The following is a 279,928-nucleotide window of genomic DNA, read 5'->3' on the forward strand; positions in this document are numbered from 1 at the left end:
CAGCTCTTGGGGCCTTTAAGGGGCACCTCAGTGGCTCAGTGAGTTAAGTGTCCAAGCCCAGTGTCCGACTGGAGCCTGCTTAAGATTCCGTCTCTCCGTCTCCCTGCCCTTTCCCCACACCTCCCTCTCTAAAAGCAAACAACAACAACAAAAAAAAACCCAGAAAAACTCTTCAGGAGCTTCAAGACGAAGCCCAAACCTTTCAACAATCCAACCTCACTTACCTCTGTGGACCACACATTCTCGACCGAACTCCTGCAAGTCCCCAAACGGAGCACCTAGTAATCCCCAGAATTGTACCAAGCCCTGGAGATGAAGGAGACAGTACAGTCTACTCCCTGTCCTCAGTGACATCATGAGGTCTACGGAACAGTCTAGCAGGGTGGTGGGGGCCGGGGAGACCAAGATGGAAACAAGGAATTCTAATATGTACACCCAAGGAAGCTACTATGGAAAGAACACATCACCTAGATGGAATCCACAGAGATCCATTCATTTCAGATGAACCCTTTGCAGTCACCTCAGAGAAAGTCAGAGGAGAGGGACACAGGACAGCTATGTTTGAAAAGAGAGTCTCTCCTGATGGGTGCAACGGGGTGCATATGAGCCCAGGAAGCAATGGCATGGTGACTGCTCCGGACGGAACCAAGAGGGAGAAACAGAGGGTGCAGAGTTCTGCCTCTTTATTAGCAGCCTCCGTGGCCCCAGGTGACAGGCCCTCCAGTGAGTGTCTCTTGGGATCCTCAGAGCTCGGCGGCCCCTACAGACCTTCAACTGATGAGCCTCAGAGGTGGCTGGGCAGCCCCAGGAAGCTAGAAGCTGAGCAAATGGGGGTGGGGGCGGGCGGAGGGTGGAAGCGGGAGGGTGGATGGGTCTAATTATGCAGGAACCATTTTCTGTTTACATAAAATATCTCAAGTAATCAGCAGTGATGAGCAAGAGGAGGAAAGAGCCTGCCTGAGAGTCTGAGGATGTTATGATCAATTAAATACCATCTTTGCAAACGTTCGCAGAGGGAAATTTTAAGGTGGAACTGACTTCAATTTGGCAAAGAAGATTTGAAGTGCTTCTCCTTGGGGCTCCAAAATGCATGCATATCCGCCTAGCCTATGTCGCTAGTTTCACGAAGGTGTATATTCCGAGTTTTATCACCCCTATGGTTTTAGGATGAGTGAAAAAAACAAATCATGTTGCCTACTCTGTGCCAGATGTTTTGCAAATATTATTTCTGAACTCGTGAAAACCCCTATAAAGACGAGCATTATAACTCCACTTCACAGGTAAAGAGACGGAGGCTTCAAGAGGTAAAGTGATTACTCCAAGGGGATGCAACGAGGCGGAGAGGTAAGGTCCATTTTCACAGTTACGCAAAGTTGGTGTGGCTTGCCGTGGCTCCATTTGCAAAGTCAAGGACAAGGACTGGAGAGCTGCCAACGTACCCCTGTCCCAGAGGACAGAAGCTGGGCTCGGCACGAGGATGCTGAGATCTCACACCAGACTCTTCCTCCTCTTCACCGTACATCAAGACTGGACTTAATGAGAAACAGGCCCTACAAAACTCTTACGGCCTCTGCTGGTCAGTGGGTTTGGCCATGGCCTTGTTGTAAGTAACTATTCTGAGCAATAAAGCAAGGTGGAGAGTAAGCGTATTTTGGAGCCAGGCAGGCCCTATCTGCAAGCTGGGTGATCTCGGAGAAGTTATTCAACCTCTCTGAGCTTCAATCTTTACATAGGTGAGTGGGAGGTAAAATATACTCTGAATCATCAGTGCAAAATTCAATGTGATGACGTATGATCATCAATGATGTATGATCATCAAATGATCAATGATGATGGTGATGCCATGCCTGGCACAGAGTGGGTGAGTGTTAAAAGTTCGGCACCTTCCTGTCCCTTCTGCCTCATCCTTCTAGGCCAGCCCCATGCTTGGGGTCCTTATCCCTTTCAGGCAGGAACACCTGTGCTGTGTTCAGAATGGATCGGTTCTGTGAGCTTCGCAAGGCCGCACACACGGAGCTCATAGTCAGAGCATGATGATAAGAATTATTATCATATCATGAGCACCTTTAATTATTATTGCTTTAAAGTGTACCCCTATCATCCGAACATAACCCCTATTAACATTTTCACATATACCCTTACAGATACATAGAGTGTAAGAAAGAGATCATGCTGTACCTACTCTTTGCCCTGAATTGTCCACCTAACTTCTATATCGTCAACCTCTCTTCGTGTCCATAAATATCCATGTGCACCATTACTTTAAAAAAACTCTATAGTATTCCAGTGTGTCTGCAAACCTAGAACCTTGTTGTTGGACATTTAACTTTACATTCTTTTTGCTCTTTTAAAGCTGCAATAAACATCACTATAGCTAAGCCACCACACACACATTCATCAAAAAAGGAAGATATTCATCAGTTTTAAAGCCCAGAACACAGGCATGTCATCAATTATATATTTATCGATTCATTTATTTAAATCAATGTCCTACAGCTGGATATTTAGGTCATATGCCCTTTTCCAGCTCCTATAGATAATACTGATACACGTCTGCATATCACATCTTCATCTTATCTAATTATTTCCTTGGGATAAAATTTTTTTTCAAGATTTTATTTATTTATTTGACAGAGAGAGACACAGCGAGAGCGGGAACACAAGCAGGGGGAGTGGGAGAGGGAGAAGCAGGCTTCCCGCCGAGCAGGGAGCCTGATGCGGGCCTCGATCCCAGGACCCTGAGATCACGACCTGAGTCGAAGGCAGACGCTTAACGACTGAGCCACCCAGGCGCCCCTCCTTGGGATAAATTCTTAAGAAGGGGAATGAATGGTGCCAGAGAGAATTTATATTTTTAAGGCGTCGCAAAGGCTCAGCAAAATTGCCCCCAGACAGGCTTCCAAGGGCTCATTCACCCACCATCTTACTCAAGCGCTTGCATTCATTCAACAAACATTCATTTTGTTGGGAGGAGCTCCTAACCCACGCTTTCCTCCTCAATAATGCACTGCTGCAACCGTGCCCCCAGCTCACTGTGTACTGGCGACTTGGCTCTGCCCTGCTTTGGGCCTGCGTGACTCTGGGCCGCTCCGCCCACCATCTCACCAAACTGCAGGTTCATTGGGACGATGACGTGAGAAGCGGGTCTTTGAAAGAGCTTTGGGCACTGAACAAATTGAGGGGACGTATTGCTAACACAAAGGGACTTTCTCGGGCGGAGTTCTCATTATTCTGTTTTTGCCCAGAAACTTCACGTTTGCTGGGAGACTCCTTATTAGGTTTTCTTCACTCTTCCCTGCTGTGGTTACCAAGACACAGATGGAATATAATTTCCGAGGGAGAAAACAGGCCCAGAGAGACTCGTGGTTTTCTCCAGACCACATCAGCCTCGGGACTGTTACCCAACTTATCATCAGCCTGCTCTCTGAGCAGTATTTCCTTTTTCTAGATTAGCAGCATAAAAATGGCTATTACCCCCAGAAGATGCACTCGTATTCATAGTGAATCTGATGGTGCCAGCAATTTAAAATGGAAGGGCAATTTGCCATTTAGTGTTTTGGAGACAAATAAAATGCAGTGACCCTTTCTTTCTCTTTCCAGAAGATTTGGAATTGTCTCTGACGGTTGGAAGGGAGGAGAGAAAGATTATCAGACTGTGCAGGTTCCTTAAGCATTGAGTTTGCTACTTATTTCTGTGTTTACCATGACATCTGAGCACAGCCCTAGGCCCCCATCAGAGGCATCTGTCATGCCAAAGAATAAGCATTAGTCTTAAAGCCTAAAACCTACAGCCTAAGTGGTTTTGCCACTTACTAGCTGATCAATCAACGTATAACTTATCAGTTGCCTGCTTGGGTGTCAAAACTGTACTTGGTGGGGCGCCTGGGTGGCTCAGTCAGTTAAGCGTCTGCCTTTGGCTCAGGTCATGATCCCAGGGTCCTGGGATCGAGCCCCACATTGGGCTCCTTGCTCAGTGGGGAGCCTGCTTCTCCCTCTGCCTGCCACTCCCCTTGCTTGTGCTTTCTCTCTCTCTGACAAATAAATAAAATATTAAAAAAAAAAAAAACTGCCCTTGGTGCTGTGCAGCTTTGAGCAAGCTCATTCACCGGTTTCCTCTTCTAGATAATGGAAATAATTTCTACCCAATATGAGAATAAAAGGAAAAGATCTAGAGAAAGACTTGGTCATGTCATGAAGCTTCAATGACAAGTCTGAATAAAACTCATAAAATGACTATTCAAATGACACAGCAGCACTTCTTTGTGTAAATATGTAATTGCACCCATGACCTGCACCCCTCGAAACTTTGACAAAGGGAAGTGTGGCTGCCCTCCTAGGGTACCCCTTCAAGGCATATAAATGATGCAGGGTCAGTAATATATGGCATGCATACCTATATCCTCCTGCCCTTGCCCACAGCAGACATTACTAATCAAACACATTAATCTTTGCCAAAATCCTTCTCAAATAAGGATTTCCAACCAGTTACAGCCAACAGAACAGGATTGACTAGCGTGATGAAACCTAGCCAATCCCAGATTTAATTGATCAGAGCACAGTTATTTTAAATAATCCTCCTCGGAGGATTTTCTTCTTGCAGTTGCTAGAACACAATGCCCCTTTAAGGATAATGCTGGTGAAGTAACATTTCCTCTGCACTGCAGATCATCATAGTATCCCTTTCAAGGGGGTTCAGGCCCCTCCTAACCAATGGACCACATCAGTACCTTCTTACAAATGCTGGGAATGCCAGAGACTCCTCAAGCCAGAAGCCACCCAAGCTCAGGCTTTCAAAAGACTGGGGTTGGGTGCCAGCTCTGAGTGGCTCTGGGCTCTGCCCTCCCACCCCTCCTCCAGAGAATGTGTCCAGTCCAAAGACAAACTAGCCCTCTTACTAGATGTTTAACCTTGGACAAGTTATTTGACCTCTTTGTCCTTCCATTTGCTCAACTGTAAAATGGGACAATTAACAGTATCTACCTCATCGATTTGATAAGAACATTAAACGAGATGATGCGTTTAAAGCCCTGGCATATGGTATGTGCTCAGTAAGCATTACTTATTATTCGCTATTATTATTAAGCACTTACCAGGTGCTAGGCATCGTTGAGCATTATCTTAATTGCATCTTGAAAACAATTGTATAATGCAGGTTTCATGTTGTTACATTTTACAAAAAAACTAATTGTTGATTGATTTGCACAAGCATATGGTGTTTGTTGGTAGGAAGCATTTAATGATGAGTGTGTTGAATTTCATGCCCCCATGTTCCTGGGAGTTCTCGTCACAGCTTCAGGAACATCATGCAGGACACTGGACCACCTGAATTTTACATGGCTTCAACTAAATGATGTGGCAATTATGCAGTGGGGGTCAAGATTTGAACCCAGGTTGTGTTGGTTCTGTGGAGCCACGAGGCCCCCTCTGGGTCTCTACCACCCCTCTCTTCATATCCACTTTCATAGAAAACAAAGATACAAAAATAAACAACAAACATCAGAAACCTAATCTTTGTGCTCTTATTGTGTACCAGGTAATTTCTGATGTGTGTATCCTCTCTGCTTCATGTCACTGTCAGGAAAGCAACACTTGAAAATATAGCCTTCCTGCCTTAGGCCTCTCCCACCACTTTTACTAGCTACGGGAGCTTGGGTTAGTTCTGGATCCTCCATCTCTTTGTCGTTTAGAGATAGGAGTAATTACCGGTAGCCCACAAGACTGTCCTTCATTCATTTGTTTGCTAAACGTGTATTGGACATCTAATGTCAAGAATTGTGTTACATGCTTGATATATACTGGAGGGAACAAAATGGGCATCATCTCTGACCTCAGGGAGCTTCCTGTCCAGGATCAAATGAGATTATTTGTATAAAACTCTAAGCACAGAGCCTGGCAAAGAAAATGTACTCAGGAAAAGTTAACATCACTGTTACTGTTACTGTCGGGGCCCAGTCAGGATGTGAACAAACATATTTTTGGTTCTAAAATCCTTTCCATAAAATAGGGTTTTGTAGGGGGCCAGCAGGAGATGAGACTAGAAGGGAACTTAGGGATGGCCAGAGAAGACTTCAGATGCTAGCTTTTTAATACATACAATAGCAAAGTGCATTCCTTACCCCTCCCGAGCATTTTTTTTAGGTATTCTCACTCTCTTTCTCATCATCGAGCCCAGCCAGATGTATCCATCTTTAAATTTCCATAAACACACCCCTCTCTGTGGGAATAAATGCATTTTTCTCTTGAATGTGGACCCCGTGTGTTTGATTTGCCTGGAAAGGTGTGGAAACCACCCAGACACGGTGCTAATGGGATGTGACAGAACTCGCAGCTTCCCCGGGCCTGGAAGGAAGAATGTTGACGAAGGGGAGCTTAATGAGCTTCCACCCACATTTCAATTATCCTAACAAGCTGCCAAAGGAGGCCCTGTTTGCAGTACTGTGTTCTGGAAGGTTTTGACAAGCCCAGGAGGAATCTATCTGGGCCGAAGCTGAGTATGTCTAAGGAAGGAAAACACTCTTCCTCTGGGAGAGAGGTACACAGATGACGAGGTCCAGCCGGCAGTCAGCTTTGTCACCTGGTACTTGAGAGGGCCCTTCTCAAACACAACTCCCTCATTAGCTCTCCCTGTACAATTGCATCAACTATCTACTGGCACCATAACGCCACATAACAAAGAACCAAAAAACCTCAGTGGCACAGCATAACAATTTTTAACCGCATGTCAGTGGGTCAAGTGACAATTGCATCAACTATCTACTGGCACCATAACGCCACATAACAAAGAACCAAAAAACCTCAGTGGCACAGCATAACAATTTTTAACCACATGTCAGTGGGTCAAGTGGGCATTTCCAATCATCTGAGCTGAATATGGTGGAGTTCACACATGTCCCTGTGGTTGGCTAGGTGGCCTTGCTGATCTTGGTGGGGCTGTCTCACTTGTTGAGAACAACTGGGCTGGCTCGGTATTTCTCCACACAATCTCTCATCCTACGCACAGGTTTCTTGACAGAGGAGCAGAAGGGTTCCAAGAGAAAAGCCAACATTATGCAGGGTCTCTTGATCCCAAGCATAAGAAAGGTATAATGACACTTCTGCTGTGTTCTGTTGGTCACAGCAATAACAAGCATAAAGGAAATTTAAGGTTTGGGAAACAGAGCCCATCCCTTGATGGGAGGAACTACAAAGTCACAGGGCAGAGTGTGAATATAGGAAGAACATTGATTGGGTCCACCATTGCAGTCAAATTCCCACAACAAGATACAAAATAACAACCACCATCATTGAACAGCAACTCTGGGCCTGTTTTCTGTGTATAAGAAGATGTTAAAATGGGATGCTCTGGGTCTTGGCTTTACCTGAAGCCAAGAGTAAAATGAGATGTTCAAACACCTGACATTTCAGAGCAAGATGCTGGCCTTGCAAAGATTCTAAATGAAAATAGTTTTGTAACCCTTGGTCCAACACCCACCTCCAAGGCATAAAAAGGTTGAGTTGAAAACCATGGAGAGAATTTTTGAAGGGAGTAGTCCAGTGAGAAGTGAGGCTCAGTCCCACTTGAGAAGGAGAGAGGAGGTAGAAGTGGAAGCAGGTGCCAAGGATGCATGAGTTTCCCAGGAGTCAACTGGATAAAGGTATCTGTTGGGATCAAGTCATCTTAAAAGTATCCTGCCTTGCCATTTGCAACGACGTGGATGGAACTGGAGGGTATTATGCTGAGCGAAATAAGTCAAGCAGAGAAAGACATGTATCATATGATCTCACGGATATGAGGAATTCTTAATCTCAGGAAACAAACTGAGGGTTGCTGGAGTGGTGGGGGGTGGGAGGGATGGGGTGGCTGGGTGATAGACATTGGGGAGGGTGTGTGCTATGGTGAGCGCTGTGAATTGTGCAAGACTGAATCACAGACCTATACCTCTGAAACAAATAATACATTATATGTTAAAAAAAAGAAGAAGATAGTAGGAAGGGAAAAATGAAGGGGTGGGGAATCAGAGCGGGAGATGAACCATGAGAGACTATGAACTCTGAGAAACAGACTGAGGGTTCTAGAGGGAAGGGGGGTGGGGGGATGGGTTAGCCTGGTGATGGGTATTAAGGAGGGCACATATTGCATGGAGCACTGGGTGTTATACTCAAACAATGAATCATGGAACACTACATCAAAAACTAATGATGTAATGTGTGGTGATTAAGATAACATAATAAAATTAAAAATAAATAAATAAATAAATGGAAGAGAAGAATTAAAAAAAAAAGTATCCTGCCCAAAAGAAGCAGAGAGGGGCACTAATGTCTCCCACCTGGCATGGGAGCTGGCAAGGATGGGAGGAAACTAAAAATCTCTACCCTGTCAGGGGACTGTGCCATGCAGAAGGCACTAGAGGGCCCCCCCACCGAAAATCCACATGCACCTGGAAGAACAGACTCAGTTTTGAACACCTGCCAAACCCAGAGGAACTTTAAATACCTGCTGACCAGGTTATACCAACACCAAATTGTGACAGACCGTACTAGCCACAGAAGCCTTTTCCTGCCCTCACCAATTGCCCCTCTGCTCCCTCAGGCCCTTGGCCAGCAAGCAGGGAGGAGGTAGAGACTTAGGGAATCCAACCTCCTTCTCCAATGTCTGAGTTGAGAAAGGGGCAAAGCAGAACTACTACTAACCCATACTAACACTACACCTTTGAACTGGAAAAAGGCGCCCCCTGCAAGAAGCTTTACTTCCATGTACCTGAAATTTGTCCTAACAAATTGTAATAGCTACCTATTACTGTATAACAGATTTTTCCAAAAGTTGGTGGTTTAAAACATCATTTATGACTTCATGGTCTCTACGGATCAGGAGTCTAAGTTACGGTTTAGCTGGGTCCTCTGGCTCGGGATCTCTCACCAGGTTGCCGTCAAGGTATCAGCTGAGCTCTGATCTCATCTGAAGGCTTAACTAGGGAAGGATCCACTTCCCAGCCCATTCGCATGGTTGTTGGAGGACTGTTGGCCAAAGGCACTCTTCATTCCTTGCTGTGTGGGCCTCTCCATAGGAAAACTCAACATGGAAGCTTGCTTCATTAGAATAAGAAAGAAAAAAAGCAAAGAGGAGAATGCCAGCCAGATGGAAGTCAGTCTTCTTTTTTTAAGATTGTATTTATTTATTTGAGAGAGAGAGAACGTGCACAAGTGGGGTTAGGGGCAGAGAGAGAGGGAGAGGGAGAAGCAGATTCCTCGCTGAGCAGGGAGCCTGATGTGGGGCTCAATCCCAGGACCCTGAGATCATGACCTGAGCCGAAGACAGGCGCTTAAACTACCGGGCCACCCACGTGCCCCAGAAGTCAGTCTTTTATAATCTAACCTCAGAAGTGACATCCCATGACTTCGATTGTATTCTGTTAGTTAGAAGCAGGTCACTAGGTCCAGCCCCAAAGGTAGAAGGTCACACAGGGTGTAATGCCTGGAGGGAGATAATTGGGGGGGTCATCACAGAAGTCGGCTACCACATATACTGATTTTATTAGCACTATACACCACTGCTATTGGTCAAAAGTCTGTCATAATAAATACACAGATCCACAATGTCCACGATATGAAAAATAGCCACTAGTCTTAGGTGCTATACAACCTGCCAATCATATGTGGTTGCTTTGTGGAGATGCTTTACCATTTTTAAAACATTTTTTTTGTGGAAGTTTTCAACCATTTACAAAAGTAAGGGAAATAATAAGATAAAATAATAAAAGCAGTCATTCTTGTTTCACTTACACCCCAACCCATTGCCCCATTGTCCCCAGTTGTTGAAAAGCAAATCTCAGACATCACCTTATTTCATCTTTGGGAATTCAACACCAAACTCCACATGCCACATTTACCATTACACCACTAACAAGAGTCCCCTAATTTCATCTACGAATTCAGTCAGTGTTCAAATTTCTCCAATTTTTTCCAGTTTCAGAAGTGTCTTTTTTACAGTTGGTTTGTGTGGGAAAAAGCTTCGATGCAGATTTTTTAACCATGACTTAAAAGTGGGCATTTTAATTACCAAGACAGAACTATTCTGGGAGCAGAAATGACTGCAAGGTGTTTTATCATGCAGGAAGAACCAGTGAAGGGATGGAGGTTGCTCGAGATTTTACCCAGCGGCCGAGAAAGCCTAGCTCACCATGACCTTGTCCAGGGATGCGGAGGAAAAGAAGGCTGCCTCCTTTTTGGTACCTTATCACGTGCTGCTTGCTCATCGGGATGGTGACACACAGGTTATCTCGAATGCTCACTGGAGTCCTTCAAGCTGGGTGTTCTAACCCTCACATTCACATGTGAGAAACTGTAGATGCAGGAGAACAACCTTGCCTCAAGTCACACCGCTCTTACTTGAGACAGCTGATGCCCCAACTCGAGTCTGCCCAGCCTCCCCAGGGGACTTTGGGAGCAGGCTTTCATGCTGCCACAGCTCCTAGGACATGAAGATACTGTCAATGTCTTGTTGCTTGACCATACCTCTTCCTTGTGAAAGCCTTTCTACCTGATGTTGGCAGGAACTGGACCATATCTGCTCCTCACTTTTGTTTCCTAGTACTCAGCACAGAACTGGGTACATCGTAGGTGCCTAATAAATGTAGCCCATATAAAGCGTGGATAGGCTGCTTCGGCCCTGAAGTCACCATAACACAGAACCTCATGCAAAGAAACCCCCGTTCTGACAGTCAGACAACCGGTCTGAGGAGCAATTTAACTCCCCTGAACCAGCCCCATCAGCCACAAAGGGGCAATGAAACAGATTCATGTCCCCACTGTAGAAATTTACCTGAGAACATTCCATTTTCTTTGCTTTCTGGAAGCTGGGTGTTGGGAAGAATCTGGAGGAGTTCCCAGCATTGTTTCTTTCGATGGGGCACCTATGGTCAAGGGAATGGTAGTCTTCCATCCCATGAAGCTTTCTTGAAAGTGGTTACTTGGGTCTGAAACCATCCATACCCCCCACCCCTCTCTTTGCCTGACAAACTCCAGTTCTTTCAGGGTTCAGCATAAATCGCATTTGCTTGATGAAGCTTTATCTGTCTTTCCAAATGAAGTGTCACCCCCTCTGGTGTACCCATCACGCGCTCATCTGTCTTTCCCTCAAAACTATAAACCCGATAAGGCAAAGACTGCATCGGTCATACCTGGAACATGGTAGGTACTCAATAAGTACTTGTTGGTTGATTGTTTGTTTCATTTTATTATTTTTTTTTAGGTTTTATTTATTTAAGTAATCTCCACACCCAACATGGGGCTCGAACTTACAACCCCGAGATCAAGAGTCTCACTCTCCCCTAACTGAGCCAGCCAGGCACCCCTCTTTTTATTTAAAAGAAAAAAACCCCACAATTTGAAAACTGCATTTACTGAAGTCTCTTAAAAAATACCACAGAGCCCAGATGCATTGTCTCCAGAAAACAAGGCAAAACTTGAAATCCACTTTCTTCTCCCCACTGCTGTTCCCACAGTTCACTCCACCAAATTCTTCTCCTCTGTCAATTTCCTAAACTCCCCAAACCTAACCAAACCATAGTTAATGCTCTTCTCTTTTGATTCAGCCTTTTCTCCTATAATTAACTTGCCCCCCCCACCCCCGTCTCTTTTGACCCATTCACCCATTCATTCTCTGGATCCTAGAAAGCAAAGAAGACCTTGAGAGTGAAAAGAATCTTACCTCCTTAGAAGGTGAGAGAGAATAATAAACTGCTGAAGACATGGATTTTTGCCCATTTTGTTACCTGCTGTGCTCTTGGTGTTTGGGATAGTGCTTATCACATAGTTGGTGCTCAGTCAAGAATGGTTGGCTGAGTGAAATAAGTCAATCAGAGAAAGACATGTATCATATGACCTCACTGATATGAGGAATTCTTAATCTCAGGAACAAACTGAGGGTTGCTGGAGTGGTAGGGGCTGGGAGGGATGGGGTGGCTGGGTGATAGACATTGGGGAGGGTATGTGCTATGGTGAGCACCGTGAATTGTGCAAGACTGTTGAATCACAGATCTGTACTTCTGAAACAAATAATGCAACATATGTTAAGAAAAAAGAAAAAGAAGAAGATAGCAGGAGGGGAAGAATGAAGGGGAGTAAGCCCGACAGGGAGACGAACCATGAGAGACGATGGACTCTGAAAAACAAACTGAGGGTTCTAGAGGGGAGGGGGGTGGGGGGATGGGTTAGCCTGGTGATGGGTATTAAAGAGGGCACGTTCTGCATGGAGCACTGGGTGTTATGCACAAACAATGAATCATGGAACACTACATCAAAAACTAATGATGTAATATATGGTGATTAACATAACAATAAAAAATTTTTAAAAAAAGAATGACTGGCTGGGTAATATATTTTCTTTTAAAGTCACATGTTTTCCTTGTTGTTAAATGAACAGATGAATAAATAACAAGAGGTGTTTCATGAGAGAAGGGAAGCAAGGGAAAGACGAACAACAGCAAAAAAAACCACTATTTTTCCCCCTCTATTTAGAGGACTAAGATGGGATGTTTGCCTGAAGAACCAAGTAGCCATAGCAAGTAGGACACAGCCCCCGGTCATTCTCAGACTTCAAGGGCCGTCTGCTGCTCAATCAGCAGGAAAACAGCACTGGGGACAGGGGCTAGGTGCAGCTTGGCAGTGTGGCAGCAATTTAGCTGACAATTTCCTTCTATGTTTCAGCATAATTGAATTAGCATCCATGGAGACTGTCTCCCAGACATCGGCAAATGCAATACTGTGGAGCAGGCACCACAATTCATCTGGCATTATGAGGCATTGAATTGCCATCCAATCCTGCACCTCTCCTCGTTGCTTTGTGTGTGCTCATTAGAGGAAATTAGGTGGATGCGACGAGCCTGGGAACAATTAAGATCTTCCCACTTAGGCGATTCCCAGAAGTGGTACCCAACTTCTCTTGAAAAGCACTCAGGTTTGCTCAGCTAGTGGGTATGCCCGATGTTCTGGATGTGCTTTCTCATTTTGAGCAATGGATGACGATTCATTTTGCTCCAGCTAAGGCTACAGACTGGTAGGGCATAGAGGAGAGAGGACGTACAGGGACAGCCATGATATGAACCAACCAGAACAGCATCCATAATGGACAGCGCCACAGCCAGGAGTCTCGGGACTCAGTCCACGGGGAAAAGCTCGAGATGAGTCTAAGCAATAGGGCTTGATGGTGGACCACAGACAAGGACCAGGAGGATAGCACCCAGCAGCAAGTTAAGACTAGAAGTTGGGAAAATTAAGAGCAGGATGAAGTGGGGAGTGAAGAGTGGCATTTGGGCACATGGTTCAGAACCAAGGTTGTGAACATTAAAAGCGTGCTAGATTGAATCTACTTTGAGGCTAGAGTCCACTTGAAGGACTGTGTTTTACTGGCTGGAGGGAACGGCTGATAGCTGCTGGGGAGCAGAGCAGTATGGGAGAAAGAGCAGATTTTTGGAGAAATATAGATTGGAGGTTGAATACCAGTCCTACCAAGTTTGACGGTAAAACCACGTCACCTCTAGGATCTTCTGCCTCGATGGAGAAAAGAAGACATCTATCTTGCAAGACTCGGAGAGGCTCAGGGTTGTGCTAAGTGATACTGGAGGCGTCATGTGTAACAGGACTTTGTCTTGGTTTGGGTTCCACCAGAAAGAGACCTTTAGATAAGGATTATAAGGATCTGAGTGCAAGCACTTTATTTGGGAGATGATGGAGGGGAAGTGGGAGAATGAGGCAGGGAGAGAAAAAAGCCAAGTAAGGATTTGTGATCAAGCCAGCGACCACTGTGGGCTCCAGGACTCATCCCGTGGGCGACTCTGGGAAACCACACAGAACACAGGTCTCGGTATTAGCTTAGTGAGAGATCTGGGAATTTTTAGACACTGACTCCCATCAGTCATTTGCTGAGGGCTGCTCCTGGGGGCTGTTCACTGCCTAGCACTTTTGGTCTGCCTTGGGAGTGCACAGGCCTGCCTTCCTCATCTTCAGAGAAAGCCCCAGGCACACAGATGCTGATACTAGCAGAGGGAAGTTGGCCTTTCTGGTCTGAGGTGGGGAGTCCTGAAGGGGTACTGACAACTTCTGCTGGTGGGTGACACATTGTCCCAGTTTGGTCTTGGTCCCCTAAGCAAGCCAAGAGTGAAACGGTAAGTACCAAGTGTTCCCATGTTCCAAAGACAGGTACAAGGCCCCCAACAGGACTGGCAAACTATTTCGTGACCCTTAGCCTTTCACCAAATTCGAGGAGAGTAGGGAATGGGAAGGATGATTTCTTTAGAGAGAGTGGATGGAGCGTCACTGTTCTTTCCCCAACCCCACAGGGGCAGGAAGAGCTGTGCTCCCCTCACCGGCAGCCTAGTGGAAGGAGCTTACCGGGGAACATGAGTTGTTACGGGGAGCTTACACATGGGAACATGAGTTGCATCCTCCGAAGACTGGAGTCCCTACGGGCTGGAATCTGACTTGTGCCTAAGAAATCTAAGAGATTCAAGGCAGCCTGAAGAAGGCTGCAGTCTGAGAAGCAGCTGCTCTCCCACCAAAGTGTTTTCCTTGGGAAAGGAGAAGGAGAGAGAGAGAGAGAGAGAGAGAGAGAGTGCGCTGAGCCAGGGATATCTGAAAGATGTTTTGCCTAATAAGGCCCTCTAGAGGAATGATGAGCCCCCAGGCCATGGAGACAGACCTCGAACAACCAAAGCCAGAGGGAACATCATTACTGGACAGTTAGAACATTTCTAATGCCAGACAACCACAGGTGAGAGATGTGTGCCCAGGATCCCCGCAGACGGATGCGCACTCGGTGCACTGAACAAGGGGCTGGCTCAAGAGGGTGCATGTTGCAGAAATCCAGCCACGCTCCGCTCTCAGGGTATGCACACCGATGTGGGCTTACAAAAACCTAGAGAAGGAGAAGCCTTTTCCTAACTTGCAAAAGACAGCATCCATGAGCCAAACTGAGCACCCATGAGGCTGCATCCGACGGCAGGGCAGATCTTTTTTCTAATTCCCACAAAGGTTTTGTTGTGTTTTGGAGCCAGGGGAGACAGAGGTTCAGAGTTCATGCAAGCAGCCCAGGAGAGAGCACTGTCCTGCAGAGCCCAGCTCATAGTAGTCCAGTTACGAGCAACCTTCTCCTCTTACCCCGCCTTGCACCCTCACCCACCTCGGAGAGGCAGGGCAGCCTGGCTGGGGTCAGGGTTGGAGGGCAGAATTACCACTCCCTTAAGGGCAACTCAAGAAGCTGACTGGTCCCTTTCCCACTGCAGCTTCTGCTGGCAGCAAGCCTGAGCAAATGACACCCAGGGGTTTGATTTTTTTTTTTTTTTTTTTTTTTGACAGAGACACACAGCGAGAGAGGGAACACAAGCCGGGGGAGTGGGAGAGGGAGAAGCAGGTTTCCCGCCGAGCAGGGAGCCCGACGCGAGGCTCGATCCCAGGACCCTGGGACCATGACCTGAGCCGAAGGCAGACGCTTAACGGCTGAGCCACCCAGGCACCCAATCCTGCTCTTTCAATACACAGGTTATTTAGAGAAAGCATCCAACAGGTGTTGTATATGGGAAGCAACTAAAATGTATCAATAAATAGCCGGTTGTTCAGGTGAAGGTTAAACCAGAATTTTTGGACCGTCCAAGCTAACTCCCAGTGTGTTAGAACTTGCTGATCAGCCCTGGGCTGTACCAGCTCCTGGCCCAGTGGGAGAAAATGAATGACAGAGAACAGGAAGGCTATGCTTGCTGGGCTCATGATGCTGGTTCCTGGGAGGGCATCTTGCTTGTTCCCACTGGACAGCAACCGTAGAAGGAGACTTGCTCCCTATTCTTCCAGAAGCTAAACCTCACCATGGATTGGAGAGTGCGGTGGGGGTAGGAGCCAGGAGGATCTGCTGCCTACAGCCGCATCAGAGCACAGCAAACTGCTTACCCTGAGCTCAGATCCTGGGCAGAGGTGACAGACCTTGTGAGCAGAGAGTGAAGGCTTATAAAGACAAAAGCCACAAGGTTCCATAATTGTTTTGAAAGAATTATGATTGGCACTGGCAGGGTTAAACTGAGCATCTACCTAACAATTGACCATTTAGTTCATAGATGCTACAGTATCTCTATTTCAGTCCTAAGTAGAAAGATGTGTCCTAGGAAGTGGTGGAGATGCAATTGACAAGATGCAATTGACAAAAGTCAAGAGTTCTGGTATTCCAAGAATTGAAACAGGAGAGTTCATGGGACTGGCTTCCTCCACATCCTCCCAACCCTATTTTGAAGGACTGTCCTAGCAATGTTCACTTTGGAATCTGCTCTCACATAGGAATCTCAGGGACCTAGCCCAGGGCTGGATATAGGAGGAGAGTGGGCTTTATTTTTATTTTTTTATTTTTAAAGATTTTATTTATTTATTTGACAGAGAGAGACACAGCGAGAGAGGGAACACAAGCAGGGAGAGTGGGAGAGGGAGAAGCAGGCTTCCCGCGGAGCAGGGAGCCCGATGCGGGGCTCAATCCCAGGATCCTGGGATCATGACCAGAGCCGAAGGCAGACGCCCAACGACTGAGCCACCCAGGCGCCCCGAGAGTGGGCTTTAAATTCACACAAAGCATTCTCCCTCTGACCCTCTTCCCTCTCGTGCTATCTCTCACTCTCTCTCTCAAATAAATAAATAAAATCTTTTTAAAAAGGGGGGGGCGCCTGGGTGGCTCAGTTGGTTAAATTCGCACAAAGCATGGTTTGAATCCTAGCTCTGCCGCTGACCAGCTGTGTGACCTCAGGTAGGTCACTTCACCTCTCTGAGGGTCAGCTTCCCCATCTGAAACGTGAAGAAAAAAATACCTACCTCCCAGTTTGGAGGAGACATAACCATATTTAATATACGGATTCCAGTGACAGGCCCCCAGCAAAATAGGTGTCATCATCATCATTATTTTCTGTGGACATTCTCTCATTTCCTCACAGTTATGCTCAGACAATTGCGGTTCTCTTACAGAATTTAGTGCAAAAATGGCTGGATCATCCATCTACTCAAGATGCTTTCCATTTTTGGTAAAAATCCCTAGACATTGTCAGAGCTGAAAATACTTTTTCATTATCAGATAAGAAGATCCCTTCTGCAGTCTTCTCATGTTCTAATTCTGCCTCCAGTTGGTCCTGAGGGAAAGTAATCTTGCGTGACACTTCAGCTTTTTTTTTTTTTTTTTTTTTTTTTTTTTAATTTTTTTATTGTTATGTTAATCACCATATATTACATCATTAGTTTTTGGTGCAGTGTTCCATGATTCATTGTTTGTTCATAACACCCAGTGCTCCATGCAGAACGTGCCCTCCTCAATACCCATCACCAGGCTAACCCATCCCCCTACCCCCCTCCCCTCTAGAACCCTCAGTTTGTTTTTCAGAGTCCATCATCTCTCATGGTTCGTCTCCCCCTCTGACATACTCCCCTTTTCTTCCTCTCCTGTTATCTTCTTCTTTTCCTTTTTTCTTAAAATATGTTGCATTATTTGTTTCAGAAGTTCAGATCTGTGATTCAACAGTCTTGCACAATTCACAGTGCTCACCGTAGCACATACCCTCCCCAATATCTATCACCCAGCCACCCCATCCCTCCCACCCCCAACCACTCCAGTAACACTCAGTTGTTTCCTGAGATTAAGAATTCCTCATATCAGTGAGGTCATGTGATACATGTCTTTCTCTGATTGACTTATTTCACTCAGCATAACACCCTCCAGTTCCATCCACGTCGTTGCAAATGGCAAGATCTCATTCCTTTTGATGGCTGCATAATATTCCATTGTGTATATATACCACATCTTCTTTATCCATTCATCTGTCGATGGGCATCTTGGCTCTTTCCACAGTTTGGCTATGGTGGACATTGCTGCTATAAACATTGGGGTACACGTACCCCTTCGGGTCCCTACATTTGTATCTTTGTGGTAAATACCCAGTAGTGCAATTGCTGGATCGAACGGTAGCTCTAATTTCAACTGTTTGAGGAACCTCCATACTGTTTTCCAGAGGGGTTGCACCAGCTTGCATTCCCACCAACAGTGTAGGAGGGTTCCCCTTTCTCCACATCCCCGCCAACATCTGTCGTTCCCTGACTTGTTAATTTTAGCCATTCTGACGGGTGTGAGGTGGTATCTCATGGAGGTTTTGATTTGGATTTCCCTGATGCCAAGCGATGTTGAGCACTTTTTCATGTGCCTGTTGGCCATTTGGATGTCTTCTTTGGAGAAATGTCTGTTCATGTCTTCTGCCCATTTCTTGATTGGATTATTTGTTCTTTGGGTGTTGAGTTTGATAAGTTCTTTATAGATTTTGGATACTAGCCCTTTATCTGATATGTCATTTGCAAATATTTTCTCCCATTCTGTCGGTTGTCTTTTGGTTTTGTGGACTGTTTCTTTTGCTGTGCAAAAGCTTTTTATCTTGATGAAATCCCAATAGTTCATTTTTGCCCTGGCTTCCCTTGCCTTTGGCGATGTTTCTAGGAAGAAGTTGCTGCGGCTAAGGTCGAAAAGGTTGCTACCTGTGTTCTCCTTTAGGATTTGGATGGACTCCTGTCTCACGTTTAGGTCTTTCAACCATTTGGAGTCTATTTTTGTGTGTGGTGTAAGGAAATGGTCCAGTTTCATTCTTCTGCATGTGGCTGTCCAATTTTCCCAACACCATTTGTTGAAGAGACTGTCTTTTTGCCATTGGACATTCTTTCCTGCTTTGTCAAAAATAAGTTGACCATAAAGTTGAGGGTCCATTTCTGGGCTCTCAATTCTGTTCCATTGATCTATGTGTCTGTTTTTGTGCCAGTACCATACTGTCTTGATGATGACAGCTTTGTAATAGAGCTGGAAGTCCGGAATTGTGATGCCGCCAGCTTTGCTTTTCTTTTTCAGTATTCCTCTGGCTATTCTGGGTCTCTTCTGGTTCCATACAAATTTTAGGATTATTTGTTCCATTTCTTTGAAAAAAGTGGATGGTATTTTGATGGGGATTGCATTGAATGTGTAGATTGCTCTAGGTAGCATTGACATCTTCACAATGTTGATTCTCCCAATCCATGAGCATGGAACGTTTTTCCATTTCTTTGTGTCTTCTTCAATTTCTTTCCTGAGTATTTTATAGTTTTCTGAGTACAGATCCTTTGCCTCTTTGGTTAGATTTATTCCTAGGTATCTAATCGTTTTGGGTGCAATTGTAAATGGGATAGACTCCTTGATTTGTCTCTCTTCTGTCTTGTTGTTGGTGTATAGGAATGCCACTGATTTCTGTGCATTGATTTTATAGCCTGCTACTTTACTGAATTCCTGTATGAGTTCTAGCAGTTTTGGGGTGGAGTCTTTTGGGTTTTCCACATACAGTATCATATCATCTGCAAAGAGTGAGAGTTTGACTTCCTCTTTGCCGATTTGGATGCCTTGGATTTCTTTTTGTTGTCTGATTGCTGTGGCTAGGACTTCTAATACTATGTTGAATAGCAGTGGTGAGAGTGGACATCCCTGCCGCGTTCCTGACCTTAGGGGAAAAGCTCTCAGCCTTTCCCCATTGAGAATGATATTCGCTGTAGGTTTTTCGTAGATGGCTTTTATGATATTGAGGTATGTACCCTCTATCCCTATACTCTGAAGAGTTTTGATCAAGAAAGGATGTTGTACTTTGTCAAATGCTTTTTCTGCATCTATTGAGAGGATCATATGATTCTTGTTCTTTCTTTTGTTAATGTATTGTATCACGTTAATTGATTTGCGGATGTTGAACCAGCCTTGCAGCCCAGGGATAAATCCCACTTGGTCATGGTGAATAATCCTTTTAATGTACTGTTGGATCCTATTGGCTAGTATTTTGGTGAGAATTTTTGCATCCATGTTCATCAAGGATATTGGTCTGTAATTCTCTTTTTTGATGGGGTCTTTGTCTGGTTTTGGGATCAAGGTAATGCTGGCCTCATAAAATGAGTTTGGAAGTTTCCCTTCCATTTCTATTTTTTGGAACAGTTTCAGGAGAATAGGTATTAATTCTTCTTGAAAGGTCTGATAGAATTCCCCTGGGAAGCCATCTGGCCCTGGGCTTTTGTTTCTTGGGAGATTTTTGATGACTGTTTCAATTTCCTTAGTGGTTATAGGTCTGTTCAGGTTTTCTATTTCTTCCTGGTTCAATTTTGGTAGTTGATACATCTCTAGGAATGCACCCATTTCTTCCAGGTTATCTAATTTGCTGGCATAGAGTTGCTCATAATATGTTCTTATAATTGTTTGTATTTCTTTGGTGTTGCTTGTGATCTCTCCTCTTTCATTCATGATTTTGTTGATTTGGGTCATTTCTCTTTTCTTTTTGATCAGTCTGGCCAGGGGTTTATCAATCTTGTTAATTCTTTCAAAGAACCAGCTCCTAGTTTCGTTGATCTGTTCTACTGTTCTTTTGGTTTCTAGTTCATTGATTTCTGCTCTGATCTTTATGATTTCTCTTCTCCTGCTGGGTTTAGGCTTTCTTTGCTGTTCTTTCTCCAGCTCCTTTAGGTGTAGGGTTAGGTTGTGTATTTGAGACCTTTCTTGTTTCTTGAGAAAGGCTTGTATTGCTATATACTTTCCTCTCAGGACTGCCTTTGCTGTATCCCAAAGATTTTGAACAGTTGTGTTTTCATTTTCATTGGTTTCCATGAATTTTTTTAATTCTTCTTTAATTTCTTGGTTGACCCATTCATTCTTTAGTAGGATGCTCTTTAGCCTCCATGTATTTGAGTTCTTTCCGACTTTCCTCTTGTGGTTGAGTTCTAGTTTCAAAGCATTGTGGTCTGAAAATATGCAGGGAATGATCCCAATCTTTTGGTACCGATTGAGACCTGATTTGTGACCTAGGATGTGATCAATTCTGGAGAATGTTCCATGGGCACTAGAGAAGAATGTGTATTCCGTTGCTTTGGGATGGAATGTTCTGAATATGTCTGTGAAGTCCATTTGGTCCAGTGTGTCATTTAAAGTCTTTATTTCCTTGTTGATCTTTTGCTTAGATGATCTGTCCATTTCAGTCAGGGGGGTGTTAAAGTCCCCCACTATTATTGTATTGTTGTCAATGTGTTTCTTTGCTTTTGTTATTAATCGCCTTATATAATTGGCTGCTCCCATGTTCGGGGCATAGATATTTACAATTGTTAGATCTTCTTGTTGGATAGACCCTTTAAGTAGGATATAGTGTCCTTCCTCATCTCTTATTACGGTCTTTGTTTTAAAATCTAGTTTGTCTGATATAAGGATTGCCACCCCAGCTTTCTTTTGGCGTCCATTAGCATGGTAAATGGTTTTCCACCCCCTCACTTTCAATCTGGGGGTGTCTTTGGGTGTAAAATGAGTCTCTTGCAGACAGCATATTGATGGGTCTTGTTTTTTAATCCAATCTGATAGCCTGTGTCTTTTGATTGGGGCATTTAGCCCATTTACATTCAGGGTAACTATTGAAAGGTATGAATTTAGTGCCATTGTATCACCTGTAAGGTGACTGTTAACTGTCTGTTGTCTGTGTTCGTTTCTGCTCTTTGCTGTTTTTAGGTTCTCTCTTTGCTTAGAGGACCCCTCTCAATATTTCTTGGAGGGCTGGTTTCGTGTTTGCAAATTCCTTTAGTTTTTGTTTGTTCTGGAAGCTTTTTATCTCTCCTTCTATTTTCAATGACAGCCTAGCTGGATATAGTATTCTTGGCTGCATATTTTTCTCGTTTAGTGCTCTGAAGATATCTTGCCAGTCCTTTCTGGCCTGCCAGGTCTCTGTGGATAGGTCTGTTGCCAATCTAATGTTTCTACCATTGTAGGTTACATATCTCTTCTCCCGAGCTGCTTTCAGGATTTTCTCTTTGTCTCTGAGACTCGTAAGTTTTACTATTAGATGTCGGGGTGTTGACCTATTTTTATTGATTTTGAGAGGGGTTCTCTGTGCCTCCTGGATTTTAATGCCTGTTTCCTTCCTCACATTAGGGAAGTTCTCTGCTATAATTTGCTCCAATATACCTTCTGCCCCTCTCTCTCTCTCTTCTTCTTCTGGGATCCCAATTATTCTAATGTTGTTTCGTCTTATCGTATCACTTATCTCTCGAATTCTGCCCTCGTGATCCTGTAGTTGTTTCTCTCTCTTTTTCTCAGCCTCTTTATTTTCCATCATTTGGTCTTCTATATCGCTGATTCTCTCTTCTGCCTCATTTATCCTAGCATTTAGTGCCCCCATTTTTGATTGCACCTCATCAATAGCCTTTTTGATTTCGATTTGGTTAGATTTTAGTTCTTTTATTTCTCCAGAAAGGGTTTCTCTAATAACTTCCACGCTTTTTTCAAGCCCAGCTAGTATCTTTAAAGTCATGATTCTGAACTCTAGGTCCGACATCGTACTAATGTCCGTATTGAGTAGGTCCCTGGCTGACGGTACTACCTCTTGTTCTTTTTGCTGAGGTGATTTCTTTCGTCTTGTCATTTTGTCCAGAGGAGAATAGATGAATGAGAGAACAAAAGGCTAACAGGTTTACAACGTCCCCAGCAAATATACTGTATACAAATCAGAAAAGACCTGAAACCAGGGGAAAAGAAAAGGAAAGAAAGAAAAAAGAAAGAGAAAAAGAAAAAAAAAAGAAAAAAAAAAAGATAAAAACAAAAACAAAACAATTCAAAAAAGGCAGAATATGATCAAATATGATCAGGCTAGTGCATAGATCAGTGCCACACACTAGATTTTGGGCGTATTTTGGTCTGTTAGAAAAAAGTGCCTCCTAAAATTTTAAAGGAAGAAAGGCATATATGTACAAAATAAGGGTTGATACAATGAAGGGATGGAAGATGACTGTAAAGATGAAAATTATAAAATATTTTATAAAAGGACTTGGTAAGATAAGTTGTTTGAAAAAAGAAAGAAGATTTAAGGAAAAAAAAAAAAAAAGGAAAAAGGGAGAGAATGTGATCAGGCAGGAGACTAGAACAAAGCCATACACTAGTGGTTTAGGGTATATTTTGATCTGTTAGAAGAAACTGTACCTCAAAATTTTAAAGAGAGAACAACTTATATATATATGCCAAAAACAAGGATAACTACTATGAAGGGATAAAATATGACTCTAAAAATGAAAAAAAAAATAAATTTTTTTTTTCTTTTTTTAAAAAGGGATTTATAAGATGTTGGTTGAAAAAGGGAAAAAGAAAAATAAAAAAAAGTCAACAAAAATTAACTTTGATGAAATAATGAATCATGGTAAAAAAAAAAAAAAAAAAAAAAAAAAAAAAAAAAAAAAAAAAAGAAGCCATGAATCTATGTGCAGTATTCCCCTAGCGCTGGAGTTCTCCTATTCTCCTTGATCGATCAACTTGGTCTTGGCTTGCTGACTGTTTGTGTTGATCTTCTGGGGGAGGGGCCTGTTGCTGTGGTTTCCAAATGTCTTTGCCGGAGGCGGAATTGCCCCGCCCTTGTCGGTCCGGGCTAAGGAAGCTGCTCCAGTTTGCTCTCAGGAGCTTTTGTTCCCTGCAAGCTCTCGGTACAGCTTTGGAGGACCAGGGCGAAAATGGCGGCCTCCCAGTCTCCGCCCGGAGGAGCCGAGAACTCGGGGCCCCACTCCTCAGTGCGCCCCCAGAGAAAAGCAGTCACTCCCGTGTCCCCGGTCTCCGGCCGCACTCCGTGCTCACCCGGCCTGTGATCGAGCGTTGCTATCTCTGGCACCCGACCCCGCTCGGAGTCTCCAAACCCAGCAGATCCCTGCAGTGCGTTCCCGCACCGCTCCTCCCCGGGAAGGAAGGGGAGTCTCCCCGGATCTGCTGCTTGTTGGGTCCTTGCTGGGGGAGCCGTGCCCCGACTGGGCCGCAGATCACAGTTTATGGCAACCCCGAGCTGAGAGCCCGCGACTCTGGTCCGTATCTGCAGCCGGCTTCCCCGCCCCGACACCTGGCAGCTCTGCCGCACTCAGGCACCCCCGGTCTCTCTGTGACCCCAAGGGTCCTGAGACCACACTGTCCCGGGAGGATTCCACCCCCCGCTTAGCCACTGCAGCGGCGTCCCTCTGCCGAGCCAACTTTTAAAAGGTCCGATTTTGTGCTCCGCGGCTCTAGCACTTGCCAGAAGCGGCCGGCGGAGGCCCCTCCCCCGCCGTCTATCCTCCCGAATATCGCCTCGGATTCACTTCTCCGGACGTCCTACCTTCCAGTAAGTGGTCGCTTCTCTGTTCAGAGAGTTGTTGCTACTCTCCTGTTCGATCTCCTGTTGAGTTCGTAGGTGTTCAGAATGGTTTGATCCCTATTCAGCTGAATTCCTGAGACCAGACAAAATCTAGGTCTCCTACTCCTCCGCCATCTTGCTCCGCCCCCTGACACTTCAGCTTTAGAGCTAAAATCAAATTTAGCATCCCAGTTCCCAATGGGGCAAACATTTTCACACACTTCCCACATGTCAAAGAGAATACATGCATCTTTTGTTTCAAGCCAATTTTCTCCAAGTCAGTTTTCTACTTAGTAGTTTATCTGAGCCTCCATTGTTCCATCTGTGAAATGGAACCAGTGATACCATCCTCTCTCATAGGGTTGCTCTGCAGATGGATGAGTGTTCTCTAGTCACTCGGGTTAGTCACACTGTTGTTTCCATAGACCCCCTGCTGTGTCAGTGGAGGAAATCTGTGATTCTAGTCCCTTATGGCTATTGGCCAACATTATGTCCAGGCTGAATTGGATCCAATTTGCTCTGTTCAGCAAAACTGATCAACTAGGACACTTGTGAATTCTGAACAAATATCCCATCTGGTGTGACTGCCAGGGCCTGTTTAGTTTTTGCTGTTGTTAAACTTAAAAATAAAACTGTCAGTTATTTTACCAGCAGAAATGGGTTTATTCAGGAATAGCAAGAGAATCGCAATTCAGGATGAATGATCCGGCCATTTTTGCACTAAATTCTGTAAGAGAACCGGAATTGTCTGAACAGAACTGTGAGGAAATGAGAGAATGTCCATAGAAAATAACGATGATGATGACAGCTACTAATTTGCTGGGGACCTGTCACTGGAATCAGTATATTAAACATGGTTATGTCTCCTCCAAACTGGGAGGTAGGTATTTTTTTCTTCACGTTTCAGATGAGGAAGCTGACCCAAGCAAGCTACAGGACAAAGAAGCTATGCCTACAACCATAGGCAAAAGCCCAGAAGAAAGGAGAGGAAGTCTCTTTTATTGGGGAAGGGGGGGGGGGGAAATGGGGAGGGGTGTTGTAAACAAAAAGGCCATTGGAAGAAACTGGGATTTGAAGCGTAGTGGCTTCTCATTGGCTGAGTTGTGACAGTCTCTCGTTGGCTGGGCTGCTGCTGGGGGAGGGGACAACTTTTCCTCCCGCTGGGGTAGTATAGTATGACTTACAAAGTGTCTCTCTTCCTGTTGGGTCTGCAATTGACTGTGATAGGGCATGAGCCTTGCCCCTATTGGCCTCCCGACTCCATTTTAAAGAGGCTCCCTTTTATTAATTTTCACACTCTTGAACCATTTCAGAGTTCTAATGTAGAAAAAGAACATGGAAGGGGGAGGCAGAGTGCTTTAGGGGAGGGGAAGGCCAGGCCACAGGTGGGCGGGGGTGGTTAGGGACAAAGCTAAAAGGAAACGGGACAGGACTTTGAAGGTGAAGCTGCTGGCTGCCAGGTGAAATGCCCAAATGTCCTCCCCTAAGCATCAGGGAGTGATCAGAACAGGAAAGAGTGCCTACCCCTTGTGCAACTCAACCAAGTGACCCCCATGTGGAAAAGTGTGCATTTCTGGTGTGGGAAGTCCCCAAGGAAGGGCAAAGGAGAGGTCAGAGAAAGTAACAATTGCAGCTACAATTGCTGGGCCCTACACATTATATATGGCATCGCACAACTCTCCCAATAATCCAGTGAGGTGGGTAGTATTGTCCTCATTATACAGGGATGGTCATCAAGCCCGGAGAAGGGAATTAGTCAACATTCCCCAACTGACTCTTTCTATCTGCCAAGCCTTTCATGTTTCCATCTTTTATTCAATCTTCAACAATTATTTACTGAGTGTCAGGCCCCATGTCAGGCGCTGGACAGGTTAGTATCAGGAAACAGAACAGAGAGGATTTCAGACGAAGGATTCTGGGGGAACAGAAGGTTTTGTTTTTTTCCAAAGTGCCCGGAACAGTGGTGTCAGCAGCCTGTGCCTGAAGGCAATCAGAAACAAAAGGAGAGCCACAGCCCCTGGCAGGGAGGGGATGTCCCCTCACCCTATCGGACAGACCTAACTGTCCTTGAATCAAAGGCTTCCTGGAAGCACTCGGAGTAACAACAATCGGTAACACTTACCGAGCAATTTGCTTTGTGCTGAGCATTTTATGTGCTCACTTCCCTGACACCAGCCCATTTTCCTGTCACAATGACCCTACAAGGCAAGTAGGATAATAATGACCCCCATTTAACAGACGTCCTGAGGCCCAGAGAGGTGAAATCACTTGCCCAAGGACACATAGATTGGAAGTGGCTGATTCAAATCCAGATCTACCCAGTTCTAAAGGCTGTGTTCCTACCTTCCCCGGGACACCAGCCCTCCCGCAGCCCTGCCGTCACGGACTCACCCCACTTCTCTGTGGACAAGGAATGACCACTCCTAGGAGGGTTGTAGCACACGAGGGCTGAGAGGCAGGGGCAACCACATCACAGCTGGGCCATTTAGGAGCTGTGTGACCTTGGGAAAAGCAACTTCACCTCCTGCAGCCTCAGTCCCCTCATCTGTAGAATGGGAACTGTATCCGAGAGGAACTGTGAGGACCTCACATGGGCCCTCATCCGCAGGAAATGGGCACGCTGTCCACACTCCACGCCTCTTAAGGGTCTCCTGACCCATCATACTGCCCCACAGAACAAACGAAGACAGAAGTCCTCGGAATGGCAAAGAAAAGGCAGCAACTCTTCTGTTACCACTAAGACTGTGGGACCAAGAGGCCACGGAGGGGTCTCATCTGTTTTTCCCACAGGGCTGGTCACATGACAGGCAGGCAATGAATGTGTCTTCTGAAAACACATACACACACACACACACACACACACACACACACACACAGAGAGCACAGGAAGGAAATACATCAGCATGTTCTCCCTGGTTATCTCTGAGTTATGGCACCTTATCTTGCTTTCTGCTTATCTGCATTTTCTGACTTTCTTATAATAACATGTATTATTTGTGGCATTATCTAAGATCTTGAAAGACATACACCCAACTGGTACCATAGGTTACCTCTAGGAAATAGGGATGGGAAGGCCTAGTTGATGGGGGGGGGGGGGGGGGCTTTCTTTTTTTTTTTTTTTTTTTACTTTATGTACATACAACACTGTTTGTGTTACTTTTGTAATTTTTTTAAAGAAAAAAATATAAGCCATGTGGCACATGATGGCAGAAATAGCAAGGACGTCGGTGTGAGAAAGACTTGCCTTTAAATGCTGACTTGTCTACGAAGTAACCGCTGTGAATCTCAGTTTCTCCATCTGTAAAATGAGGTAAAAATGCTGCTTTGTCAAGTTTGTTGTAAGGATTAAAGATAACTTGTGGGAAAAAAACACACCCCCGCTTACAATAAGTGATCAATAATTGAAAGCAGTTATTAAGGGCTTATTGGGGGGTTATTTTGTCTGTGGTTTTATTCTACATAAGCAGGTGCTTCTCCAGGAACTAATATGGTGAAAAATAAACCCTTAATAAGCACCCAATCAAAACTCTGCATCTCACTATAGGGGAAGCACATTAGAAAGTAAGATGTGTGTAAAATAAAATAGCTATCTATCTTCTCTAGTATCAAATTTGACTCCTTTGGCTCCCCTAGACTCAGCAGTCACTGACAGATCTTGGACTTCTCAAGCTAGGCAGAAAAATCTGGAGTGTTCTGTTTTGTTCAAATGTATTGGGTTCTTTTTCTTTTCCACCAGGAGGCCTTCCTCTGGCTGGAAAATTCACCAGGAACCCCTCCCCCATTCCCAAAAGACCACAGGGAAGTGAGATTTATTTACCTCGGACACAATGGGGGAGCCGAGCTAATCTTTTCTTCTGTCTTTGGGAATTGGCTTGCCTGTTGACCCAGATGCCCTACACATGCTCACAAAACCCTTCTGCCAAACTTCATTAGCCATTTAGGCTTCTGCGGTGTTATTCTGAGTCCCTTATTTTCTGGCATTAACTTAAAGCAACATTTTCTCACCTCCATTGGCATGCTTCCACAGGTTAGAGGCTTAAAAAATGAATTGCAATGGATTTTGTCACAAATTGCCTAAAATCAAAATGTTTGATTTCATCTCCTATTTCATTTCCAAATGATTAGCAGAGGAGGCCTGTAGCTCCTGTTAGTAGGACTCAGAGACCATTTCCGGGCAAAGCAAAAAACAAAACAAAACAAAATCATCAACAACAACCAAAAAACACCATAGCCTTATCAATTCATGTTTTCCACTAATGAGTTACCGATGTCTGTCATGGGCAGGAGATCAAGGACTGGTGACAATGTCTGACATCCCCAATCTAATAAAGCATTTCTTTTTCTGTTCATTCCAAAGAAGCACACTAGTGGGAATTCCACGTGGTTTGGTGTGACAATAAGAACAACTATTATTTATGGAGTGCCACTGGGAGCTAGGGTTCTTTCCATATATAATACCTCTTATAACAACTCCTCAATTATTAGGACAGTCTTGGCTCCAAGTGTCAGACAACCAACTCACACTATCTTAAGCAAAAGTAGAATTCTTTGGGCTCATGTAACTAAGAGGAGAACCAAGTTTGTGCTTAGAATCACAGGAAGAATTTCAGGAAACAGCCTCAGCAAGAGGCTCCAGAAACTTCCTCTCTCATTTTTACTTCTCTCTGTTTGTCTTTACCTGTTGATCACATTTCCTCCTACTATAGACAGGCCTAGTCCATCTGAAGAGGAACATGGCTGGCATGTCCCCAGTGGATATAAAATGCTACTTTCTCCCAACATGTGTATATTGGTCCCAGGGAAAAACTCTGATTAGACTGCCTGTGTCACATGCCTGTCCCTTGGACCAATCACTGTTTCTGGTTAGATGATTTGGCCAGAATTGGGTTATATTCTCATCCTTTTGGCCAGGGGTCTGTGTCTATTCATAGGAGAAAGGTTTAAAAAGCTTAATAAGGGGATGCCTGGGTGGCTCAGTCGGTTAAGCATCTGCCTTTGGCTCAGATCATGATCCCAGGGTCCTGGGATGGAGCCCCACATCGGGCTCCTTTCTCAGCGGGGAACCTGCTTCTCCCTCTGCCTGCCACTCCCCCTGCTTGTGCTCTCTCTCTCTCTAAAACTTTTAAAAGATTTTATGTATTTGTCAGAGACAGAGAGATAGTGATAGAGAGTACGAGCAGGGGGGAGATTGAGAAGCAGGCTTCCCGCAGAGCAGGGAGCCCGATGCGACGCTCAGTCCCAGGACCCCGGGATCATGACCTGAGCCAAAGGCAGACCTTAACCGACTGAGCCACCCAGGTGCCCCAAATAAATAAAATCTTTAAAAAAAAAATTAAAAAGCTTAATAAACAGATAAAAATAGGGCTACTATGAACAGCTGTGCAGGTTGCCTACTGGACAAGGGTACCAGCTGAGGGGCTAAGTAGGTAATAAAATCCTGCCTGTACTCTGCTCAGCCAGCCACGTACCCTGGCCCCAGCTACATCTGCTAGAAGAAAGGATGCCTTTTTTCTAATTTATGCAAAGATATCAAAGCAGCAGCGCTGGATGAAACAACAGTTACTTCAGGCCACTGGAAGCTCTAGGAAGTGAATCATGATTACCTCATTTTTAAGATGAGAAAATGGAAGGCCACAGGGGTAAAGTGACTTGCCCGAGGCTATATAGCAGGAAACAGTAGAGCTAGGATTCGAACCCGGGTCTCTGGCTCCAAAGCCCACGCTTTCCATGTGATAACTCACTCAGCTACCGTCGGGGGGCGTGGGGCTCACCAGGCTCCTAATAGCATGAGGAAGAAGTGAGATAAGTGGATTCTTTGTGCCTCTTCTCTCTGCAAACCCAGCTATCCCCACGGGGATAATCTAACCAAGAAAACCAAGCCAAGCCCCAGACAAGACACTTCACAAAAAATGTTTGCAAACAGCTTGGAAGTCATGGTGTTTCCCTTAAAAAGGTAATTTCTTGCTTGGAACAGTGAGAAATTAGATGCAATCTGTTTTGATTTCTTCCCAATTTAGGACACGCTTTAGTGACCAATCTGAAGACATGCCAGCATCCTTCTGTCTCGAGGAGATGTTAGCTTCGTTTATGTCTCTGTTCATAAAGGACATCTAAATCATCCCACAGGAAAGGCGGCTCAAAATTGATACAGCAGACATGGAGACAGACTGAGCTGCTTCTTCCTGGGTATTATTATTAATAAGAACAGTAATAATTACCATTCAATGGGCATTTACTGTGTGTCATGCCTGATGCTAGAGACATCCATCCCGTGCAGCCCTGATAGAAAGTCAGGGTGGGGTGGGGTGGGGTTATTTTGGATACTTAGCCTCTGAACACCCTTTCTGTTGGAGAAAAATCCTCCACGGGGTGATTCTTGGTGGAAGCTTGACCTGTTTCCTCCACAAAACCAAAAGACATCAGAGCTCTGAGAACTCTGCCATATCTTTCCAGAACATTCCATTTTTGCTTAAATTAACCAATGTCTGTGTCTGCTGTTTGCACCCAAGCACCCTGCTACCTGAAAGTGTTCTTATCCCCATTTTACAGATGAGACTCTGAGACTCAGAGAGAGTATGAGACTTGGTTAAAGAGTTTTAAAATGAAGCTATAGAAGGGCAGAGCAGAGCTCCCTGAAGGCATGAGGTGATGCGGTCAACATAAGCAGAGCTTTGTAGTCAGGTTGACTTGGAGATGAACGCCAGTTTCACCCTCTGGGGGACCCCTAGCGACTTATTTAACTTCTCTCTGTGTCTCAGGTTCTTCATCCAAAAAATACAGATGGTTGTACCAGTAACATGGAATTCTTGAGAGCATTAAAAGAAATCATCAAAAGAAAAAAAAAAACCACGTATGTATTGCTCTCAACATCATGTCTGACACACAGAAAGTGCACAACACACGTTAGCTGTTCTATCTGTTATGGCTATTTTTGCTCATTAACCCCTTTCTATCGTGTCATAAGTGGGGCTTATCTGACCACTTACTAGGATTGTCCTGTCATCCCTTCCAACCCCCAGAGACATGGCTGAAGGAAAGTAGAGGGTGAGTAATAAGTCCACCTGCAGTAATATTCTACCTCTTGGCATGGGGGTGACTTCTGAAACCAGACCTTCACTCTGGTTCTTTCTGTGTCTCAGAAGAATCCTGGCACAAACCGGCAGAGGCTCAGCCTGTGCTCGTCGATCACACTAATGACGATGGATTGCCACCCCTTTGCCACTTGATCACCAGCTGCCCAGAGTTTTATCACCATTTCCCAGGGCAGATCAGGCCACCCCCAACTCCTGCCCACAAGGGCCTTTTTTCCCCCCTTACTCCGTGTCACCCAGAACAGAGCCAATTAAAGAACTCACTCATGTCTCCACCCTCCACCCCTTTAATTACAAACAATGCTGAGAGTTGAATAACACAGAACAAAAGACAGATTTATTTACCCCAGGATATAAACAAGATTATCAGAAACAAGCATTCAGAAGCCCTTAGCTCCTGGGAGAATTTTAATTTGCTGACCCCCTGCCTTACAGAAATCTCGGGTTTTTTCACATAATTATAAAACCCCAAGAGTTTCGCCCGCTTGAGTTATTTGTTGGCACACATTCACCACCCTGGGTTCTTGCTCTCATTGGCTAATCCTAAGTATCTCCGCTGGGGCTTTAAACCAGGCTCTTTTCAGACAACCCAGGAAGCCTGAAAGCAATTCTCTTGTCCTGGTGAAATTTTCCTATTGCAGGCTACCTGGTATGACCAGGGTACACAAACAGGAGCAGGGAGGAGGCAATGTTACATTGGCTTTTGGTCATGAATCATTTAACCTCACATCGAAATGGCAGGAAGCCATAAAGAGAATGCACTGGCTCCTGTAACTGAAAAGTCAACCATAAATCCGAGTTCAGGCACAGCCCAATTCAGCGGCCTCCCAAGCATGTCACTGGGCTCTGTCTTCGGACACCTGTTACCTGTTTTCCTCCGTTAGCTTCCTTCTCATGGGAAAGAAGGTCCCCAGAACGCTCAAGCTTCCAGCCTATCAGCTCCTAGAATTAAACGCCATTGGCTCAGTTTGGGTCACGTGCCCACACTTGAGCCAATCACTGTGACCGAAGGAAGACATACACTGATTGGCTAGATCTGGGTCACATGCCCACTGCCGTCTCTGGAGGAGAAGGCCAATTCTGTTGCAAGCAGACAGACCGAGGCCCGTGAGTGGCTCATGATCCCGGAGTCCTGGGGTCCAGTCCTGCTCCCTGCTCAGGGGGGAGTCTGCTTCTCCCTCTGACCTTCTCCTTTATGTGCTCTCTCTCTCAAATAAATAAATAAAATTAAAGAAAAAAAAAGAAGTAGACAGACCGAGGATGTCAGGTGGGTGAATCCCCAAAGAAAAATCTGGGTGCTCTACCCAGAAGAGGGGAGACGGATGCTGGGCAGGTGAGAACAGTGGATGACCGTCAGAGTGTTCCGTGGGATAGGGGCAGCAAAACACCCACAGGCTTCCAGGGACGGCTTGCAAGTGGTCCTTCAGCATCTGTTATAGGTTGAATTGTGTTCTCTCCCTCCTCCCCAGTTTATATTTTGACGTCCTCGTAACCCCCAGTACCTCAGAATATGACCTTATTTGGAGACACGGTCTTTACAGAGGTAACACGTTAAAATGAGGTCATGAGGGTGGGCCCTAAGCCAATTTGACAGGTATCCTTATAAGATGGAGAAATTTGAACACAGACAGACGTACAGGGAGAATGCCATGTGAACGTGAAGATAACCATCTATAAGCCAAGGAGAGGGGCGTGGGACGGATTCTCCCCCACAGCCCTCAGAAGAAACCAACCCTACGACACCTTAATCTGGAATTTCTAGCTTCCAAAAGTGGGAGACATTAAGTTTCTGTTTTTTGTTTTTGTGGTGGGGTTTTTGTTTTGTTTTGGTTTGGTTTGGTTTGGTTTTCATTTTTTACGACAGTCCTAGAAACTAATACAGCATCCTTGGAGGAAGATGGCAAGCCAGGTGGTTGGCTCATGTCTCACTTAAGTCCCTAAGAGACTCCTAAGCTCCACCCAGATTCTTGCACATTTCTGGGGCTTATGGCACCATGGTCACTCTTCCTTTGGGGTACCGATTCCCAGATGGGTTTTCTCTGCTCAATACAGCATTGATTCTGATGGGAAACTCAGCCCTTTTCCATACTTGCCCTCCAGAAAAAGAATCCACTCACCAAGACACGTCTGTACACTTTACTAAAGTCCTGGAGGAAGAAGGAAGAGATTAAGTTGTAAATTCACACAAAGCTTCAAACGTGAACAGTAAGAATTCATTCATGTTCTTCATTCATTCATTCCTTCAACAAAAAAAATTTTTTTGAGGGGCGCCTGGGTGGCTCAGTTGGTTAAACCGCTGCCTTCAGCTCAGGCCATGATCCCAGGGTCCCGGGATCGAGCCCCACATCAGGCTCCCTGCTCAGCAGGAAGTCTGCTTCTCCCTCTGCCTGCCACTCCCCTTGCTTGTGCTCTCTCCCTCTCTCTCTCTCTCTCTCTCTCGCTCTCGCTCTCTCTGTGTGTCAAATAAATAAATAAAATCTTAAAAAAAATTTTTTTTTGAAAGTCTAATTTGTGCTGAAGCATGAGAAGATGCAAGATAGACAAGACCCTTGTATCCATGGAACTGATACTTTAGCTGGGAAAACATGATAAAGAAGCAAGAGAATTTCAGTAGGAAATGTTGTGGAGAGAATAGCAGAGTTGGGTGGGCACTTTGGGGATGGCATTCTTAACAGAATGACATCTTTTTTTCCTTTAAAGATTTTATTTATTTATTTATTTATTTATTTAGAGCGAGCACGCATGCACAGGAGCGGTGAGGGGAGGGGCAGAGGGAGAGAGAGAAAGAATCTCAAGGGCACTCCATGCGTAGCGGGAACCCAATGTGGGGATTGATCCCACAACCCCAAGATCACAACCAAGAGTCAGATGCTCAACCAGCTGAGCCACCCAGGCGCCCCTAGCAAGATGACATCTTTAGCAGGAGTTGGGGTGTCCGGAAATGCCTCTCAGAGGAGATGAAAGTGGGAGGGCCTAACTCTAGAAGAAAAGAGAAAGGGATGAGCCCTATGAAGGCAGAAGACAGAGAGGACGGGAGAGCCTTCCAGGCATCGAGATGCTTGAGAGGGTGAGGAAAAAGCCCCTGGGGCCAGGATGAGGTTAGGAAAGTGACCTCAGATCTCCGGAGCTTCCCTACCTAGTTTTATTATTCAGAGGCTTATCCATCTGGAAACTGCTGAGTATGCCGTAGGTTCTGCTCTGAGTACCTTCTGCAACCAGGTTATCCAGTACAAATATAACACTAGTTACATAATGCATTTTTAGATTTTTCTAGGAGCCATTTTTAAAAGAGGGAAATTGGTGAAATTAATTTTGGTAAGAGATTTTCTTTCACTTAATATACAAAAAAATATTGTCTTTTGGCATGGAAGCAATATAAAAACTGTTGAGATATTTTGGCATCCCCTTTTTTTAGCACTGTCTTTGAAACTTGTATACATTTCATATTTACAACATGTCTTAATTTGGACTCGCCACATTTCAGGTGCTCAGTAGCCAGATGAGGCTATGGCCACTGCCTTGTACAAATTCATCTCTAACCATCCGATGGGAGGAGAAAAGTGGACCGTGGGGAAATTCCTTTCAAGAGTATAGTAGGAGCACCATGCTGCAGGTGCACATGGGCTAGAGTGTGGGAATGTCATCCTGACCTCTCAGGTCTCTTAACCTCTGTCTAGGAGTAAAGGTACAATAACAATATTAAAAGTGTCCAGCAGAGAGCTGCAGGGCCCATCATCTACCTGATGGTGGGGCCCCCTTCGAGGAGTGGAAATTCTCACTGGCAGACATCCTGGAACCAGGTCAGGCAATGAGGACGCAGACAGGCGGGTCTTAGGCTGGGCAGCAGGCAGCTCGGACTCCCGGGCAGGCAATGCCACGAGCACTGCAGGTGCTCACAGGGTAGGGGGAGCTCTGTACACGTCCACAGCTCCGAGCATGTTACCTCCAGTAGGTACGTGGAACATTCGATCCTGGAACAATCCAGTCAAGGCAGCATAAAAGTTGCAGCCTGTTCTTGTCGCCACCCTGGGCAGCAGGGTCCGTCCCGCGCTGGAGGGGAGGTGCGCCGGGCAGGGTGGCGGTAGCAGAGGCAGAAGGAAGGGAGCTGAAGTGACAAACAAGATGAATTTGTGAAACATGCACGTGTCCCCCAGGGATGGGGGGAGAAACCTGATTTTACAAAGGAAAATAAAAAGAAAATAGAGGGGAAAATAGAAAGGAAGAAAGAGAAACTGGAAGGGAGAGAAGCTTCTAGAAGTGGAGTAGGGTGAGAGCTTGAGCATCACAATGAAGGACTTAAAAGGAAGAGGAGCACCATAGACTGGTAAAATCTGGGTCCTGCTGGTGAATGAATGAATGAATGAATGAATGAATGAATAAAAAACTGTGTATCCAGCTTCTGGTCTGAGCCCTTTCCATGGCTCATTTAATTTACTCCTCACAACAGCAGTGAGGCCAGTATGATTATCTCACTTTATGAATGAAGGTACTGAGGCTCAGAGAGGTTAATTACTCAAGGTCACACAGCTAGAAACTCATACAGTCAAGAATTGAACCTGATTCTGCTCTTAAGTGCTACACTCAAACTTGTTAAGGGGTGTTCTGCAGAACACCATACCCAAAGATCTCTGTTAAAAAAACACAAACATATGCAAAATGGGGTGGGGGAGGGGAGGAGGTTGGAAAGTTTGATCAAGTAAAACTGGACAATGTGGCATATTATCACCTACTTGGAAAGTCACAGCACACAGCAGGAGGCTGGCACAGGCTGTTCTGGTTATCTATTGCTGCATGGCAAACAGCCATTGATGGTTCATTTTATGTGCCAACTTGGCTGGGCCACAGTACCCAGGTGTTTGGTCAAACACTAGTCTCCATGTTGCCACGAAGGTGCTTCTTAGATGAGATGAACACTTAAACCAGTAGACTTGGGGCACCTGGGTGGCTCGGTCGTTAAGCATCTGCCTTCAGCTCAGGTCATGATCCCAGGGTCCTGGGATCGAGCCCTGCATCGGGCTCCCTGCTCCGCGGGAAGCCTGCTTCTCCCTCTCCCACTCCCCCTGCTTGTGTTCCCTCTCTCACTGTGTCTCTCTCTGTCAAATAAATAAAATCTTTAAAAAAACAAACAAACCAGTAGACTTTAAGTAAAGCAAATTAATCCTCCATGATATGGGTGGGCCTCACCCAATCGGTTGAAGGTCTTACGAGAGAAAAAGGCCACCCTCCCCATGAGTAAGGGAATTTTGCCTGCAGACCGCCTTGGGACTCAAGCTGCAGCATGAACCCTTCCATAGGTCTGCAGACCCCAGTCTGTCAGTCCACCTTGAGGATTTTGAACATCATATATATACCTTATTGGTTCTGTTTACCTAAAGCACCCAGACTGATACCTCATATATAAGATATTATATAATACTAATATCTTGTATATATGTCTTATATATAACTTACACCTTATAATACTAATACTTTATGTATATGCAAAGTATATAAAGTGTGTGTGTATGTATATATATGTATATATATATATATATATGCAGCAGAGACCATCATCTTTATTCCACTGTGGCTGGGATTTCCACTCTGGTGCTTCCTCTAATAGCTCGAACTATAACGGCTGTAGCCAGAAGACGCAATTCCCAGGTAGCTTTGCACTCACCTGTCTGGCGCCTTGGCGGGATGCCCGGAGGGGTGGGCTCTGCTGGGACTGCCGGCCACAAAGTCTACATGTGCCCCTCAGGACAGGGCAGCCTAATATGCCAGCAAACAAGGTTGAGGTGGTATGTCCTTTTATGATCTAGCCTCAGATGTCACACGGTGTCATTTCCACCATACTCTGTAGGTTTCAGATACCGGGGGAGGGGATGAAGACCCCACCTCTCAATTGGGCGGGTGTGAGAGATTTTGCAGGGAGGTTATAAAACCTCCACAGAGGCCCCAAAGTTAAAGACATCTGTTTAATTTTGCTTAACCTGGCTTTTCTCGAGATTCCACTTATCTATCGTCACAGGTGAAATCGTGTGTCCAAAATTCAGATGTTGAAGTCTTCACACACCCTCCCCCCTACCCTGGTATCTCAGAAAGTGACCTCATTTGGAAATACGGTCAGAGCAGGTACAATCAGACGAGGTCAGACTCGAGTAGGGTGGGTGCCAAATCCAGTATGTTTCGGTCCTTATAAAGGGGGGAAATTTGGACCCAGACAGACGTGCACACAGGGACCAAGACATGCAAAGATGAAGGCAGAGGTCGGGGATAATATGCATCAGAGATTGCCCACCAGCCACCAGATGCTAGGAGAGAGGAGTGGACCAGATTCTCCCAGCCCTGAGGAGGAACCAATCCTGCTGACGCCTTGATCTTGCCCTTCTAGCCTCCAGAACGGTGTGGGAATACATTTCTGTTGTCTACGCCTAGTTCCTGCTACTTTGTTCCAGCAGCCCGGGCTAACACAGGCATCAACTCCATTCGTGCTTCACTCACTCATTCATATTCCAGACCCTTCACAGCACGGCCCCTCCTGACTGCCATTCTCAACGCCAATTCCCCTCACTTTCTGTTCCCTGAAACTAAAATTTGGGGGAAGATTCAATAAAATAATATACTAAGACATCTAGTAAATAGAAAGTGTGCAATAAACAGCAGTCCCCTTTCTGTAGCTTTGGGTGCCCTCCCGGTTACTCCTGCTTGTTCCACTGACCCTGCCGCTTCGGTTTGCTTTCCTTCTTGGGCCTTGCATCCTGAGCCTCTCTTTCAGACACCTGAGCTGCGAGTCTCCTAAAGAGGCTGGAACCTGACTCCTACATAAGCTCCTCCTTCAGGTCCCATGCAGAACTCCCGGGCGGCCCCAAGGCGTGGGCGGTGGGGGGGCTCACAAGGGCATGCGCTCTGGGGGAAAGGGCGGCCCCAAGGCGTGGGCGGTGGGGGGGGCTCACAAGGGCATGCGCTCTGGGGGAAAGGGCGGCCCCAAGGCGTGGGCGGTGGGGGGGGCTCACAAGGGCATGCGCTCTGGGGGAAAGGGCGGCCCCAAGGCGTGGGCGGTGGGGGGGCTCACAAGGGCATGCGCTCTGGGGGAAAGAGCCTTGGGACATATCTGGGTTTGATGGGGGCAGTGGAAAAGAGGAAATGTTGCAGGGACGGACATATTGCTGAGCCTCAGCGGGAGACTGTGCTCACTCTGGGCTCTAATAAAAATTAGCTGTGTGACTTTGGGCAGGTCTCTGAGCCTCTCTGGGCCTCAGTTTCCCAGTTTATACAACCCAGATATCCTCAAAGATCCTCTTTCCTTTGTGATCTAGACAAGATTGATATAGCTATCTTTGTACAAATTGTAGAAAAATCTGATCTCCTTCCCAAGAGTTCTGCGAACTCCCAGGGATGTTTTTGTTTTGTTCTTAGTTCTATTTAAGGATCCTCTGGATGTGCCACTCATGGGGTCCCTTTGACATGGGGGCAGGCAGATGAGGAATTCAGCTCCGTCCTCAACCTCCACCAAGCTAACTGCTCATATGAAGCCTGTATCGCGTATTTGATGCCCACCTCTGATTCTCCCAATGTGAACCCAATTTTCTGGAAACCACTCTTCGCCCACCTCAAACCAAGCAAATATGGATGTGAGGCCATCTCTGGCTCCGAGGGTGAGCCGGTGATCCAGCCCTGGCCAATCAGAGCATCCCACTGCCATGGCCACAGTGATTAAGATGGCCATATCATCAATCAAAGATGGTCATATGATCCTAGTCAACCAAATGAAAATTAGCCCTAGGCCTTTTTGGGGAAAACAACAACAACAGCTAGGAATCAATACCTGAGAATGAACAGTTGGCCTAAAAAATAAAACTGCTAGTTAATTTAGCAGCAAAAAAATGAACTTATTGAGGAATAGCAGTGGATTACAATACAGAACAAGCAAACTACTGCAAAACCGTAAGAAGTCCTCAGAACAAAGGGGAGGAACCCTCTTTTATAGAGGACAGTGGGAGTTGGGAAGGCTGTTATAAACGAAAAGTCCATTGGAGTAAACTGGGAGTTTGAAGTATAGTGGCTTCTCAATGGCTGAGTTGTAACATTCTCTCACTGGCTGGGCTGTTGCTGGGGGAGGAGGAAGCTTTTTACCACTATACCACTTTCCTACCCACCGGCAAGGTCCCTCTCTCCCCTTTAGGTAGGCTATTGACAAGGCATGGTAGGGCATGAGAGCTCCCCCTGCTGGCCTCCCAACTCCATTCTAAAGGAGGTTTCCTTTTCTTTTCCTTGTCTTAATTCTCACAGAACCAAAAAAGAAGAGATATAAAAAGGCACCAAGTGTTGGGGCACCTGGGTGGCTCAGATGGTTAAGTGGCTGCCTTCAGTTCAGGTCATGATCCCAGGGTCCTGGGATTGAGTCCCTAGTTGGGCTCCCTACTCTGCGGGGGACCTGCTTCTCCCTCTGCCCCGCCCCCTGCTTGCGTGCTCTCTCTCTGTCAAATAAATAAATAAAATCTTAAAAAAAAAACAAAAAAAAAACCACCAAGTGCCAATAACATTATTTAAGGCCCTGGACCCAGCCATGCCCGGTGTATTCAATTCATAAGCAAATAAACACTCCTGGCTTATTTTTTCTTAATCCAATCTGATTTTTTATCTATCACTTGCTCCCAAAGACACCTGATATTAAACCTTACTGAAAACTTGAGAGGGTAGATGAATTTACAGCATAGCAATGCAAATAATATAAATTCAATATCAGATAGTCTTGTTCCTAGAAGTTCTTTGTTTTGCTAACTAAGCATCTGCGCACCTCTGCCACAAGGCTCAATGATCTCCATTCCAAATTCCTGTTTATTCTTTGCATAGCTACTCCCACAGCAACACCCTTCCCCCCCCCCCCACAAGCGGTTATAAAAGTATTCCCCTAAACAGAGAAAATTCCCTCCCTGAGGGGAATTCTTGTACCAGCTATTGAGAAAATAAAATTTTCAGTCCCCTGCCTATTCAGTGAAGAGGCTGGACAAAACTTTCTCTGGAGTCCATGCAACTTAAAAAACTCTGCAGTTCAAAATACAATAAAGCCATTAAAATTGTGGCCTAGGAGAATGTTTTTCAAAATGTAAGTCAGAACCCATTAGTGAGGTCTTGAAATCAATTTTCTGGGTCATAACCAGGATTCTTTTTAATGAAAAAGAATAAAATAGGAAAACAACCAGAGTACATCATACATAATAGAGGTGAGTAGTGGTTCATGAGACTTTTATTTCAATTAGAAATTGAGAGGGGCTGGACACACACCGAACTAGATCATAGTTTCAAATGTATTCTAACCATGGTACAACAAGTATGAAAGCTAATGGTGAAAATCAGTACTTGTAGGGGCGCCTGGGTGGTTCAGTCTTTAAGCGTCTGCCTTTGGCTCAGGTCATGATCCCAGGGTCTTGGGATCGAGTCCCGCATCGGGCTCCCTGCTCCACGGGAAGCCTGCTTCTCCCTCTCCCACTCCCCCTGCTTGTGTTCCCTCTCTAGCTGTATCTCTCTCTGTCAAATAAATAAATAAAATCTTTTAAAAAAGAGAAAATCAGTACTTGCTGATGGTGAAAGATGTTAGTTAAAAAAAATTAGTATATGTACTGTGATCTAACTGTTGTCAAAGAGAACAACAGAAGAGACAAGATATAGATGTAGATGTGGATATACCTGAAAATATACAGAATTATGTATACCAAAAGACTAAATTATTATCCCTAGATTGGGGAGAGGGGGTTTATGGTGTTTTTTTTCATTTTCCAGTGTATACCTTTTAAATCTTGTTTTTAAAAGTTACTTCTATAGTAAATTTAATTTATTCCTACAGTAAATTTAAAAATTTCTTAAAGCCTATTTTTATTTTGAAAGGTAAGTATACTCCTAAAAACCTTCCAAGAAGACTACCTGGAAGAGAAATATACCCAAATATTAACACCGGTTTTGTTTGTTTGTCTGTTTTTGCTTAACTCTTTGTTTTAAATGTTCCCAGCACAGACAGGTGTTACTGTAAAAATAAAAATAAGAGGGAAAGTGTCAGTCTTAATTTCAGGATTCTTCCCCTGGGAGAAAGAAGTTTGCAGACAAAACTGGGAAAATCAGAACACAGTTAAGGGGTAGGGCCCAGTGGGGGTGGGGGTCGGGGGTCGGGGTGGGAAGATATGCAGATCCTTTGAGTGGATTTTCCACATCAGTGAGTTCCCTTTCTTCCTTCAGCTACTGGCTGATGAAGGTGTATATTCGAAAGCAGCTATTATTCATTCCAAATGTCATATTCCTCAACACCTGTTTGAAAGAGCATGTTTTATTGAAAAGGAAGTGTCACTGAAACTACGAGAGAGAGAGAGAGAGAGAGACAGTTTCTACCCAAGTGCCAGAAGTCCGGGGACTGGCAGACAAGACAGAGTCCTGTACTTCTGAGGCTGTCCTTGACCAGGATGCAGATGGCAGCAGAGGACAAAACCAAAGAGGGGAGGCAGAGAGAGTCTCTTCAAGGAAGTTATTGTCAGGAAATTGAAAAACTGGGCCACCCATCCAGACTGTCTAAACAATGACGCCCAAAAGAAGGTAAGAGTGGGAAAATTGCCTCCCAAATGGTTAGTTGAATTGTGAATTCAAAACTCTAAGTTATAAAAGGAAATTACAGGGGGGAAAACGTGGGAGGGAGGGAGGAGAGCAAGGAGGGAGAGGGGTAAAGGGAACAACAGTTGTAGACGAAATTCTCACCTGTCACTTTTCAGAAGAACAGGGGGAAATGCAGCCTGGGGAGGAGATGCATATTTGGGATCAGAGAAACACAAATGTAGACATTTCCACCTCCTCTTGGTAACAATCAATCGAGTGGCCTCATCTAGAATGCTCAGCGCTCTGGGTTCCGGGGAAGAAGCTGTTGCGCCCAAGCTTTGTGCCTGGAATGAGAAGCCATTGGTTCTTGCCTCTTCTTTTCAGGGGATAATAGTTTTTTGCTTCTGGGTGTAAAACGGGGAAAGGAACTGACAGTTACTTGTATTTGTGTGTTTTTTAAAGTGATGCAGGCACGTGGGTTAGGGAAAAATTCAAATACGACAGAAGGCCATCCCGTGTAAAAGAAGTTAAGCTCTATGCCATACATCTGCCTGGCCCCAGCCACCCCAGCCCCAGATCCACTTTCCACCTGTTTGGCCCCGACGGGCTCCTGTGCCTTCTGGCTTCCGGTGGGTTGAGCCAATGGGAACCACTGGCAGGAGAGCAGAGGAAAGGAGCGGGGTGTGTTTGGGGCATCCTTCCCATGAGTTTGCTTCAGACTGGCAGTGTCTCTCAACCACAGATCACCACTCCTCCCAAGGCCTCCTTCCCTACAAGATCTCTCTCCTTCAAACCCTCCCCTGATCCCATAGAGATGGCCACAGCTTCCTGGATTCTAGCCCTCGGTCACTGCACTTTGTCCTGTGTCCCCTACACCCATATTTGTGTAAATGGCCACATGGTAAATAATCCTGCCTCCTATCACCCTGACTCTGCCTTCCTGTCCCGCTGGGCCCTGACCTCCTTCCTCTTTCTCTCTCCTACCAGTCAGCCTATGATATACTGTGTCTTCCTCTCTCATTTTTTAAACTTCGCCTATCTTTTTTTTTTTTAAGATTTTATTTATTTATTCATGAAAGACAGAGAGAGAGAGAGAGAGGCAGAGGGAGAAGCAGGCTCCCAAGGAGCAGGGAGCCCGACGCGGGACTCGATCCCAGGACCCTGGGATCATGACCTGAGCCGAAGGCAGACGCTCAACCATCTGAGGCACCCAGGCGCCCCCAAACTTCGCCTATCTTGAAGATCGTGCTGGATGCTTTCTCTTTGCGCAGCTTCTACCCCACCCATTCTCCACTCCTCACAACCATGTTCTGTGCTTTTGGAGGCTCACCTGTATGGACTCATCAGTGGGCTCCTTTGCCCTGTGGCATCTAGTTGGGCCCCGCCGTTGGGGGCCAATTATAGATCAGAGGTACCTACAACAGATATGCAGGCAAGAGGTGAGTGAGCTTTGGGTGTTCATCCCTCTGCCCCCTCCCTGCCGAGTTGCTGCAGTTGACCATTTCCCTCTTCAGAAGGCCATAGCTCCTCCAACCGGACAGCCCTCTTCTGTGAAAAAAATTATATAAATAATTTGAGGCTTTGAATAATATCACTCTTCAGAGAGGGATACTTTTGATTGCTAGCAGTTAGGAGAGGGAAGACCACCCTTAATCGAGTCAGAGATTGAGTTGATTTAAAGCTGATTTTTAGTCTTTGCAAAGGAAGGTCCTTTTCCTGTTTACTGTCACTCTTATAGTATAGACCATTAGTGGATTCTTTTTTTTTTTTAAGATTTTATTTATTTATTTGAGAGAGAGAATGAGATAGAGAGAGAGAGCATGAGAGGGGGGAGGGTCAGAGGGAGAAGCAGACTCCCTGCCGAGCAGGGAGCCCTATGCGGGACTCGATCCCGGGACTCCAGGATCATGACCTGAGCAGAAGGCAGTCGCTTAACCAACTGAGCCACCCAGGCACCCTGGATTCTTTTTTTTTTTAATTTAAATTCCATTAGCAAACATATAGTACATCACTAGTTTCAGACATAGTATTCAATAATTTATCAGTTGCATATAACACCCAGTGCTCGTCATATCACGTGCCCTCCTTAATGCCCATCACCCAGTTACCCCATCCCCTCACCCAACTCCCCTCCAGCAGCCCTCAGTTTGTTTCCCAGAGTTCTGCGTCTCTCATGGTTTTTCTCCCTCTCTGATGATTTCCCATTCAGTTTTTCCTCCCTTCCCCTATGATCCTCTGCACTTGCTTATATTCCACATATGAGTGAAACCATATAATTGTCTTCCTCTGATTGACTTATTTCACTCAGCATAACACTCTCCAGTTCCATCCATGTTGATGTAAATGGTAAGTATTCATCCTTTTGATGGCTGTGTAATGTTCCATAGTATATATACATACCACCTCTTCTTTATCCATTCATCTGTCGATGGACATCTCGGCTCTTTCCACAGTTTGGCTATTGTGGACATTGCTGCTATGAACATTGGGGTGCAGGTGCCCCTTCGGATCACTACATTTGTATTTTTGGGGTAAATACCTAGTAGTGCAATTGCTGGATCATATGGTAGCTCTATTTTCAACTGTTTGAGGAACCTCCATACTGTTTTCCAGAGTGGCTGCACCAGCTTGCATTCCCACCAACAGTGTAGGAGGGTTCCCCTTTCTCCGCATCCCCGCCAACATCTGTCGTTTCCCGACTTGTTAATTTTAGCCATTCTGACGGGTGTGAGGGGGTATCTCATTGTGGTTTTGATTTGTATTTCCCTGATGCCAAGCGATGTGGAGCATTTTTTCATGTGTCTTTTGGCCATTTGTATATCTTCTTTGGAGAAACGTCCGTTCATGTCTTCTGCCCATTTCTTGACTGGATTATTTGTTTTTTGGGTGTTGAGTTGGATAAGTTCTTAATAGATTTTGGATGCTAGCCCTTTATCCATCAGTGGATTCTAACTAAGAGGAAGAAAGGAGGGAAGGAGGGAAGGAGGGAGAGAGGGAAGTGGAGGAGGGTGAGGAAGGAAGGGAGGGAGGGAGGAAGGCAGGAAGGAAGTTAATTCAGTTTTCCAAGAGGACAAAGAGCTAATTTTGTTAGCCAGAATTTATTTTGTACCTCTTATGTGTTATGTTTCTTACCTAGCATATGTATTAACATACGTTTTGTATCTAATATGTGTAGATGACAGAAAAATATAGGCAAAGAGATAGGTAATTATGTCATTTAACCTGCTAATGGCCCCATAAGTTCAGTGATTTGGTTTTTATTCTTCATCATAAGGAAATAGAAGCTTATATAAGTTAAGAAACTTGCCCAGGGTCACCCAAGCTAACATATAAGATTGAAAATCAGGATTTAAACTCAGTTCTGTTTGGCTTAAATGAATGTTTATATCTTATGTAAAACAGCAGCTTACAAACAGGATGTGTGGCAGGGGTTCCTACCCCCTACCTGTGTGTTAGAATCATCTGGGAACTTTGTTTTTATTTAATTGAAAAATTCAGTGATGCCTAATATTTAATTTTAAGTCACTAACTCTGCAGAGCTCTGCTGAGCCTCCCTCTATTATTCTAAACCCTCTGTGCCATCCTGCTCTCCCTAGACCTGGGAAATTCACATTTTTAAGGGCATAAATAAATTGGGGTGAAGAGCGAAGTGAAACCGAAGGAAGATGCGTGATGTACTTGTTTTGTCGGGCTGCCGGAACAAATTATCACCAAATGAGCGGATTTAAACAACAGAAACTGATTCTCTCGAAGTTCTGGAGCCAGAAGTCCAGAATCAAGGCAGCGGCAAGGACATGCTTCCTCCAAAGGCGCTAGGGCAGGACCCTTCCTTGCCTCTCTCCTAGCTTCTGGTTGTTGCTGGCAATCCACGCTGTTCCTTGGCATGCAGAGGCATCCCCAGTCTCCACTTTCGTTGTCACATGGCGTTCCCCCTGTGTGTCTTCTGTCTCTACCTTCAAATTTCCTTCCACTTCTAAGGACACCAGCCAGGGGATTAGGGCCCACCCTGATCCAGTAGGACCTCACCGCACCTTGATTATACCCGCAAAGACTTTTACTCCAAATAAGGTCACATTTACAGGCACTGAGGTTTAGGACCTGAACACACCTTCTGAGGGGGACACAATTCTATCCATACAGGTAGGAAGCACGTAGTGAACAGGAAATTGTAGGTGACTTGAAAATCCATGGAAATACCCAGCAGGGGGAGTGTTTTCTTACCCAGGAAGGGGGTTGGAGAAGTCTTCTGTGGATGTTCAATAAAACAAGGCTTCCCCCAAAGGCTAAAGAGTAAGTCTTCCACGTGGCTTGGGAAATCCCAGTTGTCTTGGCAGGGCTTGCAGCTATGACCCCAGGTCATTCTGTTGAACTGAACACACACATACCGCTCTTTAAATGAAAGAGCATCCAGACCGTGTGACAGAGTGCTGAAGTCAGTCGCTGAGTCAGTCATCAAACCTGGGTTAGTCTCAGGCAACCTCTACCACTAACAAGGTGCTAAATCCCACAAACTTTGATTTCTACCTTTGTAAAACGGGACTAAGAATTCCCTAATTCCCACCCACCCCACAGCCCAGGTTGCTGTGAGATGAAACATGTCCAAATGGAGAGCATTATTCATGGAGGAAGCTTGGGCCACATCCTAGAATCCAGTGCGGGGGAATTCACTAGGAATATTCCTTGGAGACCACACCACTTCCCCCACGACTGTGCCTGGTATACCAAAGCAGAGAAAGAAAGAGGAGGGAGAGGATCATAAGCATTGCATTTTCTTCTTCTCATTTACAGAGATCCACCCTTCTCAGGCAGGAATGGGCTCTGGGATCACAGACCTCCCAAGAGTCCATGTAGCCAGCAGGAACTCTTCTTTAATCTAACGAAGTACGGGAATCCTCGGAGGTGGTGCAAATGCACATTAGCCAGTGGTATTTCGTCCTGGCAGCAATTCATCGATAGATGGCCAGCTACCAGGTGTCAAGGGAGCCCCAAGTTTTCCTTTTGCCTTGGGCCCCATCATTTGTAAATCCAGTGCTGGCATTTTAGTAGAAACACCCAGAAGGAGTTCTCTGGGTCTAGCTGCAACAGAAGAGTATATTACAGATATTCACAAAACGATGACTTTTCCAATAGGTTTTTAATGCCAAACATATGTACTCCTTGCCGAAATTCAAATGTTTAGCAGATTCTGAGATTTCACTTCAACTACCCCAGCTGGCGTCCGACACATTCCACAATTTTTCTTCTACTTGATAACATCTATTTTTAATCCCTTCAGATGCCTTTCTTTTTGGCAAATTGGGAGGAGAGAGTGCCTGTCGCTCCGCGTCTTTCAGTTCGTATTTTGCATAAATCAACCAGGAATTAAGAATTAAACAATCACTTCATATCTTAGTTGTCAAATATTTCACTGTTGGGAGATGCATTTGCATATCTGAAAACATGTTGGCCTCTCGGTATGTCGGGGATGTGGAGAATATATAAAGAAACTCATTGGGATACCGATGAGAACAACAGCAAGAAAGTGATTTGGGGCCAGGTAGTCAAGGAAGGTAGCAAGTCCACGTAACCAGATGAGGGGGAGGGCCTGACCTCCCTGGTTATTCCAGTCAACACTGACCTATGTCAGGTTCCCCAGAAGCAGACCCAGAACAAGAGTTTGGATAGAAGGGGTTTCCTTGGGGGGCCATCCAAGCCGTATCTCAAGGGCGTGGGGAAGCGAAACGGGGAAAATGAGGAAGCCAGTGCTTCCTCATCCATGAACAGGCAACTGCTATCAGCAAGTCAATCCTGAAGGAGACCTCTGGGGGATTACAGAGCACACTCCAGAGATGTCCTACCCACGGGGCCAGCAGGTGAGGTATTAACCACAAACTCCTGCCCATCATTACTTTCCATCTACCCCTGTGGGTGTTAACTTCTTGCACGTCCAGGCTGCTCAGTTCAAAGAGAACACAGGCTTATGGCCCTATGGTTCCCAAACTAGGCACCGAGGCACCCCAAGGTGCCACAGAAAATTCACAAGAGAGGCTAGGGATACTTTAAATATTTGAGGGAAACAAGGCGACATCTATTCAACACTGCGTGAGCTATTAAGGTGAGATAACTCAATGGTATGGGTTGATTTGTGCCCCCCCACCTCAAATTCATATGTTGAAGTCTTAACCCCCAGTACCATAGAATGTGACCTTATTTGGTTGAATACCTCTAGTGCTGGGGAGCTCATTCTCTCCCTATGGAACATACCCCTTCTTAGAAAAGGGAAAGAGCATACCTCGAGCCCTTACTGGGTACTAGGTTCTATACATTCATTATTTCACTTAGTGCTCCCACCTGTATAAGGTGGGCATGACCATCACTATTTACATATGTGGTGAAATTGAGACTTGGAAGAGTAAAATCCCTTGACCAGGATCTCATTACCAATAAATGGCAGAGCCAAGATTCGAACACATGTCTTTTCAATTTCAGAGCCTTTTCTACTTGGAAATGTTACATGGCTCTGACAGGTGGGTGTTAATAACAAAAGACATAAGAGCTGACCTTTACTGAGCTCTTCCTTTTTTCTAGGCCTGGTGCTTCACATGGATTATCTGTTTGGTTTTCCTCATAGTCCTATAAGATTATCACTGAGGCTGCTCAGCAGCCAAGTCAGTCTAGCCCCAGAGCTTATGCCTTTTATTTATTTATTTATTTATAAATATTTTATCTATTTATTTTAGAGAGAGAGCGAGCGAGTGAGCAGGGGGAGGGGCAGAGGGGGAGAGAGAGAGAGAATCTGGAGCAGTCTCCGCCCTGAGCACAGAGCCCGATGCAGGATTCAATCCTATGACCCAGAGATCATGGATCTCATGACTCAACTGACTGAGCCACCCAGGTGCCCAGAGCTTATGCCTTTTAAATGGTAACCCTGCTGTGTATTTCCTCATATTGAGCCTAAACCCTCTTCCTATTCTCTGGACGCATACAGAGCTAGCAGAGTCCTTCTTCACCAAGCCTGCCCCTCAAAGCTGCATGAAGACAGCCCTTTGTCTTTCTGTTCAGAGCTGAATATTTTCCATCTTGTCTCACTTTCTCATCCCAACTCATCCCCAGCCCCATCTACTGAACACAGCTCAGTTTATCTGCATCCTTCTGAAAGCACTTGCTGATTGCTTAATGCTGCCCACAAAGGAAACAGGAGGACCAAAACCTCCTGTGAAAGGGAAGGTCAGACTGAGTCTTCAGACGATGGTGAAAAAAATTATGACTTCCAAGCATCGGCGTCTGGAGCTGTGTGGCAGGGCATTTTGTATTTGATGGAGGGTCATCTTGCAGCTGATGCCTTCTAGAGAGAAACTGAGGTCATCGCATGGCCAAGATGACATCATAATCCTCAGCAGCTCAAGGTTTAGAGATAAAACATGAATCAGATTGATTCCGTGTGAAATAATGCCAAGGATAAAGGATGCAAATTGGAACATGTGCAGTATATCTTCCACAAGCTGAGAACCTACCCCATAGGGTTATTGGAAGAATTAAATAAATTAATGTATGGAAAGTGCTTAGTAGAGCACCTGGCATGGAACGAATGATCAATAAATATTAGTATTAATATCAGCTGTGAAATGAACACTGCATGTAAAAATGAGTAATTCTTTCTGGAGATGAGATGTCAGGAAATAATAATAGTTGCCACTAGGATTCTTTATGTGCTCAGCCTTTACATATATTATCTGTTTTAATCCTTGACAACCTGTGGAAAAGTTATTTCCCCCTTTCTAAAGATATGGAAGCCAAGGCTCAGCAAAGTTAGGCATCTTATCCTGGGTCATGAAGCTAAATGGTTAAGAACTTGGGTTTTAGACTCAAACAGGTCTGGCTTTTTTTTTTTTTTTTTTAAGATTTTTATTTATTCTTGAGAGACAGAGAGAGAGAGAGAGGCAGGCTTCCCGAGGAGCAGGGAGCCCGATGCGGGACTCGATCCCAGGACCCCAGGATCACAACTTGAGCTGAAGGCAGACGCCACCGAGGCACCCCAAGGCTTTTTTTTTTTTTTAATTTTAAGATTTATTTATTTATTTTGGAGAGAGAGAGTTGAGCGCAGGGGGTAGGGGCAGAGGGAGACAGAGAATCTCAAGCAGACTCCCTGCTGAGCGGTGAGCACAGAGAGTGTGGGCCTCCACATGGGGCTCAATCCCACCACCCCAAGATCATGACCTGAGCGGAAATCAAGAGTCCAGCGCTCAACCGACCGAGCTACCCAGGCGCCCCAAACAGGTCTGGTTTTGAATCCCAACTCAGGAGCTTTCTGTGTAACCTAAAGCATGTCATTCAATTTCTCTGTGCCTCAGTTTCCTAGTCTGTTAAACAGGGTAATAAAATACTTTCCTTAAAGATGCGCTATGGGCAGTGAGTCAATATATGTAAAATACTCAGAGCAATGTCTAGCACATTCTAAATACTCATTAAATGTATACATGTACGTGGGGGGGGGCTTTGAAGTATGCATAGGAGTTTGTCAGGTGGAAACAGGAGAGAAATAGGCATCTCAAGTTAAAGTAATTGTGGGGCTAAAGGCACACATTTAGCTACCCAACCTAAGGCACAAGAAATCACTAGTGGGTTAGTGGCAGGACAGAGCAGAGTTTGGAAGGAAGGAGTTGCTTGTAGTTAGGTGGAAAGAAAAGGTCCTCAGGTCTAAGAGGACAAATCGGAGTTTGGAGAATGTGGCTCCCTGGTTAGTCCCAGCTCCCGGCCACCATCCCAGCTGCTCCGTCGAGTTCGCGACGCCGCCCCCACCAATCCCAGCCAATGAGGAAGCCCTCCACTGTGTCTCGTTGCCAGGCAACTGAGTTGACCACTGCCTGGCAGTTAGCCGGCTTTCTCTACCCTAGCACTGGAAACCTGAGTCTCACGCCTGGGCCACCTTAGGGAAGGGGGCTGGTGGCCCCTCTGTGGGCCCCCTTCAGATTTGGTCAGTGGAGTATAATTTTTTTTTGTTGTTGTTCGTATTTTATTTTCGTTTGTAGTACAGAAAGATATCCCCTTCCAAAGAGGGGAAATCTCGTGAAAGTTTGTAACTTTCTAAAAACTGAGTAATTCCGGGCTTGCCTAATTCCACCCCCTCTGGACTTCCTTATTCTGTTAGTGGGAAACCCAGATGATGTGCTTTCCTTACTCCTGGGTCAGAAGCCTCTGACCTCTTTGGGGCCCGTGTAATTGGCTTTGGGAATCAGGAAGAAATTGCTGGAGCCTCTCACACCAGGGGCTGCTGAAGTAGAAGATTCTGGAAAAACCCCTCTTTGAGGAGCCCAGGCTATGCCTGAGGGATTTCCAAGATGACCAAGATACCAGCCACCAAGAAGATGCAGAGTGTCCCCAACTCGGGGGCCCTCTGGCCCTTTTATGTCTCAGAACATCTAACACAGGTAGGTCTCCCCTCTCCGCCGAAACCAAGCATGTTTTCAAGACCAAGTGAAATAGAAATTAGCCTTCAGGCCAACAAGGGACAGGGGAAGAGAGAAGTCCTGGTGTAATTAAATTGTCGAGACACATCCCTGCTGCTATCAATGGTTGGTTTCTCGTAAAGAATGAAAACACCAGGCAGAACACTGAGCTGGGCCATTCTATTAGCCAGTAATTCCAAAATGATAGACTAAATCAGCAGTGACACTGTAGAACATCAGAAAAAAATTAAGATGAATTGTAGGCTTGCCATTGCGGAAATTATTTTTGGAGATCCACTGGGCTCGAGATACGGGCACATCCCCTCTCTTATGGAAAGACTTCAGAGTCAAACTTTCGGTTGTGAAGCCTGACTCTGCTACTCGCCAACTATTGATAAAAGACAGGTTGCTTAGCATCCCTGAGCCTTTATTCCCTTGTGTCTGCAAATGAGACCAGGAACATCAATTAGGCAGAAACAATGTTAGGACTAAGGAAGCTATGGAAATTGGTTAGCAGGATGCTAACACTTGAGAGTGTGTATATATGACATAAAATTCTGTTGTTGATTTAAAAAAAAAAACAGAGAAAAATCATTACTATGTAGTTCATGACCACAGTCAAGTGTTTCTGTTTTCAAATGATCATTGATGTAGGAAAGATGTTATAGGGTTCGAAGCCGACGGCCAAGAAAGTCTTGAGACGTCTTTGGTGCAAAAAGGTGATTTTATTAAAGCACAGGGGATAGGACCATGAGGAGCGGCCCATTATATACTTTCAAGTTGGGAGGGGGTGAGGAATAGCAGAAGTCTCTAAGGAATTTTGCAAGCAAGGCTTCCAGGACCTTGAGGGGTCTAGCTATTGTTGGGAAAATGTCATTTATTACCGTCTAATAAAACCTTACTCATGAGACCCTTCAGATGTATATCGGTGGGCCATATGCTTGAGGGATGACTGCCAACACGTAACTTGGAGGGTTTAGAGATAAAGGAAGTTTCCGAAGGAATTCTTACACGTTAAAGTAGACTTACAGGATCCTGGGGGTTTGGGGGAGAGGTGGTCAGGCTAGGACTGCCTTTTGCCCTTAGCAAAGTATTAACATTGAGGCAGCTGAATCCCTAGAGGAATGCCACTCCCTGTTTCAAGGACTTGTCAATGGGCTGTAGGTAGTAAGGAAATTTAATAATTTTTCTTCTGCCTTTGTTTCCCACACCAGTCATAACTGGGTAGGCCCGTCCTGTCTTTGTTAAGTGTGTCTTTGTTATTGTATTCACACAGTGCACACTGTATGTCACCACCGATTGGCTAAGGTAGGGGAACAGTGGAAAGGAGAGTCACAGGCAACCCCAGCCCACTGTGGCATATCTTATGGCTCAGAGTCCTGCCCCAGAAAGGAGGGCCTGGGGAGAAATCGGTGCCCAAAGGAGACCTTAAAATTCACCCCTGGCTCCCTGGTAGTCCAAGGTGTTTCTGAGCTTCTCCCTTCTAAGAATTAACACATCTGTAAGCACCCCTCATTGTTCAGCATTCTTAGTGAGGTCACTCTGCAAGATGCAGTCTGTATGTATCTCCTTTCATCTCAAAATGCTACACAGAAGTGAGTTCCACCTGGAGCAGTCCCCTTCTGGGACTGAACTTCTTTAGCAATGGGGGGAGAGAATGAGGAGCGAAGTGTGCTTTTAGGAAGCAGAGGGGAGTGTGAGAGCTTGGGCAGGGGACCCAAACAGCCTGGGTTTGAACCCTGGATCTGCCCCTTAGCAGCCCTATGACCTTGGGCAATTTGCAGAATGTCTCTGCTTCTGTGTTACCATCTGTCAAAGGGGAAATCTCATTGTGCCTTCTCTTGACACATAGCAAACCCTCCCTAGAATTTAGTTACATTGTTATTTCATCCATTTAGCAAACATTTATGGAACTCGTTACTGTTAAACACTTGCTCTTGTAACGAATGGGACTTGATCTTAAATATTTCATGATCTATAGTGTATATGTTTGGGATGGGAAGTGAAGGATAAGAAATAGGTAATTATAATGCTGAGTAAAAAGCATCGTTGGGTATTGTGAGAATTCAGAGAAGGACAGCTAACTTGTCTGCATGTGTTTGTGTGTGTGTGTGTATGTGTCAGATTTGCGGAGGGAAGAACCCATGTACCCAAGTATTTACTTAAATAGAGTTTTCCATCTTGGGATAGAGAGATGAAGAAAGTAGAGGAAGGTACAGAGGTTGGAATGGCCATGTCTTTCTTGGGAAGAGGGTTGGTGGAACTCAGGAAGGTCAAGGAAAGGGAAGGCAGTTTCCAGGGAACTGCTGGATAAACTAAGACTTCAGGCACAAAAGCCTCCTTGAAATCCCGCTGCCCCTGCCCCACTTTCAAGGAAATAATGAAGACTCTAGGGTGTCACTGGCTCATATCTGAATTAGCATGCTTTTAGAAATTGCAACTTTTTAGAGCTACTGTAAAGCATTGGTTAACCTAAACAAAGCTAACTAGAAAGTGACAAACCACAAGAAAATGTGTACAGATTAGGAGCAATTTCTGGTGTCAAACCAAATCAAACCAATTATAATTGCAGCAATGTTAATAACAGTGGTAACAATTGGCACGTCTTGAGTATTTACCACCTGCCGGATTCTGAGCTAGATCTTTCAGAACCACCTGCAACACTTCAAGGTGAGCTGTTACCTCCTCACAAGAAGGATGGCAACATGGAGAACCAGGGAGAACAGATCCCTTATCCAAGGATACTGGCCAGCAGGGAACAGATTTGAACTTGGATCTGTCCCCAGGGTTGAAGCACTCCCTGCCTCCCCATGCTAATCAAGCAGTGAGAGAGAGGTTAGCATGCACCACAGGGGGATAGAAAAAGAAGGTGTAAGTGCAGTCATTGGCTTCAAATCGCTTTCAGGTTTATTGGGGGGCAGGGGGTGCCACATAGAGGATGACAAATGCCAGGCAGCCTGGTAAGCATCCACTGAGGAGTGACTGAGGAAGGAGCTGGTTTCTCAGAGGAGAAGGGTGAGGCCACACTGGGCTGCATGGTAATACCAGCGACTACGGGTCCACCATGCCCTAGTGTAATGACACGTGGGGGAACCCCCCCACCCCGAAAGGATCCTGAAGCCCTCTGAAGCTATGCATTTTCCTTCTTACAGGATGGAAGGTGCTACAGGGTAACTAATGTTGCAATGGCACCCTGCCTTGCACAGTCTTCATGGAGTTTTTATTTTTATTTTATTTATTTATTTATTTTTAAAGATTTTATTTATTTATTAGAGAGAGAGCACGAGAGGGAAGAGGGTCAGAGGGAGAAGCAGAGTCCCCGCTGAGCGGGGAGCCCGATGCGGGACTCGATCCCGGGACTCCAGGATCATGACCTGAGCCCAAGGCAGTCGCTTAACCAACTGAGCCACGCAGGCGCCCTTCATGTAGTTTTTAAAAAACATGAATAAGATATGCAAATCCTCTGCTGGAATGTCTTTTGTTGAGGAAAGCTTGCAGCCCCCCCCCCCCCCCATGTTGGGCTCCCTAATCTTTGAGGGAGTTCCTTTTCCCTTTAACTCCCTTTTCCCTTTGTTTCCCAAGGAAGCAAAAGAGGAGACTAACAGGATTAGCCATGGGGAAGGGAGGGGATCAGGGCGTGTACAGATTACCAGGAACACATTTTCTTCCTTGAAAGGGGCTAAAAAAAGAGAGGCACTTAGCACACACCACCTCCATGTTCTAGAATGGAAATGCAGAAATGGCATTTGGCAAAAACTATAAAGCTGTGGAATCCTTTAGACAAGCTCTGTCTCTCAGTGCCTGAAGTTTCTACCACGCTGTCATTAAAACCCAGAGAGAAAAGAAGCAACTCTAATTTGGGCAGATCCTGAGACAGCCAGGATTCATACTTCGCACTCTGTTCATATCCTAGCTTAGTGTTAAAAAGATTCTTCAGCAAACAACGTGAGTTCAAACCCCAACTTTGCCACTTACCAGGTTGTGTGGCCTTGAGCAAATGAGTTACCTGAGCCTCAGTTTCCACATCTGTGATAACGGGCACATCGCATTTTATCTAATTTAAGACACCTTCCATTTCAAGATGCGTCATAATCTTTTTGTGCCACTAAGAAAGAAAACTCTACTGATTAAACTATAACCTACTTTCAATTATAAGATATGCCCCAGTTTCAGAGATGCTAAATGTGGAAAGAAAACGTGCATCTTAGAATAGATGAAACAGCTAAAAGTGCTCCCCTGTCGTAGGGTGTTGTGGGGATTAGATGAGCTGATATGGGTAAAGCTCTTAGAACAGAGCCAGGCTCAGAGTAAATACTATGAACTGTTAGCCAGTATGGCTTTGTTTAATCCTCTATTGGCTCTGTGATAGAGGTGTTCTTATTAACCCCTTTAGTACCTGGGTAGACTGAGGCTGGAAGAGCTCCCAGGTCTAGTTCTCTGCCAAGAGGGGAGAAGGGGGCAAATTAAGCAGAATCCCAGGTATAGAGAAGACCTTGGCCTGAGCATCTCTGCCCCCCCACCCCCCACCCCTGTATGATAACAGAAATGCCCAGAGAAGGTCTTAGGAGTCCAGCCCAGTTATACACTGAGTTGGGCTGCCTGGAATCAGAAAAGGAGAACGAAGGTATTTTAGAAAGCGATCCCCCAACAAGAGAAACCTGGAGTCTCAGCATAAGTCGTTCCTAGCCGCAAACATGAAGTGATTTTCCTTCTTGTCCAGATAGGAGAAACTGTGGCCTGAAGAGGTAAGTGGTGAGTCATCGCCCGTCTTTGTTGGAAGTGGCCTCAGCGCTGGTTGATTTCTCTGGCCTCTAATCACAGAGACCACGCCCCCTGCCCTGAATCACTGATTACGCTGGGGGGAAAAAAAAACAAAGAATAAAAGCTCTCCGGACCACTTGAGATTCAATTCTGAAGAATCCCACCGGCTGCACCTTCATTTTTATACGACTCATGACTTAGGCCAGGGAAATAGCAACCAGTCCCTTTCTCTCTCCAAGGGATTCTTAGCGCTCCATTGTTAAATGCATGAGCCGATTGCAGAATTCAAGTTGCTTTGTTTTGTTGTTTTTCTTTCTGCCCTGATGCTTTGGGCTGGTAATGCCTGCCTTGGTGAATCTTGCTGTGTCTAACTGCAGGTCCATGCGACAGTGAGCTGCCCTCCATGATAAATTGCGGGGCAGGTGCACGTTCATTACCTCCTGACACGGGAAGAGCGATAGGCACTTTCTTTATGCTGGACCAAATGAAGCAAGCTCTTTGTCTGGGCTGCAAAGAGGCAGCTGCTCTCCATGGGGGGCAGGGGGTGGGTGCGGTAGAAGAAACACATCAAAGAATCTAAGGGATGTGATACAAGCTCAGTGACTAGGGAGGAGCTCTGCCTTTGAGGTCAAACAAAGATGGGTTCAAATCTCCTCTTTGACAGTCTCTAGTAGGGCGCTCTGTGAAATGGGTCGAATTATAATCAGGTCTACTGCATCGATGTTTTGGAAGGATTCAATAAAATCACACATGTGAAATACTGAGCACAATATTGAGACACAGTTAACCACCCCCCCCCACGCCCGTAAGTGATGGCGGTAATTATCACCAGTGCTCCTCGTTCTCAGACTGGACAGGAGTGTCACTCACTGCTTTGAAGACGTGTCAGCCCAGATATGAAGTCTGGAGGAGGCTGTGTGTTAACTACAAAGTCCCACAGTGAGGCCAAGTCCCAGCTTAAGGGCGGAAGGGAAGAAGCAGGTTGAAGGATATTTTTTTAGAACTGGCCTGAGAGTAGATGTGCATGAAGGGTGGGGTGCCCTGCCGGAGAAAGTTCATTCAGGTGACAGAAATGCTTGACCCAGTTAAAAACTCTAGTTGTAAAAATGGGGGTGCCCCTATTCTGAGTTTCTTGGATTTAACTCTCTCGGCCCAGTCCCATCATTCATGTTTGAATCCCATGAAGAACCAGAAGGAAATGAGAAAAAAAGGAAAACTCTGTGTATCAGTTAGGATCATTTTTGTTTACAAGTAAGAGAAAAACCGAAAAGCAATGACATAAACAAATATGAATTTATTTTCCTCATACACGAAATCTGGAGGTGAATGCCTGCCGGTATTGGTTCAGAAGCTCGCCAATGTAGGAATGGACAGGTCTTTTCCCCTCATGGTCATAGAATGGCTGCCCCAGCTCCAGGCATCATATTCATATCCCAGCACAAAGAGGAGAAAGTGGAGAATGTGAGCTATGTTTGTCCCTTTTATGAAGGCCTTCCAGGAACTTTGCTATTTACTCTTATGTTTCATTTGCCAGAATAGTGTTGCCTGCCTTTTCTAACTGCAAGAACACCTGGGAAACTGTGTATCTAGCATGAGTGTGGAAAGCAAGGGCAAAGGAGAGATGAGAAAGTATAGGAGATAGGTACTGGATGGAGTGATCAGCAGTGACTGTGAATCACAAATGATTTCCCCAAAACTCAGAAACTGGGTGTCCCAAGCAACCCGGTGACTGGGGGGCTCTGGGGCCAGGGGAAGGGTAGAGGCCCTCAATAGAAGCATTCAGTCCTTCAACGAATATTTGTATATGCCAACCATGATGCTAGTGTTGGGGATACAGAAGTGAAAAAAGGCAATCACATGAGACACGCTTCTGGAAACTCTGCAAAAAAAAATAGAGAGGGATAACAGGAAGAGAGAGAGCTGAGACAGTGGAATGTGCACCATCTTTATTCCTATGAGCCCCCGTCTGGTTCCACCGTGGGCTGGGGGGGTGCTTGAAGAAACTCGGGTTAGACAAGCCTTTGCACGACTGTGGAATGAGCCCTGTCCTCGACCCCCTTTCAGCAATCCCGGAGCCTGTGGAGCTGTGAAATTCAGAAGCTGCAGAATCTATGTGGGGTTCGGTGGCAAGTAAGCACTTACAGAAAATCTGACAGAAGCCAATTCAACCTTTCTTGGACCGAATAAACCAACATATTTTTCTCGAAGATCTTTCTGACAACTAACTTCAAAATCATAATGGCTGGTAATGGGATACCTTCTATCATGAGATGGTGGCATTTTTTCCTTCTAAATTCCTGTGTTCAAACTCTACTGAGAAAATTTCTTGCAGGGCTCAATTTTAATCGAATGCCTTTCTGCCTAAATTGGAATTTATGCAATCGGTAGTTTTATTTAATAACTCAAAAATTAGCTACGTCTGGCGACCAGCTTGCAAGCCTGGAAATGCCTCGGGGTTTCTGGGTTTCACAAAGTGAGATTATACTGCTGGGATAGTTTCTGGGATGGGTCCAGTGTTGTCGGGGCTTCAAAGGGTCCATGGTGGGCTGTAGCTCAGTGGTAGAAAAGACAGGGAATAATGCCCCATAGTGGCCTGGGACATGAGCAGAGTCACCTTCTACGGTATATGTTTAACACCTACCATGACAGACTTTTTGGGGGGTCTTCTCTCAAGGAACCCACAATTCCATTGAGAGAACAAATTCATAAATATCCATGAATCAAGACAGCAAATAAGAAGTACCAAAAAGAAAAGTTGGGACGCCTGGGTGGCTCAGATTGGTTGGGTGTCTGCCTTAGGCTCGGGTTGTGATCCCAGGGTCCTGGGATGGGGCCCCACGTTGAGCTCCTGGCTCAGCAGGGAGCCTGCTTCTCCCTCTCCCTCCTCCCCTGCTCATGCTCTCTCTCTCTCTCTGTCTCAAATGAATAAATAATAAAAAAATAAAATAAAACAAAAAAACATATAGGAGCTTGGAGGTAAAAATAAGTTCTATCATGGGAAGACATGCACAGTGAAGCCTTCGGGTCTGAATCAATGTTGGCTAGATGGAGGTTGAGGTGGTACGAGACACTGAACCAAAGCTAGAATTTACTTTCTAATAGGGGAAGGGGCAGGGCAGAGGACTACCATGCTCCTCCAGGGAGCACATTCTTTCTTTCCTGGAACCCTGCCTGACAAAATGCTGCCCCACAGAGCTCCAGTGGATAAACCGTTCCACACTATCCCTCTTCATACACAAAGTTACCCAAGTTTCCATCCCAGGGTGTTGTCAAGTTAGAGAGGATTTCGCTCCATGGGTTCTCATTAAAGTTTCAATAATCAGAAAGGTCCAGTGTGTTATTTCTTTCAAGGCTTTGAATTTCGGCAGAGTAGCGTTTCTCGATCTTGGCACTGTTAACATTTTGGGCCGATAAGCCGTCCTAGGCTTTGGAGAATGCTGAGCAGCATCCCTGGCCTCTGTCCATTGGACATCAGTAGCAGCCCCCTCCCCAAGTTGCGACAATCAAGCCTGTGTCAATCAAGCCTGTGTTCAGATTTGCCGAGTGCACCCTAGGGGACAAGTTTATCCTGGGTAGAGAACCACGACGGTGGAGGACTCCTATAGTCCTCAACACCTTGCCCCAGTTGAATGCTTATCTGATGGTGAGACATTTCCTCTTTCAATAAATGATGCCCTTGCACACCCAACTGTTCAGGGAGAAACCCAAACTTCCTCTTTGACCCCTCCCTCCCCATCAACCCTTAGCTCCAACCAGCTGCCTCAGGGCAGGTGTTCTGCCCACACTGCCTCCTTCCCCAAGGTCGCTATCCGGTCCAGGCTACCACTATCTGTAGCCTGGACTATTCCACCGGCCCCCTAACTGGGCCTCATTACCTTCAATTTGAACTTCCAACCCGTTCTCTTCCAATGCAAGTAGGATATTGTCATTCCCCTGAATAGGACAATTAAATGGCCCTCCACTGCCCTCAAAATGAAGATTAATATCTTTAACGAGGTTTAAAAGGCTTTGTCCTTGCCAACTTTGCCTGCTTCATCTCTCATTACTTGGCCCCTACTCGGAAGCCAAAGTGGTTTTTGAATATGTCATGCTCTCTGTCTTCTTCCTCCTCCTGAAACATCCCCTGCCCTTGTTCCTCTGGGTTTCCATGGCCAGATGTTTCTGGAGCTCTGGACAGTGGTGGGACAGGCATGGCCAGCTTCCAATCCCAGCTCTCCTGCTACCTGGTCAAATCACTTAGCCTCTCTGGTTTCTTCATGTTCATCTGCAGAACCAAGAAATCGAAACTTACAGTTTTGGGGTTCCCTCCTCACTATGTGATTCTAGAGAGCAAATAATGGCCTTCACTTACTGAGCATCTGTTGTGCATCAGGCACTTTGCATACACTATTAAAATAGCCCCTCATGCCATGGGCAGGTGCAGTCATTACCCCTATTTGCAGAGATAAAGAAACTGAGGTGTGGAGAGGTTTTGTAACTTCCCCCGAGACGCCCAGATAAGTAGGTGGTGGAGGTAGGATTTGAACCCAGGACTGATTCACGGGACAGACCCTGTGCCTTTAAGATAAGCCTGTTGACTGCAGTAACAATGGGCAGTAAGTAGACAAGTATCTCTACAAAAGGGGCATCTGTCAGTTCAATTTTTAAAGCGTATATTCAGAAATACCTGGCAGGAAAAAGGAAAGCGCCAATTTTAGCTGAAGGCAATGCAAACAAGAATGTGACTGTGCCTGCGACCACAGACAAGGACATTTGCATTTTCTTGAGCTCTTGCTAAAATATGCTAGTGAGCTTTTCTGGAAGAGAAACACGGCCAAGGACAGAATGGGGGGAACCCTGAATGTAGCTCAGACTCATCTTTCTAAATAATGCTCATTTCGATGAAAATTTATAAGCCACTTCTAATTAAAGCCACATTTCTAAGAAAGGCATATTTTGATCCTGGGTCAATATGCTGCCAAGACCCACTAGATAGAACGGAAGACAGGCCCAGCTAATGAGGAATGAGGTTCTGGTGTGTATGTGGCTGAGATGTTGATAATCATAAGCAGCTTAATTGGGTTGAATCATTTGGGCAAATATCTAGTTCAATGGATTCAGTCTGAATCCAAGCTCTGACCCAAATTTTTTATTTTCTACCAAAAAAATACTCTGCATCATAATTGCCTGTTTATTTGTTCAACCCTACCACTAGACTTGGAGGTTTTTGAGGGAAAGGACCGTGCCTTGCTCACAATTCTATCCCTAGAGACTAGTGCAATGCCTGGCAATGGGTAGAAGTTCAATATTCTTTAGCATCTGTTCTCAGGATCAGGGATAATCCCAGGTACCAGGTACATCCCTCAGGTAACTGTAAATCCATCTGGACCAGGCCCACAAATGTTTTATTCACAGGTAATTCCCAGCATGTGCTGAGGTGCTCCATAAACATGGATACCATCCTAGTACTTGCTATGTGTGTGACCTTGGACAAGTTATGCTCGGTGCCTCAGTTTCCCTGGCTCGCATATGGAAATTATAAAAGTCCCTGTTTTGTAGGGTTGTTGGGAGCATCAATGGGATGATGCTCAGAAAAGCCCCTGGCTATGAGTAAGCCCCTTTCCTATGTAGTAAGTGCTCATTAAATGCTACCTTTTCATATTCCTGCTTAGGGATCAAAGCCATGGGCTCCCAAATATCAAGCATTAAAACATTTAAATACTGACATTTCCAAAGACGATGACTCTCATTCTGATCACTTTTATGCATTCAGGAAAAGGCAGCCAAAAGAGTAACAGGACGAAAATGTTGCACTTCCGAGAGCCCTTGAAGAAAATGCCCAAAAGGCAATTAGCGCATAACTTGCCTGTGTTGTTATTGCTTATTAGCTGATCCCATCCTCTGCTAATCAAATCGCTTCTTTGATATTTTTAGACCTTTTAAAAGAGGCCTTTCAAAACTCAGGCAGCCAAGCTTGTTGACAGCTACCAAGGAATTTGAGCTATGAATCTGGCATCCTCGTAGGGATGGAAATGGAATGGAAAAATGGCGGACATGGGGAGCATTCTCTTCAGGGTCCATGGGAACTATCATAGGCAGCCCAGATGCTTCTGTAGCCTTGACTAGCTTTCCTCACCTTTTCCCTCCCTGCCTCAAACCAACAAATCACCCTCCTTGCCCCCTTTTCTGTAGCACCAGGGTTCATGATTTAAATTATCTCAGTAAAGGGCAATTTTTGAGTTTCCTTGGCCGACCAGACAAACTCACGTCTTAGCATGATTGCCTTAGAACCGAGGCCATGAATCATCCAGGCTTTTGAGTCCTGGTTCTGCTGCTGCTCACCGCTCTGTGACCTTAGGCCATCTGCTTCACCTCTCTGCTGCTGCATTTTCTCAAATGTGATTAAATCTTGTGAAGATTCAAGACGATGTCCATAAAGCCTGGGTCCAGAATGATAACCGAGATTGATTTATGATGAATACCATTCTACCTTTATGTACATCCCAACTGCCCGCATGTTCTGTTGTGTGTAACGCCAATTTTTTGGTATAATGCCAGTTTGGGTTTTTTTGGGGGTTTTTTTGTGTATTTTTCTGTCAAAGAAAAAAGAAAGAAATCTATATCCTCATGAATCATCAGTTTCAAGGTTGTCCTGGGGATAGCGAAATGAAGTATGCTTTTGTATCCTCATGGGGTTAAAAATGACATGATGTTTTAAAATTAAATAAGTGGCACATTATATAGTTGTGATGATGATACTAAAAATAACTGATATTATTGGTTGAGTACCTCCTATGTGCCACGTGCCATGCCAAGTTCTTATGTGAATTATCCAATTCCATTTACTCGACAGTGCTAAGAGGTGGGCCCTGTTTACCCCATCTTGCTGGTGAGCAAACTGAGGCTGAGAGAAGTTAAATAACTTGACCAGAGTCCCACAGCTAGTTAGCGGCCCATCTGCCATTTGAACCCAAGTTGGGTCAGACTGCAAAGTCCCCATTCTTAACCATTATGTATTACTTTGCAAAGTTAAGCCTGACCATTTACGGGGGCGCATGGGTCGAGGGCAAATATGTCCCCACTCTCAAACGAAGAACATAAAGAAGGAAAACCACCTACTTGGAGGGGCTTCGGGGAAGTAGAAGAAATACTGACTGCATCTCATAGGCTATTCACTTCTAGCTTGTCCTTACTGGTCAAGGTCAAATTTCAGGGGGGTGTTTCAAGGATACTCCAGTCACCCCAGAAGTCCCTGAAGTCAGCAGCTGACAAGCATTGCACAGGACTTTCATTTCTTTCCAGCCCACTGCCCAAAACCTCACGAAGCCTCCATCCCATCTTTTGTAATACCAGCGTTACAAAAGCAACCTGTCTGTTGAATGAAGCCTGGGATCTAATCAAAACACAATTTTTTTTTCTTTTTTTTTTTTTTTTTTTGCCTCCCCTGCTCCCTTGAACAGTTTTCAGCAGGGGAAGCTTTTCTCCAGCCCCGACGTGAAGACGATGTATCCAGTGCCTTTTCTGCTTGCCCTTGGGTGGTAGCCAGCCTCGCGGTCTCTCCAAGTCACAAGACACAGTCACGATTCAGAAATTAAAAGCATTGATTCTAAGTATTAATATATTAAGCAACACTTCAACCTTCCTTCAAGGAGAAGAGTGTGCTTCCTCTCCTACCTATTAAGGACAGCTTAGGATGGCTCCCTGCAGGCCACCTGCCACGAGGGAAGGCAGTGTGGGGCATGCCCTTTCCTTTACCCGCAGAGAGGCCCCTGCTCCCCTTAGCTTTCTGTGTTGGCTGGAAGGGAAAATAGGGAGCACAGGGAAGTTCTCACTGGTACTGCCATAAGAGGTCTGTATTCTTGTAGGGACTTGCAGATGTCTAAAGCTGGCTCTTTTCTCCTGTAGGCACTTCTGTTGGCCCTTTGGAAGTTCTCTATTGCAGCCTTCCAAATGATTCCATCTCTCTACACATTGTCTATCAGACACATGTCCCTCAGATTCTGGTTTACCAGTAGTCTGCTCCGCCCAGACTCCTGACTTTGGAGTCTCCTGGGCTTTGGGTGGGAGCTACTATGGGCAAAACCCCAGGTTAATATTCCTGCCTGGGGTGTCCCATCTGGTGCCCAGGTTTTATGCATGCTTGACACACTGTCAAAGACAAGCACCACTTCCTAACCCAGCACCAGCCCCAGGAGCACCCCGTAGCCTGCCTCTGTCCTCTGGATTTGCCAGGAGAGGGTCAGGGACCAGCTCAGCAGTCCCCCAGCTGCCGGGATCAAACTTTAAACTCTTGAGCAGTCCCACCAAAGCCTCTCTGTCATTCTGTTTGAAGCGAAGGATGAAGCATCCCCCTCCCCTTGGGACCAGCACCCCAACAGGTGTTGTGGAAGAAATCCCTGTCTCCCTTTTCACTCTCTGTTTTTATGTTCTCAAAGTGGATAAGGATCCAGGGACCCATTCTCCTACAGCTACCTCGAAGATTCCTTCAAGGTGGTCTTTCCTTTCGTTTGGATTGTGATGCCTGTGGCATCTCAGCTCCTCAGTCTATACCATCCTACCTGTTAGTCCATCCTGCTATCCTGCCACCTACGGAGTGTTCACGATGCGCCAGGTGATTTATAAGTGTTACCTTGAGGCCTTTCAACAACCCCGTGAGGGAGGTGTTACCACCTCCATTTTACAGGTAAGAAAAACGAGGCTCAGACCCCCAAAAGGTGACTTGGGTGATAGAGAAGCCAAGACTCAAACCCAGGCCAGCCTGGCTCCAAAGTCCCATTTTGTCCTCTCCGCTGCATGCCCAGAGCTGTTCATATTCGCTGGGATGGGGACCCGGCTTCACCCTCAAGTCTCCAGATTCAGTTCCAGACCACACTGCTACAGCCACCACCTTCTTGTCACCAAAGCCTTTCTGAGCTCATCAGAAGTTACAGGATCCTCCTGGGGGACAGTGTCACACTGTCCACAGAAGTCACATCAAATGCAGCCGTCTCGTGGTTACTCACAAAACAAAGTGTCCCTTTTCCTTTTTGATATTAGAACATGGTCCTACTGCAAACTGACTTGAAAGGAAGCCAGACTCTATTGTTCCTTGTCTGCTTGTGAAGGATGACAGCTACTTCTGGCACCCAAAGGACCAGAATTTAATGCAAGGGTAGGGCCCTTAATGAAGGGGCGGGGAGGTTGGTCAGAGGTCAGACACCCCCCTGAAGCAGCCAGCCCCAATTCGGGGAAAATCAAAACCTGCCACTCCCCAGAAAGCAGTTTGTATTTCACCGCAGGTTTGGAAGCTGTGCTGTGCGTCTTCTCTGCCTGTTCTCTCTCTGCATCTCCTCCTCCCTCCCTCCTTCCCTCTCTCACCTTTGTACCATAATGCTTAAACAGTATTTGTTAGCTCTTCCTATCCTTCCTTTTAGCTTTGTTAATTCTTGTAACAATTTCACGTGTTTAAAAAGACAAAAAAGAAAGCCCCAGGCAGCCTGGCCACGTGGACACCAGGGGCACGTGGCATTTCAGACCAATTGCTAAGCCACCCAATCCCACAGACTCACAGTTTCATTAATGCTCTTTCATCTGCCCTGGATTGTAATGGAGCCTCTTCTGTAACTGTGTACTTAAGGTAAATAAATCGTTGGGTAAGATTGATAACAGGGTGGCCCAGGTAGTGTTTTACACCAAAAGCAGAAGAGTATGAGGGTGTCTCCAGCTGTAAATGACGGGACCACAATTCATGCTGTGTCGTTCAAGAGTGTGGAGGGCTCTTTCCGCATAAATCAACATTTTCTGAAGCTTGGCTTTTCCGCTTTCACAAGGAAAAAGGAGCTTTCTTTCCAGCTAGACACATGGTGTGGGGGGGTTGTTGTGATAATGAGCTTGATATCCAGTTACAACTCATTAATACCACGCAATGTCATTGCAGCTAATTCCTGCATTTTACAAAGCCTGGATCGCAACAAAGCATATTATTGGCCCCAGATGAATTCTTAAAAACGAATAGACGCCACAAAGGCCCAGCGGGTTCAAGGCCGAAATGGTTCGGTCTTGTGGAAAGCGCAGATTCACGGGCGTGCTGTTGCTATAGACGCGTCCTTGTTTTCACGTCGAGGTAGATTGCAGGCCAACAGAACCCAAGCCGAAGAATTCCTTCTGTAGGTTCAGGAAGCAGAACAGCCCAGACCCACAGATTCCCCAGTTCTGAGAAATGCTGAAGTTGAGGAGCCACCACCTGGAACCATAGAGTCCTACAGAAACCTTGAAGGGCATCTCTCCAGCTGTTTACCCAAAGCAGGAGCATGGGATGCTAATATCACGGGCTCTGGAGTCGGCCTGACACAGGATGAGCCCTGCTCTGCTACTTCCCAGCTGTAGGACCCTGGCAAATTGCCTCTCGCTCCAAGCCTCAGTCTCCTTATTGGCAAAATGGGGATAAAGGCGGTTCCTACTGTTAGGATCCTTATAACTTAGGTAACCAGAGTATCCTTGTCTCAGAGAAGGCTGACCAGAGGTGGGTGCAGTACTTAGATGCAGTCTGATCTATATTTTCTTACTACTTGTTGATAGAAGTGCTGATGGGGTCCAGACAGATATTCAGGGCTTATTACAACAAGACAAAGTAGGAGCACCTTCTCTTCGAGAAGCTTTCTCTCGCTCTTTCCCTTGTCTCCTCCCCCCCAACTCTGCGGGGTTCCATAGTCATAATTCCTATCACACACCTGCTCATGGGTCTTGTGTCACCACCAACAGAGAGGGTCACTGAAGCAGGGACCTCCATTAGTGCTCTTTGAATTCACCAATTCATTCAACAACTATTTGCAGCACATCTATTATGTGCCAGCCTCTGGGAAGACAATAAATTTTTGTTGACTAAATTATTTCAAGATCTTCCCCAAAGAGTGGACCTATTATCTCCTTGTATATCTACTTGCTCTGAACAATACGAATCCTATTGGAAATGTATTGCTCTTGGTACATATTTTTTTAAGCTTCCACTCATTCTTGCCTTTAGGTTTTCTGGCAATATTCTAGAAGCCTGTTCACTTGTGGGAACATGCCCTTCCTGCCATCTTTGGTGAAATTTCTTTGACTATCTCAGCCCACTGGTGCTTTATAGAAGACTAGGTTTCCTTAAATGCTGCCCCCTACCTTTGTTATCAGAACTTTGCTATCGGAACTTTGCTTACTTATTCCTTGCATTTCACTCACATTCGTTCATTCATTCTTCTCCATTTGATTCATTTCATTCAAAATTTCATTTTCCAGAGTCCCCACCCATCTAACGCATGCTTCTTTCTAGAGCCTTCGGCCAGGAGTTCATATCAACGTTTTCATGAGATTATTTTTTAGAATCTCTCTCTCTCAAGTCTAGTGCAGAATGTGACTGGAATTCTCTTCCTTCACAATACAACACCAAGCCCCAGATACATATGCTGTGGTCAGCTTTCGCAGCGTTTTTCTCCTTTGTTGCTTCCCGGTCCATTTTTCACTTTATTCCTGTGTCTGTCCAGAGATTAAATTCCTGGCAATGCAAATGAGAGATATATCAGATACTTCACTTTGGGTTTGTAACAAAGGCCTGAAGAATTGGCCTCTCATCATCATACTATCTTGTGTCAGGACTGATTTTCAGAGTTTCTAGCATTCACCTGTGTGTTCTGAAGTCTTTTCCTACTATTAGATTTTTTCCAAATCATTTTATTCTCACCCAAATGCTTTTTTAAAAGAAAACAAAACACTTTTTTTATTGAAGTATAACATACATAGAGAAAAATATGCAAATATAAGTGTACAGCTTGATGAAATTTTACACAGTGAAAAAAATCTATGCAACTTCTTCACCAAAGTCAAGGTGTAGAGTATTACCAAAGCCCCAGAAACCCCTGCAAGCTACCCCCCAGACACAAGCCCCTTCTCCCCAGTGGTAATCACCATCCTGATTTTGCTCACCATCAATACGGTTTACCTGTTTTTTTTTTTTAAGATTTTATTTATTTATTCGACAGAGAGGACAAGTTGGGGAGGGGCAAAGGGAGAGGGCCAAGCAGACTCCCCACTGAGCAGGGAGCCAGAGCGGGGCTCAATCCCAGGACCCCAGGATCATGACCTGAGCCGAAGGCAACACTACTGAGCCACCCAGGCGCCCCTGGTTTGCCTGTTTTTTAAACATCATTGAAATGGAATCATACAGCATATACTCTCTTGGATCTGGCTCCATATGTACATTATGTTTATGAGATTCACTTACATTTTCATGTGTAATTGTCAGATGTCCGTTCTCATTGCTGTATAGTATCTACTCTCTGAATTACCACAATTTATTTATCCATTTACCTGCTGAAGGACTTTTGGGTTGTGTTGCTTTTTGGGGGAGGTAAAAGGGGATGCAACTATTACAAAAATGCTGACCTTTGTACATGTCTTACACTGAAAAAATATGCAGACTTCTGTTAGGTATGTGCACGTGGGGGGAATCGCTGGCCACAGGGTATGCGTATCTGTTCAACTTTAGAGGATACCCCGGTGCAGGCATCCACTGAGCTGAGATTAAAAGCTGGACACTTCACCGACTGAGCCACCCAGGCACCCCCCCTTTTTTTAATTGAAGTATAGTTACATTAGTTTCGGGTGTACAACACAGTGATTCGACAATTCTGTACATCACTCAGGGCTCACCACCATGAGTGCAGTCACCACCTGTCTCCATACAACATCATTACAATGTTGTCAGCTGTATTCCCTACGCTGTACTTTTCATCCCTGTGACTCAGTTATTTTATAACTGAGAGTCAGTCTTTTTTTCAGTTATTTGAGTGGGTGTTTAGTGGTAACACCTTATGGTTTTAATTTGCGTTTCCTGAGTGCCAAATGAGGTTCACATCTTTTCATAGGTTTATTGGCCATTTGGATACACTCTTCTGCGAAGTGCCTGTCAAGTCTCTTGCTCACTTTTTCATTGTCGCATACATCTAAAATCCACCGCCAGGTGTGGGGAAACTGGCACTTTTGAACAGTGCTGGTGGGGGTAGAAATCTGTACGTGTTTGGAGCATAGTTTCCAATACATTAAGATTCTTTATGCAGTCATTTCACTTTTGGTACTGATCATGCAATAATGTTCCTATAGTATTATGCTGAGTGAAGTAAGTCCATCGGAGAAAGACAATTGTCATATGGTTTCATTCATATGAGGAATATAAGAAACAGTGCAGAGGATCATAGCGGGTGGGAGGGAAAAACAGAACGGGAAGAAATCAAGAGAGGGAGACAAACCATGAGAGACTCTTAACTGTAAGAAAGAAACTGAGGGTTGCTGGAGGGGAGATGGATGGGGGGATGGGGTAACTGGGTGATGGGCATTAAGGAGGGCATGTGATGTGATGAGCACTGGGTGTTATAATCAACTGATGAATTACTGAACTCTACCTCTGAAACTAATGATCTTGTATATGTTGGCTAATTGAATTTAAATAAAAAAGTAATGTTCCTGTAAGTACTGTTCCCAAGAATATATACGTGTATATATTCAAAATAGACATATATTGTTGAATATATATACACACATGTATATGTTCTTGAGTGTATACACACACACACACACACACACACACACACACACACACACGGAAGGATGCTTATCATAGTTATATTTTGTCAGAAATCTTTTAGTTGCCAATGACAAAATCCTCCTCCAACTTGCACAAGCAAACAAAAAGGTGAGGAGGTGTTAGAGACTCACATTACAGGAAAACTCTAGGGGATTTGGCTTCTGTTGTAGCAGGATCTAGTGTAGATAAAGTCATCCGGAATCTGCCTACCTATATTCACTCTCCCCATTTCCATCCCTGCTGATTTTATTCTAATGTAAAAGCTCTCCATTGTGTATCAGAATGGCCATGAACGGCTCCAGGCTGAAATTCTTCTGGTTTGATAACATTAGGAAAAAAGAAACATCTCTTTCCCAAGTGAGTCATCAAGAGTCCCATCCCTGAGCTATGCACTTGGATATTGCCCATCCGTGGAGTCGACAGAATGGGGGTCACCCACACCCACACTGAGGGTGGGGGAAGGGTAAATTCTCGAGAAGAAAATCCAGATGCTTTGATCCAAAGAAGGCAACCCAAACGCTGAAAAGGCAAAAACAGAAAATGTTTACTCCTACAGCATCAATATTATTTTTAAAACTGGAAACAACCTAAAATCTCCATCAATAGGGAGAGTCAGGGCGCCTGGGGTAGCTCAGTTGGTTAAGCGACTGCCTTCGGCTCAGGTCATGATCCTGGAGTCCCGGGATCGAGTCCCGCATCGGGCTCCCTGCTCGGCGGGGAGTCTGCTTCTCCCTCTGACCCTCTTCCCTCTCGTGCTATCTTCATTCTCTCTCTCAAATAAATAAATTTTTAAAAAAAATAAATAAATAAATAAAAATAGGGAGAGTCAAATAATGTCATGTACATTCATACTATGGAAGAGTATGCAGCCACTGAAATAAATAAAGTAGATCCGTACATATAGACATGGAAAGATGGCCATTATGGATATAGTTTGGTGGGGGGGAAAGGGGATTGCTATATGTACATTATAATGAGTGTGACCATGTGATTTCTTGTCCAAACTGGACACTTAACAGGGTGAAAGGAGGTGATATAATTAATTACACTGGGACAACACACATAATTGGAGATTGCCCTGGGAAAACATATATGAACAGTGGCCATAATTATAATCCCATATTTATTCAAATTTCTATATAGGTACATCTGTAATCTATCCATCTACCCATCTGTAGACATATATATATGTTTGTCTTTATTTAAGAAAGACTCGGAGGTTGGGTGCCTGGCTGCCTCAGTTGGTAGAGCAAGCAACTCTTGATCTTGGCGTCGTGAGTTTAAGCCCCACATTAGGTCTAGAGCTCACTTAAAAAAAAAAAAAAAGACTTGGAGGTTGACTGTAGGAAGTATGAGAAGGGGAAAAGGGGGTGTATTTTATTATTTTATTTTATTTGTTGAGGTATAAATTACATGCAGTAAACTATTTAAATCTTAAGTTGCACCTCAAAAGTCAATTAACTTTTACATTATCTATATACCTATGTAACCACCACCTCAATCAAGATAGGAAATATGCCCATCATCCCAGAAGATTCTCTCAAGTCTTTCCTTATCCATACTGCCCTCACTCAGAAGTAATGGCTCTTCTAACTTCTTTCACCAGATTGGTTTTGCTCATTCTGGGACTTCATATAATGAAATCATAGAGCATGTTCTCTCTTACATCTGACTTCTTTTGCTACCATTACATCTGTACAATTTATCAGTAGTTCATTCTTTTTTATTAGTGGGGAGTGTTGCATTGTTTGCATATAATTTATTTATATACTGTCCCATTGATGGACATATAGGGTGGTTCCAGTTTGGGACTGTTATGAATAAAGCTGCTTGGACATACTTTTATGTATTTTTGCGTGAACATATATAGGCACAATTGTTTTAGGAATTGCTGGGTCACAGAATAGGAGTATGCTTAGTTTTATCAGAAATCACCAACATTCCAAAGTGTCAACCATGTATGAGAGTTCCAATTGCTCTCCATCCTCATCAAAACAGCCTTTTTAATTTTCCATTCTGGTAGATGGGTAGGGAGAGCTGATTGTGACATTAATTTGCATTTCCTTGATGAGTAATGATGTTGAGCATCTTTTCCTATGTTGATTGGCCATGTGGATTCCTCTTTTCTGAAGTATCTGAGTCCTCTGTTTCTTTTTTCAATTGGGTTGTCTTTTTATTATTGATTTGTAGGAATTCTTTATATACCCTAGATAGGAGTCTTTTGCCGCATGTATGTATATATTCATCCAGGCTCTTCTTATTCCTTTCATGGTGCCCACTGATGAGCAGTAGTTGTTAATGAAGTCAGATTTATCAATGCTTTTTTATTACAGTTATTGCTTTTTTTCTATATTTAAATAAAGCCATAAGACATATTTATTAATATTGCTTTAAACAGTCAATTTTCTATCAATGTGAAGAGACTCTGTTCTCTAGCTCCGTTTGGAAACAATTTCCTCAGCTAGGAGACTTGCGTTAGTATTTCTGGTGGTTCAGGATTGCTGGTGACAAATTCCCTCAGCTTTTGTGTGTCTGTAATGTCTTTATTTTGCTGTCATTTTTGAAGGATATTTTTATTGGCTACAGAACTAGAGGTAGGCAAGATTTTTGTTTTGCTTTTTAGTGCTCTTGAGATGTTATTCCATTGTCTGATGGCTTTTATAATTTCTGGAAAGGACCCTTCTGTCTGGAATTTTAGTCCACCTACTCTTATTTCTATGGCTTTCCAGTGTCTTTGAAAATATTATTTTTGTCATTTATCTTTTTATCTTCTTGTTACAATGAGAACAGTGGGTTTCCACTAACTGCTGCATGGACAGTCAGCCTCTTACTGGGGAGAATTCAAGCTTGCTGCCCTTCTTCCTTCACCTGGTTTGTTGTTTGTTGGTTCATTCTTTCCTTCTTTTTTTCCCTTCTTTAATTGTTTGTGCTTTTGTTTCACTCGTTTATTTTTTAATCAACTTTTTGGAGTATAATTTACATACAATAAAATGCAAACATTTTAAGTCTACAGTTCAATGAGATTTGACAAATGTATGCACTCACATAACCACTCCCTGAGGCAGTTAGAAAGAGAGCACTTCCGTCATCTGAAAAAGTTCCCTCCTGCCCCTCTGGAGTCAATCCCTTCCTCCCACCCCAGCCCCAGGCAGCCACTGATGTACTTTCTATCACCTTAGATGACTCTGGCCTGCTCTCACATTTCCTATAAGTTGAATCCTATAACACATACTCTTCTGTCTCTGGCTTTTTTTCATTCAACATGTCCAAGACTCATCCCCATTAATGGATATACCAGTAGCTTGCTCCTTGTTATTGGTGAATTGTATTCCATTGTGTGAATGTATCAGAGTTTATCCATTCTCTTATTGGTGGACATTTGAGTTGGTTCCAGTTTTTCTTCCTTTTTTAAAATCCGAAATGCTGTAAGTAATTTGTTAGTGCATTTCATAACTGATGCACATCCTAGTGACCAGAGCACAGTCCTGGCCCTCATGGAAGCTTCAGCCTAGAGGTCAGATCCGTGTTGGACAAGTAATCGCAGGCATGATGTGTGTTGCAGAAAGGCAAACCCAGGCTGCCACGGAGCAAACAGCAAGAACACCCGGGAGAAGCATTTGAGATGAGAATCAAGGATGGCAGGGAGGGAACACAGTGAAGTATGAGGCAGGGTCTGGAGTGTAAAAGAAAACTCAGCAGACATGGAAGGCAGATGGAATTAGTGCATCACTGAACATCTACATAGTGACAGAGACACTGTGGTAAACATTTTTTTAAAAAAATATTACTTCATCTAATGCTCAAAACAACTGTGGGATGTATTTAAGCTCCATTTTACTGGAGGCTGAGGTTCAGGAAAATGAGCTAACTTGTCCCAGGGGACACCATTAGTGGTAAGCCAGGATTCGAATCCAGCTCTGTCTGCCTCCAACGCCCATGCTTCACTCCTTACTTGAGGCCAACCCTGGTTATACTGAGTGCAGGGGAGATGGAAAGACAGGAATAGATTGGAGAAAGATCAATGAACATGAAAAAAACCCACAAAAAACCCAAAAATATCTAAGTGAATAGAAATAAGAAAAAAAGCCTTAGCATATTTCCTCATTTGTATTTATTTAATTGCTTAAAAATAAAAATAGACATCACGGCCACGTTTATCAAATCCTATCCATTCTGCCCCACAATGTCACATTATTTAAGTGTAGACTTTGGTGGTGTGGTGGTTGTAGGGGTTGTGTGTGTGTGTGTGTGTGTGTGTGTGTGTTTTGTGGTCAGAGGCAAGAGCTAGAAGAAAGCGGGATCAGAGAAATACCAAGAGGTGTTTACAAACTAAAGGGCAGAGAGATCTATCAGTTAACCAAAGTGAGATAAAGAGTACTGCCAATTAATTTATATTCTCAGAAGCGGTGAGTGGAGAACACTGACTGAACAATGAAAGCATCGCTGGGAGCTTTCATATTTGGTGGCGTCTGCCATGTAATTTGTCCCCCTTTTCACATAGAAATGTGTGGTATTAGCTGGGGGATGTGATTAGAATACCAGCAGAGGCTGACTTTGATGGGAAACACACAGGCGGGTGCCTAACAGCCGATGGAGATCAGAGACGGTCTCTCTCCGGTAAACTCACAAACTGCAGTCTGCTTAATAAGGGAAGGGCATTGGGGCCAAGATTGCAATGCATAAAAGGCCTGTGCCTTCCACCTGGCATCCCGGCCTCCCAGAAAATAGTAATAGTTAGGATGCACTGACAGCTTACTGGCTACATGCAGACTGCATGGAGGTGCTTTGCATGCACTCATTCATTTCATCCCCAAACAATCATAGAAGGGAGAGGATCTTATTACCCCCATTTTAGAGAGAAGAAAACTGAGGATAAAGATGCTCGGTGACTTGGTTGAGGGTATGGAGCCAGCAGCCCCTTCTACCTTTCACCAAAGCCCTTGATTTTAAACCTTTGCTTTATCCTGGATCCATAGGGGAGAGAGGGCATGGGTGGGGCACAGGATAACAGACAGTCCCTGCTAGAAGGCCTGAGAAACCCCACTCCCATGTAGACAGAGAAATTGTGCTCTGGGGATGGAGGTGAGGCTCCATGAGGAAATGCAAGCAGTCAGAGAGAATCTTAAATTCCCAGAATGCATGTGCTCATTCTCCTAATTGGATGGATAGGAAAACTGAGGTCCAGAGCAAGCCCAGCGGGCCTTGTGTTTGTTTCTCACAAGACATACAGTCTTCTGGGACCCGCCCCTGTGTCCCAGTAGGATCAAGGTGAGCCACCCCAGAAAGCATCTCCTAGGTAAGAACAGAAGTAATAGCAAACACTTCTATTGTACTCCCTATGTGCCAGGCACTGTCCTAACTACTTTCACAAAGTTTAACTCATTTAGGGGCGCCTGGGTGGCTCAGTCGTTAAGCGTCTGCCTTCGGCTCAGGTCATGATCCCAGGGTCCTGGGATCGAGCCCCGCATCGGGCTCCCTGCTCTGCAGGAAGCCTGCTTCTCCCTCTCCCACTCCCCCTGCTTGTGTTCCCTCTCTCGCTGTGTCTCTCTCTGTCAAATAAATAAAATCTTAAAAAAGCTTCCATAGGACCCAAAAGGGTAGGTACTGTTATCATCCCCTCATTTTACAGAAGAAGAAACTGAGGCACAGAGAGGTTAAGAGGCTTCTCCGACGTCACTTGGGCCCACATTCCCACCCTCTGAATTGATTCCATCCTTCACCCTTCACACAGCAGCCTTGTCCCTCTCCAGAAAGACGAGTGAAGCCTTCCCCTCATTCCTCTGTGGCCACTCGTGGTTTTCCTCCCTCACAAGGTGATCCTGCATCTTGCATTCCCTGAGTACCCCCCTACCCAGCATTTGATGTATCGGAGCTTCACATCTTTCCTCAGTAATATGGAATGAGCGCTCCATGTTGTCTGTGGGAGCTCAAGCGGCAGACCCGGATCTGAGTCCCAGGGTTGCCCTTCACGGTGACCTTCACTAAGCTTATACGGCCGTACAGGTCGACACCTGAGCTCCGCCCAAATGTCCATCAGCTGGCAGGTGGATAAACAAGACGTGGTGTACCCATATGGTGGAATATTACTCGAAGTACTGATCCGTGCAACAATATGGATGAGCCTTGGAAACGTGATCCTGAGTGAGAGAAGCCGGACACAAAAGGACTCAGCACGTGATCCGTTCATATGAAATTCCAGGAAAGGAAAATCTACAGAGACCGAAAATATGTCCGTGGTTTCCAGGGGCTAGGGGGACTGGGAGCATAATGGAGTGATAGCTAAAGGGTTTCTTTTTGAGTGGATGAACATGTTGTAAAGCGGCCTGTCGTGATGGTTGTACAGATCTGCACATTAATCCTAAACCCATGGAAAGGTACGCTGCAAGTGGGTGAATTGGATGGTGCATGAATGATATCTCAGTAAAGCTGTTGAAGAAGAAGAAATGGGGGAAGAGGAGGAGGAGGGGAGGAAGAGGAACGGGAAAAGTAGGAAGAAGAAGCTTTGAAGCAAGACCGCTTGGGTTCAAATGCCAGATCTGCCACTCCATAGCTGTGCAGCCTCTGGCGAGTTGCCTGAGCCTCCCTTTTCCTGTCTAGTAATAGCGGAGGATGGTGGTAACTGATAGGAAAATGTTTAGCAATCAGCATAGCAAGGACTCTGGACCAGCCCTTAACCCTTACACTGCTGGATCATGAGGGTGTCCGGGGCCCGGGGGGAGGGGGGGGTTGGGGGGGTGGGGAGTGCACGAGACAGGCTGGGGTGGCTGGGGCTGGGGGGCGGTGTGTGTGCATAGAGCATCACTCCTTGCCCACTAGCAAAGAATTACAGACTTCTGAGCTTAGAGTTTGCAACCACGGGAGAAACCACCGGAAACTGGGTTTGCATTAGCAGCCACTGAAGCCGTGACTTGCAGGAATACATCAGGGCCTCTGGAGCACATCTCCTGCCCTTTTGGAACACTGTTTTCCAGTGCAGAGATTTCCATATAATTAACGCAGGTTCATAAATGTGCCCAACTTGGGTTTCCATGGAGACTCCCCGAGCTTAATTAACGTGGCCAGGGTTGCACCGCTGCTCCTTGGTTCAGGCTAACCTCCACTTACTCGCCATTTTATTTTTAATACCCCAAATTTAATAGGTGCTAATTAGTTCTCCTCCTCCACTGGTGTCACCCTGCTCCCTCTGCAGTTCTTTTCCCTCTTTCTTCTTCTTTCTTGCTTTTCCTAATTAATACCTCTGGAGGAGGAAGAAAAGGGGAGGAAAGACAAAACCCGTTCTCTTGGGTGACAGAGGAGGAGCCCATGCAAAGGAAAACCTCACACCAGAGCACATGGTGATGTCTCAGCTGATAGAACTCAGGGCTGCAGAACTAGGGACGCAGGGGGGTTGGGGGGGGATAAAAGCCAGGCGGGCAGGTTTGTACAAGGAGATGCAAACAACGCAGGCGTTGTGACCTTATATGGGGCCTTCCTTGCCTCTGCTGGGGGAACGGATGATGAATCCAGGCTGGTGAAGTCACTATATTTGGAGAGGAAGATGCTTGCTGTGTAGTTTTAAAAAGATTTACAATGCACAAAGCTCCGAGGCTTATCTCCGACCAGTCTTTCTTGAAGTCCTGAAAGGGGTGAAGATTGCAAGCAGAGGCCTGACAAATTGCATTCCTCAGGGGGAGGGAGACACTTTCCAGTTGCATTGGGTTAAAAAAAAAAACACACTTTTGCATCACATTGCGTTTCTCAAATCTGCAGAGCGGGTGGGGATTCAGAGAGCAGCAGGAGTTTAAAGCCAGACAAATTATTGAAAGCTAATGTTAGGTCCCCAGGAATCATTCTTGCCTGAGAATCAGTGATGTTTTAAGAATACGCCTCAGTGGCTGTGCAACTATGAGCCAGTTAGTTCACCTCTCTGAGCCTTAGCATCCCCATCCGTAACATGAGGACAATAGTAATACTTGCCCCGAGGGTTTTTTCTGAGGATAAATGGGTCATGTGTCGAAGCAGCGTCTGGCAAGTTAAGTAATCCTCACCGAGTGTTAATTACCACTGTCCGCCGCCACCGTGGCACCCGGCACAGGGCCTGGCATACAGTAGCTGCCACTTAATGATTGTCAAATCAATGAATGTGATTAAATGCGGGTCCAGAGGCCTGCCAAAAGAAACAGTAAGTGCCTCTGTTATCCACACTTTTGTTTCTTAATCCACTTCCCAAAAGCAAGGATTTTACATTTAAATGCCCCCCCCCCCCCCCCACGCCAGGGCTAGGCAGGAAATAAAAATGAGCAACTAGGCTTGCAGATAAGGACACATATCTCTCTTTCAAACACTAGGGAAGTCCGGGCCAGACCCAGCCTTGAGACCCGGTCAGAAACAGTGGTCACTCGACCTGTCCAAACCTGCCCGACGTCTGGTTCAGTCCCAGCCCCATCCCCGCACTCAGCCAATTGCAAACACCGCCACCCATTTTCAAAGTGCCATTCCTCCAACCCACAGTATCCATAATGAATTAAGGAAAGCATATCAAACACAATCACGCATTGTTGTTAAACTCTTGGCAAAGTTGCCAATGTCAGGCAGTTGGCGCACCGGTTCTGCTGTCCGTGTCTGGGACTGTGGCTTAAGTTGTCATAATAATGAATTGCCGTGCTCACTTAGGCTTGGGAACGGATCCAGGACATCATGTTGGGTTGAGAAAAGAAGTACCTCGCAGGAGTACCTCATTTACAAGGCAACAATCCCAAACACACATCACAGTTGGATGGGTGACAGAAGCTTCTTTTCAACACGGCTCTTTACACCTGCACTTGAGGGTGTGAAATCTATTTGAAGGGGTCTCACGGGTGGAGCATTCTGCTCCTTCCTGCCCAAGTTGGCTTTGTCTCTGCCATCCCCCCACTGGCCTAGGACTTAAAGGCTGAAATGCATATGCTGGGTGGGTAAGAATGGAGGCCTGGAAGTGGTGGGGGCATTCATCAAAAACCCTTGTGCTCCAGCTGTTTGGTTGAAAATATGTGAGCAGGTTGGTAATCAGCTTGAGCCCTAGGACCTAGATGCCTCAGTTGTTGGGGGCTTTCACTCTCCCTACTTGATTCCGTATCTTGAAAGATCCTCATATTTCTTCATTAAGCAACCATCACTGGGGAATTGATTCCTTCTATAAGAGAGTGAGATCGTGAGGTTGTGTCTACACCAGCAAATAGGTAATTGAGATAATCAACAAAAAATGCAAGAGCCCCAAATGATGTCTGTGTCCAGTGGGGGCTGGGGGTGGGGGACTTACATCCCGAAAATTCAAGGCGTTTGTCTCCAGTGCCCCAATCTCAAACATTCCCAAGGCCTCGGACAGAGCAATGGCTTAATAAATAGCTGTGAAATGAACAAATGACCCAGTGGCCTGTGTGTCAGGAAATACAACAGCTTTTATAGTCAGAACTGGGTTAGGGGCATCTGGGTGGCTCAGTCGTTAAGCATCTGCCTTCGGCTCAGGTCATGATCCCGGGGTCCTGGGATCGAACCCCACGTCGGGCTTCCTGCTCAGCAGGAAGTCTGCTTCTTCCTCTCCCTCTGCCCCTCCCCTGCTCATGCTCTCTCCCAAATAAATAAATAAAATCTTAAAAAAAAAAAAAAGAACTGTGTTAGAATCCCAGATTTACCACTTAATGTGCAGTAAAATCTTGGTCAAGACACTACTTGTCTGAGCCTCGGTTTTCCCACTGTCAGAATCTCAGAAGCTGTGCCCTAAGTTGCTGTTAAGATTTTCTCAAACAAAGCCCAGTATCCACCCAGTTCTGCAAGTAGCTGTGCTTTCTTACCCCGGAGGTTGTTCATTTCTTCAGGAGTAGGCTGTCCTCCAGACCTTGAGGAAAACACTGCCTTGGAAAACTCCCTCTCCCTCCTGGAGAACCTGGCCGGGAACCCCGTCTATCCGTCGGAGGTACCAACAGTAACAGCCTACATCCACTATTGACAGGCACTTCTGATTTCCCTGTGACGGTCCCAGCCAGAGACCCTCCCAAATCTGCTGATCTCAGATGGGAGAGGACATCAGGACAAGGGCCAGCAGGATGGCTAAGCATATTTAAGAGTCCCAGTCTTGGGGCGCCTGGATGGCACAGTTGGTTGAGCGTCTGACTCTTGGTTTCAGCTCAGGTCATGATCTCGGAGTCTCTCAGGGTCGTGAGATCAAGCCCTGTGTTAGGCTCTGTGCTCGGCATAGAGTCTGCTTGAAACACTCTCTCCCAGTCCTTCTGCCCCTCCCCGCCTCAAATAAATAAATAAGTCTTAAAAAAATAAAAAAAAAGAGGGGGAGTTTGAAGTTAGGCTGAGCCAGGCTTGACCCTGGGCTCCCCTCCCTGCTTGCCAGCTTTGCCACTTTGCCTCTGAGTCCTCGTCTGGAAAGGGGGGGTATAACGTGAATCTTACAAGGGACAGTGAGCTTTAGAGTTGATGCACAAGAAGCATGGTAGTTGGGAGCCATCCTCCCATAGCTGTGGACTCTGAGGTCCCAGGGCAACAAAATCAAGACCAAGACCATCATCTGGCAAAATCTTAGGGGTCTCATTGACCATGAAGAACGCCCCACAGGGGGGCCTTGCTCCTCACCTTCTTCTTGAAAGTGCTTCTGTCTTCGGCACCGACCAAAGAACCTCCACACTAAGAAACATTTCGGTGCTTGGGCAGGCCACCTTGTCAGCGGGCATGACATAGATTTCACACAACACCCAGGCCATGCTTGCCTAGAGGTTGCTATGCAAGCCACCAGCGGTAAGCAAGATGATTTTAATCTTAATAATTATGTGTTAATTTTGATGATGCATCAGGAAAACTCTAACAAGCACTTGAAAGGCATAGCATCATGGATATTATTGCTTATGAGAAAACTAAAGTAGACATTTAAGGGTTTTTTGCTGTTGTTGTTCAATGTTAATGTCAAGACAAAAATAAATAGTAAAAGTGGTGCGTGGATACCACGATAGATTATGGTGATTACAGGAGAAAGTCTGGATTCTGAAAAACGTGAGATCAGGCAGAGGAGGAAATGTTAGGTTTAAGCTACTGAACAGGTGGTGTAGTCTTTCCTAAGTCCTGAAATGCAGGTCATGTCCCAGCCCCAGAGCAATATTAACTCCCCGATGCTAACTAGGAGTGTTCCAATTCCTTTCCAGTCATGAAATGCCTAGCACATAATCCACACGCCATACATAATCCCGGTCCTTATGCTGGTGCTTAAGCAGAGGCACCAATCCCAGTCCACCCCACCAGCAGCTTTGTGACCCTAAGCAAGGTACTCAGCCTCTCTGAGCCTCACTCCCTCCCCTGCAGATGGGGCTTTTCATCAGACCAGCCTTGCTTGTCAGAGTTAAGGCACTTGCATGAGAACTCTATTCCCACACCACTTACTACATGCGTATTTGTGTGGGACTGTGTGCCTGGCACCATGCCAAACAACTCCATCCCACACTTAACAGTGTGATGGGTCTGAAACCATATCAGTTAGAGTTTATACCCCCCCGCCCCACGCTGCCACCAAAACTCCGTGTTACCTTAGGCAAGGTATTTCCCCTCTGGTGGGGGGGGGGCTCCCTCATCTGTAAAATGGAGGAGAGTCCCCATTCATTTCCCCAAGTTCTCATTAAGAGAAGCTTGGCTTGGCCCCCTTTCCAGCCATCCAGATGTTTCTGAAGTATACTAGTCTGACATCGCAGAGACCAAACATGTGGGTGATTGACTACATTTTTCACATTTCATTTGTCATCTCGACAGGCTTTAAGTACATGGATAATGAACTCCGAATTCCAAATGAACTTAAACGGATTCCTTTCTCGCTATCTCTTTGAGGCGAGAAAGATTTCTTTGAAGGAAATGAGAACTTTATCTTTTTTTTCTGCTCCTGGCAGAACACCAGGGCTTGCCCAAGGCTGCCTGGTAGGGAGCGGGCTTGCCCCAACGAGAAGGCATATGCTGCAGAGGGAGTTCAGTGTGGTGGTTTAGACACATGGGCTTTGGGATTCCAAAAGCCCTGGGTTCCAATCCCACCTCTGCCTGTGAGCCTCTCATCCAGTTACTTGAAATCTTGAGGCCTTCTCCTTGCTCATGTGGATCATAGTATCTATGTCACTGGGTTATTGTAAAGACTAGTTGTATTAAAGCGTTGAACATATATGGGGCTGCTGGGGAGCTCAGTCAGTTAAGCGTCCAACTCTTGATTTCAGATCAGGTCTTGATCTCAGGGTCATGAGTTCAAGCCCTGCATCAGGCTCCACGCTGGGCATGGAGCCTCCTTAAGAAAATACTGAGGCACAGAGAGATTAATTAACTAGCCCAATGTCAGAGGTAGTGATCGGTAGAAACAGGGAAGGAAACATTATAGAAATAGTAAACACACAGATGATTACAGTTGGGAAAGAAAGAGTTTGATGAAAAATGCTACAAATGATGGGGTTTAGGGAAAATGCCTCTCAGGAATGGGTCTCTACAGAAAGAAATGTTTGCCCCAATGATGTTCTCTAGAAAAACAACAAACAAATAAAAACCCTAGGTTTGTAGTGTTTGCCAATTTCCGTGGTATAAATACCCCGCTGTGGCCGATTCTGCACCACCCTGATGGCCGAATCGGGAAGGAGACACAGTCAGCTCACAGCAAGTCACCTTCACAAGCCAGCACAACAGTTTTTTGTCCTCACCTGATTTCCAGTAATTTCCCTGGAAAGACTCTGTTGGCTGTCTTTCCTGGGCCACATCACAGAATGTGCTGGTGCAGACGAAACGTGGGCACGAGGCCCCACATTAGCTCGCCATGGGTAGCTCACCCGAAGGCGGAGTTTGATTGGATCGGTCCATGACGGGGTGTGGGGTCAGCGAGTGGGGGAACAATGTCCTTCCTCACCCTGAACGGCTCCCTGCACACAACAATGACAGTTTTCAGCAAAATGGACTGCGCAAGGCTGTGGAGGTGGAAGCGGCTCTGATGTCATTAAAATTTCATGTATTTCTGGTGCACGCAAAATCTAATGTGGGAGGCTGCCCCGAAGGCCCCGGAGCCCGTTTCCAAAATGAATCAAGTCCATGGCTCCTGCCTGCGACCGCCAGCCCCTCCCCCCGGAGCTCTTAATGTAAAGCCTGACAAATGTAGCGCCGCCTAATTAACTTGACTATTGTCTCCTAAAAATACCCCTTCTCCTGGCTTTCCTTTGGTGAAAAGAGCAGACTGGTAATCAGACGGAAAGGTCACATTATACCAGGAAATGGGACTGTGTTGGAAGGGGGCCCGCACATCCACTCTCCCGTGCAGTTTCATGTGTTGGACACGTTTTCTCTCTGTACTTCATTAATAACTAAGAAAGCGTGGCTGCATTCAGAGGAACCTACGTGCTGCCACCCCTCGTGTAGCTCACCCCGCTCCACCCGAGCAGCAGCGGTAGAGGAATCCCTCTCTGAGCCGATGATTGGGGTTTTGCAAACTGCCTCAAGGCACAAGACTCTCCCTCCACCACCTTGCTTCCGCCCCTGGTGCCTTTCGGCAAACACGCGCAGGTGTCCAATTAACCAGAAGGAAGAAGTTGGCTCACTGAGGCCAGAGGAACATAGGTACTCGCATCAGTTCGGGTCCTTTGGAAAACAAGTACCAAGACAGAGTTAGAAGAGCAAGAGATGATGTTGGGGGAAATGCATGTGATAGTCCAAGAGGGGAGGGAACAGGATTGAGCAGGGAAAGCATTCAGACTGGGATGAGATCTGACACCCGGGAAAGAGGAGAAGGTAGGAGAAGGGGTATTGAGTAGGAAGAGCGTCAAACTGCAGCGCAGCTCCAAGAGTCTTGGCCAATGTAATGTATGGTGATTAACATAACATAATTAAAAATAATAACAATAAAAAAGGAGAGAGTCTTGGCTAGTCCCATGGAGAGTTCCAGAACAAAGATTGCCTATTAGAGGAGCCACACATGGGGCAGCAATGTCCAGGCTCTAGGACTCTCATGGTGCCCTGTTACTGGCTAAGGCTGGCCAGGCAGTGAGCGTCCTCAGCTCCATTGCTTGGCTTTTAAATGACCCAGGGGTTGACCTAAGTGCAAGGCAGGAGCATCTCAGGATGTTGGCTCTGTTCTGCTCATTCTGTATGCTCACGTAGATTCCTATCATTTAAGCCATTTGTCCTATATATTCCCAACATTGGGACCCCACTGTAGATATTGGGGTGTCAGTAACTGGGAGTGGAGGTCACTTCCCCATTTCAGAACATGGTGGGGGGGGCTGATCTGTGGCTGCAAGGACTTTGGGTGAGAGAGTTTTAGCAGGCTGCCACCAGATTATGTGGATGGGAGCTATATCCTCCAGATTCCAACTCAAGTCACAAGAGACAGAGAAGTTGAATAGGAAGTATATCCCAACCGTCATAAAGCCTCCTCTCTGTGGCCCACAAAAATCTGGGAAACTCAAATAACCAGTTCTGGTTGTTTTATTCTCAGTGTTTACACGCACAAATAATACCATAAATACATTAACCTTGTAAACAATTACAATATTACGAATAAGGCCGAAAGCTTTTGACTAGCAAGCCAAGCCGGTTCTTACCCCAGAAGTAGGTGTTGTTAACTATGTAGGGAATCCTTTCTCAGTGCCCCCTGCTTTTATGCACAACTAGTAAAAGGGCAAACTTGAAATCAAGCCCAGGACAATTCAGTTCCAAAGTCTTTCCATTTTACCTCTAAACCTTTTCTCCTCCACACGTAACTAACTCTGTGAACACAGGCTCGTAAATGCTTTGCCAAGAATTATAAAGAAGTGCTGACCAGATGCTAGGCATGGTGCTAAGTACCTCAATTAACCTTTACGACAACCCTGTGAGAGGTGGTGTTATTGATCCCATTTTACTGACGCACAGACTGAGGCTCAGAAAGGTGGTAACTGTCAGAGATGAGTGTCAGAGATAGGATTTGAACCCAGGTCCGTGCTCGCTCTTGACGACCAATGCACCTACCTTCCAGGACACAACAGAAATTTGATCTCCCTCCCAACAAGTAGCAAGTGCATTGCTGAAATTGCTTTCTTTTGCCAAACTCCTCAAGACACAAGCCTAGATAACATGGTGGGCTTGTCAAGACCCCGGCAGCGGGCCTGTGCGATGTGTGCAGAGAGCCAGACCCACTGACCGAATCCTCCCTCTGCACATGATGGCGAGCCACTAACCTAAGATGTCGGTAACAGCTGATGCTCGGCTCAGCCAACGCGTTCTGGCAGTTCTGGGATCAGGGGGCATGGTCGTCGGATGACCAGCCTCATCCTGCCAGTCTTCCCTCATCGTGGAAACCCCCAGCTCGGCCTGGTGAGGTCATACCAGACAGTGACCAATTCTGAGAATGAAGTGGGGGGGGGGGAGGGAGGGGAGAAAAAAAAAGCCACGACAGGGGCTTGTGCCAAATCTTTGTTAGGAAGCTAAACATAGCTGTTGCTGAGGATGGCCACAGTTCATGAAACACATATGCCAACATAATAGCCCTGTGTAAAATCGTCCCATGTGGGGTGTCCTCCAAGCCACTCACAATTAAGCTTAAGTGATGATATACAGAACATCATTTTCCAGGTGGAGGACACTCAAACGCTTTGTGGCCTGGGTCCCCAGGAGGTACGGCGAGGGCCAGACTGGACTGAAGAATGGCTAGGACTTGCATCTGGAGTTCTTGGCAGCCCCACTGCCATCCATGAGTGTTGATGGGTGGCCCGGGGGACCCACGGCGCCGTTCTGGGCTTTGTTAGGGCACAGGAATAGAGAGAAAGCATGGCACATCGTGGCAGAGGTGGGTTAGCGTCTTATTTAATCCTTGCTGCCATTCTGTGAAAGAGACTCCAATAATCATAGAATGCGTGGCCCAGAGCGGGCCCTCAGTGAGATGTTATTTAGACCTGGTTCTTCCCTGAAAGTATTTGCAGTGAAATGTGCAAACAGATCAGGTGAAGATTTAATTGTGTAATAATGCACAATAATTCACCTGCGACTAAATCCTAGATGCAGATGGGAATTGACATGTGGGAGATGCTAGCCCTTGGAAGGTAGCAACGGGTGTGAAGTGACCCAGAGAAGCTACTGGAGGGGGTAATTACCCTCGTGTCGTGGCTTCACAGTTAAGCAGGCAGGAGTCTGAACACCCTGCCGGGAACAGTTGAGCATCTACTGCAGGTGAAATGCAGATGTGAATTAAATACAGATGTGCAGAAAATGGACAAAGTCAAGCCCAGCTCTGGTGGTTCCTGAATTGTCTGCCTGGGGATGCAGGCAACAAGGTACATCCCTGAAATGGGCACAGATGGAGTCTGAGTGTGGAGTTGGGACTGCAAGAATCTTCTAGTTCATTCCCCCACACGCTCATGCTCTGGGAGATGGTCAAGGGTCTCAGAGGTGTTTTGGATATTTCCAAGTACTGGATCTAAATCTCTTTTGTGCAGTTTTACTTTATATCCTTAAGAGGACAACCACAGTTGGGTGGGGACAGTCCCGTACTGGTGCCAGACCACGCTGTCTCCCAAGAGTCCACTGCCCTTGTGTTTCCCCAGCTCTGCATTCAGTGACATCATGTTGACAGCCTGAAATCAGCCATGGTGGATGTATTGACACCATTGGAATGGACAAACAGTACGAATCAGGGATGTTGTTGTTTTCTCCCCTGGAGAGCAGGTTGTTCGACATTTACCAGAATTTACTGGGTGGGAAATTCATATCAAGAAAGTATATCCTGGGGTCATCAAATCTCCGACTTGGAAGGGATTTTAGATCTCTTACCTAAGTCTCAGGTTTAGTGCTGAATTCTCCTAAAGGTTTCCCTGACAAGGAGACAAGGCAACCACTAGGGACAGCGAGATGATTTTTTGGTGTTTTACCGACTGTAACATGAAATCGCATTGTGGAGGAGGTAATCATTTTCCAATTCTCTCCTGTCCGTTTTTATTATGCAAAGGAGAGTCTCAGTTTGGTGCTAGTTCAGTCTTTAACGCCTCTCTAACACTTGTAACTCTCCCTGTGAACAAAGAGAGGTCCAGCCCCAGCCCAGAGCCTCTTGCAGGAAACCCCTTGCTGTGACAGCAAACACTGTTTTGTTTTATCATATTTGCATTTATAGCTACCTGCCATTTGCAACATGGCTTTCTACCCACCGTGGTGGCATCAAGTTTTCTTTTTACTGTGTTTTCAAATGAGCCAATTTAAAGACAATTATGAAGAGATTGATAATACAGGTGGTACCGAGAATTGACGAATTTCCTGAAGATGGTTTGCAAGTGTGGGGAACACAGATGTACCTGAAGTCAGGCAGGCTTCACTTGAATATATCCAGCCACAGGGAACTCACTACTTTTCAAAGCATCCCTCCTGTTACCATAATCAGTGAAATGTGCCATTCAAATCAAAAGGCTTGGGGCACCTGGCTGGCTCAGTCAGTAGAGCATGTGACTCTTAATCTCAGGGCCCTGAGTTCAAGCCCCACACTGGGCATGGAGTCTACTGTAAAAAAAAAAAAAAAGGTTTACTTTGTCTCTTCCTTTCCACCAGACCACCACCATTTTCAGACTAAGTGTATTTCCTATACTAGTCTCCTATTGAGCCCAAAATCCTTAGTCCCCAAGCTTTCTAATTTCCATTCTTGGTTTGTCTCAGGCTCAAAATCCCCATTCATTGTCATGGACTTTTGGGGCTTGGTGGTGAACCCAGCCATAACGTCCCTGAAGGTCTAGTTCTGTCCTTGGTGTGTCAACATTTCTCCCGTCGAAGCGGCTTTGCCTCTCCAGGAGGAATTGAGCGAGAGTAGCAGGATAATTGGTTTTGAAGCATAATCGCTCTAGAATTACATATTCACTGGCTTCCTCTCTATGCCCGTTGGCGAACCAGCGCCCCCATGTGGTGGCCTGATATTGAGACTCAATGGTGTCTGTTACCTGCTCTGTACTGGGGCCTCCTGTGCACCAGGCACCACGGTGAGAGCCCCACACGCATCCTTTCATTCTCTGCCCTGCACCTCACCACAGCTCCGCAATCCTCTGCTGCCACTCCTCCATTCTACAGATGAGGAAGCTGCAGCTCCAAGACCTGAAGTCACCCAAGGTCATCCAGCCAGTGAGCAGGCGAGCCTGGACTCCTAGGCCGAACTGTGAGCCTCCCAAGTCAGTGCTCTTAACTCATGACAAGGATTTCTGGCCTCAGACCCTCAGACCTGCCGTGGAAAGCAGAAGCAGGTGACAAGGGGAGATGCCCACGCTATGACCAGAGACCCTTGAAGGAAAGGTCTTGTTTTCTAAAGTCAGAAGAACGTGCAGTAAGAGAACACCAAGCGGGCTGGCTCTCTGCAGGCATCTGGTACCTTCGTGGGATCGTCCCAGATTTATCACTGGTGACTGTAGGAGGGGGGAGGGAGGGAGAGAAGAGAGACCCCTCTTGACCCTCACCTGGGCAGATGCATACTTCTCTTTCCCCTCAGCAAACGGAGAGCCAATGTTCAGGTGCTTTAATCACAATTCTTTGCCTTTTGCCAATAGTCATTAAGATTTTTTTTTTTTTTAATTGGTGAATGGGCTCAATTGCAGTCTGTCACGTTTCACCACGAGGTAGGATGTCTCTCCCAGCCTTTTTTCAACACTTTCCCATTCAGCAGACACCGCCTGGTGCCGTCCTGTGTGCCAGACATGTTTTGGGTACAAGGGAAACGAGGTGGGCATCCCTTCTGCCCTCTGTGGACATCCCAACAAGCATACCACTGTGACAGGTGTGGCAGAGGAAGGGGACAGAGTGTACATAGTGCTGTGGTGGCACCTGACTGGTGAAGGGGCAGAGGGAAAGGTGTTCCTGGCAGGGGGAAGTGCATCTGTGAGGTCCCTGAGCCATGAGAAAGCAGGAGGATCTCAAAGAGGTCTAGGATGCCCCACGCTAGGGGGCTGGCCCATAGCAGGCCTTCAATAAGGTGGCAGCAAATGAGTGAGTGAAGGGAGGAGCAGAGGGTATGAGGGGAGCAGTGGGAGATGGAGATGGGAACGTACACTCAGGCCAGCCATGATGTCTTTGACGTCTGTTACGAGGAATTTCGGCCTTGATCTTGACTTTGAGGGGAAGCCATGGAAGCACTCTGAACAACAACGGGATCATACCTATGCCTCTCCAGAAATACTGGGCCATCGAGCTGCGATTACCCCACCACCCACCCACCCTGATACCCTCCAATATCTATTGATATCTACTGAAGCTTAATTTCTCCCCTGTGCTATGAGGCAGCTGAAAATGCCCAGACCCTTGGGAACTGTCTGTCCATTCCTGTCAGCCAATCATTCCTCCAGCAGTTTTACACATGGAGGAACTACTCTGTGCCTGCCTATTTGCCATGTTCTCGAGGCTCGACTTGCAAGAGTGAGTCTGGGTAGGGGCCCCCCGTGACCCTTCTCCAAGGTCAACAAACCAACTGACTTACTATTTAACTTTGGTTCCCACAAAAGCAGAGCCTGAGACAAGGATTTGCATGCAGGAATTTATTTGGGAGAAGCAGGAATGGCGGAGTGGGAAGAGGGAGAGCACCGTAAGACAAGCCAATAAAGGGTGCATCACTGAGCCTCTATTACCCTTCTGGGCCAGATGGCATGCAAGCCCTCTGGGAAACCACCTCAGAATGCGAGGCTGGGGTGTGTACTTGTTCCCATCCTCCATTGGGTGGGGGCTGCCCCTGAGGTATTAACTCAAATTTGTGGGCTTTGGAGAAAGACCGAAGGCAGAGAGGAAGAGATGCAGGTGCTGGAGGCGGGCCATTGCCATAATGTACAGGAACTGTCCCTACCACAGCAGCTGAGGTTGGAGGAGGGCAAAGATGATGGAGCACGTACCACTAAGTAACATTCACTGCGCATCTACCTTGTGCCAGATACGGTAACCCGCACGGAGACACGCTTGAGCCCTTTAACCCACCCCCAAAACACTGTGAGGCAAATCTTCACACCACCATGTGCCAGACAAAGATGCTGGGTCTTAGAGACATGACTTATCAAAGGCCACAGATCTGGAAGCAGTGACATGACCGGGCGGATCTGTGTTCTGGAAGTTCTAGAGAAGTCATCCTGGCTCCACCCACTTCCCCTGTCTCTGAGACGTGAAGATCGCCCTACGACATAGTCCCACCCCCCGAGCCACAGATGACTGGACCCGAGAAAACCACCTGATACCAGCCGTACCAATGAGATTCTCCTCCCTGAGAACCTGGACTTCACAACTGCTCCGGATGGCCACAGAGGATAGAGGTGACGTCCAGTTAACTCCAGGGCGGGCACTTTGCCACACCTGGGCAAAAAAAGACGCAGATGTGCAGAAATCAACAGTCTTGAGCACTCGTGCTCTTTTGAAGAGCCCAAGAGGCAGAGCAAGTAGCTGAGTTTTCCTGCCATTGGATTCCATCTCCACCCCCCCGCCCACCCCGACCTTGAGTTGGATGAATGCATTTCCGTATCTGCCAACAGAGATCCCTGAATAAAACAAGTCTTAAAAGAAAAAAAAAAAAAGACAAGAACCATCAAGAGGGCACGACATGAGAGGGGTGAGCGTTCTGTAGGCAGACGAGATCTGGGGTGTCCATGGGTTTCTCTGCCTGGCCCCTGTAAAGAGACCGAGCAAAGACAGTGCCCAGACGATGGAGAAGAAAGGGAGAAAGATGTCAAACGTGCCTACAAAATGAAAGCTGTTTCAGTAGGGGTTCCGTGTCTGCTGCAGCTGCTGGGTTTTTTTTCCGGCCGCATCCCTCACTGTGGCTTTCCCACTAATAAAAGCAGCCGGGCGATGGGCTTCTGCGCCCAGGGAGCCCCAGTTCATTTTTCGCCCCTCTGTTGGCTTCAGTGTAAGACAGCTTGAGAAGAAATTAATACTCGGAGTTGGTGTCAGCCCCGCTGACGGCAGATCAAGGCCAAAAGACAAATTGCTCATTACAGTTCAGGGAGCTGGAGCCAGGAGGAGAGGGCTGGGCCATCCCCTGCCAGCTCTGGGCGGTTCCCACCGGTGACTTAACTTCAGCCAGAGACCTGCCCTGGCTTCTGCCTGCCTGTGGGGCTTGCGGGGGCTGCTTGTGGGTGAGCAACTGCTTTGGACCACCTCGGGGCCCCTCATCAGCCATGTTTGTATCATGTCACCGGTGGGACCAGACCTAAAGCTCTAGAAAAGGTGCTTGTGTGGGTCAGTTACTCATCCTGGGGTCCGGGTGGTGGCCCGCGGTGGCCGCAGAGTGAACAGGAAGGCAGAGGGGCCTGGAACAATGAGAAATCAGACATGGCTGGAAACCCCTCTGTCACCCTTTGCCTTGTATTCTCTACCCTTGTCCTCTGATCTTTTTATGTAGGACAACTCAACCATGTCACAGTCAGGGATATGGTGTTTTGTGGGAGCGGTCCCACACAAGGCCTAGACCCAAAAGGGCCAATATCCAGCGGTGCTGCATTCATTCACCTTGTGCTCTGGCACAGGGCTGCTGACCTTTGGAGACAGGGTGGCTTTTCCTAATTTGCACAAAGGTGCTGCTTGGATGCATGAAAGTCCTGGCAACATATTTGAGAGCCCTTGGCTTATTTCTTGTCCGTCTCTGCCAAGTAGAACATAAGCTCCATCAGGGCAGTGACGGTGCTGGGAATATTCCACCTGCCTCTCCTGGTCCTCTGGTCACCCTTCTCCTCCCTGCTCCATGTCTGGGGAGGATGACCTCCATGATAAGCCTCAGTGAGCTCCCCGCGTTCAGGCTTCGGGTTGGATTCAGCCAAGAGGAGGCACCACTGGAAGATCAGAGGGTGGGAGGGTGGCATCGTCTTTATTCAGCTGCAGCTTGGCTGCTGGAAATTGGTCACCAGGACTGTCCCTCCCACCTCATCTTTCTGTGTTCAGTGGACCCCAAAACTCCCCATTCTCAGCCATGTATTTCAGATGACAACTGGACCCCGTCTGAAAAATGTTGCGTTTCTCTCTCACTGGAGGGTAACTAAAAACAAGTATTACACTCAGAAAAGCATCCTTTTCGATTTCCAGAACAATACTTCCTCTGACATTCTTCTTTTCATCCATTTGCCAGACCTCTTCTCTAAAATTAGCGCTGATGGGGGCTTCCTCAACCAGGTTAATTCTACTCTGACAAAGCGTGGGGGCGACACCAGACACAACAGAGGTATTCAGTCTCGGGAGATGCTGTGCCGTCACAACAAAGGCGTGAGTCTTCAGAGCAGCCACGCGAGGCCTCTTGGGCATAATGACCAGGTGGCAACATTCTTGGGTCCTAAGGACTGTGCGGTGTTCTCCCTCCAGAGAAAACAATGATTTAATGGCAGCATGACAGGAGCCTTGGGACTAATGGTACCCAGCCCAGAAATCAGAGCCAGGCAAGTGTAGGAGACAACTGGAAGGCAATTATCACACAGTCCATGCTACAACTCTGTCATTACCATCTGAGCCCTGCAAGAAGCCCTTCCCCTCTGGAAGGTCAAATGCAGATGGTGCTAAATAGTTGAAAGAAAAGAGCCGGGAACTGGGGACAATAAGACAGATCTTTCAATGGAGAATTTTCCAGATTTATATACAGAGCACCTTATCCACTTCCTCTCTTTCCCTCTCTCCCTTCTTCTCTTTTCCTGTCTCTCTCTCTCTCTCTCTCTCTCTCCCTCTCTCTCTCTCTCTCTCACACACACACACACACACACACACACACACACACACACACACTTCAATCCCAATGATACACCTCTTCTGTTTTCCAAACCCAGTTCCCACAAAGCTTTGTTTAATGCAGGCTAGGAAAAGTGACATTGCCTACTCAACAAGTAGCTTTTGATTAAAAACACTGAACTCTGCCCAGGTAATTGTACTACACACAAGAAAAACATTCGAGGGTCTGAAGAGAAGTTTCCCTTTGTTCCCAGCCTGAAATAGTGGTTAAAAAAAAAAGAAAAAATATCTCTGGCTTGCATTGTTTGAACAAAACTTGCATCTGTACATTCTAGAATTTGCTCCATTTTTTCCATAATGAGTACACGGGATGTTTTCTATACATTATTTTTAATGGCAAAAGTCATAAGCGAAATCCGTTTGTGCTGTCAAAAAGGCAACTGCTCTACACACAAAAACAGAAGTCTTTTTTGAGTATCACTTCCCGTCCATTTCCCGTCTCTGGAGGTAAATACTTTTTGTGTCTGACATGGCTCTTCCCACACCCTTTCTCTATAGGTATAAACATATGCATGTGACTCTTCACACATATCTTACTTTGAGGATAATTTCGTTTTTCAGGAGTGGGGTTCTACGACATGTATTATTTCGCGACTTTTAAAAACTTAATACTCTCAGGGATCTTTGCACGGTGAAATCAGTGCATATAAACTTACCTTTTTGTTTCTAATGGTTGACTAGAATTCAGTAGATTAATAAACAGCTGAATAAACCATAGTTTATCTCCCTAGGTCGCTATGGAGGCACGTTCAGGCGATTCCTCACGTCTGGTTATTATAAGTAGTGCTACAATCAATTACTCGTATGTTGCTGCCTTGGATGTATGAGCCCATATTTCTATATGGGAGAGACTGTTATATCAATTAGGACACTCTGGGCCGCATGGCTAAGCAACAAGGGCTTTATTTATGAGAAGTCTAATGTAGGTCAGTTCCAAAGATGGCTAATTTGAGGGCTCTGTGCCACCATCACGGACACAGAGGCTTCCTTTACATCCTTCTGTTTTGCCACCCTCAGAAGGTGGGAATGTCTCCCTCCAGGGGTCACATGATAGCTGGAGATGTTCTAGGTGACACTGCAGAAATACCTTCAACTTTCTTCAGGCCTATCACCCTGGACTGAACTGCCAGCTAACACATACACCAGTCCTTGGCAAGGGCCATGCAACCACCCTGATTGGCATGGACCACCATGATTCCTCCCCTGGCTCTTGGAGGAAGATGAGGGAGAAAATGGGTTTTATTCATCCATATACCGTCCAGAAAATATGTATCTGTTTAGAGGCTACCAACAGCACCCGAGTACCAGTTTCTTCACATATTCACCTATTCTTAATAAGATGTCTAAATTTTTGCCAGTAAGATGGGCAAAGAGGGCATCTCGTTTTCTTGCATTTACTTGATTTCTAATGAGTTGGATGATCATCTACATATTTATTGCTCATTTGTATTTTCTCTTCTGAGAATTACCTATTTGTATCATTCACCTTACTTTCTATTGGATAGTTTGCTGTGCTTTCTATTGATTTGTTTGAGTTCAATATATACATCCTGGACACACATAATCGAGAAATTTTAAAAGGTTGTTAAGAGTAAAGAACACTTAAATCATCTATCTCTGTCCTTCCTTGGATTCTCAAGGGTTTCTACCACAGCTCAGGAAACAAAGGAAGAAATTGCATTTTGTGGAAAAGGTTATGGTGATATGCTTTCTAAACTGAATGCTTCAGAACAAAAGAGCCTTGCCAGATGTTACAATACATTTTGGAAACACCGCATACAATGTCTGTCTTTCAGAGTCCCACAAATACACAAACAGCCATAGGAACCAGCTCTGTTTTTTTCATCATGACCGCTCCCTAGCTGTGTGACCTCAGCCCCATCATTCCATCTCTCTGAGTCTTGTTGTCTTCAGTGTACCATAGACCTCACAGGGCTGTTAGGGAGTGTAGCAGATGCGTCCATGCTCTCCTGGTGTCTCCTTGGCTCTTCCCATGCTTATGCACATCCTCGGTTCTCTGCCTGTGGTCTTAGTCAGTCCAGAAGGGTAATGCCCTCAGGAGCAGCCCTCCACCAACGGCAGACAAATGCTGGTGGATAAGGACCTGGACTGGCTGCCTTTAGAGGCAACAACTCTGGGGCACATTCTATACCAAGAGTGGACAAACCACAGCTCGCCAGCTAAATCCAGCCACCACCTGTTACTCTAAGGTTTTATTGGCAAACAGCCACGCCCACTTGTTTATACACTGTACATCCTGTCTATGGCTGCTTTCAAGCTACAAGGATAGAGCTACATACACAACAGGGACTCTATGCCCTGCAAAGCCTAAAATATTTACTGTGTGGTCCCTTCCACACAATTGCTGACACTCACTCTATACATCCCTTGGGGTCCCAGTGGGATGAGCTCAGGTCACCCACAGTGGGTAACCCGCGTGCTCATTAGCAGACTTTCCTTTCCTTGTTCCACTCCCTTACTGGTGTTTTCTGGGATCACCTCCCAAATACATTCCTTGTACTCATAAAGGTGGGATGTCCTGGGCAGATTTGGAGAAGAATGGGCAGAATGGAAAAAGGCAGAGGGTTGCAGACAATGATGGGTCTGAGGTCCATGTCCACCTTGAGGGTTAGAGTCCCTACCACCTTAACTTCCACAAGTACTGTGCACGTGCACACACACACACACACACACACACACACCCCACATGCATGCACAGACGTACAGTGAGCCTGCCATTTGTACAGGGAGGTTGGTACATGTTATGTTCATGGTTGGGGACTTGCAAACCGACGGAAAATGCAAAGGGAGAGATGAAGATGCATTTCTCTCTCTGGACCCTGACTCCTGTCTAGCAAACGGCCATGTGAAAGAGTGGACTTTCTCCACCGGGAAACGTCTGTTTTCTCTGTAACTACACAGATGTGCACATATGAAATAAACAGGTCACCAAACATTTCTCCGAGAGGGAGGAGGGCCTCGTAATGCCCCCCCCATTACTTGCAGTGCTACAATAACACCACTCTCAAAATTCAGGGGACAAGGCTGTAGTCTTTAATGCGCCCAGCCTCTTCCCACCTCCAGACATTTGCACCAGCTACTCCTGCTGCTAGAATACTCCCTTAGTAAATGCACTTGTGTCGTTATTTGAGTCTTAGTTTAGACATCACTTCCCCCAAAGAAGCCTCCCCTAATCCTCCCAAGGGTCACTAAGCAGTCTGGGCCCCCCCACCCCGTGACGCTGTGTTTGCGTGCTTACCAGACTTTTCCGTCGTGGTACTTATCGTAATAACTAAGTAGATGTTTGTTGAATGTCTTCCTCTCCCACCAGACTCGAAGCTTCATGGGTATAGAAGTTTCTTTTGAGTATATATCCAGAAATGGAATTGCAGGATCATATGCTAATTCTAGTTTTCATTTTTTTTTTTTTTTTAAGGAACGGCCATACTGTTTTCCACAGTGGTTGTACCATTTTATATTCTATCTTCTCTTAAATGCCATCTGCATTTGGGATGCCTTCAGGATTTATAAAAGATATTCCGAGAACTTGGACACTAGCCATTGAATCATGGGGGTGCCAGACAATGGTTTGGTGTGTTGGGCACAGAAATAAATGCTAGAGCTTGGACTGTAGTCTCACACTGATGAACACTGAAAGGCCAACTCCCACACATCATAGCTGTGGGACATCGGGCAGGTTACTTAACCATTCTGAGTCTCGGTTTCTGTCTCTGTACAGTGACAGCAGTAATAATCCCTACCTGAAAGGGCTGTTGCAGATGTCACATAGAATACTGCATATAAAGTGTGTGGGGCAGGGTCTGGCACATAGCAAGTGTCAATGAATGAGAGTGTGCTATTCCTGTTGATAGCCCCTGAAGAAAGCTAAGACAGTTTTGATGTGTAGGTTGAAGAGACCTTTCTGCATTAGGATAATAGAAGGTCTGATGTCTTTTCTTCCTTCTGAACCCTGGAAAATTGCTTGGCCTCAGGTTGCTACTTCCAGAAACCTCTGCAGCAGGGTCCTGCAGTGTGCCTATGGGATGCTTGGCACCACTAAGTGCTCAAGACACCTCCTTGCACACTCACCGGTTTGCTCCACTCCAGGGCACACTAGTGCAAAGTGCAGAGGCCAGAATTCAGGGCAGGCCCTTGGAAATACTCACAGATCTGTTATTTCAAGATCAGCTTACCCATGCCCTCTTAGTCATAAGTAACACAAACCCCTTGAGAGAAGTTTGATCAAAAAGGGAGAATCTATCCTAAGGACAAGGGATGTCCTGTGTAATTCAACGGCAGAAGCTGCAATGGAGCCTCCCAAGAGGGGTCCCAGAACCTAGGACATTGTCTCTTCATCTCTCCCCACATCCACTCTCTGGCAGACCAGCATACGGGGAAGACGGTGGCTGCTCCCAGAGACCATGTTCCTCTGAGAACTGCCTTCTGCTGGACAGTAGCCAGCTTTGAACGATGCACCACGGTTGCCCCCTCTTCACCTCATCCGTGAACAGAGGTGGACACCTGACCCACGCTGGTCCTATCAGGTTCTTCCTTGGGAATCTGGAATCGAGGCTGATTAGTCTTGGCTGGGGTTTTCTCCTCTGCGACATGGTGGTTGATAATAGTAATAATTACCTTGTCACATTGTGGTGAAGTTAGTAAAAAGAAGCCATGCCAAGTTCTTAGTCCAACACAGGGCATACAGCAAGCACTCAGTACTAAGTTTTACTGGTATTATCATTGTTCTTCCAAATACCAAGCTCCCTAGCCTCACGCACAGTGGTGCTCAATAAATATTTATTGGATGGATGAATGAATGAATGAGTGAATGAGTCAACAAGAGCATGCCATCGGCTGCAGTCATGCTATTTGATGGTGCTCAGTTATAGCAATATATGGACCTCGCGTTTGTGCAAAACGCTTGTTTCTGCCAGTCACGGGACTTTGTCACCTAAATAAGCCCAAGTTGAACATCCCACACCCCCAGGCCTTGTGTTGTGAGGTGTAGGTGCTATCTAAGAGTTGCCAGGTGCTCATGATACATTTTCCAGGTCGTTAAACCACTAGTTACACAAACTCCATCATGTGTATTCGTTAAAATGAGATTTGGGCCATTTCAGAGACGAGGCTCATAGTGCAGGAAATATGGTCTGAGTTTTTCTTTGACAGGGAGGAAACGCATTCCACAATAGCACCAAAGAGCTCCACAGCCTATTTCTTATTTTATAGTTTCTGTGGTCGTTCTCCCTCTCCTGAATTGTTCCTGTTCTGTGTTCACGACTCCTAAATAGTATCTATTTTGTCTGAGTCCCCACCTACACCATAGCCTCAAAAATGCACATCCTGGAGATTTGTACCTGCATTAAACAGGGAGAATGTTTGTATTTTTAAAATGTAGCTGGCAATAAATGACTTTTGAAGGTACCTCGGACAAACACAGACAAACATGATTCATCAACTCACCTTCAGAGTGCAAGTCGCCGGGAAAAATTTTGCAAGAGGAATCTTCTTCTGGTGTCTGAGAAAAGAGCCTTAGAAGTTGTCCCTGTGTCCATACCAGGGCAGGTTTCAAGAGGAGGGAAGTATCAGACTATAGCTTCCTGCATCTGTGTGACATTTTCAGCGAAGAAATCTGAAGAAATCTGGCAAGGAAATAAGGACTCATTTAATGGAACTCCCCTCAGGGGTGTGAACAGGATGACAAAAGGTCAGATGACCTTTTCTGGTCCAGCGGGGGCTACAAGGGAGCCATCGGGCATTAACAAGCACTTTCAGGAAGAGAATGCGTGCACACACCTTCTTTGGCCTGGCAAAGACTGTTTAACAGCCCCAAGCATCTTGAGCTTAAACATGTTTGAGTCCCAAGATCTGGGAACAATGACAAGCCTTTAATGGGTCCCCAGAAAATATTTGTCGAATTAATAATATTCTTGCTAGACAAAAAGAAAAAGACAGCTACCATTTACCAACAGCTGGCTACATGCCAGACGCTCTGCATACACTAGTTCTACTGGTCACAAAGTAATATTTACCTTGCAAGGCAAGCATTATGATGAGCAACTTCCCCATTTTAGGCATAAGAACACTGAGGCTCAGAGAGGATAAAGCCCCTGTCCAAGGAGACCCCACCAGGAAGTAGAAGACTGAGGATTTGAAATCTGTGCCTGACATTAAAGTCTGTGCTTTTGGCCTCTTGTGCTCTCCAGCCCTCTCCTTTAGCTTCCTAAGAGCATCTGCTCTCGTTCTTTCTGCCGGCCTTGAGGAAGCAGGGGATAAGGTCCATGCGCTGAGTGCCACCCCACCCTATGGTAGTCCATTCTGGGACCCAGCTCTTTGGTGCCTGCTGAGCCTGAAGAGGCTTCTGCCCACTTCCAAGCATCCCCCAAAAGCACAGTTGCACCTTCTAATTGCTCCAAGAGTGGGCAGGCTCCTGGCTATACAGAAAATAGTAATTCTCATGGGTAACGAAGGCATGGTGTGTGACAAAACATGGGCAACTGGTCTCCCCGAGACTGATTAGGAAGATTGATGATCTTGATCCTCCATGTCCTTTTCAACCTGGCATATATTCTGCTCCCTTCCAGTTCTTAGAGCTCCTATGAAATGACATCAGTCTCCTCCCTCTTGCATTACACATTCCACAGAGTCATTTGGTCCACCCACAAACACTAATTGATCCCTTACAAAGACAAGACCATCTGATCTCAGGAGCAGGGCAGATGCATCACACAAACAGCTCCGGTGCATGAGCTCAGTGTTCCAAGGAGAGAGGCTTGTCAATATGCAATGGGAACAGAGAAGCATGCCTAATTTGGCCAGGAGAGGGAGAACTGAAGAAGGGGGTTCTCAGAGGTGGTGATATTTAAATCAAATCTCAGAGGATGAGTAGAAGTCTTCAGAGTGGGAGAGGAAAGAAGGAGCATCCCCTGCAGGAGACAAAATGTGTTCCCAGGAGGGTACACGTTTCAAAGGTATCTAGAGATTAAGCAGAGGACAGGGTACTGGGGGGAGAGGTATAGCCAGCAGATGCAGGAGTGAAAGGCTCTGCAGAAAACCCCAAAGAACTGGGACGTTGCTTTGAGGTCAATGGGGAGCCATTGAAGGATTTCAAGGAAAAGACTGATAGTAAGGTTTGCTATAGAAAGATGGCATATTAGTGTCCTAGGATTGCCTCAACTACCACTAACTGGGTGGCCTAAAACAACAGAGACTTATTCTCTCACAGTTCAGGAGGTCAAGAGGCCAAAATTAAGGTATCAGCAGGGTTGGTTCCTTCTGGAGATCGTGAGCTCTCTGCTGGCTCCTGGGATTTGCTGGTCTGACCCTTGGGGTCCCCGGGCTTGTACCTGCTTCTCTCCAATCTCAGCCTCCTTCTTCACATGGCCTTTCCTCTGGGTCCTCCTTTTCTTATAAGGACATCAGTCATCAGATTTAGGGCCCACCCTCATAGGATACGACCTTATCTTCACTACTGACATCCGCAAAAACCCTATTTCCAAATAAGGTCCCATTCTGAAGTGGCAGTTGGATGTGGGAGTGGGGGAGGGCACTATGAAACCCACTACAGATCGTGAAGAGGCAAGAATGTCAGTGAGGAACCCCCCGCCCCAAGCAGGCAGGAAGCCAATTCCAGAGAGGGAAGGGGGCCTGGAAGTGGAAGAGGGGCCCATCGCCACCCTGAGGACTTTCATGCAGGTCTTTTTCCCAAGGGGAAGGGGTAGATAATGGCCCAGTGAGCCCTGTTGGAAAGGACCTTAGGAATCAAAGCATCCACTTTTTCTCTGTTTACTGAAGAAAGGGGTCGCAGATGCTATTAAGTGGTGGAACCAGCATTTTATAACCAGATAGTCTGTCTCGAGTATCCCTTTATATTCTTAAGATTGTTTTTAATGCATGCTGGCTTTGTCTAGTAAGGTTTAGCTTAGACAGGGCCTTCAGGAGCTGAGGAGCTTATTGGCAGAGCTCATAATTGTCTTAATAGCCAACATTTATTAAGCACACACTAAATGCTAGGTGTGATGTGAGGTGCCTTGAATTCATTAGCTGTGATTCTCACATCATGTCTGAAAAGAAAAGCCATATTATGAATGTCCTCATTTGACAGGTGAGAAAATGTGTGCTCAGTGAGGTTATACCTTGCCCAGGGTCACACAGGGGTAAAGCTGAACTGGCAACCAGGGCCACGTGATGCTTAAGGCAGTTTTTCTAAACTAAAAATAATCATTTTTTAAAAAGAATCCACCATTGAGAAAAATATACAGGATTAGGGAAGTGGGGTATGAAAATCTGATCAAGTAGCCCCAATTTATCTCAGTCCAAATGAAAGAGTTTCCATGTCCCTAGCTTGGGACAAAGAACCCGTTCTAGAAGACTGGATGATAACCTGGGGTCACCCCTCCCCACCCCAGTCTGTGGGGGAGCTCAGAAGGAGATGCATATAGGACCCAGAAGGGTACCCTCCTGTCAAGTGAGGGGCCGGGTCTCCAACTTAATTAATCCCCTTCTCCCTGCCAACATTTCCCTTGCCCTCCCGTCTGTTCGAAAGAAGGCTTTTCCTCTCTGGGGATTAAGGGAACTTTTCAGCTTCAGCTTATTTGGAGTAAGGTTCTTTTGAACGAGTGGCCAACTTTTTTCTTTTTCCTTTGAGCCTGACATGCAGAGCCAGCTGTTGAATCAGAAAACTGCCAACAGAGCCTGTCATACCCAGATATCTGGTGTCTGCTTGGGTGTGTGGGTTTTTTTTTTAATACTTGTAGGGTTTTTCCTTTTAATTATTATTATTATTATTATTATTATTATTATTATTATTCAAAAGGAATCTGGAACTTGCAAATGCAAAGATCAAGAGGGGCCATGTTCTTCCCTAAATGCCCCAACAGGACTCTATAAAGACAGAGGTGGAAGGACAGGGAGGAGATTGACACCATCAGCCCGCCCTCATCCCATAGCTTCCTATGCTCATCTGCTTTCACCCGTGATGGCTACCAACAGGCATCCTGATCAGCCAACTGGTCCCCCCTGGTGTAGCCAAAGTATCCAGCTACCCATAGAGTGTAATCTGAAGGTGGACCAGCATGGCTCACCCTAAAACATAGCCCAACACACTAAACCTGGTGCATACCTGAAATTAGACCATTTTCCAAGCATACCATTGGGTTAAGCATTGCCTACTTCCTGCACTCCATTTTCAGGGTGAAAATGCTACTAGGCTCAGTGATACCTCATGTCCCTCCCACCTTAGTATAAATTGGTCTACAGATTGGTTTCCATAGGTCAGAGCAGTATGAGGACATTTGGCACCTTGGGATGGGGAGAAAGAAGAGTTAATGGGGAAGAGTAAATATTAGACATCACTAGAGAAGGAAACTGGAAGTTATTAGGCACCTACTGTGTACCAGTACTTTACATATATGTTATTTCTATTTTCCTAACAACCTTCTAAAGTTGGCACTATCATCCACATTTTGTAGCTGACTCACTAACATCCATCCTGGCTGAATCATCTAACCCTGGGGTTCTCACACTGTAGCAGGCAGAGGAATCCTCAGAAAAGTCTGATGGAGAATATTCCTGGACCCCACCCCCAGAGGTCCTGATTTACCTGGTCTTATATATAGCCCATGAATTTGCAGGTATAATAAGCTCCCAAGTGATGCTGATGATACTGGCCCATGGACCACAGTTTGAGCAGCATGGGTCTAGTCGTGGCAATCTTATTCACCTAGCCAATGCTTAGTTCAAATGATGGACCAACTCAAGCCCATTTGGACCAATGAGACATGAAAGATTCGCCAGGGCTTTGGGAAAGAAGCCTTGACCCCATTGCTACCAGCAGCCATTTTACAAACATGAGGGGAAGATGTCTGAGGATGAAGCTGATTCTATGGGGAGCTGACCCTGTGGGCAGCTCAACTGCATGACAGAACCTCTAAGCCAACCCCAAATCCTACTCTGGACTCCCTGGTACATGAAGTAATGCATCTCCCTATATTTTAAGCAAGGATGGGTGGAGTTTCCTTTTGCCTTCGGCCTCCTAACAGACATTAAACTATGATTCTCGGATGAAGAGAAAGAGAAATTCGATCCAAGGCCAAGGTCACACAGCTGGTAACCCAGTTCTGGGAGGTGCCAAATGTCTTTCCAACTTGTCAGACTGCCTGAGTGGCTTTCTGTCCAATACCTGATGTGGTTCCCCATCTACTTTGGCCATAGTTTGGGGGCCAGACCCAACTACTCTTTTACCACCAAGAAGTTAAGGATTACATCCGTCCATCTGTCCATCCTTCCCTTCATCAAGTGTTCATCCCATGCTTGCTGCACGTCATGCCCTGTGCTTGTGATCCACTGGAGGACAAGATTCAGTCTTAGCCCTGAAGGAGCTCAAATCAAGAGGAAGAGACAGCCCCACGATCTCAGCATCTCCTTCTCCCTTCCCGAGACTTTAGCACTGCAGTCAGCCCACTGGTGCCCAGATGCCCAGTCTTGTTGAGTTTCTAAGCTGTTGGCAGATAATAAAAGCCCAGTCTTTTATTCAACTCAGACCGATTTATACATCTTCGGGAAATTGGAATTTTTTTTTAAAAAACATCAGTAAAGCAATTCAAGATCCTCAGTAATGGGGATTATATAAATATTCAACCACCACTTTTCTCTGTTTATAGAGCATCAAAGTGCACAGCACATTATAAAACTTCTAATTAATCCTCGTAATGCTCTCGTGTCATGAGCAAAGGGCAGATAATAACCCTATTTTACCAATGGGACCAACGGCCATTGTAATTCAGCGACTTGCCTGTGGTCATGTGGCAGACACCTGCATTTTACACCTTCATTAACAGCACAGCTTATTAATTATAACAATTACATTAACAACTAGCATTTATTGAGAGACCCCATAAACCCGGCTCCGTCCTGAGAACTTGACACACATTAGCACATTAAATTTCCATCACAACCCTATGAAGTAGGCTCTGTGCACGAGAAAACTGAAGCGCAAAGAGCTGTTGCATTTGCCAAAGACTCTGGACGGTCTATGTGCCTCCAAATCTCATAGCTGCCCTTCCACTCATTGCACCTGCTGAGTGGCCTGTTGGGAAGCAAGGCCCTGTGTATTCTTGTCCCGGGTCTCTGCTGCTTTACTGTGTGGCCTTAGGAAAATTCTCAACCTCTCTGGGTCTTGGATTGCTCATCTGTCTGTGGAACAGGGAGAGTACCCACTCTGGAACTAAGCTACGGCTTGAATTTCAACTACTCCACCTCTGCCCCTTACTTGTCATGTAAGTCTGTAAATTGACTCCATGTCTCTGTGAGTCCATTTTCTAATCCATGAGATAGAGTTAAAAACAGTCCTATCCACAAAATGTATTACAAGAGTGAAATGAGTTAATACATGTAAAGCACCTAGGATGGCTCCTTGTAACATTTAGTAAGCATTCCATAAATGGTGGCCATTTTTAGTATATCTGTCATGTGATGGAGGGGGCTGTGCTGGGTAATCTCTCAACTCTGATGATCTCTGATGAATTTATTATTATTTTTAAAAAGATTTTACTTATTTATTTGAGAGGGAGAGGGAGAGAGAGGGAGAGCACAAGTGGGGGGAGAAGCAGACGGAGAGGGAGAAGCAGACTCCCCGCTGAGCAGGAAGCCTGATGGAGGGTTTGATCCCGAGTCTCTGGGATCATGACCTGAGCGGAAGTCAGATACTTAACTGACGGAGCCACCCAGACGCCTCTCCTCTGATGATTTTAAAATCAGTGCTCTCCCGGGCACCTGGGTGGCTCCGTCAGTTAAGCGTCTGACTTCAGCTTCAGGGTCCTGAGATTGAGCCCCACTCGGCGCTCAGCGGGGAGTCTGCTTGTCCCTCTGCCCCTTCCCCTGCTCATACATACTCTCTCTCTCAAATAAATAAAATCTTAAAAAAAAAGAAAAGAAAAGCTGTATAGAATTAGTGCTCTCCCATGGGTTTTGGTTTAGACACAGGGAAATAGTATAACTCTCCTGGGCTATAGTTTGGGGTCATCTAGACTAGTTTCTAGTCTAGATGGTCATCTAGACTAGCCCAGTTTCTCCTGGGCTATAGTTTGGGGTCATCTAGACTAATATATCGTCAAAACCTTTTGATTACAAATGATAGGAAAACTCAATTCAAAGTGGTCTAAGCAAAAGAGAAAATTAATTGTCTCAAGTAAACAAAAAGTCCATAGGTAAATCTCACTTCAGGATTATAGTTAGGTCCAGGTGCTCCAACAATATCGTTATCTTATTTCGTCTTTCTCCTATGTTGGCTTCATTCTCAAGTAGGCTTTACCAAAATGGTGACCAAGATGATGAACCAAGAGCTCCAGGCTGACGTTCTCCTAGCTCAGCAATCTCTATGGAAAGAGAGCTCTTTCCTAGCAGCTGAAGCAAGTATCCTGGGACTGAAAGCCATTAGGCCGCTGGGTCTCAGATTCATAAAAGAGGCAAACCCTCCCTGTGGGCAGGGAGCTGCTGGTATATTTTCACTGGCCAGGGCTGTGTCACGTGCCCATCCTTGAAGCCACATGGATCGAGGTTGGGAGAGGCAGCTCCCCTGGGAAGGTGATTGCTGGGTCTGTGCCTAGGAGGAGGTTACTGCAGCCCTAGCTGCCCGCAGATTTCCCTGGCTAGGGCTCCAAGAGTATAACTTTGGGCTTTAATCAGCTCAAGCTGCAAATCAGTGTCCCACCTCTAATCCCAGGGGCCTGGGTAGGCTCCCAGCCACCATGCTTAAATAGGAAGGTTCTCTATCAACTCCAGATCTTCGCACATGCTGTTCCTCTGCCTGGAACAGCATCCTCCTTGCTCTTCTTTTAGATCCCCCTAGTCCTTCAAGTCTCCACTTGGCCTTAGGAGTCACTTCCTTCATCTCTGACTGTTTCCTGCCCTGGGTGGGTCACATGCGCCCACAGCCCCCCAGGCCCACTCCCACCCCTGCCTATATTCCATGGTATTGTACTCTGCTTAATTGTCTGTCTACCCCCTACAAGACTCTGAGCGGGAGCTTTGGGAAGGATGCGTATTTCCTAGCACCAAGCTGGAATCCTAAGAGGGATTCGGTAAGTCTTTTTTGAACAAAAGAATATCCAGTGTGTCCTGGACAGTGGGGATGACCCACTGATAAGTCCCAGGGAGCAGGGGAGTCAAGAGTAAGGCACAGAGTGTGAGAGGGAAGTGAGAAGGCCCTAGACAATTGTCAAGAGACCCCAATATTGATGGAGACAGGTAGGTCTGCATGAGGTTAGGCAAATTGTGTCCACTTAGATTCCAGCTCTAGATAGAATTTTAACCCAGGCCAAATAACCATGTCCCAGAAAGATCTAGAAGGTGTGCCCAGCAGGGCCCCTTTGGAACAAGGGTCCTCACCACCTCCCTAGAAAGGCACATCCAAGATGGTTTCAAAGAAATCTGTGTAGTTCCCACACAGAACCTTGTGCTCTGAAAACAAAAAGGCGCTCCCACTCACTACTTCTGGGGTGTTCGGTTCACCTCCCTCTCACTTACATGGTTAACTACTTCTCCCCTGGTGAGCATCAGCAAAGCATGGAGATGAACCATGCTTTCAACTCTTTGGAGAAGGGCTCTCTGTGCAGGCTTTCACCCTTTGAAAGCAATAAGCAGGTGGCCCACGCCAGGATTGCCGGCCACTGTCCTCTCCTGCCTCTGCTCATCCTCCACCCAGGAACCATGTTTGTTGACCATGAGAAGCAGGTGTTTTGCTCTTTCAAACAAGTCTGAACCCCAATTCGTTTCTCAGTAACTTGATACTTGTTGGTACGACCGTGGTTTCTCATCTAGCGTTGTTATTGATTTGGTCAGAAGTAATTAAGGAGATAATTCTTACTCAATTACATTTCCCTGAATTTCCTGAGGTTGCTAAACTCTGCTCCCCAGCTGTATTTTCTTTTCTAAATTAATTTTGTCTTGGCTTCGAAATGAGAATGGATATTAGGGGCTTGTTGTGCTTGTTGGTTTTCATAGGAACAAAGTGGGGCTCTGTATTTTCATTCCTTCTGAATAGTGTTCTCAAATTATTTTAATTAAAAAAAAATAATGTAAAACATATGCTGGTTAAAAAAAAAAATACCAAAGAGTAGGAGTCCCTCTTCTGAGCCCACTTTTCACTACTGAAGGCATTCCCCAGGCTGCCACTTCTGACAACTTGCCTATTATTTCTTCCAATGATCTACATTTCCAAATTATTCAAGTAGCACTTCAATTTCTCAGCTTATATGTTTAAGACTTGAATGACTTCCTGCTATAAAAAATGGGGATCTGGCCGCTTGGCATCCTTACACACTCCCCACCTCCAAGCCCCATCCTCCCCAAAATAGTATTACCTTTAGTTCTGTCACTGGTTAATTCTGCAACTTTAAAAAATGTGTTATTAGGACAGTGAAACTCTTCCGTATGATACTGTCATGACAGATACATGTCGTTAGACATTCATCAAACCCATAGAATGTGCATCACCAAGCGTGACCCCTAATGTAACCCACGAACTTGAAGTGATAATGACGTGTCAATGTAGGTTCATCGATTGTAACAAGCACACTCCTCTGGTGGGGGATGCTGACAATGCACGTGTGGGGGCTCTGCACGTGTGGGGGCAGGGAATATACGGGAAAATCTCTGTACCTTCTCAATTTTAAAAGAAAATAAGATAAAAATAAAAATAAAGTCCTTTTTAAAAGCTATGTTACAGTTGCATTTCTGTCCCCATTCACCGCAGAGAGTATCTCTGACTCCTCACTTGATAGAGGAGGAGTTCAGCTCATTATCTCTCCTTGGGTCTTTTACTACTACGTTTACATCATCAAGATTGACAGCCCACATTCTGTTCTGGGCCCGAGGTTCAGTTTTCCGGGCTTTGTCTAGGAGTTGAGTCTAAAAGTCGAAAATCAAAGAATATTACAGCTTTATTTTCACTGGTTCATCCACCCACTCAACGACTAACTGCCAAGAAACCACTCTGGTTTGGCCTTGTGCCAGAGACTGAAGACACCATGTGACAAGGTCACACTCCCTGCGAGCACTATGAGGCTAGAATTTCGAGGAGGGAGGGAAAACACACAGTCTATAACATAAGCGTAAGAGCAGCTTAAATCAGTGGTTTTGACTTCTACGTTAAAAACAGGAAACATGCTAAGGAGGTAAGCTGAATCTAACAAATATTTTAAATGAGAACTGCTGGTTTTCCTTTGACTTTGTGAATATAAGGAGAGTCTTGGTGCTCAAACCATGGTCCACTTGCCTTCCCCACAGTGATCCTCAGGCCAGAGCCAGAAGACTAGAGGATTTTCCGTACTGGGGATTATACCCTTCCTCCAGGGATGGAGAGCCAGTGACAGGCATCATAGCTGCAGTTTTGTTTTGTGTTTGTAAAGCTCCCTCAGTAGGCAGCCTTTGCTGCATCGGATGCATTGATCCAGAACACACTGGCTGGAAAACTCACCCTGAGGGCAGCTGGAAACACACATCTGCTCTGCATGAGAGGTGCCAGACCAGTCACCACGATGTCCACGGGGCCAGTGCAGGACACTGAGGGGGCCTCTGGGTAAATGGAGGGAGTATTCTGCCCGCCTTTGGCGTGACTGCCCCATCCAGGTGGTACAGCGGGTCTGTGTGTGTGCGCGCGCATGTGCATTTCCTTATTAGAGTATAAAATCTCTCTGGAAGGATACACAAGAGCTTGGTAACCCTTGTCCTCTCTGGGGAGGGAAGTGAATAGCTTGAGGACAAGATGGAAGTAATATTTTTTAACTACCTACCCTTTTATTTGTTTTTAAACCATTTGAAAATGCTGCCTATTCAAAAGAAAAACTAAGATTTAAAAAAATGAAATAAAACTCGAGGTTTCATCTTCAGTCCTTAGCTAGGGCTCTCAACTCTGAGCTTATTTGCTGAAGTGGCTTCTTATGGCTTCTCAGCAGCATTACCAGCTCTGGGCATATTTTCTCCTGCTTGGGGACGTCCGGAGAACCTTCAGCGCTCCCCCGCCCGCATCATACCCTACATCCCAACTCCCCGTGGGTCCCTCTGTCTGAAACCATTCTCTCCCCAACCCCCCACTTTTTGTGTTCAGCTCAGTCAGCACCTCGGCCAGTAACCTCCCCTCACCAGCCTCAAGCTGGGGTCAGTGCCTGAACATCGCCACATTATAGCTCAACTGCCTGTTTGATACCTGTCTCCCCCGCTAGACCGTGAGCTCCTTGAGGGCAAACCCGACCGGTTTCTAATGCATAGTAGGTGTTCAAGAAATATTTGAGCTTCTCTTGCCCCTCACTCAGTGTCCTAACGGGCCCACGTAACTTGGCATTGGATGGCATCCTGTGCACAGCATTGTAGAAGTCATATCAACGCAGCCCTGGAGACACAGGAAAGCTCATCCCCAGGGGAATTCAAGCCCCCAGCAGCAATTCTGCACCTTCCATCTTTTCCCTTTCACCATTGCTTCTGCTTCTCATATGGAAAATGAGGTTAAATGAGTTTAACCAATGGAAGGCTGGGTTTCTTCGGACCTTCAAGGGATTCACTGGGATTTTGCAAGGATGTTGACTTCATTTTCTTCCAGGGACAGAGAAAAGAAACTGAAGGCGCATGTGGGACTTACCCCCCAACCCCCACCCCCACACACACTTAGGTAAAGTGCCTGGCACGGGAATGGCAGTTGTATGTCTCGATGCTACTTTTCCTTCCTGGAACCATGGCAAACATTGCTAATCAATCACAGAATTCTTGGAATGAGATCGGACTGCAGAGAGCACCAGACAGCCACTGCTATTAATGTAGATTGAAGCTGGCCCTCAAGGCGGAGCGCATTTGCCATCTCCAGCCCTAACACTTTTCCAGACACATGGGAGGTCCTGAAAATTTTAGGCATAATTATTTAAGCATAAATTTAGGCATGATTATCAAACAGAAGTCCTGCTGGCAAGATGGTTGTTACATCCTAGGGCCGGTATCCAGAGGCTCCTCCGGGACTTTGAATGACAGCCCATCATACGGATTCCCATTGGCTACTGCTGCCCGACCGCTGGACTGCTGGCCCCTCATATTTAGTCTTTTAAAAGAGCGTAGGAGATTAATGTATTTTATTAATTTTTTTTTAACTGGGTGGCTATAGCACATTGGCTGCTCCTCCTGCCAGCTCATTCCCAGGGCTGTTGGGGGCTCACTGATGCTGGCAGCCAATTTCCATTTCAATCAAATGCGAGTGGAGGGTGGCGGAGAAAGAGATCAAAGGAAACCTGGGCTTGATTGAAAGCTATGGCATCTAGCGCCACCTACTGTTAAATCACTGCATCGCTACCATTCCTGACCGTCTCCAGGTTGTTTGATAGTCTTAATCTGTCTTTCATGAATGTATTTGGGAATATTTTCGTAATCTCACTCAAGTTATACTTTTCGTCTTTAATTTATGCTTCAATTTTGTAAAAATTCCACATACTTATGATATCGTGATAATGATAGTAACCTTCTCTGACATGTTTGGTTCACAAAGCCTATATACCAAGCTGCTTCTCACAGCGACGTGGCTGAAGACTAGGCAGGTGCCAGGTGGGAGCCCTGATGTACAGAGAGGAGTGACAGAATTTCGGTCACACAGCTAGAGGGGCAAGGAGCTGGGACTCTGAATCCACATCCCATTTCCCCTCCATATCGGTCACTCCTCCACCTCCGTTCTCCCCTGCATACCTTGGGGCCTGGCTCACACCTTGTCCAGCCCCTCAAAGCATAATTCCTGCTTAAAAAATTCCAGTGTGTCATGTGGATTTCACTGGAGGGTTCACGGAAGAGATGGAGAGGGGGGTTACTTTGAGCCCCGTGGAGGAAAATATCAATAAAACAGTCCTTTACATTGGTGCATTTTTACTGGATGTGAGTTGCCCTCTGCCCCACCCCAAGGCTCTCCCAAGGCTCTGCCCTCTCGCCCCACCCTCCATGATATCTCACTCTACTTTTACCAACTGGAACCCTTCATCCTCTCTCTCTGCTTCTCTTAGTACCCATCTTCACCCTCATTCCCTTCTCAACAAACCAATCACCCTCCTTAGAAACAAGGAGGATTTGAGGAACAAATTATGGAATAATATTGTCTTTCCCTCCGACACAAAGGATTGGAAAAGGCTTTGAATTTTCAGAGAGGCTTACTGGTTGAGGACCCAAGTTTTAACTATAAGAAGATAGGATGCATTAGAGTTCTCCAGAGAAACAGAGCCAACAGGAGGCATATAGACAAAGAGATTCATTACAAGGAATTGGTTCGTGCAATTGTGGAGGCTGACAAGACCTAAGACCTGCAGTTGGCAAGTTGGAGACCCAGCTGGAGGCCCAGTGGTGTATGCTCTAGTCTGAAAGCCTCCCAGCGCAAGACCCAGGAAGAGCTGATGTATCAGTTCGAGTCCAGAGGCAGGGAAAAAACTGATATTCCAGCTCCAAAGACAGACAGGCCAAGAGGAGCTAACTCTTATGGGCCTGGGGAGATGAGCTTTTGTTCTATTCTGGCTTCAGCTGATTGGATGAGGCCCACCCACACTAGGAAGGGCAATCTTCTCTACTCAGTCTATTGATTTAAATGTTTAAACTCATCCAAAAACATCCACAGAGAAACACCCGGAATAGTGCCTGACAAAATATCGGGGCACTCGGTGGCCCAGTCAAGCTGACACCTCAAATTAGCCATCACATTGGGGTTCTAGTCTTGGCTCTGATGGCTAAACGTGTGACCTTGCACGACTTCCTCTGTGCTCTCCCTGTGAAACGGGTTTATTAATAACCGTGGGAAGAAACAAATGGGATGGATGGCATAAAACGCTGAGCACAGTGGAGATGTGTAACAATTCCACAATAATTTTTCCATTTATGAGGCTTAGTCACTCCCCCTCCCCCACCCCACTCTCAACGCAAAAGAAGCCTGCACACTCCACATTTTCTGCAACCTTTTATATCCTTGCACCGCTAGACATCTGAGCGTGCATGTGAAAGATCATCGTTTCTAAAGGTAGGAAATGAATTCCAAATGACTGTAAACACTGCACAGATCAGATGAATTCTGCAGGCCACCCCAGACTGGCATCTCTGTCTCTCATTTACAGACGGGAAACAGAGTTCCCTCGGTTTTCAGTCATAAATAAAGGGGTATGAATGTGTTCTAGTAAGTTCCGGTAAAAACTCCCGATTTACAAAAGCCAACAGCAGGCCATTGTTTGCTGGCCCCTGGACTAGGGAAGGATGGGGGGCAGGGAACGGTGTCAAAGAGTACAAGCTACTGAGCTCCCCCACTGACAACCCACGGGCCCTTGGATAAGCAGCTTAACCTCTAGGGTCCTGGGTTTCCTTTCCAGCAACATAGGAATACGGGTACCTCATAAAGGTTGGTGTGAGGATTAAATAAAACCATGCAAAAAAAGGCTCCCAGCCCCAGACTCCCCATCCAGTCCCAAGGCAAGCTGTCGACATAGCTGGGGCCCTCTCCCGCAGAGTGGATGTTGCTGGTGACAGATGCGCGGGGTGGTTTATAAGATTCCACACTGTGGAAGCCACAGAGGTGCGTCTCTTGGACCTCTCTCCAAGAAAGAACTTGCCATTCAGCCCTAAGGAGTGCAGGTAGCTGAGAGCTTCTAGTTATTGGTACTTTCAGAGGGCAGGGTAGTTTCAGATGTCCCTCAGAGGGCAGGATCAACCCAACGCCCCCGGTCAATGAGCGCCGGCCATTTCTGCCCTACGCTTGCACTCCCATAGTGCGTAGTCTTTGCTCTAGAACTCCCTGTTGCACTGGCTGAGGCTTTGTCAGATCCCCATCGTGGTGTGAGGCTGTCTCCGCCCAGTCCTGCTCTCTTCCCTCTTTTCTCTTTCACAAGCTTATCCCAATAAGCCTCTTGTACTCCTGTCTCATTACCTGCTTCCGAGGCCCCGAATGACACAGGCGTTGACTTTTTCCAAGATTCCAGGTCATTTATTTTTGTAGAAGGACCATCACTTTTTATTTTTCTCATCATTCCTTTCTGACCACACTCAGACTCAGGCATTTGGGGCAGAAATACCATGTAGATGATGCTGTGCCCTCCCAGTGCATTGCTCCAAGGGCATGTGACATCAGTTTGTCCCATCACTGGTGATGCTGAGTGTGCTTGCGCTGGTTCAGGTGGTATCCTCCAGAGCTTGTCATTATGCAGGTACCTTGTTCCCTCTGTAATTAATAATTAACCTATAGGGTTGAACCTTGAGACCGTGATGCATTCATCTCGTCATTCTGCAATGATGGATTGAACTCGGGGCCAGACACTGTGTCAGGAGCTGGAGATCAGAAGCTCTCTTCCCAGGGACCATTGTCATCCCTTTCCTCCCCCCTCCCCCCACCCCCCCCCCGAGATTCTTGCTGCTTATTCTGTCCTTAGCAGAGGACTCACTCTTCTCCCCTGGATGACCTGTCCCCTTTTCCACCACCCCACTACTCCCCAGGCCCCCAACCTTGTTTCTCCTGGGTTCATAGAAAGATGAGAAAAACAAGAGTAACTGAATCAAAATACTCTAAAGGATGGCACCCTGCTTTCAGCAAAGAAATTCTTTAAGGAATTCAATAGCACATGCATATTTCAGCTAGAAGTGTCTACATGGGGATGAGATCACTAGTTCTGGGTTATCCCTATAGGTAGGTACTTATATTTATGACCAAAACAAACAAACAAACAAACAAACAAACCTTCATTCTCCCCAGAGGAAAGTACCGATCACCATCATAAACCCACCGAAAGCTTAAATATCAGTGTGCAAGCAAAGATCTCTGGGCTCATGTGTATGCTCTTGCCATGGATCCTACCCACTCTCTGCCCATTTTGTTCTTTACAGCTTCTCCATAATGAGTCTGAAATTTGCTAATCATCTTGCTTGCTCCTCAGTGCTCTCAGCTTTTCAAACGGCCTCCCTTCCCCCTCACCACTTGATGGAGCATTCCAGCTGTTCCCCTGATATCTGCATCAGCCCAAGTGCATTTAGCAGGAATTCATTTCCATCTTAATCCGATTCTAGGAAGTAGATCATATTTTAAGAAATAACAAAGATGGGTTTGGAACATTCTTTCATAAAAAGACAAAGAACAACAGATATTTAAAAGATTGGCTTTCCAGTCATGACCTCCAACAAAGCCTTCTGATTTGTCGCAATATAAAAATGTTTATGACAAAATCCAACAAAATTGAGTGGGCAGGCTTTAGAGGTAGTATCTGTAAATTAATAGCCAGCACCTGCTATTCCTTATTTAGCCCCCACTGTGCAAAATGGGAATCAGAATGAAGTCATGGTTAAGAATACGTGCTCTGTTGTCACTTGAACTTGAGTTCAGATCCAGACTTTGCCACTCAATAGCATGTCATGTTCACCTTTCAAAGCCTCAGCTTGCTTCTCTATACAATGAAAATAATAATATGGCAAGGTCTAAATGGAATCATGCATTTCAAATAAGAACACGCTTAGAATAGTGTACAGCACACAGAGGAATAGAAATGTTATTGGTAGACAGCATTAACTCCATTTCACAGATGGGGAAACACGCGGAGAGTTGTCTGAGTTACTCAACTCCTCTATGACAGAGCCAGTACTCAAACCTGGGTCTTTTGGACAACAGAACTTTTTCTATTCACTCCTGCAACCTCCCACTTCTCAGCTGTCAGGTTAAACCAAATCGCTTCCAAATGTTACTATTTTAAACAGTCCCAGCACATGAATATTAAATGTGAGTACACCTGCCCCCAAACCATCCCCATCTAAGGCTCCACTTGAGCTGTACTCCTGCCCTCTGCATTTATCAGCTTTTAACCTGACACATTACAGGATGTCATGTGGCATTTCTCACAGACCTGCCGTCAAAGATGCATTTATAGATCCATCAGAAGAAGAAAATGTGGACAGGGCAGAGATTTGACTTTGTTTTCCAAGGAACCAAGAATAGAGGCCTCCGCCATGCTCTGCAAGTCAATGGAATAACTGAAGGCTCTTAAGGCCAATGGCACTCCCAAGGGAAGCAAGGACAGAAAACTGAAGTCCATTGTCCCAGGATGGTTTTCATGAATCCCGGCTGGAAGTTGTTCCAGAAAGCAAGGCAAAGGACATCCAAAGTGCTGGTGATGGGGTGATACTTGGCTTTTACTTTCTCTTAATCTTTTCTGTATCTTTTCTTGATCTTCTGCAATGTTCATTAGTTAGTCTCATAACCAGAATACAATCTTAAACGTAGAATTGTATAGATTACCTGGGTAGGGAGACATTTTAATCAGTGTCAGCAGGGAGGAAATAGCATCAGCTTGTTTATCAGTACGGGACATAGGACATATAAATTTTGGTGCAAGAGGAAGTGGTCTATGAGGATCTGGAATATACAATATAGTTGGCCCTCGAACTACATGGGAATTAGGAGCACCGAACCCCTCCCACACACACACAGTCAAAAATCTGTGTATAACTTTAGACTCCCCCCAAAAAACTTAACTACTAATACCCTACTATTGACTAGAAGCCTTACTGACAAGGTAAACAGTTGATTAACACATATTTTATATTTATATGTATTGTATATTGTATTCTTACAATGAATTAAATTAGAGAAAAGAAAATGTTATTAAGAAAATCATACAGAAGAGAATATACATTTACAGAACTGTGCTGTAAAAAAAAATCCAAGTGGACACACACAGTTCAAACCCATGTTGTTCAAGGGTCAGCCAAACTTCCCAGGGAAAGAAACTGGGAGAAGCAGGTGGGTTCTGGATACTTTAGAAACCTGGGTTTTGATAATGATTTTGAGAGAGAGAGAATGATCCCAATTCTGGATATGCATCTAAGCCATGGAAAATTCTAAAAACCTCAAACTTAGGATCCAAAGATTAGGAATATCCAATGTTACCATCTGCAAAGTGGTCCTTATTAATAGAAGAACCAGATTTATGGTCCAAAAAATCACTGGTCAGCACCCAGAGCAGAAACTCTAACCACAGCCATTTGATTTTGGCCCTCATTTCCATTTTCATGTCCTGCTCCCCATAGGGGGCTGATCCGTGCAAACTACATTTCCCAGCGGGCTTCCAGGTCGGTTCAGCCAATAGGCATGAAGAGGAAATGGGAGGGTCAGAGGAAGGAAGAAGCCAGAGTATTTCTCCCTATCCCTTTATTCCGCTTCTGGCGGCAGCTCCAACTGAAACCACATCTCTTCCATGAGCCCACCTTCTGCCAGGTGGCCCAATTCCAGGGCTTTTGAAGTCTACCTCTCCCCTTAGCCCCTCTATCCCTAGAGGTGGTAGAAGCTTCTTTCTTTTAGCAATCTCTAGCATGTCATGCCAACCCCTTACCTAGCTTTTCAGTTCTTACACCTTTATAACTGCTTCCCTATATTAATTCCCTGTATTGAACTACCTGCCATGAGCTCTGTTTCCTGCCTAGACCCTACCTGATACAGTGTGCTAACATATACTATTAACTTACATCACCCCAGACTCTCAGATGACTCAATTTAAAACAGCACTGAGGGCGCCTGGGTGGCTCAGTCAGTTAAGCATCTGCCTTCGGCTCAGGTCGTGATCCCAGGCTCCCGTGATCCCAGGCTCCTGCTCAGTGGGGAGCCTGCTTCTCCCTCTCCCTCTGGCCCTCCCCCCACTTGTGCTCTCTCTCTCTCTCTCACTCTTTCTCAAATAAATAAAATCTTTAAAAATAAATAAATAAAACAGCACTGAAAACTTACACTTAGCTTATACCAATAGAAGCAGTCAGAATTGCTTTACAAACATGAAAACACTATTACTTTATTAGCTAACTAATATGGGTAAGTTATTTTTAAGGAAGGGAAAAAGATGACCCAAATTAAAAATTGCTTACCCATAATTCAAACACCCTGAGATAATATCCCTATTAACATTTGTTATATTTACTTCCAACTTCTCATGTCATTGCATATGTACCTTGCCATATATCATTACTTTTAAAACATAATTTGTGTTTGTGCATTATTTTCAGAAATATCTATAGATTTCTATGAATATGAATCTTATAACTCTCTATAATCTAACTTCTTTATATTTTTGTAACATTCATTTTCACTTGAAATTATATTCCTTTCCATAGCAACAAATATACATTGATAGCAACATTAAATAGCAGCACCAAATTCAAATGCATCATTTGCCATCATCTGGATAAACCGTGATTTATCCTCTCAATGCTCATTGCTGGACATTTAGATGTTTTTCACTATTCATACTGCTGTGATAAGCATCCTCGTGGATAAATCTTTTAATCCTTTCTGCAAAATTTCCTTGGATAAAAGTCGAATTGCTGGGGGTATGAGCATATGTGCTTTTAAGGCTACATATACACATGGCTAAATTGCCCTCTGGAAAGTTATAAAGATAGTGATTCTTGGGTGTCTTGTACACTTTTAATTGTGCTAATATCAAATGGTGTTGGTAAATGTCCTGACAAACAGAACTCCCTCATTCAATGCCAATTATTACCCCTGGCTTATTATAATTGTGCTTAAACAACGGTCACAGTGAAAATGGGAGAATCCACTGAAATGCTGACATAATCGCAGGGATTGTGGCGTGGATCTTGTCCTGCCCAAGTTTTGTGTCCAGTCGAGGGGACAACTTGGCTTTGCTGCTATAAACTAGTCAGCACCAACCCCAGTCAATTCTCTTTTAGAGGCAACTATCAGTAGGCAAGATTTGGGGGGGGGGAATATTTGTCATGTCACATTTGAAGAGTATCATATTTGCTTCCTGAAGGGGGTGAAACTTGAGACATTTAAGAGAGTGATGTGTACACAACAGTGAGTTCAAGCAGGGTTTCAATTGTGTATTTTCAAATTATCTGGCAGGGAAATTTGAGTGTGTTTGGTTTTTCTTTGTTCATAAGTATTTTTAATTCACAATATCTTTTAAGAAAGTTACTTTGGTCCTGCAAGAAAGAGTTAATGAGGTGCTCAGGAAAAGAGAGGGATTAGGAAGAGGTAACCTTGACTTCAAATGTTTGATCTCAACATGGCCAATCTCATTGCTTTCACAGCAAGATGCACCAGAATGGATGTCATCTGATGTTGATCACCCAAAAGAGGAAGGGAAGGGAAAAGAAGACAAGTTAGAATAATTCTTGATCTACTGACTGCCTTGGCACACCCAAGGGAGGACCTATTTCAGATAGAAATCCTAAGGTTGCAGGTAACAGAAAATCCAATTCAAGCTGGTTTAAATAATAAAGGAGATGCTCATGAAAAGTCTAGTGATGCTTGATCAGTTCAACAAGGCACCACGGAACAAGTTTTTCTTTGACTCTCTTCTGTGCCTTCCCCCACATCTTCAACTGGAGGCTGGCAACCCTCATGGGCACAAAATGGCTGTCAGCAACTCCCAGGGGTATCTGCTTCTCCGATTATAGTCAAAGAGGAAAGAGGACTTCACTGCCTGTGGTTCCTCAAAAGATCTAGGAATCATGCTTTCTAGAAGCCCCTGGCAAATGTCTGCTTGCATCTCATCTGCCCAAACTACATCACATGACCATTCCTAAACCAGTCACTGTGATGGGGGATGGGGTGTGTTTGGCTTCAGCCACTCAGGACCACCCCTGCTGCTGGTCCCATGACTATCTCCCAGAGTGCAAGTGCCCCCATGGGGGAGGGGCAAATGGTCTAATGAGGGAACTAGTAGCAAGAGGGAGAGTGAAGCGATCCCGGGGTGTGAGGAAAGCAAATGTCCATTATGTAGAAGTTGTAGAAAGTACTCCCGGAGACCCTTACATGCCTCCATGGAGGTCGGTCTCCTCTCCCACTTCACCCATCCCTTAAGCTGAAAACTGACAGGTTTGCCATTCATTTTCAGCCAAGGGGTTGAAACAACTGGGTATATTAAGATATGTTACCTGTAGTTCATTGTTAATAATAACTACAAAAATAAAGTTGATACATGATTCCACTGTTTCATATCTAGTTGAGTTTATTGGAGGCTATCCTGGATGCTTTTTTTGTATCCTAAATACTTAGTGGATGAGAAGGTGCTGCAGTGACAAGTATTCTGGGGGGTTGCCAGAGACTCTCCATTCTTTTTTTTTTTTTTTAAGATTTTATTTATTTGGAGAGACAGAGCACGCACAAGCGAACAGGCAGAGGGGCAGAGAGAGAGTGGGAGAGAGAGAATCTCAAGCAGATTCTGTGCTGAGCGCAGAGCCTGACATGGGGCTCGATCTCACAACCCAGATCATGATCTAAGCCAAAATCAAGAGTCAGACGCTTAACCTACTGAACCACCCAGGCCCCCGGAGACTCTCCATTCTTCATCTGAGCTGCCTCACACAGGACGTGTACTGGGTGACCCAGGAGAAAAATGGTTGGGAATCAGGCCAGTGACAGTCCCTTTCCCCTGGCTCCAGACGCCACTCTCCACCCCCACCACAGTGCCACAAACGCCATTTGCCTTGGATGCAACTACACACCTCCCTTTCCACATTCCACCTAAAAGGCCCAGAGCAGTGGACATCACCGCACAATTTCAATTTCAGAGAAAGTAGGTGATGAGAGCTGCTGGGGAAGCACCACGCCTCCCCCGCCATGTGTCCAGTGCCATATTGTGATTTCTGCCCGTGAGCACACCACCAGTCCTCACTCCGCCTTTGGGAAAACACCCTCCACACAGCGCTACCAATCGGCCTTTGCCAAACTTCACTTGGCCACTTCCTGTTTTTTTGGTAATCTTTTCTCTTTGTTTATCACATAGCCGAGTAATATTTATTGCAGAGCACCAGGAATATCACAGAAACTAAGGAAAAGTAAAATAAAATTCGCATAATCCCACCCCCGGAGAGAGACTCCCTGCATTTGGGGGCAGGGGGTATAGCTTTCTGTATCTTTGGAGATGTGAACATGCACACAGATAATTTTCCAAAAAAAAAAAAAAAACAAAAGCAGAATCGCGTGATACATATTGTAACATGTCTTCTCACTCAAAGAACTCAGACATCTCCGTGTGTCAGTAAATATACTGCCATCATTATATTGTCACCACACTTAATTGCTGCATACTATTCCATTGTTTAGACGCACTGTAATTATTTAACCTGTCTTCCACTGTGAAGATGTATAGGTTGGTTTCCAAGAGTTTGCTCTCACAAGCAGCATCCCAATGAACAATTTTGTTGATGGATCTCCGTGCCCATGCAGGGATATTCCCATAGGATGCCTGACAGCAGAAGGATCGTTAGATCCGGAGGCAAGTGCACTTTGGCGGCACTTAGTATGCATTGATGAATCGCCCTTCAGAAAAGTCACTGCAATGCATTCTCCCCCCAGTTTCATCTGAAAGGGCCCATTTCCCCAGAATTTCTTGTGATTTCCTTTGATTAAAAAAAAATTAGTTCTGCAGGAATTCATTTCAAGACAGGGTAATCCAGATAATGTTCTTATTATTGTTTCGCAAAGCTGGGGCTGAGAAAAGTGACTTTTATATTACAATACAGTTAATTTAACTCTCTTCTTTACATTGACCTGGTATCAGCCTCTGAGCAATGAATTTAAGTCTTGTGAGGTTTCCCTTATGGCTAGGCAAGGCAAATGAATACTAGAAAGGGAGGAAAAAATCATGAACCACCACCTGGATAATTCACTCCTAAAATCCTGCTATGTGGACGGCGAGGGCAAGAAATGTACCTGGGCATCTTTACATTGACAAGTTTCAGCTTTGCAAATCAGCTGCCTATGCCACCAACAACGATTTTTTTTTACATGATTATTAAACTTTTTTTATTATGTTCATTTAGCCAGCATATAGTACATCATAAGTTTTTGTGTAGTGTTCAACGATTCATTAGTTGCGTATAACACCCAGTGCTCATCACAACACATGGAACATAAGGAATAGAGCAGAGGACCACAGGGGAAGGGAGGGAAAACTGAATGGGAAGAAATCAGAGAGGGAGACAAACTGTGAGAGACTCTGGACTCCGGGAAACAAACTGAGGGTTACAGAAGGGGGCGTGGGGGGATGGGGTAACCGGGTGATGGCCATTAAGGAGGGCATGTGTGGTGACCAACGATTATTAATATTTAATTCTTTGCTTTACTTTGAGTATGATGCTAATGAGAGCCTCCATTCATCAAATGCTTGCTGAGTCAGGATGTGGCCATGAATTTACTTGTCACAACAAGGTAAAAATTATTCCTCCACTCTGCTGAAGAAACTGAGGCCCAGAGAGGTTGAGTAATTTGTCCGAGATCACAGAGCCAGTCACCAGACAGAACCAGGGTCAAAGCTCAGGTCTGCCTGTCTCCAAAGCCCTTGCTAGTTCCACTGTATATATGGCCCCTCTTTGGTGTAGAGAAGGTCACCGTGCCGCCCAGGACTCCTCCAACCTGGTCAGAGATCTCAGATGAATGCACCGGCTTCCTGAAGCCTGGCTCCGTTTGTAACAGTTGTACTAACACTTCTATCTTTCACTTCTTGGCTTCCCATCAGGTGCCAGACAAGCCAATGAGGAGCATCAAGTATATGGACAAGGAAATAATAAACCTCAAAAAAGACCTTGCACGAAGCCGGTGAGTGAGGCCAGCAAGGAATAACCCATAGACAACCTGACAGGGATAAGCAGACTGTGGGGTGGTCCCTACAAGTCCTTGCCGAGTCCCAAGGTTCCCCCAACCCTAAATGTTGGGCAAAAGACTTGCAGAAGGGTAGCCCTTGGTTGGACTTTTTGGGGAGTACCTACACTGGACTTACCTCTCCACCCTTGCTCATGCCAGCCCCTGCCTAGAATTCCCTTTGTTTTCCTTCCTGGACCTGAATCCAACTCAAGAGAGTTCCCACGTGCTCCAGAAAAATCTCTCCTTTCTACTCCAAGTGCACCACATGGTAGCCCAGAGTCAGATAGACTCAGTCTCAAACACTGACCCTGCTACCTGCGAGCTGGTAACAATGGAGAATTTGTTTAGCCTTCCCAAGTCTCTGTGTTCTCGCCTGTAAAATGAATACAATATGCGGTCACTAGAAGGACCCGATGAAACAATGTATATAAAGTGCCCCCTTGCGTAGCCTTAAACACAACGCCGTCCATTTCCTCCCCCCCACCCCCAACTCCTTCCTGTATTGACAGTGTGGGCCAACTGAGGTCCAGGACCATATCTGAGTCATCTCTGCCTGGTGAACTGAGCTTTTTCTCTCTCTCACCCCTTAACTCTGTTCTGGGAACTAGAACATTCCAAGGTGCGATCATAAATGGGACTCTTGGCAAAGCACCCCGAGGCAGAGTAAGGGACAGAGACTTGCACAAGGATGTGCGAAGAGGGCGTCATACAGGCATTGTGGATGGCCCGTTTATCTTACGTGTGCCCCCCTTCGAGCCAGACCACAGACAGACTCAGGGCGACACATTCCCTTCCTTCCCCTCCCTCACCTGGAAGCCCCTCTGTCTCCACTGCCCACCTGCATCTCCACCCCTTCCCCGGCCAGCAGCACAGCTGATGGGACCGGATGGCTGAGCCCAACAGGAGGCTGGAAGGTGTGGGCATGGAAGGTGGGGGAGAAGGAATGACACGAAGGGACTAAGGCAGGTACAGACATCCACGGCGCCTCAGAAACGTAATGCCGGCCGTGCAAGTGCATTCAAGTTTTTGAATAGCCACACTGTTTTTTAAAAAAAGCAAAAGAAACAGATGAAAGTAATTCTAATACTGTATTCTATTAACCCAAGATATCCCAAGTGTTCTCATTCATCATGTCCTCAATATCAAAAGTATTCGTGAAATGCTATATTCCATTTTCCAGATGAAAAGTGACAAAGTGAAACAAGATGGGGAGTGATGAGTTTACACTCAGGGCACGTGTCAGTTTGGACCACCCACTTTTCAAGTGCTCAGTGGTTGTTACCAGACTGAATTGTGTCGTCATTCCCCCCCCCAATTCATATGTTGTAGCCCTAACCCCCAATGACTAAATTTGGAGATAAGACCACTAACGAGATAATTAAGTTAAGTGGGGTCATAGAGGTGGGCTCCTGATTCATCAGGACTGGTGTCCTTATCCGAAGAGGAAGGGACATCAGGAAGGTACTGTCTACAAGCCAAGGAAGGAGCCCTCAGGGGGAAACCAATCCTTACTGGCACCTTGATCTTGAGCTTCCAGGCTCCAAAATGGAAAAAATAAATGTCTCTTGTTTACGTCACTCAGTCTGTGGTATTCTATGATGACAGCCCAAGCAGACTAATTTAACAGTCAATGATGAAATAATCCTGCAGAGAATATCCCCAACTAGAGAGCTGATGGACCTCAGTCTCAGACTCTCACGTGGAGCTGAGCTCAGGGATGGCATGTGAACTTGGGTTGCAGAATGGAGGGCTGAGATCCACAAGGACTCCTCTGTTAGTTGTGAACATATTGACCTCTATAGTGTTTGAACCCAGGCTAGAGGGCATTTGAGGCGGATTCCTTGGGAACCTTGGGGCCCTGCGGAATGGTGAGAGGTAGCGTCAGGAAGTCAAGAGTTACCTGAATGGGGGCAGCAGAGAAAGGGGATTGCACAGGTGAGGATGAGCACCTCAACAGGGATCTGGACTCTAATCCATGGTCATGACTGCAGGATATTCCAGGCTCCAGAAGGAATGGTGCAGCACAGAATTTGGATCAGAGGTAAGGTTCAAACTACAGACCCAGCCGTATGTCATTGGGTACCAATCAATCAGAGCAGACACTGGCCATACCACCATTATGGCCAGGTTGGTTCTTACCAGCTGAGTATGATCAGCCTTAACGTAGATGATTCTAACCCAAAGCCCCAGCTGCAAGTGCATCCCAGAATCTCCAGAGCCTGAGAAATGAGAGTTTCCACGATAATCTGTATCCTGTATACAGATAGTTGATAACTAAAGGTACCACCAGATGGCTTGATCTATGTAAGTTCCAGCTACCAAGACTCAATCCAGGCCAAGAAGGTCAACAAGCAGTGCTGAGCCAGCTTGTAACCCAAACAGAGTGCTACATTTTCAGGAAATTTGCACGCCTGTGTTGAAACACAGCTGTGGTTAAAAATTATAGACACTTACAATTAAATACATCATATTAAAGCAAAGGTCATGAAGACTAAAAAACCCCATCACTTCCTAACGATTTTGCACACTTTGCGGCTATGTGTGCTCCTGACGTTATTTCTGGTCAGGGCATCTGTGCGGTAGGCGCACTGCCTAACGGTGGGCTGCTGCAATGTCTTCCCAGTTCCGTGTTTACGGACATCACCCTGGTAGCTCGAAATCAGCCCCAGTGGAAATACCGACGGCACAGAAATCCACAAACGCCACAAATCAGGGCTTGTGTCCCCCCCCCACCCCCGAACAGAGAGACAGTTGTTAAGCAATTCCCCACACATCCCTGGGGACACCCCCCCCCCCCCGAAAATGATCAAGATTGAACTTTGGAGGGCGCCTGGGTGGCTCAGTTGGTTAAGCGGCTGCCTTCAGCTCAGGTCATGATCCTGGAGTCCCAGGATCGAGTCCCACATGGGGCTCCCTGCTCAGCGGGGACTCTGCTTCTCCCTCTGACTCTCCCCCCGCTCATGTGCTCTCTCTCTCTCTCTCTCATTCTCTCTCTCTCAAATAAATAAAATCTTAAAAAAAAAAAAGATTGAACTTTGGACTAATCCAGCAGCATATAGGACTTTCGTCAAAAGGTGATAAAGACAGTGGCTTTCCTGCCACCCGTTGGCAAGCTGAGACTGTGGCTCTGGCCAGACGCATTTACCACGGCTCTGAGACTCGCTAGATTGAACATTCTCATTGGACAGGCTTAGCCTGTCCACATGCTGGACATGAAAGAGAATGTGGAAAAGGCCAGGCAGAAAAGCCACGAGCAAGAAAGCAAGAAACGACAATAAAAGGTTCCACCTGGCCACACTCCCAGATCCCACTGACATTTGAGGGAAAGAGCGTGCGTCCCCTTCAGAAGGAAACACCCTGCTTTGCAGGGGAAATCACCTCTCCAAGAGATGCAGACCCCGCGCGTGCCCATCTCCCAGGACTAAATGAGGTGAATTATTAGCAAAGGAGATGTTGTCTTTTCCACTTACTGTGTTTCAGACCCGCTTCACCTCCTATTAGACTTTTGCCCACCACGCACCAAACACCTTGACTACCTCTTAGATTTTTATTTAGTTCTTCAGCCCTCTTATAATTCAATTGCACCATCCCCAGTTTCATGGCCAGTTTAACATGATGCTAAAAAGAATAAAAATCTAACTGCTTTCCTCCTCGCCTGCTCCACCAGATGTTTGGGGGCACTGGGTTGCACACTATGCATTCGCTTGCCGAATCTCTCCTAGTGGAAGTCGACAATCAGGGGCATCTGCCTGCACGCACCCAGTTCTTGGATGACTTGTGCAGCCAATGACATATCTTCCTCCAAAGCTGCTGGTGCTTTATATTGCAAGTGTTTTAAGTAAAATAAACATTCCTGCAACTAAAACAACTGAAATGTTGACCTGAAGCCATGAGTTGCCCATGGCAAAGTTTAGTTAGGTATACAGGCAATTGCAAATAAACGGTGATGAATTACCCCCTCCCCATGATCCCCAGCAGACCCCAGCAGGGTACAGATTACGAAAGTGTTTCTGAGGCCTGAGATGTTGCTTTATAGCTGCATTTGGTAGACAGCTGAAGCAAGGCAGTTAGAAATAACAAAGGTGGAATTTTGGCAAAGGAAGAAGCTATTTTTTTTTTTTTTTTTTGTATAAGGTTAGGCACTTCTGCATTCCTCCTCAGTTTTCTGTGCTCATTCATTTTCCTCAACAAATACTGAATATCAGGTACCGCCAGGTATACACCAGGCATCATTGCCTGTATTGGAGACACAGCAGTGAACACAACAGTCAAAATTCCTGTCCTTGGTGAATAAGGGGCAATGATGTGCATTAAAATTGGGCAAAGACAACAAACAAGTTAGCAAGTGCTTAAACAGGATTTGGGGGGTTGGTGTCGGCTATATACTATAAGAATATAAAACAAGGTGATGTGCATAGTATGGTGATGGGGAGAAAGCTGCTCCTTTAGCCAGAATGGTCAGAGGCCATTCTGTAAAGGTCATGGTGAGCACTTGAGTCTTAGCCTAAGTGTAATGAGATCCCATTGGAGGGCCCTGAACAGGAGAAGGATATGATCTGATTTTTAAGAGAACATTCCATGTGCTGCGTAGAGCCTAGTTGAAAGGCTGTAAGAGCTGACAATGGCCTGGCAGGCAAATAGCAGTGAACTGGAGAGAAATGGATGGATTCAGGATTTATTTGGAGCCACAGGACTGGCTAATGGATTGGATGTGAGGGCCAAGGGAAAGGCAGGGTCAAGGTGTTACAATGACTTGTTTTTATCTCTTCCTCCCTCACTAGGATGTAAGATCAATCATAGGCTAGACTATACCACGTCCACTGTCATGGTCCCCAAGTAAGTGTTGATGGGATGAATTCTTTATGAGTTGATGGTATTTAATAAAGGACCTTCACTTTGAGATATGGTTTGTGTCTGAGTTGGTATGTACAGTGAGTTTCTCCCAACTTTTTTTTTTTGAAACAAGAAGAAATGAGACTAGTAATTTAATTAAAAGTTAGACCCAGGATGATAGATATGTGGTTCACGTACCCCCACTTCTCTCTCCTGTGCCCAAGGCAGACATCACTAATGGATCACAGCACTCTTTCCATTTGAGCCCAGACTTGGTTTTGAAAATCCTCTCAACCCAGCACCCCAGACAGGCACCCCTGCTGACTTGAGTTGTTACCCAGGATGTAATTTATTTGTCATCTCTAAACTAAAATACTCAAAAGGAGACTTTAGTGTCTATAATGACACCTTATTAACTCAATTTGAGGGCTGGCACAGAAGAGACCAGCAGGAGGAATAGACCTCACCCAAATCCCTTTATGAAGGCGGTTGATTTTTAATCAGCGAATCTAGATAGTTGGAAAAATTATTGTTGACCTCAGACATCCACTGACGGCTCTCAGTAACTTCTGCATCTCATCATTCAACACCCAGGACCTCCACATCTGAGCCTGGAACTCAGAACTTCTTCATTTAGAAGTTCAAGCCTGATTCTTCCCACCGGCCCGCCCCCTGACTTAAGATTTGCCTCAAAGGCCCAGAATTATTCAAGATCATGGATTTATATGCCGGTCAATGTCTTAGATGTAGGCAAAGTTAAGGCTTCTGAATTGCACCTTATGAATCATTCAAAGAAGACCTTAGTCCTCCCCCTCCCCATGTCACATCACCCCCACACCCTGTAGCCAACAGGTGGACATTAATGAGTCCCCGACATGTTCCACAAAGGCAAGCACTTGGCCCTGCATCCTTAGCCCAGAACTGATAAACACAGCCGCATGCCCAATGGGTAGGTCACTGCTGTGGGCTGGAAGAACCTGGCTCAAGTTAATTGCATTTTTATCATCTTAAATGTGACCCAGAGGCCCTGCCCATTTTTTTTTCTATGTTACTGATGTCTTCGTGTGTCTTTGACACATCTAGTTAACCATAGTTCTAGGGCAAATTTTCTTCTTTGCTTTTCTTGGGCTGCTCTCCACTGATGGTAAATATCTTTTTAATTCCTTTCCTTGTGGCTAGGGCTACCGCAGAAGATCCCACATTAAAAAAAGAACTTAACTAAAAGACCACGTTTTCTCATTTAAGTATCAAAATGTCTTGAACCCTTGGTTACATAAGGGTTTGCCCAAAACCTTGTTTTCTGAAATTCTTTCCCAGATGACAGGCAAGGTGCTCAGTCTTCTAGTTAGGCTTGGAGGGCTTACATAATACAGTCAGAAAGTCCACTGGCTTTAGAGTCAGTGGTGGGTTCAAATCCCTGCTCTATCAGTTATTAGCTAAGTGGCCATGAACAGATCAATTCACTTCTCTAGACCTCAGTTTCTTTACCTATGGTCTGCAATACAGGGATAACAAGATCTATTTCACACTGTTGCTGGCATTTTTGAGAACAGATATGGGTGAGGAATGTCAGAGTAAACCAATAAAATGTAGTCTTGGTTTTTCAGCTGGTTTTGTGAGATCATCATAATACAGACAAAAAATGCATCAACACTGGAGACAAATAGTCCCAGCCCTGTCTTCCTTAACAGCTGAGTAACCCTGCTCTGGTCATTTTACCTCCCTGAACCTCAGTTTCTTTCTTTCCTTTTTTTTTAAGATTTTATTTATTTATTTGACAGAGACAGAGACAGAGAGAGCAGGAACACAAGCAGGGGGAGTGGGAGAGGGAGAAGCAGGCTTCCCGCCGAGCAGGGAGCCCGATGTGGGACTGCATCCCAGGACCCTGGGATCATGACCTGAGCCGAAGGCAGACGCTTAACGACTGAGCCACCCAGCCACCCGGAACCTCAGTTTCTTATCTGTAGGATGGAATCAATGCCGCCTTCCAGAGATTTCTTTGATGAGGACAAAAGGAGACAGATCTCCTACTGGACGTATCAGATCTCCTGTTGCACTTTGGGCCCTTCCCTTAGCTCTTCTAATGCTCTGAGAACAGAGATGAGACCAGGGAATTCAGTCACCACTGATAAGCCACGTCATGATGAACAAACTGCCCAATTTCTGAGCCCCAGAATGGGCACTGCATAAATACTTTCTCCCTCTCACAGGGCTGTTGTGAGGATTAAATGAGTTAATACATGTGAAGCATTTAGAACAGTGCTTGATAAATGGTAGCAGTGTACGTTACATCATCCGTGTACCCTGAGCGATGGTAACTATTTTACAACACGATCACCGATCTCATGGATTCCAGCTTGTCCCCAGTCAGGGGGCTCCAGGCAGAGCTCAGCATGAGACGAGGAATGTCACACCCAATCCCAGGTTCTGAACCTTGGAGGGTCAGGTTTTAGAGAGAGCTGGAGCAAATATGATTGGGGGTCAGGGGAGTCAAGATGGATAGTTCGTAAGTGGAGACTGCAAATCAGCGGTTAGTACTGGATTTCCATATTAATTTTAAATCTCTTCCTATGGGAATTATTGAACAAGCCATTACTCTAATGGATGTAACCACAGGCTACACAATAAAGCACTAATCCACCACTTAGAGCAGACGCTGCATGCATTAAGCCCTGTAACTTTTTTGGAAATTTTTATTGAAATATAACATAATACAGGAAAGCACACAAATCATTAAGCACACAGCTCAACAGACTTTCACAAAGCAAGCACGCCCAGGTTACCCACACCCACATCAAGAAAAGGTACATTACCAAGGCCCCCCAGAAAGCCTCCTCATGTCCCCTCAAGTCACTACCCTACCCACCCACCCCCATCGCTCTCCTGACTTCTAAGACTGAGATCAGCTGATCCTGTTTTGAACTTCACATAAATGAAATTGTCCACTTGACATTCTCACACTATCTGGTTGTTTCCACTCAACATGTTTCTGAGGTTTACCCACACTGTCTCACAAAGCTGGATGGAGTCTGCTCTCTCTCTCTCTCTCAATGCCTATCTAGTTTCCCTTCTGTGAAGACAGCATGACATACCCATTTCAGTGTTGATGGACACTTGGGTGGTTTCCACCTTGAGGGTATTATGAACAGAGCTGCCACGAACATTCTTACACGTGTGTTTTGCTGAACATGTGTATTTCTGGTAAGAATACACCTAAAAGTGGAATTGTGGGCTCACCGAGTTGGCATATGGTCAGCTTTAGAAGATACTTCCTGTATCCCAAGTCCTATATTTTAAAGAACTTCAAAAGTCAGTCCTGAAAAACTAGAAAATACAAATCAGTAGACATAAATAATAGAATCACGCACACACACAATTACATAACTGAAGAATGATTATTCATATTTTTGCATATCAACTTCCAATATTTTTCTATACAGACATGTGATTTTCATAAGGGAAAAGAGCCATTCTGCATATACCATTTGGTAACCTGGTTTTTTATTCAGCAATAGATTATGAACATCTTCCAAGTCAACACATACACATGTACAACTTCATTTTTTAAGTTTTTAGTATGAAAATGTTCAAATAGGCATAAAGGCAGACAGAATAATATAATTAACCTCTATGGACCCATTACTAAGATCAATGATCATCAACTCACAGCCAATTTTTTTTTTTATTTACACATCATCTTCCCTCATTATTCTGAGGCATTTATTATTTTATCTTTAAATATTTGAATGACTATCTAGAGGACTCTTTTTAAACCACAACCACAATAACATTACCACATCAAAAAAAAATAGCAATCATTCTTCAATATCAAATATCCACTCAAGCATAACAACCATCTTAATGGTTGTAGAGCATTTAAGAACATAGTGTAATTTATCTAACCCATTTCCTACCACTGGGCTTCTTGGATGTTTTCAATTTGTTCCCATTATATAAACAATGCTTAGATGGACATCTTCAGAGTTAGATCATTATTACTTGAGTTCCCTAGGATAAACTCCTAAAACATGACGGCTTTAGGGTTCTGGACCCTTCATTGAAGTCTTCTACCCTTACACTGTGTTTCAGTTGCTAAAAAGTAGCTAATTCAGGAATGTTTGAAACAAAATGAGCTTCTCTTAAGAAATGAGAGAAAAGCAAGAAATACAGGGTGAGAACGTTGAAAATACTTGAGACATGACTCTGCCCAGTTTCCCTTTAGCATCGTTTTCAGCAGCAAATACAAGCAGTTTACGGAAAGCAAAATGAAAATGTAAAGTATTCATGAAATAAACCCCTCCCTAAATTTACTGGCAACGTCCAGCTGAGCCACAGGCAGAGCCAGCCTGCATCAATGAGATCATTTCCCATCCCCAGGATTCTTCACGTAAAATATTTGTCCTACTTAGCACTTCCTGTAATCCCAGCCCCCCCCTCAGAAGTGACTGTTCTTACCAGATGAGCCAGACTGTTTGCGCCCAGATGAGCCTATTGTCAGTGGCTATGTTCCATTCACCTTTTGCAATGCAAGTGAAAACTTTCATTTCCCGCCCCGCCCCGCCCACCGCCCCCGCCCCCGCCCCCGAACAGACTCTAGCCTTTGACCACATCTCTGCCCAGGTCTTTTCTGTAGTGTTCACTGACATTTTGCAGTCGTGATTTCACTTATCAGTAAAAGAAAACAAAATTGCATTAAAAAGCCAGAAACCTCACAGGTTCGCCAAGCTCATCTCAGAACACCTCAACAGTGCTCAGGAGCAACACTTGGGATGCTCCACCAAAAATCACCTAGCAGCCAACTGTGAGAAAAGTGACACTCTGTCATTTGTCCAACCCACAACCCACAGGAGCACAACGCAATAACAATAATAAAAAATAGCAGGCAGCTTAAACCCTGCTATTCCAAAATTAATGCTTGTAAATATATTTCAACAGGTATTAATTTCCTCATGACTCTATTCCAGAAGTGGGTAAGAACAAGAAATATCTTTTAAAACCAGTTTCCCCAGGCACCCACCCGTCACCTGATCTAATGTACTGACATATAGTATAATGCATCATGACTTTTGGAACCAGCGTAAATCCTGGCTAGGCCCCCAATAAGGTGTTTATATATGGGCAAGCGACCTAATCTCTAAGTCTCATTGCCCTCATCTGTAAAATGAGGATAATAAGGAAATCTCCTTCCCAGGGCAGTTATGAAAATAAAATGAGTTAAGATGCATGTATCTGGCCCTTGGATTGCCTAAGTGTTAAATATACAATACAACCAGAAAAGCCAACACTCCTGGTGGCTGGTGTGTATCCCGCACCCCAATTGCTTGACCACCGTTTAGGTGAGATTTTCTTATCACCTGTGAGGGGACCGGAAATGTCTCATTCCTGTCCGACTGGAAAACCAGGTGCTGGAGAGCATGCAACTTGTAAGAAACTAAGGATGCTACGGTTTGCTCTTTGCCTTGAGAGACAAAGAGCTAGCTGGATCCCTTTCGGACACTGTTTTTAAGATAACATTAGTTAGCGCATAGAAAGCATTTAGAATAGTCACCATAGTAAGTGTTGGCTCTTGTCATTATTACTGTTTTTCTTATTCCTATTACTTTGATTGGAAGTGGAGTAAGCAGCTTGAATCAGTGGAAAGAGAAAAGGATGGATAACAACCGAACCAACCTATGTCCTTCCTCCATACCCACAAATCCCATCACCAAGAGCAAAATAAGCAACTACACCATCGGACCACCTATTTTGTAATATGAAAGAGGATACAAATTCAAGTCACACTTCTTTTATTTTTCCAGTTAGCCATCACATGAAGTGTCTCAGGAAGTCAAGTGTCTCCCTCTAGGAGCTTCACTTACCCCCTTTGGACTGTCTAATAAAAAGAGGCTTATTGGGGGGCCTGGGTGGCTCAGTCGTTAAGCGTCTGCCTTCAGCTTGGGTCATGGTCCCAGGGTCCTGGGATCGAGCCCCGCATCGGGCTCCCTCCTCGGCAGGAGGCCCGCCTCTCCCTCTCCCTCTGCCCCTGCTTGTGCTTCCCCTCTCGATGTCTCTCTCTGTCAAATAAATAAATAAAATTTTTTTTTTAAAAAGAGGCTTATTGGTTACCTTGCACACCTAGAGGAGGAGAAAGCTAGTGCTTACTGCGTCCTCTGCTGCCATTGCTTTTCGGTACCACAAGGTGTCGCTGTAGAGAATGGGTCCTCCAAGATCTCACAGACCATATTGGCCATTCTTTGCTGACACCTCGCTGACCATCATCATAGCTCTCAAAACCCATTGGATTTCATTAGATGCCTTCTCACAATCAGTTTACCTACACATGGGAGGTTACCTTTAGGGACTCCAGGATGCCCTATCCCTGTTTAATCTGAGGGAAGCTGCCCAAGTGTCTGACCAAAACCATTTCCTGGCCCTTTTCTTGAAAAAAAAAAAAAAAAACTTAGAGGGAGAACACATTTTCCTATGGAGGAGCCCAGATATATCATATAAATCATTTTAATAGACCGGCAATGAGGTGAAGTGAAATGTTTCCCCAAAATCAAACCCCACCACAGCCACACCTTGCCATACACCACCAGATTAGGGGGTAGTCCTTAGAAACTTACCTGGATTTTATCCTCTCAAATTTCCCATGAAAACAAGAACAAAGTCAGCGAGAATGCTCACAGCAGCACTTTTCTGCCCTGAGCTGAAAAAATGCAGGACAGCCAAACTGGACAGCCTGAGAAGTGTCTAATGATGTTTCAGCAAGTTCTCTTAGGTGCGTCTGAGGCAAAGTTTGAGGGTCAGGAATTTCTGAAAGTCTTAGTGCCACTCTGTCAGTCCCACGGGTGCCATTTAATGGCCTGGCCCTTCAACACATCTGTGTGTTTAGCTTTAGGAATCATTCTGGGTCAGATTAGTTCCCAACAAGAGTTTCCTGGCAGCATGTGAATGCAAAGTTAAAGAAATCAATCAGAATATTATTTTGCAAGATACATCCCCCCCTTTTTTTAGAGAGAGAGAGAGAGAGCACAAGCAGGGCAGGGGCAGAGGGAGAGAGAAGAATCTTAAGCGGGCTGTGCACGCTCAGCATGGAGCCCAAGTCGGGACTCAATCTCACGACCCTGACTGAGATCATGACCTGAGTCGAAAATCAGGAGTCGGGTGCTTAACCGACTGAGCCACCCAGACACCCCTTGCAAGATAATTCTTTAAATCAGAAGAGCTTTTTCAGGAATCTAGTCAATAAAGCAAGATCTAAACAACCACTTAAAGTGGGAATCTGAATCCCCATCCCTGCCCTGAGACAGCCCAAAGTGCCCAGTAGCTACAAAGCAGCCCTTAGATCCTGTGAACTCTTCCTGAAGGTCTACTTCAGGGAAGCGTGAGGACTCGCAGGGAGGCAGTATATGATCAGAGCAGGTCTGCCCTCTTGCACAATTCCAGGGGCACCACCATTCACAACGTGTGCTCCAAGGGGAATGGTGTCCCCAAAATGCCATTTGTAGAATACAATGTTAATAATGCCCCTGGGGTTGTACAACTAAGAAGCCCCTTATTGGAAGTCATAGAAAGATAAAAATCAGAGCTTAAAGAGCTCTCAGGGCTTGGGGGAGGAAGTGTGTGTATGGATTGAAAGAGAGAATGAATCACAGACCAGATTATTGGTAGGAGTGTCTCTGGTGGTTCGCCGATTAGATACAACCCTAAAAGGCATGTGTTCGGGCTCAGGTACCTTTACCTGCAATACCCATAGAGGTCTTTGAGTTTGGACTTCACTGGAAGTGTTTGTCCTAGAAAAGTGAGTAGGAAAAGACCAGGTAAAACATATAGAGAGAGTAGGGGAAGGTATCACAGGCAGAGAAAATATTATGCACATGGTCACAGTCAGGACAGGACCTGGAAGGTTGGGTGACTACAGACATCCTTTACCAAGTTCCTGCTCTGTGTCAGGCACCGGTCTAGGACCTGATGTCAGGTCGTCTCAAAGGTGAGGGGAAGATGAGAGATGACAGCTTAGCCCTGGGGACCGAACAGTGATGGGAACAGCGTTCAGGCTGATGCAGCTCAGCAGACCCTGAGCAAGTGGGAGAGAGCTGGTCCGCGGTCCTGGGCAGAGGTTTTGCATCTTCTGGGGTTCCTCTGAATGTACTGTGACAAGGACAAGCAGCGGCAGACAACCATCCTATATCCAGGAGGCGATCAGAAGCTGCTTCTTAGGGTGACAGGCAAGACCCAAGTTGTAAGTCCAGAAGGGGAGGCTTTGACCACCACCCCAACACACACGCACACACATACCCCCACTGCACCACGCCTCAGACCCCTGCCCTTGTCCTGACGTTTAGTGAAAGAGCCATTGTGAATTCCTGAGGAATGCTCCCTGTCTCCAGCGAGTCATCCCCGCCATCCATCAGGCAGGAGAACGTGGGTCTAAAGATCGCAGGCGGGTGATCTTGTGCCTTATTCCATTGTCTGGGGTCTGTCTCAAATTATACACCAGAAGTGCTCTGGAGATTGCTGGTGTGTTCTAGAAAAAGCCTCTCTCCCTGCTAATGCATTTTTTATGTCCACGTTGGCAGGTCCATGAAGAACCATCCTCCCATTCCATTTAGTCATTAAGCACAATAGGTAATAATGTGTATTGTAGAGTGCGGTTTGCATTCCTTGGGAAAAAAAAAAAAAAAAGAAAGTCAACCAGTTTATCTCAGAACTGAAAGCCCCCACCGAACTCCCTCCAGAGGCCGGGCCAAGCTTCTGTCTTCTCGGCGCCTGCCTGTGTGCCGACAGGGCGGCTGGAGAACGCAGCGGTCTAGACAGACCAGAGTGCAGATCCTGACACTGCCACCTTCTTGTGGGGTGACTTGAGGCCAGTGGCTTCCATTTCTATGACCCTCAGTTTCCCCACCTTCAAAATTATGGTGCCTGCCTCGCAGGGCTATTGGAGGGATGCGATGAGCTGACCGGATTAGGCACGAGGACACAGCCCGACACACAGAAAGGGCTCTGTAAGTAATGGCTAGGATTCGGATGATTTTCCAGGCCTTAATCCTCCCCAAGGTTTCGGCCCTTAAGGATATTTAGCTTCTTCTGCCCTCCCCCTCCAAAAGCCATAATTTGCTTTGAAATATGAGGGGGCAAACAGAAGGATGGTGGGGAGGTGAGTGGAACAGGGAGAGGCACATTAGACTCCCGCACACACACACTTGCCCATATCCCCTCCCCAGCGAGGTTCCGAACTCCTATTAGCAGTTGCCTAGAAACGGGGTGGTGGTGGGCTTCTGCTCCCTTCCAGAAATCACCCTAATTGGGATGCATGTAGAACTGTTTGTTGACACTTGGCAGGTTTTTCTTCTTCTTCCAGAAGAGATGCAGTCCTCTCATACAAATGCTGACTCACATTCATTAAAGAGTAGCCCTCGGCCAAGGCACCTTTTAACCACATAGAAGCCAGTTGGGGTTGGCAGCCTTGGTCCACGTCCTCTGATGAAATGGCCAGCTCAGGTCACCATCACCACGTTTGCCGGTCAGGAAGTGCACAAGGTCAGAGGTGACTCCTGGGGGCCAGACGGTGTGTGGACAAGGGTTTGTGTATATGTGTGCATGAGCAGCGAGGTCACAGAAAACTTGCCAAGTCCAGGAAATTCAATCAAAGGATGACATGTGCATGCTGTGTAACCTAATATTAGATGCTGGAGGTGCCTTCCTTTTGCAAGTTTAAACACCACTTGCAGTCATTTGGCCCAGGTAGGTCAGAGACCGCATTACAAGCTAAAGAAATAACTTTCCTGAGAGGCACATGGGGAGCCTGTTTCATTTGATCACTTCTTAGAACACAGCTATATTCTAGCTCCCGGTTGGAAAAAATATATATATTTCAAAGGCATCCATTTATCTCTTTCCTGTTTGGATGATTCAGCTTCTTCACACACTGTTCCAAATGCCTGCTGCATCCAAGGGAAATGTGAATGGACCCCATCAGACTAGGGTGGTGGTGGTGTTATGTGCCAGAAAGTGGGCACGTATTTAATTGGGTTCTGAAATGCAAGAATTTCAAGTGATTTAGTTATTCATGCAATCAATATTTTATGAGGATTACCTTTGTGCTAGTTCTTGGGAGAGAGAAAAGATTTAGAAATTGGCCCTGCCCTCAGGGAGCTCAGTCTGGTTGGTGGGGTGGGGGAAGAAGTGCACGGGTGGACAGGTCAGTCAGCAGCTCAGGGGGGCCTAATACAGCCTGGGAAAAGCAGAGGTGACTTCTGGGGTGGGATGGGGTCACCTGAGCAAGTTCTGCAGGATAAAGTAAAAGTTAGCCAGGTGAAGAAGAAGAAGGAGGAGGAGGAAAGAGCATGCCAGGCAGGGGAGCATATGAGCAAAGGCACTGAGATGAGGAACAGCATGGTCTTGCAGCTTGGTATTGCTAGAGCGTCACTTGACAAGGAAGAGGCCAAGGAGATGGGAAAAATCCAGCTCATGCAGAGCCCCAGGGGGCTATCCTGGGAAGTCTGGAGATTATATGCAATATTGGGAAGGGCAGAGGAGGAAAGGAGGTCTGAGGCAGGGAGGCCAGTGAAGAGGGAGGGGCAGATATCCAGAGGAGACGTGATGGCAGCCTGATTTTAGAGCATGGCAACCGCGAGGGAAGACTCTCGCACTCAGCCCCACAGAGGGGTAGAGCCCTGAGACGAAACAGTGAGGAAGGACTGAAAGGAGTCGTGGGAGGGCTTAAAACAGCAGAGCAGTTCACTTTCACAAGATGTGCATCCTCACGCTGAAAAAGACGGCTCTGTGCACCATGGAGGACCAGAACAGTAAAGGAACAGAGCTAAGAAGCAAAAACATTTTGGTCACACCGAGCTTTTCAAACATCAAGATGCCAGCTAAACAGGTCCTGCTTTTCGGCTCTTTGAGTAGTGCCTGAGGCAGAAGAGGGTTTAGACACTGTGCACTGGACTGGGAATCCAGAGACCCCATTATCGCCTTGGCTCTGCCTCTGACTTGCATGTGATAACCTCTCCTCTCTGGGCCTGTTTCCTCATTTGCAAAACGAGGGTTTGGATCTTTCCTCAATGGCCCTCTCACCTCCAAAGTGCTCAGCTAGCTTCTGACTCAGGGCAGAAGAACAATTCCCAAGGCCAAGCTGTAGACACCAGGAGTCGGGAGAGGGGGGGATGGTGGTGCTCTGGCCCCCAGACACCAACTAGAACACAAATTCCTTGAAGACAAAGGCCAAACCGTTTGATTTTGGCATCCTTCCTCAGCCTCACATCGCACCTTGCCTACCTCCCATGTCAAATACGGATGTCAGGAAGGAAGGAATTGATTGAATTGTATTCACAAGTAGGCAGGACACATAAAAATGGGAGTGGCAAGTAGTGAAGAGATTTGGATTAGGTACTCACTGACAGTCAATTAGGGAGTCACGAGAAATGTTGCCTGAAAAAGCCAGCCTCTAATTCTAGAGAGAGGGAAGAAGAGAACTGACCTCCAACAGGAATCAAATAATCCACATACCCCTTCTTCTTCTTTTTTTCTTAAACTCAGAGTCAACTAGCCATTTTTTTTATTTTTTATTGTTATGTTAATCACCATGCATTACATCATTAGTTCTTGATGTAGTGTTCCATGATTCATTGTTTGTGCATAACACCCAGTGCTCCACGCAGAACGTGTCCTCCTTAATACCCATCACCAGGCTAACCCATCCCCCCACCCCCCTCCCCTCTAGAACCCTCAGTTTGTTTTTCAGACTCCATCGTCTCTCATGGTTCGTCTCCCCCTCCGATTTACTCCCCTTCATTCTTCCCCTCCTGCTATCTTCTTCTTTTTCTTTTTCCTTAACATATCTTGCATTATTTGTTTCAGAGGTACAGATCTGTGATTCAACACTCTTGCACAATTCACAGTGCTCACCATACCACATACCCTCCCCAATGTCTATCACCCAGCCACCCCATCCCTCCCACCCCCCACCACTCAGCAACCCTCAGTTTGTTTCCTGAGATTAAGAATTCCTCATATCAGTGAGGTCATATGATACATGTCTTTCCCTGATTGACTTATTTCACTCAGCATAACACCCTCCAGTTCCATCCACGTCGTTGCAAATGGCAAGATCTCATTCCTTTTGATGGCTGCATAATATTCCATTGTGTATATATAACACTTCTTCTTTATCCATTCATCTGTCGATGGACATCTTGGCTCTTTCCACAGTTTGGCTATTGTGGACATTGCTGCTATAAACATCGGGGTGCACGTACCACTTCGGATCCCTACATGTCTATCTTTGTGGTAAATACCCAGTAGTGCAATTGCTAGATCGTATGGTAGCTCTATTTTCAACTGTTTGAGGAACCTCCACACTGTTTTCCAGGGGGGTTGCACCAGCTTGCATTCCCACCAACAGTGTAGGAGGGTTCCCCTTTCTCCGCATCCCCGCCAACATCTCTCGTTTCCTGACTTGTTAATTTTAGGCATTCTGACAGGTGTGAGGTGCTATCTCATCGAGGTTTTGATTTGGATTTCCCTGATGCCGAGCGATGTTGAGCACTTTTTCATGTGTCTGTTGGCCATTTGGATGTCTTCTTTGGAAAAAATGTCTGTTCATGTCTTCTGCCCATTTCTTGATTGGACTATTGGTTCTTTGGGTGTTGAGTTGGATAAGTTCTTTATAGATTTTGGATACTAGCCCTTTATCTGATATGTCATTTGCAAATATTTTCTCCCATTCTGTCGGTTGTCTTTTGGTTTTGTGGACTGTTTCTTTTGCTGTGCAAAAGTTTTTTATCTTGATGAAATCCCAATTGTTCATTTTTGCCCTGGCTTCCCTTACCTTTGGCGATGCTTCTAGGAAGAAGATGCTGTGGCTGAGGTCGAAGAGGTTGCTGCCTGTGTTCTCCTTCAGGAATTTGAAGGACTCCTGTCTCACGTTTAAGTCTTTCAACCATTTGGAGTCTATTTTTGTGTGTGGTGTAAGGAAATGGCCCAGTTTCATTCTTCTGCATGTGGCTGTCCAATTTTCCCAACACCATTTGTTGAAGAGACTGTCTTTTTTCCATTGCACATTCTTTCCTGCTTTGTCAAAGATAAGTTGACCATAGAGTTGAGGGTCCATTTCTGGGCTCTCGATTCTATTCCATTGATCTATGTGTCCCTTTTTGTGCCAGTACCATACTGTCTTGATGATGACAGCTTTGTAATAGAGCTGGAAGTCCGGAATTGTGATGCCGCCAGCTTTGCTTTTCTTTTTCCATATTCCTCTGGCTATTTGGGGTCTCTTCTGGTTCCATACAAATTTTAGGATTATTTGTTCCATTTCTTTGAAAAAAGTGGATGCTATTTTGATGGGGATTGCATTGAATGTGTAGATTGCTCTAGGTAGCATTGACATCTTCACAATGTTTGTTCTTCCAATCCATGAGCATGGAAAGTTTTTCCATTTCTTTGTGTCTTCTTTAATTTCTTCCAGGAGTATTTTATGGTTTTCTGAGTACAGATCCTTTGCCTCTTTGGTTAAATTTATTCCTAGGTATCTTATGGTTTTGGGTGCAGTTGTAAATGGGATCGACTCCTTGATTTGTCTCTCTTCTGTCTTGTTGTTGGTGTATAGGAATGCCACTGATTTCTGTGCATTGATTTTATAGCCTGCTACTTGACTGAATTCCTGTATGAGTTCTAGCAGTTTTGGGGTGGAGTCTCTTGGGTTTTCCACATACAGTATCATATCATCTGCAAAGAGTGAGAGTTTGACTTCCTCTTTGCCGATTTGGATGCCTTTCATTTCTTTTTGTGGTCTGATTGCTGTGGCTAGGACTTCTAATACTATGTTGAATAGCAGTGGTGACAGTGGACATCCCTGCCGCGTTCCTGACCTTAGCGGAAAAGCTGTCAGCTTTTCCCCATTGAGAATGATATTCGCTGTAGGTTTTTCGTAGATGGCTTTTATGATATTGAGGTATGGACCCTCTATCCCTATACTCTGAAGAGTTTTGATCAAGAAAGGATGCTGTACTTTGTCAAATGCTTTTTCTGCATCTATTGAGAGGATCATATGATTCTTGTTCTTTCTTTTGTTAATGTATTGTATCGCGTTGATTGATTTGCGGATGTTGAATCATCCTTGCAGCCCAGGGATAAATCCCACGTGGTCGTGGTGAATAATCCTTTTAATGTACTGTTGGATCCTATTGGCTAGTATTTTGGTGAGAATTTTTGCATCCATGTTCATCAAGGATATTGGTCTGTAATTCTCCTTTTTGATGGGGTCTTTGTCTGGTTTTGGGATCAAGGGAATGCTGGCCTCATAAAATGAGTTTGGAAGTTTTCCTTCCATTTCTATTTTTTGGAACAGTTTCAGGAGAATACGTATTAATTCTTCTTTAAATGTCTGATAGAATTCCCCTGGGAAGCCATCTGGCCCTGGGCTTTTGTTTGTTGGGAGATTTTTTGATGACTGCTTCAATTTCCTTAGTGGTTATAGGTCTGTTCAGGTTTTCTATTTCTTCCTGGTTCAATTTTGGTAGTTGATACATCTCTAGGAATGCACCCATTTCTTCCAGGTTATCTAATTTGCTGGCATAGAGTTGCTCATAATATCTTCTTATAATTGTTTGTATTTCTTTGGTGTTGGTTGTGATCTCTCCTCTTTCGTTCATGATTTTGTTGATTTGGGTCATTTCTCTTTTCGTTTTGATAAGTCTGGCCAGGGGTTTATCCATCTTGTGAATTCTTTCAAAGAACCAGCTCCCAGTTTCGTTGATCTGTTCTACTGTTCTTTTGGTTTCTAGTTCATTGATTTCTGCTCTGATCTTTATTATTTCTCTTCTCCTGCTGGGTTTAGGCTTTATTTGCTGTTCTTTCTCCAGCTCCTTTAGGTGTAGGGTTAGGTTGTGTATTTGAGATCTTTCTTGTTTCTTGAGAAAGGCTTGTATTGCTATATACTTTCCTCTCAGGACTGCCTTTGCTGTATCCCAAAGATTTTGAACAGTTGTGTTTTCATTTTCATTGGTTTCCATGAGTTTTTTTAATTCTTCTTTAATTTCCTGGTTGACCCATTCATTCTTTAGTAGGATGCTCTTTAGCCTCCATGTATTTGAGTTCTTTCCGACTTTCCTGTTGTGATTTAGTTCTAGTTTCAAAGCATTGTGGTCTGAAAATATGCAGGGAATAATCCCAATCTTTTGGTACCGGTTGAGACCTGATTTGTGACCTAGGATGTGATCAATTCTGGAGAATGTTCCATGGGCAGTAGAGAAGAATGTGTATTCTGTTGCTTTGGGATGGAATGTTCTGAATATGTCTGTGAAGTCCATTTGGTCCCGTGTGTCATTTAAAGTCTTTATTTCCTTGTTGATCTTTTGCTTAGATGATCTGTCCATTTCAGTCAAGAGGGTGTTAAAGTCCCCCACTATTATTGTATTGTTGTCAATGTGTTTCTTCGCTTTTGTAATTAATTGCCTTATATAACTGGCTGCTCCCATGTTAGGGGCACAGATATTTACAATTGTTAGATCTTCTTGTTGGATAGAGCCTTTAAGTAGGATATAGTGTCTTCCTCATCTCTTATTACAGTCTTTGTTTTAAAATCTAACTTGTTTGATATAAGGATTGCCACCCCGGCTTTCTTTTGGTGTCCATTAGCATGGTAAATGGTTTTCCACCCCCTCACTTTCAATCTGGGGGTGTCTTTGGGTCTAAAATGAGTCTCTTGCAGACAGCATATCGATGGGTCTTGTTTTTTAATCCAATCTGATAGCCTGTGTCTTTTGATTGGGGCATTTAGCCCATTTACATTCAGGGTAAGTACTGAAAGGTATGAATTTAGTGCCATTGTATTGCCTGTAAGGTGACTGTGACTGTATACTGTCTGTGTTCCTTTCTGATCTACGCTGCTTTTAGGCTCTCTCTTTGCTTAGAGGACCCCTTTCAATATTTCTTGTAGGGCGGGTTTTGTGTTTGCAAATTCCTTTAGTTTTTGTTTGTTCTGGAAGCTTTTTATCTCTCCTTCTATTTTCATGGAAAGCCTAGCTGGATATAGTATTCTTGGCTGTATATTTTTCTCGTTTAGTGCTCTGAAGATATCATGCCAGTCCTTTCAGGCCTGCCAGGTCTCTGTGGATAGGGCTGTTGCCAATCTAATATTTCTACCATTGTAGGTTACATATCTCTTCTCCCAAGCTGCATTCAGGATTATCTCTTTGTCTCTGAGACTCGTAAGTTTTACTATTAGATGTCGGGGTGTTGACCTATTTTTATTGATTTTGAGAGGGGTTCTCTGTGCCTCCTGGATTTTGATGCCTGTTTCCTTCCTCACATTAGGGAAGTTCTCTGCTATTATTTGCTCCAATATACTTTCTGCCCCTCTCTCCTTTTCTTCTTCTTCTGGGAATCCCAATTATTCTAACGTTGTTTCGTCTTATCGTATCGCTTATCTCTCGAATTCTGCCCTCGTGATCCTGTAGTTGTTTCTCTTTTTCTCAGCCTCTTTATTTTCCATCATTTGGTCTTCTATACCGCTGATTCTCTCTGCTGCCTCATTTATCCTAGCAGTTAATGCCCCCATTTTTGATTGCACCTCATTAATAGCCTTTTTCATTTCGACTTGGTTAGATTTTAGTTCTTTTGTTTCTCCAGAAAGAGTTTCTCTAATAACTTCCACGCTTTTTTCAATCACAGCCAGTATCTTTAAAGTCATGATTCTGAAGTCTAGGTCCGACATCGTACTAATGTCTGTATTGAGTAGGTCCCTGGCTGATGGTACTACCTCTTGTTCTTTTTGCTGAGGTGATTTTTTTCATCTTCTCATTTTGTCCAGAGGAGAACAGATGAATGAGAGAACAGAATGCTAACAGGTTAACAACGTCTCCTGCAAATATACTCTATACAAATCAGAAAAGACCTGAAACCAGGGGACAAGAAAGGGAAAGAAAGAAGAGAAAAAAAAAAGGAAAAAAAAAAGATAAAAACAAACAAAAACAGAACAAAACAAAAAAAAAACAGAATATGATCAAATATGATCAGGCTAGTTCATAGATCAGTGCCACACACTAGCTTTTGGGCATATTTTGGTCTGTTAGAAGAAAGTGCCTGCTAAAATTATAAAGGAAGAAAGACTTATATATGTACAAAATAAGGGTTGATACAATGAAGGGATGGCAGATGAGTGTAAGATGAAAATTACAAAAGATTTTATAAAAGGAATTGATAAGAAGTTGTTTTTAAAAGAAAGAAGATTTAAAAAGAAAAAGAAAAAAGAAAAAAAAAGAGAAAAAAGGAAGAGAATGTGATCAGGCAGAATAATAGAGAAAGCCATACACTATTGATTTAGGGTATATTTTGATCTGTTAGAAGAAACTGTATCTCAAAATTTTAAAGAGAAAACAACTTATATATATATTCCAAAAATAAGGGTAACTACTATGAAGGAATAAAAATATGACTCTAAAATGAAAAATAAAAAATGTTTTTTTTAAAAAAGGGATTGATAAGATGTTGTTTGAAAAAGGGAAAAAGAAAAATTAAAAACCACAATTAAAAAAATTAACTTTGAAAAGCTAATGAATTATGGTAAAAAAGCCATGAATTCTATGTGCAGTATTCCGCTAGCGCTGGAGTTCTTCCGTTCTCCTTGATCGGTAAACTTGGTCTTGGCTTGCTGGCTGTTCGTGCTGATCTTCTGGGGGAGGGGCCTGTTGCCGTGGTTTCCAAATGTCTTTGCGGGAGGCGGAATTGCCCCGCCCTTGTCAGTCCGGGCTAAGCAAGCTGCTCCGGTTTGCTCTCGGGAGCTTTTGTTCCCTGCAAGGTCTCGGTACAGCTTTGGAGGACCAGGGTGAACATGGTGGCCTCCCAATCTCCGCTCGGAGGAGCTGAGAACTCGGGGCCCCGCTCCTCAGTGTGCCCCCAGAGAAAAGCAGTCACTCCCGTCTCCCCGGTCTCCGGCCACACTCCGTGCTCACCCGGCCTGTGATCCAGTGTTTCTATGTCTGGCACCCGACCCCGTGTGGAGTCTCCAAACCCAGCAGATCCCTGCGGTGCGCTCCCGCGCCGCTCCTCCCAGGGGAGGAAGGGGAGTCTCCCCGGATCTGCCGCTTGTTGTGTCCCTGCTGGAGGAGCAGTGGCCCGATTGGGCCGCGGATCACAGTTTATGGCAACCCAGAGCTGAGAGCTTGCTCCTCGGCTCCGTCTCTGCAGCCGGCTTCCTCGCTCCAATACCTGGGAGCTCTGCTGCACTCAGGCACCCCTGGTCTTTCTGTGACCCTGAGGGTCCTGAGACCACACTGTCCTGCGACGGTTCCACCCCCCCGCTTAGCCACTGGAGCGACGTCCCTCAGCGGAGCCGACTTCTAAAAGTTTCGATTTTGTGCTCCGCGGCTCTAGCACTTGCCAGAAGCGGCCGACGGAGGCCCCCTCCCCCGCCATCTATCCTCCCGAATATCGCCTCGGATTCACTTCTCCGCACATCCTATCTTCCAGAAAGTGGTCGCTTTTCTGTTCAGAGTGTTGTTACTCTTCTTATCTTCGATCTCCTGTTGAATTCGTAGGTGTTCAGAATGGTTTGATCCCTATTCAGCTTAATTCCTGAGACCAGAGGAAATCTAGGTCTACTACTCCTCCGCCATCTTGCTCCGCCCCCCTCAACTAGCCATTTTTAATATTGGTGATCAAAGATAATATTATATTCTTACCATTTGCCAAATAATGGGAAGGGGTAGAGGAGACATGGAAAGCGTGAGCTGGTGAATGCCTCCAAGCAGTTTCATTTCTAGAGGTGAGTTCCGCCCAAACTCTGAAGCCATTTTTGCATAGAGATGCAGCTTCTTTGCAGCTCAATTTCACTCCTCATCTCATCTGTGTGTGTGTGTGTGTGTGTGTGTGTGTGTGTGTGTGTGTGTGTGTGTGTGCGCGCGCATGCGTCCTACACTGACGAGAGGGCTCACTTTTCCAACTGGGGCCCTAGACAGTTAGCAATACCGTGAATAGGTGGGAAGGACCAATCCTCCCTCTTCACAAAGTCGTTCTGAGTCTCCAATTTCCAATTGCAGTCAGTGTTTGCACGATCTCGTCTTTAAATGCCTTCATGTCTATTCTTCACTTCTCCGCTTTCATAACAAGCCAGATAAGACAGCAGGATCTCAGAGAACAGGGGAGGGGGACAGGTGCAGGCCTCCACTCCACGCCATCTGCATGAAACTTACTCAAAGTCCCTGAACCTCTCTGTCCTTCAGATTTCTTACGATGAAATGAGCCTCCTACCGCCCCAAATACCTGCCTCTCAGGATGGGTTAAACAAGTTAAAGACTTCCTTGGCAAGATGGCGGAGGGGTAGGAGACCTGGATTTCATCTGGTCTCAGGAATTCAGCTGAATAGGGATCAAACCATTCTGAACACCTACGAACTCAACAGGAGATCGAAGAAGAGAGTAGTAACAACTCTCTGAACAGAGCAGCGACCACTTACTGGAAGGTAGGCGTGCGGAGAAGTGAATCCGAGGCGATATTCGGGAGGATAGGCGGCAGGGGAGGGGACCTCCGTCAGCTGCTTCTGGCAAGTGCTAGAGCCGCGGAGCACAAAATCGGAACTTTTAGAAGTTGGCTCCGCTGAGGGACGTCGCTCCAGTGGCTAAGCGGGGGTTGGAACCCTCGCGGGACAGTGTGGTCTCAGGACCCTCGGGGTCACAGAAAAACCAGGGGTGCCTGAGTGCGGCAGAGCTCCCAGGTATCGGAGTGGGGAAGCCGACTGCAGAGACGAAGCCGAGGCGCGGGCTCTCAGCTCGGGGTGGCCATAAACTGATCCGCGGCCCAGTCGGGCCACTGCTCCTCCAGCAGGGACCCAACAAGCAGCAGATCCGGGGAGACTCCCCTTCCTTCCTGGGGGAGGAGCGGCACGGGAGCGCACTGCAGGGATCTGCTGGGTTTGGAGACTCCACACGGGGTCGGGTGCCAGAGATAGAAACGCTGGGTCACAGGCCGGGTGAGCACGGAGTGCGGCCGGAGACCAGGGAGATGGGAGTGACTGCTTTTCTCTGGGGGCGCACTGAGGAGTGGGGCTCCAAGTTCTCAGCTCCTCCGGGTGGAGATTGGGAGGCCACCATGTTCACCCTGTTCCTCCAAAGCTGTACCGAGAGCTTGCAGGGAACAAAAGCTCCTGAGAGCAAACCGGAGCAGCTTGCTTAGCCCGGACTGACAAGGGCGGGGCAATTCCGCCTCCCACAAAGACATTTGGGAACCACGGCAACAGGCCCCTCCCCCAGAAGATCAGCACGAACAGCCAGCAAGCCAAGACCAAGTTTACCGATCAAGGAGAATGGAAGAACTCCAGCGCTAGGGGAATACTGCACATAGAATTCATGGCTTTTTTTTACCATGATTCATTAGTTTTACAAAGTTAATTTTTTTAACTGTTTTTTTTTTTTAATTTTTCTTTTTCCCTTTTCAACCAACATCTTATCAATCCCTTTTTTAAAAAAACATTTTTTATTTTTCATTTTTAGAGTCATATTTTATCCCTTCATAGTAGTTACTTTATTTTTGGCATATATATATAAGTTGTTTTCTCTTTAAAATTTTGAGATACAGTTTCTTCTAACAGATCAAAATATACCCTAAATCACTAGTGTATGTCTTTGTTCTAGTCTCCTGCCTCATCACTCCCTTTTTTTCTTTTTCTTTTAAATCTTCTTTCCTTTTTTCAAACGACTTCTTATCTTATTGATTCCTTTTATAAAATCTTTTATAATTTTCATCTTTACAGTCATCTTCCATCCCTTCATTGTATCAACCCTTATTTTGTACATATATAAGTCTTTCTTCCTTTAACATTTTAGCAGGCACTTTCTTCTAACAGCCCAAAATATCCCCAAAATCTAGTGTGTGGCACTGATCTATGCACTAGCCTGATTATATTTGATCATATTATGTTTTTTTTGTATTGTTCTGTTTTTGTTGTTATCTTTTTCTTTTTGTTTTTTGTTTTTTTCTCTTTCTTTTTTCTTTCCCCCTGGTTTCAGGTCTTTTCTGATTTGTTTGGAGTATATTGCTGGGGACGTTGTTAACCTGTTAGCATTCTGTTCTCTCATTCATCTATTCTCCTCTGGACAAAATGAGAAGATGAAAAAAATCACCTCAGCAAAAAGAACAAGAGGTAGTACCATCAGCCAGGGACCTACTCAATACAGACATTAGTACGATGTCGGACCTAGACTTCAGAATCATGACTTTAAAGATACTGGCTGTGATTGAAAAAAGCGTGGAAGTTATTAGAGAAACTCTTTCTGGAGAAACAAAAGAACTAAAATCTAACCAAGTCGAAATGAAAAAGGCTATTAATGAGGTGCAATCAAAAATGGGGGCATTAACTGCTAGGATAAATGAGGCAGCAGAGAGAATCAGCGGTATAGAAGACCAAATGATGGAAAATAAAGAGGCTGAGAAAAAGAGAAACAACTACAGGATCACGAGGGCAGAATTCGAGAGATAAGCGATACGATAAGACGAAACAACGTTAGAATAATTGGGATTCCCAGAAGAAGAAGAAAAGGAGAGAGGGGCAGAAAGTATATTGGAGCAAATAATAGCAGAGAACTTCCCTAATGTGAGGAAGGAAACAGGCATCAAAATCCAGGAGGCACAGAGAACCCCTCTCAAAATCAATAAAAATAGGTCAACACCCCGACATCTAATAGTAAAACTTACGAGTCTCAGAGACAAAGAGATAATCCTGAATGCAGCTTGGGAGAAGAGATATGTAACCTACAATGGTAGAAATATTAGATTGGCAACAGCCCTATCCACAGAGACCTGGCAGGCCTGAAAGGACTGGCATGATATCTTCAGAGCACTAAACGAGAAAAATATACAGCCAAGAATACTATATCCAGCTAGGCTTTCCATGAAAATAGAAGGAGAGATAAAAAGCTTCCAGAACAAACAAAAACTAAAGGAATTTGCAAACACAAAACCCGCCCTACAAGAAATATTGAAAGGGGTCCTCTAAGCAAAGAGAGAGCCTAAAAGCAGCGTAGATCAGAAAGGAACACAGACAGTATACAGTCACAGTCACCTTACAGGCAATACAATGGCACTAAATTCATACCTTTCAGTACTTACCCTGAATGTAAATGGGCTAAATGCCCCAATCAAAAGACACAGGCTATCAGATTGGATTAAAAAACAAGACCCATCGATATGCTGTCTGCAAGAGACTCATTTTAGACCCAAAGACACCCCCAGATTGAAAGTGAGGGGGTGGAAAACCATTTACCATGCTAATGGACACCAAAAGAAAGCCGGGGTGGCAATCCTTATATCAAACAAGTTAGATTTTAAAACAAAGACTGTAATAAGAGATGAGGAAGACACTATATCCTACTTAAAGGCTCTATCCAACAAGAAGATCTAACAATTGTAAATATCTGTGCCCCTAACATGGGAGCAGCCAGTTATATAAGGCAATTAATTACAAAAGCGAAGAAACACATTGACAACAATACAATAATAGTGGGGGACTTTAACACCCTCTTGACTGAAATGGACAGATCATCTAAGCAAAAGATCAACAAGGAAATAAAGACTTTAAATGACACACGGGACCAAATGGACTTCACAGACATATTCAGAACATTCCATCCCAAAGCAACAGAATACACATTCTTCTCTACTGCCCATGGAACATTCTCCAGAATTGATCACATCCTAGGTCACAAATCAGGTCTCAACCGGTACCAAAAGATTGGGATTATTCCCTGCATATTTTCAGACCACAATGCTTTGAAACTAGAACTAAATCACAACAGGAAAGTCGGAAAGAACTCAAATACATGGAGGCTAAAGAGCATCCTACTAAAGAATGAATGGGTCAACCAGGAAATTAAAGAAGAATTAAAAAAACTCATGGAAACCAATGAAAATGAAAACACAACTGTTCAAAATCTTTGGGATACAGCAAAGGCAGTCCTGAGAGGAAAGTATATAGCAATACAAGCCTTTCTCAAGAAACAAGAAAGATCTCAAATACACAACCTAACCCTACACCTAAAGGAGCTGGAGAAAGAACAGCAAATAAAGCCTAAACCCAGCAGGAGAAGAGAAATAATAAAGATCAGAGCAGAAATCAATGAACTAGAAACCAAAAGAACAGTAGAACAGATCAACGAAACTGGGAGCTGGTTCTTTGAAAGAATTCACAAGATGGATAAACCCCTGGCCAGACTTATCAAAACGAAAAGAGAAATGACCCAAATCAACAAAATCATGAACGAAAGAGGAGAGATCACAACCAACACCAAAGAAATACAAACAATTATAAGAAGATATTATGAGCAACTCTATGCCAGCAAATTAGATAACCTGGAAGAAATGGGTGCATTCCTAGAGATGTATCAACTACCAAAATTGAACCAGGAAGAAATAGAAAACCTGAACAGACCTATAACCACTAAGGAAATTGAAGCAGTCATCAAAAAATCTCCCAACAAACAAAAGCCCAGGGCCAGATGGCTTCCCAGGGGAATTCTATCAGACATTTAAAGAAGAATTAATACGTATTCTCCTGAAACTGTTCCAAAAAATAGAAATGGAAGGAAAACTTCCAAACTCATTTTATGAGGCCAGCATTCCCTTGATCCCAAAACCAGACAAAGACCCCATCAAAAAGGAGAATTACAGACCAATATCCTTGATGAACATGGATGCAAAAATTCTCACCAAAATACTAGCCAATAGGATCCAACAGTACATTAAAAGGATTATTCACCACGACCACGTGGGATTTATCCCTGGGCTGCAAGGATGATTCAACATCCGCAAATCAATCAACGCGATACAATACATTAACAAAAGAAAGAACAAGAATCATATGATCCTCTCAATAGATGCAGAAAAAGCATTTGACAAAGTACAACATCCTTTCTTGATCAAAACTCTTCAGAGTATAGGGATAGAGGGTCCATACCTCAATATCATAAAAGCCATCTACGAAAAACCTACAGCGAATATCATTCTCAATGGGGAAAAGCTGACAGCTTTTCCGCTAAGGTCAGGAACGCGGCAGGGATGTCCACTGTCACCACTGCTATTCAACATAGTATTAGAAGTCCTAGCCACAGCAATCAGACCACAAAAAGAAATGAAAGGCATCCAAATCGGCAAAGAGGAAGTCAAACTCTCACTCTTTGCAGATGATATGATACTGTATGTGGAAAACCCAAGAGACTCCACCCCAAAACTGCTAGAACTCATACAGGAATTCAGTCAAGTAGCAGGCTATAAAATCAATGCACAGAAATCAGTGGCATTCCTATACACCAACAACAAGACAGAAGAGAGACAAATCAAGGAGTCGATCCCATTTACAACTGCACCCAAAACCATAAGATACCTAGGAATAAATTTAACCAAAGAGGCAAAGGATCTGTACTCAGAAAACCATAAAATACTCCTGGAAGAAATTAAAGAAGACACAAAGAAATGGAAAAACTTTCCATGCTCATGGATTGGAAGAACAAACATTGTGAAGATGTCAATGCTACCTAGAGCAATCTACACATTCAATGCAATCCCCATCAAAATAGCATCCACTTTTTTCAAAGAAATGGAACAAATAATCCTAAAATTTGTATGGAACCAGAAGAGACCCCAAATAGCCAGAGGAATATGGAAAAAGAAAAGCAAAGCTGGCGGCATCACAATTCCGGACTTCCAGCTCTATTACAAAGCTGTCATCATCAAGACAGTATGGTACTGGCACAAAAAGGGACACATAGATCAATGGAATAGAATCGAGAGCCCAGAAATGGACCCTCAACTCTATGGTCAACTTATCTTTGACAAAGCAGGAAAGAATGTGCAATGGAAAAAAGACAGTCTCTTCAACAAATGGTGTTGGGAAAATTGGACAGCCACATGCAGAAGAATGAAACTGGGCCATTTCCTTACACCACACACAAAAATAGACTCCAAATGGTTGAAAGACTTAAACGTGAGACAGGAGTCCTTCAAATTCCTGAAGGAGAACACAGGCAGCAACCTCTTCGACCTCAGCCACAGCATCTTCTTCCTAGAAGCATCGCCAAAGGTAAGGGAAGCCAGGGCAAAAATGAACAATTGGGATTTCATCAAGATAAAAAACTTTTGCACAGCAAAAGAAACAGTCCACAAAACCAAAAGACAACCGACAGAATGGGAGAAAATATTTGCAAATGACATATCAGATAAAGGGCTAGTATCCAAAATCTATAAAGAACTTATCCAACTCAACACCCAAAGAACCAATAGTCCAATCAAGAAATGGGCAGAAGACATGAACAGACATTTTTTCCAAAGAAGACATCCAAATGGCCAACAGACACATGAAAAAGTGCTCAACATCGCTCGGCATCAGGGAAATCCAAATCAAAACCTCGATGAGATAGCACCTCACACCCGTCAGAATGCCTAAAATTAACAAGTCAGGAAACGACAGATGTTGGCGGGGATGCGGAGAAAGGGGAACCCTCCTACACTGTGGGAATGCAAGCTGGTGCAACCCCTCTGGAAAACAGTGTGGAGGTTCCTCAAACAGTTGAAAATAGAGCTACCATACGATCTAGCAATTGCACTACTGGGTATTTACCACAAAGATACAAATGTAGGGATCCGAAGGGGTACGTGCACCCTGATGTTTATAGCAGCAATGTCCACAATAGCCAAACTGTGGAAAGAGCCAAGATGTCCATCGACAGATGAATGGATAAAGAAGTGGTATATATGCACAATGGAATATTATGCAGCCATCAATAGGAATGAGATCTTGCCATTTGCAACGACGTGGATGGAACTGGAGGGTGTTATGCTGAGTGAAATAAGTCAATCAGGGAAAGACATGTATCATATGACCTCACTGATATGAGGAATTCTAATCTCAGGAAACAAACTGGGGGTTGCTGGAGTGGTGGGGGGTGGGAGGGATGGGGTGGCTGGGTGATAGACATTGGGGAGGGTATGTGGTATGGTGAGCGCTGTGAATTGTGCAAGACTGTTGAATCACAGATCAGTACTTCTGAAACAAATAATGCAACATATGTTAAGAAAAAAGAAAAAGAAGAAGATAGCAGGAGGGGAAGAATGAAGGGGAGTAAGTCAGAGGGGGAGATGAATCATGAGAGACGATGGACTCTGGGAAACAAACTGAGGGTTCTAGAGGGGAGGGGGGGTGGGGGGATGGGGTAGCCTGGTGATGGGTATTAAAGAGGGCACATTCTCTCGAGCTAATGGAACAGAGTGGTTAATTGTTCTGCCTAAATTGCACAGCCAGTTGCTGGTAGAGTGAGAATTAGAACCTAGCCTTTTTTTTTTTTAAGATTTTATTTATTTATTTGAGAGAGAGAGAGAGAGAGAACGAGCAGGGGAGGGCAGAGAGGGAGAGAGAGAATCTCAAGCAGACTCCCCACTGAGCACAGAGCCTAATGCAGGTTTCGATCTCACGACCCACAAGATCATGACCTGAGCCAAAACCAAGAGTTGGTCCCTCAACCGACTAAGTCACCCAGGAGCCCCAGAACCTAGCTTTTTAACTGACATTGATGTACATCCCACTTTCACCTAAACCCATAGATCTGATTTGCATCCATTGTTATCAGCAATCTTCCCCTGAAACATCCACACAAGTTGTGATATGGGTTCCTTAGATGCTCCTCCTCTTTTTTTTCTCCCCTTCCTCTTCCTCTTCCTTCATTTTTTTTCTATTACTGAAGATCTGAGATAGAGATTAAATAAAGAACCCAGAAAAGAAAACCACTTAAAATAATTAGAAGGTTTCTGCATGTAATTTCTTATTCAGCAGAACAGAGGTTAATTCCCTGGTCCTTTAGCTTAATAAATTTCATTACTGACATGATAACCAAGTGTTTTTCCCACCACCACTATGGGCAGCTGACTCACGGACCTTTTCATGAATTACTGCATAATGCAATTTACCAAATCCCCAAATAATTGCGGTCTAATTACACTGTTCTTGCCACCACCCTCCAAGCACAGAACCTCCTAAGCTCGCCACTTGAACCAAGTGCCACTTCCCAGAAGCCTTGCAGGGCTTAGAGCCAAACCCCCTCACCGCCCCCACAACCCCCATGCCTGGCTGTGTGCACAGCAAGAGTGTTGTAGCAGCAACCATTCACGGCTTTGATGATGATGATGGTGATGAAAACCATGACTGCTACCATTTACTGAGTATCTCCAGGGTTCTAGGCCCCACGCTAACTGCCTCTCATGTATGGTTTCAACAATGCCCTAGGCTGGGTATTCACTTATCCCAGTTCTACAGCTGAGGAAAAGTGCCTGTGGAAGAAAGGAGATAATGACCCACCCAAAGTCACAGACACCAAGAGATAAGGAAACAATAACCAGCTAAAACTAGAACAGACCATTTCCAAAACCGGGGCATTTTCCTTGTGCAACACTTTGGATCAAACCACCTGGGTTTAAATTCCAGCGCCAACACTTAACGAACCTCTGGTTGGACTACTTGACCTTTCTGAGCCTCAGTTTGCTCCTCAGCAAAATGGGTATAACCCCCTACTTCCTGAGGCTGTTGTGAGGATTCAAGGAGATAATGCATATTGGAGTCCCTCGCTCAGCACCTTGCTCAGGCCCTTACTGTGCACATTCTTCCTCCTCCCCCAACAGCAGTAGCTTCTTCAGCTACAGCCACTGCCCTGCCTCCCAGCCCTCACTCTTACAGGCTCACACCCTCCTACATCAGTTTCCTCACTGCCCTGCCACCGTCAAGGGAGACTCTCGGAGACCTACTTCTCTTGGCAGAGTTTCAGGCTTCTCAGTTTTCTTGCCTGTCTCCCACTATCCAAACTAACCTCCCCCAACCTCTTTCCCTGGTCCATGGCCATCGATTTAGGCAAGGATGATGGCATTTTAAAGGTGAGAACCATGGGGCACCTGGGTGGCTCAGTCGGTGAAGCATCTGCCTTCGGCTCAGGTCATGATCTCGGCGTCCTGGGATCAAGCCCCACCTCGGGCTCCCTGCTTAGGGGGGAGTCTGCTTCCCCTCCACACTTGTGCACATGCTCGCTGGCATGTGCTCTCTCTCTCTCAAATAAGTAAAATAAATCTTTAAAAAATAAATAAATACAAATAAAGGTGAGAATCATGACAGTTTAGTCAGGGTAAAAAGACAGAGAGAGACTCAGCTGGGACTACGTTCTGCTGCATAGCGAACAGAACTGGAAACTACCAGGACTTAAACAAGGTAAAGGCTTACCTCCCTCACATAAAAGAGGTTCACCTTCTGGAGGAAGTATGAATACGGTGGCTTCATGGTCATGTAGGACCCAGCTTCCATCTTTCAATCCACTATCCTTAGTACTGGCCTCCAACTGCAGAGTTTCCTCATGCTCACACAATAGCTGCTGGGGCTGCAACCATTACAGCTAAGTCTCAGGCAACAGGAAGGAAGAAGGGGGAAAATGTCAAAGGGCATATGCCCCCAGCTGTATTAACTTCCTTCAAAGCGTTTTCCCAGAAGCCCCTCCCAATGACTTGCACTCGTACCTCACTGGCCTGTCCCACCTGCTAGAGCAACTGGAAAATATGGTTTGCGTGTTGTTTTGTTTTGTTATTATTTTTTTAATCTAGGCATTATGGATGCCCAAGATAATGTGGTTTGTTACCAAGGAAGCTGGGGAAATGGATATTTGGCAGGTAGAAGGAAGGAAAGGGGACAGAGGAGGAAAATCAGCAAGTGTAGATCGCCTATGCTCTCTCTGCCAGGCACTGTCTTTAAGGAGCCCACGGTCTAGTAGGAGAAGCGGACTAAAAAATAGGCCATCACCATGTAGGGTGATGAGTGCAATGACGCAGAGCACATAAGCAAGGAGTTGGGGGTGGGGGAGTGCCCAGAGGAGGTACTTGAACTAGCCAGGAGCTAGGGGTGGGGAGGGGAGTGTGAGATCGAATGGTCCACCTTTGACAATTTTTCCCAAGCCTTGAAGTACAAAGAGCAATCAGCCAAGTGAGGAAGCAGCAGAAGCTACTGCAGGAAGCAGCAAAATCATGTGCAGTTTTAAGCGGTAGAGAGTCGCAAAGAAACGGCTGGATAAGTGGTTTTAGATTGCTAGGCAGGAAAACTTTTCTTCCCTTCTAGGTTCTTTGGCCAGTCTAATAATTAAATTGACAGGAGGCAGATTAATAGGAGGGAAAAAAAGTAATTTTGTATATACAGGTGTTCATAGAAATATGAGACTCAGAAGTACCCAAAGCAGGCACCTTTTATACCTTCTGGACCAACAACAACACATTAGTGAAGAACTGACAAGAGCAAGGGGTTTGGGCTTGGGAGTCACAAATTAGTGGAGAAGCAAGAAGGGTTTTTCACACAGCCTTCTGGGCCCTGAATTCCCTCTCCCGTGATAAGTGATGTAGGAAAGATGTTAGGGTTTGAAGCCAATGGCCAAGAAAGAATTCTTGAGATGTTTTTGGTGCAAAAAGGTGGTTTTATTAAAGCACAGGGATAGGACCTGTGGGCAGAAAGAGCTGCATGGGGTCATGAGCAGAGGCCCATTATATACTTTCAAGTTGGGAGGGGATTAGGGATAGTTTAAGTCTGGAAGGAATTTAGAAGCAAGGTTTCCAGGACCTTGAGGGGGTTAGCTCTTGTTGTCTAGTAAAACCCGAGTCACGAGATCCTTCAGATGTATATCAGCAGGTCATATGCTTGAGGGTTGATCGCCAACATGTCTTGGGGGTATAGAGATAAGGGAAGTTTCCAAAGGAATTTTTATATGTTAAAGTAGACTTACAGGATCCTGGGGGTTGGGCTAAGATTGCCTTTTGCCCTTAGCAAAGTATTAACATTGAAGCCCTTGAGTCCCTAGAGGAATGTCACTCTGCCTGTTTCAAGGACTTGTCAGTGGGCTCTAGGTAGTAATGAAATTAATAATTTTTCTTCTGCCTTTGTTTCCCATATCAATAAGGATGCCTCTCTTCCTCCTGGTACAGGAGGGTACCTTTCACAAGAGAGATTTAATTCCTGCTCTCAGGGGGACAAAGGAGGGTCAGAGTGTCCTCCTTGGACTGACTGTATCTTAAGTGACTTTAATTCAAAACAATCAATAGCCACAGAGGCATATTTGGGGATGGCATATTCTATTTCCCTTCAAGATAAAGCCCATATCTTAGAGGGCCTCCACTGTCGTGGAAGATTCTGGACTTTGTCCTGAGGACAGTGGAAAGCCGTGGAAGGGTTCTGTGTGCTCTGATGGGAATGATGAGGTGTGCATTTTAGAAAGCGCCCTGGGGCAGCCAGGCAGACACAGGTTGGGAAAAGGAAAAAGACCAGCAAGCTACTTAGAATAACAGAGGCCACGAATGATGGTTTCTGGCTCAGATGGCAGCAACCGGAAGGAAGGCAGTCAGATCGTATTTAAAATGAAAGTTAGCATCACTTCCTGATCAGTGAGTGGACATGAAGCTGGTCAAGGGCACAGAAGTAATCTCCCCATTTGACAGGTGAAACACGCTGCTTTTTGCCACCCTAGAGCGACTCCTGAACAGCACACTTACTTGTGGCCAAAGAAAATGCTCTCCATTGTGCCTTCTTCCACCCCAGATGGTGTCTGCTAGGTGCGTACGCGGGGAGCCCACACCTCACAAATGGCACCTGACTTGTGCAAAGGAGCCAGAGAGAATAAAACTGAAGCAGGTAAACAGTGACGTCTCCATTGAGGATCGAGTCCCAGCCGTGTCTTTCTTCTATCTGCTTTGTGATCAAAAGGAACCCACGAACGAACGGGACCTCTTTGGGGGGCTGAGTCATTCAGGAAGGACCTGAGATCCATCTGAAACTTGATCGGTGAGGTGAAATCCTGACTGGGCAAGTCTCCCACTGTTGGGCAGTACAATTAGCAAATGACCCGGAGATGGTAAAGAGATGTTCAGATGTGATTTCATAAGAATGCGGTTGCGATAAGCACTCAGAATATGTTTGCCATCAATTTGCTGTATACACAATATGTTACTAGTGCAATCTTTTGTGTATGCAGTTGACCTTTATCTCTGGCAATCTTGTCCTATAAAGAAGAGTGAAATCCTCCATTGCAAATCATTAGCACTCAGGAAATGGCTTTAATTTGCATGCTGACAAAGATATTAACTTGGGTGTTGGGGGGCGGAATACTACAACACGTCCTTTTGTCTGAAAGGCAGTTCAAAATCTGTGTTGTGACTACAGTTGACTGAAGTTCAATTGCTGTAATAAATGTATTCCAAATTTCATCTCAATTGCATTTGCATTTTAATGAATGATTCTCACCTTCTTGTCAATTTGGCAGCCAGGCTAGATTTATTAAGTTATTGTATAAACATTCTAATGCGGGCATTTAAATGCAAAATATTTGCTGGGTGCGTTTGAACTGGGGCTGCGTTTGAACTGGGGCTGCATTTATTAATTTGCCTGTATGGGTTGCCTGAAAATTCAAGAATTTAAGGATGGCATTTCAGATCCCTTCTTTCCACCAGTTTGGCTCTCTCCCTCTCCGAAATCAATATGTCTGGGTGGGCTGACAAAGCAAGGCATGAGCCAGCCAGATGAAAAGGGCTCTCCAAGTCTCCAACCTCCACAAACTGAAAAGAAACTGGTTTATTTGCTATTATTTGAAAACAGTAAAATTTGTTAAGTGAAAATTACCCGTGTAGGCAATTCCTGTCTTCGAGAGCAGGACATCCCCGAAATCGGATTGCCAGGAGTGTTTGTTCATTTTAATGTCATTCTGTCTTCCTCCGTTGAACCATTCCTGGCTTTATAGCCTCATATTTCTTGCAGGCAGAGACGGAAAATGTGAGTGAAAACCAGCTGGATGCAGAGCCCTAATACCATTAAAAGTTAGGTTTTGTTTTGTTTGTTTTTTTAAAGTACATCTGGGCTGTTGGTTTTTAACAAAGTGATTTGCGGTGGTTAATCCCATGCCTCCCCTAATAGAAAGGGTGAACACGAGTTCCCTTTGCTACTCCCTCAAGTCCGCAGAACTCCACAGCTTCTCAAAAGGCCCCTGTGAAGGGAGCTGGGGCTGCTTTTGATGCTGTTCAGTCCTAGTTTCCTCTAGGGCCCTGGGGATGGAGGCGGATTCAGGTAACGGGAGACTCATTGCAAGCAGAGTGCCCTCAAAGGGTGACAATGTCTGCTACCTACGTGCTTTAAAGACTTTTCTGTGATGAAGTGACTGCTAGCGTGTGTTAAAGTTTTATTTCAAATCCTGTAGCAAGGGAAGCAGGCTTCTAATAGAGCCAGTCGAGGATTTCTTTCTGGAGAATTGTTTTGTTTTGTTGGTTTTTGTTTTTGTTCGCAGCTGGACAAATGCATCTCAGACTTCAATATGTATATGAAATCACCTGGGGGGGTCCTGTTGAGATGCAGATTCTCATTCAGGAGGTCCCGGCAGGACCCAAGATTCTGCCTTTCTAACAAACTCCTAGGTGATGCTCATGATGCTAGTATAAAGACCACCACACTTTGAGCAGCAAGGAGCTAGATAGCCCCGCTCAAGGGAGGAATGGTTAGTTAAAGGTTAAGAGGCTTGTTACAAGTCTGGTGATCCAGCTGTGTGGGTAAATCTAAAACCCCGAAAGGGCTCTTAATCTCATCAGAAGATATCAGAAATTTGCACAAATATTTTATTAAGTATGCTATTTACTTCTCAGAATGAGCTGTTAATTACTTTATGATCTAAGTTCTGTTCTGGAATATCTTTTCTCAGGTCTGAGGCAATTTCTTTTTTAATATCATATTTTATCATATCTAAGAGGGACATTCCCCCCCACACACACATTTTAACATCTCTGAACTGGGGATGTAATGTACAATTATTTCTTAATTTAACTGGCATGGGTTTTTCCTTCTTTGTGGGTCAAAAATAAAAGTGCATCTTATAATAGATGATGTATCGGTCAGCTATTTTCACCATAACGCTATGTAACAAGCTGCCCCAAACCCAGCGACTTTCAGTAAGTATTTCTTCCTTTGCTGGTGTGTCTGTAGGTTAACTGGGGTTTGGCCAATCTTGGCTGAGATTAGGTGGGTTCAGTTCTGTTCCTCATGCCTTTCTCATTCTTCTGGGTTCAGCAAAATAGTGGGTTTTGTTATTGTCATGGGCCCAACTGAGCAGCTTATTTCAAGCCTCTGTTCAAGTCATATCTGCTAACATCCATAGGCCAAGGAAGTCACGTGAAAGCCAAAAGTCAGGGTGCTGGGAAGTATATTCCACACTGGAATGCAGGGAATGGGAGAATGTGAATAATGACTTTAATCTGCCATAGGTGGTATCTTGGATTGGGTAAAACATGGTCTAAAGGGGGAAAAGGTAAGCCACCAGTTTCTATTCTAAAGGTCTAGAGAAGAACTGTGCATACAAGATATAGTCTGGAGATACCCAAAGTCAAAGCTTTAAAGCTTCCTGCTGAATGTGCTTGACCTTGCAGCATGCAGGTGGAGAGAGGAAAATTCTGGAACCAGCCCCCCTGGCTTCCAATCCCTGCCTTGCCACTTCCCAGCTGTTATGGACCCCCATCATTTACTTACCCCTCTCCCTGTTTTCTCACCTATAAATCACACCGAACCCTCGGGACTGTTATCGAGTTGGCAATAACAATTATAGCTCCCAATCATTGAGTCCTATGTACTAGGCACTGTACTAAGCTCTTTATGTCCACCACCTCACTTAATCCTCCCAAAGGCCCTTTGAGGCAAGAACTAAGATTTTTCCCATTCAAAGATGAAGAGGCTGTAGTTCAGAGAGGTTTTGTGTGTGTGTGTGTGTGTGTTTTAAGATTTTACTTATTTATTTGAGAGAGAGAGAGGGAGAGAGAGAGCACGAGTGGGAGGAGGGGCAGAAGGAAAAGGAGAAGCAGGTTCCCCACTGGGCAGGGAGCCCGATGTGGGACTCGATTCCAGGACTCCAGGATCATGACCTGAGCTGAAGGGAGATGCTTAACCGACTGAGCCACCCAGGCGCCCCTGTAGTTCAAAGAGGTTTAAAACCTGCCTAAGAGAGAGGTAAAGTAAAGGTCCCATGCAGAGGCTGTCCCCTGCAAGCCTCACCATGTATTTACTGCTCCTCAATTCTGAAGGTGCTTGGGAGAAAAACCTGGGCTTCCTTACTTCTGTGCCTTTGGTCTGTCTCAGCTAAGCCCTGCTGAGAATACTCCTGTTGCCCAAGTGAGCAATCTCCATTCATGGGATCACACACAGACTCCAGTACAGAGAACATATGTCCCTTAAAAATAAAAACCCACCCCCATGCACTGGTTAAGAATAAGTGGCACTGGGTAGAGGAAAGTTTCCATTTTATAATCGGCTTCTTCCTCTGCTTGCCTGATGCAGTTAATTATTTTACTCCCCATCGTTCCTCTTGCGATGTTAGCCAGGGGAGTTTTATAGCATGGAAAGCAGTGAACAGGAAGCCCCGGGTGAGTGGATTTAAAGGCAAAAACTGCTCTTCCCTGCAAATAGCTCCCTTCACACAAATAGCCTGGTAATCAGCAATAATGATGGAGAAAATGTAGGGAACATACACGGGAATTAGATGGGAATTTGCTAAAATATTAAGTATTTTTAAATGGGCGTCTATGGTACCGTGGGAGCACCTCTCAGCTCACTGAATGAACATCTTGTAGCCTGAAGTTCCCTGGTGTGTCTGACATGAGGGCCCAGAACCTCCCCCCCAACCCTGCTCATCTCTCACCCAGCTCTTTCCAGAATATCTAGCAGCTGGGAGTCTGGCTGCCTTGGTTGAAAAGGGGTGGTAATTCCAACAGAACACTTACTGGCTAGATTCCTCAAGATGGGCTCCCCTACCCCTTTTTGTGAGTTACAGAGGCATTCATCACTATTGGCATTTAGGGTTTGGTTACAGAAGTGGCTTTACACGGTGTCCTCCCTGTACAGATCCTTGAGCAAAATCTCTTCCCAGTTTCAACACCAGGAATAAGTAGGCATCTCCTGAAGAGTTCTTTAAAAATTTTACGGACATTAGGAATCACATGAGGGATTGTGCTTCCCTCTTGCATTAGCCACTAGGATGCTCAGGGCCAAACTGGCACACTTGATCATGTGGTGCAGGTTCTGACACCTGTCTAACCTAATTTTGGCCTTCTTGTTTCCCCTGCCTGTATCACTTTTTAAAATTTTTTCCAATACTTTTTGGAATAAGAACATAAATGAGTCAAGTAAATCTCTCACTGACCTCTTAATTACAATAAAAAGATCACTAAGATTGCAGAGGTAAAGCCTGTGAATTCTTTGAGGATGTGTTCACCTTTGTAATGCCAGTGCCCCAAACAGAACTTAACATAGAGTCAGTGCCTAACATAGAGTCCAACACCTAACAGATGTCCAGCCTAAGGCCTGGCACATAATAGTCAAGCCCTTTTTATTTGCTGTGACATGGACCTGTCACTTTTTATAAATTAATTTAATAAGGATGTGGTTAGCCCTTACAGCCAAAGACAATAAAAACAGTTAAGTGGTTCCATGAGCATAGGCCTAGATATCTGATCACACTGTAATAGTTTGCTAGGGCTGTCAGAACAAAGCACCACACACCAGGTGGCTCAGCAACAGAAATGTATTGTCTCACATTTCTGGAGGCTAGAAGTCCAAGATCAGTGTGTCAGGGGGTTGGTTCCTTTGGAGGCCCATGAGGGAGACTGTTCCATGCCTCCACCTAGCTTCTCATGATTTGCAGGCCATCTCTCATGTTCCTTATTGGCCTGTGGAAACATCACCCGAATCTCTGCCTTCATCTTCATATGGCATTCTCCCTGTGTGCATGCCTGGGTCCAAATTTCCCCTTTTGATAAGGACACCAGTCATATTGGATGAGGGGCCCACTCTACTCCAGCCACAACCTCATCTTAACTAATTACATCAGCAATGACCTTATTTCTAAATAAGGTCACATTCTGAGATACTGGGAGTTAAGGCTTCAACCTATGAATTTCGGCGGGACACAGTTCAATCCATAATACACACCTTTCGGGATCTAGTTGGTTACAGGTTCTTCACGGGAAGACAGAGGCTTTGAAATCAGACACTGAAATCCGAGCCCAAAGCCCACCAAACTGGCCAGGTCTGTTCCATGTCTGTGGGACCCCTGCCATTATTGTGCACAATATCACACATGATGAGTCTTCTCCACGCCTGCCCCCACTCTCTGTCTCTGAAGACTGTGGTCTGTCCTAGGACGGACACCTTTCGCTGACGACCTTTCACTCCCTAAGAGAATCTGGGTGATGCCAAGGGAGGTTTCACAGCTAAAGGAAAGTTCTGACACCTGCCAGTCAATGCCAAGCCACCCAAGTTAGCCAAGGACCCAGTGGCCCATGGAATCTCTAAAGTCAATGGAAGGCATTTCCAGGGTAGGCAGGTGAGACTTTCCAGTGGAAACATCCTGACATTCTATAAACCAGCACAACGGACAGCTGGACTCCACAGTTGAATCCACTACCTGGGTTCAGACCCAGTGATAATGGCAGCATCTACATACAACATGGAGCTGTTGTGAGGACAAGTAAGTTAATCCATGCATCTAGGAGCGAGGGGGTTGCGAGGGTGGGGCACAGACATAGTGGAGGGTAGGGCTAAGTTCTACACAGATGTGAAATCACATCACTGCCTAGTTCACTACAAAGGCCTCTTATCTGCATGATTTATTATATCTCAAGAGCACACTGGAAGCGCTTAAGTCTTACTGACATCCAGCAGCAGAGTGGCCTCTACAGCTCTGTTACTGGGGTCCTGAACAAGAGGATGTTAGATTGAGTTATTAGCAATGAGCTTCTTAATTAAAATGGTAAAATCCACTGCTTCCTGGAGTAGCACCCTGGTGCAAGACTGTGGGGAAGCATCAGGTGCCCAGAGCAGCAGTGTCCCCTGGTATTTCCCTACATTTTCCCATCTGGGACCCAGCTTCCTTCCCTCTCTCCCTCTCCCTCCCTCCCTCCCTTCCTTCCTCCCTGCCCTCCTTCCTTTTCCCCTTCTTTCCTTCCTTCCTTTTTTAGAGCAGGACCTTTCTACTACAAGTCTTAAATAGAACACCAATATCTAAAGCAAATACAATGTATTAGTAGCACAAATGTATTATGCAATATCAGATTTTACTCCATGAAAACTAAACTTTCTTAAACTAAAACTGTACTTGCCCAGGGCCTTTGCATACGCTGTTCCCTTTACTTGAAACACTCTTCCCCCAGAAACCTGCATGACACCTTCTCAGCAAGACCTTTTGTTGATCTATTTATTTTTTTAATTTAATTTTATTTAATTTACATTCAATTAATTAACATATAGTGTATTATTAGTTTCAGAGGTAGAGGTCAGTGATTCATCAGTTGTATATAACATCCAGTACTCATTACATCATTTATCCTCCTTAATGCCCATTACCCAGTTACCCCATCCCCCCACCCCCCTCTCCTCCACAACACTCATTTTGTTTCCTATAGTTAAGAATCTCTTAGTCTCCCTCTCTGATTTCATCTTGTTTTATTTTTCCCTCTCTTCCCCTATGCTCCCCTGTTTTGTTTCTTAAATTGCACATGAGTGAAATCATAAGATAATTGTCCTTCTCTGATTGACTTATTTCACTTAGCATAATACCCTCTAGTTCCATCCACATTGTAGCAAATGGCAAAATTTCTTTTTTTTTTTATGGCTGAGTAGTATTCCATTGTGTGTGTGTGTGTGTGTGTGTGTGTGTGTGTGTGTGTATCTCACATCTTCTTTATCCATTCAGCTGATCTTCTATCTAAAATTGCACACACCCCTCCACCCCTAGCAGTCACTCTCCCCATGTCCCCACTTTATGTTCCTCCACAGCACTTCATATATTGTCTACAGTTTACTTCTTTGTTTTTGTCTGTCTCCACCTGAACTTCATGAGTGCAGGAATTCTGTGGCTGTTTTGTTTGCTGCTGTATCTCAGCGCCCAGAATAGTGCCTGGCACACAGTAAGCATTCAACAAATTTTTGTTGGATGGTTGATAATGATGCAGCTATTCAAGCAAACAGACAAATATCAAGTTGGGTGTGAATTAATGCAATAAAGAATCTAACTCCAGGGTGCCTGGGTGGCTCAGTTGGTTAAGTGACTGCCTTCGGCTCAGGTCATGATCCCGGAGTCCTGGAATCGAGTCCCACCTCGGGCTCCCCCTTCTCTGTGGGGATCCTGCTTCTCCCTCTGCCTGCCACTCCCCCTGCTTGTGCTCACTCTGTCTCTCTCTCTATATGTCAAATAAATAAATAAAATATTAAAAAAAAATCTAACTCCATTTTTGATGTGTGACTGTTGGCAGCTTTCAGTCTCCCCCCACTGTCTCTTCCCCTTCTGCCCACACCTGGGCAAGCTAACAAGAAAGTCCAGCTGCTTCTTCTTTTGGTACTGGAGGGAAGCTCAAGCAGCAGAGTGGCCTCTACAGCTCACCCCAACCCCACTCCCTCACCACGATAAAACCCTAAGCCAGTCACCCCTCCCTGCTCTCGCAGGTTGATTTCAGACCTGCTTGGGAGCCCTCCCTGCTCTACCCAGAAAGCCTCATTATGTGAGTATTAAGTCACTTCACACATTTTTAGTGCATCTGTGGTGTCAGTTTCAACCTCTGAACCAAATTTTGAGCAAGAGGTCTCAGTGAAGTAACACAACAAAGGTTGCTGTCACATCAGCCCCAGCCCCCAGGGTGGCTCTGTAATTGCTTTGTTTGTGCTACAGCAAGAAAACCCTCATTTGTGAAATTAAGGGGTTGCCAATGGTAACAGTTTTCTTTTTTATCAGGTTATTTTGCAACCTCAGGACACTCTTTTGACTAGTGGATTCCGAAGATTGAAAGCAAAATAGAAGCACACTGTTATTTCAAACACGAATTCCACATCATATCAACTGCTCACATTCATAAACTTAAAAATAAAAGCCAGGCAAAAGCACCTAGAACTGACAATTAAGGGCCAAAGTTATCTGTAATTGGTTTCACTGTGTTACCTTAGGTTACACATTCATTTATTTTTGCACAATTTTGTCCAAGAGGAAACTAAGAGATTATTTTGCTGTGACAAGAATATGAACAGGGATAATGCCTGATCCTTGCCTGCAATGGGATGGCTGTGTTGGACATGTGACAGATGGTGTAGACCTTCAGAAAAGTTGACATGAGCTGAGAAGCAAGGTCTGAGTTTAGAAAAAGATCACTGATGACCTGCCTGTGACATATTTATAAGAAACTCACATACCATATTTCGTCTAAGCTGTCATTGAAGCTAAGACACATCACTTAAAACAAGATAAAAACACTGCCAATTTAAATTAAAACAATATTTTCTTATCCTTCTAGAATTTCAATTTCATAAAAATATGATGTCATGATTTTTAAAAGCTCTTCTTCACTCTCCTAGACAATTTTTTATATATCACTTTCCGTTTGCATAAAAGGGAAAATATAAGAGAAATACATTGCTTAAGAGATTCTTCAAACTTATTCATATTTAAAGTCCAGCTCTTCTGAATCATATGTTTCCATTAGAGTCAACAATGCTGGATGCAACATTTCTTAAAAGGATGCTTTGCTATTGTCGCCAAGATTTTCTTCCTAGCTGCTGACCCCCAGTCTGCAAATTTTGATATTGGCACTGTCTTGATTTTAGAAGAATATGTTTCAAAAAAAGGGGGGGTATTTCAGACCCCAGCTCATGATCCAGTGGTTTTGTGGTCTAAAACATCAAGGGGGGTATTGTGTGGTCAGGCTGTCTGGAGTCACAACCAAGTTTGACTGTGTAGATGATGACAAACACAATACAACTGCCATCTGGCTGGCAGTGACTATAAGACACACCCTCGTCTCAAACGTGTTAAGATGTGGAAAAAATGTGCGTTGCAGAATTGGTCAACACAATACAAATGGCAGGAAAAGCTTGTACGAAATGAATCGATCTGGTGTAAAACAGGATGTTTTGTGATTTTGCATTGTTATTAGCTTGAAAAAATGTTCATGAAAACTCAAACATTTGCAGATTCCTGAAGCATTTGTAGAAGTTCTATTTCTAGCAACTCCCAGATGGGGGCTCGCTTCAATCCAGACCCCAAAGCCCTGGACCACCTGTTCCCGGCCAGTTGCCAGCGTTAGCTCTGGCCACTTTCCCACATTGTTTCTGTGCTCCAGCTTTTTAAAGATACTTGTAGTTTCCTGAACGGGCCGTCTTCGGACTCACCTGTCCTAGTCAGTTCCAGCTGCTATAATGAGGTACCACAGACCATGAAGCTTGCAAACAACAGAAATTTATTTCCCACAACTTCCCAGAAAGTCAGATAGGTGGACAGAGAGATGTGTTTACTCCTTCTCCATCGGAGTGCTGCCAAACTCCAACCCCAAGGTGACAAATGGCAAAGTGGGGGAGGTGTATAGACCATTAGGCACAGAATGTCTTGGCATCAAGCCAGTATCAAGATGTCTGACTAGGACAGTGGTGGAGTCAGCAAGAAAAGAATCACGAAGTCTCAACTTAGGTTACATGACACAGTGAGCACCTATATACCTTACTAATTCCACTTCTGCGGCCATTGTGAAGCGCATGAAGAAAATGTGAGCATTTAGGGGAATCAGAGAAGGCAGCTTTGGCCAGGAGCCCAGGCTCTAGAGTACTGATCTGCTACTGATTATCATGGACAAGCCCCTTCCATGCTTAAATGTGTCTCATCCTGTGGGGGTGTAGATCATTATGCTCATTTCATAGCACCTAACAGAGTGCCTGCACATAGTAGGTGCTCAATAAAGATTTGTTGAATAATGGAGTGAGGAAGGAACTGAGACCAGAGAGGTTAAATATTCAAGGTCAGGTCCATCTGACTCTGGAGTTCCAAAAGCAAGAAGGTTCCTGCCCTGCAGGTATGAGGGTGCCCTTCAGAGATGACCAGTCCCAGGACAAGATGGCATTGTCTTAACGGTCAGCTCAGCTTTGTTGCTCTCTCCTTCCCTCTCTCCCCACCCCCCCACCTCCAGCGTGTTGATCCGGTCGGTAAAGATGGGCCGCGGATACTTCAGCATGCTGCAAGAGGAGAGTGCCTTGAAAAAGAAGCTACAGCAACTTCAGAAACTCAAAGAAGAAGAAAGACATAAATTCCAGCCAGCCAAAAAGATGTCAGAAATCCATTATGGCGAAATTCTTTTGACGTAAGTAGATGTGGCGTCTGCAGTGCCAACAGTCTGGGAAAGGGCAATGCAGAGTGTAGTCGCCGGCTGGGCTGGGAGATGGTAGCTGTCTCTGACCGGAAGTCCCCTCTCCGGATGGCGTCTGACCATTTCTTTTAGTCTGCTCCAACCTACCTTGTCAGCCTCACCTCCTGGCACTCAGTGGACTGTCTTCTACAACAGAAGTCTGTCCTCATGTCTGATGCCAAGAGCTATATCAAAGAACTCTTGCTGGTCCCCAAATGTGCCTTTTTCCCTCTCTTTACCAGGCTTGCCCCTACCCCTAGGCCTCTCCTCACACTGTTCCTTGGGCCTTAAATACCCTTCCCCACATCCTTTTCCAACTCAATTTCTACTTATTAAAAGCTCAGGGTGAATGCTGCCCTCTCCTGATACTTCCTGGACTTCAGATCAAGCCCCTCCAAAACCCATTCAGACTCAGGGTTCCTGTAATGTGTTTGTGTGCTGGTTTATTATAACCCATATTAGTATCTCTCTTCTAGACCTTCAGCTGCATCCCTGAATCCTAGCTCAGGGTCCACCCAAAGCAGGTGCACAAGAAATATTTGTTGGTTTGTTGAATAAAGTAGCCCCCCTCTTTCTATAAAGGTCTTTCCTCTGATTGGAAGAAGACCATCAACATATGGGTCCATTATGAAATGTCCATTCACATAACAGTAGCAATAGGGACAATGATAGTAACAACCACAACAATAATTATAATGAGTGTCTACTATGTGCTTTATGCACATCTTTTCATCTAAATTTCAAAACATTCCTTAGATTGGTACCGTTATTACCCACCCCCTTTTTAGAGGTTAGGAATGAAGTTTAGAAAGTCTCACACAATTCCCTTGTGACTAAGGCATAAGTTAGAAAGCATTCCCTGAGTCCCAATCTGAGTGACACCAAAAGTTCTAGCCTGCACCATTCTGCATGGATAGACTCCTAGGATACTTAGAGTTGAATGAAGCACAAATCCGGGATAGAAAGGAGGTGTTGAGGCAGGTGGAGATGAAACATGGTAGAAATGGCCTACCCCTATAGCCATTGTCCTATTACAGCAGTGGTCTCAACCCTGGCTACACATTAGAATCGCCTGGGCAGTTTTCAAAATACCAATGCCCAGGGGAAGATGGCAGACTAGGAGGACCCAAAGCTCACCTCATCCCATGGATACAACTAAATAATACAAAATACTAATGCCCAGGGTACTTCCCAGGTCAACTACATCAGATTCTCTGGGGGTGTTCCCTGGATAGAGTATGTTTTAAAGTTCCCACAATGATTCCAGTATGGAGCCAAGGTTGACAGTCACTCTGCTAGGGCTTCAAGGATCCAAATTGCCAGATTGCCAACTACAAAGGAAAGGAACCCAGAGCAGATACCCCCTCTCCTCCGCAATATGTCCCAAATTCTGTTCTTCACAGTGTTAATATAGAGAAGTATTGATATGTGCTTCTTTCCTTTTTTAAAGATTTATTTATTTATTTTAGGGAGAGAGAGCATGAGCAGGAGGGGCAAAGGGAGAGGGAGAGAGAATCTCAAGCAGACCCTGTGCTGAGCATGGAGCCTGATGTGGGCCTCTATCCCAGGACCCTAGATCATGACCTGAGCTGAAACTAAGAGTTGGACGCTTAACCAGCTGTGCCACCCAGGCACCCCTCAATATGTGCTTCTTAAAAACAAGGGTCCTATCAGTGAAATCCTATAATATGTGACCTTTCTGCATCTGGCTTCTTTCACTTACCAGAATGTTTTTGAGGTTTATTCCAGACACAAAGCAGATTGGTGGTTGCCAAGGGTCAAGGGAGTGGGGGAGTGGGGAGTGACTGCTTAATGGGTAGGGGGCCTCCCGTGGGGGTGATGAAAATATTTTGGGACCACACTGAGTTGATGGTTGCACAACCATCAATTCAAATGCCATTGAACTGCACACTTTAAAACAGATAATTTTATGTTATGTGAATTTCCACCTTAATTAAAAAAAGGGGGGGTGTTCTGATCCGTGAGGTCCTGGGGTAAGGGTCAGGGGGCTGGACGCTAATGGTTGGGGATCTCCTTAAAGCTCAAGGTTCCAGGTGATGTTTGCAAATGCCAAGTGCAAGACCATGAGGGGCTGGTACATTTCTAGATACTCATCCCAGAAAGTGTGGCCCTTGGGAATCCCAGCTTATTATAAGAAGGGTCTTCTCTTCAACACCTCATTTGTGCAGACCCTGGGCTATGGTTTCTGTCCCTCTTGCCCTGTGTGCTATTTTAGAAGGAAAGTTAACTTTTTCTAAATTGGCAAATGTCCTTAAGACCAGGGCAGCACCCATGCTAGCTTACCTCTGTGGTCTGGAGTTTCAGAAATGTGGTTTCATTTTGTCTAGAGATTCCCACTTTGTATCAGCTCTTTGCTTTTTTTATTTTTATTTTTTCTATTTTGTCCAATGTTTGTGATTACTTTTACCCTAAGGGTCCATCTAAATAAGCTGGACTGTCATTTGTGCATTCATTTATTAACTCATTTATCCATTCTAAGATGAGAGAAAATATCTATGATTTACCATCCCCACGCCATGCTTTTTCAGGGGTGGGCATCCCAAGGAGAAGCCTGTTTTGGAGAGCCAGGGGTATTCAAGGGAATATGTAGATACAGAGAAAGAGCAGAAGTGCTTTACCTAAGAGGCAGAATGGAGACCTCCAGAAGACTGGCCAAGAGTGTGAGCAGAAGGGACCCTTTGGGGGAGAGAAGAGAGAGAGTAGCCAGCACTGGGAGAGATCAGAGACATCTAATGGGGATTTTTATGAGGTTCTACCTCATAGCGTGAGGCACAAATCCATTTCTCTGCTTCCCCACAAGATCTTCAGTGAGATATCAATGGCCCCTTTGTGTAATATAGTCTTCGACCTTCATCTTAGCCAGTTGCAAAGTAAGTTTGGGGGTGAGGAGGCTTTGTTGCTCCAGGCCCCTTCTTACTGCACAACCAACCATTATTTATTGAAGACCTACTATGTGCAGGCCCTCTGGGGTAACTGAGATATGAAAAGGATTAAGGGACAGTCCCCACCACATACAGTAGGAGCACAATAAAGCAACCCGAGGATGCCCACTGAAGTGGCCGTAAATGTGCCTGTAAAGGAAAAACACTCCTGCTGTGTTTCTCCTTTACTCTGATGCCATGACCACACTCACACTTCTGACACCAGATGTGTGAGGTTTTCTACCACACCAAGCAATTCTCCGAGACACCGGCGGGGCATCCTGTCATCCAACTCAATTCTGACTCTATCGACCTGGAGGTAGCGTCAGATCCCACAGCTTAAGGGCTCAGTCCCACGAGACTGCTCCCCACATCAGATGCCAACCACAACCCCCAAGTTGTCACCTGTACTTCTGACTGACTGGCTATAAATCAGGGTCCCCCTGACCTACTCCTTGGGCTTAATCATTTTCTAGAGTGGTGCACAGAACCCAGGGAAACACTAACTTACATTTGCCAGTTAATTATATAATAAAGGACACAGATGAACAGCCAGATGAAGAGGTAAATAGGGTGAGGTCAGGAGCTTCTGTCCCCATGGAGTTGGGAGTGCCACCCTCCTGCTACTTGGCTATATTTACCAAGCCCAGAAGCTCTCTGAATCCCATATTTTGGGGATTTTTATGGCGGCTTCTCCGCATAGGCATGATCTAACATTAACTCAATTGCCAGCCCCTCTCCCCTTTCCTACAGAATGGCAAGTGGGGCTGAAAGTTCCAGGCTTCTACAGACGGTGTGGTCTTTCTGGTGGCCAGCCCCCATCCTGAAGCTATCCAGGAGCCCACCCAAGAGTTGCCTCCTTAGAGCAAAAGACATTCTTACCATGCAGGAAATTCCAAAGGATTTAGGAGTTCTGTGTCAAGAACCAGTCTAAGACCAAACATTAGAACAAAAGATGTTCCTAGTGCTATCACCACTTAGGAGACTACAAGGGTTTCAGGAGCTCTTTATCAGAAGCCAGGGGCAGAGGACACTAGATACCTTTTCTATTATTTCACTAATCCCCATCCCCTCAATGTTAGGGGGCAAAAAGAGAGTCTGGATAGAATCCCCAGAAGTGTGACGTTTGAGCAGGATTTTTAATGCTGAACAGAAAGAGGCGTGGTTAGACCCACCAGTATCAGCCCAGCAGAAATTCCTGTGGCCAGCATTTCTGGTTAGGAAGGCCAGAGCTAAAAGAGGAGGGTGTTGATGGTGTCATCTTTTGGAAACATGATTTTCAGAGTGAAAAGAAAGCAGACAAGTCATGACCTGACCCACCTGCATCTAGCCACTCAATGGGCCACCAATGAAGTCTGCTCATGGGATAAAGGCACATGATAGAGAGAAGGCCACTCGATGAGTGAAGGCAGTTCTTACTCATTCCATGAGGGTTCCAAGAGCTTAGTGCAAAGTCTGCCCTCCCTGAGCCTGGTGGTGCTTAGAGCCCGGGACTCCTAGTGACACTAGCCAACTGGCAGGCTTTCCATGATACAAAGAGAAAGAATGAACTTGGGGCTCTTTCTTGCAGGAGCTGTGCTCAGATTACCAGGCAAACGGACCGGGGCTGGGGAAGGGGGAGAGACGCCTGTTAAAGATTCTCCTACAACTTTTTCAATAGTTCTGTTGCCACATCTCCCTTGTTTGGATGGTATTTTACTCCATGGTCATAGAACATGATTCTCTCTTCTCCCATCCATGTTTCAATGTGCGAGACATGGTTTATTTAAAGTTTAATAAGCTTAAATACGCATGAGATCGTTCTTCTCATAGACATTGGTCTCCTTGTGTCTTACGTGGTGGATTCTAGGAGCTGCACAAGTCTGGCTATTAAAATAAAAATGTAGGCCATGACTCCTGTGTAGCCATCAAATGCAGCAGGAGTTATAAAATAGCAATGGGAGATTCTCCATACCAGTACAGAGTAGTGGTTAAGGGCACAGGACTTGGGTTCGAGTCCTGACTTGACCCAAACAACTGTTTAACTTTGGGCCAGTCACTGTACCTCTCTGAGCCTCCTTCACCCATATGAGTGGCACCAAACTCCCAGGTTTGTTATGAGGATCCAGTGAAACAATGCTTAGTGCAGAGCCTGGCATACTAAACAAGAAGCCCTCAGTAACTATTAGCTTTTATTATGCAATAAGATGAATTTGATCTCTCTGGGCCTTGATTACCTAAAATCCTCAGATTTATGGCTAAAAATCTTCATTTCCAGGCAGGTTCGAAAGCATATTTCATCTAAGAGCCACGTGCTATAAATATCATTCCAATCATGGAAGTATCAAAAAGACAAGTGTTAATTTAAAATACTTTTTTAACAAGGTATTTGATCTTGCGCATTATAAAAGCAAGAGGGATTATTCCCCGCCCCGCCCCCCACTGGCTCCAAGACCATAGGATAAATTTTTTCAGACAAAAGTTTTAAGTCTGACAAAGTAGGCAAAGGGAAAAAGAAAATCAAGCATGTCCCAAAAGATTTCTGCTTGCAAGCAGTCTTTCCCACTGTGCTCAATGACCTCATTTTTCAGTTGCAGATTTAGCTGAAAAGGTGAAAAAAACAAGGGGTAGAATTTTTCTTGTTATCTGGTTGCGGGAGAACAGAAAACCGGAGATTAAGACTGGAACAGCTGGATTAATTTCTATGTAATCTAAACCACTGGGGGACACGGTTGGGCCAGTACAACTCGGCAAGCCCATGTATTTGCTTGTGGCTCCCTCAGCTCTAGGGTTGAATAAAGAGCTCGTGGAAATGGAAATCAGGGGGCCTAGATTCTGGTCCTATTTTTTAGTTAACTCTGTGACTGCAGGATTGTCCTGGAATTCTCAGGAGAAAGGTAAATTCCTAATGTGTGTCCCTACTCCGCCTTCTCTGCCCCCCTCGGCCTCATTCCCCACACAAAACCAGAGTGATCTTCTCAAGACATAAATTGGTTTCAGCTTAAAACCCTGGATGGCTGCCATTCCTCACAGGATAAAGACCAAAGTCTGAGCAGGGGCCACAAGACTCTGGATGGGCTAGTCCTGTCTTTCTCCCTCTGCCCCAGCCGCGCACACACTCCCCTACTTCTGCACTCATGATATGCCGTTCCCCCCACCCCCCAACGACCGGAGGGCTTTTCCCCAGCCCATTCACCTACTTAATTCCCATTCAAACCTACAGATTTTAGCTCAGTGTTTGTTCCAGTTACTGCTGCTATGAACAACCACTCCAAAACTTAAGAACTCAAGACAACAAACATTTATTTTGCTCACAAATCTGCGACTTGAGCTGGGCAAGTGGGGAAGACTGTCTCTAGCACTACTAGCTGGGGCAGCTCGAAGGGTCCATTTCCAACATGGCACATCCACATGGGTGGCCACTTGGAGCTGGCTGTCAGCTTGTGAGCTCAGCCAGGGCTGAGACCCAGCAGCCATGGTTCTTCGCCCTAGGGGCTTTTTCACAGGCTGCCAGCTTCTTCACAGCATGGCCATGGCTGGGTGCTAACAGTGAGCATCCCGAGACATGAGAAGGAGAAGCTGCCAGTTCGTGGAGCCTACGCCCAGAAACGGGCATCACATCAATTTCTTTTGATTAACACATTCTAATAGCTTAGCAACTCACAGAATCAAGATTCCAGGAGAAGGGCACATATGGCCATCTCTCTCTTGGAAGAGAGTCAAAGAACTTGGGGCATGTGGTTCTAAATTGCCACAACTTCCTCCAAGAAGTACTCCCTGGCCCCATTTCAAACTCCTTATTTTTTTTTATAGTAAAGAGCTTCTTTTTTTTTTAAGATTTTATTTATTTATTTGAGAGAGAGAGAATGAGATAGAGAGAGCATGAGAGGGGGGAGGGTCCGAGGGAGAAGCAGACTCCCTGCTGAGCAGGGAGCCCGATGCGGGACTCGATTCCGGGACTCCAGGATCATGACCTGAGCCGAAGGCAGTTGCTTAACCAACTGAGCCACCCAGGAACCCTCAAACTCCCTATTTTGTGCTATTGAAGAACCATACACTCTTCCACTCAGCCTCATCACAACTGCGTGTTTGGTTATGCCCGTTTCTACCCCTAGACTCTAAGCTTCAGAGGGGAGAGGCTGGGTCTGTCTCATTCATTGCTATGTCCACCGCCTCCAGCCATCCAGAGATGTTCAATAAATCCAGGCAGAAATGAATGAACCAGGGAACCTGTTAATGAGTCAATCAATGAAGGTACTTAGACTGAGGCTCAGAAACTAAAAGGCCCTAAGGGAATTCACACGTAGCAGGAAGGAATAAGGCTGATGAGGAGTGAGAAGCCAGGGGTGCATGAGTCTCAGGCAACCCGCTGAGAAGCCCACACCACGTGTAAAGTGGGCAAGGACCTTGATTTGGGCCCCACCTGACTCTAGCTAGCCAGAACACAGGCCCAGAGTGGCAACAGTTTTCGTTTTCAGAGCCAAAACCTCTCCATTTTTTTTTTTTTTAGGATACATCTATAATTATATTACAAAACCATTCTTTTGGCATTAGTTGGTTACAGTGATAGCAAGATACTGTGAGTGTGGCAGAGCAGCTCTAATGTAACACTGCATTCCCTGCTTCCTGAACCCAAATTTAAGTTACCTTATACCCATTACATACAAGTTACCAGCATTTATTAATGCTGCAAATCCTGACGCATATTCCCTTTAGGGAGGAGCTGATGCTAAGGGATTAGAGTAAATGTTGATAAGTCTACAAAAGTTCCTTCATGGGACTTTCTGTTTCTTCACCCTCCCCCCAAATTACTTTGCTTTAAAAGAATCAAATTACTAGTCTGAATAGCAGCAGCACCCAAGGAGCATCACACTTAGTTCTTGTTAAAAAGCAGTACCTGTGCAATGCACGTTTTACACCACAGGCAAAGGGAATGATCGCTTTACTTTTAAACTCCTGCATTAGAGTCCCTTAAAAAAATAAAAGCATTCCATCGAGTTCTTCCAGATGGTGTTATTGCTGTATATTTGTTGGTGGGTCACTCTCTGTGCTGTGTTTGCTTTGAAGGGATCTTCCAATATAGCTCCAATATTCTTTTCTTATAGCGTCCTTTTCTTTAGCTAGAATTTCACACAACTCTAATGCTTTATTAAGAATGTCCTCCTTGGGCGCCTGGGTGGCTCAGTTGGTTAAGCGACTGCCTTCAGCTCAGGTCATGATCCTGGAGTCCCGGGATCGAGTCCCACATCAGGCTCCCTGCTCAGCAGGGAGCCTGCTTCTCCCTCTGACCTTTCTCTCTCTCTCATTCTCTCTCTCAAGTAAATAAATAAAATCTTTAAAAAAAAAAAAAAAAGAATGTCCTCCTTGTTGTCACATTGGTTTTCTAGCATGTCTTCATAGATACCCACGAGAAAGGCAATTAGGTAGGGGGAACTGTGACTTGGTTGTAAATCAAGTAACTGATTTAACAGATTTGGATATTTGGAAAGACCACGATCCTGTAAAATCCCTTTCAAATAGTTCCATGCACTTTCATTATGTGGTACTAATTTGATCACTTCTAGAGTGTACTGGACTTCTCTCTCCAATATAGCACGATCATTGTAGCCAGTGGTGTTAGAAATTACGAAGTATCTTTGGTTCCAGACAGAGTTATTTCTCACATCCTCTTCAAGAAGTTGGTTTACATACTGCAGCTCATTATCCCAAAGTTTAAATTCCTGAATAACCCACTGTCGATGTTGCCAGGCATGATAATTCTTTGCATCCTGATTAAGAATATCAGCAATAAATTCAAGCTCCTGAGATGGATCTTTTAGCCATTCCACTAATACTCGCCTATGATGCCAAACTTGATAGTTTTTGGGCTGTTCCTCAATTATTGCAGTGATGTAGTTCATTTCCTCATGTAGATCCTTTTGAAGTGACTTTAAGAGAACTCTCCGAAAATGCCACACTGTGTAATTGGCTGCATTTAACTCAATAGCATCCCTGGTTAGTTTAAAAGCTCGTTCACTTCTTTCATCACGCTGCAGGACAGCCCGGAAATAATCATAAACATCTCTAAATTTTTCACTATAAATGATCTGGACCACTGGATTGGGGCCATCATTCTGCGGCACTGGATCTATATCAGCCCATTCTGCTCTGTCCCCGTACAGGACATAGGTGGGCGAGTCCAGGCTCAGGAACCCGTCGTCCATAGGGGACGCCACCGCTTCTCCGGGCTCAGCCGCCATAGCTTCTTCCTGCTGCTGCTGGGGCGGCGGGGGGTGCGCCTGGGGCAGTGGCGGCTCCGGCTGACCGGACTCGCTGCCCTGCGCAGCCTCTCCGACCCCCTCAGTGGCCGCCATCTCACCTCGGTCCGCAACCAAAACCTCTCCATTTTTATGTGAAATCTCCCAGTTTTAAAATACAATTGATCCAATTACACACACAGTAGGCTTCTTAAAATGTGTCTGCAGGCTAGATTTGGTCATGGGCAAAACAATATATATCCTATGACTCAGGCCTGCTAGAAAGAAAAAAAAAACTATTTTCTATAACTGAAATGACTTGCTCCATAATGGTGGAGAAAAAAAAATTTAATATGGTATTAAATGTAACTTACTCTGTTTCATTTTGAAACAGTCTTTTTCCGGTAAACGTCCAGTGGTTTCATAGATGAACTGCCTGTCTGGGCTATGTCTCCCTTCTCTAAGCAAGCCCCCTCCTCCCCTTTCCCAGATGGTGTCTGGCTTGGGAGGAAGCTTCCATATTCTCTATGGGGCAGAGCATGGGGCTCTGGTTTCCCGTAGCAGCCTGCCTGGTGGCTGTGGAGGTATGACTGGTTGTGGCTGATCTTTGGGGACACGCCTTGTGCCCATTTCTAAAGTTTAAGACCCCCACATTTTATGGCTGATTCGGCCAGCCAATTAGTCAGCAGTCTGTAGAGTTGGATGAATCCTCTTTAAGGAAAAGACGGGAAACAGGAACCACAAACTCCAGGCAGTTCCTTGGCTTTGGCTCATACCCTCATTGCTACTTTTCACTGTCCCCATGGCCAGGACCCCATGGCCAGGCTGAAGCCACCTTCCTCTCTCAGGCTGGAATTATTGCAATACCCCTAACAGGTCTCCTTGCCTCTGTCCTTGCCCTCCACCCCCACCACAGACCATTTTCTTTTTTTTTTTTTTAAAGATTTTATTTATTTATTTGACAGAGAGAGACCCAGCGAGAGAGGGAACACAAGCAGGGGGAGTGGGAGAGGGAGAAGCAGGCTTCCCGCGGAGCAGGGAGCCCGATGTGGGGCTCGATCCCAGGACCCTGGGACCATGACCTGAGCCGAAGGCAGCCGCTCAACGACTGAGCCACCCAGGCGCCCCCCCCAGACCATTTTCAAAACAGTGGCCAGAAGGATCCTTTCTGAATGCTAGTCAGACGCATCTTCTCTCAGCTCAAAATCCTTGACTCCCATTCAGCGAAAAGGCCCAGGTCCCCGTGGTGGTCTGCAAGGCCCCTGTTCTCTCCCTTCCCTTCTCCCCCTCACCTCCCGCTGTCTCCGAGACCCAGCTCCACCTCAGGACATTTGTACCCACTGTTCCCTCTATCCAGAATGCGCTGCCCCAAGACATCTGTGTGCCTCACTCCCTTATACTCTGCGGATTTTTTTTATCAAATGTCACCTTTTCAGTGATACTGCCCCTCATCACCCTATTTAAAATTGCAACTCCCAGCCATCCCAGCCCTTCTGAACTCTCTCTGTTTGTTATTCCCCAGAGCATGTCTCACTATTTAGTACAGCAGGGTTAGCAAACTCCAGCCCATGGGCCATATCCAGCCCCTAGGCTGGTTTTATAAATAAAGTTTTATTGGAATACTTACATTTACATATTGTTTCCATATGTCCATGGCTGCTTTCATTCTACTAAGTAGTTGCGACATAGACTGCATGTCCGACAAAGTCATAAATATTTGTCTGGCCCTTTCAGAAAACATACCCCAGCCCTAATCTTTGTTAATATACCACAGCATTTCCCCGTTTATCTTGTTAATTCTCTTTGTTCCTCCACTAGAATATGCACTCCATGAGAGCAGAGGTTTTTATATGATCTGTCCACTGCCTGCATCTAGAAGCCTCCTCATCCCTTGAGCCAGAATTATTGCCTGGAACATAGTAGGTGCCCAATCATATCTTCCAAATAAACCCTGGCAAAAGAAGAAGGTATTTGAAACTGCTGCTCCTTGGGGTGCCCGGGTGGCTCAGTCGGTTAAGCATCTGCCTTCGGCTCAGGTCATGAGGGATCGAGACCCGCAGCATCAGGCTCCCTGCTCAGCGGGGAGTCTGCTTCTCCCTCTCCCTCTGCTCCTCCCCTGGTTTGTGTGCTTGCGCGCGCACTCTCTCTCAAATAAATAAATTAAATTAAAAAAAAACAAGCCTGCTGCTCCTTGCTCACTCTGTTTCTCTCTTTCTCCTTCTCCTCCAGCACATACAATGACGAGAAGGTTAAGAAGGTGGGCGCTGGAGTCATTTGCCCATTTACCCCCGCGCACAGCTGCATCATCTTGCCCTCGCTACCTGAGGCTCATGTGTAAGTAGTCCCTCCTCTGGCTTGTCTGCCTTGCTAGCTTATCAACTGAAGCCAAGGTAAAATGACTCAAGGAGCTAACAATGCATTGGGAACTATTGAGCTGTTCCTTTGTCCTCCTGAAAGGGACATAGAGCCTGGAGCTGGCAACGCTATCTGGCATATAAAAATAACAGAAAGCAGACACGGTGCTTTAGAGCTAAGTGGCAAATCAGCTGGGACTGAGTCATTCCGTTCCTTACCAAGCCAGACGCTCTAATGTCAAATAGTTTGCAAAGCCTGATAAAATCCGTCTGCAGCCCTCACTGAGTGTGGGCATGGTTTTTGGGAAAAACATGTCCCCAAAACTCAAGGAGCTATTTCCCAGAGAAGCACCTGTTGTCTCCTGACCCGAGGCATGAACTCATCATTGCATGGTGTAACAGGGGCTAATCAACTCTCCAAAGAACACTGTGGCTTTCTAAAACCTTGGCATCTTGTTCCCCTTGTGTCTATTCCAAAGAATTCCAAACCCAATGTTTTCTTTTGTGCTAGTTAGCACTTTTCGACTGGAAGATTTCAGGCACAAAGACAGAAGCTTTTGACTTTAGGGCAGGGTTTCTCAACCTCGACACTATTGACATTTGGGGATGAATAAATTTTTTGTTGTGAAGGACTGTCTTGTGTATTGTAAGGTGTTTGGAAGATCCCTGGCCTCTACCCACTAGGTGCCAGTAGCTTCCCACCCCCAAGTTGTGACAACCAAAAATGTCTCCAGATGTTGACAAATGGCCCCTGGGGACAAAATCATGCCCACCCGCTTCCCCCCACCTCCTGTTAAGACCTACTGCTTTAGGGCAATGAAAATGATGCAATGGATTGTAGACTTCTCTGTCTGTTGATCTGTCAAATATTTATTAGGTCCCTACAGTATGCACAGTAAGAATGGCATTACTGGCATGACTTTACATGGCATGTAGTCATGCCATTACATGGCATGACTTCTCTGTAGGCATATCTCATTCAGTTCTCTCAGCAGCCCTATTATATAGATGTATTATTACCTGCCTCTGCAGATGAGAAAGCAGCAATCAGAGAGGTGTGCCCCTCTGCCCAAGGTCACGGAGCTCAGCATGTTGCTGCGCTGGGGTTTTGAGCCAAGTCTGTCCGACTTCACAGCCCAAACGCTCATCACCATGCACTACACAGAAAGCATATCCCAAAGCCTTGCCTTTGAGGAGCTCATGATGTATTTGGAAAGCCAAGTCTCATGTACTTGAAGAGTAAAACAATGCAGCAGCAGCAGCAGCAATATCCCTCCCTAATATTCCAGCTTTTGATGAGCTCACTCCCTACTTTCCTCCTACTTCCCTTTGATTGACATTATGATTGGATTCTTGATAGAGATCGCCTGAACTCTTGATAGAGAAATCTGATTGATTTGTTCAGGGACATTCCAACTGGCAACCTAAACTTGATGTTCTTAAAACATCTCCTTGCAAAAATAGGCTTTGCAACTTCTCATCATGTCCCTTGGAAACACTTGCACTTTTGCCTGTCTTTCCCGTGGACAAATCTTGTGAAACCAAATGGTGTAGATCAGTGGTTCTTAAGCCTTCACTTGGCATGTGAATCCTCCGAGGATGGAAATGGGGATGATGCCTGAAAAATGCTTATTCCTGGGCCCCACCCTCTATTCATTTGGTCTGAACAAGGTGAGGCTTAAATCAACCTCAGAAGTAACTGGAGAGTTTCTTACTCACGTACCTTCAATGCCAGATAAGGGAACTGAAGCCCAGAGGGGGGGCAGAACCTGCCAAAATTCTTCCAACAGGAACTCTGACTTCCTCATTCCTAAATCAGATCTTTACACCAGGTTTGTGAGGTAGGCCAGGATGATGATGATGATGATGATGACGATGATGATCACAGTGGTTGTTTTTGGTTTCTGTTATACCCTAGACCAGGGGTCAGCAGACATTTTCCTAAAGGGACAGACAGTAAATATTTTAGACTTTGCAGACCAGATGGCCTTTCTTACAACTACTTAACTTTGCCGTTGCAGCATGAAAGCTGCAATGAATGGATGTGGCTGTGTTCCAATAAAGTTTTATTTGCAAATAGGCAGTAGCCCCCACTGGCTATAGTTTGCTAACGCTGCCCTTTCTTCTCCTTGTCTGTTAAAAGGCTCTGGCTGCATTTGGTGAGTGTATCAGTCATTTATTGCTGTATTACTGAATACCTCAAAATGGAGTTGCTTAAAACAATAACCATTTTTTGCTGCTCACAAGTCTACAGGTCAGCTGGGTGGTTCTGCTGGTCTGGGTTGGCTTGGCTAATCCTGGCTGGGTTGGTGCATGTATGTGTGCCCAGATGATGGGTATGCACAAGGTCAGCCGTCTAGGGTGGCATCACTTACAGGTCTGTTAGTTGACTGGTTGCTAGGGTGACAAGAGTGACGGGGCCACGTGTTTCTCATCATGTAGCAGGCTAGCCCGGGCAGTTGGGAAGGGTTCCAAAAACAAGAGCCTGAGCACCAAAGTCTCTTGAGGCTTAGGCTCAGAATGGACACAATGAAGCTTCTACCACATTCTACTGGCCAAAGCATCAAGCCAGCCCAGATACAAGGAATGGGGAAAAGATTCCACCTCTTGATGGGGAAGATGCAAAGTCACATTGCAAAGTGTATGGATGCAGGAAAGGACATTTTTGTAATCAGTCTACCAAAAGGCATCAGGGCAGGGCATGCCTGCTCAGTTCTCAAATCCTCAGTTATCACATCAGCCCATGTGGATCAGAGCCTGGTTGGTCCCTTCACTCCAAGGTAATTGAGCCCCAAACTGGCTGAATATTCTGGATTGACCGTATGGGGATCAATTCAATCATGTCAAGGGAGACTTGATCTTCATCTATAAAAAGGTGGGGGGATGGTCTTTAGACATGAGAAACAGCTCCTCCTTTCCTCTCTGAGATGACAGGCTGCCCCTCCCAGCCTTCCCTAAGCAACGGAACAGCAGGAGCAGTGCCTGCAACCTGTCTAGGGCTGTCCTTGGCAGTTGGCATGGGGTGCTTGAAATGGCTTTGTAGGCATTTTCCAACTTCTCTTTGTAAGAGCACAAAATGTTTTCTTCTCGGGGAATTTTTCGCCCACTCGTATTCTGGCTGGTATGGCAGTTTCAATAGAGTGGGCTATTCAGGTGTGCTCACCTGGAGTTCTGGATGCAAGGATAAGTGCCCTCTCTTTTAATTTGGTAAAATCCAAAATACTGTGCTATGACCTGACATACAATCATTATGAGAAAGTACTGATTTCTGTCAAGCATGTCTCCAGGGATTTTCTTTCTTTCTTTTTTTTTTTTCCTCCAGTTTATTTTACTGCACATTAGATGAACAGTTGTCAGGTTTGAGGCACTTCTTCTTTTCTTTTTTTTTAGAACAGTCTTAGGTTCAGAGCAAAAGTGTGTAGAAGATACAGAAATTCCCATTACAACCCCTGCCCCATCTGTGCTCAGCCTCGCCCATTAATCAACATCCCCACCAGAGGGGTGTGGTTGTTACAAAAAAATGAATCTACATTGACAACATCATCAGCCAAAGTCCATAGTTTACATCAGGACTCACTCGGAGCTGTGCGTTCTGTTGGTTTGGACAGATGTATAAGGGCATGCATCCACCATCATAGTGCAATACAGAGTATTCTCACAGCCCTAAAAACCCTCTATGCTCCACCTGTTCATCCCTCCCTCCCCACACGACCTTAGCAACCACCGATCTTTTTACCATCTCCATAGTTTTGTCTTTTTAAGAATGTCACACAGTCAGAATCACATATTATGTAGCCTTTTCAGGTTGGCTTCTTTCACTTAGTCATATGCATTTCGGGTTTCTCCATGTCTTTTCATGGCTTGGTAGCTCATTTCTTGTTAGCACTGAATATTCTATTGTCTGGGTGTATGTACCACAGATTATTTATCCCTCCACCTACTAAAGGACATCTTGGCTATTTCCAAGTTTTGGCAATTATGAATAAAGCTGCTATATATAAGCACCTTGTGCAGGTTTTTGTGAGGCACTTCTTATAAATAGAGAATAAAGTCCAGACCCATTGGACGAAACCCTATTCTAGTGCAAAGGGAGGGCTCTCCCTGGTAACAAGAGACAACTTCAATATCACAGATAAAGCACAGATTCAGAAACCAGACTGCCTGGGCTAAGATTCAAGCTCTGCCATTTGCTGGCTCTTTTGAATTTGGACAAGTTACGTGGCCTCAGTTTCCTTATCTGCAAAATGGAGATATCAGTAGTACTTTCCTCACAGGGATGACCTTAGTCAACATATGTAGAGCACTTAACACAGAGTCTGCTGGCACAGTGTAAATGCTCCGTGGGACGTGTTTGCTATTATTATTTTGTTGTTGTTAACTACTCTTCATTATCTCAGTGGTTCTGCAAATGAGAATTTTGCCCAAGTTATCAGCTCCAGAAAATGTCAGATTTGAACCAGTTCACTACCACCACCTTCCATTCAGGAGCCAGTAATACACTGAGGCTACTCTGTGCCCAGCAGTAACCTGCAGTGGGCAAGACTCTGTAGCTTGCAGGCTCATGGGCTAGAGAGACAAGTAAACGGGTATTTACAATAGAGCGGGGACTGGGAATGTAGGGGCAAAGAGATATGCTATAAAGATGGGATGCTTTAGGATGCTGAAAGAGATCCTAACCCAGACCCTGGAGAAATCAAGGAAGGCTTCCTGGTGGAGGTGACATCTGAGCTGAGAGGCAGAGAAGGAGGAGGAAGAGGAATATATATATATCAGAGCAGAGAACAGTCCCAACCACCTCTTCTCACCCTCACTCTAACAATTCCTGCCATTTTATAGATGAGGAAAGTGAGGCTCGGGGAAGTTAAGTAATTTAGCCAAGAGCACATAGCTAGTGGGTGGCAAAGCTTGGATTTTAACTTAGGCAGTGCAAAGTGAGAGTGGGGTGAGCCTGAGCAACCGAGTAGAGCTTGCCCAGGCTGCAGAAGGCAGAAGAGGAGCCATAGGGAGACTCAAGGCTGGTGAGGCGGACAGGATTCTCACAGGTGACAGTCTGTTAGTTTCCCAGGGCTGCCACATCAAAATGCTTCCACAGGAGAAATACATTTTCTCATTGTTCCTGAGGCTGGAAGTCCAAGATCAAGATGTCAGCGGGAAAAAAAATGTCAGCAGGGTTGGTTTCTTCTGAGGCCTCCGTCTCCCTGAGTCCTCACATGGTCTTTCCTTCCAGCATGTGCATCACTGGTGTCTCTCTGTGTGTCCAAATTTCCTCTTCTCAAGAGGAACACCAGTCAGACCAGATTAGGGCCCACCCTAGTTAGGGCGTCATTTTAATACAATCACCACTTCAAAGCCCTTGTCTCCAAATATGGGTTCATTCTGAGGTCCTGGGGGGTGAGGACTTCCACATCTGAATTTTGAGGGGGACACAATTTAGCCCAAAACAGATGGTGTGGAGAGTTTGAAGATTTTAAGCAAGGGAGGGATAGAGTCAGGTTTATGCCTGAGCTTGTCACCTGTAGAAATGAATCTGATGCTCCCATGCCCCACATCCCCATCCCCACCATGACCAAGCAGACCCCACCTCACCAATTAACCCTCTTTGCTTATCCCTTCCTCCCAGCCTCCACCCCACACAACCCACAGCCCAGGCTGACAGGGGCTCTCCATGGTGACCAGAAGAGGGGACATGTCCCTGGGCCTTTTGCAATGTCCTGGGTTATGGTGAGGGTAACGTGGGGTGCCAGGCACATGGCAGGAACTAGCTGTTGCTCTTGGCGAAACGCTGGACATGGCCCAGTGCTCAGAGCTGCTGAAATGCACCTGTAAGGACCAAGGTGGTGCTAAGGCGGAAGGCAGACCAGAATGTGAAGGGCTATGGGCTTGCCATACCTTTAAATTAGAAATGAGGGAAGAGTAGGTGTTAGTAAATAACGTGTGGAAAGAAAGGAGGAAGAAAGGGCTCCAGTGCAGAAGAAAGAGAGAGCTGATGACCCTGGTTTTCCTAAGACCCAATGGGCATGGCCAGCCTGGAGGGGAGTGAGGGGTGGGGTAGTAGGGGAAGCTCTGCTTCAAGCTGAGAAAAAGGGACGCCTCTCAAGGGATTCACCGGGACAAACCTGGGGTCAGCTCCGCACTTGGGCTCCACCTTCTGGAGTGGGGCCTTCCTGGAAGCAGAGAGGGTGGATCCCTTCCTGCCCCTCCGCACATCAGACCCAGGAACTCTAGGGATTATTGATCAAGATGAACTTCAGAGAAGAGCAATTACACAGGTTCATAAGGGAGGCATTTCACCCATTAGTGTAAGAGGAGAGATCATGCAGGGCAGGGGTGGCCGGTCAGGACTCCACCTTGTTTCCAGAAAAAATGCAGGCAGCAGGTTAACCCTCTCCTGGCCCCACGCCCCAGGTGACCACTGCATCGCCTTCATCAGCACCTCAGACAGAGCTGGGGCCCATGAAAGCACAGCTTCTGGGGTTAAACAGGGCTTCAGATCCTCACCAACCCTAGGAATGTGACCTTGAGCAACTTCCCTACCTAAGTCCCTCGCCTGCAAAGAGGGCATAGTAACAGTACCTTTCCTATAGGATTGGTGGGAGCATTGAATGAGATATTCAGATCCTACCTCCATCACCAACAAGCTGTGTGACCTACTGCAAAGTGACAGTATCTCTCTGAGCCTTAAGTTTCCTCTTCTTTAAAATGTGGATAATGATTCATACCCCTGCAGGTTGTTGGGAGAATTAAATAAAGTGTGTAAGGTGCCCTACTCAATGTCTGGCTCCCTGTAATACAAGATGCCACCCCAAATCAGAAAATACAGGTCAGGTATGCTTTTATACAGTGTTTTAGTTACATTTTCCAATAATAGGTTCAATGTGGTTTTCTTCAACATCCAGCTATATTTGCAGGCAAAGGACCTATAAATTTAAAACAATGGATCCAACTGTTGGTCGGGGGGTAGGAGGAAGATTACAATAAATCCAGTTTCCTTGTGTGTCCAGCCTTCTTTGACACTTTTAGCATATTTATTGTACTTTCATCAGATGAACAGGTAGGTACCTGCAGGATATGAATGTCCTTTAACCCACTCACTTTGCCTAAGTCAAGACCTCTAGCTGGGGGACCCCTCCATTGTTTCTCTCCTACACAGAACCACCCCCCGGCCATGACCAGCATAGGGTGATCTCGCGTCAAATCATGGCTCTGCCACCTGCTAGGTCAGCAAACTGGCACAGGTTCCTTCACTCCCCTGAGTCTCAGATTCCTCATCGGTATCATAGGCCCATGAATACCTCATGGGTACATTGCAAAGACGCGATGAGATGAGGAATAGGAAATACCATGCCTGGAGCATGGCAACATCTCTCTAACTGCAAGCCAGCAGTTCACAATCTCTGTGGCCATTATTGTGAAGGACGTAGTTGGAACAGGGTCCCACTGGGCTCCCCCTTCCCACCTCTGTCTTTGCAGGGAGCCCCTCTTCCGCCAGCTCTGTGCCCTCCACTGGCTCCTGGAGGCCCTGACTATCGACCACACCCACCACATCATGAAGCCCGTGATCACCTGCTGGAATCCAAAGTAGGTCTGAGCCCTTCAACCCGCTGTAACTAGCAGCACACTCTGCCATAGGGGAGGGCATCTTATCTGCTCTTCCCCTCCTTTTGCTGTTTTTGGTGGGTGGGTTGCTTTAGGAGTTCCCCGATGTGCTCTGTGGGATCCAGAAGGGGTGAGCTCGGAGCCATGCCATACAGGTCATATAGGCTCATGAGAGCCAACGGTGTGCATCTCCTCCCTGCAATTCTCCCCAGCTCCACATCCACTGACATCCCATTGGATGCTTGGAATCAACCAGCCACGATGGGAGTATTGACACCACAGAGACTGGCCAGGTAGACCAGCACACCGCTGGATGCCCAGCGAGGTTTCTGCCCAGCTCCCTTCTTGGACCCCTCCCCAACACTATTCTTTATCTGCTCCTCTTCCTCTTCCTCCTCCCACTTCCTTGTCCTCTTCTCTTTCACTTTGTTCTTGCTTTTCTTCTTTTTCCCAAGGTTTATTTGTTTGTTTGAACATATATTGGTGGCTGTTTCTCCACTTGGACCCAAGAGAGGACTCAGTGCTCAGGTCCCTGGAGTAGCTGGGCCGAAGCTCTAGTGCATGCTGTCTAGGCCAAGAAGAGTGTTACGTGTGTCCTCACCGGAGGGGAGGGTTCATGCAAAAGCCCTGAGGCCACTGCTGCAGGAGCTGCATTGCCCACACAGGGGCGGAATGAGGAACAGGCAGGCATATAAGGCCTTGGTTCTTTATGGAGAGTCCTGCTGCCCCCAAGAATGGTGCTAAAGGGGAAGGGACCCTGACCTGAGGAACTGGAGTTGCTCTGTGAAAATCCCATGCTGAATGAAGTAAAATAGGTCCCCTTCTCCCATAAGTGGGAACCCCCACAACTCCCTCCCCAATAAACTGATAATGGCCTCTTTCTCACAGCCCCACCCACCCCCCAGGTGAATTCAGTCTTCCTTTTCTTCCTGAATCTTAATTAATTCCTTCTTCCTGAGGGTGTTTACCACCCACCTCCCAAACCCCACCCTACCCCCTGCTCTAATTCATCCCTTGCACCAGAGCCCAGATAAACTAACATCAAATGCAACCAGAAATATAAATCCTGCATCTACTGATAGACTAGTAACTCCAACTGATTTCATGTTTTGGGTTGGGATGAACTGAAAATTGTAGTTTCCCTTGGTGCTCTGGTTTATAACCTTTATTTTTTTTTTTTAGCAGCAGAAATCCTTTTTTTTTTTTTTTAATGGAAACCCCAATAATGTAAAACAAATTTGTTAAAATGTAGCTTCTACACAAAGCAGGAAGTTGGGAGGCCTGGAGAACCTGGGGCGCCTCCAACTCTCTCCCATCCCCACCAAGGCACCCCAGTTATTTCCAAAATATTTCTGTGGTTCACAGAATTTGTTTGAAAACCACAACCTTAAGACATTTCCCATACATCACTTATTCTTCTTAGAGGAAGCCCCTTTTAAAGGTCTGAGGTATGACCTTCCTCCTTCCAGACCTAATGCTTTCCCCTTATGAATATATATAGATATACTCCCCCCACTTTTTTTTTTAACAGAATTGGGATCATATTCTGAATATTGTTCTGTACATTTTTCTACTTTTCCCCCTTTAAAAATATCTTATGGGGGTACCTGGGTAGCTGAGTCAGTTAAGCATCTGGCTCTTGATTTTGGCTCAGGTCATGATCTCAGGGTTGTGAGACTGAGCCCCACATAGGACTCCACACTCAACAAGGAGTCTGCTTAAGATTCTCTCTCTCCCTCTGCCCCTCCTCCCATTCTCTCTCTCTCTCTCTCTCTCTCTTAAATAAATAAATAAATCTTTAAAAATAAGATAAAATATCTTATGGACATCTTTCCATGATGGTACATACAAAGTTTCTATGTTCTTTTGACAGTTTCCACCATCCTTTAACAGAATACATTCCCTCAGAAAGAAATGGTTATATCCATGGTCTATGGTAGGGGTGGACCATAATTTAGATAACCATTTCTCTACTGGGGGACACTAAGGTTGTTCCCAAGTGTTTGCCATTTCAAGTAGTATTGCACAGAACATCCTTGTACATACATTTTGTACCCGGTTGAAAATATCTCTGTTGGCTAGATTCTGAGAAATGGAATTTTTAGGTCAAGGCAACATCTATTTTTTTTTCACAGTTGATTGCTTAGATTCTAAGAAAAAAGTCCCTCAGCCAGTGGACTTCTAATAGCATTTCATCTCCCCAATCTCCCAGCAGCAACACTTTGCCTCCAACATTTGGCATCCATTCTCCCAAACTGCGGCAAGAATATAATGTAGGATTTGGATTGAGAAGATAAAAAGAAGCATCTTTATTTCTTTAGGTTGGTTTTAGAAATGTGCCCAGAATGTGACCAAAAACTGTTACCTGTGGTTAAAAAAAAAAAAAAAGACACATGGTCACATTGAGAGTAGTGGAGTTCATCAGGGATCCATGGATATCCAGCTCTATCAGAGCAGAACCTGAACCAGAACCTCAGCCTGACAGAAAAATGCATCCAGAAAGATTCCCATGGGAAGTCAGAGTATTTGCTGGGGCTTGTTTTTTCTAGTGAACCATGTGATTTTAGTTTGGTGGTATGCTGGTAAATGTTTAATAAATGTTTAATAAACAGAACAGTTCTCCAAGAAGGAAAAGCCATGACATATAACAATGCCAATTTCCATGGTGGACATAATCCAGCCATGGCTGATTTCAGGCTTACCAACATGAACCTGGGGCTGGGGACAGATGCACACGTTCAGTTCTTGTGAGCCAGCATAAGCCAACCCCAGCACACCATTCTGGGGGATTGATTTTTTTTTTTTTTAATATATAAATCTGAGGGTGGGGGTTGGGCAGGGGCTTAGGTTTCCTAGAAAGTGCCAGAAAACATCTTTTTATTTAGCAAGAAAGGAGAAGGATGTCTTGTCTTTAATGCCTAATCCCTGTTTATGATGTTTCATCCTGATATCATAATTCAAATGTCTGTAAGTCTTCAAATGCATTTTTTAAAAGCCCAGAGGAACTGAAAATGAGTAGAGCAAGGGCTCTAGCATCAGATGGACCTGGATGAGTCCAGGCTCAGCCACTTGATAGCTATGTGACCTTGGTCACTTAACATCTGTGGGCCTCTGTTTCTTCATCTATCAAATGCGCTCCTGCCTCAGAAGAGTTATTGTAAGCATCAAGAAGATAAAGAACATAGAGCATTTAGCCCAGTGACTGAGAGCACTGTGAGGGCTCACTGAACGATAGCTATTTAAGATTAAAATCCCCATTTCAAAAAGCAGTTGCCTTTTTGATTATCAATACCATTGAGACTTAAGGCAAGGAAAGAAAGAAACTTCTGAGCAGAGTTTTACCAACAGACGAGATCCATATTCACTGGGAGAATGAACAAACATACAAACAGACAGGAAAAAAGCTAAGCAAGGTCAACCAAGATCTGGTTGCAAAGATAAGCAATCCAGGGAATGATCCCGACAGAGAAATACCAAACTTCCAGTTTTGCTTTTCTGAGTTTCCACCATCAAGGAGCCAGCATCTCTTGCTATTCAAGCATCTGAAACACAAACCCTGAGCCCCAACACCCACCACGCATTTTCCAAAAGGAAACATCCATCATCGGGGACCTGTAGATCCCAGAGGTTTCTCTTCTATTAGGCATGATGATGGCTGCAGATCCAACCCTGCCCCCTTATGGATTTTATAGCAAGAGAGTGGGGTGGTTCAATATCTCAACACGGGCTTTCTACAGGCAGCCAAATTTTACTAACTGACGGCTAGTGTGCCGCAAGCAGAAGGTTATCTTTGTTAATTGCAGGAAGATCCTATATTTAGCTAGTACTGGTGGATGGTTGGGTGAATGGGCAGATGACAGATTTTAGGATGTCATTAAGGGTTTCATCTGAGTCTGTGCCTTATTTGGGGAGGATAAAAGGCCTTCTCAAATTCACCACATGGCAATCCGAACACATTATCATTTCCCAGCATCCTTATTAATCCCATGGCTAGCAGGGAGAATTTATTTCAATTGACAAGATGATTGGGTCCACGAGAGAGCAGAAACTGAGCTTTCAATAACAAATGTGCTAATTGCCCTTCTCTGGGAGATGCAAGCCTCTGTTTCAGCGAAGTAAGACTTATTTTATATATAAAGGTACCCAAGTCTTTATCTGAAACTTTGGGGCCACCTGAGTTTCAAAATTGCTTTTTTTTTCTTTCTTTCTTGGCATTTTAAAAACGAAATATGGAGCATACGCTATAGAAAACATCACACCCCCAGAGGGGACTGGGGCAGCAGACTATCATCCAACACAGTATTTCCACAGGGAAAAAAAATGAATATTTACACTAAGTGCGTAATAAAGATAAATAAAAGTCATTGGTAGCCTCCCATGAGTTCAGGTCATGTTTTGCTGCCAAATCAGTTATTAAACTTTTTCTGGTTTTTCAACACCCTTTGGATTTTAGAATTGGATAAGGGGTTATGAACTTATATTGGTATTGGGGTTTTTTTTTAGAGATTAACTTTCCAAGGAATGACTAGAAGTGAATGACAAGAGAAGCAGACAAGATGAGGTGTAAGCAAGCACCTCTCCACCCCAATTCCACTTACCCCCAGGCCTGCCGTCACCTTCCCTAGTTCCCATTGGAAAGAACCAGGCAGACCCCTGGCTAGGCAGGAGAGTAAGGAGCTCCTGATTTACCTTCCAGGCAAGGAATAGCATACACCACGGGGCAAAGGTGTGAGGAGTTGTCCCCTGGGCAGCACAAATCATCTATGTCCTATTGCCTAGGGCTGTCCCAGAGAGAGATCACCGCACCCACTCTTAACTGGGGAGTCCAGGTGGGTATAATCCTGGCTTTCATTAAAGGAGTCCAGACACCCTAGGGCCGGGCTGTCCAGGCACAATGAAACTGCTATTCCTTTAGAAAAACACGTATGGCTAAAAGGCAACCATACTCTGACATTCCACATAGGACACAGGCACCTAAATCTAACTCCTGTATTATGATGAAAATAGCTGGCCTATGAATGCTTCCCATGTCAAGCACTGCTCTGAGTATATTACTTCAGTTGAGCCTCATTCTAACGGAAGAGGAACCTGAGGCACAGAAAACTTAAGTAACTTGCTCAAAATTGCATAGCTTGTAAAAGCTAAGTCAGGATTGGAATTCAGGTAGCCCAGCTGCAAAGCGTATGTGCTTAACCACTAAATGATGGTTTCTTCTGCCCCCAGCGAAAGCCCAAAAGTCTTCAATTAATTTAGGGTACCATGTGGTGTCCAAAAATGAAAAGAATAACTCATCACAAAGTACTATTTGCCAGGCAACCTCAGGATACAAAAGGGACTGCAACCTACCAAGATAATGATATGTGCATATACAATTTTCTTTTAAAAAGCAACAAAAAAAGGCCACTCTATACTTAGGGCTTTGGTATTTAACTTAATATATGGGAACCAAGTCTCCATTTTGAAACCTCTTTCAATGACTATGGAGTGTCTCACCATATTTAACCAATTCCTGTAAGAACTTTTAATTTGCCAGATTACCAGTCTTCTGGGGGAAGAATGCAGCATCACTCCGAACAACACACAAAAATAGCAATTATTATATTGAAGTTTTTTTTTCCTCTGTCACATGTGCCCCCCACCTCAGAAACGCTCATTTTCCTCAAACCTGCTTTTTTCAGGCATTACTAGGGATACAGCAGTGAAGGGACAGACAACATCCCTATTCTCTGGAGCTTCTGTTCTAGGGGACGTGGGGAGAGCAGCAGATAATAAACATGCAATCATCAAGATGCTTTGAGGTAGCATCGAGCGTCATGAAGAAATTGATGAGGTGATGCGAGAGTGGCAGGTGGGGGGTGACTTTTAAATTGGGTCATCCGGGAAAGACTCACTCAGGAGGTGACATTTGAGTGAAATCTCCGATTCCACCTGCTCTCCTCTCTGCACTGATTTAATTGCATCGTGCCTCCACTGCTTTACTCAAGAGGACATCTCTGCAGGAGTAGGGGACCGGGGCAGGATGATCAGAGCACCTGTCACGAGGGAGGCAACCCGCCTGGGAGATCCTGGGAGCTCTGGTCTCAGTCCCCTCCCTGGTGCACCATCAGCAGCTGCCTCTGTCCTCCAAACTCGGTCGTGGACACATGAATGCATTCTAAACCCGCCAACAGACTTTCCACTCTGAGAAGCAGGTGTTTTACCCCAAATGAGGGTTCACAAAGAGAGAGAGGGAAGTATTGGAGAAAACAACTCTGATTGCTACTGTGGAGAGACATTTCAAGTGACTCGCCAGGAACAAAATGTGCTTGGCGGGTATAGTTAAATGAGATGCAACTGTGCTCTACGCTTTCGTCCCTTGATTTCTAGCAAATAGGAACCCCCTGCCAAAAGCTTCAGCAGGGGTAAAATTAGTCTGAAAATCGTAGCCACTCCTCCCCCACGGATCTGTCCTACTGCCTTGTTCCCCACCATCAGCCCCTCCTCCAAGCCACCCTAAGCTGTCGAAAAAAGCCCGCTGTTAATAGTTTGTGTTCAGTTCTCTGTACGAGGCACCCCACCACACCCTTAACAAGCCCCACCCCATCCTCACACCAAGCCTTTGACGTAGCTAATATTATTCCCTCCATTTTACAGATGAGAACACCGAGGCTCTGAGAGGCAGAGTAACTTACACAGACACACACCCAGGAAACAGCAGGACGGGCACAGGACTCGAACATCCAGTCCACCTGATTCTTAAACCCCCTGTTCACCACCAACATACACTACTTTCCTGGTTCTCTTGCTCAGAGAGATTTGCCTGAGGTCACGCAAACAGTGTGTCAGGGACATTAATTAGGTAAACTAAACTGCCGATATGAACAACACGAAAATCTCAGCAGCTTAACGCAACCCAGGTTCATTTCCTGCTCACCCTACTGGTCATCAACATGGCGCTGTGCTCATTACAGTTCACTGAGGACCCAGGCTGATAGGAGCTCTGTCTCAAGGCAAGCTTCCACCATCAACAGCACAGAGAAGGGAACCTGCCTTGAGGGCTGGCCCTTCAAGCTACCACCCTCAATGCCACATGTCACTTTCACTCATGCATTCTTATTTTTTTCTAAAGATTTTATTTATTTATTTGACAGAGAGAGAGAGAGACGCAACGAGAGAGGGAACACAAGCAGGGGGAGAGGGAGAAGCAGGCTTAGAGAGAGACATAGCGAGAGAGGGAACACAAGCAGGGGGAGTGGGAGAGGGAGAAGCAGGCTCCCCACCGAGCAGGGAGCCCGATGCGGGGCTCGATCCCAGGACCCCGGGATCACGACCCGAGCCAAAGGCAGACACCCAACAACTGAACCACCCCAGGTGCCCCATCACTCGTGCATTTTTAAACAAAGCAAGTCACAGGGCTACTCCTGACAGAAAAGGAGCCCGAAAGACCCGGGACTACTCATTAAACAGCACTACTGACTATCCCACCAAGCCCTGGGGAGGAGTGTCCCCTTGCTGTGTCCATCTCAGACAAGGTGCACTGAGCCCCCTGTGGACAAAGAAACTCGGGTGGTTTCTTTCTTTTCCTGCCCTATCTGAGCTTCCTTTTTGGTTTATTTGCTCCCGAGAATGAAACATCACAGAGACCGATTCTGTCTACCAGGCCCTTTCTTTATCAGTGGCTTTGCATGAGCAAGGGTGCAGGGCGTTTTTAAGATCTCGGGAACCTTGCTGTATTTTTAGCTCATTTACCTGCTGCCTTAAGTCCGCAATGGATTTTGGGTCATCTAGGAAGTCAGTGTTAACAGAAAACCTCTATCTTCCTGATCGGGCTTGAATATTTAAGATTTTGAAAGCTTGGCTGGGGCCCGATTTAATTTTAAAAGGGGAAGAGGGTTGCTTTTGAACTTCAAGAAGGAGGCTAGAGGCACAGCAGGAGCTGTGTGAGCAAAGGGAAGAAGCCGAAAAGCCCTGTGGTCTTGAAAGAAATGCTCCAAAGCAGAACCACTAAAGCTTCCAGTTGGTGAGCCTTAAATCAGACTTCAAAAGCGCCGCTAGTTTAAATATTGTTTATAGGACTGGTGTATTGCTATTCCTTCCTCTGGCTGGATTTTAAATATTCCCTAATTTGATTACTCGGGGGAGAAGCAGGCAGAACCAATGTTAAAGGAGCTTCACTGTTAATTATTCATTGGGCTTTTTATTGTGTAATCAAACATGAAGTCTTACAAAAAGCTTGGAGGCACATTCTCACCCCGCCCTCCCTAGCCCGACTTCCACCTTGCCGCCTGTGTGCGTTGCTCATGTTGTGGCTGTGGGCTGGTAGATGCTCAGCAAAGTCCTGCCATCCAAGAGTGCACACCCCCCTCCACATCTGGGCTGGCCAAAGCCTCTGATTCGGCTACCTAGAGCCCTGTGCCGTAAGAAACCAGTCTTAGGCAAGTTTGAGCTTGATCACATTTTACCTCCTGTATCTGAGCATCTCCCACCCCCTCACCAGCACTCAGCAGCCCCTGATAAGTCTAGACCCCTGTCAGCGCCTCCCCTCATGAGTCTGGTCTGGCCACCTCATTCCCTCAAGCCCCTGCTCTGTGCTAAGTGACAGCCAGCCAAATGATTTTAAGGATCCCAGCCACCCAAAATCCTTTCTGCAGAGAAAAAGGAGATAAAGAAAGGGATGGATGGATGGATGGAGGGATGGGTGGATGGATGGAGGGATAGATGGATGGAGGGATGGATGGAGGGATGGATGGATGGATGGAGGGATGGACGGAGGGATGGATGGATGGAGGGATGGATGGATGGATGGATGGATGGACGGATGGATGGATGGATGGAGGGATGGATGGATGGATGGATGGATGGACGGATGGATGGATGGATGGAGGGATGGATGGACGGATGGATGGATGGATGGAGGGATGGATGGAGGGATGGATGGATGGATGGATGGATGGATGGATGGAGGGATGGATGGATGGATGGATGGATGGACAAATGGATGGATGGACGGATCAATTGAAAGAGCACGACCTGAGTCTTCCCACTTGCTTATCAACAGAGATCCACTGCCCTGTAGCCCCAAGTCCAAAATCCAAAAGGCTCTGAAAACTCAATTTTTCCATAACTCATTTGGCAGCAAAACTTGACATGAACCCAACTGATCTGGTAGCATAATGGGACCTGAAGCTGTTCACAGTCTTTATCCCACCTAGTGTAAATATTCATATATACCAGTGTGTTTGGTTACAGGATGCTGCCCTCTGACCCCACTGGAAGGATTATGTTAACGTATGATATATGCATCATATATCCTTCCCAAAATGTCAACAGGGCAACACATCTGGTCCCACGGGTTTCAGATGAGGGATTATAGGCATGTCACCAACAAAACGTGCTGGAGGTTCAGTCTCATACCGAGAAAGTTCCCGAACCCAGGAGGGGAGGATCCAGGAATTAGGGTATCTAAAGTTTAATTAAACGGGGGGAGATAGGTGCTTTAAGAAAAAGAATATAAAATTACAACAGAAAATGAGGTACAGGGCCCCAGAAGACCCCATTCAAGTGAGGGTCATTAGTTCCACTATAAATCTGTACCTGGATGAGTGACTTGAGCCCACCCCCCGCCCAGTTTGTTCTCTCACCTGTAAAATGGAATGACAATATCACAAGGTTTTATTGAAATGATTCAGTGAGAATGCACAAAAGCATCTTGCATGTAGCACTGTATAGACTTTTGCTCGATATACTCCAAACCAGTGATTTTCATTGTGCAACCTGCCCCACAAGCTCTCCCCAGTACCTCCCCCCGCCAAGTAATCCTCTTTCTGTGTTACCTGGGAGTGTCCCTCATGGTGGGGTTGGTAGGAACCAGAGCAGGCAGAGATTCAGAAATAAACATGCCTTTCAGCTTACTCCCAGGAGTAACTGCCCTGGAGCCTAAGAGAGGACCCAAGTCTAAAAGGCAGATAGATGCAGAACACATACAAATACATTCCGCCTGCCTCCCCCCCACCTTGTAAGCAGTGGTCTCTCCTAACCTCAATTTTCACTGACAAGACCTAGCTATGGAGAACTGTCCCACTCATTTCTTGACGCACACAGGGGGCGGGGGGAAAACCATCACAGAGAACAGCCGCCATCCATCATCTATTTATTGTATTTCCTAAAAGAACTTGTAGTAAACCGAGGCTCTGGGAACAGAAAACTCATTAAGCTGTTTCTCACTCAGGGACCCGGGTGGAAGCAAGAGCACAATAAAGAAAATCAATAAGGACAAGTCCATGGGACAGAGGTGGGAGCACTTCGTCACGGCGCCGAAGGTAACTATCAGCACCCGACGCTACAGTCTGGCTACTGGCCCCACCCTGGGCCGGAGGCGTTTCTGCTGGTCTTTTCTCTGATGGGAATTTTTTTTTTTTTCTAGTTGGTTCTCTGAGTGAGGAGAAGTCAGAACCACATGCTGTTGGATGGTTTTTGTAAATTTTAATTAAAATGGTTATCTGGGGGATTATAGGAGAAATGACATTTGGCTGGACACCGCTTCGTGGGGAAGGGGAGGGGTGGCTGAGGAGCTGCTCAATAAGATGTCACCAGAAGGAAACGGACTCACCTCACTCCAGCGTTTTTAATCAATAACAGTCATTTCTTTCTCGAGCTCACTCTCTCTTTTTAACTCAGCCAGAAAATAAGAAGTGGGCGATTCAACGGATAGGGTTTTCTACAAACTAGAATGTGCCCTCACCACTAAGAGAACACCAAGAGGTCTATTCTTTCCACTCGAAACTATTCCTAACCCCACACTTCCCAAATTCATCTAGCCAACAAACAAGCACCATAAAATAATAAGACAAGAGGTCATGTGTAGATAGGCAAAGGTAGTTGAAAGGGCGGTTGCACCTGCGCCTTTTTACCCACAACGTGAGTAAAATGCTTGGCCTTGCCTACTTCACGACACTAGTCAAGAACCTCAGGAAACAACATGCAAACTCACTCTAAAAATGTTAAAATGCTAAGCATTATTGCTTATAATTTTTAGAAGCCACTTTTTAACATAATTGTGATGGGCCAGGGTCTATGCTGAAGAAGTGCTTTGGGATCTATTAGCTGGCTCTGCCTTCTTACAAACCCCAGGAGGCACTATTCTAATCACCAGTTGGGAGAGGAGGAAGTTGGGGCTCAGAGAGGTTAATTGATTTGCATGAGGTCACACAGCTGGGTCATGGCAGAGCCAAGAGTGAATCCTGGGCCTGTTCATGAAATGCTGTTTATTAAACACTGAGCTCATCAAATGCATGTTTTCCATGGTGTCACAATTACAATTGCCCTCATGAAGAGTTTCACTATGTTCTTGCTCTTTCACCAGGGTGTGCCTAGATCTGAGAAGGAAAAGCTTTTGTTTTTGTCACAGAAAGTTGCGATGGAGATACTATGTACATCTGTCTCCAGAGATGCACAGAAAAAGCATTAGGAGCCACAAACGTTAAAAAAAAAAAAAAATGCCCTCCAGGAAGACTCCTAACAAAAATCGATGGAGGGGGCAGTGAATCACCACACTGGAACTCCCCAAAAGTCGAATTCCAGGGGGAGACGAACCATGAGAGATGATGGACTCTGAAAAACAAACTGAGCATTCTAGAGGGGAGGGGGGTGGGGGGATGGGTTAGCCTGGTGATGGGTATTGAGGAGGGCACGTTCTGCATGGAGCACTGGGTGTTATGAACAAACAATGAATCATGGAACACTGCACCAAAAACTAATGATGTAATATATGGTGATTAACATAACAATAAAAAAATTAAAAAAAAAATTGAATTCCCCAGGAAGCTTATAGGTTAAACTCAGAGCTGAAGGGTGGTCCACTCTGATGATGGGGGAGCACTCGATTAGGAGTCAGGAGACCTAGCTTAGCCACTGTGACCCAGTTCACTGGGTGGCTTCAGACAAGTCCTTTTCTCTCTCCCTGGACTTCATTTTCTGCACCTACAAAATGAGGACTTTGAAAGAGAGGCTCCAATCAACTCCACACAGCAACTGATACCCTTCTGTACATTTAGAATTTGTCAGGGCCAAGACAGCATTCGTGAGAGCCCGGCAAACAGAGTAAATGAAAAAAATCAGGTTCGGTCTAATGCAATAGGGAGTGGTGAGGTCTGTGGCAAATGGCCTGCACTTCTGCCCAGCTCTAGCCATTTTGCCATTTGAGAATGGGAGTCCAGGGCTTATCGTTTTCAAGAGAGACCAATAACCTAGGTTGTTATATAAAAATCTCCCCAATTCGTAAAATTCTGGGCAGTTAATCATGTCTCCCCATGGGCCACCAGTTGGAAGCCGCTGCTTCTAAGAAAATGTAAGGAATTACTCAGGGAAATCTTTTCTTTTGTTGCCCAAAAGCAGTCCCTACCAAGGTGGAACACAGCAGCTAGTTAACACTGCTCCTGAGTGAAATATAAAAACTAGAGAAGCAGCATTTGGGGATTTAAGTCAATTCAGACCGAGTCAGTTCAATAAAGGGCAAGCGAGAAGCTGAAACTGCCTGTCACATCATCCCCCCACATTTTATTTTTCTGCCACTCTCAATTAATCAGAAGTGTCAGTCCTTCATTTTGGATTTCCTGGCTGAGGTTGTTAATTGAATTTTAATTAATGGCAACTTCAGGAGCACAAAATGAAATCCTAGCCCAAGGAAGATCCACACGGAGCTCTGGATGTAGAAAGCTCTTCTGAGACCATCCCAGTCCATACTCTTTGTCTTATAGATCAGGAAACTGAGGCAAGACAGTGATTTGCTCAAGGTCCCCTGAGGTCCCCTGGCTCTGAGTCCAGTGCTCATTGCAAGACTCCAGGCTGTCCCTGGGACACAATGTGTTCAGCCTTCAAAACACGACACGGAGCTAGAGTGTGGTTTCCAGAGTTGGAGATTCATAGGGTGCCAGAGGAGACCAGATGAGGGGACGTCCACATACATGTATTATCCCCAGCTGTGATGTCAGGACAAAGGGGACGCGGTATCAAGCTCCTAATTTATCAAAGGAGAGAACTTTGGGCGTTTGATTTTTCTTTATCACAGTCATTCGGTAGCCCACATGCCCCCTTGGAGATCTGGGTAAACCCACCCTGTCCTTCCCCTGTGCAACCAGGAAACCCATCCCCTCTTCCAGGGCACCGAGGTTCTACCAGCAGTCACAGCCCCACAAGGTAGCCAATCAAAAAATTACTTCTAGGGGCGCCTGGGTGCCTCAGTTGGTTAAGCATCTGACTTGGGCTCAGGTCATGATTTCAGGGTCCTGGGATGGAGCCCCACCTTGAGCTCAGCGGGGAGGCTACTTGTCTCTCTCCCTCTGCCCCTCTCCCTGCTTGTGCTTACTCTCGCGCGCATGCGCACAAATAAAATAAAAAATGAAAATATTTTTAAAACAAACAAACAAAACCCTACTTCTGGTCACATGCAGTGGACTCCATGATATGAATCCTGCTGGAGACAATTCTCTCCACCCTGTTAGATATTTATGAGATGTTGGTGCTGCCTCTTCTCCCTACCTGCCTTCTGAGGGTATCAAAACACTATGATTGAAAGGTGACCTTAGTCCGCTCTGCAAGCGCTTTCCTTTTAAATGTTCTCCAATAGAATCGTTTCTGTTGGGCGCCTGGGTGGCTCAGTTGGTTAAGCGACTGCCTTCGGCTCAGGTCATGATCCTGGAGTCTCGGGATCGAGCCCCGCATCGGGCTCCCTGCTCAGCGGGGAGTCTGCTTCTCCCTCTGACATTCCTCCCTCTCATTCTTTCTCTCGCAAAAAAAAAAAAAAAAAAAGAATCATTTCTGTTAATTGAGTGTAAACCACAGCCCAGGGCACCATTGAACTCTTATTCTAGAGCAGCTGAGGACCTACTCGGCCCCACTGTAAACCTGGCATTTCAAAAGTCAAAAAGAATCAGCAGCCTGGGATCAAGGGCATTTTCAATGCCCCTGACAAGGGCATTGCTGAATGTATTTTTAAGCAAGGCATAATAATTAGCGTTGGTCTTAGCCTGACCTGGACTGGAATCCTGTCTCTGCCACTTGCTAGTTGTGTGACCTTGGGCATATTAGAACCCTCTAGAAGACTTGGATCATGAGTTAAATGAAGGCATGACCCGGCACAGTAAATCCTGAAGTGATATCAATCATGCAAGAGGGTGGTGTGAACACACACACACACAAACACACACACACACACACCCATCCTCTCTGACTCCTTTCCTCCCAAAAGTCCACATTCTCCTTACAAGACTTTCTCTCCCTACCCCTTACTACCTTCTAGGACTTGTCATCTAGACCCTTCCATCCACCACAACCATGGCTCCTCTCCCTGCCCCCAAAGAATGCTATCCTATCAGACACATCTGCTTCCCTAAATGTCAGGTCTAGAATTTTCTCCATCTTGTACTCTTCAGAAGACCCCCGGTAAACACAAATCTTCATTCTTTGAGGGCCTGGTGTCAACGTGGTAAACAAGAAGTTGATCCATACAATTTGGGGTCAAACCAAGAGGTAGCTAAAGACACGAGACCCATCCTCCCACAGTTTAAAAAATCAACTCCGATGATCATTACAAAAGTCCAAAACTCCTCTGGTCCCTGGTAACGTCACTGGCATATGTGTTTGGCCTCCTGTGGTGACTACTTGGGCAACCACGGTGCTCACTGAATAGAATTAGTCCCATCATGTTTGCTTCAGATAATACACACTTTAAATTTTCTTGATTTGTGACAGAAGGTCACCCCAGACCCAGGATATGTGTCATGGTGTTTGGGAAGAGCCAAAAGAAATTCACATTCAGAGCCAGGTTTTCACTTTTTTTTCTTTCTTACTTTCCTTCCTTCCCTCCTTTCTTCCCTCCTCCCTTCTTTCTTCTCTCTCCCTCTCTCTTTCCCTTCTATTCACCCTCTCTCCTTCCAACATTCTGTCCTCCCTCCCTTCTTTCTGAGATTCCTCTTTCTTCTCTCTTTCCTTCAGACCAAGAAATTCAAAATTCCTGTACTCCGCGTCACCAGCCGCAAACCAAGCCGGCGAGGCTCCACACTCAGTCTGTCTCGGACCAGCGGAGGATCATCCCCTCAGAGCAGCATGGTCTCCATGAACCCTGGCTCAGATGAGCCCCCGAGTGTGATCACCCAGGCGACAGGCAGCAAGGACATTGAGGACAATGAATCATCTTCAACCAAGCCTGATGAAGAACCTCTCCACATCAGTAAGTCCTACCTGAGAGCTGACCAATCCACTCTGACTCTTTGCCTCGAAGCCAGACATCAAGAACCCCTCCTGCTCGTCCTCCACCCCCCCACTCAGTTAAAGGAGACACAGGGGTCCCCTAGCCCTGCTCAATTTCCTCGGTACCTTTTGCTTTCCCCCAGTGAAGACTGGAAATATACTCTATAACTTGGGATTACTCTAAGCAATTTCTCTGTGAGAGACAGCCCATGGTCATCAATTGCTCTCTTTAAAATTTTAATAATATTTTTTTCAGCCCAACTTATATAAAATATTGTCATTTCAACATGTAATCAATACAAAATTATTAATGAGGCATTTCATGTCTTTTTCATACTAAGTTTTTGAAATTTGGTATTGACTTTTTAAAACAACTTTATGGAGGTATAATTTGCATTCCATAAAATTCACTCTTTTTAAGGGTACAATTCAATGACCGTTAGTCAATTTGCAGAGTTGTGTAACTCTCACCACAATCTAATTTTAGAACATTTCAATCAAGCCAAACGAAAACCTCGTATCCACTGGCAGTCCCTCTCCTTTGCCTGACCCCAGGCAATCGTAAATCTACTTCCTGTCTCTAGGGATTTGTCTTTTCCTAGTATTTTATATATGGAAGTTTTATCACTCTCTGACACCACCCCCAACTCCCACCCCCGAGCCCCCGCTCGGGAACAAGCTTTTTCAGTGGTTCACAATTTGTGGGACACAGGTTCTTCAGAAAATCAGTTAAATTCAGTTAAAAGATATGGGTCCTCTCCCCAGAACCTCGAGGAGGTTGAACGAGAGGTGAAGGTAGACAGAAAGCCTGATTGAGACCCTAATCATCAAAACCAAAAATGGTCAAAAGGGCAAAAATCCGGTAAGTGGTCAGGACTCCGAGCAATGACTACCAATGAGAAAAAAATCCCACCCTTGTTAACAGGCAACCATGAAAGGCTCCAAGCCCTGAAAAGCTGTTTGCTGAACAGATTATCTCAGATAGAGAGCAACTAAGATCAACCATCCGTAGACGTGTGACTCTTAACAGATATCTTGAACCTTCTTTCATTTCAACACGTGTCTATTCATCAGCTACTGAGTGCCTGGAACTGAGAATTACAGTTCCTGCCCTCCCCAAGCTTATATTTTAGAAGGAAGAAGCAGACCACAAACAAGAAAGCTACAAATAGCAAGGCGGTTGCAGGTAATATGTGATCAGAAGATCATAAAACAAGACGTGGGCCAGAGAGAGACTGGTGGTGGGAATGGGGCTAGTTTAGCCGGAGTGGTCAAGAAAAGCCTCTCCCAGCTCTGACATTTAGGCAGAGATCTGAGGATATGAAGCTGGGGAGGGAGGCAGGAGTCGGAGTGGGCCTCGCCTTTGTAAGGTAAGGTAAGGACTTCACAGTGATTCTGAGTGCAACAGGAAGTCTCTGCAAGGCTTTTGGTATAGGAGTAACAGGGTCTGGTTTTCTTTTCGAAGGTGTCTGTGTTGTTACTCGTGTCACATCATGCTGTGTGTCTTTTAACCCTGAAAGCCCTGCAAGCAAGAAGTGTCCCCATCTTCAAGAACAGGCTCTAGAATGCGGAAGGAAGGAGGAAGCAGAGGGGGAAGGAAGCTGTGATGAGTGGAGGGGTGAACGGTGCCCTCTCTCCAAGAACCCGAGACACCGCAGACCCGTCCCCAATGGCTGTCTCCCTCCCACATCTAACCAGCTGACTGTTCCCATCAGTCCTATCTCCTAAAACTCTTTTGAACCTTCTCTCTTCATTTCCATTACTTCATCTTAGACAACTGGGGCACGTAGGCTAGGTCCTAACAGTTATGTTTCGTTTCATATACAAGGCTTTATTTAAAAAAAAAAAAAAAGTGGGAATGATATTTTAAGATTTGAAAGATTTTACATAAAAATTTTGATTAAAAAACAACAACAACACCACTGTGACAAGAGTAGACCCACAAGCCTGCACAACATTCAACTGGAGCTGCTCCTCTTAGGTGGGACATGTGCTGGCTATCTTCCCCAGTCCCCACCAGTCCCTATTACCCCCAATCACTGCTCCCAATTGGCCAAGTGCATGGCCATTTATTGTCTCATTTGCCCTACTGTTTTCCTCAGAATATGGATGATAATGATCATGATGATGATAGTACAATAGTTAATGCTTAAGAAGACTTTTATGTATCAGGCACTATTCTACCTTCTAATGTAAACATACTATATATATATATATATATATATATATATATAAATTCACACATATATATATATACACACAAATATATATTTGCATATAAATTCAATGAATCCTCACAACAGTTTTATGCCTATTTTGTAGATGAGAAAATTGGGGCACAGAGAGATTACATTATTTGCCCAAAGTCACACATCTAGTAAGAGATGAGGCCAAAATTTGAACACAGGCAATCTGGCCCTTATGTCACACTTAATCTTTATGCTTTACCCAAGTCTCTAGAAAAAGTGGGAAATGAAAGACCAAGAGAGAAACTTGATTTTTCTTACACTACATCATGTCACCCATCTGGTACCTGACCCCTGTAGGTACCTGAGTTTGGAACACTCCCCTTCCCCCCCCATCCACATTCTCATTTCTTCTCACCCACACGACAGCAACAGCCTCCTAGTCTCCCTGCTTCCTGTCTTGCCCTCACTTGCCCATGGATTTTTCACCATGTTGAGCCAGAAGGAACTTTCTGAATTAAAAATCTGATATAGGAGCACCAGGGTGGCTCGGTCAATTAAGCATCTGACTCTTGATTTCAGCTCAGGTCATGATCTCAGGTTCGTGGGATGGAGACCCTTGTTGGGCTCCGTGCTCAGCAGGGAGTCTGCGTGGGATTCTCTCTCTCCATCTCCCTCTGCCCCCTCCCCCTAAATAAATAAATACATAAGTATATAAATACATAAAATCTTTTTAAAAAATCTGGTATAGTGCTCCCCAGCTTAACATCTTTCAAGATTCCCCTTTGCCTCTAAGACATCGCATCTGATCTTGTCCCAGGCTGTTTTAATAGGCTCAGCTCTTACCATTTCAAACCTTGCATCAGGCACTCCAACCTCACCTCACCAAAATGCTTTCCTCTTCTGAAACAATGCACATTCTTTCATGTCATCCTCTGTCTGCAATGCCCTTTCACCTGTCACCCTTTAGTTTGGCGGCTCCTACTCAACTTTAAAGACCCAGCTCAAATATTCCCTCCACTGTGAAGTCTTCCCTGACGCTCCTGGGTTCCCCCCTCTCAATTCTCTTAGTACTTTGTATTTGCTTTTATTTAACATGTAAATTTTAATTGTGAATTAAATTTAATTCACTGTATCAGGTAGGAAGTCCTTTGGGCTGGATACAAAAATCTGCAAAGTGGTGGCTTAAAATAGATAAAAGTTGATTTTTCTTACAGATTAAAGAAGGCCAGTTCATGGCTGGTATGGCTCCCAAAAGTCATCAGGAACCCTGCTTCCTTCTGTCTTTCTTCGCCACCATGCTCAGCATCATTTTATGATCAAAATGGAATGTCAGCCATCCCAGCCACAGGCTAGGCTGGAAGCAGAAGGAAGTAGGTGACGGAGAAAAGTGCTCACTCCCCACTGAGTGGAAGCAGTCTTTTCAGAAGCCCCATAAAACATTTCTACTAAACTCTCATTGTCTAGAATTTTGTCCCAGGGGCACATCTAGCTGCAAAGATGTTGGACAACTGGTCTAGTAAATGCTTACCCTCACACACACACAAAAGAACACACACACACAGAGATGCGCACACATACACACACACACTCGTGCACATATTTCTATTACTAAGGAAGACAGGGGAGAGGAATGTGAGCTCACTGCTGGTGTGGAACAATGGCGTCTTATTCACCCTCAGCCCTGCATGCAGTGGGTGCACAACAATGACTGGGAGAAGCATTTCCACCAGAGACCCACGTTCCAGAGAGAAAGTCTTCCTACATCCACCTCTTTATCCTTTCCCTCTAGTTATACCTTAACCTCCCTCCCATTTGTCATAGCCTTGACAAAAGTAGATTAATTTCCCAGACTTTCGCTGCCTTCTAAAACCTCCTCAAATTTATTCTGAATGCATGAATCCTATTCTGAAAGACACACCATTTGACCAAGGTCTAATTTCCAGGCTGGCTGCATAATGAAGTCTTTGTGGAGGCAAATCACTGGTAACAGCAGGTTATGGCCTCTCTGTGGACCGATCCCCTCCCCAAATCAATGGCAAGGAGATTCACAAGAAACCAAAGCCCAGGCAGTTCTTCCTGCCAGTCTTGAAGCTCCCAGTCTTGGAACTGTTAGAGGAGAAACTCATTTAAATAGCAACTCAGAAAGATGGATCCTATGGCGGCTAATGTTCCCTCTACAACCCAACCCCATACAACAAAAAGACCTTCTCTGTTTTCCCCCAAAGAGGAAGAAATGAGTTTGGTCACTCAAGAGTGAAAATTGTGGACATGCTGTGGATGGGAGATGGAGGAGGGAAGTCAGAATTTTTTCCTTCGGTGTATGATCTGGCATTTGAAAACACAGAATGCCATTGTCTGTAAACAATGGATAATGTCATCCCCATAGCTCTGGGAACTGAGGACCAAGCAGGTTCCTTTGAGTGTGGGCCTCCATTACAGGGCCCTATTCCTCACGGAAACCCTATTTTATGACATCTGCACCCCTGGCAAACAAGTGTCTGCTCCCAAGTAGCCTTGAGGAGTAGATGTAGACCTCCGGAGTTCCCAGGCTTTGTCTGAGTTCATAGGTATCCAACCTCAGCGACAGAATGGATGGAGCTTGATATTGCTGGACACCATATTATTATGGTGTTATTGGCAAACAGGAAAAAAAATCTTTGGTGCATTAAGTGAGTGTGGAGCCTTCCTCATGATTCTCTAGGAGAGCTGCCCAATGTGCCAGGTCACCAGGGTCATTTGCTGGTATCCACCCATCCCCTGGCTGGTTTGCATATGGGTGGGGGAAGGAGTGGGGGAGCAGTCAGATGTTGCTCCTTGGTTCCCAGGAGATGGGAAGAAAGTGGGGAAACCAGCTACAGCCCCTTTACTAACAGGCTTCTAGACACTCTGCAAGGATTCTGGGATGTACCACAGTAGGGGAGGCGGGCATGATGAGACAACAATGAAGATCGGATTCAGGTCAACTGGAATCATGCCCACAAATTACTAGGAAGATACATTACTTGGGAATGGGGGAGGAAGGTGGCGTGGAAAATGGCTGAATGTTGGTGTTCATCACAGCCTAGATGGTTCCAAGATCATTCAGGGGGAGCGCGCTTGCCCTAGCACCCAGTGACTGCATTCATAAACAAGGCTGGATACAAATGGCAGTGGGAAGCCCTGGGCTTCACTCCTGCAGGTATGGCTTTTAAGACCTGCACTTGCGTGGATGACAGGCCCCTACTAAAGGGTACAAAGTATCCCCACCGGCACTGTCCTCCTTCCCTGATACCCCAAATCTAGCTCAAGTTCTCCCAAATCCTTCCCTCTTTTTGTTTTCTCCTTAGCCATTCACTTACGTATTCAGCAAATGTTGACTGGGACTGCTCTATGACAAGCACAGTGCCAGGTACTTGCAAATCTGTATGCACATAAAACATGTAGGACTTCCACTGTCCCACTTTCCTTGAAGCATACAGCTTACTCTAAGTATATTTTATTTTCGAACTTTCGAGTCAGTGTATTAGCTTCCTGGGGCTGCCTTAATGAAGTTCCAGGAACCAGGAGGCTGAAAACAACAGGGATTTATTGTCTCACACAGTTTTTGAGGTTGGAATCCAAAATCAAGGTTTCGCAGGGCTGTGCTTCCTCTGGACCCTGGAGCGGGTAATCCTTCCTTGCCTCTTCTAGCTTCTGGGAGTAACCAGAAACCCTCGGCACTTGGCTCTAGACGCATCGTCAGTCCATCTGCCTCTGTCATCACAGGTCATCCTCTCCCTGTCTGCCCCCTCGTGTTATAAGGACACCAGTCGTATTGGATTAAGGCCCCCCTCCACAGCCGTATGACCTCCTCTTAACTTAAATAACCACATCTGCAACAACTCCATTTCCAAACAAGAATGTGAATAATTCACGTTCTGAAATAGTGGGGGATTAGGACATCCACATATCTTCTGGAAAGACACACTCCAACCCATAACAGTCAGGCACAAAGATGTATTTCTGCACTATGTAAAAAGCAACAACATTAAGTATGCAAGGAGAAGTCACCTAGCGCAAGGAGCAGTGGCGAGAGTGCTGGGGGGCAGGGGGCTGGAGCACGCACGCCTGCCCAAAGGCCACCATCTGCATGCAGCAAGAATGAGCCCCATCTCAGAGTCTTTTCCGGGAAAGCAGAAGGTCTGGATTTTTACAGGAAAGCTTCCAGTTTTAAAAGGTTAGCATCTATGTCAAATCAAACAAAATACGTGTGAGCTGGATTCAGCCTGTGGATCACCAGGTTGGAACTTCAGGTCCATGGGATGAGGAAGGGTTTCCCGAACAAGATGATTTTTTCTCAGAATTGGAAACTGGCCTCTCTGGCTACACTAGAGTTTAAGGTCAGGGAGAGAAGCGAGATGAGACAGGAGAGAAAACAAGCAGCCAGATCCTGCAAAGCCTCAGATGCCACATGGAGGAATGTAAGTGTTATCCAAAGGGAACATGACACGTCATTGGTTTTCAGCAGGTCGGTGATGTCTGGTGTACAACCTGCCAAACACCATGGGCTGCCTACACCCTGAGCTATCCCTCTCCAGCTCACCGCACGCAGAAGCAGAGGGGATATCGGTCCTGCCTGCCCTCTGGACAATGACCTCTCATGTTCCCATCAGATTTGCAGAAGCTGCTGGAGATGGTTCGGGAAGATGCCCGAAGGACAGTCATGTTGGAAAATGGGATGCAAAGAAAAGCACCCAGGTACGTTCTCTTGACCCCCGGGGCAGATAAAGGATGTCAGAAAGAGAGTGATGACGTTAGCCATAGCAGTTCCAAATTGTCGAGCATTTTCTCTGTGACGAGCACTGAGCTATGTACTTTGTTCATGTGTATCACCTCCCTGGGCTCTTTCAACAACCCTCTGAGGAAGATACCATTATCTTTATTTTACAAATGAGAAAATGAGGCTCAGAGAGGCTAAGTAATTTGTTCAAGGTCATCCAGCTCATGAATGGTAAAGGCACAATTTGAATGCAGATCCCTCTAATTCCCAAAAGCAGCATCCTCTTAACCACTATGCCGCACTGCTTCCCAGGAATTGTAAGGTGATTTGTCCACTCTTTTACCGAATAGTTATGAATATGTATGGACTAGGTGCTAATGATCGCAGGAAGCATTAGAAAAGGAAAGCTCAGACCTAAAAGGCTGAATAATAGGGGAATCTCATCTAGTCTGGGATGGGGATAGGGATCAGAGAAGTTTCCTCCAAGGAAGAGACTGTAAGAGATTGTGAGATGAGGTGAGAAAAAGAGCTCCCCAGCCGACACTAGGGGCGGGTGAACATTTCAGGTAGCGCCTGTGCAAATACGCTCAGAGGGGACCATGGCACTTTCAAGGAACCGAAATGCAGCCAGAATGGGATGGAGAGAGGCATACGTCTGTCCGGGGACCTTGGAGGCCACCTCAAGGATTCTGGTTTCCTTCCTAAGAACGACAAAGAACCTCAGAAGTGTCAAGCCGGCAACCAAGGTGATCGGCTCATGGCGTCAGACTTGAACCTGAAAGTGTCCTCCTCTCTCCTCTGGGCGGGAAGCCTTTTCCACAGGACTTCTGACCTCGAACAGCCTCAGAGACCACACAGGCTCCACAGAGCTGGCGTTTCCTTCCCAAGTACAGATTCCTCCGAGTAAGCAAATTACTTCATGAAAATAAATGATGCACTGGAAGAGATTCTTCATTGCTCTCAGCCTACTGGGATGCCGGCTCTGACTTATTGGTTATTGTTATTACCATAATTACAGTTCACCGAGCCCTTGCACATGCATCACACCCGCCGCTGCTTGCTAATGACCAATTTGTTTTGCTGTTGCCTCGACTTGCATCAGGGGCTCGGAGGGTGGCACGTGGAGGCATCCCGAGACAGTGTTGGCCCTCCAGCCCCTGGGTGCTCTTCCTGGTTTACCAGCATCGGAGACCAACGCTAAGGATGAAGCATCAGCTCCATGAGTCTCCCTCCTTTGTGAGAACCCACAGCATGAGCACCAGCACCAGCACCAGCGTTGGAGTCAGACTGACACGCATCCGAAAGCTAGAACAGGCCGACTTAGCCTTTCTCTAAACCTCAGTTTTCTCATCTATAAAATGAGATTGTGCGGCCTCAAAGTACTGGCCTTGGAACCAAGTAGGTGAGAGTGGATGGACCTCCACCCTCCTCATTCGGCTGCTGTGTGATGTTGAGCAAGTTGCCTCACCTCTCTGAGCCTGATTCCAATTCTGTAAAATGAGGCTTATTAGCAATAATAATATCTCTGTAAAGCATTATTATTGTTGTGGGAACAATACCTATATTTCAATGAGTCATTTTAAGAATTTAGGTGAAATAATGCATTTAACATATCGGTATGGACCTAACTTATTACAAGCACCCGATACATGGTGGTGGTGGTACTTGTATTTCACACATAGCATTGCACCCAATCTTCACAGCACGTTGCTGACGCAGGTTTATTAACAACTGCCCGTTGCCAACACCCCACCACATGGATGGAGAAGGGCAATGAGTGACTTGCAGAAGGTCAAGAAAAACTCCACGAGAACACAAAACTCATCGCGTGGCCTCTGCATTCACTTCAGTGATACAATAACCATGGTGACAGAGCAAGAACCCGTGGAAATTTCCCATCCTCCTCAATCCCTCTGGGAGAAAAACCTCCCTAATCTCTCCCCGAGGCAGCAGATATTGGAGGCTTCTCCGCAGAGCGGCCGACAGACAGTGAGGAAAAGTGGCACATTTTCTTTTGCCCTCCTCACTTTAGAATCTGGATTCCTTCTTCAATTTAGGCCTCACATCTGTTCCCCTCGGGGCTAACTTAGAAACCTGGGGTTTTTCAGAACCCCTAAAAATCAACTGGAGCAGCCCCAGCCTCAAGGCCAGACTGCCCTCTGGTCGTCTTAGTCTCTTTGGGCTGCTGTAACAAAAATACCCCGGACAGGGTGGTTTATAGACAACAGATACTTATTTCTCACTGTTCTGGAGGCTGAGAAGTCCAAAATCGAGGTTCCAGCAGATTCGGTGTCTGGAGAGGGCCGTCCCCATAGATGATTGTCTTCTCGCTATAACATTACATGGGGGAAGGGAGCTCCCTAGAGTTTCTTTTATAAAGGCACTAATCCCAATGATGAGGGTTCTGACCTCATGAGCTAATCACCTCCCAAAGGCCGCCACCTTCTAATACCCTCACCTTGGGGATTAGGATTTCAACATATAAATTGTGGGGGGTTGGGGGGGCGCAAACATTCAGACCATAACATCACCTAGGAAGATGACCTTTTCTTAAAATCTTCTACCAGTATTTTCTAAATGTCTCTGAGGATCAGAATTAGCTGGGACGCTTGTTAGAAATACAAATTTTAGTCTTCATCCCAGACCCACTGAATCAGAACCTCCAGAGGAAACTGTATTTTTTAACAGGCACTTCAAGTGGGCACCATTTCACAGGGTGCTGAAAAATTCTAAGGTCTCAAAATGGGCTCTCTGCACACCTGTATCCGAAGTGTGTGTGTGTGTGTGTGTGTGTGTGTGTGTGTGTGTGTGTGTGTGTGTGGTTTTAAATGTAGCTTCTGGGGCCTCACTCCAGGCCTGATGTATGCAAATCCCTGGGAGTATGGCCCAGGAATCCGATTTAGTAGCAATCTCTCTCCAGGTGATTCCTGTGCCCAGTAAAGTCTAAAGATCCCTGCTCTAGAAAGAGAATTCTCCACCCTCCCACAGATACTTCCTGCCTCAGGGGCACCGTATGTTCTGTGCTTTATTAAGACACTCATCTTGCTTTCCAGTATCTTGTCAATGCTCAGACAAAACAAGAGTGATTCTGCCTATAAAGACATGCAGACCACCCGCAAATCAAGGTAGGATGCACCCCGCAGTTACAGGGAGATGCAGAGATGCCCCTCAGCAGCCCGTGGGAAGTGGGGCAGGGAGGAGGGACTTCTTCCTTCTTCACTAGAAATAAGCCCCTTAATTTCTAGGGCTGGGGGGTGAGTATCTAGGTGTCTCTCCCCCCACTCAAACGGTATAAAGTTAAAATATTCCAGTCATGGAGAGACATGAAGCAGGGAGGGTATGTAGTCCCCTACACGACTGCCCTTTCCCTCTTTACTTGGGTGGCCTTTAATGAGTGAAAGGAGGTCCACCCACATTTCATTTACTCATCTTGACTATGCTCATTAGTACCCCCCTGTGCCAGGAACTGTGCTAGGTTTGGAGGGATTCAACAGCAAATAGGACATATGTAGTCTGCCCTCACAGATAACTATCTGGACTGGGTGGGGTCATAGCTTTTTTTTTGTGCTATGGGCCCTTTCAGAAAAATGCTTTTAAATACATACTGTAAATCACAAAGGTTTGCAACGAAATCTATAGTACTATAGATTATGATATTACAACCAAATTTGGGATATAGTCATCTATGGGCTTCTTTCACAATAAGTTATATAACAAGACTTAGCAGGAGATCTAATTACTGTAATTTTAGATTAGTATTGAGTGTAAATGATCTTTCAAAGTATCGGCCACAATTGCAACATGTTGTGCAAATACATGCAATTTCCATTTCTGTTGAAGGTTAGTTGAAATAAAGACATAAACTTTTTTCATCTGCATTCATGGATGCCTTGAATCCTCCCCGTTAGAGGCACCTAGAGGTGCCTGGGTGGTCTAGAAGCACCTGGGTGGCTCAGTCGTTAAGCATCTGCCTTCGGCTCAGGTCATGATCCCAGGGTCCTGGGATTGAGCCCCGCATCGGGCTCCCTGCTCAGCGGGAAGCCTGCTTCTCCCTCTCCCACTCCCCCTGCTTGTATTCCCTCTCTCGCTGTGTCTCTCTCTGTCAAATAAATAAATAAAATCTTAAAAAAAAAAAAAAAAGAATCACTGGTCTAATGGGAGAGCCATGCATTTATTAAGTAATCCCACAGAGTGAGCCATATAATCATGACTATGGAAAGTATACTGAAGGAAAAGTAAGGAGGACTGGGTGAAAGGTGAGCACTAGAGGCCTAAGACTGAGTTTGACATTTAAGCTGAGACCTGAAGAAAAGAAGACTTAGCTAGCCTATGGCGGGGATAGGTGGGGATAGGTGGGGATAGTGTTCCAAACAAGGAACAGCCTGTGCAAAGGGCCTGAGACAGGAGGAAGCTTTGAGGCAGAAATCAGTATGGCTGAAACTCAGGGAGAGCCAAGGAACAGGGAGACAGAAGCGGGCAAAGGGTCCTTTGTTGTTTATTTCTGTTTGTTCTTTTATCACAGCTAATACCACTACTTCCCTCATCCCCCACCTCCTCCCTGAGTCACACTGTCAATGCTAGAAAAGAAGAGAGCCATCTACAGGAGGGAGGTCAAAGCCAACACACTCTCCCAAAGAATTCATCTGCATGGGTTGGGGCAGCTGGTTGGAATCCAAACACAAGGACCTCTGGGTACTATTCCTGGGGCCCTACATGCCAGTGAGATGGGATAAGGGCTCCAGCCATCACCTGCCAGAGCTAAGATGTCTACATCCAGTCCCTTGAGCCTCTGGGAAAAGCAGCAAAGGGTCAGGACCTTCTCTATGGAGAGGGCTCTGGGAAGGAGCCAGCCTACTGAAGGAAGTTCCAGGTGCTACAGGGCCAGTAGGGAAGGGTCAGCTGCACATCACAAGGATAAGAAAAACAGGCTCATCCTCTAGAATCAGACAGAGAAGACAGTCAAGTAAGTTTTCCAAGCATTTGGTAAAAAGGGAGACAGAGTAAGAGAGAAGGTGTGAGACACTGGGGCTGAAGGACCTGGGAGAAGGCACATGGGAGGGATGAGCATGAGCAAAGGGGCTTCACCCCCTTCTAGGAACTCCGACCACCCAAGTCACAGGAGGGAGTGGCCACTCAAGAAATTCAATCAAGCCCGTACCTAGAAAGGGTTCAATGTCATGAAGAGTTGACTGATCACAGATGAGGAGACTGACGATCCAGAGCTGAGGTGCTTGCCCAAAGACTGGGAGGTGGTAGTGCCCAGGTTGGGCTCTGGAGTCAGCTCTGTCTGCCTCCAAAGTAAAGCGAAGTGAGTGGTCAGCTCAGGTTCCAGTTCAGAGAAGAGAATCCTTGAATGAAGAAGCGGTCTGGGGTTGGGAACATCAACATCATGACTAGAAGGACTTGACCATCCCTTCACTGCACTCAGCCCGGGAGGTTACATGTTAATCGGTATAAAGAGGAGAATGGAAGGGCCCCAAGTGAACTTGTCCTCCAGAGGGAAAGATCAATTTTGTACAAATGAAACCGGGATCCAGAAGATACATCATTCTGACAATACACAGAGACAGAAGGTCAAAGTCAGACTAGAAGAGTCAAAGGAGGCAGAACTTGCTGTAGACCATGAAACAGTGTTGGATTTGAGCAGGTGGAGAAGAAACAAGAAGGACCCTCCAGGCAGGGGATATGGGTAGAAGCAAGGACCAAGAGGTGGGAAAAATATACACTCAGCCCTATGACTGGTCCCTTGATTAGCACCACCTCCCTTCCCTGAATCCTGGAGGCTAGCAGGTGTCATAGGAGCCCCGAAGACACCCTTTTTGCGAAAAGCAGGCTCCAGGCAACCTGAAACCATCCCTTTGTGTTTTAGTGACCGATCCAGCAGTTCAAGTGGAGAAAGCCACATCCAAGTCATCCAGAAGAAGTCTAAAAGGTACGCCAGATGGGCAACAGAACATGCTGGGCAAAGGTACTGTGGCAACCACACTGTCTCCCCAGGGGTATGGAAATAACTCAGTGCATACTAGACTCCCTGAAGTCATACACACTGCTTAAAGACAAGGGATGCCCAGGGCAAGGGGCTCACAGCCAAGATGCCAATGCAGACAATGGCAATAAATTCTTCCCCTGTGCCAGACGCTGGGTGAAGCATTCTATATTATCTTGCTATTCCCCAAAACCAATCCTATGAGGCGGGAGCATTATCCCATTCTACAGAGGAGCAAACTGAGACCTGGCCAGGTGAGATGTCTTGCCTGAGGCCACACAGCTAAGAAATGGTGGTGCTGGAGTCCGAACCCGAGTCTCCCAGCTCCAAATTCCATTTTCATCTCACGGTCCTTAACATTTGCCGGGCTCAAGTGACTGGATGTCTCTCTGTGGGCTTATTTAATAAAGCCTGAACCACCAACCTGATGTTGTTGGGAAGATCTGGCCTTCCTACATCCAGGGAAATGCAAAGAGCAGATCCAGGTGAGGGTAGAGAATCAGGGTGCACAGAGAATCTCCATAGCAGAGCACCCTGGGGCCCAGAGAGTCCAGCCTCATGGGTCTGATCCTGGGACTCCATCCCCTAAGCCCTTTGTATCTGTGTCGACAGCCGCACCAACCGTGACATCATCCACTGCAAGACTGGTGTTTGCAGCTCCATGAGGGCCAAGTTTTACAGCGTGGCCCAGGAGGCCGGCTTCTGTCTTCAAGACAAGATGGAAATCCTCATGAAGTAAGGGCACACAAACATCCATTCATCCAAAGGACATTCATCTAGTACCCAGTATGTGCCCACTGATGTCAGATGCTGGGGCTTAGCAGGGAATAAGGACATATTTCCTGCCCTTAGAGAGCTTATAGTCTCTTGGAAATTATGGGCAGAAACAAATAACTGAGTCGATAAATATATGGGCACAAATTATAGTCATTGCTATACAGGAAGAGAACAGGGTGCTATTAGAGAAAGCAACCATGAGGACCTAATTTAGGTTGGGTAATCCAGGAGGACTTCTCTAAGGAGGTGACTTTAGGCTGAGCCCTGACAGATGAGGAGGAGCTGGTGATGTAGTAAGAAGGTGGAAAGACATTTCAGGCAGCAAGAAAAGGACATACAAAGCCCCCAAGGCATTATGGGACATGGAACATTTAAAGAGAAGGGAGAAGGAGCGGGTGAGACCTGCATTGTGCACATCGGTGAGTGCCATACTTGAGACCTGGAACTTGATTTTAAGAGTACTGGTGGGCTATTGGAAGATTTCCTTTCCTACTCTGACAACCCAATAACTGTCTCCCTTCCCAGCCTACCCCTTGACTGCGGTGACCATTCACCCCGATGAAATTCATCCATTCCAATACTGTGTTATATTGTGACTCTTGTCTCTCACCCTTTGAGCATGGACAGGTTAGCTGTTCCAACTGCTCTTTGGGAGATGACTTGCCCCCATCTTCTGGGAGCCCCCAGGCTGATGAAGGAGACAGACAAACAAACAGGCAGTTACCAACACAGGCTGATGAGGGCCAACATGGGCGTGAGCCTGGGGCTAAGGGAACACATGAAAAAGATGTCTTGCCTAGCCTGAGACAGCAATCAGGTCTTCCTAGAGGAAACAACATTTTCAGTTTAATAAAAATCGATGAGATTTCCAGGGCACTTATTACATACCAGCCAGGGGTGTAAGAGTTTTGTATTTATCATTTAGCCCCCACAAAAATCCTAGGAAGTAGGTGCTATTATTAGACCCATCTTATAGATGAGAAAAGTGGGCTCAGAGATGTCTCTTGTCAAAGGTAGTAAAGGTGGAATTCAAACCCAGAGAGTCACATAGGAAGAGGGAAGGAGGGGTGGGAGTTCCAGCAGAAAGCAACAGCAAAGTCTTGGAGGCCAGAAGGGGCACAGGGCACCAGGAACTGCCAGTAGTCAGGTGTGGCTGGGGCTTCAGTTGCTTTCATGGTAATCAGAGAGACAGATAGAGACCAGATCATAAAAGGTCTTGCCAGCCCAGCTGTGGAGGTTGAACTTTACCTCAGAACTTTGTTCATGAGCCAAAGTATAAAATGCCAAGCTGGAAAATGCTGTAGAGGCTGAATAATCCAGAGCCTTGGAGGGCAAGTTACTCAGGAGACTTTATTCCAAGTAAAATGGAAAGCCACTGAAAGTTGTACACAGGTGAATGACATGTTATGTTTATAATGTAAAGGCTCCTTAGAGAGCTTAGAACATATGCCCAAAACGATAAGGGGAGTGGGAAAGAGAGGAATCAACTTGAGTCAAACACCTACTGTGCATCTGGCGCTAAACTCGGCACTTTACACACATTGTATCATTTAATCCTCACCTCCAAGAGCCAGAACCATTACTACTCTCCATTTTACAGTTAGAAAGCTGTGTCAGTACAAACAAAAGTAGTAGGGAGAGAATGAAGGCTGATAAAGTGACAGGATTTAGCAAGAAAGGTGCATTTCAGAACCTTGGAGAGAGTCGTGTCATCTTGTGGCATGAGCCCCGTTGTAAAGTGAAGAGCATCTGAGAGGGCTGAGGATTTCATGAAGAAAATGGTGTTTAAGTCAGATCTCACAGGACAACTAGGGTGGATAAAGAAGGGGGTATGATCTTCTTCATCTTTTTCATACAACCTGTGATGCAGGCGCCAAGAAGAGAGAGGTCTCCAGAAGTTCCATTCTTTTGTCATTGTCTCGAATTTTAAGAAGGATATAGCAAAAATGAGGCATCAAGTCTCCATGGTAAAAGGAGATGCAGAAGAAATTGCAGACCACTGGTAAAGATCCTGAGAGCCAGAGAAGATGGCCCTTGATGTGGGGGGAGGAGGAAGGGGCTGTTATTACAAAATTACATTTGATCCCATTATCCTTTAAGACTGTTCTTGGCCACCAGCAGGCCCCACCACCACCACCCAACAGGCAGTCAGGCAAGAATCCGTCAGTTCCTGAACCACAGATAAGCCAACAACTGTATGCTCCATATTTATCTTCTGTTTGATTCAGACTTGCAAATAAGGACTAATTTGCCAGCCCCTTGCAAGAGGCAGATGAGGCAAACCACCTAAAAATTTCTACGAATTGCGAGGTCTATGAAGCAATCCCTATATTCCCCAAATAATTTGACCCCTTAAGGATATAAAATGAGGCAGGCATATCCTAGGAACACTGTGACCCAGCATGGGGGTGATAAAAGAATTACAACAAAAAGCAACACAGATTGATTACTGGGTGGCAGACATGACCCTAGGAAATTTTCCTAAATTATCAATTTTATTCCCCACAAAAATCCTGAAAGTTACATATGAATCCCCACTTTGTAAACAAGGAAACCTCAAGATTTGAACCCCTGTCTGACCCCAGTCTCTATGCTCATCTGCAATATAGAATTGGAGTCTGCCACGAACCCTATCATGGCAGGGTGAGTAAATCAAGGTCTAAGAGTAAGATGAGAATGTCTAAAAATGTACCCAGAATCCCTTCCATGATTTTGATAATGTGGAATGGGAGTTTACAAGGAGACATGAATAAATATATACCACAAAATATAAAATACAAAGCAGTGCACATAGCCCAAAGTTAGATGATCAATTTCTTCTTCAAATTCCTCTACGATTGATTCATCTCTATTGGGGGGGGGTCCTTTTTTTCTTTTTTTTTCTTTTATTATGTTATGTTAGTCACCATACATCATTAGTTTTTGATGTGGTGATCCATGATCCATTGTTTTCGTATAACACCCAGTGCTCCATGCAGTACACATCCTTTTTTCTTTTTTAAAGAGGTACCATCCCCTGCCTTAAACCCTGGTCATACTTGAACCACCTCCAGGTTGGAATCTACCTTATTCTTACCATCTCAAGAATGGATTACCAAACTCCCCTCAGACTCTGTTGCAGCATTCAGAAAGGTTCTCAAAACCCACTGAAACACACAAAGCTGTGGCCCAAGCTTACTCACTAACAGGGACATAGAAAATACACACACAGTTTCCCCTTCCTCAACCTCCTCCTCCATCTTGGGCGTGAGAGCCCCTTGCATCCTGGCAGGGATTCCACAGGTATGTCCGCGTCCCCCCTGGCCTGATTAACTCTCAAAATAGAAGCTTCAGAATCTCAGTTCCCCTTCCTTTCTTGTAGCTTTTCACACTGTCCGCATGATTAGAAAAACCATAAATGCTTTAAAGCATGCCCTTAATTCGTTTTTTTAATGAGATGCAAATCATGCTCCAGCTTTTACTACCCCTGAAAAAACAAAAGACTTGCCCGATCTGTGGGCCCTTTACATTCAGGAATGGAGGAAGTTCTCCCAGATAAGGACAATGCTGCCCTGGAGACATCACACGAGTGGTAGAAAGAGAGAGTGGGGAGGGGGGACCTGAGATACCCAGACCCACCCCCCAGCAGCTTCCTAACTGGCCCTCTCTTCTTGGGATTGGGAATTGAAGGTACTTTGATCTGCTGTCCAAACTCCCTGAGGATCTGAAGAATTTCCGCCCCGCCAAAAAGATCCTGGCGAAACTGCAGAAGTTTGGGGAAAACCTGGACCTCAGGATCCGGCCCCATGTCCTCCTGAAGGTGCTACAGGACCTGAGGATCTGGGAGCTGTGCTCTCCGGACATTGCTGTGGCTATCGAGGTGACTACTGTGTTCTGTCCGCTCCTCACTAGGCCTCTGGTGCCCTTATATAGTCATCTCTCAAAGTCCAGGCACTGGTTAAGTACTGCAGACCCAATTAAAAAGACACAAGGTCTCTGCCTTCACGGAGCTCATTATCAAACAGGTGAGGGATTACATGACCTTGGTGGTTCAACTCCAGGGGACATTATATTCTAGGTAAACGGTGCCCCCTGGGGAAACCTGGAGGCTTTGGAAAGACATAAATAAATGGACAAGTGAATAAAATAACTAGCAATCATAATAAAGAGCACTCTAAATGTGGCCCGTGGACCAGCAAGCATAGACCTCACTTGGGTGCTTGTTAGAAATGCAGAATCTCAGGCTTCAAACCATAGCTACCAACTCAGAATCTACATTTAAATGAGGTCCCAGGTGATCTGTATGCACAATAAAGTTTAAGGAGCACTGATTTAAGGTAAATGTCGAGGGGACCTATCTTAACTAGGGCGACTGGGGAAGGTGACTTTTAAGCTGAAACAGAACTTGACTTGTGGGAGGGACTCATTGGCAGTCAATGGGTTGAGAAGGAAGCAAGCGAGGAGGGGCTAGATTGCAAGGGGATTGGAGAGGTCAGTCTGTGCAGACTTGAAAGTCAGGTTAAGGATTTAGGTCTTTATCTTGAGCCTGTGGGGAAGCCACTGAATGGTTTTCAATGGTAGTTTATCATCACCACCCACTCTAGTTGTTCCTAGGGCATCAAATGGTATCAGCAGATGGGGGAGAGTCACTTTCTTAATTTCATCAGATGGCCTACGTACATTTTTTTTTTAAAGTCGGCTCCATGTCCAGCATGAGGCCTAACGCAGGGCTTGAACGCACGAGCATGAGATCCAGATCCAAGCTGAGATTCAAAAGTCGGACGCTTAACCGACTGAGCCACCCAGGTGCCCCAGACGGTATATGTACATTTTAATAGGGCTTTCAATGTCTCAAGATAAAGATGGGACTCAAATGGCAGAATTCTCAGCCCTCTGGGTGTTTTCATGCCAGGCTCGTGCTCCCACAGGCTGAACTGGGTGTATATATGTAGCGCAAGGTAAGGAGTGGGGGAAGGAGGATGACCCTGTGGACAAATTCATAGGTCCAGACGGCACTCCCCACATCCCGTGAGGCTCCTTCAGGAAAGACTGGTAGACTACTCCAAAACTCACTCAAGGGCAACTCTCCACTCCCCACTTGCCAATTATGGGGTCCGCCTTCCACCTGCAATTTACGGGGTTGTAGAAGAGGCAATCTCCAAGTGGGCAAGAGGAAGGCTACTATGGAGGCTCTGAGGTGAGTTCACCACCCCAGCCAGCAAAACTGAGCATGCTCCTCTCCCAATGAGAACATCACAGAATGTCTGACAACCAGCATGTGGGGGTCTCTTAGTCTAGAACTTGTACGAAACCACATTTTGTGTCTGAAAAGCCTTTTTTGGAAGTGAGCTCATAGTGATCATCAATTCTCAAAGAGATCTACAAATGAAAAAATGCTTAAGGACAAGTGACATTTAAAAAAAGATATTAAGGATTAGGGCAGAAAGAAAAATGCTGACAGCTGGGTTTTTCTGCTCCCCCCAAATTTCTCTGGGTCAATTGTAACAAAAAAGGCTTAAAATTAGTCTGCTGAACCAGGAAGCTGGAAAGGGGTTCTTTTCTTGAGAGAACAAAATCCCCATCATCGTGCTCCAAGGCATTATGAATGCCTGAATGTTTAGAGGCATCCTGTGGCCACCAGCCTCAATCACACATCTTCCAAGATCTTGGAGGTGGGGCAGCAAAGGGAGTCTAGCTTTCAGACCAAATCTGAAGTTGCTACTGTATTTGCCCTGCAGTTTGTACGTGAACACATCATCCATATGTCTCAAGAGGATTATATCACCTGGCTGCAGAACCGGATCAATGTCCCCATCCGATCCCAAAGTCTCCGGGCATAGCCTGGCCCTGGTTCAACCAGCTGTCCCAGTGGAGAAGGGCTAAACTACTGTATTCCTGCTTCCTACCTGTGTTCCTGCTTGCTGCCTATCCACTAGGATATAGGAGGGTCTGACTTCTGGCAACATTCTAGAGGAAGATACTCCCCGGTGGAAACTCCCCTTAACCTCACACCCCAGCCTCAAACTCCCAGTCTCTGCTCCTCATTGGTCCAGCCTGACTCTACCCACTCCCTCTCCAGATGCCTTCACCTTACTCCTCTTCCTCAAATTCTGGTTAATAAAATGGAGCTGAGTGTTTGATGTCTGGCTGGGAAAGAGTTGGAACTGCAGAATTTGGGTATGGTATTCAGATCCTAATAGTAACCGCGGTACTATTTATTAAGCTTTTGTTATGCAATAGGCCCAGTGCTGGGTGAAGTTATATTGCCTGCTAATATTTAATCTCACAATAACTTGGTTAATTAAGTAGGGAATGATGATACTGTCCCCATTTCACACCAATGGAGCTATAGCATATTTCTAAACATTATGTATAGGCCATGGATGGATAGCTGGGTAGGTGGGTAGATGAATGGATGGGTGGAAGGACAGATGGATGGATGGATGGATGGATGATGGATGACGCATTCCCAAATAAGGCAAATGGTATGCAAGAGAATTTCAGCCTTAACAGTCCTCATATACTTTCTGGTGCTCTTGGTTGCACAAGGAAGCTTAACTTCCTATCATCTGAAAATGTGTACAGACTCATTGCCATTTTACCTCTTTTCTCATTTTAGTCTTATGCTTACCTACATGCTCACCAAGTTATAAAACAGGTAGTCATTTTAACTCTCACTGATGGCCCAGCTGAATTAAACAACTGGACTTGATTTGCTCCTATTCCCAGATTATCAGAGCACTCATATAGGCTGGCCCTCCACATCTCTTCATGATAATCCAGAAGGGAGGGAGGAGAGCTGAACTGGCACTCCTTTTTAGTTTAAGCAACAGCTCACTCCTCCATTCACCTACTCAAGTCATTTATACATTCATTCCATGAATGTTCACTGAGAGCTCACTATGCATCAACCAAGTTCTAGGTTCTGAAGATACAGCCATGACTAAAGCAGACATGGTCCCTGCTCTCTTGGAGGTTACATGGAGACAGACAAGTCAACAAAAGGCAATGGGGTGGGAAGAGGGATTGCACATCACACATCTCTTCACACTGATGTCCTTTGTTTAGCATGATACCTGGACAAGCCATTGAGGTGCAAAGGTGAGATGCTGCCTATAAGAAGTCTGCAGAGTTAAGAGACCCCACACCTCTCCGTATTAAATAGGAATTTGGGTAAGGGGGAGGTGAGAATAAAGGAGGAGGGCCAAGGGAGGGAAAAAAAGAGGAAGAAGGAAAGGGGCCTGAGAAGGAAACTTGGGGGAAAACCAACCAGGGGAAAGTTCCCAAGGTGGGGCTGGCTAGGGGATCTCCAAGAACTACAAGCCAAACCAACCCCCTCCACTACATCACCTTGGATCTTTAGTAATTTCTGTCATATACTCAAGTGTCCTCTGGGGGTGATGTTTTGAGGAAACATAAGAAGAAGCTATGTTCTACATCTGGGTCAGCCTGGGGGCCAAGAAAGGGCTTGAGGGACTCAGAACGGAACACAATTAAGAATTTAGTAGGAGCAGGAACTCCAAGACAGACCACTATTCCATAAGTTCTCTAGATTTATAGAAATCTGTTTTAAGATTTATTTATTTATTTGACAGAAAGATTGAGAGCACAAGCAGGGGGAGTAGCAGGCAGAGGGAGAGGGAGAGGGAGAAACAGGCTAACCACTGACAGCAGAGAACCCAAAGATGTGGGGCTTGATCCCAGGACCCTGGAATCATATCCTGAATCAAAGGCAGACGCTCAATCAACTGAGTCACCCAGGCGCCCCTACAGAAATCTTGAATGCACATTTGGCTTACCACTAGATAGGGGATGGGACTCTGCTAAATTGATACATATCTCATACATCTCTCAAATGTCAGGTGACATTTAATTACACTAGAGAATCAGTGCAATGGTGCCAAATTAAAGCAGGTACAAGAACATCCCAGGGGACATAGGGCTGAGGGTGGCAGGAGGGGGTGGGTCTCAACTCATACTTGAGATGTCAGGAAAGGCTTGCTAGAGAGGGTGATGATTGCTGTAAGATGAGTAGGAACCAGGGAGAGAAAGGTAAGCCAGACAAGGAGGGAGGGAAGAATGTTCCAGGTATGGAGAAGAGTGTGTGCAATGGCCTAGAGGCAAAAAGAAACTTGATGTCATTCAAGGAACTAAAATAACAAGGTCTGGCTAAACTATAAGACCAGGTTGTTAGCAGGACAGGGAGATGGAGGCGGGAGGTAGAGACAAATTTGGAGATGCTTTCTAGGCCATGTTATGAGGTTAAGACCAACTTACTGGCAATATGGAGCCATGGAAGGATTCTGAGCAGGAGCTTAATCAGACTTGTGTTCCAGAAAAAAAGAAAAGACTACCATGTAAGCGCAAGGCGGGAGGCAGGGAGCTAAGATAAGACTGTCGCGGTGATTGTGGGGAGAGCAATGGCAGTGGGGACCGAAAGTCTCTTGAAAAGAATCAACAGAACTTGGTGTGGTGGGTTACAAGTGGGCAGAAGGCAGAGAATGTCAGGAACCATTGTCTGATTTTCCAGCTTGGATCTCTGGGTGGAGGATGGTCCTTTAATGTACCAGGAGGAAAGGAAGAAAAGAAAGTTCTGAACGTTGTTTGGAGCATATTGAGTGGGACAGTCATGTGGAAGAATCTGAAACTCAGGAGGGAGGACCAAGGTAGAAACAGGACATGAACATCGCATAGGCCATGATGGTTAAGGCAGGAAGTGGGAGGAGAGGCTGGGAGAGCGGCCTTGAGGACAGAATGACAAAAGCATCAAGCAGCCCACTCACAATCCAGCCCTGACTGAGGGACTGCTTTGTTCCAGACACACGGGAAAGCTTGACGTGGGTTTTCTCATTTCATCTTCATGGATCCTGCAAGGCCAGGCTCACCTGCTTTACAGACGGTGAAATCGAGGCTCGAAAAAGTGTCCTGCATTCATATCCAGCTGACTCTGAACTCCCTCCCTCCCTCCACGGCTGCCCCTCTCTGACCCCAATCCTCATTTTGTATGTAGGAGACCAGGAGGTCATGAAAGTTATCTTGCTTTTGGAATCACATCCAAGGAACAGCTCTAATGGCAGGGCCCCCTAGCATTGTATTTACTTACATTTGCACGGTTTGCAAATAGGATAATACTCCTGTAATAGCTTATTTGATGCTCACAGCATCCTTCTGGGTGGACATTGTTCTAATTCACATTTTACAAGTAAGGACCATAAGGATATCAAAACTTAAGGTCATTTGCCAACAGTCACACAGCCGGTCAGTGGCAGAGCCAAGTCCAGAACGGGTCCATCTCGGGCAGGGAGATACTAAAATCACAAGACACTGGGCCCTCCCTCCGGCCCCTTTCTAAGCCTAGTTCTCAGAGCTGTAGCTCCATCTAGTGGTCTATATTAGCACTGCGCTCCCATCATGCCCATCAGCAAAGTAGAACCTTCTACTTTGGAAGAAGAAGTCAAGTTTTAATAGCAGCAATAAGACCTACTCTGCTTAGACAAGGAGTATTTACTCAAGACATTCTACTGCTAAGATATACTGGGGACTCGGAGGAAGGACTACATCACCTCCCAGCTCCCAGGCTCAAAGAAGAGCCACAGGGAGAAATAGTTGTGCTGTGAGCATCTTTCTCAGAATCTAATTAAGCACCTACTGTGTGCCAAGCCTGTGCCAGATGACCAGGATCCACAGTCCTGCTGCTCTGACCAAGCCACCTGCGTGGCTATCATGAGAGTTTTTAAAACCACACGTACCCTACAGAAGCTTTCTCTGTAAAGGAGCAGAGAGTAAATATCTGTTGCATATTCTTTTTATATATGTAGCCCTTTAAAAATGTAAAAGCCATTCTTATACCGGAGGCCATATAAAACAAATTATGCCCAGATTTGGGCCATAGGCTTCAATTTAATGACCCTTGCTAGAGTGTCAATTGAAGGAAGAAAGGAAATTTTCTTCCCCAAAACCTGAGACAAGGAGGGCTGGTGAAAATAATATGGTAAATAGGTAGACAGAGGTTTTTTGTTTTGTTTTGTTTTGTTTTGCACCATTCATAATAGTGAGGGACTATTACATTTCCTTTAGGAAATGGGGAAAGGGAATGTATGCACATGTTAAAAATTGTAACACTGCAGCTCTCTCTTTTTCGCCGCCATCCTGCTCTGCGTGGCTGGCTGCTTCTCGCCATGTCTTCTCACAAGACTTTCAGAATCAAGCGATTCCTGGCCAAGAAACAAAAGCAGAATCGTCCCATTCCCCAGTGGATTCGGATGAAAACTGGTAATAAGATCAGGTACAACTCCAAAAGGAGGCACTGGAGAAGAACCAAGCTGGGTCTGTAAGGCGTCACACGTCAGGAGATGACACACCTAATTGGCACACATATTTAATTAAGCTGCGTGAAGATCATGTGTTCTGTCATTCTGTAAACATCCTTCCTACCTGGCCATAGACTTGTCTTATCATGGAAATGATTTTTCTCTCTTTACTATGCCCCTGCACCAGTAGGTTGGTTCAGTAATAAATGTGAGACCTCTCGGCTCTAAAAAAAAAAAAAAAAAAAAAAAATTGTAACACTGCAAAAGGACATCTGCTAAATAATATTTCTCTCCCCTCCAAACCTCAGACCCAACTCCCACCTAGAGGGGCAATCTCATTGTTCCTAGCAGCCTGTGTATCTTCCAGAGTTACTCTGTGCATATACAAACCAAAAACAAATAAGCAAATTAAAATGGAGAATTTATTGTGTACTTACTCTATGCCAGGTATTGTTCTAAGCGCCTTGCATGTTAATCTTATTTTATCCTGAGAGCAGCTCTATGGGCCAGCATGACTCTGATATTAATAGTAGAGGAAACCAGGGTGCAGAAAAGCTGAGGAACTTGCCCAAACTTACAGAATTTGGGTGGATATCGTTTTTTTCTTTTTAACAGAAATAGTGAGGCTGGTATACAAACTTGTGCATTCATTTATGTTGGTGGTGATTTCACTTCGTATATTCCTACTTTATATGAAGGAAGAAAGTGCCTGGAGTTTCATACCATGGAAACCAACAGCTGCACTGTCATCACCCCCTGTCCTGACAATTCTTTTCATGGGTCCCAGATCAGGAAGGACCTGGACCAAAAGTTATGACCAACTGTAAAGAGTAATATTGGAATAAAAGCCCAAGCTAACTTTAAAACCACTCCTGTAACACTTCCCTCTATCCAAACCACTCATTTCAGCCCCTGAGCCTCACTCTCCATGGCTGAAGTTGAGTGTCCTCCCCTGTCTGGGGTCCCAGAGGTTAGCCAGGGGAAGCCATATACAGATGAAGTAGAATAAAAATGTAATAGAAGTGATAATTTTCTGAGTGACTTACGCCAGGCACTATGTCATTCATTCACATGCATTCTTGGTTGAATCCTTGTAATCACTCTTTGAGGTTGGCATTATTGTGTTTATTCTCATTTTACAGAGGAAAAAAGCTGAGGTTCAACAAGTGGAGTGGCTTGTCCAAGTCACATACCTTCAATCAGGGGATCCAGAGTTCAAATTCTGGTTGTCTTGAGATTTTGCAATATTCTTTCAACTATATTACACTGTCTCTCTACTTACGTGGAGGCTTTTGTGTTGGGATTCAAATTGGTCATCTTTTGATGGGGGTCAGAGCCACAGCTTTAGTGATAATAAATTTTAAAAACCATTTACATCTGTCAAAGGACGTTCACATCCATTAATACTATATGATTTTCAAAGCAATCCTGAGATGTGCAAAGCTGATCTTACTCAAGTTTCAAAGACATGACACACCCAGTCATGAAACCCAACTCTTGAAACTTAGACCTGACTCTCTGACCCTCAAGCTTTCCATACCTCACTAGCCTGGGAGACTGAGCACAGGAAACACATTAGCTCACATTGGGGGGACAAAGTCCTTTCAGTTCTAGTCTCAAAATAGCTCCCAAAAGTTTGTTTACTTGTTTATTGTCTATCTCTCCAATTAGATTTAGGTCTGTGAGGACACGGATTGAATCTGCTTTATTCATCAATACATCCCCAACACCTATCATAGGACTCCTAGCATCAACTGGAGAGATGGATGGATAGATAGATGGATGGTTGGATGGATGGATGGTTGGGTACATAGGACGATGGATGGTTGGGTGGAGGAAGGAAGGAAGGAAGGAAGGAAGAAAGGAAGGAAGGAAGGAAGGAAGGAAGGAAAGAAGGAAGGATAGGTAGATGGATGCCTGGGTGGATAGATGGATGGATGGATGAGTAGATACATAGGTGGTGGATGGCTGGGTGGATGAATGAAGGAATGATGGATGGATGAATAGATAGATGGATAGATGGCTGGCTGGCTGGCTGGCTGGATGACTGTGAGAGAAGCCATCATCAGGGTTCCTCAGATATCTGCTGTCTTCTGGGAAATATGGATGCCCACAAGTGGGCAGATATGCAAGACTATCCATCCTGACAAAGCTGGGGGCTAATGGGTATACAGAAATAAACACAAAGCTAAGTGTACTGAGGAAAAGCAGCACAAACACTTCTATTACCATGACCCATCAGGTTGATGAGAGTAGAGCTGAGGCATTCCAATTACCTCAGACTTTTAAAAGTGACAAAAACCTACTTTCAGAACTTGGGACAGGATTACTATTAAACAGTAGAGATTTAGGCTCTCCCATCACTTACCCCAAGTCAGCAAGTACCCTCCATCCATTATTTTCCCAATCTATTTTACGTGTTCCTATGAAAAGTCTTCCCCACTTGCCCTTCGGGACTATTAATGCTACCCAACAGCCAGTTCCCATTCTTCCTTTGCTAAAGGAGTCCTGATTTTGTATGGGTGTCTACCACTCCTCCCCATGTGAACCAGGGTAAATCCTGACTGGTCTAAATCCATACTGGTAATCCTATTCCCCATACCAGGACTGATTTCTAAATGATCAGGTGACCCATGAGTTTTACCAATGAGATGCAAAAGGAAGCTTCTGAAAAAGGTTTCTTTCTCCTTAAATATAGACACAGGGGTAAAGAGTCTTTCCTCCCCTGGAAGTTATCACATAGGTCCAAATTGTTCAGGCATCTTGCTGCCAATAGAGGGCAGAGCCAAGAGAATTACATTGGTTTGGACTTTTTGCAATGTGAGATGATACAGCCTCTCATTGTTCTAGGTAGTTGAGTCTGGGTTTTCTGTTACTTACAGCTGAAAGCACTCAGTTACAAGAACTAGGCATATTAGCATTATCATTCTTCTCACCTAACCAACATCTGCCCTTTTGGTGGCTATCTGAATGACAACGCCTTCCTTCACAAATTTCAGAGAAAGTCTTTGACTCTTTTTTTTTAATTTTAATTTTTTATTGTTATGTTAATCACCATATATTACATCATTAGTTTTTGATGTAGTGTTCCATGATTCATTGTTTGCGCATAACACCCAGTGCTCCATGCAGAATGTGCCCTCTTGAATATCCATCACCAGGCTAACTCATCCCCCTCCCCTCCTCCCCTCTAGAACCCTCAGTTTGTTTTTCAGAGTCCATTGTCTCTCATGGTTCGTCTCCCCCTCTGACTTACTCCCCTTCATTCTTCCCCGCCTGCTATCTTCTTCTTTTTCTTTTTTCTTAACATATGTTGTATTATTTGTTGCAGAAGTACAGATCTGTGATTCAACAGTCTTGCACAATTCACAGCGCTCACCATAGCACATACCCTCCCCAATGTCTATCACCCAGCCACCCCATCCCTCCCACCCCCCCCACCACTCCAGCAACCCTCAGTTTGTTTCCTGAGATGAAGAATTCCTCATATCAGTGAGGTCATATGATACATCTCTTTCTCTGATTGATTTATTTCACTCAGCATAACACCCTCCAGTTCCATCCACGTCATTGCAAATGGCAAGATCTCATTCCTTTTGATGGCTGCATAATATTCCATGGTGTATATATACCACATCTTCTTTATCCATTCATCTGTCGATGGACATCTTGGCTCTTTCTACAGTTTGGCTATTATGGACATTGCTGCTATAAACATCGGGGTGCACGTACCCCTTCGGATCCCTACATTTTTATCTTTGGGGTAAATACCCAGTAGTGCAATTGCTGGATCGTATGGTAGCTCTATTTTCAACTGTTTGAAGAACCTCCACACTGTTTTCCAGAGGGGTTGCACCAGCTTGCATTTGCACCAACAGTGTAGGAGGGTTCCCCTTTCTCCGCATCCCCGCCAACATCTGTCGTTTCCTGACTTGTTAATTTTAGCCATTCTGACGGGTGTGAGGTGGTATCTCATCGAGGTTTTGATTTGGATTTCCCTGATGCTGAGCGATGTTGAGCACTTTTTCATGTGTCTGTTGGCCATTTGGATGTCTTCTTTGGAAAAATGTCTGTTCATGTCTTCTGCGCATTTCTTGATTGGATTATTTGTTCTTTGGGTGTTGAGTTGGATAAGTTCTTTATAGATTTTGGATACTAGCCCTTTATCTGATATGTCATTTGCAAATATTTTCTCCCATTCTGTCGGTTGTCTTTTGGTTTTGTGGACTGTTTCTTTTGCTGTGCAAAAGCTTTTTATCTTGATGAAATCCCAATAGTTCATTTTTGCCCTTCCTTCCCTTGCCTGTGGCAATGTTTCTAGGAAGAAGTTGCTGCGGCTGAGGTCAAAGAGGTTGCTGCCTGTGTTCTCCTTTAGGATTTTGATGGACTCCTGTCTCACGTTTAGGTCTTTCAACCATTTGGAGTCTATTTTTGTGTGTGGTGTAAGGAAATGGTCCAGTTTCATTCTTCTGCATGTGGCTGTCCAATTTTCCCAACACCATTTGTTGAAGAGACTCTCTTTTTTCCACTGGACATTCTTCCTGCTTTGTCAAAGATAAGTTGACCATAGAATTGAGGGTCCATTTCTGGGCTCTCGATTCTGTTCCATTGATCTATGTGTCTGTTTTTGTGCCAGTACCATACTGTCTTGATGATGACAGCTTTGTAATAGAGCTGGAAGTCCGGAATTGTGATGCCACCAGCTTTGCTTTTCTTTTTCAATATTCCTCTGGCTATTCGGGGTCTCTTCTGGTTCCATACAAATTTTAGGATTATTTGTTCCATTTCTTTGAAAAAAGTGGATGCTATTTTGATGGGGATTGCATTGAATGTGTAGATTGCTCTAGGTAGCATTGACATCTTCACAATGTTGGTTCTCCCAATCCATGAGCATGGAACATTTTTCCATTTCTTTGTGTCTTCTTCAATTTCTTTCATGAGTATTTTATAGTTTTCTGAGTACAGATCCTTTGCCTCTTTGGTTAAATTTATTCCTAGGTATCTTATGGTTTTGGGTGCAATTGTAAATGGGATCGACTCCTTGATTTGTCTCTCTTCTGTCTTGTTGTTGGTGTATAGGAATGCCACTGATTTCTGTGCATTGATTTTATAGCCTGCTACTTGACTGAATTCCTGTATGAGTTCTAGCAGTTTTGGGGTGGAGTCTTTTGGGTTTTCCACATACAGTATCATATCATCTGCAGAGAGTGAGAGTTTGACTTCCTCTTTGCCGATTTGGATGCCTTTCATTTCTTTTTGTGGTCTGATTGCTGTGGCTAGGACTTCTAATACTATGTTGAATAGCAGTGGTGATAGTGGACATCCCTGCCGTGTTCCTGACCTTAGCGGAAAAGCTGTCAGCTTTTCCCCATTGTGAATGATATTCGCTGTAGGTTTTTCATAGATGGCTTTTATGATATTGAGGTATGGACCCTCTATCCCTATACTCTGAAGAGTTTTGATCAAGAAAGGATGCTGTACTTTGTCAAATGCTTTTTCTGCATCTATTGAGAGGATCATATGATTCTTGTTCTTTCTTTTGTTAATGTATTGTATCGCGTTGATTGATTTGCGGATGTTGAATCATCCTTGCAGCCCAGGGATAAATCCCACTTGGTCGTGGTGAATAATCCTTTTAATGTACTGTTGGATCCTAGTGGCTAGTATTTTGGTGAGAATTTTTGCATCCATGTTCATCAAGGATATTGGTCTGTAATTCTCCTTTTTGATGGGGTCTTTGTCTGGTTTTGGGATCAAGGGAATGCTGGCCTCATAAAATGAGTTTGGAAGTTTTCCTTCCATTTCTATTTTTTGGAACAGTTTCAGGAGAATACGTATTAATTCTTCTTTAAATGTCTGATAGAATTCCCCTGGGAAGCCATCTGGCCCTGGGCTTTTGTTTGTTGGGAGATTTTTTGATGACTGCTTCAATTTCCTTAGTGGTTATAGGTCTGTTCAGGTTTTCTATTTCTTCCTGGTTCAATTTTGGTAGTTGATACATCTCTAGGAATGCACCCATTTCTTCCAGGTTATCTAATTTGCTGGCATAGAGTTGCTCATAATATGTTCTTATAATTGTTTGTATTTCTTTGGTGTTGGTTGTGATCTCTCCTCTTTCATTCATGATTTTGTTGATTTGGGCCACTTCTCTTTTCTTTTTGATAAGTCTGGCCAGGGGTTTATCCATCTTGTTAATTCTTTCAAAGAACCAGCTCCTAGTTTCATTGATCTGTTCTACTGTTCTTTTGGTTTCTAGTTCATTGATTTCTGCTCTGATCTTTATTATTTCTCTTCTCCTGCTGGGTTTAGGCTTTATTTGCTGTTCTTTCTCCAGCTCCTCTAGGTGTAGGGTTAGGTTGTGTATTTGAGACCTTTCTTGTTTCTTGAGAAAGGCTTGTATTGCTATATACTTTCCTCTCAGGACTGCCTTTGCTGTATCCCAAAGATTTTGAACAGTTGTGTTTTCATTTTCATTGGTTTCCATGAATTTTTTTAATTCTTCTTTAATTTCCTGGTTGACCCATTCATTCTTTAGTAGGATGCTCTTTAGCCTCCATGTATTTGAGTTCTTTCCGACTTTCCTCTTGTGATTGAGTTCTAGTTTCAAAGCATTGTGGTCTGAAAATATGCAGGGAATAATCCCAATCTTTTGGTACCAGTTGAGACCTGATTTGTGACCTAGGATGTGATCAATTCTGGAGAATGTTCCATGGGCAGTAGAGAAGAATGTGCATTCTGTTCCTTTGGGATGGAATGTTCTGAATATGTCTGTGAAGTCCATTTGGTCCAGTGTGTCATTTAAAGTCTTTATTTCCTTGTTGATCTTTTGCTTAGATGATCTGTCCATTTCAGTCAGGGGGGTGTTAAAGTCCCCCACTATTATTGTATTGTTGTCAATGTGTTTCTTCGCTTTTGTAATTAATTGCCTTATATAACTGGCTGCTCCCATGTTAGGGGCATAGATATTTACAATTGTTAGATCTTCTTGTTGGATAGACCCTTTAAGTAGGATATAGGGTCCTTCCTCATCTCTTATTACAGTCTTTGGTTTAAAATCTAATTTGTCTGATATAAGGATTGCCACCCCGGCTTTCTTTTGGTGTCCATTAGCATGGTAAATGGTTTTCCACCCCCTCACTTTCAATCTGGGGGTGTCTTTGGGTCTAAAATGAGTCTCTTGCAGACAGCATATCGATGGGTCTTGTTTTTTAATCCAATCTGAGAGCCTGTGTCTTTTGATTGGGGCATTTAGCCCATTTACATTCAGGGTAAGTACTGAAAGGTATGAATTTAGTGCCATTGTATTGCCTGTAAGGTGACTGTTACTGTATATTGTCTGTGTTCCTTTCTGATCTACGCTGCTTTTAGGCTCTCTCTTTGCTTAGAGGACCCCTTTCAATATTTCTTGGAGGGCTGGTTTCGTGTTTGCAAATTCCTTTAGTTTTTGTTTGTCCTGGAAGCTTTTTATCTCTCCTTCTACTTTCAGTGACAGCCTAGCTGGATATAGTATTCTTCGCTGCATATTTTTCTCGTTTAGTGCTCTGAAGATATCTTGCCAGTCCTTTCTGGCCTGCCAGGTCTCTGTGGATAGGTCTGTTGCCAATCTAATATTTCTACCATTGTGGGTTACATATCTCTTCTCCCGAGCTGCTTTCAGGATTTTCTCTTCATCTCTGAGACTCGTAAGTTTTACTATTAGATGTTGGGGTGTTGACCTATTATTATTGATTTTGAGGGGGTTCTCTGTGCCTCCTGGATTTTGATGCCTGTTTCTTTCCCCACATTAGGGAAGTTCTCTGCTATTATTTGCTCCAATATACCTTCTGCCCCTCTCTCTCTTCTTCTTCCTCTGGGATCCCAATTATTCTAATGTTGTTTCGTCTTATCGTATCACTTATCTCTCGAATTCTGCCCTCGTGATCCTGTAGTTGTTTATCTCTCTTTTTCTCAGCCTCTTTATTTTCCATCATTTGGTCTTCTATATCACTGATTCTCTCTGCTGCCTCATTTATCCTAGCAGTTAGTGCCCCCATTTTTGATTGCACCTCATCAATAGCTTTTTAATTTCGACTTGGTTAGATTTTAGTTCTTTTACTTCTCCAGAAAGCGTTTCTCTAATAACTTTCACGCTTTTTTCAAGCCCAGCTAGTATCTTTAAAGTCATGATTCTGAACTCTAGTTCCGACATCGTACTAATGTCCGTATTGAGTAGGTCCCTGGCTGACGGTACTACCTCTTGTTCTTTTTGCTGAGGTGATTTTTTTCGTCTTGTCATTTTGTCCAGAGGAGAACAGATGAATGAGAGCACAAAATGCTAACAGGTTAACAATGTCCCCAGCAAATATACTGTATACAAATCAGAAAAGACCTGAAACCTGGGGAAAAGAAAGGGAAAGAAAGAAAAAAGAAAGAGAAAAAAAAGGAAAAAAAGAAAAAAACAAAAACAGAACAATACAAAAAAAGCAGAATATGATCAAATATGATCAGGCTAGTGCATAGATCAGTGCCACACACTAGATTTTGGGCGTATTTTGGTCTGTTAGAAAAAAGTGCCTCCTAAAATTTTAAAGGAAGAAAGACATATATGTGCAAAATAAGGGTTGATACAATGAAGGGATGGAAGATGACTGTAAAGATGAAAATTATAAAAGATTTTATAAAAGGAATTGATAAGATAAGTTGTTTGAAAAAAGAAAGAAGATTTAAAAAAAGAAGAAAAAAGGGAGAGAATGTGATCAGGCAGGAGACTAGAACAAAGCCATACACTAGGGATTTAGGGTATATTTTGATCTGTTAGAAGAAACTGTATCTCAAAATTTTCAAGAGAGAACAACTTATATATATATATATGCCAAAAATAAGGGTAACTACTATGAAGGGATAAAATATGACTCTAAAAATGAAAAATAAAAAATGTTTTTTTTAAAAAAGGGATTGATAAGATGTTAGTTGAAAAAGGGAAAAAGAAAAATTAAAAAAAAAACAGTTAAAAAGATTAACTTTGATGAACTAATGAATCATGGTAAAAAAAAGCCATGAATTCTATGTGCAGTATTCCCCTAGCGCTGGAGTTCTTCCGTTCTCCTTGATCAGTAAACTTGGTCTTGGCTTGCTGGCTGCTCGTGCTGATCTTCTGGGGGAGGGACCTGTTGCCGTGGTTTCCAAATGTCTTTGCCGGAGGTGGAATTGCCCCGCCCTTGTCGGTCCGGGCTAAGCAAGCTGCTCGGGTTTGCTCTCGGGAGTTTTTGTTCCCTGCAAGCTCTCAGTACAGCTTTGGAGGACCGGGGTGAAAATGGTGGCCTCCCAATCTCCACCCGAAGGAGCCGAGAACTCGGGGCCCCGCTCCTCAGTGTGCCCCCAGAGAAAAGCAGTCACTCCCGTCTCCCTGGTCTCCGGCCGCACTGTGTGCTCACCCGGCCTGTGACCGAGCATTTGTATCTCTGGCACCTGACCCCGTGTGGAGTCTCCAAACCCAGCAGATCCCTGCGGTGCGCTCCCGCGCTGCTCCTCCCCGGGGGAGGAAGGGGAGTCTCCCCGGATGTGCCACTTGTTGGGTCCCTGCTGGAGGAGCAGTGGCCCGACTGGGCCGCGGATCACAGTTTATGGCCACCCCGAGCTGAGAGCCCGCGCCTCGGCTCCGTCTCTGCAGCCGGCTTCCCCGCTCCGATACCTGGGAGCTCTGCCGCACTCAGGCACCCCTGGTTTTTCTGTGACCCCGAGGGTCCTGAGACCACACTGCCCCGTGAGGGTTCCACCCCCCGCTCAGCCACTGGAGCGACGTCCCTCAGCGGAGCCGACTCCTAAAAGGTCCGATTTTGTGCTCCGCGGCTCTAGCACTTGCCAGAAGCGGCCGACGGAGGCCCCCTCCCCCGCCGTCTATCCTCCCGAATATCACCTCGGATTCACTTCTCCGCACGTCCTACCTTCCAGTAAGTGGTCGCTTCTCTGTTCAGAGAGTTGTTGCTACTCTCCTCTTCGATCTCCTGTTGAGTTTGTAGGTGTTCAGAATGGTTTGATCCCTATTCAGCTGAATTCCTGACACCAGATGAAATCTAGGTCTCCTACTCCTCTGCCATCTTGCTCCGCCCCAAGTCTTTGACTCTTTTAAGCAAGGTGTCATCATACCAGAGAGAATCCAGATTTGTTATTTAGAGCTCCACAAAAAGGCAACATGTCTTCCAAATAGAGAAATTACCTATGCCAGAACCTTTTCTGAAGATTTAAACTCTTACCAAAAATGTGAAATTCTTCTCACCAAAGAACTGGAGGTTGGAGGACATGATACCATACAAGGTGCTCTATGAGGCACTTTCATTCCCAAAGTCCCAAAAATCTAGGAACAGAGGTGAAAAAGAAAAACTGGAAATTGGGGCAAATTTTCAACTTTACATTGATTTGAAGAAGGTGTTCATGGAAACAGGTATGTGAAGGTAGAGAATGATTCAAATTAATTGAAAAACAAGTCCTGGAGATTACAACTGGAAGAAAGGAACTAAGGAAGGGAAAGCAGCAATTGGGTGGGTGGGAGGTGGGTAGGCAGCTCAGTGATGTTCATGAAGTGTTTGAACCAGGTGAGATCTTGTCATCTACTTGAGCTCAAGTATTCATTGAACACCTGTCTGTGCCAGGCCATGTGAGAGATGCCAGAGGTATAAAAATAGAGACCCCTTAGACCCTATCCTCCAGAGTTAGATGCAGAAGGGTTAAATGAGGGTCCTATAGCATGATGGTTAAGAGAGAAGATCCTGGTGCCAGACTGAGAAAGTTCAGATCTGAATTGTGCTCTCACTAGTTGTATGACCTCAGGAGGTATCTTCACTTCTATATACATTTCTGTAAAATGGCCATACCACTAAGGAATCAATAAGGCTCACAGTAAGAACTCAATACACTTTAGCTATAATAACAGTGATGGTAACAGAGAAAATGGTGCAGTTGGAGCACACAGAAGCTGCCTCCCCAATCCAATCAGGCAAGTCAAGGAAGGTGCATCAATGTAAAGAAAAGTGTATCAGTCACTGTTCTTTAGACATAAGCAATAAAATCTGATTCTGGCTAACTTAACCCTGAGTCTTTACATCGCTGCCTCTGAGAACTTTATGTTCTGATGCCAAAGCCTAGCTCACATGATCACATCGAAGCTGCCAGAAAGGCTGAGAAAACAAGTTTGGACTTTTCATCTTTTATGATAGGAGGAAGATTCATCTCATAAAGTGCAAGATTTAAAAAAAAAAGGGGGGGGGGAGATGCTAGGCCCAGAAAAAAGCCAAAGTGTCTTCTAAAGAAAGCTTCCTGGAATAAGTACCATCTCAGCTGAGTTGAAACCAACCCACAATTTGTATTTTACCAATGAAGAAAATGAGAGACAGAGGGATGGATTTTTCCAAGGCCACAGGTTTTGGGAAGAAGAGAGTACGACTGGGAATCGGGAGAAGTAGGGTTCAGGGGGAGACCACAGGGAAGACTTCTCACAGGGCTGTGGGAGGAAAATGCTGTTAAGTCCCAGCTGGAAGTTGACGTTGAGTCTAGAAGTGGTGGCAGCAGAAGAGAATAGTGGACAGTTGTTAATCTCCAAGCCTGGGAAGAAGTTGGGATCCAACATAGAAGAGCATTACATAATAAAGAAATTATCTGGTCTTTATCTCCAGTTCCCTGGAGGGAGCCTCTAAACCCTTGGAAGTTCCCAGATGATAGAAGTATCTTTGTTACTCATGGGGAGCCCCTTGGACCACACCTGAGTTTATGCAAATGAAGTGTCCCACAGTGCGCCCCTAGATAGGTTTAGACTGGGTGCTGGCCATACCAGAGAGACCAACTATGTGATTTGAGGATTGGGGCTTTGAGTCCTATGATATCAGTCTGTCCTCCTGAGGCTTAGGGGCTGGAGATCAGTTCAGCCACAGGACCAACGATTCAATCAGCCATGCCTACATGGTAAACCCCAATAAAAACTCTGAGTGCCTAGAGCTCCAGGGAGCTTCCCTTGTTGGTAATCATACACTGATGTGCCAAAAGGGTAATGGTTCTTGAGGACATGGAAGCTTCACAGTTGGGACCCTCCCAGACCTCATCCTATGAAACTCTTAATTTAGAAGGTCTTGATTTGTACCCTTTATAATAAAACTGAACATAATTATCACTCTTTTCTGAGTTCTAGGAATTGTTCTCGTAAATTGCTGCATCTGAGGGGCTATTAGAACTCCCAAATCGTAGCTTGTTGGTCAGAAATGGAGATGATTTCTGGGGAATCCCTGAACTTGTGGATGGTATATTGAAGGCATTCTTGTTGGGGACTGTGTCCTTAACCTGTGAGATTTGACCCCAACTCTGGATAGTTAGCATCACAACTGCATTGCAAGGAGAAATCTATAATCCAGGCAAAGGACCATATTGCTCCAACACTGCGGTTGAGCCTCTGTCAAGGAAAGTCATTCAAAAATGTGGAAGACGTGTGTAGCTTGTGCTTGCCCACGCTCTCTTTAGATAGCAGTCCCTTCTCCTTGATTCTTAAGCATGATGGATTGTGCAAGAGCTTCAACCCTGGTGCCAGCTGTACCCATGTGACCAAGACCTGACCAATCCAACCACTGCATGTACCCCCGATCATAGCAAATGACTCAGGAATGGACACCCAAGGTAATCCAATAAAAGTCAAACCCTGAACTTCCACTGGAATCAGTGAGAACAAAGCATTCTCTTCTGGAATTGTTGACTATAAGGATAAAAATAAGCCTCGAGCTTCTTGGAGCCACCCCATACAGAGACACTGCCAACAAAGAGAGGAAAATCAAACTGAGAGTAAGAGAGAGGTTAAATCTTGGTTACCTCATTTGAGCATCTGGTTCTAGCCAGACCTTTGAAATGTTTAGCCATGGGGCCCAACCAATTCTCTTTTCTGCATAAGTCAGATTCAGTTTGGTTTTCTTCACTTGCAACAACAACAACAAGAAAATCCAATGAATGCAGAAGGAGAGAGAAGGGGATCTCTGGGCAAGCCTAGTCAAATCCTAGACCCCGCTGAGGAAGGGCCCCTCCTCTCAAGGGCTGGGGGGATAAAAGAAGGAGAGCCTAACAGATGTATCATGCAGGTAAAGCTAAGAGAAAATCTCCAGTTAAACCCACAACATCAATCAAAAGGAAAGGGGAAGATGAGGAACACAGATTTTTTTTTTAATTTTTTATTGTTATGTTAATCACCATATATTACATAATTTGTTTTGGTGTACTGTTCCATGATTCATTGTTTGTTCATAACACCCAGTGCTCCATGCAGAATGTGCCCTCCTCAATACCCATCACCAGGCTAACCCATCCCCCCACCCTCCTCCCCTCTAGAACCCTCAGTTTGTTTTTCAGAGTTCATCATCTCTCCTGGTTTGTCTCCCCCTCTGACTTACTCCCCTTCATTCTTCCTCTCCTGCTATCTTCTTCTTTTTCTTTTTTCTTAAAATATGTTGCGTTATTTGTTTCAGAAGTACAGATCTGTGATTCAACAGTCTTGCACAATTCACAGCGCTCACCGTAGCACACATCTTCCCCAATGTCCATCACCCAGCCACCCCATCCCTCCCACCCCCGAGAGGAACACAGATGTTTTATCACTCAGCTTTGCAGCAGGTGTGAAAGTGCCAATTTGGATTTAAAAGAGCATGAAACAAATATAAGGTGGGGACTGTTATCAGAGCCAACTCTCATGTATCTACCACCGTGAAAAGAGGTGCTGGGAAGTGGATTTCCTCGCTCAGTGGTCTCCCAAGTGGGATAGGTAGGGAGAGTGATGGTGCACAAGAAAGTCCATCGAGGGAGCAGAAGACAATACTGGGACTTATATTTATGGGTATCTTAGTCAAAGTGTATTTTAAGCAGTGCAAGTAATTTAGATGTGGATTAGCCCTGGAACCTTCACTCCGTTTATACCGAGAATGGCACCACGTGTCTGGGATCAAACAGTCAAGCCAGGAAATCCAAGAGGAAATGAGAGAGCTCCACAATGGGAAGAGGTTAATCATGGCTTTGCTGGCTTCTCATCCATGGCCTTATTTCCAATAAACTAGAATGCCTCTTCTTTTTTTCCCCAGTTTTAATTATTTTTTTCAAACTGAGATATAATTGACATATAACGTACTAGTTTTAGGTGTACAACATAATGATTATATATATATATATTTATATACATACCATACATATTTATAATTTTTTTCTTAGGATATGAACTGTTAAGATCTACTCTCTTAGCAACTTGCAAATGCACACTACAGTATTGTTAACTACAGTCCCCATGTTGGACTTTATATCCCCAGGACTTACTTATCTTACAAATGGAAGTTTGTACCATTTGATCACCTTTGCAAAATTCTCTCACCTCCCCCAACCCCAGCAACCACTCATCTATTCTCTGTATCTATGAGTTCGTTTTGTTTCAATACCTCTTCTTAAAATGCCTGCCATATTATTTCTAGAACACCAAGTATGCCTGTGAAGCGGGCACTGCTCTGTCTATACCCCAGCGATTTTCTCAGGTCCTGGGAGATGTGCTACCTGAACTTGCACTAACTGGGCCCCAGACAACTTGTTTCCTGACTGACCCCTCCTCAGTCTCCTCCTTGGCTCTCTGGCTTCTCTCCCGGTGAAATTGAGGTTGCCAAGAGAAACAGCGGACCCAACCTGTTCAATGAGGAAGTTTAACATGGAGTTGTGTTGTTTTTCTCCCTAAGTCCCAGTTGAATGATCCCATTTCCATGGCTGAGACTACTAGGAAGTCAGATGGTCAAGAAGCCGAATTACAGAGCCTGAAACAACACTGCAATGTCTTCTAGTTACCCCTGCAAAAATGGCTCTTCGGAGCACATTCGAATTATCTCTCTCAATCACGATAACAACAAAGAGGTCTGATGCTTTAGAGGATCAAAAGAAGCAGGTAATTTAGCCCCAAGTGATTTTTTACTTGGGATAGCAGAGACACCACCATCCACTTTGCTAAAACAGCAGCAGGACCTCCCTTGTGAGCAGTCCCAACTGGAGAGGGAGAAGATAAAAATGTACAAAAATGATAAATCTGATGCCCTTTCCTCTTTGTATCAGAACTCATAAGAGCATTCCATTACACATCCAGCAACTCTAGAGCATCTGTAATGTGGTCTCATTTACAAACATTTTATTTATACTTTATTATTTCATGAACCACTGATTACATAAAGCAGATTCACTTTCCCCCTCTTCTTCAAACTAATGTTGTTTTACACTTCCAGAAAACTCACCAAATGAGAGTAGGATAGCTGGGTATGACTAGCCCAGACATGGGCCAGATGGCAACAGATTTAGTGCTTTTCTCGTCTGGGGCCTCAGTTTCCCCATCTGTAAGACAAGAGAGCTAGATCTTGAGAGCCCCAAAACTACATTTCTACAAACCAGGCAAGTAATAAAACTGAACAAAGGGGATTGGGTAAAATATAATGTGTTCCCCCACTTGACAAGCATTTAGTGAGAAAGGCACTGGGAGCAGACGAATAGATAAGCTGTGATCCCTTCCCTGATGAAGCACTCGATCATGTGAGGGAAGCAAACACATGAACAGTGACCAACACATATGATAAAGGAAAAAAAAAACTATGTTCATTCACCATATGAACCCAAAAGAGGGTTGGACTAACTCTTCCTAAAGAATCTTGGAAGGTTTTAAAAGAAGCAGGCATTTGGTTGGGTCTCTCTCTTTATTTAACCCAATTGGAAAAGAACGATTTTTCTAGTGAGTAAATGGGAAGAGGAGTCACATTCCACATCAAGGAAACCATCCTCGAAAAGGCACAGAGACCTGGAAAACAACGGTGTATTTAGTGGGGAAAGAAGGATGTTTGTTAAGGCTGGAGTCTCTACGCATGAAGAGATGATGAGCAGTCTGGAAAGCCTAGTTAGAACCTAATCAGAAAGGGCTTTTGTGGACTTTATCTTGAGAGTAATGGGAAGCCAGAGACGTGTTTTAAAACCTTGAGAAAACTGGTGACATTGACATTTCAAGAAGTTCATTCTACCTGCAGGGTGGAGAATGGGTTAGAGCCTCACTGTCCAATATGGTAGCCATTACTCACATATGACTTTCAAGCACATGACATACACCTGGTCCAAAGTGAGATATGCTATGACCATAAAATATACACGGGACTCGGAACACTTAGCATGAACAAGAGGAATGTAGAATATCGCATTTGTATGTTTTAATACTGATCACATGTCACAAGGATCATATTTGGGGAGTACTGGGTTAAATAAAATATTGTATTAAGATTAATTTCACCTGCTTCTTTTTACTTTTTTTTAATGTGGCCCATAGAAAATTTAGAATCACATTGTAGCATGCATTATAATTCTATTGGATGAATCTGAATCAAATGCCTGAATCCAAAAGCCAGAAGACCAATGAGGAGACTTTGAAAATGCCCAGAAGAGACCACAGAAGAATGAGCCACCCTCAGGCAGTGGGACTGGGACAGAGAAGAGGGCAGATGCGTTGGAGGCTATGGTATTGTGTGTGGTTGTGGTGTTGTAGGATTAAGAGCATGGACTCAGAGCAGAGAGCCTGAGTTCTAAACCTGGCTCTGATATGTACCAGCTGTGTGATCTTGGACAAGTCACTTCACATGTCTGTTATGCCTCAGTTTCCTCAATTGTACAATATGGGTAGTTACAGCTCCTGCTTCCTAGGATTCAGGTGAGTGGATACAATGAGTTCATTCACTGATTCTCCTATTTCACTGCACATTTCAAACCACTGGGGAATTTTTTAAATTCCCAATGCCCTGAGATTCTGATTTCATTGGTGCAGGGTGCGGCCTGAGCATCAGGACATTTAAAAATTGCCCAGGTAATTTCTGATGTGCAGGACAGTTTGTGAACCATTGAGTTAGTAGATGTGGAGTGCTTAAATCAGTGTCTGGCACAGCACAACCATGATTTAAGCGTTTACTATACTGTGAATGTCTTGAATAATTCATAATATATTTAAAATAACAATTGAGGGCCTACTGTGTGCCACTACCTGCAGGAGCAGGATATCTTCCAAATTAATTCACAGAGCTCGAGAGGAACGTATCAACGTGTCCTCCCTGATGAGCACAGGTGGGCCAACTGGAGACCAACGTCTGTTCTGGCAGCTCATTCAGCAGCTTCAACTTTTCCAAGCCTTGGTCGGTGAAATAACACAGCCCATTTCCCAAAACACTTAAATCCAACAACAAGGTTTTAGGGTTTGGCAACATACAAGCAGAATGCAATTAAGATTTGGAGCTGTGCTCTGAGTGTCTACCAGCTGGAGCCAAATGGGAATGGAACAAGGTGAGGCTCCATTTGGAGTATGGACCAAGCCCATCTGTGCCTCAGGCCCCCACCATGGGAGACACCTCAGTGAGAACCGAATGAAAGTGATAAGGGGCCTTCAGAACTCGGGTCATCGTCCGAGAAGGAGCCACGGCTGGGCAGAGAGGCACTGACCCTTCTCTCTGGGACAGAGTCGAAAGAAGAAGCAAAGACATCTCCTTTCTTATCCAAGAATGTTGAGCTCCCACACTGTCTCCAGGCACACGGGTGCTGATTCAAATAGTGATCACTGCTAACTTTTATTGGGCACTTATTGTGTGTTCGGCACTATTCTAAGCACTTTGTATACATCATGTTTTTCAATATTCATAATAATTCTATGAGGGAGGGGTTACAAGCATCACTTTATTTTTTTATTATGTTCAATTAGCCAACATATAGTACATCATTAATTTTCCCCCCCTTTGGAATTCTTTTTTTTTTTTTTATGTTCGGTTAGCCAGCATAGAGTACATCATTAGTTTCTGATATAGTGTTCAACGATTCATTAGTTGAGTATAACACCCAGTGCTCATCACAACATGTGCCCTCCTTAATACCCATCACCCGGTTACTCCATCCCCCCACCCCCCTGCCTTCTGTAACCCTCAGTTTGTTTCCTGGAGTCCAGAGTCTCTCATGGTTTGTCTCCCTCTCTGATTTCTTCCCATTCAGTTTTCCCTCCCTTCCCCTGTGGTCCTCCACGCTATTCCTTATGTTCCACATATGAGTGAAACCATATGGTAATTTTCTCTGCTTGACAATATTTCACTTAGCATAATCCCCTCCAGTTCCATCCATGTCAATGCAAATGGTGGGTGTTCATCCTTTCTGATGGCTGAGTAATATTCCATTGTATATATGGACCACATCTTCTTTATCCATTCACCCATTGAAGGACATCTTGGCTCCTTCCACAGTTTGGCTATTGTGGACATTGCTGCTATGAACATTGAGGTGCATGTGCCCCTTCTTTTCACTACATCTATATCTTTGGGGTAAATACCCAGTAGTGCAATTGCTGGGTCATAGGGTAGCTCTATTTTTGACGTCTTGAGGAACCTCCATACTGTTTTCCAGAGTGGCTGCACCAGCTTGCATTCCCACCAACAGTGTAAGAGGGTTCCCCTTTCTCCACATCCTCTCCAACATTTGTTTCCTGTCTTGTTAATTTTTGCCATTCTAACTGGTATAAGGTGGTATCTCATTGTGGTTTTGATATGTGTTTCCCTGATAGCTACTGATGTTGAAGACATACAAATGGCTAACAGACACGTGAAAAAACGTTCAACAAGCATCACTTTAGAATGAAAGAACAGGCTCAGAAAAGTGCAGTGATGTGGTTTCAAGTGACTTAATCCCAACTCAAACTGATTTAGACTCGATGGGCATTGGTTGCCTCAAGGATACAATGAAGGGTTGAGGTTATGGGATGGACAAAGATACATCTGGATCATTGATGCAACTGGTATGAGGGGCTCTTTCTCTCAGCCTCTCCTCTTCTGTGCGTTAGGCATATCCCATCCCACTGCATGCCAGCTTCTTACGCAGATGGCAATATGGTTTCTGGTCTCCTGCAGGCCTACCCCTCCCTCTGTCCCAGTTTCAAAAATCCCAGGGAAAAGCTCTGATTTGCCCAGCTTGTCCACCTTGGACAAATCAGCAGTGACCAAGACAGCATAATCCTGTGAGAACAGGGTAAGTCACTCAAATCACATGAGTTAGACTTAGAGTAAAAGGGAAGCAATTCCCCAAAAGAAGAGGGATATATATTCCCAGAAGAAAAGGGAAAAAAAAAACCTATCATAGTCCACTACTTCCAAGAATGGAAGCCAACAAGGCTTTTAAGTAAGGAGGAAAGTGACTCCTCCTTAAAGTTACATCACTTTGAAATTTCTCTGGGGATTTGGGGTTCAGACCACCTATGACATTTCAATTCAGTTTAACATTAATTGAACTTTTACAGAATGCTGGCATTATGTTCCAAGCTGGCACATAGTATGAGCTCAATAAATATTGGTTGAATGAATAATGCAAAGATGAATAAGGTAAGGTACCGCTTGCCCGGAGAACTTACAGCCTAGTGGGAGCTTAAGGCAAGGAAACAGTCCAAAAGGAACATATAAAGTGCTCTAAAAGCTCAAACAAATTAAAGATCATATTGATTTATGAAAGATGGAGGGACAGTAAGTTAGGAAAGTCACCAAGGAAGGAGGTACCATTTGAGATGGGCTTTGAAAATGGAGTGGGATTTCAACAAACAGAGACGTGAGGAAAGTGTGCATGAAGAAGAGCAAACATTGGGAGCCAAGGCATGAAGGCAGGGATGGATGAGCCATGGAGTTTTGTGTATGTGCGTGTCTGTGTAAGTGTGTGTGTGTGTGTGTGTGTGTGTGTGTGTGTGTAGTAAAAATACACACAGCATAAAATTTGCCCCCTTAACTATGTTTAGGTGTATAAGTCATTGGCATTAATTATGTTCACATTGTTGTGCAACCACCACTACAGAAACTTTTTCATCACTCTAAACAGAAATTCCGTACCCATTAGGCAATAAATGCATTTTCTCAAGCATGGTGATCTACTTTCTGTCTCTATGAATTGGCCTTTTCTATACATTTCATATAAGTGGAATTATACAACTTTTATCTTTTTATGTCTGGTTTATATACTTCGCATAATGTCTTCACAGTTTGTCATGTGCTGTAGCGTGGTCCAGAGCTTCATCCCTTTGTATAGCTGAATAATATTCCCTTGTATGAATATATCACATTTTGTTTATTTATCTGTTGAAGGACACTTGGGTTGTTTCCACTTTGGCTATTGTGAATAATGCTACCATGAACACTGACATGCAAACATCTGTTCAAGTCTCTGTTTTCAATTCTTTTGAGTGTGTAGAAGCAGAATTGCTAGGTCATATAACTCTTTGAGGAACCACCAAACTGTTCTCCACAAAGACTGCACTATTTTATATTTCCACCAGCAATGTACAAGGTTTCCAATTTCAATACTTGATATGTTCCATTATATCATATATATATATATCAAATACATATATAGATATACATATACATATATATATGATACATATATATATACATATAAATAGAGATATATCTCCATCCTATGAAGTGTGAAGTGGTACCTCATTGTGGTTCTGATTTGCATTTCCCTAATGACTAAGGATGTTGAGCATCTTTCCATGTACTTATTCAAGCCATCAGGTTTTACTGGTGCACAACCCAGGAGTTACAAAACTAAGGTGTTTAGGTTTTATTGTGTAGTCAATAGGGAGCCAATAATAGTTTGGAAGCAGAAGAGTGACATGACCAGAAATATAAAATCTAGGTAGAAGAGGGTAAGATGGAGACACAGGACTAGTTAGGAGACTATTTCAATGGTCCAAGTGAGGGGCAATTCAAGCTTAAGTCAGGAAGGTGACATTAATGATAAAGACAAACTCCAGAGGGATCATCCTTTCAGCACACTGGAAGTAACCTATATACAGTCATAAGGAACTGGTTATATAAGTATGGTGGAGGGGCACCTGGGTGGCTCAGTCAGTTAAGGGTCTGACTATTGCTTTCGGCTTGGGTCATAATCTCAGGGTCGTGAGATCGAGCCCTGCATTGGACTCCATGCTGGGCATGGAGTCTGCTTGAGATTCTCTCTCTCCCTCCCTCTCTGCCCCTCCCCCACTCAGGCTCACTCTCACTCTCAAAAAAAATTAAATTAAAAAAAGTATGGTACAGCCTTCGTGATAAATTGCTCTGCATCCATAAAAATGAAGATGCAGCTGAATAAATAATGGGACAGAAAAATGTTCACAATATATTAAGTGAAAAAAATAAGGTTACAACACAGAGTGTACATCATGATCCCATTTTTAGATAGATGGTCCATAATTAGATCAGAAGGGAAAGAGAAGGACAGATACTGAGGGAGAAAAAGACCCTGAAAGGCACACACACAAAAAATGTGAATAATGATTGTCTCTCACTAAACTAACCTCCCACCAAGTTACTCTCTGTACCAGAGATTGATCACACTATTTTCTTCACTGCCCTTATCACTTCCGGAAAATATCTTATCATTTGTTTATCTGTTTATAAATTCTAGGAAGGAGGGAGTCTGCTTCATTCTTTCTCTATTCCCAGAATCTAGAACCTAGCCATAGGAGAAGGTCCATAAATATTTTTCGGCAAAAGTGCTCAGTGACGTGATCCAATTTGGTTTTTCTCACCTCTGTTTTTTTTTTTTAATTATATACAATGAACTTATGACTTTCAACATAAGAAAAAATGCAAAGAGAGACAAAAACAAGAATCTTTCTTGCCACTGCCAATACCATCACCACCACCTCTGCCAATGCCACCGGATCTTTGATCTTGGCTGTTGACCCCAGAAGGACCTTGCAGCCAGAAGCTAACACCAGACACCACTAGTATAACATCAAAGTGCTTTGCTCAGCCTGTGGACCCATCCAATGCCTCTCTTGCCTTCCTCCAGCTTCCTGGGTATCCACTCTGTCCATCTGCGCTCACTCAGCACAGATGAAGCTATTAACATCATCCCATCCCCACGGACTCAGAAGCCCAGAACCTGCCACCAGTAGGACATACACTTGGAAGAATGTTTCCAGGAAGAGGAGGTCACTGGTCTATACACACACTTGTCCTATGCTCACCCCTTCACCTCCTTTGCCCCCAGTCCTGGGGACTATGGAAATCATTATTAAACCCAGAGCTAGCTAAGGTTGGAGGAGGACCCCAGGCTATAGGCATGGAAAAGTAAGAGTGAAGCCAAGTAGCCCACTCAAGAGATTTGTCTTACAACTTTGGGCATTAGCACCTTCTCTCAGGTCCACAAGTTCTGAACCAGAGATTGATCACGCTGGGTCAGAAGCCCTACAAGGTGAGTCATAGTCATGGGTCACTAACATCAAGGGCACAAATTTTAAAATAACTTATTATTTATAGTAATGTAGTATATGATTTATTACATACAGTAAATAGATTTTACTATTATGTGTGCTATCTAGAGAAAAGCACGCATATTTGTAAATACTATATACTACGTATATATGCTGTACCAAATTATATAGATTAGATTTTACCACATACATATATGTTTACATAGAGAGAGAGTGTGTCCATTCAATCATTCATTTATTCATTTGTGCTGTCAAGCTGGACCCTGCTATTGTGTGCCATCTTGTAAGCTTAAAGCAAAAGACAAATACCTATTTTAAAGCCACAGGATTTTTTCATTTGCTTTTCATATAGATGTTGAGTCCACCATAGTAAGAAGAAGAGGAAAGACTTCTACTTTGTTCCAAAAGAATCACTCTTGGAGGCCTCTGAGCTAAGCAAAGGGGAAAGAAAGGCTTATTCTGAAAAGGTCTCTATTAAGGGCAGAGACACATCTCTCTAAAGATACTTCTGTGTCGGCGGTGGGGAGGGAAGAAAGGCTTCTCCTATCTCTGTAACAAAGTGGGAGCTGAGGGTTCAACCGTGGTTTGGGGGAGTGATGGTCAAAGGCACTACTGACCGTGGGAAACAGGTGGGACCCCCAACGCAGGGGCAGGAGAGGAGGGGCTCCATCTGCAGTGCCCATGAGCACAGTGATGAGCTCTAGGACAAGTGAAGTCCAGGTCATCCTTTCTATGATAGAGAGCGACATTACAGCTACTCTTCCAAGAACTAAGCATGACTAGCCTCCTAAGAACAGCCTCCATTACATCCGTCTCTTTTTAAAGGAACAGCCGCCGTAACCCCCTCCCTTCAAACTCACCAAATGCCAAGCAATATGGAAGCCATCAAGCCCAACTCTGCCACTTTAGAAAAGAAAATCTGAGTCTTGGAGAGAGTTACAGAAAATGCACCCACCCAGCAGCCATCGTGCCACCTCTCTGGGCTCCGTTTACCGCACCTCTTCCCTCGCCCAGGGACCAGCCAACTTCTGCTCACCAACTGGCAAATGGTAGTACAGAAAACCAGGGCCCTGGGTCACCAGAGCATCCTGCCCAACGAGAATATTTGGCTAAGAGTGATTCTCTGTGGGAAGAGACAAATTTAACAGGCATCTGGGCAGGAAGCACTGCTGTTTATTGATAGGAAACTGTTTGCCAAAGTAAGAGCTCTTTGGGGACCTCTGAAGATGTTTGGCAGGCCCCAGTCCCAAAAGCTGCTGTGTGCTGAGAAAGGGCCCGTGGGCCTCAAGAAAATTCAGCAGCCAGAAGGTTACCTCTCCAGAAGCCTACAAAGGGAGCAGTGTGGAAAAGCCTCCATCCAAAGAGGAGGCATGGAGTAAACTATGTCTTTAAGAGATGCCCTCCTCCAGAATTAGCCAAGCCCTCCCCTACTCCCCACCCTGTAATTTCTCCTTTAGAACAATTTGCATGACTGGAATTAATTATTTGTATAAATTTAATGCCCACAAGCTCCAACTGTGTTTGCCGTGCTGCACCAGCACAGTGCAAGGCACACAATGAAAATATACTGACCACAATGAGATACCACTTCACACACAGTAGGATGGCCACTACCAAAAGAAACAGAAAATAGCAAGCACTGGTGAGCACGTGAAGAAATTGGAACCCTTGTGCATGGTTGGTGGTAAAATGATGCAGTCACTGTGGAAAACAGTACAGCAATTCCTCGAAAAGTTAAAAGTAGAATTACCATCTGATCCAGCAGTTCCACTTCTGGGTATATATCTAAGAGAATTGACAGCAGGGTCTCAAAGTGATATTTTTACACCCATGCGCATAGCAGCATTATTCACAACAGCCAAATAAATGGTAGAAGCAACCCACGTGTCCATCGATGGATGGATGGGTAAACAAAATGTGGTCTGTACGTACAACAGAATATTATTCAGCCTTCAACAGGAAGGATATTCTGATGCATGCTACAACATGGATGAACCTTGAAGACATTATGTTTAAGTGAAATAAAGCCAGTCACAAAAAGAAAAATGTCTTATGATTTCACCTCTATAAAGGATCGAGGGTAGTCAAATTCACACAAATAGAAAGCAGGATGGCTGTGGCCAGGGGCTGGAGGGGATAAGGGGAAATGGGGAGTTTTTGTTTAATGGGCATAGAGTTTCAGTTTTGCAAGATGAAGTTATGGGGATTGGCTATGGAACAATGTGAATATTTTTAGCATTACTGAACTATACACTTAGAAATGGTTCAGATGGCAAGCTTTATATTCTGTGGTTTTTACCACACTTTTTAAAAGTAACCTTCAAAGACCTTCTTAACGGTTTTTCAATGAAGAGCACAGCTGGGGAGACTTTTAGGTATGTGGAAAAAAAACACAGCCCAAGCCCACCTAAGTAAAAAGGAAATCTTATTGGCTCACATGACCAAGAAATCCAAAGATAGAGTTTTGGACATAGCAGGATCCAGGTGTTCAAATGATACCATCCAAAATCTGTCTCTGTCTCAGCCCTGCTTTCCCCAAATCCTGGGAGAGAATGACACACAAAGCCACGGAAAATGAGCTTGTTATTCATCAATATCAATTTCTCTCTGAATTGGATACTAAGTGGACACCACTTTAAAATCCCCTCAGGTTCACCTCCAACTCCAGCAACTACTGTTGTAACCATTTCTATGGAGGTTCTAACCAATACACAGTTGTAACCAGACATTTAAAAAAAAAAAAAAGGAAATCCTGACATTTGGGTTTTTGGACAACATGAGATGAATCTTGAGGGCATTATGCTAAGTGAAATAAGTCAGACAGAGAAAGTCAAATACTGTATGATTGTATTATTACATGAAATCTTAAAAAGCCAAACTCAGAGTAGATTTACAGTTAGCAGGGGCTAGGGGATGGTGGAAATGAGGGGGTGTTGGTCAAAGGATACAAATTTCCAGGTATAAGAGGAATAAATTCTGGGGATCTAAAGGTGGTGACTATAGTTAATAATCCTGCATTGTATACTTGAAAGTTGCTAAGAGAGAAGATCTTAAATGTTCTCACCATAACAACAGCAATAAAATGATAACTATGTGACATGAAGGATATGTTAACTCACCTTACTGTGGTAATCATTTTACAATATATTTGTGTTTCAAATCATCACATTGTACATCTTAAATTTACACAATGTTGTATGTCAAGTATATCTCAGTAAAGATGGAAAAATATTAATAATGTGGATTAAACTTACAAGTAGTCATCACATTATGAATAACAGCAAAGAAGAAATATCCTTCCAGTATTTGAGATGGTTATCCAATTCAGCAAAAAAAGTTAGTTATGTCATTGGCAATTAAGTGAAATTCCCATGTTTTCATCATTTCACTTTTGTCTTGCTCATTTATCTAAAAAAAAACTAACATTCTTGTCAAAACTACACTCACTCATCAATGCAATCATAGGTTGGCTAAGAATACAAGAGTTTGGTGGAAATCAACAAAAGAATTCTGTGAGAACTAATTGGATATTTGAAATTTACAATAAAGAGTATTGCATTTTTAATTATTTGTAAATTGAATGTTACACATCTTTATATCATAAAATGTATAATAAACATACACATAATTCATAATATATGTTTGTCGATAGATAGCAATATCCAGCACAATCACTACAAAAAACTATACAAAGAAATATACCTAAAAACACTAGAAAGGGCATCTGGCTGGTTCAGTCAAGGGACCATGCAACTCTTGATCTCAGGGACATGAGTTCAAACCCCACACTGGGGGGGAAGTTTACTTAAATAAATAAATAAATGCACAGCTTTAAAAACACTAGAAATAAATCGAGATGGAATCTTAAATGTATTCAGAGAAACTACAGGAAGGAAGAAAAGAGAAACAGGGGAAGGAAACAGGAAACAAATGATAAAATGGCAGCCTTAAGTTCTGACATATCAATAATTGCCTTAAATGTAAGTGGTCTAAATACACCAATTAAAAGGCAGAGATTGGCAGATTGGCAAAATGGATAACAAAGTAAGATTCAACTATATGCTGCTTACAAGAAATTCACTTCAAACTCAATATTAGTAGATCAAATTAAAGAATGCAAAAGATATGCCATGCAAACACTAGTCTTTTAAAAGGCAGAATAGCTATATGAATATCATGATTTCAACATGCCCCTCTTAGCAACAGACAGAACTACTAGAAAGAAAATTGGCAAGGATACAGAAGACCTGAACTACACAATCTACCAACAGGATCTAATGGACATATATAGAACACCACACCCAACAATAGTAGAATACACAGTTTTTTTCTACTGCCCATGGAATATTCACCAAGGCAGATCATATTCTGGCCTCCCCTTCCAAAGTTTTATAATGAAAATCATAAAAATGGTCAAGGACATGAAAGTTGGGGATAAGCTGAGGAACTAGTCCAGATCGAAGGAGACATGATAACAAAATGCGATGCATGTTCCTGGGTGGGACCATGGATGACCACCTATTGGGACAGGTAACAATATCTGAAAAAGGTGTACAGATTAGATGGCAGGGTAGTCTCAAGACTGATTTCCTTACTTGAAGGGTTATATGGTGGCTATTTAGAAGAGTGTTTTTGTTCGGAGGAAATACACAGAGAAAAATTTAAAGGTGATAAGGAAACATGTATGTAGCTTATGTTCAAATGATTCAGAAAAACTAATGCTAATGAGTTTGCACACACACGCAGACATATATGGGAAAGAAAGGAAAAAAGGGTGATGAATCAATGGAGTGAAATGGTAGAAATTTGGGAACCTGAGTAAGGGAGATATGGGTGTTGCTTTCGCTGCTCTTCCAACTTATCTATATACATTTGCAATTATTTTGAAATAAACTAACTGAAAACTATGAGAGCTAAATATACACATATTAGCAAAAGCTGAAGGAATTCATCCACTAGAAGATACACAGAGGTGGTTTTTACCCAAAGGAACAAAAATACTAATTCAAAGGGATACATGCACCCCAATGTTTATAGCAGCATTATCAACAATAGCCAAATTATTATAATTTATTATAATGATTACATTATAGCCCAAATGTCCATCAGCTGATGAATGGATAAAGAAGATGTGGTAAACAAAAACAAAAAACAAAACAATGGGCTATTGCTCAGCCATAAAAAAGAATGAAATCTTGCCACTTGCAATGACATGGATAAAGCTAAAGAGTATTATGCTAAGTGAAATATGTCAGTCAGTGAAAGACAAATACTATACGTGGAATTTAAATATTCATATGTGGAATTTAAGAAACAAAACAAATGAACAAAGAAAAAAGAGATAAACCAAGAAACAGACTCTTAACTATAGAGACCAAACTGATGGTTGGTTACCAGAGGGGAGGTGGATAGGGGGATGGGTGAAATAGTGATGGGGATTGAGGAGGTCACTTGTGACAAGCACCTACTGTTGTACATTAAGTGTTGAATCACTAAATTGTACACCTGAAACTAATATTATGCTGTATGTTAACTAACTGGAATTTAAATAAACACTTGGAAAAGAAAGATACACAGAGGAGATTTATGGAAGAAGACTACTGTGTATGTACAGAAATTAAGACAGTGTAGGTACTTCTACTGAGGGCTGCTGGAGGGGAGGTGAGTGGGAGGATGGGGTAACTGGGTGATGGGCCTTAAGGAAGGCACTTGAAGTAATGGGAACTGGATGTTGTATGCAACTGATGAATCACTAAATTCTACCCCTGAAACTAATAATACAGTGTTTGTTCATTAAATTGAATTTAAATAGAATTTTTTTTAAAAAGACAGTTGTAGGTACCTCTCCAAGGAGCGACCAAGAGGCCAACCAATGGATTGCCCCACATGTATTTGGACATTTGATTGATGACAAATTATTAACGGTGCTTTATTAATTAGACATCCATGTGGAAAAAGAATCCTGACCCCTAACTCATCCCATTACACTAAAGGTTCTGTTTTCACAAAGGACACTACAAAACTTGGATTCACAATCAGGGGACATAACACAACCTCCCCACTTTTTCACTGATCAAAGGTTACTACTGTGGCACTCCCCAACTGTTGGCAGGATTAAGAAATCAGGGTTGGCGTGGAAATCAGGGTTTCAGAGTAGAGTCCAGAAGCAATGAGGTATCCTCTGATGTCCCCAAGCTAATAGGTACAAACACAGGAGACCCAACACAGTGACTGCAGCTGACAGACGGACCTGTCTGTGAGCATTTGTGGCACGGTGACACACCACCAAGGTCTGCCACATGGGAATTAAAGGTCCTTTGCAGGAAGCTTGAGGTTCCAAGTAAGCAGGTGGAGGTAAGGGCCACCTGCCTATTACTGCTTAAGTGGCTCCCACTGAACTCACAGGAACACAAAACTATGAGCTCCCCATCAGTCTGAATTAGGTCCCATCTAATTCTGTATCCTCAATGCCTGGCATAAGGTATGTGTATTTGCTTGTTTAGGCTGCCATAACAAAGTACCATAGGCTGAGTGGCTTAAACACAGAAATTTATTTTCTCATCATTCCCAAAACTGGAAATCCAAGATCAAGGTGTTGACAGGGTTGCTTTCTTCTGCAGCCACTCTCTTTGGCTTGTAGATGGCCATGTTCTCCCTGTGTCCTTACATGGTCTTCCCTCTGTGTCTGTGTCCAAATTTCCTCTTCCTATGAGGACATCAGTCATATCGGATTAGGGCCCACCCTAATGACCTCGCTTAACTTACTCACCTCTGCAAAGATACCTATCTCCAAATTCAGTCACATTCTGACATACTGGGGGTTAGGACTTCAACATATGAATTGGAGGTGGGGCACAATTCATCCCATAACAGTAGCCATTTGATGACTCTATGCTGAGTAAATGAATGAATGAATGAATGAATGAATGAATATAGAAGCCTCCATTACAACATCTCTTTTGCAGGAGAAGCTTTCAATCCCAGATGCCTGAGCTGAGAATATCTGGGTATTTGTGATTGTCCTGGACCCCTTCCATTCAGACAGTGAAACCAAGTGGAGTGCGGCCATCCCCAGTGTTATTATCAGGAAGCCAAGCTAAGTGTTAATACAATCTACTTGTTATGGCTACGGCTTTGATATCTTCAATTTCCCAGCACTAAACACAGAGGTCCAAGGAGACTCCCTGAGTCAAATTCAGTCACTTTTTGGATTAACCTTTACTATTTCCAAATGCTGGGAGGGGTGGGGGGAAGCATTTAGGCACACACGACCACCACCCTGAGAAAGACTTTCATTGTCAGGATATATGATAGGATAATCTGGCTGCTCCAAGACCTCTAGTCACTCATTTTCAATATTTCAGGACAACACAACCAATACAGCACGAATCCTAATTTCAAATTGGTAGTTCCCTTGTCTTCATGGGCATCCTTACATTCAATGGAACCCATGCCCAAATTTTAGTAACTGAGTAAATGGTGGTAAAAAGCCTGGATACCAGGACACTAAACCTGGCCCTCATCTCCAAAGATACCATCACCTGTAAAAATGAATACTTGGAAGTTAATCATCTTGGTGGTCCCTTTAAGTCTTAAGATTGCTTGTGTACAGATACCCTGGTTTCTTTATAAACAACTATGGCTTTAACCTCCATATGTCGTTTTATTCATTCATTCATTCATTCTTCTGATCGGTATTCACTCATTCAATATTCTTTCATTGGCTCAATATTTACTGAGTGCCTACTATGTGCTAGGCACTGTTCTAAGGCCTGGGATACAACAATGAAGGAAGGTTTCTGCTTCCACGAAGCTTACATATTAGTAGAGGAGAGAGAGGTTAAATAAGTTATAACAGCAATAAGAACAACTGAAAAAAAAGATAATTAAAAACCATGTGAATATCAGAAGTATAGTATTCCAGCTGGAGGGAATAGCAGATGCAAAAGCCCTAGGTAAGAACAAGAACAGAGTAACAGAAAAAAAGTGTAGTGTGGCTCCCAGTATCAAAAGTTCAGTAAGTGTCCAGAACGATATGTTTAAGCCGAATCCTCCTGAGTATTTGGGAAGCAGGAAAGGCCATCCATTCCTGTGAGTAAATAATATCCCCATTATCCCTTTCCTGAGTTTAGATTCAGATCACAACGACTCTCAAGCTTCTGCTTCTAACAGGAAGCATCTCAATGGTTTAGCTTATTAGCTCATGCTACCTCAAGTCCTCGTGATAAAAATAACTGTGTTGAGCCCCTAATAGTTAACACTTACTGAGCACTTATGTGTCAGGGAACCTACTAAGCACTTCACATACATTATTTCCTTAATCCCCACAATATCCCCATAAGCGTTGGCACCATTTTACAGGCAAGAAAACAGGCTTAGAGAGACTGGATGACTTGTCCAAGCAAGCAGTAGGGGAACAAGGATTTGACTTGTCTAGGCATGTGCCATGCCATTTGGGGCTACACAATATTGGCTACCATTACCCCCCACATGGTGCACATGACCCTTGACCTGAATGAGTTCCTAAAATCATGGAGGATCTCAGGGAGTCCTCAAGCCCTTCAAAGGGACCTTTCAGCTCTGCTAATTTACTGGTTCCAAATGCCATTTGGGACCAGAGCCAAGTTGGCTCCATCTAAGTCTTCAGGGAGGGCTTTTTAAAAAATAGAGATGTCAGGATTTGAACCCAAGGCTAAAAATACACTGGCCTCTTTTGGAAAGCTCCCCCAGGTGATTCTGGTGAGCAGCCAGGAAGAGGACTGGCTCCTCCAGCCTGACCTTCCTGACATAATGCAGACTCTGCCGGGAAACTTTCAGAAACAGAGTGCATCACATGCCGGTTTGATCAATCCTAATATTTGGAACATCTTCTCTTCATTGCCTGAACTCTGCTCTTCCCAAATTTTGGCTGCCTAAAGAAATGGGAATCATCTAGTATCAACTAATGCCATATGGTGGAAAATTTGTATAGCTGATAAACAATTTCACATCCCATTTCCTGGAACTGTGCTGCTTTTGTTCTCGTTTTTAAGGAAAACAAAAAAGCAAAGCAGAGCGTCTCAGAGTACAAAACAAAAGGGTAACACGTGTGCCTCATTATACCCACTTTGCAAAAAGATCAAAGTAACAGAAAGAAGAGAAAGAGGCAGAAGGGGGTTGAGGGAGGAGACGGTGGGGTTAGAAAGAGAAAGAAGAAAGAAAGGGAGTCAAATATGGGCTCTAACTATGGTTCTGAATTTTAAAAACCCACTTTCACTCTTACTCAGAAGAGCAATACAGAGATTTTTTTTTTCCCCTTACCAAGAGCACGTTGTACCTTCATTGGACAAAAGGATCCAGAAAAAGTTTCAATCCTTAATGCACGAAAATTCCCCAGGAGCCCAAGAAGAGCTTTTTTGCCGGATTGTGATAGAAAGCCCACTCCCTCATGTATAATTGAAGATACTTAGGACAGCATTACAACCCTTACTGCTTATACACGGAACTGCCTCCAAATCCTCATTAATGAGCAGCTCTCTCAGGAAGTTCTCCTAAGCAATTAAAAATGGAAATTCTGCCACCTAGCAAGAGTCGGAGCCCTCCCCCGCCTTCACGTGGATCGCAAGCACACATTTAGCGGTTATTCACTTCAAGTGTACACACTCTACAAACTTTTCTCAAACCGTGCTTGCTAAATACATAGGTGAGGCTCATTACTTTTTTTTTTCAAGTAAGACAAATAATGAAATGATTGTTTTTGTAAAGCCTTTCCTTTATACAGTTGATTTCTAATTTGCCAAGGGTACGGAGTAAAACTAGATTATGTGTGTTCCCTAATGCCCTCAAGAACAATTTGCTTTTTTTTTTTTTTAACAAATAATGTATTATTTGTTTCAGGGGTATAGGTCTGTGATTCATCAGTCTTACACAATTCACAGCACCCACCATAGTACATACCCACCCCAATGTCCATCACCCAGCCACCCCATCCCCCCACCCCCCTCCACTCAAGCAACCCTCAGTTTATTTCCTGAGATTAAGGGTCCCTTATGGTTTGTCTCCCTTTCTGGTTTTGTCTTGTTTCATTTTTCCCTCCCCTCCCCTATGATCCTCTGTCTTGTTTCTCAAATTCCTCATATCAGTGAGATCATATGATGCTTGTCTTTCTCTGATTGACTTATTTCGCTTAGCATAACACCCTCTAGTTCCATCCACGTCATTGCAATGGCAAGATTTCATTTTTCATGGCTGCGTAATATTCCATTGTATATATACACCACATCTTCTTTATCCTTTCATGTGCTGATGGACATTTAGACTCTTTCCATACTTGGCGATTGTGGACATTGCTGCTATAAACATCAGGGTGCATGTGCCCCTTCAGATTACTACATTTGTATCTTTGGGGTAAATACCCAGTAGTGCAATTGCCAGGTCATAGGGTAGCTCTATTTACAACTTTTTGAGGAACCTCCATACTGTTTTCCAAAGTGGCTGCACCAGCTTGCATTCCTACCAACCTTGTAGGAGGTTTCCCCTCTCTCCGCATCCTTGCCAACATCTGTCATTTCCTGACTTGTTAATTTTAGCCATTCTGACTGGTGTGAGGTGACATCCCATTGAGGTTCTGATTTGTATTTCCCTGATGCCAAGTGATGTTGAGCACTTTTTCTCGTGTCTGTTGGCCATTTGGATGTCTTCTTTGCAGAGATGTCTGTTCATGTCTTCTGCCCATTTGATTGGATTTTTTGTTCTTTGGTTGTGAAGTTTGAGAAGTTCTTTATAGATTTTGGATACTAGCCCTTTATCTGATATGTCATTTGCAAATATCTTCTCCCATTCTGTCAGTTGTCTTCTGGTTTTGTTGACTGTTTGCATTGCTGTGCAAAAGCTTTTTATCTTGATGAAGTCCCAGTGGTTCATTTTTGCCCTTGCTTCCCTTGCCTTTGGTGATGTTTCTAGGAGGAAGTTGCTGCGGCTGAGGTTGAAGAGGTTGCTGCCTGTGTCCTGCTCAAGGATTTTGATGGATTCCTGTCTCACATTTAGGTCCTTCATCCATTTTGAGTCTATTTTTGTGTGTAGTATAAGGAAATGGTCCAGTTTCATTCTTCTGCATGTGGCTGTCCAATTTTCCCAACACCATCTGTTGAAAAGACTGTCTTTTTTCCATTGCACATTCTTTCCTGCTTTGTCAAAGATAAGTTGACCATAGAGTTGAGGGTCTATATCTGGGCTCTCTATTCTGTTCCATTGATCTATGTGTCTGTTTTTGTGCCAGTACCATACTGTCTTGATGATGACAGCTTTGTAATAGAGCTGGAAGTCCGGAATTGTGATGCCGCCAGCTTTGCTTTTCTTTTTCAACATTCCTCTGGCTATTCGGGGTCTTTTCTGGTTCCATACAAATTTTAGGATTATTTGTTCCATTTCTTTGAAAAAAGCGGATGGTATTTTGATAGGGATTGCATTAAATGTGTAGATTGCTTTAGGTAGCATAGACATTTTCACAATATTTGTTCTTCCAATCCATGAGCATGGAACGTTTTTCCATTTCCTTGTGTCTTCCTCAATTTCTTTCATGAGTATTCTAGAGTTTTTGGAGTACAGATTCTTTGCCTCTTTGGTTAAATTTATTCCTAGGTATCTTATGGGTTTGGGTGCAATTGTAAATGGAATCAACTCCTTCATTTCTCTTTCTTCTGTCTTGTTCTTGGTGCATAGAAATGCAACTGATTTCTGTGCATTGATTTTATATCCTGCCACTTTATTGAATTCCTGTATGAGTTCTAGCAATTTTGGGGTGGAGTCTTTTGGGCTTTTCACATAAAGTATCATATCATCTGCAAAAAGTGAGAGTTTCACTTCTTTGCTGATTTGGATGCCTTTTCTTTCTTTTTGTGGTCTGATTGCTGAGGCTAGGACTTCTAGTACTATGTTGAAGAGCAGTGGTGACAGTGGACATCCCTGCCATGTTCCTGACCTTAGGGGAACAGCTCTCAGTTTTTCCCCATTGAAGATGATATTCGCTGTGGGTTTTTCATAGATGGCTTTTATGATATTGAGTTATGTACCCTCTATCCCTGGACTGCGAAGAGTTTTAATCAAGAAAGGATGCTGTACTTTGTCAAATGCTTTTTCTGCATCTATTGAGAGGATCATATGATTCTTGTTCTTTCTTTTATTAATGTATTGTATCACATTGATTGATTTGCAGATGTTGAACCAACCTTGCAGCCCAGGAATAAATCCCACTTGGTCGTGGTGAATAATCCGTTTAATGTATGGTTGGATCCTACTGGCTAGTATTTTGGTAAGAATTTTTTCGTCCATGTTCCTCAGGGACATTGGTCTGTAGTTTTCCTTTTTGATGGGGTCTTTGTCTGGTTTTGGGATTAGGGTAATGCTGGCCTCATAGAACGAGTTTGGAAGTTTTCCTTCTATTTCTATTTTTTGGAAAAGTTTCAGAAGAATAGGTATTAATTCTTCTTTAAATGTTGGGTATAATTCCCCTGGGAAGCCATCTGGCCCTCAGCTCTTGTTTGCTGGGAGATTTTTGATTACTGCTTCAATTTCCTTGCTGGTTATGGGTTTGTTCAGGTTTTCTATTTCTTCCTGGTTCAGTTTTGGTAGTTTATACATCTCTAGGTAGGAATGCATCCATTTCTTCCAGATTGTTTTATTTGTTGGCATATAGTTGCTCATAATATGTTCTTATAATTGTTTGTATTTCTTTGGTGTTGGTTGTGATCTCCTCTTTCATTCACGATCTTATTTATTTGGGTCCTTTCTCTTTTCTTTTTGATGCGTCTGGCCAGGGGTTTATCAATCTTATTAATTCTTTCAAAGAACCAGCTCCCAGTTTTGTTGATCTGTTCTACTGTTCTTTTGGTTTCTAGTTCATTGATTTCTGCTCTGATCTTTATTATTTCTCTTCTCCTGCTGGGTTTAGACTTTATTTGCTGTTCTTTCTTCAGCTCTTTTAGGTGTAGGGTTAGGTTGTGTATTTGAGACCTTTCTTGTTTCTTGAGAAAGGCTTGTATTGCTATATACTTTCCTCTTAGGACCGCCTTTGCTGTATCCCAAAGATTTTGACAGTTCTGTTTTCATTTTCATTTGTTTCCATGAATTTTTAAAATTCTTCTTTAATTTCCTGGTTGACCCATTCACTCTTTAGTAGGATGCTCTTTAGCCTCCAAGTATTTGGGTTCTTCCCAACTTTCCTCTTGTAGTTGAGTTCTAGTTTCACAACAGTGTGGTCCGAAAATATGCAGGGAATGATTCCAATCTTTTGGTACCAGTTGAGACCTGATTTGTGACCCAGGATGTGATTTATTCTGGAGAATGTTCCATGTGCACTAAAGAATGTATATTCTGTTGCTTTGGGATGGAATGTTCTGAATATATCTGTGAAGTCCATCTGGTCCAGTGTGTCATTTAAAGCCCTTATTTCCTTGTTGACCTTTTGCTTAGATGATCTTTCCATTTCAGTGAGGGGGGTGTTAAAGTCCCCTACTATTATTGTATTATTGTTGATGTGTTTCTTTGATTTTTTTTATTAATTGGCTTATCTAATTGGCTGCTCCCACGTTAGGGGCATAGATATTTAAAATTGTTAGATCTAAAAAAAAATTAAAAATAAAAATTGTTAGATCTTCTTGTGGATAGACCCTTTAAGTATGATGTAGTGTCCTTCCTCATCTGTCATTATAGTCTTTGGTTTAAAATCTAATTTGTCTGATATAAGGATTGCCACCTTATGATGTCCATTAGCATAGTAAATGGTTTTCCACCCCCTCACTTTAAAGCTGGAGGTGTCTTTGGGTCTAAAATGAGTCTCTTGTAGAGAGCATATCGATGGGTCTTGTTTTTTTAGCCAATCTGATACCCTGTGTCTTTTGATTGGGACGTTTAGCCCATTTACACTCAGGGTAACTATGGAAAGATACGAATTTAGTGCCACTGTATTGCCTGTAAGGTGACTGTTACCTTATATTATCTCTGTTCCTTTCTGGTCTATGTTACTTTTAGGCTCTTTCTTTGCTTTGAGGACCCCTTTCAATATTTCTTGTAGGGCTGGTTTGGTGTTAGCAAATTCTTTTAATTTTTGTTTGTCCTGAAAGCTTTTTATTTCTCCTTCTATTTTCAATGACAGCCTAGCTGGATATAGTATTCTTGGCTGCATATTTTTCTCGTTTAGTGCTCTGAAGATATCATGCCAGTCCTTCCTGACCTGCCAGGTCTCTGTGGATAGGTCTGCTGCCAATCTAATGTTTCTACCATTGTAGGTTACAGACCTCTCGTCCAGAGCTACTTTCAGGATTTTCTCTTTGTCTCTGAGATTTGTGAGTTTTACTATTAGATGTCGGGGTGTTGACCTATTTTTATTGATTTTGAGGGGTGTTCTCTGTGCCTCGTGGATTTTGATGCCTGTTTCCTTCCCCAAATTAGGGAAGTTCTCTGCTATAATTTACTCCAATATACCTTCTACCCCTCTCTATCTTCTTCCTCTGGGATCCCAATTATTCTAATGTTGTTTTGCATTATGATATCACTTACCTCTCGAATTCTCCCCTCGTGATCCAGTAGTTGTTTATCTCTCTTTTTCTCAGCTTCTTTATTCTCCATCATTTGGTCTCCTATATCACTAATTCTCTCTTCTGCCTCATTTATCCTAGTAGTTAGAGCCTCCATTTTTGATTGCACCTCATTAATAGCCTTTTTTATTTCAACTTGGTTAGATTTTAGTTCTTTTATTTCTCCAGAAAGGGATTCTCTAGTATCTTCTATGCTTTTTTCAAGCCCAGCTAGTATCTTTATAATCGTCATTCTGAACTCTAGTTCTGACATCTTACTAATGTCCATATTGATTAGGTCCCTGACAGTCGGTACTGCCTCGTGTTCTTTTTTTTGAGGTGAGTTTTCCCATCTTGTCATTTTGTCCAGAGGAGAATAGATGAATGAGGGAACAAAATGCTAAAAGGGTAACAATGACCCCAGAAAAATATACACTAAACAAATCAGAAGAGACCTGAAACTGGGGGAAAAAGAAAGGAAAAAAAAAAAAGAATATAATCAGTCTGGTGAGCAGAACAGAGCCACACACTAGATTTTGGGGTCTGTTAGAAGAAATTGCCTCCCAAAATTTTAAAGAAAGAAAAACTTATATATATACAGAAATAAGGGAAAATATGATGAAGGTATGAAATATGACTGTAAAGATGAAAATTAAAAAAGATTTTAAAAAAGGAATTGATAAGATGTCATTTGAAAAAAGAATGAAAAAAAATTTTAAAAAAAAGAGAGAATGTGATCAGGCGGGAGACTAGGACAAAGTCATACACTAGATTTAGGGTATATTTTGGTCTGTTAGAAGAAACTGTATCCCAACATTTTAAAGAAAGAAAAACATATATATATATGTATATATATATATATATATATATATATATATATATATATACACACACACAAAAATAAGGTTAAATACAATGAAGGAATAGACTATGACTGTAAAAATGAAAATTAAAAAAGATTTTTAAAAAGGAATTGATAAGATGTTGGTTGAAAAAGGAAAGAAGAAAAATTCAACTAAAATAATAGAAAAAGAAAAAAATAAAGAAAATTTAAAAAATTAACTTTGAAAGACTAAAGAATCATGGGGGAAAAGCCATGAATTCTATGTGCTGTATTCCCCTAGCGCTGGAGTTCTGCCGTTCTCATTGATCAGTAAACTTGGTCTTGGCTGGCTGTTCTTGCTGATCTTCTGGGGGAGGGGCCTGTTGCCGTGGTTCCCAAATGTCTTTGCCAGAGGCGGAATTGCCCTGCCCTTGCAGGTCCAAGCTAAGTCATCTGCTCAGGTTTTCTCTCGGGAGCTTTTGTTCCCTGCAAGCTCTCGGTACAGCTTTGGAGGACCAGGGTGAAAATGGTGGCCTCCCAATCTCCGCCCGGAGGAGCCGAGAACTCGGGGCCCCGCTCCTCAGTGCACCCCCAGAGAAAAGCAGTCAATCACTCCCATCTCCCCAGTCTCCGGCCGCACTCCGTGCTCACCTGGCCTGTGACCAAGCGTTTCTATCTCCGGCACCCGACCCCGTGTGGAGTCTCCAAACCCAGCAGATCCCTGCGGTGCGCTCCCACGCTGCTCCTCCTGGGGGAGGAAGGGGAGTCTCTCCAGATGTGCCACTTGTTGGGTCCCTGATGGAGGAGCAGTGGCCCGACTGGGCCGCGGATCACAGTTTATGGCAACCCCGAAATGAGAGCCTGCGCCTCGGCTCCGTCTCTGCAGCCGGCTTCCCCACTCCGATACCTGGGAGCTCTGCTGCACTCAGGCACTCCCGGTCTTTCTGTGACCCCGAGGGTCCTGAGACCACACTGTCCCATGAGGGTTCCACCACCCCCCCGTTAGCCACTGGAGCGACGTCCCTCAGCGGAGCCGACTTCTAAAAGTTCTGATTTTGTGCTCCGGGGCTCTATCACTTGCCAGAAGCGGCCGACGGAGGCCCCCTCCCCCGCCGTCTATCCTCCCAAATATCGCCCCGGTTTCACTTCTCCGCACGTCCTACCTTCCAGAAAGTGGTCGCTTTTCTGTTCATGGAATTGCTGCTATTCTTTTCTTCAATCTCCTGTTGAGTTCGTAGGTGTTCTGAATGGTTTGATCCCTATCTAGCTGAATTCCTGGGACCAGACAAAATTTAGGTCTCCTACTCCTCCACCATCTTGCTCCTCCCAAGAACAATCTGCTTCTGAAAATTTAATGCTAGAATCCCCACCTTCCACATAGTAATATTGTACTAAATGGAGTCTAATTTTGCATTATAGTTGTCATACACAGTCTCCAAAAATGTAAGGAAAAAAATAGCTACCTTATTAGGCTATATAGTTTACAGCAATATTATTCAATGTGTGGTCCACAGACTAGCAGCACCAGCATCTGAGATCTTGTAGAAATAAAAAACTCTACTTCAGAGCAGTGATGGCTAATTGGGGTGATTTTTCCTCCCCCCACCCAGGAGACACTGGGCAACATCTGGGGACATTTTTGGTTGTCACAACCGGGAGTGAGCGTGCTATTGGCATCTAGTGGGTGGAGGCCAGGGATGCCTCTAATCATCCTACAATGCACAGGACACTCCCCACAACAAAGAACTCTCCTGCCCCGGATGTCAACAGCACTGCTCTTGAGAAACTCTGATTAGAGGAAAGTGAATTGGAAACAGCAGGGTTGGAGTAGGGAGAGTAAAAAGAAAGTGTTTCAAGCTCATAACTAACAGAGGTAAAAGAAGGAGAAAAGAAAACACTGGCATGACGGCTAGGGGACTTGGGCTGTGATCATGGCAACTGCATACCCTAGGGAAGTCACCCTCTTTTGATGTCATTTCACACATCTATAAAATGAAGGGAGAAAAGATTGAACGAAAAAAAATGGGCTTATTATCCCTGAGGTTATTTTTGGAATTGATGCATTATAATTGAGGCAGTATTTCCCAAGCTTGAGCAATCCATAGATCACCATCACTACATTTGCCATACCAGAGTGCCATTTTTGCTATTTCAGTTTTTACTTTAATTAACATATTTCATATGTTTAGGGTATATTTTTAAAGGAAATTTTATGTTACTATCATTAGTTTAAAGCCATTCCTACTTGCCACAACTGGAAGTAAACACCATTAACAGAAAGCAATGGTATTAAAGTCTAGCCAGATACCCTTGTCTTCCCAAGACTCTGAGCTCAAGGCCAGCTCTTTCTTGGTTAAATGGGAGATTAATGAGGGTTAAAGATTTTGTTAAAGGCATGTTAGCACCAACCCAAGACTCTCTGTATCACCTCAAATGATTTTACGTTCCAACAGTGATGCACCTACACTTTGGAAGATGGTAGCATAGTAATTAAGAGGGCGAACTTTGAAAGTAGTTCCATATGGGTTCCAGACTTAATTCTATGACTTACTGGCTGTGAGATGTTGGGCAAGTGACTTAACCTTGCTAAGCCCCAGTTCCTCATTGGGAGTTAGTAATAGGACCTAGGGTTTTATGGCAGCCTTTGAGATGGCCCCCAGGGATCTCCACCTTCAGGCATTTATGCCCTTGTGTAATCCCCTCCTTGTAGAACCGCCTTGAGTGTGTATAAGACAGCTTATAACCAATAGCAAAGAGCAATAATGATGGCATGTCACTTCTTTTTTTTTTAAGATTTTATTTATTTATTTGAGAGAGAGAGTGAGCACAGACGGAAAGTGAGAGGGAGAAGCAGACTCCCCACTGAGCAGAGAGCCCAACACGGGACTTGATCCCAGGACCCAGAGATGATGACCTGAGCTGAAGGCAGACACTTAACTGACTGAGCCACCCAGGCGCCCCAAGATAGGATGTCACTTCTGAGACTGGGTTGCAAAAAGGCTGTCTCCTCCTCCCACCTCTCTCTCTCTCTTTCCCCCCATCTCTCTCCCTGCCTCTCCCCCACCTGTCTCCCTCCCTTCCTCCCTCTCTTCTTTTCTAGAGAAACAGGCTGCCATGTCAATAGCCAGCAAGGATATGAGGCCAACCAATAGCCCTGTGAGCAACTTGGAAGTGAATCTCCTCAAGCTTTGAGATAACTGCAGCCCAGCTTAGGAGACACCCTGAGTCAGAGGGATCTATTGAAACTACACCCAGATTCCTGATCCACAGAAACCATGAGACAATATACACCTGTGAAATAATACATACTTGTTTTTCTAAACTGCTAAACTTGGGGATAATTTGTTATTCAGCAATAGATAACAAATACAGTTACTATGAAGGTTATACAAGATAATGGCCTTTCATTCAGGGGAGAGGTCCTGCTGGAAACAGTCTCATACAAGGTGGAAGAAATCCACAATAGCCTCTAGTATTAGTCAATCAATTCCATTATAAATATAAATGGATAACCAAAGGTCCCCAGACATTTGAGAACTGAGATGAACAAATTGCACAACTGACTTATAGTCAAAAGAGAGAAAGTATTTTAAAAATCTCTGAAATTATAATTAGCATCTTCATAGAGATTCAGGAAAATATTCATTTTTAAATAATATTATTAAGTGTAATGATAATTATAGGCTCTAATTATACTGCAGTTTCCAGTAAATAGGAAGGAACTCTTAGAAATTAAAACTTTATTGCCTAAAATTTTTGATCTAGTGGACATTCTGGAAAAAAATCTGAGAAAATCTTCCAGAACATAAAGAAAGAAAAAGAGATGCAAAATATGGTATGAAAGCTAAAAGGTATAAAGGCATAACCAAAGAAATTCAAAGTTCATCTAATAAAAGATCCCAGAAATGAGAACAGAAAATGGAAATGAGAAAATAATAAAAAAATAATAGAATCATCATCTTGATCCATACAAGGCATTCAATAAAATCCAACATCTATTAATGATTTAAAAATTAATACACTAATGAAAACTTTCTTAAACCAATAAAAGATATCTTAAAAAAAAAAACCCAAGAGCAACTGATTATAAAACATCAATCTGAATTACCTAGTTTTATTGAATTCTACTCCACCCAAACCTGAATGAAACATATGTAAAGTTAAACTTTAGAGTTCTAATAAAATATAACTTTCATGAAAAGAGAATTAACATTTTTTCTAAAAGTCTACCACAGGCAGATGTATTTGTAAAACCTTAGAAGCATTCCCGTTAATGTCAGGAATAAAAGTATAATACTTGCTAGTTATTGACAAAATTGTAATTGAGATTTTAGCCACTCCAACAAGACAAGAAAAACAAATGATGCTTAAGAGAAGAAAGGTCTACAACCAATATGATTGGCTGAAGAGAAAATGTAAGATAATCTATGGATAAACTATTAGAACCAATGAGAGAGCTCAGCAAGGTTACTGCATATAATAACAACATTCAAATATCTGTAAAGTTTCTATATTTCAAGAACTACCAGTTAGAAAATGTAATAGAAAAACTATATATCCTATTCAAATAGCAACAAAAATTATAATATACCTAGGAATATTTCTTTATGAAGAAAATCGTAAAACACTGAAATACCTACAAGAAGTTCTAAATAAATATATATAACTTTGGGAAGACTTGAAAATGTTACAAACTTTGTCCCTATCCATGAAATATATTATGTGTGTGTTTCAGAAAAATTACTTAAAGTGAATGTGAATTGGCTAAGCCAATTTTGCAAATAAAAGCAATGAGAAAGTTTCACCCTCCCAAATTTTACCACATCATACAGAGTCATAGCAATAAAAACTATGAAATACTGGTATAGGAATTGGTTAACAAAAAAAATCCATAATCATAAATGATTTGGTGAAACTAGCTCATTATTTGGACAAAAATACCTCAGTCCTTTACAAAGGTGAACACCAAATTCTCTGAGGACCTAATTGTCAAACATAAAACCAGAAATCTAACATAAGAAATTGTCAGAGAACTTTTGTGGTCTCTAAATGGAGGATTTATTAAATAAGATCCCAAATCTCATACCATAAATGGAAAGCTGGCACTGGGTACATCAAATTTAAGGATTCCCATTTAAAAAACAAATCACATAGTTAACTGGTAGATGGGAGCCTGAGAGAAGGTGCCTGCAACATATAAAACTAATGAGGGATTAACATCTAGAAAATAAAATAAACTCAAAATCAACAAGAAAATATGTGGACTCCAATAGAAAAATTCAGAAAAGGATAGTGATAAGTTGCAGGTGGAGAAAACTGAATGGCTGACAAGTAAATGAAGAAATGCCCAATCTCACTAGTAATCAAAGAAATACAAATTAAAACAGTAAGATACCACCTTACTCCCATGAGACTGGCAAAAACTGGAAAGTAAGGTCATATGGAATCTCCATGCATTGCTGATGGGTTCCATCTTTCTAGAAAACAACCTGGCAGTATTTTGTGAAAGTATATCAATGTATGCCCTAGGACCTAGCATCCCCCTCCCCTGAACATATGTACTTCGTAGGAACTCTCACACAGGACCACACAGTGACATGTACGAGGATGTGTATTGCAAAACTGTTTGTGTAGTAGGTTGCTAAAGACCACTAGATGTCCATCACTGGCAGAAATGTAATTGAAAACTGTAACCGATGTGAGCTTTGAAATACCGTGCAACAGTTCGAAGGAATCAACTAGAGGTACACACAGTGCACAATACATCTGAAAATGCTGATATTGCTTTTAAGAATTAAGAAACAATTAGATCTGTTGCATGAAATTGTCTGCATCCCTTGAACACATATACACCCTAAACAACAACATCCATTTTACAATGATACACAGATACCCAGGCAAAATATATCAAACACATTTGAGTGGGTGCCTATGGCAGGGGCAGGTGGGCAAGATGTGGAAAGGGATAAAGAATATGAAAATGGGGGCTCCTGGATGGCTAAGTCAGTTAAGCGACCAACTCTTCTTTTTGGCTCAGGCTGTGATCTTGGGGTTGCGAGATCGAGCCCGCGTGGGCTCCATGCTCTGCCTGGAGTCTGCTTGAGATTCTCTCTCCCTCTCCCCCTGTCCCTCCCCCTGCCTTCTCTCTCTCTCTCTCAAAAATAAATAAGAAAAGAATATGAAAATGAACCCTGAATGGGCCAACAATAACACATTAAATGAACTGAGGAGTATGATTAACTCAGCTCTCTGCACTTGAGATCAAAAAACACGTTTCACAAGGAAGAACAAAGGGCCAAGAACAGCCAAGAAAATTTTGAAGAAGGGACGCAAGACAGTTGGATTTGTCCTATCAAATATTAAGACTTTTTATAAAAACCTAACAATTAAGGCAGGAGTGCAATAAAAACAAATCTCAGGGGCGCCTGGGTGGCTCAGTTGTCAAGCATCTGCCTTCGGCTCAGGTCATGATCCCAGGGTCCTGGGATCGAGCCCCACATCAGGCTCCCTGCTCAGCGGGAAGCCTGCTTCTCCCTCTCCCTCTGCCCCTGCTTGTGTTCCCTCTCTCGCTGTCTCTCTCTCTCTCTCTCTCTCTCTCTGTCAAATAAATAAATAAAATCCTAAAAAAAAAAATCTCAGGAATGACAGCTGCACAGCGGGCATGAAAACCAATGACCCAAATTATAACAGGAAGTCAGAATGCTCCAAAAACAAATAGACAAATCATCTAATATATTGACACAGAATCTAGACGGACTTGATAAAAATCAGATGGCAAATAATTAAAGTAACAATAGCAATATGGTCACAATATGTAGTATACTTTCCCCTTTCCACCATCTTTCCTTCCAAGTTTTATTAACTATATTTCCTTTAAAGGACACAACTGTAATTACACCTAAGTCCAGTAAGTCCAGTTACACAAATTCATTCTTGAGTAAATGATAAATCTGTAACACTTTGAAACTGTCAGTTGATGGTTTCAGTTTAACCTTTGGACAAAGCCCCCAAAAATTAATTTTTCTATATGATAGAGAACAAAATGTAAATGTTATAAACCTTGACAATGTACAAATAATGACAAAAAGCAGTTGGAGGTAAAGTGATTTGGGCCTTGCCCTTTAGAAGAGCAGATGACAGGTGCACAGCCTCTGGGGGGAAAGTTGGTGCTTTAGGGAAAGTGTCCATCATCATTCCAACCAGTGGAATATGATACAGGAATTCAGAGGTAAAAGAGGGAAGGGAAGAGAGGCTTCAGAGATCCAAAGAGCAAAACCAGCCAGAAACAATGAAAAAGCACACTCTCCACTGAGGTTACAAGGAACAAAGATCCAGCCCAAAAGGGTTCCTAGAACTCATGTGACCCCAAGTTTGGGTGCTTTTGCTTCAAAGTATTTCAGAAACCACAAGAATGAGTGTGGGAAGAAAAAGAATTCTGCCTTCTTCAAACTCTGAAGCACTTAAAATCAGTCATGAATGGCCCCATTTTTAGAGTTGCTGAGATTTGGTCATTCACAAGGCAACTCAAGTACTTTACAGTTAGTCCACTTGAAGCCCTGAAGTAGAGATTGTCACAGCCATTTCCTGACATGTTTGTTGAATTATGACTCTTTGGAGGGGGTGTGTCCACTTCACATCAATTCCCCCTTTCTTGAAGATGTGTGTGTGTGTGTGTGTGTGTGTGTGTGTGTGTGTGTGTGTGTGTCTAAGTACCTTCTCACTTCAGAGCCTCTGCTCGTGCTATTCCTTCTACTTAGTGGGCTTATACCCTGCTCCTCACATGGCTCCTCCTTCTCATGCTACCCATCTCAACTTAAATGTCAACTTCTTAGTGAGACCTTCCTTGACCCTCCTACCTAAGTAAGTCCCTTGTTATTATCTGTTTGTCAATCCACTAATATTTATTAAACACCTCTTTTGTGCCAGGCTCTGTTCATTCTCTGGTTATAGAACTGTGACCAGATAAAGGCCCCGCCCACAAGCAACATTTTGAAATAACTTGTTTACTTTTTTTCCTAGAAGGAGGGGCTCTCTTCCCTTGAAATGAAGGTTCCATGAGGACATGGACAGGTCTGTTTAGCTCATCATTATATGCACCCCCAGCACCTAGGATGGTACAAGGCATACATTTGGCATAGTATTTGTGAATGAATCAAGGAATAGATGACTTCTTCACTTCACCACACTGGCCATCTATCACCTGGAGCCCAAGAGACACTAGGCCTGAGTTAAGCCAAATTCTCTCTCACAAGAGTTTGGAATCTGATCCACAGATATAGATGGGTTGGGAGCCAGACGAGAAGACACTAACTCCTACGGTAAGGTCCTCAGATCTGCTCTGGGTCCTGCCTGCCCCAAAGCCACATTGCCTAACTCTTCTTGGAGCTCCTGAAATAAATGTTCCTTCAATAAATTTCTCAAAGTCAATTTTAGTCACTCTCTGCATCTGGCAACTCGCGAATGCAACGACTAGCACAAAAGAACATTAATTGGCTCACATCAAAATCTGGTTTAAAATGCTTCAGTGGTTTCCCATTGTTCTTAGAATAAAACCCAGACTCCTTACCAGCAGTGGAAAGGTCCTGCATGGTCTGGCCCTGCTCACCTCTCCTACCCTCTATTTCTTAAGCATCCTGAGTTCTTTGCCACCTCAGAGCCTTTCCACACACCATTCCCGTTGCCTGGAATGTTCTTTTCTTAGCTCTTCAAACATCTGGCTTCTCTTTAGCCATCAGATCTCCACTCAAATGTCACCTCCCCCAGGAGACCTTCTAAATCAGTCATGGGCCCAGCTGGACTCAATTGACACATTCCTATTAGAACTTTAGGACTATATATGAAGGTGCAGGGGGTACAAGGGATAGCACAGTACCCCCAAGAGCAACAGAGGGGCCTGTATCACTCCTAGGCCTCAAGGAAAGAGGGTATGGGGCTCTCTGGAGCCCAAAATGAGAGTTCCTTGGAGAGGCTGGACAAGCTGTGACCTTCAATCCAGTGACTCCTCAGCTCAAGGCAACTCAACAAGAAGAGAACCAGGGAGGAAAATAGACTGACATCACTCTCCTCCCTCCTTCTGTTCTCCTGCCAGGACTCCCTGTTGGTTAAATCCATCTGAAACCAGAAGGCAAAGAAGTCTATCGAAACAGAATAGGATTTGGCAAACATTTTCGGTAAAGGACCAGAAAGGAAATATTTTCAGCTTTCTGGGGCCATACAGTCTCTGTCACAATGACTCAATTCTGACATCATAGCATGAGAAAAGCCATAGGCAATACACAAATGAATGAGTGTGGCTGTGTTCCGATAAAACTTGATTTACAAAAACAGGCAGTGGGCCAGAGTGTGTTGGGCCTGGATGTAGAACATTCAAGACAGTCTGCTGGGTCAGAAGATGGGATGGAGAAAGGTAGAGAGTAGCTCTAAGGTTCAACAGGATTTATCTAGCATACCTTCTCTAGCCACCCCATCTAAGTACCCTACTCCCCCAAGTCACTATCACATTGCCCTGCTTTTTTTTCTTTCACCACAAATCATAAGCATCTTGTTTGTCCATAAGAGTAGGAATCATGGATTTTGTGAAGCGGCAAAAGAGACGGCCCACTGCGTGACCTTGGCTCAACTGTCCATTTCCTGTGACCACCTCATTGACAAGGACATCGGCTCCAAGTCTGACCCACTCTGCGTCCTTTTACAGGATGTGGGAGGGGGCAGCTGGGCTGAGCTTGGCCGAACTGAGCGTGTACGGAACTGCTCGAGCCCCGAGTTCTCCAAGACTCTGCAGCTTGAGTACCACTTTGAAACAGTCCAGAAGCTCCGATTTGGCATTTATGACATAGACAACAAGACACCTGAGCTGGGGGATGATGACTTCCTAGGAGGGGCTGAGTGTTCCCCAGGACAGATTGTGTCCAGCCAGATAATAACTCTACTCTTGAGGCTGAAGCCTGGAAAACCTGCTGGGCGGGGGACCATCACGGTATCTGTTCAAGAGATGAAGGATACTCATACACTGACCATGGAGGTGGAGGCCAGAAACCTAGATAAGAAGGACTTCCTGGGGAAATCGGACCCGTTCTTGGAGTTCTTCCGTCACGGTGATGGGAAATGGCACCTGGCATACAGATCTGAGGTAATCAAGAACAACTTGAACCCTACATGGAAGCGCTTCTCTGTTCCCCTTCAGCATTTCTGTGGGGGAGACCCCAGCACACCCATCCAGGTGCGATGCTCAGATTATGACAGTGATGGTTCACATGATCTCCTTGGTACCTTCTACACCAGCTTGGCCCAGCTGCAAGCAGTTCCGGCTGAGTTTGAATGTATCCACCTTGAGAAACAGCAGAAAAAGAAAAGCTACAAGAACTCTGGGACTGTTTGTGTCAAGATTTGCCAGGTAGAAACGCAGTATTCATTCCTGGACTATCTGATGGGAGGCTGTCAAATGAACTTCACTGTGGGCATTGACTTCACGGGCTCCAATGGAGATCCTTCCTCCCCGGAATCCCTGCACTACCTGAGCCCAACAGGGGTCAACGAGTACCTGACAGCACTGTGGAGTGTGGGCAGTGTGATTCAGGACTATGACTCGGACAAGCTATTCCCAGCATTTGGATTTGGGGCCCAGGTACCCCCCGATTGGCAGGTCTCCCATGAATTTGCCTTGAACTTCAACCCCAGTAACCCCTACTGCCCAGGCATCCAGGGCATTGTGGATGCTTACCGCCAAGCCCTGCCCCAAGTTCGCCTCTATGGCCCCACCAACTTTGCATCCATCATCAACCATGTGGCCAGGTTGGCAACCCAGGCTGCACATCAGAGGACTGCCTCGCAATACTTGGTGCTGTTGCTGCTGACTGACGGCGCTGTGACAGATGTGGAGGCTACACGTGAGGCTGTGGTGCGTGCCTCTTACCCGCCCATGTCAGTGATCATCGTGGGTGTGGGTGGTGCTGACTTCGAGGCCACGGAGCAGCTGGATGCTGATGGTGGACCCCTGCGTGCACGCTCCGGGGAGGCAGCTGCCCGTGACATAGTGCAGTTTGTGCCCTACCGCCGCTTCCAGAATGCCCCTTGGGAGACACTGGCACAGACTGTGCTCACAGAAGTACCCACACAACTGGTCTCCTACTTCAAGGCCCAAGGTTGGGCCCCATTCAAGCCACTTCCACCCCCAGCCAAGAGCCCTGCACAGGCTCCTCAGGCCTAGACTCCCTTAGAGGGTGGGCTATGGCTCGTCCCCTGCCTTGCGTCCCCAGGGTCTCTGTGGGCATGGCTCAATCCTGCACACATTGCCCAGTGCTGCACTTTACATTTTATACTTTTATATTTGCTCCTGCTGTTGCTCTTGATCCCTCCTGCTTGCCCCTGGAATCCTTCATTTATTTTTTTTAAAGATTTTATTTATTTATTCATGAGAGACAGAGGGAGAGAGAGAGAGAGAAGCAGAGGGAGAAGCAGGCTCCCAAGGAGCAGGGAGCCCGATGCGGGACTCGATCCCAGGACCCTGGGATCATGACCTGAGCCGAAGGCAGACGCTTAACCATCTGAGCCACCCAGGCGCCCGGAATCCTTCATTTAATAAAGATCAGTGAAGACCACTGCTTTGCCACCAAAAAAAAAAAAAAAAAAAAAAAAAAAAATAAGAGTAGGGATCATGGCTTTCTTGCTTACCACGCTATCCCCAGCACCCAAAAGAGTGCCTGACACCCGGTAGCTTCTCAAATATTTTCGAAGGAATAGGAAGACTTAACTAATACAGCATGCTACAGGTTGACAAGACCAAAACATCTGGTCTCCTTAACTCAGGTGCACCAAATGATACCCTCCAAACATAGGAAAGCCAGCTCTCTCCTCCAGCCCACCGTAAGTGCAATTCTTATCTATTCGGTTTCAGTCTTCCTAACTCCCTCTCCAGACCAGGCCTGTTCACCAATCACCCCAGTACCTCCAGGTTGCAATTCCACACATCAACATTCAGCCTTTCAGACCCTAAGTGGTTTGCAATGCACATTCTTTGGAAATGATTCTGCTTTAGGAGACTTCTCCCCCACCTCCGGCACAGTCAGCTGCTTTGAATCTCCATTTCATCCTACTTTCCTGGGTAGGGCAGTGACAGGAGGAAGGAAGGGTTTGGGAGCATCTCAAAATAAATTCCCTTCTTCCTTATTCTTAACACAAAAGATGACTGAGCTCCAACATCACCCAACAAGAGAAAAAAAAAAACTAAATTATCATAAAATTATTGAAGTCATCAAAGATGAATCAGCAGAGGATCCCAACGTGGGAAGGGTTTAGTATAGGGCATTAAGTTAAAAAAAATCGAGATACAAAATGGTGCATACAATTTCACCGCAAGTGTGTGGCAATGTACTTGGATATACACAAGGACTGGGAGGTTGCATGGGAACCATCGATGGCTAGGATATTGGGATGTGGGTGACTTCTTTCTGACTTCTAGGATCATTGTTACAACATTTGTTAATTATTTGGTTCATCCAGGAGTTGCACAGTATAGTCCAAAACACAGCATTATCATTATTATATATTGTCAGTTATATATGTAATATAGTGATATAATATATAATAAGAATATATTATCAATTTTATATATAATAATGGTACCATTCAACCGGCAAGAAAAATGATAGGATACTGTTCTCTGGTACAATGGAGGACAGATGAATGGGAAAAAGGACTGCATTTTTAAAAAATATTTTATTTATTTATTTGACAGAGAGAGACACAGTGAGAGAGGGAACACAAGCAGGGGGAGTGGGGGAGGGGAGGCAGGCTTCCCACGGAGCAGGGAGCCCGATGTGGGGCTCGATGCGGGGCTCGATCCCAGGACCCTGGGACCATGACCCGAGTCGAAGGCAGTCGCTTAACGACTGAGCCACCCAGGTGCCCCAAAGGATTGCATTTTAAGTTTGAGAGAGTTTGTGTTTTGTGCCCCTCCATCTGGAAATGGTTTCCATAAAAGGCATGGTTTTAAAAAAACTAACAGTATACATTCTGCTTTCCCCTCGTATTCCATCTCTGCAGTCTTGCTGCCCCCCATCACCACAACTTGCGATCCTTGTGAGAAAATCAAAATTGTTGGAAACTGGAAAGGTAAATGGTTTTCTAATAATATTAGCCAAAAAGACACTGTTCTTCTGTAGCAAACCCCTGAGACCACAGCAGTTATTCTGTGACTGCCAAGGCTGGTACTTGAGACTAATGCAAAATTTGGCAGCAGATACATTCGACTTTTTACCATTCCTAAAGATCTGGAACCTTACTCTTGTATTTTCACAGATCAGCAGAACCTCTCTCTCTCTTTCTCTCCCTCCCTCCCTCCATCTCTCCCTCCCTCCCTCCATCTCTCCCTCTCTCCCTTCCTACCTCCCTTCTTCTATTTTGGAACCCTAGACATAGCTAAGATAAAAAATTATAGATTCAAAATCACCCCATTAAATATCATAGATCTGGGGATCCATTTGGCATTAGAAGCTGTTCTTTGACTCCATCTCATTTCATCTCGTTTGAATCACTTCATTTCTGTAGTCCATTCAATCTATGATTGTTCCCTTGGCCTGCATTTTAATTTTACATTTGGTACATATCTTATGGTACAACTTCTCAACCAGCCAATCTGAGGTTTTTCCTGCCCTTTCGAACACAGACATCTCCCCTGTAAGATCACGAGTCACGAAGAAATGATCACGAATCCTGATAATTGGCTACAAAGTCACAGCATTTTTCATGTTTTGTTTAACACTGAAAACCCACCCAAAATGACCTAAATACCTAATGATTGAGGAATGGTTATATAAACAATAATCCGTTGAACGGATGGAAAATTATGCATGCCATAAAAATATCTGCAAGGAATGTTAATTGCACAAGAAGGAAATATTCTCTTATTTTTGTTGTGGTTACCTCTGGATGGTGGGATTTAGGTGAGCTCCCTTCTTATTTATACTTTTATTCATTTTCCAACGTTTGCAGAATGAATATACATTATTCTTACTTTGGAAATAAACTTTTTTCAAATGCCAAAAAATGGAAGTTGCTACATCCAGATCCAAAAAGCCCCTATAAGTCTTCCCCCCTCTCCTAGTTGGGCCATTCCCTCTCATTTGAAAAGAGGGAAGGTATTGCCACACTCTTAAGCAATCAGGCTTTATTCAAGAGCAATAAACTGACCTCTCAAGAGAAAATTAGTGATGCTCAGGAAATTAGAGCCAGAAGCCCCGGAGTGGTCTAATGCATCCCTCAAGAATTAGCACCATATACATTACACTTTCTGGTGTGGGCAATTTCTTTTCAATTTAATTGTAAATATTTCAAGCGACTGCAATTCACGGCTATGTTTCAGACAAGTCAACAGCTATTAATCCACCTTCTCTGGGTGGAATATAATAACTCCAGCAAACTTCAGAGATGTCCATTTAACTCTCTGGCCTGGACCTGCTAGCTGAACAAGGATCTTAGACCTGGTTCAAATCCTGGCACCTCCACTTGGCTGTGAGACCTTACACAAGTCCCTTTACCTATCTGGTCATAGGTCCCTCATTTGCAAAAGGGAAACCTCTCCATCTACCCCACAAATGGTGATGTAGGAATTATTTTTTTTTTTTTTAGAGATTTTATTTATTTATTTGAGAGAGAGAGGGTGTGAGTGAGAACAGGAGCAGGGGGAGGAGTAGGAGAGGGAAAAGCAAACTCCCTGCTGAGGATGCAGGGCTCAATCCTGGGACCCCAGGATCATGACCTGAGTCCAAGGCAGATGCTTAACCGACTGAGCCACCCAGGCACCCCAACGTGCTGTAGGAACTAAATGAGATGATGCATCTAGGGAATGCAGTAGGTAGTCGGTAAGTTTTGGTGATTCTGGAGTGGTGGACAAGTGTTGAAGGGTGTTTTCCCGGCAGAGATGGGCCATGCTGAGTCAACAACCCCTTCTTTTGTATTTCCCTGGATGGCACAAGTGGGTTGGCGTGAGCAGTACAGTTCATGACCTTGAATCAGCAAAATTCCATTTGGTACCCAAACCTTGGGTTTAGCTATGCCCACTAAATTCACCAGCCCCAGACCACAAACAGGGCTCAGACAGCACCCGCTGAGCCTCTGCACTGTTGATAAGAGCTGCAATCGTAACACTAGCCTTGGGGAAGGGAAAAAGGACAGAGTGAAGAGTCATATATGCCATGCAGTCAGTAGGGTTTGATGGTTGTTGATGCAGAGGTTGAAAGAAAGAGAAGAGTTCCCAACATAGATAACTAAATGCACAGTATATTATCTAATGAATACCTACAGAGCACCTACTAGGGGCCAGGAACTGTTCCAGGCACAGCGGACACTGCAGTGAACCAAAGGGGGGGAAAAAAATCTCTGCTTTTGTGAGTTTACCTTCTAGTGGGGAAGACAGAAAACAGTAAACAAATAAACAAAGACAGTTTTTGGCTGTGATAACCGTGATGAAGGAATTAAAGAAGGTAATGAATGGGATGGAGAATAAGAGGACCATACTTTAGGACAACTGGGTGGCTCAGTCGGTTAAGAGTCTGCCTTCGGATCAGGGAAATCCAAATCAAAACCTCAATGAGATACCACCTCACACCAGTCAGAATGGCTAAAATTCACAAGTCAGGAAATGACAGCTGTTGGAGAGGATGCGGAGAAAGGGGAACCCTCCTACACTGTTGGTGGGAGCACAAGCTGGTGCAACCCCTCTGGAAAACAGTATGGAGGTTCCTCAAAAAGTTGAAAATAGAGCTACCCTACGATCTAGCAATTGCACTACTGGGTATTTACCCCAGAGATACAAATGTAGTGATCCGAAGGGGTATGTGCACCCAAACGTTTACAGCAGCAATGTCCACAATAGCCAAACTATAGAAAGAGTCAAGATGTCCATCAACAGATGAAGAGATAAAGAAGATATGGTATATATATATACAATGGAATATTATACAGCCATCAAAAAATGAAATCTTGCCATTTGCAATGATGTGGATGGAACTAGAGGGTATTATGCTAAGCAAAATAAGTCAATCAGAGAAAGACAAGTATCACATGATCTCACTGATACGAGGAATTTGAGAAACAAGACAGAGGATCATAGGGGAAGGGAGGAAAAAATGAAACAAGATGAAACCAGAGAGGGAGACAAACCATAAGAGACGCTTAATCTCAGGAAACAAACTGAGGGTTGCTGGAGTGGTGGGGGGTGGGAGGGATGGGGTGGCTGGGTGATGGACATTGGGGAGAATATGTGCTATGGTGGGCGCTGTGAATTGTGTAAGACTGATGAATCACAGACCTGTACCCCTGAAACAAATAATATATGTTGAAAAAAAAAAGAAGATAGTAGGAAGGGAAAAATGAAGGGGGAATCGGAGGGGGAGACGAACCATGAGAGACTACGTACTCTGAGAAACAAACCGAGGGTTTTAGAGGGGAGTGGGGTGTGGGATGGGCTAGCCCAGTGATGGGTATTAAGGAGGGCACGTATTGCATGGAGCACTGGGTGCTATACGCAAACAATGAATCATGGAACACTACATCAAAAACTAATGATGTAATGTATGGTGACTAACATAACATAATAATAATAATAAAAAAAAAAGAGCCTGCCTTCGGCTCAGGTCATGGTCCCAGGGTCCTGGGATCGAGCCCCACATCGGGCTCTCTGCTCAGTGGGAGGCCTGCTTCTCCCTCTCATGCTCCCCCTGCTTGTGTTCCCTCTCTCGCTGTGTCTCTCTGTCAAATAAATAAATAAAATCTTTTAAAAAAAAAAGTTGAAAATAGAGCTACCCTACGATCCAGCAATTGCACTCCTGGGTATTTACCCCAAAGATACAAATGTAGTGACCCAAAGGGGCACGTGCACCCCAATGTTTATAGCAGCAATGTCCACAATAGCCAAACTATGGAAAGAGCCTAGATGTCCATCAACAGATAAATGGATAAAAAAGATGTGGTATATCTATACAATGGAATATTTCGCAGC

The 279,928-nt window shown here is 44.7% G+C and overlaps 4 protein-coding genes and 1 long non-coding RNA gene across 9 annotated transcripts; 3 read left to right on the forward strand and 2 right to left on the reverse strand.

Annotated features, from left to right (window-relative positions):
• Positions 1-27,399: 27,399 nt before the first annotated feature.
• On the reverse strand, positions 27,400-36,983 carry LOC113913092. Its single transcript, XR_003517087.2, has 3 exons — positions 36,909-36,983; positions 34,990-35,354; positions 27,400-27,456 (listed from the first exon to the last, which is right to left on the reverse strand). It is a non-coding gene; the product is annotated as an uncharacterized LOC113913092 (long non-coding RNA).
• Positions 36,984-50,659: 13,676 nt separating this feature from the next.
• Positions 50,660-221,089, forward strand: CCDC60 (coiled-coil domain containing 60). Of its 5 annotated transcripts, XM_027576378.2 has the most exons (14): positions 50,660-51,216; positions 120,787-120,866; positions 166,746-166,916; positions 178,348-178,452; positions 185,943-186,050; positions 196,276-196,366; positions 201,039-201,273; positions 208,114-208,198; positions 211,274-211,345; positions 214,090-214,152; positions 214,819-214,941; positions 216,854-216,985; positions 218,653-218,842; positions 220,701-221,089. In XM_027576378.2, exons 1-14 carry the CDS (start codon positions 51,127-51,129, stop codon positions 220,800-220,802), a joined length of 1,647 nt encoding a protein of 548 aa, XP_027432179.1. In that variant the 5' UTR covers positions 50,660-51,126; the 3' UTR covers positions 220,803-221,089. The 5 variants fall into 5 exon arrangements, with proteins under 5 accessions (XP_027432179.1, XP_027432181.1, XP_027432180.1 ...); XM_027576380.2 differs by lacking the exon at positions 216,854-216,985; XM_027576379.2 differs by lacking the exon at positions 211,274-211,345.
• Positions 174,896-176,235, reverse strand: LOC113912729 (protein farnesyltransferase/geranylgeranyltransferase type-1 subunit alpha-like). Its single transcript, XM_027576383.2, has 2 exons — positions 175,240-176,235; positions 174,896-175,039 (listed from the first exon to the last, which is right to left on the reverse strand). Exons 1-2 carry the CDS (start codon positions 176,233-176,235, stop codon positions 174,896-174,898), a joined length of 1,140 nt encoding a protein of 379 aa, XP_027432184.1.
• A 4,008-nt stretch (positions 221,090-225,097) lies between the features above and the next one.
• On the forward strand, positions 225,098-225,522 carry LOC118356270 (60S ribosomal protein L39). The gene has a single exon (XM_035723960.1). It carries the CDS (start codon positions 225,141-225,143, stop codon positions 225,294-225,296), a length of 156 nt encoding a protein of 51 aa, XP_035579853.1. The 5' UTR covers positions 225,098-225,140; the 3' UTR covers positions 225,297-225,522.
• A 45,689-nt stretch (positions 225,523-271,211) lies between these two features.
• On the forward strand, positions 271,212-274,138 carry LOC113913038 (copine-1-like). The gene is made up of 2 exons (XM_035723977.1): positions 271,212-271,250; positions 272,489-274,138. The coding sequence occupies exons 1-2, from the start codon at positions 271,212-271,214 to the stop codon at positions 274,136-274,138; spliced, it is 1,689 nt and encodes a 562-aa protein (XP_035579870.1).
• Positions 274,139-279,928: the final 5,790 nt, after the last annotated feature.

This window comes from Zalophus californianus, chromosome 14 (genome assembly GCF_009762305.2).
Source record: "Zalophus californianus isolate mZalCal1 chromosome 14, mZalCal1.pri.v2, whole genome shotgun sequence".
In the NCBI taxonomy this organism is placed as follows: domain Eukaryota; kingdom Metazoa; phylum Chordata; class Mammalia; order Carnivora; family Otariidae; genus Zalophus; species Zalophus californianus.

Coding starts and splice junctions, on each gene's coding strand:
- CCDC60 (XM_027576378.2), top strand. CDS start 51,127: ATGACCAAGATACCAGCCACCAAGAAGATGCAGAGTGTCCCCAACTCG. Junction 166,917..178,347: donor TATGGCGAAATTCTTTTGAC/GTAAGTAGATGT, acceptor CTTCTCCTCCAG/CACATACAATGACGAGAAGG. Junction 186,051..196,275: donor ATCACCTGCTGGAATCCAAA/GTAGGTCTGAGC, acceptor TTTCTCACTCAG/GGACCCGGGTGGAAGCAAGA.
- LOC113912729 (XM_027576383.2), bottom strand. CDS start 176,235: ATGGCGGCCACTGAGGGGGTCGGAGAGGCTGCGCAGGGCAGCGAGTCC. Junction 175,040..175,239: donor AATGTGACAACAAGGAGGAC/ATTCTTTTTTTT, acceptor CCCAAGGAGGAC/ATTCTTAATAAAGCATTAGA.
- LOC118356270 (XM_035723960.1), top strand. CDS start 225,141: ATGTCTTCTCACAAGACTTTCAGAATCAAGCGATTCCTGGCCAAGAAA.
- LOC113913038 (XM_035723977.1), top strand. CDS start 271,212: ATGGGTTGGGAGCCAGACGAGAAGACACTAACTCCTACG. Junction 271,251..272,488: donor AGAAGACACTAACTCCTACG/GTAAGGTCCTCA, acceptor TTTGTCCATAAG/AGTAGGAATCATGGATTTTG.